This window comes from Maniola hyperantus, chromosome 16 (assembly GCF_902806685.2).
Source record: "Maniola hyperantus chromosome 16, iAphHyp1.2, whole genome shotgun sequence".
NCBI classification, from domain to species: Eukaryota; Metazoa; Arthropoda; class Insecta; order Lepidoptera; family Nymphalidae; genus Maniola; species Maniola hyperantus.
In genome coordinates, this window is record NC_048551.1 from 12,050,048 (window position 1) to 12,315,088 (window position 265,041).

The 265,041-nt window shown below is 37.1% G+C and overlaps 1 protein-coding gene and 1 long non-coding RNA gene across 2 annotated transcripts; one reads left to right on the forward strand and one right to left on the reverse strand.

Moving 5' to 3' along the window:
* Positions 1 to 30,059: 30,059 nt before the first annotated feature.
* Positions 30,060 to 160,729, reverse strand: LOC117989428 (connectin-like). Its single transcript, XM_034976784.2, has 3 exons — positions 160,600 to 160,729; positions 31,795 to 32,833; positions 30,060 to 30,664 (listed from the first exon to the last, which is right to left on the reverse strand). Exons 2-3 carry the CDS (start codon positions 32,822 to 32,824, stop codon positions 30,186 to 30,188), a joined length of 1,509 nt encoding a protein of 502 aa, XP_034832675.1. The 5' UTR covers positions 32,825 to 32,833; positions 160,600 to 160,729; the 3' UTR covers positions 30,060 to 30,185.
* A 24,965-nt stretch (positions 160,730 to 185,694) lies between these two features.
* On the forward strand, positions 185,695 to 193,818 carry LOC138403417 (uncharacterized). The gene is made up of 4 exons (XR_011237690.1): positions 185,695 to 185,828; positions 187,050 to 187,140; positions 190,415 to 190,529; positions 191,651 to 193,818. It is a non-coding gene; the product is annotated as an uncharacterized lncRNA (long non-coding RNA).
* The last annotated feature ends 71,223 nt before the right edge of the window (positions 193,819 to 265,041 follow it).

The window sequence follows — 265,041 nt, forward strand, 5'->3', positions numbered from 1 at the left end:
ACGCCAAAAGAAAAGACGCACCTAACTATTCTGTTGGAGATTTGGTGGTGCTGAAAATTCCTAGTCACTCCAGTGACGGTCAAAGCCGCAAACTGCTACCTCTCTATAAAGGCCCATTTCAAGTGGTGAAGGTTCTAGGTAACGACAGATACCAAGTAGCGGATATGAGGGGAGCTGAAAGATCATCAAAGCATTACGATGGTACTGCATGTGTAGAAAATATGAAACCGTGGGTCCACGTGGCTGATTTAAACCCGGATGTTGTCAAGCATAAAAGTCATTTTTAAACAAAATATTTCGGTAACTATAAGAGTATTTACTATTTACATTAAAATAAAGTTTTAATTTGCAAAAGTTTAAAGTTGAATGTCTGAAATGAATGAGTATATCTCTTGTTAGTTCTTTTTTTCTTGGTCTAATGTAATCGCTTCAACATGGCAGATAGCATTAGAGGAGTTGGTTACCGATGACCAAATTGCAACAGGTATCCATGCTGTTAGTGAACGCTGTTGTAGTGTTGGGATCGATTCTGCAGACTGCCGCAGGCATTCATTGTGAATGCTGTCGTAGTGTGAGAATTGGTTATGCAAACTGCAACAGGTATCCATGCTGTTAGTGAACGCTGTTGTAGTGTTGGGATCGATTCTGCAGACTGCCGCAGGCATTCATTGTGAATGCTGTCGTAGTGTGAGAATTGGTTATGCAAACTGCAACAGGTATCCATGCTGTTAGTGAACGCTGTTTGTAGTGGGTGGTGATACACGGCTAGGATGATCCTGAACATCATCTAGCTCAAACCACAGGTGATACAAGCCAACCCCTCCTTTGCAATCCAATGAAGAAGTAAAACTGTAACAGGCATCCATGCTGTAAGTGAACGCTGTTGTAGTGTTGGGATTGATTCTGCAAACTGCCGCAGGCATTCATTGTGAATGCTGTCGTAGTATGAGAATTGGTTACGCAAACTGCAACAGGTATCCATGCTATGAATTCTGTTGTAGTGAGTGCTGATCCACGGGTAGATGATCCTGTATGAACATCATCTAGAACTCGTGTATCAACGTCATGTTGTGTCACTTGATTCCTTGAATCTGATTCGTGTTAATGTTTTCAGCTCTTCATTAGACCAGTACGCTGTCCGAGGGCGAACGCGTCACCAGGACGGCCGGATGTTGTCGCACTTGTGCTTGCCGCTTTTTTAAAGCGGAAGCTACGTGACAACTATCGGAAAAGTTTTATGAACGCCACAGAAGTGACATCTCGGCAAAGGAATGACATTCGAGAGTTCTACACTTCGTTCCCTCCCTGCGAGCTGTCAACTGTCAAGGGACCGTCACAGTTTGGTTCGTGGGACTTAACGTGTATTTTAAGGTTATATTCGGGATATATTCTCAAATAGTATTGTAAATGTAAAAGATCGTTCCAGGGTAAGGTGTTGCAATAAATGTATATACTTATGTGATTATAATATCCTGGTTTGCTTTTAATAGGTTTTATGTTTGGACGCTATTTTGGTTTAAAAAAAAGTAAAATGGTGGAATATTAGGCAGACCAAAATCTTCAAAGCCATTTGGGCTCCGGGCACGCCTGCAGGGTGATTCGCTAACTCAGTTTCTTACACTGAATGATAGCCACCGAGCTCATATTTTAATCCGTTGAAGGTATTCTACGAAAAAATATTTTGATATCACACAGTGAAGCAGCAATGTAGAACCAACCAACCTCGGTGGCTATCATTTAGTGTTTAGACACTGAGTTAGAGAATCACCTAGTTGGCCGGACGAAATGCGGTATCTAGCTACTTCAAATCCATGGTGGTAACCTTGTTTAACTATGTATAGGGCTTTCGAATATCGAACGTTTATGTACCACTATATTTTAAAACTTCGCATTGTGGTATTAACGCCTTTGTAGTTTGGAAAGAATAGGTATATACTCTCATCTTATATACATTTATATATCGCACCTCGTATGAATATCCTTTGTAAAGTTATTCTAGCGTAGTTATAACATAGTTTCAAAAAGCCTCACTATATAAACGGTTACATACGGGGTAGACTAAATTCCGGAAGGTAAAAACTTTGACCATAATTATTTTTGTACCAAATTAGCTTATTCGTAGTGGACTACACAAATTTGAAACCACAATTTCCTCCCTTAGGGGTTGAATTTTCAAAAATCCTTTCTTGATGCCTACGTTTTAATAGCTATCTGCATGCCAAATTTCAGCTGGATCCGTTCAGTAGTTTGAGCTGTGCGTTGATAGATCAGTCAGTCAGACAGTCAGTCAAGGCCCGGTATCCACCGAAGCAGATATGTTACTTAAGTATAAAGCTTAAAAAAATATTACGTGATGACGTGATAAATTTTATTATTAGTCAGCTTATCGGTAGATGTACCAATAAATAATAATCTGACTAGTCTATTAAACACATCTTTAGATCACATCTAAGATTCAAATCACACCTAAGAAGTGTTACGGGTGTTACGCTTCTTAGTCTGTTACTTAACTTTTTTACTGATCTCCTCATTTCTGATTTGATTACAAACTCCGAGTTTAAACAAAGCTTTGAAATTTGTAAACAAAAGTGTATACAAACACTTTACTTTATAAAGCCACATTTGCCGACTAACATTTTGATTTTCATCCCTAATTTTAGCCCGCTCGCTTATACCATAAAATTAGTTACCTTTTTCAGTTTACAAAGTTGGAAACTTTTGTAAAATCAACCCTAAGTGAGTGTTGGTTTTAATCTCTCCACAAATAAATGGCTGAATAAATAAACTTTAAAGTTCACGCCAACCGTCTGGCGACGCCTTAAGTGCCGCTACTTTTAATCCTGAGGGATAAATTCACACTCATAATAATAGATTGTCCAACAAGGGACTAAAATGAGCCATTCCATACGAGACGTTAAGCCTCCCGAGCGACAATTACAGGCTATACAATCGAGTATGAATGGGTTTATTCGACCGATATGCGACCGCGTTTTGTGAGTGAGTTCACTCTCATACTTCATCTTTTCTGGTCATTACGTATGCTGTTGCCATAAATTCCCCACAGCGAAGGTAGAAGGCCTTTAAAGATATGCCAAATATAATATGCACTGTTATATCACACACCGCACAACTTAAAGGTCGGAGACCTTTTGTCGTGACACTAACTGTAGCTCGCATGAATAAAGTACCAAGAGAGCATAGCAGGCTAGGCTCAGGCACAGTAAACATAGAAATGTTTAGAAAAACAACACTCCTATGGCTAAGAGTACAAGTAGTTTTAGTCCGCTTACGCTCGACAATAAAGAGCAACTTTACGAGCATGAGAAGTAAAAATTTCCGTTTACAAAGTTGGCAACTTTTGTAAAATCAAACGCTAAGTGAGTGTTGGTTTTAATCTTGCCACAAATATGCTATCCAAACAAACGAGTGGCTAAATTAATAACTTCAAAGTTCACGCCAACCGTCTGGCGACGCCTTAAGTGCCGCTACTTTTAATCCCGAGGGATAAATTCGCACTCGTAAAAGATATTTGCTGTAAAAATTTGTCTCAGTCTTCTTGGTAGATAACAAAAAGTTTGTTTCTTTGTCTCTCTTGTAACGTTGTGGCGGATGATTGACTGTTTGACCGACATGGAATAAAATATTATGGGTGTTTTTTGCTTGCTGAGAATCTTTTGTATTTGTGATATGGGTAGTGATGCTACAAGTCATTCAACTCTTCCAGTCAAGATCGAAGGCTCAAATAAGGTAGGCACATGTCGCTTCACTGATAAAATCAGTACAAAACCGGAGCGTCTCGATATCTTATTCGATTTAGAATTACGAAATACAATTTCGAAACTCGGATCGAAGTGTCCGTAATCGGGTTCGCTGAATCTCATTTGCTCACTTCTCTGGGTCTTCATTACTTTGAATTCATCTCTACTGAGTTCAAGGAACGTGGATTATGTACATATTCAATGAGTCAATAGGAGAAGAATTTGTTTGCCTTTTGAATTAGGCTTTAGGGTAGGGGAACTGAGTTCCCCTACCCTAAAGGTTTTTTTCCCCTACCCTAAAGAAAAAGTTTTTTTTTGTTGCATGAACTTATGAAGATTATTTCTTGTTTTTCTTTAGAAAATAGTATTTTCAGTGTGTTTGAATCATACTTTTCTTATAGTAAGTAATATATTTATGTAAAGGTACGTATTAGGTCAAGACTAAATTTCGAAAAATGTTAAAATCAAGCGGCACTATTCGTTGGATTATGAAATAGGTAAATATCAGAAAATGATTAGAAATTAAAAAAGACATAACAGCAATTGCTGTATTTATGTACGCACATTACATTGATAATAATTTAGAAAGTCACTAAGAATTGGCATATTGGTTGAAAGTATTTTTATTCCAGGCTTTTTTTAGGGTTCCGTACCTCAAAAGGAAAAACGGAACCCTTACAGGATCACTTTGTTGTCTGTCTGTCTGTCTGTCTGTCCGTCTGTCTGTCAATAAACCTACAGGGTACTTCCCGTTGACCTAGAATCATGAAATTTGGCAGGTAGGTAGATCTTATAGCTGACATTTGGGGAAAAATCTGAAAACCGTGAATTTAGGGTTAGATCACACAAAAAAAATTAAGTTGTGGTCATGAACTAATAATTAGTATTTTCAACTTTCGAAGTGAGTGACTATATCAAGTGTGGTATCATATGAAAGGTCTTCACCTGTACATTCTAAAACAGATTTTTATTTATATTTATTATGCATCATAGTTTTTGAATTATCGTGCAAAATGTCGAATAAATACGACTGTAGTAGGTACGGAACCCTCATTGCGCGAGCCTGACTCGCACTTGGCCGGTTTTTTTTCTATAAAGTAGGTATAATGCCATGAAAATTTCTAACCAAAATAGATAGGTACATGTTCCCATGATATATTTATCTACAGATTACCTAACCTACTATCCGAAGGGTCTTTATTATTTGGTCATGGTATACTTAACCCAAGGGTTCTGAATTGATGACCCTCGCAAAGGTCAAAGACTTCACTTTACTTTAGGTAAGTACTTTAGATTAGATATCCGAGCCATGAATAGGTATAGTACGCGATAGGTCGAGATGGCAATAGGGGTATGAGGTGGGGTGACGCCCCACACACCCGCACGTCACCCGCGCTTGCCCGCACCGGGTTAGCGGAGGGGCTGTGTGGGTGTGCGGGGCGTCTCCTTCCCGATTGCCATCTCGACCTGTCGCGTACTACAAAGCCGTCGGTCTTGCGCCTGATCTTTTAAACAGGAAACTGGATAGGATTGACTAACTCCCTGACAGACACCGCCATCTATATGAGATAATTAGTAAACTAATTATTTATCCACGAACACATTTTAATTTTTTTTTGGTAATGTAACCAAAAATTCACGGTTTTCGGATTTTGTTCCTTAACTTGTGCTACAAGACCTACGTAAGTACCCTATAAGTTTTGATTGCCTTTTCTTGACAGACGCGACAGACAGACAGACAACGAAGTGATCCTTTAAGGGTTCCTTTTTCCTTTTGAGGTACGGAACCCTAAAAATTAAACGCTAAAGCAGTAGATACGCTCCACCACAAAACCCTGCTGTATTTCAATTAGCATAATATTCAAGTGGCTAAATAACTTTAAATGACTACTGGACATCGATATAAATGATAAGATACGCTCAAGCGAACAAAATTTTTCACGGTTTTGGAACCAAATAAATCAGCGCCACCCTTAGATACTAATGAACGACCCGTTTGAAATCCAGACGTCACTAAGGTTGCATTGGTGCTAAAACACCACTGAATCGGTGCCATTTTGTTTGTTCAATAGCCATGTCCATACGAAGTAATATTATATAAGTCAATGCTACTGGAATATTCTCAGCTACGTTGTTTCTCGCTACGGTAGTTGAGTTTACAACCAAAGCGCTTGTCGAGTCATTGTTTCAGCCCAAGTGGCCGTTAACGCTAAATTTCATATTAATTTACAGCTGTAGGTACAATGTAAATTCTTCATCTTGAAAAGAACAACTGTCGTGTGTCTTGCTGGTCGTTCTAGGTAGGTGTTGCAAAATAAACACAAAATTGTTTTAAATTACTTATTTTAATGATTATTTTACAGAGCTGATTGATAGGTTTGTTTTTATCGCAAGGCGTGGTTGGAAGAGGCAAATGGCCGCTGCCTGTGTTGCCAGCTTAGCTTAGGAATACCATTGCACAATTGTTTATGTTTTATAAATAGTAGGAACTTTGAAGGGCATTACGAACTAGTGGTTGACTCGCGAGTCGCTTCACGATTCAAAAGCATTTTGTAAAATATTTGTAAAAAAATTTGTTACATTTCTATTTCAACTGTTTTAGTAGAAACTATAATGCCGTCGACATTAGTAGAACTAAAAATTGAAATTGAATAAATAAATAAATCAATGAAGTTGTAGGAGAGCAGTGTGTAGGCTCAACCGTACCAAACGGGAGATCTCCCACCGAGCGGTTGTCTGTGCCCTGAAGTCCTGAAGCTTATATATATTGTGCAGATTGCAGAAAACTCCGGTAGTGTGATTCAGGTTTGCGTGTTCACCTTTCATTTTCGAGGATGCTACCCGTGCTGCCGTCTAGTGAGATCGGCGTGAGTAGTCAAGACTTGGGTTCGCATCCAAGTGATGTATGATTGCGGATCTATTTTCTTCATACGAGTGAGGAGCGCCATCTGCTTGCAATTGTGGCGACCGCCACAAAGTTGAGTATAAGAATACTAATCATGATCCACCCATCGCCGGCCCACTACTGAGAACCGGTTTCCTTTCAAAATAAGAAGGGCTTAGGCTATAGTCTGCCATTCTAACCAAGTGCGAATTGTGCACACTTTCATACACCTTTGGTGACTAGTGGCCTTACGATGGCCACTGCTGGGGCAGACGTGATCTGGAGTGGAGACCGCGAATCAGCAAGCGCAGTGTGGGACGACCTCCAACCCACTGGACTGACGGCCTTAAGTAAGTAGCGGGAAGTGGGTGGATGGTGGGTGGGCGGAGGATCATCAGATCTAAAAATTTGCATATAGGGTTTCGCCGTAACTCTCATAGAGAAAAAAAAATTGAAACTCCACTCGAACAAATCTGGGGCACGGCTACAAACAGTATTGAAATAATATTCCTCAAATCACAATGAAACCAAAACTTTCGTATAACTGAATATCTTAAGCTTTGTAACTCTTGAGATATGAAATTACGCCCAATTTGGCAAAGACAATGAGCCAACCGACCACTTACCGCCATTGTAATGAATCAACTACTGAAAGAAACACTGACTGAGAACTCCGTTGCGTAAATAAAGTTTCTGTACCCATTTAAAATATAAGACCAACGCGTTGAATCAAGAGAAACTGTAGGTCTCTTGCTAGTGCCTACATCTTGGAAGAAAGTACGTTTCGAATCAGCCAGGTATAGGTTTTGATTCCCCCGAATCAACCGAGACACGACAAACAGCCAGGCAACGAAGTGATCCTATAAAGATTCCTTTTTTCCTTTTGAGGTACGGAACCCTAAAAAAAACGGCCAAGTGCGAGTCAGGCTCACGCAACGAGGGTTCCCTACTACAGTCGTATTTTTTCGACATTTTGCACGATAATTCAAAAACTATTTGATGCATAAAAATAAATAAAAATCTGTTTTAGAATGCACAGCCGAAGACCTTTCATATGACACCCCACATGATACAATTGAAAATACTAATTATTAGTTAATGACCACAATTTAATTTTTTTGTGTGATGTAACCACAAATTCACGATTTTCAGATTTTTCCCCGAATTTCAGCTATAATACCTACGTAGGTATATGCCAAATTTCATGATTTTAGGTCAACAGACAGACAGACAGACAGACAGACAGACAGACAGAGAGACAACAAAGTGATCCTATAAGGGTTCCGTTTTTCCTTTTGAGGTACGGAACCATAAAAAGAAGTCAATAAAGAAATTGATTAACAGAAAGAGAGAAAAGAAAAACATTTTGTGTGATTCTCTTGCTATGTTTAAATCTTTGTCCTTTCGTCACAGTTGTGGAGGGGGTGGTGGGCAGACAATGGCGTCTGGTCCATTGTCTTTGACAAACTCGGCGTTAAAGCTTACCGTTTTATGTTATGGAAATAAAAAGCTCGGTATTTATTAGCCTTTGTGTGTTTTATGTTTGAAATGCTGATTAGAAAATGATAAGAGAGTTGTCTGTCATCTTCTAAATGGTATGTAACAAAGTCGCAGTCCACGTTCGTTTACGTACGCACCTATATACAGAGTGTAACCAGAACGCTGGCAAAAACGAGGACGGGTGATAGTACTGATGATTACTGATGAAAAAAAAAAAACGCGAAAAAAAAAAAAATAGAAAAATCCTATAATTTTGTAAAAGTTTACGATATATTGCAAATAAAACATCTGGCTGACGACGTCAACGAACGTTGCGTAAGTAGGCCACTCGGAGTCAATACCACGTCGTAGGGGAGGCATTGACTACATATAGGCAAGTAATTAAATATCACTTGCTTGAACGGCGAAGGAAAACATCGTGAAGAAACCTGCATGCCTGAGAGTTCTCCATAATGTTCTTAAAGGTATGTGAAGTCTGCCAATCAGCACTTGGCCAGCTGGTAGACTATAGCCAAAATTTTTCTCATTCTGAGTGGAGACTCGTGCTCTGTAGTGAGCCGGCGATGGCTTGATCATAATGATTATATTGTAAAATATTACTTATAATATTTATATTTTAAACTCAGAACTGCATCATCATTATTGAGCAGTCAAGCGTTTACTTGTTATAAAATATATAAAAAACCGCCCAAGTGCGAGTCAGGCTCACGCAACGAGGGTTCCGTTCTACAGTCGAGTTTTTTGGACATTTTGTACGATGAATCAAAATCCGTTTTAGAATGTACAGTAATTATGTACGTTGTATAATGTTAATGTGTAAAAGCCCTGTTATATGATACCCCAATTGGTTAGTAATCTTACGTTGAAAGTTGAAAATACTAACTATTTGTTTTAATTTTATTTCGTGATGTAACCACAATTTCACGATTTTCGGATTTTTTCCCTTACGTGTGCCATAAGACCTACCTACTTGCCACATTTCATAATTGATAGGCAGACAGACAGGCAGACAGACAACGAAGTGATCCTATAAGGATTCCGTTTTTCCTTTTGAGGTACGGAACCTAAAAAAAAACAGTAAAGTATAACGAGGAAAAGGATACTAGAATGTGTCAATATCGGGTGCACTTCTGTTCATTTCCCAGAGCTTCGCGAGCAATGAAAAATATTTGCATAGCGTTAGATATATTTGAGAAAACACCACTATATCGCTAGTAAGTAAATGTTTGTGAAATAAAATTTCATGGGAAAATTTTGAACATAAAGTAAATCTGTATTTTTTATAATTTATATTCTTTTCGTCTTAGAAGTAGAATATGTCCGTCCCCAGGATATACGCAAATTTTCATTAAAATCGGCTAAACTGTTGAGCCGTAAAAACCTAAAAACCAAGTAACAATCCGCTTGGTTACCTGTGATAAAAACAGATAAGTACATATAAAAGTAAACACACTTCTGCATTTATAATATTATAGTATGGATTTGGATTGATACTCGTAAACACTCGATATGGGTGATTATAATAAAATCGCCCATAAAAGCCGACTCAGTAACTACACCGCCCTTACAATAAACGAAGGTCTCTCAAGAGGTCCCTATAAATCGTCGACTCAGATGGGATCAGCCCCAATCAAATCAAATACCTTTAATCCGTCAGCCCGTCGAACTCAATTCAGGGTGATCTTTGCCCCGGGAAGTTTTAATATAGCTGCGGAATTTGCAAAAAACTAGGTTAGAATTTTTTTCTATACCTAATATGAATTCCGAATAGAAACAAAATTCAAAAATAAGAGGCCAAATTTTCAGCAAAATTTTTCGCCCAATTTTTAGAATACATACTAGGTTAGCTAGAAGAGACCTCTAGGTATAATTTTCACCTGTGCTGTGTAGGTACATTCTATTTTTATGTGCAACAAAAAGTTGAAAACAAAAAAAAACTACACCGAAAATTATTGAACGGCTGACGGATTTCGCTGCTCACCTGCAGACGGGCTTTAGTGCATTACCAGCCAGATTACCTGTGGACAGTGGCGTGCAGGTCATAGAGGCATAAATGCACTGCTTACCCTAGTTGTAATAGATCAATGCATATTTTTCATTATGACCTGTCAGTAAACACATTCCTACCTAACTAATGCTTACCCTGGCTTCAAACACTGTGCACGCCACTGCCTGTGGACCCTCTGGTTGGGTAAAAATGTACACCTTTTCGGGAAGTTAAGTCTCGGTCCGGTTCGAGCTACAATTACGTTGTTCTCACGTGATTATTATGGAAAATTTAACCGAGGACGGACGGACGGACGGACGGACATGGCGAAACTATAAGGGTTTCTTGTTTACTACAGAACCCTAAAAATTAAGAGGTCCGGGCCGGGGAATAAACCCTCGACCTCCCGAAACGTATGTAATTACAATCAAAATATCAAAAATATAAAGTATCAAATCATCATCATGATCAACCCATCGCTGGCTCATAACAGAGCACGAGTCTCCTCTCAGAGTAAGAAGGGTTTTGGCCATAGTCTACCACGCTAGCCATTGCGTATTGGTAGACTTCACACACCTTTGAGAACATTATGGAGAACTCTCAGGCATGCAGGTTTCCTCACGATGTTTTCCTTCACCGTTAAAGCAAGTGATATTTTAATTACTTAAAAACGGCAAGGAGCGAACCCCCGACCTCCGATTAGAAGGCGGACGTCCTAACCACTAAACTATCACAGCTTAAAGTATTTAATAGTCCTAGTTATACAAGGGGATACGTCATGTTAAATACACAACCTAACTTTTTTTTAACTTGTCGCCTTTTTCGCTCTCAGCTTTCTAACTTACTCGTTAGAGTATGTCTAGGGAAAGCTGACTGTATAGTGAAGTACACTAAATAAACTTACCTTTCTTTCTTCCGCGAACTTCGACAAAGTAACGTCTCTTTTAAAAACCTGTTACAGTTTTTACAAAGTAAGTCAGAAACTTCTCGAAAGTAGAACGAAGATTTGTGAATTCACTTTGTAATTTACTCGCGTTTTATAAATCGTGACACCTTTGGAATAAAAGCGCGGGTGATAAAAGTAAAAATACATACTGTAAATAAAAAATCTGTGATCATCGTTACCATGCATATTAACCAAAAGACATCTATTGCTGCACATAGGTCTCTTGTAGAGAATTCCACACGCCACGTTCTTTTGTTCTGCCAAATCCATTGACTCTCTGCAAAAATCTATAGGTACATATTATTACAAAAAAAAATAGCAGTCAGTGGAGACTGCAATCAAAAGTGAAATCTTAAAACAAAAAACTGTGGGATAGACGAGGAAAAAAATTATCACCACTTTACATGTAGGGGAGTTACGCTAAAAAAAATATTTATCACAATTTTATTTCACCACTTTGTAGGCGTGATTAATATTTATACCCATGCTAAGTTACAGATTTCTAGCACAATTAATAGTCTCTGAGATTAACCAAGGACGGACGCACAGACGGACGGGCGAAACTATAAGGGTTCCTACGTTCCTCCATTGTTTACTACGGAACACTAAAAAAGGTAGAAACCCACGGGGCCTTGTGGTTTGACTATAAACTATTTCTACTATTTTCAGAACTTTGGAATTCCCATTTACATATCAAATAGATTTGGTTCCCCGTCGCCTACGATCTTAGTTAACTTGAAACATTTCCCGGGGCTAAAGCAAAGTTTTTACGGCGCCCAGGGGAGGGACTTTAACACCGTTTTAATTAGCCCACTTTATTTCCTTCTCCGTGTTACTGTTTGCAGGATCCCTTCGTTCATATCGTAAAAGGGAAATAGGGAATAGGTTAGTTTAGAGCTGGTTTAGAACATCGTTTCCTAACTTTTACTATCAAGATCCCTATAGGAATTAAAGTACAGTACGACAAGGCTCTTTTGGCACTTGAATGACATTGACAGGATAGCATAGTAGTAGAACAAAAGCTGCCAGCAAACAAAACCTCAATTTGAACTCAGTGCGGGCGAGCGCGGGTGACATTCGTTTGTTTGAGGCGTCCCTCCGCCTCATACCCCGATTGCCATCTCAACCTGTCGCGGACTATCTAGCAATATATCAATACCGTCTTTAGTAGCGTTTGCTATATAAATATTTAGATATTATAAGCTAAGTATCAATCAATCAAACATTATAATAAAACTAGCTTATGCTCGTGACTTCGTCCGCGTGGACTACAAAATTTCAAAACCCTATTTCACCCCCTTAGGAGTTGAATTTTCAAAAATCCTTTCTTAGCGGATGCCTACGTCATAATAGCTATCTGCATGCCAAATTTCAGCCCGATCCGTCCAGTAGTTTGAGCTGTGCGTTGATAGATCAGTCAGTCAGTCATTCAGTCAGTCAGTTAGTCAGTCAGTCACCTTTTCCTTTTATATATATATATATATATATATATATAGATATAGATAGGACTAAGACTTGTTTAGCAAGTTTTCTTTAATTTATAAACGTGGATGTTTTCCAACTTTCCACTTACGTAAGAAATATTATGGGAGACCCAAATTTTATGCGACCAATCCATCATACTCTTGAGTTGTGGGTATTCACAAAAAATTGGATAGCTCCTAAATTATTATAGGTTATTTGTCATTTCCATAAACGGTTTAGGTTTCATTTTGTATCAAATCCAAGAGATCAAGTTTATTATTTTTTTATTACTTTCCTTGTATTTTCAGGGTTCCGTAACTCAAAAATAAAAAGGAACCCTTATAGCATCACTTCGTTGTCTGTCTGTCGTGTCTGTCAAGACCCGTCAAGGGAATCAAAAAAGGAGTTTCAAAAATAATATGTTCATCTTCATTGACACAAATGAATGACTGCGTTTTATTCAACATCGGTACCACTACAGGTACAGTACGCGACAGGTCAAGATGGCAATCGGGGCATCCCCGTTATACACTTTTTGATTGAAAATAGGGTCTTGGACTGTAATAATAAAATGATGAGATTGGTTTATGTGCCTAGAATTCATTATTAAAGAATAATTAAATTAATAAATCATGATTTTTATTTGTTTTTAACATAATTAATTATAAAACATCACGCTGTACGCAAGGGTTCAATGACGTCACAAGGCGATAAACGACAAATATTTTTCAAATTTTGAACATGAAAAAAAAGAATTTTCAAAATCAGTCCAGGCGTCTTCGAGTAATCCGGTAACATACATAAAAAATAAAATTAAAAAAAGATTCCGACGAATTGAGAACCTCCTCCTTTTTTTGAAGTCGGTTAAAAATAGAGTAATTTCGGCGGAAAAATATTTTTAACAGCATTAATTTAGTTATGTAAACAATAGGCTGACATAATTCACAAGCTGACAAGCTCTGGCCAATGAATTCTTTAACGCTCATACTTCAGTTAAATAATTCGTCTGCCAGATCTCGATTTTTATTACTTTCCCCTGAATTTTTCTCTCCTCCAGTCGAGTTTTTTTGTTATTCTTATGTTTATTCTATCTGTGAAAACTTGTCATTAGCTTTAATCTTCTTCTGTTTTTACCTATTCATTTTTTCATATCAGCTGTAAGTTTTCCTGTTAAATAAAAAATAATAATTTTCATAACATAGCCCAAGCACATATATCTACTCATGTGGTCCAAGATCCTGTTGTTGAATTTGACTAATAAATTGAACCAATCGAAATTGTCCAGAGGTAGGTATCCTACACTGTCATCGCTTCAATATAAAATGATTTAAAGCTAGCTCTAGTAATTGTACTCGAGTATAAAATACTCCAAAATACTGTCAAAAGTGCGTAACGTATGGTTACGTTTTCATTGTCAAACCGAATGGGGCCCTTTCTGATCAATTCGGCAGTCTCATCAAATTACGCCGGTTCGAGATTACTCTCAGAAAAGTCAGAGGGTTGACGGATTAAAGGCAGGGCACCTATCTGATTTGATTGGAGCTAATCCCACCCTGATCACCGATTTGTTAATACTTACCTTTTCTTTAAGGCTTTCCTTTATAAGGAATGAAAGAATTATTGATTTTCTCTTTGTACGCTAAGTATATAGCTTGTTCAAATGACTCTTCTTACCTAATCCTATTAAATTACTTCTACTAGATTATGCATGAAGAGGTGTGTTAAAGCTGTTTGCTTTAACGGTGAAGGAAAACATCGTGAGGAAACCTGCATACCTAAGAGTTTTTCATAATGTTCTCAAAGGTGTGTGAAGTCTTCCAATCCGAACACGGCCAGCGTGGTAGACTATGGCCAAAACCCTTCTCACTCAGAGTCTGAGAGGAGACCCGTGCTCTGTAGTGAGCCGGCGATGGGTTGATCATGATGATGATGATGATATTAGTAAGATGCTAATCCTACAAATGTTATAAATGTGAAACTAAAAAATATTATTATCACTCGCTTGAAAGGAAACAGCAGTACATTCTCCTTACCTAAATACACTAGGTGCTTTTATACCAAGTAACTAACAGGCTCGTTAGAAAGCCTGGAGCACCGCAGAGACGTTAGCTCGCTATGCGTGTTCTATTTCACTTCGACCGTCCGCTGCGCCAGATCCTTCTTTCCACGCACGTGCAAACTGTGGAACCAACTCCCATCGGCGGTGTTCCCACTAGATTAGGTACAACATGGGGTTATTCAAGGGGCGGACCAACAAATTCCTAAAAGGCCGGCTACGCATCGGCGGTTCCTCTGGTGCTGCAAATGTTCATGGGCGGCGATAATCACTTAACATCAGGTGACCCGCCTGCTCGTTTGCTCGCTATATCTATTTAAAAAAAAAGAAGTAAAGTTGGTAACACAAAACATTTTTATATCGTTCCCGTTGAAATATCCTTAGAATTTGCATTCATAGATTGCTAACATATCGACATGTCTGAGAGCATTTCACAGAGAGAACGATGTGGGTGGAATTACGAGAAAAATAGGAACAATTTTTCCGTTTGGATAGTTAGATCCTAGAGACATAGTGAAATGTAGATCTGGTGTTTAAATGTTCCTACATTTATTCAGTAACTAGTTTATGCTCGCGAGTTCCTCCGCGTGGACTACACAAATTTCAAACCCCTATTTCACCCCCTTATGGGTTGAGTTTTCAAAAAATTTCAGCCCGATCGATCCAGTAGTTTGATATGTGCGTTGATAGATCAGTCAGTCAGTCGGTCAGTCAGTCAGTCAGTCCTTTCTTATCAGTCAGACTTTTCTTTCTCTAGAACATGTTTCCGATATTTCACTAATCTACTACTACATACTATGTATGTCTATTATAATAATATATGTAGGTATGTAGTTATATATATATATATATTTCTATTATGGATTTTGTATATATATTAATATTTATAATAGTTATGTATATGTATGATAGTTATGTATGTATTACTGAAATAGTTAATTATATTATATACTACTTCATTTTTTTTTTCTGTATTGCGTGTAAGTACTATCCAACACATCTAGTTTCTCCTTTCACCAAAGGTTGCCTGGAAGAGATTGCTGTGAGCAATAAGGCCGCCTTTGCATACAATAATTTTGTTAGTTTAAGTTTCTGTAATAGTTATGTAATTTTTTTTGTGTGCAATAAAGTATTTCTATCTATCTATCTATCTACGTAGGTATATGCGACAGGTCGAGATGGCAATCGGGGTGGAGCAGCCCCCGCGCTAACCCGGTGCGGGATAGCGCGGGTGATGTGCGGGTGTGCGGGGCGTCCCCCCGCCTCATACGCCGATTGTCATCTCGACCTATCGCGTACTATAGGTATATACTATTTTCGTCTACTCGATTTTATTGATCGTATTTTCGTGTTTGGCTTCTAAACTGCATTTTACTGAAAACAAAATCATCATCATCATCATCTCAACTCATTGCCATTGCATCGAGTAGGGTTTGGGCCAATGTCCACCACGCTGATGAACATGATTTACTGTACTTATGTATTCACACTGTGATTCTAGTTTATAAAATATCTTGTTTTCTTTATTCTTGTCTCTATCATTATAGTCAAGTTTTCTATTTATAAAGACTTCAGCACAGTTTCCGCCTCGCTTGTTAGAGTGCTTACCTATACATATAGATAGCCTTTTATCTATGAACAAGTGCTCTAACTAGTTGATGGGTGATAGGCTATCAACTTCAGTTTCTAGGTCAAGCGCAATACGGTTCACCTAGAACTTTTTTCATAAAGATTTTTGACTAACGCTATCTTCGTACGACAATATTTCTATATATAAAAACTAGCTGATTCCCGCGACTTCGTATATGCGTGGATTTAGTTTTTTAAAAATCCCGTGGGAACTCTTTGATTTCCCGGGATAAAAAGTCTATGTCACTCTCCAGGTCTTTAATTACTATATACCCATGCAAAAAATCACGTCAATCCGTGGCACCATTGCGACGTGATTGAAGGACAAACCAACAAACACACTTTCGCATTTATAATAAGGGTACTGATGAATCACTGAATTTGTTGCTGATCGCAAATCTCGAGAACAGCTGAACCGATTTCGCTAAATTCTTTTTTCATAATATTCCTTGCGTACGGGAATGATAGGTGGTACTTACGGAGAGAAAATTTAAAAAAAAAATCCTGAAAAAGAATCGACTGTTAGGCGGTACGAAGTTCGCCGGGGCAGCTAGTTAATTAATAAAATACTGCAAAATGTTCCGGTATGTTCGTAATAGGTAGGAAAATATTCTAAAACCTTTTGCTCATAAAACTTTAAGTTATTCATGAGATATTCGAAAGCTCCTACGTTCGATGAGTTCAAAAATTGAAATATACCTAGTTGTTGAAATCTGTATAATTAAAATTTAAAGTCCTGACTGACTGACTGACTTATATAACAACGCACAGTCTAAACAAGTGGTCCTAGACACATGAAATTTGGAGGGTGTGTTTTTTGTAAAGAGTGGGTATCCACTAAGAAAGCGTTTCACCCACATCTCAATGAAATTGTGATACAAGTGACATAGCTTCTCCAGAAGGGCTCGGCAAATCACGTTGCTTACGCGCCTCTCTGAGAAGGTTTTTTGATCTATTCATATTTTTAAGTGAGCAGAAAAATTAGAGTATGATTTAAAATTGACGTAAAAATTTTGTGTTTCATTAGGTCTATTTTTATTTTCAGCCCAAACCCGTTTCATTCCAAGAGGAGACTTGTTCTCAGTAGTTGGCCGGCGATGGGTTGATCATGATAATGATGATTATTCAGTTCATCTTTTTTGAGACCAGCACGTCCTCAGTACCCTTATTATAAATGCGAAAGTGTGTTTGTTTGTTCGTTTGTTGGTTTGTCCTTCAATCACATCGCAATGGTGCAGCTGATTGACGTGATTTTTGCATGGGTAGATAAAGATAAAGACCTGGAGAGTGACATAGGCTACTTTTTATCCCGGAAAATCAAAGAGTTCCCACGTGATTTTTAAGAACCTAATTCCACGCGGACGAAGTCGCGGGCATGGCTAGTATTTAATACATTCTAACAAAGTGAAAGAGGAGGTCAACCTTTTCTATCATAATCACAATATCTATTTCACCACAAAATAAATACAGCGAATAAAATAATAATGAGGCTTCATTACTAACGAGTAGGTATGGCTTATAAAATAGAAACATATTTTATCGTACAACTTCTTTCTACTGAACCGAGAGCCCGTCAAAAGTTTTGTGAGGCAATATGAAAGCCTAGAACTCCTAGAAGGCAAAATACCACGAGGTGGATATCTGACGTGCTGAGTACAACTCAAAGAAACAGGCACGCTTATCTTTTACATAGCCGTTTACATCCATACTAATATTATAAAAAAAAAAAAAAAAAAGATTCCGACGAATTGAGAACCTCCTCCTTTTTTTAAAGTCGGTTAATAAAGTGAATTATAAATTATAATTGTGTCTGTCTGCTAGCTTTTCTTGGCCCAACCGCTCAATCGATTTTGATGAAATTTGGTATAGAGTTAGCTTACGTCACGGGGACGGACTTAGGTTTGTATCCCGGAAATTTCAAGAGTTCCCGCGGGATTAAAAAAAACCTAAATACACGCGGAGGAAGTCGCAAGCATCATCTAGTAATAATTAAAGGCCTCGATGATTATTATTTATTATACATAAATAAATTCTTTATTGCCACATAAAACATGACATAATATAAAGAAACTAAAAAATAAAGTGCTCTATGTGATCTTCTGCAGCCAAACCTTTTTTAAAGGGTTTATTGATAGTGAAACAATTTATTACATTGTCCAATAATACTACATTACATTAGGTACATATTATTATTAATACATAAACAACTTTAACATCCCAAATTAAATATTTAGAGATATACATTTAATCAGAACCTTTATTAAAAGTGTGTGTTTGTTAATTTGTTGGTTTATTGGTTTGTTGGTTTGTCCTTCAATCACGTCGCAACGGTGCAACGGATTGACGTGATTTTTTGCATGGGTATAGATAAAGACCTGGAGAGTGACATAGGCTTTACTTTTTATCCCGAAAATTCAAAGAGTTCCCACGTTTAAAAACGTAATTCCACGCGGATGAAGTCGCGGGCATCAGCTAGTAGTATTATAATAATAAATAAATAATAAAATAATAATAAAAAATCTTTTTTATTCGTATAATTTTTAAGTACTTACGAATGGTCGGATACATCTACCACTGGTTCGGAATGCCTTTCCTACCGAGAAGAAGTAATTAATGTAAGCCTACATATACAGGAAAATACATAAAATATTTAAAGCTAGTTGAAGAAATAAAAGAACCTCCTCAAACCTTCAAACAGCTCTTGGGCAATATCATAAAGAAACCCACCCACTGTGGCCTGGAATAGATCGCTTCTTGAGCAATAAAGTTACCTAGTCCTACTTAGTTCCTACTTACCTAGTAGGCAGTGGCGTGCACAGGGTTTGAAGCCAGGGTAGGCACTAGTTAAGTAGGAGGCTGTTCACTGGCAGGTCATAATGAAAAATATGCATTGAGCTATTACAACTGGGGTAAGCAGTGCATTTATGCCTCTATGACCTGCACGCCACTGCTAGTAGGTACCTACCTAATTACATAGCTTGTGAAGACCTTATCAAATTGTCCTCATTTCTTCTTATTTATTTTGCTTTCATGTTAACACATCATTATCATCATCATGATCTACCCATCACCGGCTCATTACTAAGGACGGGTCTCCTCTCAGAATGATAAGGATTCGGCCATAGTCTATCACGTCGGCCAAGTGCTGATTGGCAGAGTTCATACACATTTGAGAACATAACTCTCAGGTGTGCAGGTTTCCTCACGATATTTTCCTTCACCATTGAAGCAAGTGATATTGAATTATTAAACTCACAAAGCTCCAAAAAGTTAGGAGTGAGTAACCGACACGACATCAGACGAGTCGCAGGGAGCCGCTGGATCCAGGCGGCGCAAGACCTTGGCGTGTGGAAGTCCCTATAAGAGACCTATGTCCAGCAGTGGACGTCTATTGGTTGATGATGATGATGATCCGGGATCAAATCCCGGATCGCCCGACTAGGAAGCTTAACCACTGCGTTATCACTGCTATAGTACCTACCTATAGAGCGTTATAATCATGAACAACTTAACAAACTAAACTACCAGATTCATTTGACAAAATTTAGTTTTCACAAGAATGTATAGTAATGACCTACCAATTCGCACTTGACCAGCGTGGTACACTATACCAAAAACCCTTCTCATTCTGCGAGGATGTCTGTGTTCTGTATTGAGCCGGTCATGGGTTGATCATGATGATTGTTATGACCTCTCAGGCTAGAAGCACATATTATAATCGATTTTACTTATCCATGACTCGCGTCTTTAGTTACCTAACTTAAAATAATTCGTAAAGTTTTGCCTAAATGTAAAGTTTTTACGGCTCCCAAGGGTGGAATTTCAAGCTCCATTTTAATTAGTTAGCCCTATGTGAGTAAGTTTGACTCAGGGTCCCTTTCCTTCAAGTCTTAATAGAGTACTAATGAAATAGTTTGAAATGTAATGAAGGTTTTCTTATTATATACCTAGGGACATGAATTCAAATACCTACCTATCCTATCCATACTAATAATATAAATGCGCAAGTGTATCTGTGTGTCTGTTACCTTTTCACGGCCCATCCACTCAGCCAATTATGTCGGGTTCGGAAATATGTAGCTTTTTATCCCGGAAAATCAAATTTATTAATTTTATACGTTCGCGTATCGACCACCCGATTGAATTGAAACTTTGTATAGTTGTTTTTGGTGTTTTCTTTTTTAAATTATTATTATAAATGTCAAACAAGTCTGCTTTGTCACACAGCGAAATACCACAAACGTTTGTATACGTGTAATCAGAACGCTAGCCAAAACGAAGACAGGTGATATTAGTAGCTGTACTGATGATTACTAATATGATACCATAAAGTATACGCAAAAAAAAATTAAAAACTAGCCAAGTGCGAGTCCGGCTCGCGGAACGAGGGTTCCGTACAAAAGTCCTATTTTTTCGACATTTTGCACGATAATTCAAAAACTATGATGCTTAAAAATAAATAAAAATCTGTTTTAGAATCCACAGATAAAGCCCTTTCATAAAAGACTCCACTTGATATAGTTATCTTGCTTCAAATCTCTTATTGAAAATACTAATTTTAGTTCATGACCACAACTTAATTTTTTTTGTGTGATTTAACCACAAATTCAGGGTTTTCAGATTTTTCTCCTAATGTCTGCTAAAAGACCTACCTACCTGCCAAATTTCATGATTCTAGGTCAACGGGAAGTACCCTGTAGGTTTCTTGACAGACCGACAGACAGACAACAAAGTGATCCTATAAGGGTTCCGTTTTTCATTTTGAGGTACGGACCCCTAAAAATGCTATATTTTGTAAAAGTTCACGACAATTGCAAATAAAACATCTGAATGAGGCTCAGTAGGGTGCACAGGGTTTGAAGCCAGGGTAGGCATTAGTTAGGTAGGAACCTGTTTACTGGCAGGTCATAATGAAAATATGGTCATAATGATAAATAGCTTACAACTGGGGTAAGCAGTGCATTTATGCCTCTATGACCTGCACACTACTGATAAGGCTAAAGGTCAACGAACGTTGTACGAAAGTAAACCACTCGGAGCCAATACCGCGTCATAGGCATTGACCCGAGTTTTGCGCGCTATACATTGCGGGTCTGAAAGATACTGAATCACTAAAACTACAAAATAAGGAAAATGGTTATTGGTATAAGATTGTGTTTAGGTAGTAACAATAACACTAAGGTTTTGATAGCGTTCTGGTTACACCCTGTACCCGTAGTACAAGATTTTACGTCTCACCAAACGAAACCAAATTCGAGAGTCGATATACTTCCGCGTTACAGTAAAATGGACCTAAACAGCCTTGAATTGAAGTCAAAATTCAATGCCACTGATTTTAATTTCGCAATGTTTCCGCTTGGAGCGCTGGCTGTAGAAGTGTCGACAAACTTGAGCTTTAAAACAAGGCATTTAAGATCCAGTTTACTGTAACGCGGAAGTATTTCGACTCTCGAATTTGGTTTGGTTTGGTGAGACGTAAAATCTTGTACTACGGGTACTGTATTATGTCGTCTATCTAAGCAATACTGGGGTATCTTCCAACGCTGCGCTTTCCGGTGCGAGGTCGCCATTGCAGCATGTTGGGACTCAAAGTCTATCGGTGTTTCGAACTGGCCCATTGCCGCTTCAGCTTCACAACCTAAATCGTTTGTATAAATTATAACTTTTTTAATATCAAAAGCAAATTAAATGAAAAATCATTGCGGAATGTGATAACTCCAAAGCTTATTTGAGAATCTGAGAACGGAATTCGTATTCCGCAGACATAACAATTTAATTTAACATTAGGTACCTACCGGGCCTGTCGAATCACAGGCCTCGCTCACTGAGGTGCAAATACGAGTTTCCCACGATCACGAAATAGGTTCGGGAGGCAGTGGGAAATTTCCAGATGTTTGATAAACGCTCGAAGTTTCTAAATGAGTCTACCGACAATGCACCCTATCTCGTAGGGCTACACAATTCAACCTCATCACAGCGTCTTCGCCGGCGAAGACGAGGTCCCCGATTTCTAACGTCACCCGGACGTGGGCTCACGCCACGGCCTCGGGGGCGTACGGACTAACCAACAAAACCGACAACTCCACCCATCCCAACGTCATCCTAAGCCGTGGTCCGAGCCTCACAGGAGGCGCCCTTAGGAGGACGTTGCCCCCCGACCTCTCGAATTATTTCTTCGAGACCTAGGGCTCACCCCCAGGCGGAGCTTCGCGCTCGCCAACCCCCCCGGTGACGCTGTAGCGGCCAGTAGGGCCTACGCAGCATAGTCAATCCGAAACAACACACACAAAAAAAAACTAAATGAGTCAGTGTGTGTTATCTGACTCGACCGGCAATTTGCCCGCTGGTATTCGCGAGTTGCGATTGAAAATAAAATTTATTTTCAAAAACCCGGCCAAGTGGGAGTCAGACTCGCGCACCGAGTGTTCCGTAGTCGGGTATTTTTTCGTTATTCTGCACATAATAAAAGTAAATAAAATTTGGTTTTAGAATGTACAGGTAAAACCTATTCCACTTCTTGATACGCCTTACTCACAACCTTGAATGGGAAGCTGGAATGAAATCTCTGTTTAGAGATAAGCATTTCCAATGTAACTTAATTTATTATTACTTTGTAACTACAATTTTGGTACATGAAAAATAAAAATAAAATAAATAAATAAATAAAACCCCTTTGATATTATGACACCCCACTTGATATCATAGTTATTATCCATTGAAAATTGAAAATACTAATTGAGTATTTGTTCATGAACACATTTTAATTTTCTTTTGTGATGTAACCAAAACTTCACTGTTTTGGGTTGTTTCCTCTACTCGTGCTATAAAACCTACCTACCTGGCTTTCATGATTCTAGGTCAACGGGAAGTACGCTTTAGGTTTTTTTGAGTGTGCATACCTACTCTGTTTAAATCAGGTTTTTTTTTTTTTTTTTTAATAGATATAGCGAGCAAGCGAGCAGGCGGGTCACCTGATGTTAAGTGATTACCGCCGCCCATGAACATTTGCAGCACCAGAGGAGCCGCCGATGCGTTGCCGGCCTTTTAGGAATTTGTTGGTCCGCCCCTTGAATAACCCCATGTTATAATCTAGTGGGAACACCGCCGATGGGAGTTGGTTCCACAGTTTGCACGTGCGTGGAAAGAAGGATCTGGCGCAGCGGACGGTCGAAGTGCACCAGACACCCAGATGGTGAGGGTGAAATTCCTTACGGTAGCGCGCGGTGCGGTTGTAGAAAAAAGAGGGTGGAATGAGGTCAAAAAGCTCTTCAGAGCACTCCCCATTATACAGGCGATAGAACACGCATAGAGAGCTAACGTCTCTGCGGTGCTCCAGGCTTTCCAACGAGCCGGTTAGTTTGGGATCGTCCACAAGTCGAACAGCCCGCCTTTGGATCCGATCAAATGGAAGGAGTTGGTACTGGGGTGCTCCAGCCCAAAGGTGGGAGCAGTACTCCATGTGAGGGCGGACTTGCGCCTTATAGAGTAGGAGCCTATGCTCGGGCGCGAAGTACCGCTTTGCTCTGTTGAGCACCCCAAGCTTTTTGGAGGCTAATTTGGCCTTGCTTTCCAAATGATCGCGGAATTCCAAACGTCGTCGCGGTGAAAACGACGCGATGCGCGTGTCATTTTGGTAATTTTTTTTCCTTCCAACTCTCTTTCAGACATTTGTTCGACTTCAACATTGTTAAAAAATTATGCTTTATAGTGGTATTTGAAGTTGATTTAAGTTTTTTGAAAAAAAAAAAATATTCCATTCCATTCTATTCCACTGAATTCTAAAAAATACCTTCTAAAAATTGCCAAAGGGCTCTTGATTCATCCGGGTCACGAAATAAGCAATTTCACCGCACTCATTTGCGAAAAAATCACGGCCATTTCCGTTGAAATTACGAGTACTTACCGTCACTGCGAGTTGGCACTTAACGTTTGCAAAGGTCATGTTTTTTAACGTTTAAGAGTGAAGCCACACGATGCGGCGCGTCAGCCGTGCGGCGCCGGAGCGGTGTCGCTGCGTCGTCTTACATAGAAATATCTGTGGCATGTCACACGATGCGCTCCGGCGCCGCACCGGACTTGCAACCACCGAGACGAGGCGGGGAGGGGTGAATGCGTTGTGACGTTGCGGAGCGGCACCACTCAGTATTGTTTTTATTAACATACTGTCCAACGCTGCTACGGTGGCACTGCGACATAACAACGTTGCGGCGCTGCACCGCTCGTGTGCCCGCTGATACGGTGAAATCTTTGCGGTGCGGCGCCGCAACGCATCGTGTGCCCCAGTCTAAACGACGTCGTGCGGCGCCGCACCGTACACGCAACGGACTTGGGACTAGAGAGACGAGGTAGGGGATGCAAGCTATCTCTGAACCAAATTTCGTCAAAATCGGTTTAACGGATGGGCCGTGAAAAGCTAGCAGACAAACTGACGGACAGACAGACACACTTTCGCATTTACAATTATTGTTCTAAATAAAGTGCCAGTCAATTTGCATGAGAATCTCTAACTAACTAACTAACTAACTTTTATTGATGGTGAAACCGCGGATGACATATTGCTCCACATACGCCGGGGAATGGTCACTTCGTTTGATAAACCTATTTGTTAGTATATACCTAGTTTTTTAGATTCGTTGATTTACGGATGAGTTTATATTTTGACAACAAAAAATACTTACTACTTAATTATTTGTTCATGAACACATTTCAATTTTTTTTGTGATGTATCCACAAATTCACGGTTTTCGGATTTATTCATTTACCTACTGGTGCTATGAGACCTATATCTACTTAATAAATGTCATGATTCTAGGTCAACGGGAAGTACCTACCCTCTAGGTTTTCTTGACAGAGACGACGTACAGACGGACAGATGATAGACAGACAACGAAGTGAACGATAAGGGTGCCTCTTTTCCTTTTGAGGTACGGAAACCTACAAAATGTAAAATAACATTTTCGTGGGTAAAATAAGTAATGTACATCGTACATATTCTCCATAATGTATGAGAACAGTGGAGCATCGAAACTAAAACTAGTTTTAGATAAAATCGGTCCTATACGTAACTTGGTTGTAAAATCAAAATCCGCCCTCATGTAAGGTCGCGCCCTCCATTATCATTACAAACTTAGTTTGCCACCCCTAATTTAGTCCCTTAATTTTCTGTGTTAAACGGGGACCTTCGGGTATGGGTTAGTTTGAATAAATACCCACTCATTTGAAGAGTTTTAGAGTGGCTACTAATATCCACTCTAAAACTAAAGTGGATAACAACAACTTAACAAAGAAGAATATTGGAGATCTAGATTATTCTTTTTTGTTAAGTTCTTAAAAGAATCATGATCACCAAAGTTCGTTTCAAAGAAGGCACGCAATGATGATCATGATGATGAGGTAGTTATCAGAAAAGACTCAAATCTACTTCATCTGTATGCTTCGGCCCTAACATTAAAATATCACTTTATTGTAGAGTAAAGGAAAATATCGTTAGGAAACTTGCATGAGAGTTCATAATGGCTCATACAGAATAGTTTCTATGAGATAGACGAATTACTGCAAAACTAACCATACCTACCTATTTAATACATGACCTCAATTGCACGACCGACACTATATTTGCATATCCTATTTGTATGTTTAGACTTTAGACCAAAGAATTTTTAAATACCTACTAATACTTATGTAAGTTATAAGAATTATTACTTCTAAATCCATGCTTCAGACTATGTTGTACTTACTATAACCTGTTAATTTAAGTTTAATATGACATTCTTACTGATAATCGAAACTATTTTATATTAACATACTTGTACCTACTTAATATTACTAAATTATTAACAAAGAAGAAACTAATTGACATTATAACAAACTTAATTAATTAGTGCGATCAATAAATAAAAATAATTTCGATTCAAAATGAATGCCCTATATAATTACATGATAAAATCTATTATAAAATAATGTAACACGTAGTTTGCATGTAATTGTATAATAATTATATATTTAGCATGTATGTATTGTTAATGTACCTAACTTTGCAATGCCCTAACGGGGCTTCATGTAACCATGAAAGCAAATGAATAAATAAATAAATAAATAATAAATAATGTTCTGTGTGTGAAGTCTGCAAATCCGCCTAAGAAATAGAAATAAGAAACAAGTCGAATGAAAGAGATAGAAAGAAGAAATAGTAAGTCCAATGAAAGAATAGAGAGTGGAGTTGGTGGATAATAATGATCCAAATACTAAAATTATTTATTTTTAGTGTATTTTTTGGGAACAATAAAGGCGATTTATTTGCCAAGGCGTTTATATAAAACAAATCCTCGGGTTTTCAAGTAATCCTGCCTCGACTGCCGAAGAGGGCACACCGAAGTAGAAATAACACCTGCTGCTGAATTATTTATTTAGGTCCGGTGTACGACCCTCAAGGAAATTTATCTCGCACGGGAAGGTTTAAATTTCCCAATTATATGCCAATTTGTAAAGTAACTTAAGGTACAAAGCTTCTGGTTATTTTTTTAAAGGCAGTAATTGTATTTTTTAAAAGAAAGGGGTTGGAAATAATTGAAGTTTTTTTTAATCCGTTTAACCCGTTACTGTAAGCCTTGATTACCTAGTGGTTAGGACGCCCGCCTCCTATTCGGTAGGTCAGGGGTTCGATCCCGGGTAAGCACCTCTACTTTTCACAGTTATGTGCGTTTTAAGAAATCAAAATATCACTCGTGTAACGGTGAAGGAAAACGTGAGGAAACCTGCATACCTGAGAGTTCTCCAAAATGTTGTCAAAGGTACGTGAAGTCTGCCAATCCACACTTGACCAGCGTGGTGAACTATGGCCAAACTCTTCTCATACTGAGAGGAGACCCGTGCTCTGTAGTGAGCTAGTGAAGGGTCGATCATGATGATGATGAATCAGGTAATGAGGGTTTGGCCTAAGTCTGCCACGCTGTGGCCCAATGCGGATTGGCAGACTTCACTGTATACCTTTGAGAACATGGAGAACTCTCAGACATGCAGTTTCCTCACGATATTTTCCTTCGCCGTTATAGCAAGTGATATTTTTTTTTAATAAGAATATTAGCCATGTTAAATGACTAATATTCCCCTTTCCTCTCCAATTAAGCGTCAAACTTGTGCTAGGAGTAGGTACGACAATTATAATAGTGTAGTGCTCGCTCCAGCAATGCACGGGGCTGCAATGGCTTGTATAGTACGGTATAATAACATTGTAAATTGAAAAATTAAAAAGAGCAACCGCCGAGTTTCTTGCTGGTTCTTCTCGCTGGGAACGGCGTTCCGAACCAGTGGTAAATTAAAACTACCTGACTATTCATAAACACTTGTAAAAAGTTTACATGAATAAAAAAACATTCTATGCTATTCTATTATAGTGCAACGGGCGGGGTTTGAACCTATCGGTTTTCAGTTCACTCCTTTACCCGTTGAGCTATTGAGGCTCTAAAATTGTTTTAAATTATCTTATTATACTTAGGGTGGAGTTCGCCGACTTTAAAAAATCATTAAAACAGCCGACTATCTTATAATCGGCCGTTTTAAAAGTCGGCGAACTCCGTTCTTAGTAAAAATAAAAAAAGTCAAAGCCTTATCATACACCTTCCTTCACTTACCATCTTCATTTCCGGCTTTACTTTATATTCACTTTGCTTGTAGTGTATGAATTTCACCAATATTACCTTAATATAGAAAATACACAAGGGATTGGTGAATATTATCGTGACGTCACATCCTGCTTGTTCGAACATGCTTGAATACGTTTCTATAAGGAAGATTATAGATACAATACGCAAAAATACGGCATTATTTAGCCATTTCTACTTCAGTGGTTGCTTTTTTGTTAGTATCTATCGTAGAGATAGTTACGTTCTAGTATATATCAGTACCAATATTATAAACTAGATTATGCCCGTGACTTCGTGGACTGCCGCGTGGATTAAGTTTTTTAAAAATCCTGTGGGAACTCTTCAATTTTTCGGGATAAAAAGTAGCCTATATCCTTCCCCGGGATGTAAGCTATCTCTGTACCATATTTCGCCAAAATCGGTTGAACGGTTGAGTCGTGAAAAGCTATTATATTATTTCAAGCAAAATTTATTCAACCGGCCTGCCTCTCTCGGGGTGAACTGTGGTTAGAGGGAAAGGATGGCAAGCACAGTATCATTTTTTCCGTCATCTATGGAAACAGGACTATTTTAGGTTCTACCCGCCAACGAGTTGTCGCTTCGATGAAGCGGGCTCTTAACAGCAGAGCGATTGTCTAAAACGTGCATCAATCATTATTACAATCTCAATTGTTCTGATTGGCTGAATTTGTGCGATTCTTGTTGCAATAATGCATTGTAGCCAATAGTCAGCGAGCGTTAACCAATCAGAGATGATTGCGATCGTGACATTGTAGCTGTCAAACAACCGCGGTAGGGCCACAGATTCACACACAAAGTTACGTCAATTTGTATTAGTTATTATTTAAATGTAATCTGTGTAATATCGTGCTACTTTGGAGATAAGATAAATAAAACAGTCACTTGTCCTATATAATTTTAATATGTATGTAAACAATCATTTTGAATGAAATAAAAGTTATCTATAATAAAATCCCATTGACTTATTTTATAACTATATTTACAAAATACTTTAATTTAATATTCCATATCAAAACAAAATATTTACATAGTTTTATGTTATATTTTAATAATATTATATTAGCAACAAGAATTTATAAGGCTGGCCGTTCATTGGCTGTTATTGAGTGAGTGATTTCATTTTAAGCTTCGTAGTTCACTGTTAAAAAGTTGTCAATGTTTTTGCTTTGATTGCTCATGGTACCTTTAGCATGCAGACCTATAGAAACGTGTGTGATTGATCTTGTCACTTTAGCAGCATATTTTCATATTATCGTAACTAAAGCATGAATGTGAGCAATTGCTCGGATGGTGGGATGATTGAAGAACAGATTAATCAGCTGCCAGCCAGCCATTCAACGAACGACAAATCATCGTGCACTTATTTTTTTTAATAAGTAAAAGTACTAAACTTATTTTTAAAAATCAATTAAGTAATTATTTTTTAAATAATAAGTGTGCTTCCTATAATATTTGCTTCAGCAATTGGTCAAAATATTGTCGCTCTAAAAATAGTAGCCAATATGCGGCCAGCCTAAGATTTAAACAGTTAAGTTTTTCTTTTAGAAATATCAAAATCAACATTTAAATTAATTTATATTTCATACATTTACTTACACTTATATCACATTTCTTTACAAAACCCTTATTTATATTTACATTACTTACAAACCTCATAATTTCTTTGTTATTTTAATTAGATACGGTAAGTTACGATTATTATAGAAATGAAATCATTTGTTCCTAGTAAATTCATCGATACATCTATTTGTTTTGAAATCGATACTTTATATTATTCTATTGCAAATAAAATATTTTATAATAATAATTGGCAATATTACACAATATTATTTAATCGAAATATATAAATGTGTTTAGTAAAACATTTTTATAACATGCATTAACTTGATTTCGCAGAAATATAACATTGTATTTATTTATCTACGACAAAAATATTAACATTGTAAAGGGACGAGAAAAATATTTTAATAAAGCATACTTAAAACCGAAATAAATTAATAATTTATCAATATAATATCCTTAATAATTTCGATACGTTACTTAGAAACTTTGTTATTCGTCAAGAATTGTATGGTATATTTTGGCAACAACTTATTAACAGATAGACGGCCGCACTCAGAGTCGCTTAATCGTTACTTAAGGCATTCCTTATCCATACTAATTCATGCCTTAAGTAACGATTAAGCGACTCTGACTGCGGTCGTAAGATAGATAAAATATTAATTTCGGCTGATAGGGAATTTTCAAAATGTGTCTTATGAAACAAGTAAAATTCATAATAATTTCACAACATTGAACTTAAAACCAGATCACCATTAAATATAACAAAAGTACAAAAACTAAATGATTTTTATCTAATCGCAACGGAGATGATGAATATATAAGATTTCTATAATCTTTGGCCTCATTTTGAGATGGATACGTGTATGTACGATCCGTAACGCTCTTCACTTCAGCTGGACAAGGGAGCAACTCTACAGGTATTTGCAACAACGTCCTTTCATTATCAGCCCTTACTTTCTTCGGTTCATCTAGATAAACATCATCAGCATCCTCACTTAACTCATCAGGCCCATCCAAATCGTTCCTAATCTTTTCCACCTCTTCTAAATTATTCGTACTCATTCTTTCATAATACGTGAGATGAGAACTTAAAGCTGGATCAGCGTTAAATTTGCAAATGAAGTTTTCCAAAGACGTTCTTACTTTGATACTCTTCGCTTCATGCCGGAGTTTATGCATCCATGCCAGATGGCAATCGCAGTCGAATTCGTTTCCTGCAACAATCGTGCCTTAATTAATCTTTAATTGAACTAATGAAGTCTAGCGTCGGATACCGAGTCTAATTGACTTTTATATTTAAATTAAGACCTTTTCAATGGATAATTTAGAAATGGAAAAGTCTTTTAAATAAATAGTCGTAAGCGATATTACGTTTATTGCGAGAAATTAATTTCTCTTTTTTCTCTCGTAAAATGAGAGAGAATTTACACAGCTAATTAAATAAAACATTTCGTTTAATTTCGTGAAATTTTGTTTTAATTTAGGTAGGTACCTTTATTTTTAAAATGAAAGGTTCAACATTATTCTTACAAATTAATTTAGATATTAGATTCATCATCATCATCATTATGACCAACCCATCGCCGACCCACTACTGAGCATAGATCTCCACTCAGAATGAAGGGTTTAGGCCATAGTCCGCGCATATATCAGTCAGTCAGTCTATCGGTCAGCTTTTCCTTTTTTATTATTTAGAACTAGCGTTTGCCAGCAATCTGCGTGTTATAATTTATTCCAGGCGTATTAATAGCTTTTGAGGAAAAGCTATCTATTATTCAGAGTCAAATAAATAAATAAATAAATAAATAATCATTTATTTGCAAGAATGTTTGTACAAGAAAGATGGAAATTACACTATAATCAGAGGCCATAACATTCTACTAAATTAATAGTGTGCAAATATTTTTGAGTACCAATTTTTAAAATAATTACTTAATCACTCAAATCACTAGTTCCGGAGATTACTCCGTACATAAAAACTTACAACTTACAAATTTTACCTCAATACAGGATGTAACCAGAACGCTAGCAAGAACATAGCGTTATTGTTATACCACCTAAACACAATCCAATACCAGTAAGTAACCATTTGTGTCACTTTGTAGTTTTAGTGATTTAGTATTTTTCAAATGTGTAGCGTGCAAAACCCACCTACAATTGCAGCATTGACTCCGAGTGACCTACTTGTGCAACATTCATTGACCTCTAGCGTCAATCAGATGTTTCATTTCTAATATATCGTGAACAAAAATATAGAAAATATAGGATTTTTTTAATTTGCTTTGTTGCTAGCGTTCTGGTTGCACCCTGTATAATATTAGTACAGATAAATAATGTAACATACCTTCCAAATAAATGAAGCTTTTCTGCATCTTCAAGTTATCGTAAATCGGCCGTAGGTTTTCCATTGTGAATCTTTTTAACTTGTTATGCCTTAAATCTAAGGCTGACAATCCTCTAACACCTTCAAACAGCCCATCCGTTAAAGTTACCAACTTGTTGTGACTTAAGCTCAATTTTTTCAACTGTGATAACCCATCAAAAGTCCTCTGAGCTAATATATAAATTTCATTATAGTCTAACAACAACTCTTGAAGGTTCCACAGTTCGATGAATGTAAAAGAATTTAGCACGGCTACCTTATTTCTCCTTATGTCTAGACGTTTCAAGTTAGCGAGTCCATCGAAACACTCTTTCTTCAAATCACTTATATTATTCCTATCCAGTTCTAATTCTAATAAATTAACTAGATGCCGAAAAGCACCGTCTTCTATGACACTTATGTTATTACTAGTTAAAAATAGTTTTTGTAAGGCCGGTAGCTCATAAAAGGTGTCCGTTTCGAGTTTCCTCAATTTATTCTCATCTAGCGTTAATATCGTTAGATTGGGTAGATTATAAAAAGCGTTTTTACTTAGGACGACTATTTGGTTTTTCGTCAAAGTCATCTCTTGTATGGAGGTTAAGTTGACGAACGTGTGGCTCTCGATCTTGAGTATCGAGCTGTATTTAATGCTAAAGTGCTTCAATTTGCGTAAGTATCTTAAAACCTTCGTTGGCACGAAGCTTAGTCCACCGTCCGCTCTAACATTAAAGGCCAACGTCTCTATATTTGTCTGTGAAGTGAAACTGGGCCATAAAGAATCTGTCTTGTCTATACCGCCGTTGAATACCCAGCATTCTGTTTTAATTGCCTCGTTTATTTCTGGGCTGTTTTCGCAGTAGCAGTGCACTTTGGAGTCTCGATCGCTTATGTCGCAAATGTTTGTGGTTGTTTGTATGATCTTCTCTTTCTGCTTCCTCCTGTTGGCGTGTAAGGAGTCTATTGCGAACAGCAACAGTAGCAAGGCAGCGGGTATCTTTTTAGCCCGCATACCTCCTACCTGTAACAAGAATTATGCATTTTAGTTTATACTAGCTTATGCTCGCGACTTCGCCCGCGTAGACACAAATTTCAAACCCCTATTTCACGCCCTTAGAGGTTAAATTTTCAAAAATGCTTTCTTAGCGGATGCCTACGTCACAATAGCTATCTGCATGCCAAATTTCAGCCCGATCCGTCAAGTAGTTTGAGCTGTGCGTTGAAAGATCAGTCAGTCAGTCAGTCAGTGAGTCAGTCACCTTCTCCTTTTATATATTTAGATATTTCTGACGACCTCCCTGGTCCCTGGTAAGCGATGTGGTCTTATTAGTGGGAGGTCCCGGGTTCGATTCCTGGCAGGGATTTGGAATATTATAATTTCTAAATTTCTGGCCTGGTCTGGTGGAAGGCTTCGGTCGTGGCTAGTTACCACCTTACCGGCAAAGCCGTGCCGCCAAGTGATTGGCGGTACGATGTCGTGTAGAAACCAAAGGGGCATGGGTTAATTAAAAACTGCCAAACCCCTTCCAGGTTAGCCCGCTTCCATCTTAGACTGCATCGTCACTTACCACCAGGTGAGATTGCAGTCAAGGGCTAACTTGTATCTAAATAAAATAAAAAAGTATAGTGTCCTGCCGACCAAACCATAGCCGGCCACGGTATCCATCAATCACAGAGATTAATGAGCAAATGGCACACGAGATATTATGATGCACAAGTATGTGCACAAACACAGGTGCAGTTTCTACCCTTCCTCTCATATTCTGATTGGATGGAAATCCGACACGAACGGAGGGAGATAAGGCGCAGGACCGACGGCTTAACATGCTCTACGAAGCACAAGGGTGATACACCGTCAACTTCCTAACTTCGGGCTAGTATCTTCTAAAAATTTCTTGACAGAAAAACCTATCACCAAAATTTTTGGCCCTACCCGAGAATTGAACCTAGGATTTCGTTTGCAGTCAACCATGTTAACTACTAGACTAATGAGGCAGCATTATGTGTTGATAAAGTGGATTTAGTACCTAGGTACTAGGATGGTTTAGTTACCTAGGTAACTAAACCATCCTAACCACGAGAGTAGACAATGAGGCAGCGTTTTGTGTTCATATAGAGTAGATTTAGTAGGTAACAAAACATGGTAAAGAGCTGAGAGAAGCGATCTGAACACCTGCAATTATTGTAAGGCTTCGTATCCAGTATATACTCAATTTGAGGTAAACTGAGGTTGGTGAAATGGATATGTCTACTCATCCGTTTAGTACTAAGTTTAGTACTTGCTAGTTACTCGATTAGTTATGCAATGGTAAGGGAACCGTACCCGTAGTACAAGATTTTACGTCTCACCAAACCAAACCAAATTCGAGAGTCGAAATACTTCCGCGTTACAGTAAAATGGACTTAAACAGCCTTGAATTGAAGTCAAATATTCAATGCCACTGATTTTAATTTCGCAATGTTTCCGCTTGGAGCGCTGGCTGTAGATCCAGTTTACTGTAACGCGGAAGTATTTCGACTCTCGAATTTGGTTTGGTTTGGTGAGACGTAAAATCTTGTACTACGGGTACAGATGAGTTAACACATATGTAGGTACACACATTACTGTAAAATACTATAAGGCCCTTTCTAAAAAATGTAAATATAATAAAATACTTCGTCCGCGTGGGTTCAGGTTTTTAAAAATCCCGTGGGAACTCTTTGATTTTCCGGGATAAAAGTAGCCTATGTCCTTTCCTGGGATGCAAGCTATCGCTATACCAAATTTTGTCAAAATCGGTTGAGCGGATGGGCCGTGAAAGGCTAGCAAACAGACAGACAGACACACTTTCGCATTTATAATATTAGTATGGATGTATGACAGAAATGTCTTTCAGCCATTTGTTCTTCAAGGTTGCCTCATCAATATGCTAATGTTAATAGTGCTAGGAATGCCGATAGATGTAAAACTAAAGTAATGTTAGGGTGGTAACTAGCCATGGCCGAAGCCTCCCACCGGGCCAGACTAGAAAAGAAATTACAAAATTCCAAACCCCTGCCAGAAATCGAACCCGGAACCTCCCATTAATAAGACCACAGACTGCGCCAGGGAGGTCTTCAAAGTGTGGCATAAAATTAATTTTATTAGGCAACAAAATATGCAAGCCTAGTCGTGACAAAGTCGTAAGCCCCAGGACCAGTGGAGAATAATAAACAGGGCCTATAAAGGAATAAAGTAGGCTTAATTGAAGATTTTTAACAGGATCTAATTAAAGCTTTTAATTGAAACACCTTAAAAAATAATGAAAATTCCCTACGCAAAACTGTTTTTTTTTTACAGGTTTGGGTAATTACCTTTTAAACTTGGGTCTGGAATGATAATGAATCTGCACGGATATTAAGAAAATATCGTTTATAAAATAAATACATACTTAAAAACTGGGCAAATGTGAGACAGGGTCGCGCACCGAGCGTTCCGTACTACACCTACAATCGTATTTTTTCGACATTTTGCACGACTAATCAAAAATTATTATGCATAAAAAATGAATAAAAATCTGTTTTAGAATGCACATGTACCTAAAGCCATTTCATAATATGATACCTTGGTATAGTTAGTTATCTTACTTTGAAAATCGAAAAATCTAAAAATAATTATATTTTGTTCTTGAACACATTTTAATTTTTTTGTGATGTTACCAGAAATTCACGGTTTTCGGATTTATTCCTTTCCTTGTGCTATAAGCCTACCAGCCACATTTCATGATTCTAGGTCAACGGTAAGTACCCTATAGGTTTTCTTGACAGACACGACGGACAGACGGACAGACAGCTACTGACAACAAAGTGATCCTATAAAGGTTGCTTTTTTTCCTTTTGAGGTATGGAACCCTAAAAAGTAAAGAAAATCAATTAATCATGAGCAAAAGAGGAAATCACGATAACCTTTTCGCGTGCCTTGAAATCAAAAATTCTTCTTGTATACTCGTAAAATTTCACTCAAAACCTCAAACTGCTGATTGGCAGTTCTGTATACACCCCTTTTCATTGTTCCCTTCAACTTGGCTAGTTTCAGAGTTAATTAACGGGCCATTTTCATTGATATAAATGTTTCACTAGATGCGGCGCTTCATGTAACGCTTCGCAACGGCGGAAATGAATTCGAAAGTACTTGTAAAAGTTTAGTTGAATAATTTTTTTTTTTAAAATGTAATTCCAAAGTTAGCAACACTGTACTCTGTGAATATCCTATGTGTATAATACTTTGTGGTAAATATTAATAAATTCACCACAATGTTCACCACAGAGAACTATATACATAGTATACTCACAGAGTACAGTGTTGTTAACTTTGGAATTTCATTTCATGAGATTCTGGTCTACCTATAACAACATGTTCCAACGAATATCGATGACCACACTTCTCTTAATTGAATCCGCACTAAGCGCATTTTGTAGAAATTAAACTTGCACGATATCTCTAAATTATTATTGACCAAACCACTCCATTGGGTTTCAACATTAATTATTGTGTTAACCTTGTCCGTGTACTAAATTTATGGAGTTATTGTTTCTGTGCAAATTTTTTCTTGGTTTAATAAATATTGTGGCTAATTCCTTTGTACACAATTTCTAAACTAAACTAAAATATCACGTCTAAATCTATTGCTATCCCTTTCATAATGATGCTTGCGGAAAAGGAAAGCACTAGATTTAGACCTGTTAATTTAGTTTAGTTTAGAGATTGTGTACTAGAGAATCGGCCCCATTGCTTAGTATTCACGTTATTATAATATTTGAGTACATATAGGTAGTTTATTAATACCTATAGTCTGTTCTAACTTATCTATGTTCATAAAAACGGACTGAGTCTAAAGCTGATTAGTCTACGATTGACAGGAGTGTGGACACTGATATTCGTTGGTGCATGTTGTTATGAAGCGCCGCATCTAGTGGAACATTAATATCGCTGGCCATTTCCAAGTTGAATAGTTGGTTGATGTGCAAATTTACTCGATTCTGTATAATGAATTGAGTTGGACAAAACTGTGTCGTTAGTAGAATTCAAACTTTGTGCATTAGCGAGATTATTACAGTGAGGGTCCAGTGTTAGGGTGATAAAGCACTGAAACCACTGCAAGCGACGCTATAAGCTCTATATACAGACTGCTCCGTACTATCATTTATTATTTGTACTAGCAGATGCCCGCGATTTCGTCCGCGTGGAATTAGGTTTTAAAAATCCCGTGGGAACTCTTTAATTTTCCGGGATAAAAAGTATGCCTTTGTCACTCTCGAGGTCTTTGTCTATACCCATGCAAAAAAATCAAGTCAATCCGTTGCACCATTGCGACGTGATTGAAGGTCAAACCAACAAACCAATAAACCAACAAACAAACACACTTTCGGATTTATAATATGGGTAGGTAATGATATTATATTATCGACTAAGTCATCCCACCCATGAAAATAAGCGTAACGAGGCAAGCTACAATATACTAGCTAGCCATAGCTTAGCATAAGCATTGGGTTTAATGCTTATGCTTCATGAAAGTTACTTTAATAGAGTTACTTCATTAACAGTCTAATTAGTATAATACTAAGCGTCCCGAGCCAAATGTTCTTTATTATAAAGATTTTATAAATCCTGAGATTTGTATTCAAGAGCAGTGAAAAGTGATAACAGCCTAGTCACCAGTGGTTAAGATGTCAGTCTTTAAACCGAAGGGTCCGGGGTTCGATCCGAGCTCGCACCTCTAATTTTCAGAATGATGTGCATTTTAAGCAATTAAATAATATCGTTTGTTATATCGTGAGGAAACCTGCATGCTTTGGAGTTCTCCATAATATTCTCGAAGATGTGTGAAGTCGTTCAATCCGCACTTGGTCAGAGTGGTGGAATATTGCCTAAACCCTTCTCATTCTAAAAAGAGGCTCGTGCTCAGTAATGTACCGGCAATGTACCTACAGATAATGATGATTATCACATATTGTATAAAACGGGTACATACCAAGACTAATTAGGCAATTTTTAGGATGATTATCACATTAAATTCGATTTTCTAAAGAAAATCAATATATCTATCTATACAGGACGGATCGGGCTGAAATTTGGCATGCAGATGGCTATTATGACGAGAACATCCGCTAAAAAAGGATTTCTAAAAATTCAACACCTAAGGGGATAAAATAGGAGTTAGAAATTTGTGTAGTCCACGCGGACAAAGTCGTGGGCATAAGCTAGTTTGATAAAATAATATCAAACTTATATCTTTAGATATAATTTTTAACTTGAGTTCTACGCCAAATCAAATTGCATAATCGGCTAAACGTCCACATTACCGTCGGATTGTGCTTAGATCGTAAAATCCGATGGTATTAGAGTAACCCGTTTATACAAAATGCAGACCATGGAGCGCAATGCGACACCACGCTTCTGCTAGCCCGTATTAGGACACGGGTGACTTGTTTGATGGTTTAGGTATTTTGTTACTACAACCCCCGTGCGGGTGATGTGTAGAGAATGGTCTATTTTCCTGTACAAAACCGGCGAAGTACGAGTCAGGCTCGAACACTGAGGGTTCCGTACTACAGTCATATTTTCTCGACATTTTGCACGATAATTCAAAAACTGTGATGCATAAAAATAAATAAAAATCTGTTTTAGAATGCAAAGGTGAAGCCATTTCATATGGTACCCCACTTGGTATACCTAGTAATCTTACTTGAAAGTTGAAAATAGCAATATTTGTTCAAAAACACATTTTAATTCTTTTCTTGTGATGTAAACACAAATTCACGGTATTTAGATTTTTCAGACAAGCAGGTTTTCTCACGATGTTTTCCTTGACCGTTAAAGCAAGGGATATTTAATTACTTAAAAGTTAAAACGCACATAACTCCAAAAACTTAGAGGTGCGTGCCTAGGATCGAGCCCCCGACCTCCGATTAGGCGGTGAACGTCCTAACCAATAGGCAATCACAGCTTTTTATCGCATAGCGTTATGTTATTCACCAGTTTATTTAATTTAAAGTTAGATAGGTACTACCATAATGTACTCGCAATAATTATGTTCCGCGTAACTTTGACGAACTATAATTGCTATAGTCTAAAATCTTCTCAACACTAATTAAATATCAAGACACGCTATAAACTTTGCTTAATAATGAAAGTTCGTGTGTAGTTCATGAGTAAACTAATTTTGAGTTGCACTTTATACATTCATAATTATTTTATTTTAAAACTACCTACCTACATTAATAGTATGTATAGTATGTATGTAAGTATAAGACTACAGAGGAATGTGCAGTGCTCAGACAAGCCGCCAAGCGCTTACGAGCACGAAGAAACCAATATTGTGTTTTTTCTGTTTGTGTGGAAAATAAATAAAATAAATAAATAAATAAATAAATAAATCTAAAAAGGACATAAATAATACTAATTTCAGGATTTAATAAAACATGACATTACTTGTTGAAACTAAGAATTATCAATATGAGCAACCCATCGCCGGCTCACTACAGAGCATGGGTCTCCTCTCAGAGTGTGAAGGGTTTTGGCCAACGTGCGGATTGGCTGACTTCATACACTTTTGAGTACATTACGGTTAAAACCTCTGGTGTTAAGCTGTGGTAGCCTAGTGGTTAGGACGTCCACCTTCCAATTGGAGGTCGGGGGTTCGATCCCGGGCACGCACCTCTAACTTTTCGGAGTTATGTGCGTTTTCAAGTAATTAAAATATCACTTGATTTAACGGTGAAGGAAAACATCGTGAGGAAACCTGCATGTCTGAGAGTTCTCCTTAACGTTCTCAAAGGTGTGTGAAGTCTGTCAATCCGCACTTGGCCAGCGTGGTAGACTATGGCCAAATCCCTTCTCACTCTGAGAGGAGACCTGTGCTCTATAGTGAGCCGGTGATGTGTTGATCATGATGATGACGGTTAAAATCTCAGGCATGCAGGTTTCCTCACGATGTTTTCGCGCTGGCAAAAACGAAGACAGGTGATAGTACTGATGATACTATGAGAATAAAAAAACCTATATTTTGTAAAATTTCACGATATATTGTGAATAAAACATCTGACTGACGCTAGAGGTCAACAAACGTTCCGTATGTAGGCCACTTGGAGTCAATGCCACGTCATAGGCGAGGCATTGACCCGAGTTTTGCACGCTATACATTGCGGGTTTGAAAAATACTAAATCCCTAAAACTACAAAATGAGGCAAAATATGGTTATTGGTAGGTATTGGATAGTGTTTACGCTAAGTTTTTGCTAGCGTTCTGGTTACACCCTGTATTTAGCTATTTTCTGATGCAAGCAAATGCACCATCACAAAATAGCTGAAAATTGGCGTGAAATTACTGAACATCATAATATTATACACTCACGCCTGTGTGTGCCGTGCATACCGGCTTTTACAGATTATAAGAGAGGTTTCTATTTTAACATATGGTTGGATTTGCACTTGGTATGTCCGTCCGTTTCTGTCTGTCATACATACTAATATAAATGCGACAGTGTGTCTATCTGTCTGTCTATTACGTTTGTACATCCATTCAACCGATTCTGACGAAATTTGAGACGGAAATGGCTTGCTTCCCGGAAACGGACATAGGCTACTTTTTATCTCAGAAAATCAAAGACATCGCAAGGGATTTTTACAAACCTAAATCACGAGCATAGCATCATTTAGTAGTCTAAATATATAAAAGGAAAAAGTGACTGACTGACTGATTTATCAACGCACAGCTCAAGCTACTGGATGGATCGGGATGAAATTTGGCATGCAGATAGACATCAGCTACGAGCATAGCATCATCTAGTAGTCTAAATAGATAAAAAGAAAAAGAAACTGACTGACTGACTGATCTATCAACGCACAGCTCAAACGACTGGTCGGATTGGGTTGAAATTTGGCATGCAGATAGACAGCAGCTACGAAAGGGTTTTTGAAAATTAAATCCCTAAAGGGGTAAAACAGGGTTTGAAATTCATGTAGTTCACGCGGATGAAGTCGCGGGCATAAGCTAGTATTTTATAGGCGTTGTGGTGTGGTATAGCCTAAGACCTAAGATTTAGTGTAGTATAACCCTTAATTAATATAATTATGTTTTTGAATTGTGAGAAGACGAAGAATAAACGTCGAGCTAAGTGAACGTGTTTGCTTTCAATACTTCCCCTGTACCCAGCACACCTCAGCGTCAACATTTCAGCAAAGGTCGTGTTCAAAATAATCAAACGGACCGGATGTCCCAGTCCCGGCCACACTCGTGTGTCCCGGCCATCGAGACCGGAACGTCGCATTGCGTGTGTCGGCCTGCAGCCACTTCGAACGGGTTAGGTCGCTCTAATATCATCCGATTTTACGAGCGAAGCACAACCTGACGGTAATGTGAACTTTTAGCCGACTGCGGGATTTAGCGCACCTCGCATTTACTGACAATTTTGATTAAATATCGAGATATAAGGCGGTAAATTTTCGTTAGTACACATTTCGTATGTTTGGATTCTCAAAAAAAATTCTGAATTAGAAAGCATGAAGTGTGTAAGCTTATAGATACTTACCTCCATTATTTTTTTTGTCATCGTCAAATATCAACCCATCGCGGGCAAATTAATTTTAAAATGAGAAAGGTTTAGGTCACAGTCCCAATCCTGACCAAATGCGGATTGGCAGACTTTACAGTTTTGAAAACAATATGAAACTTACGCATACAGGTTTCCTTACAATATTTTCATTCACCGTTAAAGCAAGTGATATTCAATTACTTAAAACGCACATAACTCCGAAAGGTTAAAAGTTAGAGAACCGAAGTCTTAACTATTTCCCCTTTTTTGGTATAACCCCTTTTTTCAACTATCTCTATTATTTTAATTTTTTATGAAATTATTGACTACACAATTTATACAAGTACACTATTTATACACTATACATATATTTATACCTAAACCATTGCCAAAAACGAGCTAAAATAAAAAAAATATTAGACTATAAAGTTCTATAAGTAGAATAATTTAGTCTATCTCTGCCAATAGCGTTATTAGTTTTTTCACACTGTCATACATATTGTATTTGATTAATTGAACTCTTGTTTTGTTAGGACCAGTATTTCACAAATTGAAGTAGACATTGCAAAAAAAGGAAAATTTAATATACATTAGGTACCTACCTACTACAAAATAAAAATAAAAATCTGTTAAAAAAGTGGTGCGCGTATGTGCACGTCAAGTTATTTCTGGGTTGTTTGAAATATTTACATTCAATTTGTTTTCCAAGCGTGCATTTATAACGTGGAATGTAAATGTTTAAAAACAAACAAATCGGACGTACTCGTTGACAACATTGACAATTGGTTCGGAAAACACGTCGGTAAAAGGTCATTTGTACCGATCGCTGACCTCTGTAGTGTTAAACTATTGAAACATATTTTTCAGGAAGGAATACACAAATTTTAAAATTTCTCTACTAGCTTTTGAAGATGTCCTAAAAACAGTGCAATAAGAAAGAGAAAGTAACAGCCGCACTCGTTACTTAAGATTGAGCTAAAACGAGACAGACGAATGTGAGAGATATAGCTCTGTTTCGTTTTAACTAAACTTGAGTAACGATTAATCGACTCTGAGTACGGGCGGTAAGATGTTCATGGAGTTTTATTTAAAAAAATCGGTCAATGGGTCAATCAAGAAGACACAACTGTGCTTTTAAATTTGAGGTTTAAAATTAGAGATAGAGGTTTCACCCCTATCTCTTTTCAGTTTCAAAAAATCAATCAATTGTATTACCAATTGTGTTCACTTAAGAACATAAAAATTCTTTACAATGTTAAATTTTTCATTATTGTCCAAAAGTACAGATGCATGACGAAAGTATCTGTTCCGAGATGGTTTTATGGGTTATAAAATCGCATCCACGATGCCAGATGAGCAATAAAACGAGTTACAGATTGCCAGTTGAACAAAATACATCAAAAAATTCTGTAACTTCAATACAAAAGTTATGCAAAATTCAGTTTAAATTGACAAACTTTTTGAAACTAAACCAATACTGGATGTATTTCTCAATAAAACTGAAACTTATGTCATAAATGTTGCATGTATTACGAAACTTCTTATTGATTCATTGCGATCTCAGTGATTTTATACATCGCAAATCTCAAGAACAGCTGAAACTATTTCGCTAATTCTTTTTTTATAATATTCCTTGAAGTACGAGGATGGTTCTTACGGAGAAAAATTTAAAAAATTTGAATCGACTGTTAGGCGGAACGAAGTTTGCCAGGGCAGCTAGTTTTATTATAAAAATGTTGTTCTATGACGATATTACGGGTATGGCGTCTTCTGAATTATTTATATTTAAGTTTTATTAAACACGTAGCAATTTGCTCCCTGTACTACGCTTGAGTAGTTCAGAAGTGATAAAGTTTAATGTCATTTTTATTCGATGGGCAGTAAACGAGGCGAGTCTCATGTTCGTGTCATGTACGGTCATCGATGTAGGTACGTACCTATAATGTACGGTAGGTATACGGTATTCCAATAGGAGTGTGCCAATTTTTAGTGCCCGACTAAAATTTTTGAAATTTCAGTCTTTTGTGTGACTAGGGAAAAGTAACTAAAAATGAGTAAAGACAATGAACATAATATTATATCGACTGGCCTACCTAGCCTAATATAAAATTGCTCATGGGTATTTTACAACTTCGCAGGAGAGAATACTCTTTGTAGGCCGCGGATACACCTGTACCCGTAGTACAAGATTTTACGTCTCACCAAACGAAACCAAATTCGAGAGTCGAAATACTTTCGCGTTACAGTAAAATGGACCTAAACAGCCTTGAATTGAAGTCAAATATTCGATGCCACTGATTTTAATTTCGCAATGTTTCCGCTTGGAGCGCTGGCTCTAGAAGTGTAGACAAACTTGAGCTTTAAAGCAAGGCATTTAAGATCCAGTACTACGGGTACAGTACCTAAGTTTTATTCTCGTAAGCTTTCATGATTAACTTACCTACTTGTTATATATTTTAATTGAAGTATGTAGACAATGCTCACGAGGTCATCTACGTGGATTTAGAGTTTTAAGATTCTCGTGAGAACCCTACCGGAAAATGATAGAGTTCCCACAGGATTTTTAAAATTCAAAATGTACTCGAACAAAGTCACTGCCATCAGCTTGTATTATACAAAAATTGGTATTACAAAAACGAAACTTATTCGGCGTGAGCGTTATGTATAATTTTTGCGTATTGAAAAATAAAGCCATAGGGAAAAGCTTTTAAAATCTAAATCCAGCTATCAAGTGTGCGAGCGAGCGATTTGACTATCAAAACGTTTCAAATGGAAGAGAGAAAAATTGTTTGAGCGTTTGCAAATTATTCGATATAGTTGTATTGATTTCGAATAATCATCACTGATATTCGTTACGTATACTAAACTAATCCATATAGGTACTATTTAAAAATACGAAAGTAGTCTGACTGTGTGCTAGCTTTTATGCAGCATGTCACATATGTGGCATTTTATATTGCTGAGTTTGTTATGAGCGTCTTTTCAGACTAGAGCGCGTTTGCAATCCTCGTAGTTTTAAGTTTATGCATATTAATTATCACCGTAATGGTGTAATCATCACCATCTTCATCAACCGATAGACGTCCACTGCTAGACATAGGTCTCTTGTAGAGACTTCCACACGCCATGGTCTTGCGCCTTCTGAATACAGCGGCTCCCAGCGACTCGTCTGATGTCGTCCGTCCATCTAGTGGAGGGTCTTCCAACGCTGCGTCTTCCGGAGCGAGGTTGCCATTCCAGCACCTTGGGACCCCAACATCTTTTTTTGATATCACCAAGAAAATTTACTATCGATCAATGAATTTCACGTCCCCTATAGCCTAGTATTTGACAGAATATCATCGATTCAGGATCAAACCGAGAGTTCCCTCACTGTAGTATGAGTATACCAATACAAAATCGTCGTGCTGTAGAATTAAAATAAAACGATAGACTGCCAACGAATCTTACTACATTTTAAATTATTGTACCATGCAGCCCTGTGGTATGCCGTAATGTCGCACAATGGTGCTCTAGTGTAAATGAATTAAGACTCTGCAAGATTTACGCTCTTGTTTTAACAACACAAACATGTCGTCCCTCTTTATTCGCCATGGGTAATCCGTATGCGGGATTTTACACGGGTCAATATTTACTTAGGCCACACGCTACCGTGACCATTACGTCACAGCGGAGCAAATTATTCGATTCTTATTCGATTCAATTGGCGATTCTGTTTAAATATCGATAAACGCGGAAACATCTTTAACTCGCAACCGAATAATTTCATTCTTAGTGGAGTCGAGTGCGAAATGATAGAACTAGGAGCCCAACGTATGATTAATGGAAGAGTTCACGACGCTCAGCAATGAAGAACGCGACATAAAATGAGTAGGTAGATGAAAATCGCCATATTGTATTGTTATGTCTTGAGTCCGTGATTGATGAATGAGCTGAGATCAAACACACAAAAGTTCATTGCAAATCTTTAATCATGCTACATGCAAGTTGAGCGCCAGGAGGGTTTTCGTTGGAGGTGGTAATCAGGTGCCCTTCCACACCAAGGAAGCTAGCCTCAGACGATCTCAGGGTTGTTCTTACAATTTTATTAGGTCCCGTAGTAGAAGGGCGTGGCGTTAGGCTATTAACAAATAAGAAAAACTATAATTGTAGTATGCCACGTACAAATCACAGTACCTACACAACCCGCGGTGCCGTGAAGACATAATATTTACTATAAGCCTAGCACTCACCCCTTCTGCTTGCACACGATATAATTTCCAAAATCACTGTACTAAAAATCTAGTAAGTAGATATTTACATCATTCATGCATTCTGAAAATCACCTATGCAGGTAGCTGGTACCTGCATTACACCACTACAACCGTTCACACACAAGGTCGATTCGAAAGTGTTCTTATTTCCGATAATACGTCACACTAATTCGCTAACTTAAAAAAAAATAAATAAAAATGTATTATCACACTAATATGCCCGGGTGGGATTCGAACCTGTGAGCTCCAACCTACACTGCGGCAAGAAAGCGGCTATACTCCCGCTGCGCTGCGACCAGTTACTGTAAGACTAATAAAATCTTTAAGGCTTACTGCAATCTCATATCAAATATCCCCGCCCTCACAAAAAAATGTAACTACATTTTTTTTAACCGACTTCATTTATGATATCTCAGTATACTTTCAAGTCCTTAGCGTGCCAAGTACCGATGTCCTTACCAAAAGCGTTGTTCAAACGGTAAACGTTTTCTGAAATTTTCTTTGTAATTACCGCCTTTTCAAACTTAGGTGCCAGTTTTGACATGAATTTTTGTGTAGCTTTAGATAAGTATTTGGTTCGTTTCCAAACAATGTCACCTTCTTTAAAATTGGCTGATCTATGTTTTTCATTATAAAATTTCTTACTACGATCATGCGACATCCTCAACTTTTTCTCAACTTCTTTGTAAATTTTATTTCTCATTTCTATCTGATTAAGGAATAGCTGTTGATCTCTGATCGGTAATATGTCTCTAATGTCCTTTATATTCTCCAAATGGTTTATGGGTGCAACACTCGTTTCCCTACCAAAAAATAAGTAAGATGGAGTGTGTCCCGTAGCTTCATGAATAGCTGTTCGAATGGCATGGCCTAAATGTCTGAGATGAGCATCCCAATCAAAATGTTTCCCTGTTTTTATGTATGAGCTTATCATTGTGCCTATTACTCTATTGACCCGTTCTGTAGGGTTGCTTTGTGGATGATAATTTGGTGTGAACCATAGTTTTACATTAAACTTATCTGCCACCTCTTTGAAAGCTTCCGATGTGAACTGCTTGCCATTGTCACAAATAATGGCTGCCGGTGCCCCGTACAACAAGAATTGGCTTTCTAGTATTTCACAAATTTTGTCTGCCTTTCCGGTGCGTAAGGGAAATAATAGAGTAAATTTGCTAAACCAACATGTCACGACTAGTAACATCGTGTTACACCTTCTACTCTTGGGAAACGGTCCCATCAAATCTACTGAGATGATCTGCCATGGACCTGAAACCTCTCTGTACTGTCCCATTTTTCCAAAAGACGGTTGCTGACATACCTTTACTTTGGCACAAGTTTCACACTTATTAATGTAAGCTTTAATATCTCGTAGCAAATTAGGCCAGTGATAATTTTGTTTGATTCTAAAAAGCGTTTTCCGCACACCAAAGTGCCCAGAGATGGTTGAGTCGTGAGAATCCCTTAAAATTTCTGTCCTTAAACTTTCAGGTGCAAATATTTTCCAACGATTGGAAGCTGGGAATTGCTTCAATGGCACCGACTTAAAAAGTAGACCGTTTTGTACCATCCAGCTTTGATCTTTATTGCGCCCAGATTCTATGTCTTTTACCTTGTTTTTGTACCAGCTATCTTTGTGTTTGTCTAAAATCTTGATAGCGTTAACTTCTAGCGAGCGGGATAAAGCATCGGGGACTACATTACAAGATCCTGGCCTATGTACCACATCAAAATCAAATTGTTGGAGTTTCATTGCCCACCGAGCTAAGCGCCCATGAGGGTCCTTCATTTTGTGCAACCATTGTAACGCACTGTGGTCTGTTACTATTGTAAAGTGAACTCCATCAACGTATGGCCGAAATTTCTCTATGGCAAAGACAACACTCAACAGTTCTCTTTCAGATGTGGAGTACTTAACTTCATGCTTATTAAGCTTACGACTCAAATATGCGACTGCCTGATCACCGTCCTCCGATTTCTGACATAGTACTGCTCCAATTCCATTCTTGGATGCATCACAATGTATAAAAAATGGCTTGGAATAATCTGGACATGTGATTACTGGAGTGGTGGTCAGAAGTGTTTTCAACTGTAGGAACGCCTTGTCCGCTTCCTCCGTCCACTTAAATTTTGAAACACCTTTTGTTTTAGTTAGATGATGCAATGGCGCTGCTATCTCAGAGAAGTCCTTTACAAATCTGCGATACCAACTAGCTAATCCGATAAACCTTTTAAGTTCCCTTATATTTTTAGGTTTTGCAAAATTTAGGATAGCGCAGACTTTATCCGGGTCAGTCCTTAACCCATCTCTATCAATAATATATCCCAAATATCTCAACGAAGATCTGGCAAACTGACATTTTTCCATATTTACAGTCAGGTTGGCCTTTTCAAGAACCCCTGTGACCCAACGCAGTAAATTTAAGTGCTCCTCAAACGATGCTGAACATACTACTATATCATCTAAGTATGCCCAGACATTCTCATGCTTAGATTGGAACAGCATATCCATTAGTCTCTGCTGAGACTGCGAAGCATTGACTAAGCCAAATGGCATAACCTTAAATTGGAACAATCCCCTGCCTGGTATTGCAAATGCTGTTTTCTGTTTGCTAGCATCATCTAATGGCACCTGCCAAAAGGCAGCCTTCAGATCTATCGTACTCAAATACCTAGCATTTCGTAGACTGTCCAAGATGGAAGACACGCGAGGCAAGGGATATGTGTCTCTCTTGGTGACCTTGTTGAGTTGTCTGCTGTCCAAACATAACCTATTGCTCCCGTTAGCTTTCTTTACTATGAGGACAGGTGAACACCACGAGCTAAAAGAAGGTTCTACCACATCTTTTTCAAGCATATCATCTAATTCTTTTTCAATTTGTTGCCTTATAACGGGCGAGAAGTTATACGGCTTTTGATAAATAGCTTTGTTGTCCCCCGTATCGATGTTGTGCTTGATTAGATGTGTTCTACCTAGTCCTACACCTATGGTATGCTTCATCTCATCAATCACCTTTAAAAGTTCATCGTGCTGAATTTCATCGAGATCATTTTGTGATACTAGCAAATTACCAATATTCAGATTTATGGCATTTATTTCACCTTCCTTGAGCATAATATCACTTTTGAACTGAAAAGTAATACCAAATAAATCAAAGAAATCCTTTCCCAATAGTATATTCTGTACTAACCCAGGCATTACAAGCATTGACATTACGTGAGATTGACCATCAAAATTGACCGGAACATCAAAAAAATCCAATATTGTATGTTTAGTGCCATCCGCAGTCGAGATATAGTTTGTGGGCGTGCTTTTACCGTATGACTTTAATCCTAACATTCTTAAGGTCTCTGCAAATCTTGGGTTGATCACTGTTGTGTTTGCACCAGAATCTAACAGACCCATGCATTTATATTCTAAGATACTCAACATCACATAAGATCTGTTGTCATTTTCTTTAGACAACGTAAGGTTACCTAATTCCTTAAAGCCGAACATGTTGCTGACTACGCCTAACCAATCCTGCCATTCTTTACTATTTCTACTTAGGGGAAAGTTTACTTGGCAGGTTTCGTGCTTTCCCCAACCTCGTTTTCCTTACAAGAGCAGTCTTTTGACGTTATCCCAAACCGCCCACATTTATAACAAAATAGGCGTTGTTTTGGAACTGTGCATGACCGAAATAGATGTCCTGTTTCTCTACAGTTCCAACAACGTTTCTTATTTCCCTCAACCACACTGCTTTTGATTGCCGAAATATTGGTATCCACCATCTTCACCTCCTTCACTTCTTCCATTTTATATGCAAGATCAGGCTCTAGAGTGTTCTTACGTGTTTTTGGTTCTTCGAATTTTTCACAGCTTATCTTTGTTCTTTCCAGCACCCTCAGTACATTTGTTAAGTCTGCCATTGAGGAGAACTGATCTCTGCACATAGCCCTTTGAAAGTACGGCTGGAGATTTTTTAAAATAATCGTAATCTTCTTTTGTTCTGAAATTCTTTCCGGTAACCTATTAAACATATTTTGCATTATTGATATGTATATTATGGCGGATTCATTTCTTCCCTGTGTTCTAGCCTTAATTTCATCTAATAATTCTTCCTGGTAACATGGAGGCTCAAACGTTCTTCTCAGCAATAATGTCAGTTCTTCCCAAGTAAGGATATTCTCCCTATTGGCTCTGTACCAGATTAGTGCATCTCCTTCGAAGAAATCTATCGCGTACTGCCATAAGTCCCTATCCGAAGCATTTCTAGCATCTTTAAGCTCACTGACCCTCTCAATAAATGCATTAACACTGATTTTATTATTATTTCCTGAAAATTTTACCCCCCACTGATTAATAGGAACTAGCTTACGTTTACGGTCCTCATGTTCAATGATAGTCGATGAGCGAGCAAGTTTTCTAGACCTTATGTTTGTGGCAAGTAGCTCCGGAGTTTCCAGTTTCTCTTCGAAGTTTACCGATCTATTAGCTTCATCATCATGTCTACTAATGTCACTTGAGTGTTGACCGGCTTGCGACTCTTCGTCTAACTTTTTTACGATTCTCTCTCCAACTGTACCTAAAGTCTCCTGTAAAATTCGCTTATCATCTAAGGTAAGATTTCCTTCTTCTTCGATTTTATCATCCTGTTCTTCGAGCTGTGCTAATAGATTATCAACTTTAAGTCTATAATTTTCTCTTCGTTCTGTGGCTTTATCTGAATCAGGAACTATAAAGTCTATTCTATTTTTAACATGATATAATCTAGAAACTAAGCGCCTAAATAAATTCCTATCCGGCTTTTCTGAAATTTCGGAGATGTAACTTGACAGAATTTCAATCTTTGATTTACAAACGTCTAACTCACCTGTAGGATTCTCAAAGCTTTGTTTTGGTGCCTTAATCTGATATGAGTAGTTGCCTTTTTCTTCTGAATACATTAACTCTTTTAACAACTTTTTCATAACCGGAACAACACTCTTAATATACACCCCTCGACTCGCAAGTTCGAATTCCACCTCATCTTTTAATAAAAAGTTTACATCCATTTCAATAAAGTGATTGTAGTTACGTTTAATGAACAAAAAATATTATGAGGAACTGTATCCTATTTCAATTAAAAAATGTCAAAGATGTCAATACTTATTTCCCTAATTACTTGATACAAAACATTCCAAGATTGCATTACAAATAATTCAAAAATTCATTAAAATATATTGATTCCTATAAGGTGCTAACCACACCGCAAACTTAAATTAGAATGATAGTCGGTGGCTATTTATCTCTCTAAAACTTCATTTAACATGAAGCGATTAATAGCTAACCAACATTCAACTCATGAAATATATACAATATACACATTGATAATTTATAATTAACTAACACAAGAATCACTTAAGCTAAATTAGATTAATTACTAAAATTAATTATTAAACTTAGTGTGTAGCATGCCTTATATTGCTAGCCTAATAGTTCTTGTAACGTTTACTTTTATTTTGTTGAGTCAGTGGGTTACCTTTAAACCATTATGAATAGCCAAATTACAATTCCTTTTGGATAAATACCTAAGATTATGATTCAATGTGTATCAACCTCAAGTTAAACAAAATAGGTAGGTAGTTATTTTCACAATTTTAACATCAGATTTTGCGGGTTACCTCAAACTCATTGTAATAATATTGGCAGATGCATGACAAAATATATCCTATAATAGTCTTATTGAATAGTTATACGTTATATAACTAACGAACTGCGTGGTTTAACTACTTTTCACCAAGAACTTCACTGTAGATGTGTCACAATTATTATTATTTTACGCGGGCGCCATCTGTTATGTCTTGAGTCCGTGATTGATGAATGAGCTGAGATCAAACACACAAAAGTTCATTGCAAATCTTTAATCATGCTACATGCAAGTTGAGCGCCAGGAGGGTTTTCGTTGGAGGTGGTAATCAGGTGCCCTTCCACACCAAGGAAGCTAGCCTCAGACGATCTCAGGGTTGTTCTTACAATTTTATTAGGTCCCGTAGTAGAAGGGCGTGGCGTTAGGCTATTAACAAATAAGAAAAACTATAATTGTAGTATGCCACGTACAAATCACAGTACCTACACAACCCGCGGTGCCGTGAAGACATAATATTTACTATAAGCCTAGCACTCACCCCTTCTGCTTGCACACGATATAATTTCCAAAATCACTGTACTAAAAATCTAGTAAGTAGATATTTACATCATTCATGCATTCTGAAAATCACCTATGCAGGTAGCTGGTACCTGCATTACACCACTACAACCGTTCACACACAAGGTCGATTCGAAAGTGTTCTTATTTCCGATAATACGTCACACTAATTCGCTAACTTAAAAAAAATAAATAAAAATGTATTATCACACTAATATGCCCGGGTGGGATTCGAACCTGTGAGCTCCAACCTACACTGCGGCAAGAAAGCGGCTATACTCCCGCTGCGCTGCGACCAGTTACTGTAAGACTAATAAAATCTTTAAGGCTTACTGCAATCTCATATCAGTATAAACTAAAATTTATTTCGGTATTGATCTAAGTACGCATAAATTATTATTATTATGATACATAAACCCCTCGCTGACCCTCTCCTCTGAAAGTGAAAAAGATTTAGTTAGCCATAGTCCACCACGCTTGCCAAGGGCTGATTGGTTGACTTCACACACCTTTGCAAATATTATGGAAAACTTTCAGGCATGCAGGTTTCCTCACGATGTTTTCCTTCGCCGTTAAAGCACATAAAAATTGATTAAAACTCGCCTCACTCCGACAGTTAGAGGTTCACGCCCGGGATCGAACCCTAGACCTACCAAATAGGTGTCCGAAGTCTTGACCTTTGGGCTATCACCGCTGTATCAAGTTAGGTAGGTAATAGGTACACATAAATTAAATTAGCGTCCCTAAAATCCGATAAAATATCTCTTGAAGACCTTGTTCAATGTGAAAGAGCCTTTAAGTCCTTCGGCAAGATTTACGGGCTTATTTTAACAACATAAACAATAAGCAATCTTGTTGGTGGGTGTTGTTATATTAGATGCTGAAGATGGGCGAAATTTATGTTGTTTTTTAAAGGGTTAAGCCTTGGAACAACATTTTAATGTAATGAAATAATGGTGATTTATATGAAAATGATTTTAATTGGGTACTCGGTATAAACTTTATTTTTATAGGATTTATTGGCGTTATGGCCCTATATTTTGGAAATAGCTTGAATATTTTATTATGACCGTTTTAACGCTTTTTTAAATATTTTTTTTGCGATCAAACTTTATGAAAAATTAAAAATCTTTAAATTACACAAGAGTGACACTTTTACTGAAATTTTAGAAATACTCAATTTTTATTTTACAGTCATTTTTACGGCATAAACCCTATAGTTATCGGTACGCATCATTGATGTTGGAAGGCCACCCCACCTCTCTACCATTCTGTGGTACGCATCAATAATTATTTTATCCAGTAGGTACCTATGCACTAAAAAAGGCTGCTGGACACAAGCGGCACAAGTCCGAATAAAAAATTTAGGTAGGTATACATATTTTGAAAATGGCTGTATTTGTACTACAGAGAGAAGGACTGGACATCTGGAAACTTTATAGACTCCTTGTTTTACTTAAGAACCTAAAAGATGGCTATAATGTACATTATACACTTATCTGAAGTATATACCTACGTATTAATTTCTTATGATACCCGAGGATTCGACCGAGGGAAACTCGACCGCCATACCTATCGATTTTCCCATTGTTGATAGAGTTTGATTGAAAAATACTCATGAACCGGGAATTCTATACGCATACCTACACAAGAATAAAGCGAGCGATCGCAAGGAATGTCAACAATGGTCGGCATTCGAGATGATCCCTTTGTGTTTTGGTTTCGGTGGCCATTATTATTATTAGGAGCGTAATATTATTTGATGTCGGCCAAAAGTGGGTCGAATATTGAGGTTTTAGAGTTCCACGAGGCTTCAGGCTACCTACTAAGACATTTAGCTGCTAAATATTATGACAGATTTTTAAGATAAAAACAACCGTAGAAACCCTTAGTTTTAGACTTACACAATATAATAATAAAAAATAGCATAATAGGGTAATTTTAAAAGTGTTTTAATTTGATCCCAAAGTGATAATGAAGTACCTACCAAAAATTTACAAAAAATCTATTTGATCCTTCGATAAGTGCAATAAAAATGCATTTAAATTTTGCATGTTAAATTCCGCCACGAAAACGCTACCCGCCATCTTTTTAGGTTGACGTCACTAACGTGACGTGTGTGACGTCATGAACCTAAAAAGATGGCGATTTTTAGATTAGGTATATAGATTTAGATAAAACAGGAGAAAATACCTACTGTCTTGAATTTTTAAATAACGTGTATTCAAAAAGTATTAAATAAATTATTGGAATTCAGAACCTAAAATATCTGCCCAAAAAAGCGCGTTCAAGCATCGAACGTTAAAAGCGACAATTTTATTTCCACTCATGTTTCAAAGCAAATCCCCTGTACACAAGAACGGGAATCGTATGCAAATAGTGATGTAGGTTTCAATGGAGCGTGGAGGCAACTACTTTAAAATCCTTCCCCGGGCTGAGACCGGGTATTTTTATTCCAAGCACGTACGCCTGTTGAGACAGACATTAGCTAAATCGCTGGTAAAATTACGGAGTAAACGTATTCCTTAGCATTCGTGATGCAGTAGAGTCAACAAAAACTCATACGTGTAGCATTGAAATTGAATTCTATTACCTCCGCTCCACACGTTGGTCCCAACGTTGGCCCCAACGCTAGTCGCCCAACGTGTTGATCGGTAAATTAGCATTGGCCTCAACACTCGCGTCAACGTTGGGAGTTGGTCATTCTGTGTCGGTTTTCTCAAAGGAATCTGCGCCAACGTCGCCATCCATCCACACGTTGGTGCCAACGTCAGTCTTGTTGTAATATATTATATCAAGTGGGTACGTCCACCATCTTCTTTGACGTGTAATTTCTGTTTTTTTTTTCAGTAAACAAATAGAAATAACATGAACTTAGTACTGTAAAAGCGCTTAGAGCAATTTCGATTTCTGTATCGGACATCTTTACGTTGGCTCTGACGGGACAGAACTAGTATTATAACCAACATGTGGACGCCTCACGAAAATATCGACCAACGTTGGGGCCACTGTTGTGGCCAACGTGTGGAGCCGGCCTTAGAGATAAACCATTTCACAGGTCTTCTCAATCGCTCACTCGTGAGTCGTGAATCGAGACAGACATGAATACAGTATGCGCCCGAAAGAAATTTACATCGGCCTTTAGAATGACATTTCGGCTTTGTAGAGCGTCTCTGTCACTCATACCTATATGACGTTTTGTCAGTCTCAACGACAGAGACAGTGCTCTGCAAATCTGCTATCTCCTTCTAAAGGTCAGTGTACATTACTTTCCGTACTGCTGCTCGTGCGATCTCCCTCCAGCGAATTCTGTTGGTGGCATTACGTGCACGCACGGAGACAGGTGTGTTGGTTGAGGAACGACAACGACCACGAGGTGTTTGATGGTACCACTCCTCTTCGTAATTTGCCCATTTCCTAGGTAGTAAGTGAAAAATCACGTGAAAAGCCTTTTCATAATTAACATAGCAAACAATTTACATAAGTCATATTAATGTAGCCTCAATAGCTCAACGATTGAGGAGCGGACTCAATTCCGAAAGATCGGCAGTTCTTACCCCACCCGTTGCACTATTGTCGTACTTGCTCCTAGCACAAGATTTACGCTTAGTTAGAGGGGAAAGGGACATATTAATCATGATTAGCATGGCTTTATTGTTTAAAAAAAATTAATATCAATGAATATAATTATTTACTCTGTTTTAGCATCTATTTAACGAATAGGTACGAGATCAAATCCGTCATACTTTTATGTCTCTCCTTATACTCGATATTACTCGTAGTATGGATTAGTATAGATTTTTGTGGACTGTAGCAATTAAGGAATAGTAAGGGATATAATATTTACTCTGTAATTTAGCAGCGATTTAACTAATGCCTGTCTCAACAGGGCGAACGTGCCTGGAATAAAAACCCACTCTCAACTATTAAGGGAGAAAACACTCTCAACTATTAAGGGAGAAAAATAGTTTCATTATTCTTTTGAAACAAGCATGAGGGTCAAACAAATTATATTAAACCTTCAATAGACCAACGATTACAGGAGTGGACTGAAATCTGAAAGGTTGGCGGTTCAAACAACAACAACAACAAGCTTTTCGCTTAGTTAGAGGGGAAAAGGGGAATAATTTATGTGATGATTACCATAGCTACTCGTAATAAAAAAATTACAATTTAAAAAAAAATAGCTAAAAATAGTAAAATCTCATTTAAATACACCTATGTTAATTTATTTTTAGGGTTCCGTACCTCAAAGGAAAAACGGAACCCTTATAGGATCACTTTGTTGTCTGTCTGTCTGTCAAGAAACCTACAGGGTACTTCCCGTTGACCGAGAATCATGAAATTTGGCAGGTAGATAGATCTTATAGCTGACATTTGGGGAAAAATCTGAAAACCGTGAATTTAGGGTTAGATCACACAAAAAAAATTAAATTGTGGTCATGAACTAATAATTAGTATTTTCAACTTTCGAAGTGAGTGACTATATCAAATGGGGTATCATATGAAAGGTCTTCACCTGTACATTCTAAAACAGATTTTTATTTATTTTTATGCATCATAGTTTTTGAATTATCGTGCAAATTGTCGAAAAAATACGACTGTTGTACGAAACCCTCATTGCGCGAGCCTGACTCGCACTAGGCCGGTTTTTCCCTTTTATTTGTCTTTGGAACAAATATGTTCTAAAATAAACTAAGTACTTACTAATTATTCTTTAATAAAAATATTAATCAATTCTATTATCTATAAAAAAATAAAAAAATATGAAGAACTAGTGACCACCCGTGGCTGCGCCCGGCGGAAATACAATAATCCCCTTTATTCCCTATCCTTTCGAAATTTCGAATAATTCAGAATATTCCTTGGTTCCTTTTTCCTTGTTTACATTATAAAGGAAAACTCGGTGCAAAATTTCAACTTTCTAGGTGCAAGCAAGGGTTTGGGCTGGGCGTCGACATAAGTCAGCGAATTATAGCGAGCAAATGAGCAGGCAGGCCACTTGATGCTAAGTGAATACCGCCGCCCATAAATGTTTGCAGCACCAGAGGAATCGCCATTAAGGAAACTGTTGATCTGTTGAATAGCCCCATGTTGAAATCTAGTGGGAACATCTTTTTCTTTCCATATATTTTGAAGATGCATGTTTAAAAACTGAAATGAACTAAAAGTACTCAGTTATTGCACCGAATTTTAGAAAGTAACATATAAAGTAATAGAAAGTCTCGGAAAAATACATAGCAAACAAAGAAACATTTGCTCATATTTGCATAATTATTATACAAAAGATATTTCCAAAATAATTACAATGTTCAAGAATCCTTGTCTTACATCTTTACACGATAACAAAGTACGATCAAAAGTAAGTCAATAAAACATTATTGCCGAGTAAATAATAATAAGGAACATTTGCTAATTTCCAACTTCGGCTCAAAGCGCCGCGAGCATACAATATTAGCAAACATTCTGTAACTTAAGCAAAATTCCTCATAAGATCTTTCTGTAAGAACTCGAAAGTTGTATTTTGTTGTCTATTGAGTCTTATTACGTACGTCATAAAAACGAAAATCGCGGGAAAAATGGCTCTATTGTACCCTAGGACGCATGTTAAGCATGTGGGAAATAGAGTGTTCTGAAGAGCCCTTTAGAGTACACTGAACTTATGGTTGGAATTTCAGCTTTGTGTCCTACAGATACGATTCAAAATTGAATGTGGTAAATCAGTTTCTGCATAAGAGTACCTTTATATAGTCGTGGAAAAGTAATTCCACAGAGAATGTAGCGAGTATAATAATTTAAAGGTGCTCCCTGTTTGCGTTAATGACTTGCGAAAAAGTTTTTAATGGCACGTCAACACGTAGAAATTAAGTACAAAGTGAGGAGTTATGGCTAAGAGATTGTTTGACGGAAATGATTGAAAAGTTTTTTCTTTTTTAGGGTTCCGTACCTCAAAAGGAAAAACAGAACCCTTATAGGATCACTTTGTTGTCTGTCTGTCAAGAAACCTACAGGGTACTTCCCGTGGACCTAGAGTCATGAAATTTGACAGGTAGGTAGGTCTTATAGCAAACATTCGGGGAAAAATCTGAAAACCGTAAATTTGTGGTTACGCCACACAAAAAAAAATTGTGCCCATGAAGTAATAATTACTACCTACTTTGAATTTTCGAAGTAAGATAACTATATCAAGTGGAGTATCATATGAAAGGGTTTCACCTGTGCATTCTAAAACAGATTTTTATTTATTTTTATGAATTATAGTTTTTGATTTATCGTGCAAAATGTCAAAAAAATGCGACTGTACTACGGAACCCTACGGAACGGAGCGAGCCTGACTCGCACTTGGCTGGTTTTTTTAGTAATAGTATCAAACATAACACAGGATACCTAAGCAACTAGCGTGGCTACTATAGCCCCTCTCACTCAAGCAGAGGTGCTTATTTGTAAAATGTTATTCCTTCTATTTTACGTTCGCTTCGGCTATTGTCATCATCATCATCATCATCATGATAAACCCATCGCCGCGACAGAGCACGAGTCTCCTCTCAGAGTGAGAAGGGTTTTGGCCATAGTCAACCACTCTGGCCATGTGCGGATTGGTAGACTTCACACACCTTTGAGAACATTATGGAGACATCTCAGGCATGTAGGTTTCATCACGATGTTTTCCTTCACCGTTAAAGCAAGTGATATTTAATTACTTAAAATGCACATAACTCCGAAAAGTTAGAGGTGCATGCCCGGGATCGAACCCCCGACCTCCGATTAGAAGACGGACGTCCTTAACACTAGGCTATCACAGCTTTCAATCTTCTATACTGGAACAGAAAAAATTGCTTTTACATAAAGGTTTTACAATTTTTAGCCAACGCTCAAAGCCTTCCATTCACGGTATTTTCAGTTCTCTTCTATTTTCCTATTGTTACAGCTTTTAACTATTGTAGACCATTCGAAGCACATTGTAAATACCAGCATACTTAGGTACCTATCTATTTTGAGAATAACGTTTCCTATATTTTATAAGACGTACCTTTAGGAACGTGTTTTAACAAATCAGTACCCTTATTATAAATGCGAAAGTGTGTTTGTTTGTTGGTTTGTTGGTTTGTCCTTCAATCACGTCGCAACGGTGCAACGGATTGACGTGATTTTTTACATGGGTACCTATAGATAAAGACCTGGAGAGTGACATAGGCTAGTTTATATCCCGGAAAATCAAAGAGTTCCCACGGGATTTTTAAAAAACCTAATTCCACGCGTACGAAGTCGCGGGCATCAGCTAGTTAAATATAATAGGTACTTTTTCGATGTACATTTTCTAGATTAGATTTTTGAGAAAAAAGATTTGCCGCAGGAATATTTTTTTCATAACGCGATGCTCAAAATGCGTAGCATCAGTGACAATCGTCGACCCGGCAAACGGCTTCTTTGCCGGGAATAAAGGGAGACATGAGAATTAATGGTAGCTTTTTTGTGGCATTTAAAACACGCTTATTATTTTGAAAGAAATATTACCGATGATTTTTGACGACCTCTCTGGCTGTGGTTTTTAAATAAAATGCCTCGAGTAAGGTTCTTGTCAAGGGACAATAACTCCTAAATTATCTCTGTCTGATGACCAGCTTTCTGATAAAGAGTTTATTATAACTAACACGATCTGATATACCTAATAATACCTTATAATTTTATCAACGTAAGTGCTCCCCTATGCCTAGCAGCTGTGGACGCATTCCTACAGGCTGAAGGGTTGATAGGGTAAGTGTTTTTCGTCTATATACCTACATAATCTGAGTAAATTTGTATGTGGAAGAATCAAAAAGTTGTCAATGTTTGTGTGATATAATATTATGTACTAAGAATTTCTACTTCCATGAATATAAATATATAAAAAGAAAAGGTGACTGACTGACTGATCTATCAACTACTGGACGGATCGGGCTGAAATTTGCCATGCAGATAGGTATTATGACGTAGACATCCGCTAAGAAAGGATTTTTGAAAATTCAACCTCTACGGGGGTGAAATAGGGGTTTAAAATTTGTGTAGTCCACGCGGACGAAGTCGCCAGCATAAGCTAGTATCTCATAATATAAGTACATTTTTCTCCTGCACGTTTTGGTCACGACCGTAGACCAAGATTTTTTTCTAATAGTAGTCAAACTGACACTTAACGGTTTTGTGTTGGAAATTGTATTTGTTCCTCACTTTTCTCTTCCGCGAGTTTTCCAATATTACATAAAACGCAATAAAGTAGCGAAATAGATTTTCCCTACACGTTTCCGATAAACCTTTAAGAACTGAATTCGTATGCAAATGCCCATGTAGGTTTCAATGGAGCGAGTAGGAACTACTCAAAGTGTTCGCGGGTGCGACTGAGTATTTTAGTGGGTATTTTTATTCTCAACACGTACGTACTTACTGTTGAGGGGGATTAGTCAAATCGCTAGCTAATCTTCAATGAAATTATAGTGGGCTTAGTAGGCAAAGTTGATAGAATTCGAGCGTCGAAACAGTGTAGCGTAAAAGTAAAATGGACCGGGAAGTGGAGGCCGCATACTGGTTTGCTCAGTATTGGATGATCTCCAACTAGCTGGACTGACGACCTTAAAAAGTCGTGTGAAAATAGTGAAAGGTCGATGTGGCAGATGAAGCTATTAGGAATGCCTAATCCAGAAATGGAGGCAAACAGGCCAGCAGTTACCCATAATGATTGCTCAATAGGCTTTAGCTATACAGGCAATTATAAGTGGTAGGACTGACTTTTTAATCTCTAAAAAGAAAACTTAAAAAATTAATAAAACAATCCTGTGTTACATATATAGGTACGGGCACCCATACAATACTAAGCTCAATCTAAATATATAAAAGTTGACTGACTGACTGACTGATCTATCAACGCACAGCTCAAACTACTGGACGGATCGGGATGAAATTTGGCTATTATGACGTAGGCCTCCGCTAAGAAAGGATTTTTGAAAATTCAACCCCTAAGGGGGTGAAATAGGGGTTTGACATTTGTGTAGTCCACGCCGACGAAGTCGCGAGCATAACCTAGTTATTATTAAAATCTTAAAGACCCATTTTTCCACAAAGAAAAGTTTTCACTCTGCAACTGTTAAAAACCTGTTCAATACACGAAACGAAAATGAACCAAAATGCTGTAAATGGAAAGTTTAGGGCAATAGCTAAAAGTCATATTATACGCTGTACGCCAAAAATAAAGTTACTTGATTTTACAAATAAAGTTAACAATTTTTATACAGATTCATCCTTGCATATTGAATTTTAGTTTTTTTTGTTCTTCCATATTTTATTATACTTACTATAGTACTTTACTTTACCTAAGTACTACTTGATATATAATATAATTATTATAAATGCAAAAGTATGTCTCTTAAATTATATTTTTACTCTTTATTTCTTAAAGTGTGTCTGTCTATCTGCTATGTTTTCACAGCCCATCCGTTTAAGCGATTTCGACGAATTTATAGAGATATCCTGCATCCCGGGGACGGACATAAACTACTTTTTGTGCTGAAAAATCAAAAAGTTCATACGGGATTCCAAAAATGAAGTCCAGAATCATCTATTTTGTACAAAAATAGCTTGCATCCCAGACACGAATCTAGCCTACGACTTTTGCGGATGAAGCTAATAGATAGATAGAATAGAAATTTATTAACTACTAGATGATGCCTGCAGCATCATCTTGTAGTTAATAAATCTCTATCTTCTCTATAATATAAAAATGAATCACTAAATGTGTTGCTTCTTGCAAATCTCGAGAACAGCTGAACCGATTTCGCTAATTCTTTTTTTATAATATTCCTTGAAGTACGAGGATGGTTCTTACGGAGAGAAAAATTTAAAAAATTTGAATCGACTGGTAGGCGGAACGAAGTTCGCCAGGGCAGCTAGTTTTTAATAATTAAGTATACTCTTTACAATAAACAAAGCAATTTTTCAAGCACTTTAATACCAGAACTAATTACAGTACAATATCATAACTACCCCCATAAAACTAATAACTGTTACAAGAATAACTCATAAACATTTTAAGACTCAGCTCAAAAGGTAATAGAAGTTTCATAAAACGTTATACGAGGAACGAGAAACGTCAGAGAGAAAGGTGGTTATGGGCCTCTGTGCCCGACAAATGGGCTCCCTTCTAAGCTAAAGGGTCTGAATGCGAGTAAGCTTTTTGCAGGGCACTTAAAACATGGTTAATATTTTCAAGAAGTTTAAGAAGGGAGTGGAAAGGAATTTTCACGGAGCGGATAATGTATAGAGGCTGTTGAGATATCTAATATTCTAGTAATGATAGAAGCACTTTGGAAGCAAGTACCTCCATAAATAGCTGCCTTACGCTAAGGTAAAGAACAACCACCTATAACTTTCTATAGAGAGTTGGTATTAAAATTACTAAAGTAAGTCAGGCAAGCAACGAATTTGGACTATTCGCACTTAATTTTTTTTTGTAATTTTTCTTTTTCCCGCACATAGAGTTATTACTAAATTTTAAATAAACCATATAACTAAAACATCAAATAATGTAACGATATTTGTTTTTGTTGGTTGGTTGTCCTTCAATTACTTAATCATCATTATTATTATATTATAAATTATAGTAATTTCACTTTAACGTACTTAATATTATTTGACGATTCATAATAAAATGCTAATGAAAGACAACATGAGCTAATGTGGCTAATTCCTTTGTACACAATCTCTAAACTAAACTAAAATGACAAGTCTAAATCTATTAAATCCCTTTCATAATGTTGCTTGCGGAAAAGGATAGCACTAGATTTAGACCTGTTAATTTAGTTTAGTTTAGAGATTGTGTACAAGAGAATTGGCCCCACTATCTCATTTTGAAACTGAAGTGCGCTATAAAGTCTAACCTATCCAGTCAAGTGCATCAATAGAAAAAATTAAAAAACATTATTTCCCATTTTAATAATGTGGAAAACAGAACAATGACAAATTTTTGAAATATTTTTGTTATTGTTGTAATTTGAACATTACAGAGCTTGTAATAAGATAAAAAATGCTTTGACAATACTGCTGTAAAGAGCTCTATAATACGGAACCCCGTGAGACCTGTGCGAGTATAATAATTTTAATGTGCACCCTGTTTACGCTAACGACTTGCGAAAAAGTTTCTAATGACACTTCGCTGTGTGGAATTAAGTACCGAGTTTAGAACTGGGTCGGGGACACCGCTTAATTTTGTTTATTTTTCAGAAAAAGTTCCAGAACTCACACGTAGTGAAATAATAATACAAGCACTCTATATCTTATAGTAAACTGGCTAGCCCACTAGGTGGACGGCAGTGGCGTGCACAGGGTTTGAAGCCAGGGTAGGCATTAGTTAGGTAGGAACCTGTTTACTGGCAGGTCATAATGAAAAATATGGTCATAATGATAAATAGCTTACAACTGGGGTAAGCAATGCATTTATGCCTCTATGACCTGCATGCTACTGGTGGACGGACGACATCAGACGAGTCGCAGGGAGCCGCTGGATCCAGGCGGCGCAAGACCGTGGCGTGTGGAAGTCCCTACAAGAGACCTATATCCAGCAGTAGACGTCTATTGGTTGTTGATGATGATGATGATGATGATGAAACTAGCTGGTCCCCGCGGCTTCACCCACGTGGATTTAGGAATTTAAAAATCCCGTGGAATCACCAAAATTTAAATTTACAGCATCAGGGCTGAGGAGTTGGGTCCTTGAGTTCAAAAAGTCTTTACTTGGTAAGTACCTACAATATCAATTTTATAACCGACAGTTTCTAAATCCCATCAGTCTTGCTGGTCAGGTCGCCTGCAGCATCAGGATTGAGAAATTGGAATCTTATTTTTTTTATGGGACAATGTTACAAAGTTATTCTATCGGTTCACAAATCTCGGAGATTTCGGTGTACATAGGTAGAAAAACACAACTCCTCCTCCAAACTCAGTTAAAAAAGTAGCCCATGCTACTCCCTGGGTAATCCTGTACTTGTCTATGAAAGTCCCGTCAAAATAGGTTCAGCCGTTCCGAAGATTAGCCCGTTCAAACATTCAAACACTTCAATTTTATAAGATGGGGACATGCAAAGAGCCTCCCCGCGTGGTGCTTAGTTTTATACAGACCACAAGCACCCGGCGTCCCTGGAAGCAGACTACATGAATAAAATCCTAGTAGGCTGACAAATCTTTTCACCACGACGACGGCGACGGCTACCTTTAAGACCGAGCTATCGCGGTTGTGGCTTTTGGGCTGCCCATGTTTGAGGTGACCGTCGTCGACTCGAGAAGAAGAAGTGAATCAGCAGAAAGGTTGTTAGATTGATGATGATTACACAAGTAAAGGAAAAAAATCCGAAAACCATGAATTTGTGGTTAAATCACAAAAAAATTTAAATGACATTGACAGTTTGTTCATGAACACTCATGAACAAATTTTATTTTTATTTTTTATTGTTCAAAAAATATTCATTTACATTAAAAATACACAAATCGCCATCCTCTGGAAATAATTAGTATTTTCAAAGTAAGATAACTATAGCTACCAATACGAAATTTTGTTTATTTTCATGCATTATTTTGATTTATCATGCGAAATGTCCAAAAAAATACTCGAGTATTTATGTAATTTTGTGTATTTATTGTTGAAACTCGAGAAAAGATTTCTGTCATAGAACCATCAATTATTTACATTGCACATGAGTTGCTTATACAAAGTGGCGTTGCAACGCATGGCGGGCTTGTATTCAATAAAAATAAAAATCTACTTAAGAATATTAATAAAAACGACAAAATATTTAAACGATACTTAATACTTTCAAAACCGGCATCCTAAATATAAAACGTTCAGAAAATACATTGCAGTCAAAACATAACGGGTTAAGAAAGGCAAACATTTTACGGAAAACGAATTAAAATAGAACGGCTATTCGCAAACTGGAGGCTTACATTCATGGGCGACTTCGCCCTAGATGCTCCGTCACAGTTAAAAGATGCCACAACAATGGCTGAGAATAGAAAAGAACGGAAAATATATTACGTAGAGCAAAATCTGACGAACAATAATGAAAGAACTGCTACTCAGGAAATTTGAGGATTAGCTGTACGCTTAGTATAAGATTTTACGTCACATCAAACGTTGCTAGATTTCGAGATTCGAAACACAATACCGTCAAAGTAAACTGGACCTGAAGGGCGTTGAATTAGGTATTTGACTCCAATTTTTTTATTACTTTATTATAAAGTAGAATAAAAATAATGATGTAAACTGAAAAACTAATTAAATCGATCAAATAATAAAAAAGTTATATATTTCTAAATATAAATATTTCTAATTAGACAGAGATAGCGATACAGCAGTTTTACGTCACACCTACTAATGCCATAGTACCTTCGTGCGGTTTCATACAAATTTTCGTTTTGCGAGAAAGGGATGGAAGACCCTCCCACTCCAAAATTAAAATGCCTGTAACTTTGTAAATCTTTGTTGGATTTTAATATTTTTTTCAGTGTACGTCGTTATTTTTATCCTAGGTTATACCTATATTAATAAAGTAATAATATTTATCAAACTCAAAGGTAGGCAAATACCCAATTGAAGGCAAAAATTCAATGCCACTGATTTTAATTTCGCAACGTTTCCGCTTGGAGCGCTGGCTGTAGATGTGAAGACAACAGTTAAATTCCAGTTTACTATAATGCGGAAATTTTTCAACACTCGAATACTATCAACGTTGGTGAGACATAAAATCTCGTACTAAGCGTACTGTAGTCTTTTACTCAAACAAAGAAGTATTTAGGGCGGAAAAATAAAAAAAATTAGACAATAGAGACAGCTCTGCGAGGTTGTAAGAAGTAGGAATAAGGGTTGTTTACGACCCTGAAGAAATAACTTTTAATATTACCGCCACTGTAGGGTTCGCAATAACTTTCTCACACACTGTAAGACTGGTAAACCGCCGAAAACTACGTCCATATTATTTCGTTCTTTATAGACGTACTTCTCATTGCTAAGGGTCGTGACCTCTTTCCGTTAATTACATAATAATAGGAGTTCTCTGGGATAATAATGCTGTTGATTTCCAAATCCTTTCGCATTGAACTCAACTAAGAAAACGACATTTCGAATTTTACAGTGGAATTTTAGGTTAATTTACAGTTTATAACCCTTATTATAAATTTGAAAGTGTATTTTTTTGTTGGTTTGGCCTTCAATCACGTCGCAATGGAGCAAAGATCGACCTGATTTTTTGCATGGGTAAAGTTTAAGACCTGGAAAGTGACATAGGCTACGTTTTATCCCGGAAAATCAAAAATTCCCACGGGATTGTTAAAAATCTAAATCCAACTCGTGGGCATCAGCTAGTGTTATAAAGTAAAATTGCATTAGATTCATAATTATAATTTTTCTAATGTTGTTTCACGGATATCACAGAGATAACAAGGTATCTTGCATAAAATCCACCGTATGTTTATTAGGGTTCCGTACCTCAAAAGGAAAAACGGAACCCTTATAGGATCACTTTGTTGTCTGTCTGTCTCTCGGTCTGTGAAGTGTACTTCCCGTTAACCTAGAATGAAGAATCATGAAATTTGGTAGGTAGGTAGGTCCTATGGCAGACATTCGGGGAAAAATCTGAAAACCGCGAATTTGTGGTTAGATCACACAAAAAAAATTGAATTGTGATCATGAACTAATAATAATTAGTATTTTTAGTTTTCGAAGTAAGCTAACTATATCAAGTGGGTTATCATATGAAAGGGCTTCACCTGTTCATTCTAAAACAGATTTTTATTTATTTTTATGCAACATAGTTTTGAATTATCGTTGAAAAAACACGACTGTAGTACGGAACCCTCGGTTCGCGAGCCTGACTCGCATTTGGCCGGTTTTTTCTTTTCTCCCTGTAGGTACGTGATAAGATTCGCATTACACATCTGTTTATTTGTTTTATTCAATGTAGGAGTGATTCAACTACCTACTGAAATAGATCGTTAGAAACCCTATGGCCTCCCTTTGGGACATATTATAAGGGCAAACGTTACTAACTCTTCTTCGGACTGTTTTATTGGATGCCTTATTCTTCAACCCCTACGTGAGATGATTTTTGCCTCATTAAGTTCACGTACCTCATTGCATACTAAATAGAGATTGTAATTTGATGGTAGGTACTAAATCAAAAGTATCCACGCTAGTGTCAACAAGAACTGTGCAAAACATGTTTTGGTAATAAGTATCTAAATATATAAAAGGAAAAGGTGACTGACTGACTGATCTATAAACGCACAGCTCAAACTACTGGACGGATCGGGCTGATAGCTATTATGACGTGGGCATCCGCTAAGGAAGGATTTTTGAAAATTCAATCCTTAAGAGGGTGAAATAGGGGTTTGAAATTTGTGTAGTCCACGCGGACGAAGTCGCGAGCATTTGCTAGTCTCTCTATAAAATAGACCTCAACTAAGAATAAACATTCAGAAATACAAATCCAACAACCGTGTAATTTATGAACTTTTTATATAAAAGGAAAAGGCGACTGACTGACTGACTGACTAATCTATCAACGCACAGCTTTTTTGTAATTTATTACCACTTGGGTGTGATTTCAAGATTTTGACTCGAGTTGAAATAGCATCTAAGCGAAGCTGAAGCAAGCAAACAAGCGTAATCATTTTCATTAGTAGGTAAATTGTGAACAATAAAGGGAAAATACAAATAATAAGAACTCAATGGATTCCCATAATTGCCTTAATTCAACTTTAATCGCCTGGATCGTAACTCACCTAATGATAAGCATCTAACATTTGGAACCGTTGGGAAATAAAGTCTATAAATTAGGAGGTCCATTTGCTGAAGGTGAACCTGAGCTTTGAGATCATTTCCACTGATAAGGTCGCGTCGGCTGCGTAGATATTGCTTTTTAAGCATATTAACTTTATCGGACTTGGAAATTACGCGCGTAGGTATCTTCTCTATAATATAAAAATGAATCACTAAATGTGTTGCTCATCGCAAATCTCGAGAACAGCGGAACCGATTTCGCTAATTCTTTTTTTATAATATTCCTTGAAGTACAAGGATGGTTCTTACGGAGAGGAAAATTTAAAAAATTTAAATTGACTGTTAGGCGGAACTAAGTTCGCCACGGCAGCTAGTTTAAGAATAATTATGGTCTTTTTCATGGTTCTAGCGTTCAGGAAGCTTCGAGATGTCTTCTTGTCCAAAATTCCTCAGTGCTTGAAGACCAAAGTCTTCGAACAGTGCGTGTTGCCAGTGATGACATATGGATCCGAGACATGGTCGCTAACTATGGGCCTCATAAGAAAGCTCAGAGTCACTCAGCGGGCGAAGAAGAGAGCTATGCTTGGAGTTTCTCTACGTGATCAAATCAGAAATGAGGAGACCAGAAACGAGCAGGTGGGTCACCTGATTACCGCCGCCCACAAACATTTGCAGCAACGGAGGAACCGCCAATGCGTTGCCGGCCTTTTAGAAATTTCTGGATCCGCCAGGCCTAGGTTGCCATTTTGATTGAGTGGTTGCAATTGCAATTATTGTGTCCAAGTCGCGTTTATATAGCAGTTAGGTTATTATAAAAGGTAAAACTCTCGATAAGCCTCTGCGCGTTGTGATTAATATTTAATTTCACTTCTGGTATATTTATATACACCTCTATCCGAATTCAGTAAAGCCCAATCAAACTCAATAATGCTGTCGATTACTGAAAAAAAGTTTCAAGCACCTACAATATCCACTTCATACTGAGTAGGATCGTAATTTCAACTGTAAAGGTAACGCCCTACATTAATCAAAAGGGTACAAAGCACAGTTTCAAAAGCCCAATAGCACCCCTCATTATTCAAAACCCACATTTCAAAACCGCTATAGGTAGGTCTCGCTGTAGAAATCGCCCAAATCGCCACATATTATTAGAAGCCCTTCCGTTAGGATCATTGAATTGAATCCCTAAACCCTTGAAGGGATGCAAATTGAAACCTGTAAAGGATTACTTAATGTTCGCTTACTTAATGTCGGCTCTTCTCAGTAGAATATTCTTTCCGAATCGGTGGTAATCTTTGGTATCATTAGAGTCACAAGTTTCACATGAAATCCTACTTAATACTATAAATGCGAAAGCGTTTTTGTTTATTGGTTTGTCCTTCAATCATGCTACAACAACGGAGCAACATATCGATGTGAATTTCCTGCATGAATATAGTTAAAGACCTGGAGATTACAGTCCAGGTCTTTAACTATATCTTAATAATATAATAAATTAATGGTATAAAAATTCAATGAATCAAAAGCTTAATTTGCTGTAATCCGCTGAAACTATAGGTATAAAAATTAGCATCCCTTATTTAAAAAAAAAATTATTTGCTCGATGATTTTAGATAAGAGAATTCAAATTTTATAAATAAGTATAAGTTTTAGATAAGATATCAAAATTGCTTGAATAAAAACCAAACCAAAAATAGTATCCCTGAAAATCCTCTTGAAAAGAACTCCCACAGAATCGAGAAAACAATAAAGGGCTGAGAAATTTTGAAGATTAGCCTTGGTCCTTCCTTCAAACAAAGAAATATCAAGGGGGAATAATAAAATATCATTATACAATGGAGACCACTTCGAGATGTTGATGTTAGGGCGATTTTCCACGGGCGATAGTCCGTGTGGTTGGCACATTTTGTCTTGTCGTACCACCGTACAAAATGTGGTACGGTGTGGTAACTTCGTATGGACAGGGTTATTGAACAAACAAAATGGCACCAACTCAGTGGTGCTTTAGCACCAATGCAACCTCAGTGACGTCTGGATTTCAAACGGGTCGTTCATTAGTATCTAAGAGGTGGCGCTGATTTATTTGGTTCCCAAACCGTGAAAAATTTTGTTTGCTTGATTATAATATTATCTTGTCATTTATATCCATGCATACGATACATTTTGTCAAGGAATAACATATAGCACACTTATAAATTTTAAGACAGTTAAGACAATTTATCAGTACCTCAGAAGGTATAAATGCGAAAGTGTGTTTGTTTGTTGGTTTATTGATTTGGTGGTTTGTTCTTCAATTGACGTGATTTTTTGCATGGGTATAGTTGAGGACCTGGAGAGTGACCTACGCTACCTTTTCCCGCGGGAACTCTTTGATTTTCCGGGAGAAAATCAAAGAGTTCCCGCGGGATTTTTGAAAACCTAAATCCACGCGGACGTGCTACGACGATCAGCTAGTAAAAAATAAAATATCGGCATTATCATAATGCACCTACTTCATCTGCATTCAGTTGGGTTTTTTGAAATCCCAAGGGAACTTTTTGATTTTCTAGGATAAAAAGTAGCCTATATCCGTATACGGGATGTAAACATGTAGGCTTTCGCCTACTTTATTCTACTCTATTAAGCCGTTATGACCATCCTGGTCACGGCACCAAATTGTCAGTTCAACCATAAATCGCTCTCAGTCTTTAGAAAGTATCGCCCTATAATTTATAAGAAATGTATCCTTGTACTCAAAGTGGGCCCATTCTCAAATTAGTATTCTTTATTATAAACCTCATGTGTCGCCCCAGCACATAAGTTACAATAAGTAAATTATATTTTCTATTTCCACATCGCCGTTTGAATAGAGCACGCTATGAGCGCCACTACGCAACGACGAGCGCGCACACTCACCGTCTCGACAGACGCGCGCGATGCCGCACGCAACGCTAGTTCAGCAATGAACGCTCCGAGCGCTATTACGCTAACCAGCGCGGCGCGCACACAACGCCTCGACGCGGCCCCGCGCATCGCTGTCTGTCTTCGCTCCCGATAACCCGTGCGGCGTATATCCTCGATTCCCAATGTTTGCCAACGTTATGCGTTATGAGTTAAAATTGAAACTCTTAAAAGTGAACCTTTATATTCTTATGTGGAGATACCTTACTATTAATATGTACAGACCTACTTTCGATAAATTTATAGCAAAAATTTTGTACTATTTTGCATATTACAATTTTATAATATTTTAGTATGCCAGTTGAGTATCGTTACAAACATCTCTGTAGCAAATAAATTACTTACCTATTTGGTACGCCACCGGCATCCACGTGAATTTAGATTTTTTTAAATCCATGTACGAACTCTTTGTTTTCAGAGATATAAAGTAGCCTTTGCCCATCCTCGGGATGCAAGCTATATCTGTACCTTGATCAAAATCGGTTAAACGAATGGGCCATGAAAAGCTAGCAGATAGACAGACAGACAGAGAGTCAGATAGAGAAAAACACTTTCGCATTTATATGGATATGGATTTACAAAAAACGGATAATCGTGATCAAAAATTGTGATATGTGGTCGTCCATGAATAGACGCCCTAACAATGAGTGGGCTTTGTTCACGAGCTTAGAGGAATAAATCGCAATAATACCGCTCGGGCAAGGCGTAGGCTCTACTTGCACACACAAACACACACTGTTGTTGAACAAACAGCTTGTGTAGACTTGTTAGAGATTTGTTCCAATTTGGGTTAGTTTGGCGCCTTAGGATGTGTACACACTTGGAGGCCAAACGCCGTTGTTTAACTGTTACAGTGTGACCATCGCAATCTCCTCTGATTGGATGACATCTCTTATCTCTAAATATATTATAAAAGGAAAGGGTGACTGACTGACTGATCTATCAACGCACAGCTCAAACTACTGGATGGATCGGGCTGAAATTTGGCATGCAGATAGCTATTATGACGTAGGCATCCGCTAAGAAAGGATTTTTGAAAATTCAACCCCTAAGGGGGTGAAATAGGGGTTTGAAATTTGTGAAGTTCACGCGGACGAAATCACGAGCATAAGCTAGTTATTATCTAAGAGGTATTGTTGCAGAAAAAATACCATAAATTCACTCAATCAATGCTTCAGTCTCAGTCTTATCATTTACAAGATTGTTGTTCTATGTTTTGAATAAATTATTTGACTTATTAAATTCATTGATAACCAAATGCAGATTGGCCTCATAGATGCAGGTTTTTTACAATGTTTTCCTTCACAGTTAAAGCAAGTTATATATAATTACTTAAAACGCACATAACTTCGAAAAGTTAGAGGTGCGTGCCCGGGATCGAACCTTCGACTTCCGATCAGAAGGCGAATATCCTAACCACTAGGCTATCACAGCTTTAAAAAAAACTACGTACATAGACCTAAATTACTTTACTACAAAAGAGCTACCTACCTTCTATAAAAGAAGAACTTAATAGCATTATACTGATAAAGCAGAGTAAAATAATCGATAGATGAACCAATTTGATAAAAGAAAGGTAAAACTAACAGAATAATAACAAAGGATTGGCTGAATTGCTTAAATGGCGTTTTAATCATAAATTCATGAAGCGATAAAGATCGGGCAATTTAGAAACCTTTAAGAATAAAGCCCTGGGGTTATCAAAGTTTATTCCGAATGATGAACTGGACAGATAAGATTTTGTGTTTTCTATTTTTAAAAAATCCTTAAGGCTGTTTTAGGCAGAAGCAACAACATGCGACAGTGTGGCATGCTGCAGCACGCTATTTTACGCCGAAGCAACATTGTGCTGTAGAATTGGAATATTAGAAAAAAAAGAAAAACGTCTACTTTGTAAGTTGTGCCACACATGGCAATATCACTACCTATATTATAAATAAGAAAGTGTGTTGGTTTGCTGGTTTGTTCGTTTGTCCTTCATTCATGTCGCAACGGAGCAACGGGATCGAGGTGATTTTTTGCATGGGTATAGTTAAAGACGTGGAGAGTGACATAAGCTACTTTTTGTCCCGGAAAATCAGAGTTCCACGGGATTTAATTCCACATGGACGAAGTAGCGGGCATCAGCTAGTTATGTAAATTTTATAGCAAGCTATGGCTCTTAAAATTTAAAAGTATGTAGTAAGTTTATTTGCCCACTTTGTGAAAATTACTGTAACACAAATGTTTACTTTCGGACTACAATACAAACTTTACAGCGATTCTAAGGTTTACAATTCGCAAGTAAATATTTACTATGCTCATAGAAGCATGACTCTAAGAGCCCTCGCCCACGGCGACTTTTTGTAGCGATACAGTAGCGATGCTGTCGCGCGTCCGCATCGATACAGTCGCGAAGCGGTCGCTAGCTGTGTGCCCTCGCCCACGGTCTCAGATTCAGTCGCGATGCAAACGCGATATTGTCACGCTTCTGTGTCGATGCAAACGAGAAAAAATGTTGCACTGATGCTCGGTTCTCTATTCACGCGCCACCCTCCCTCCGTTCTTCCCCCGATGTCATCCGACAAAGTCGCGCGTTTGCATCGATACAGTCGCGATGCAGTAGCACGTTGCAAATGCGACTAACACGCGTTAGTAGTGATGCTGGCGTGCGTTTAGTAAACGCGCGACAGCATCGCTACAAAAAGTCGCCGTGGGCGAGGGCTCTAAAACTAAATCCATATCTGCTGGCATGCAACTAAATGTGAACCTTACAGCTCTAAAAAGTTTATTCTATAAACTAAGTAGCTTTTGCCCGTGACTTCGTCCGCGTGGCCTTAACAAATTGCAAATCTCTATTTTATTCACTTACGGCGATTACGCACTGCACTTCCGTCATCCGAGTTTTATTGGTCATCCGTGAGAATACCAGCGATTATTTACGATATATTTTATTTATTTATTCAGATACAAGTTAGCCCTTGACTGCAACCTCACCTGGTGGTAAGTGATGATGCAGTCTAAGATGATAGCGGGCTAACCTGGAAGAGGTATGGCAGTTTTTATTGAACCCATACCCCTTTGGTTTCTACACGGCATCGTACCGGAACGCTAAATCGCTTGGCGGCACGGCTTTGCCGGTAGGGTGGTAACTAGCCACGGCCGAAGCCTCCCACCAGATATGTCATAAGCTCCCATGAAAAACAAAAAGGAACGTATTTTCACGGACACGGATAGGATGAGTGCGTAATCTCAATGCCGTGCGCGCGATAATATGGATGCTGTATAGATGTCATAATATCTATCAACATGCCAAATTTCAGCCCGATCCGCCCGGTAGTTTAAGCTGTGCGTCGATGGATCAGTCAGTCAGCTTTTCCTCTAATGAATATAGATGTCTGTTATACAGACTAATAGGACAGTCAGTCAGTCAGACAGACGGATTGGTTTAAATTATAGGGGTTCCTTGTTTTACTATAGAACCTTGAAAACAGTCTTGGGTTCTGTTTATCAAATGTTTTGATAGAATTTTCCTTCGGTATCTTTTTGCGTACGAAAAATACAAATACAACTTGGTATTGCCATCTAACTGGCGTGTCTAATGGGAATTCTCATGGAATACTGAACATAACCATTTGGACAATACAGACCGAAATAATATTTGTTTTTATTTCTGTTAGGGGAATATCTTTCCACTTGGTTTGTCTAACTGTTATTCTTGTATATAGCTTACTATTTTAAATGAGCTCTGCAATGGGTGATGGAGCTTACTTCTAGAGGTCAAATTATTTTGGTCGTGAAAAATGACGTAACACTGCCTGTGAATCTAGTTCCTTCAAAGGTCAGTGTCATTTAAAATTAAAGTATGAAAGGGTAGATGTGATGTTTTTATGGCCCATATGAAAAATTTATCGTCTTTTATTAGTTTTATATTTTAAAAAAAACTTACCCAATTAGGTATACAATACCTTTAATGTTTCAATGTGCTTTTTGCGCCTTAAATCTGAATTTCTCAAAAATAGAGATATATTTGGATCCATTTCCTCGATAGAAGAAATCTTTCGATAGGATAAATAATATCTATTTTTTAGATAGGATCCTGGACTGTAGTCATAAAATGATGTGATTTTTTGTATAGCGGTTATTTATGGGGCTAGAATTCATCATTAAAGACAATAATTTAAAAATCATGATTTTTATTTATTTTTAACGTAATTAAATAAATAAAGCGAATAAAAACATCACAATGCGTAAACGTCATATATTTTTTCAGCAGATGTTAAGTACTCTATGAAATCATTTAATTGAATTATTCCCAACTTAAAGTGGCTCTTATTGTAGTGATCAATGATATACGTAAACTTAAAACTAAAGTTACGAAGGTCCCAAACGCACCCAAGTCTGAGAAGAGATGATACTGGGGCCGATTCTCTTGTACACAATCTCTAAACTAAACTTAACTAACAGGTCTAAATCTAGTGCTATCCTTTTCCGCAAGCAACATTATGAAAGGGATAGCAATAGATTTAGACGTGCCATTTTAGTTTAGTTTAGAGTTTGTGTACAACGGCCACAATATTTTGATTAATTAATACTAGTAAATCCTAAATCTAAACAAAGTTCACGGACTTCGCAAAACGTTACTCTCACCCGCTAACAGTAAGATAAAATCACAGCTCAATGCCTCATCAGCGCTGGCGAATTTTACAGGAAATGCTTGAGTTGGAGAAATTTTACCAAGTGAAGCGAAAATTCGGGGAGTCGTTAGTAATATTGTCGCAGTCACGAACGTCGGTCAGTCTACTTCTGCAGATGCAGCTACGTAAAAGTTATTGTGGTTTTACTCATATTTTGTGAATTTAAATCCAATCCATACTAATCTATACTAATATAATATATTATGTAATAATATTATAAAGAGGTAATGTTTGGAAGGTTTTTTTTTTGTTTTTTTAAAAGAATATTAGCCATTTTAAATGTCTAATATTCCCCTTTCCTCTCCAATTAAGCGTCAAGCTTGTGCTAGGAGTAGGTACGACAATAGTGCAACGGGCGGGGTTTGAACCGTCGACCTTTCGGTTTTCAGTCCACTCCTATACCGGTTGAGCTATTGAGGCTCTGAGTTTGTTTGTAGGGGGTAATCTCTGGAACCACTAGACAGATTTTGAAAGTTCTTTCACTAGTAGAAAGTTACATTATTTCTAATTGACACAGGCTATATTTTATTTTCAAAAAAAAGAGATCCCTACGAAAATCGTAATAATCATCTGTGAGCTTCCGTGGCGTGCGCTGCGTAAATAGGTAAAGTTACACGAAAACAATGTTCGGTGGAATTGTTCCTCTTGAACAGTTTTAAAAAAAGTTCGCAATAGCATAATATATCTATTTTTTACATTAAACTCGTAATAACCATTTTATTGATTTTGAAATTTGGTTCAAAACAAAGCTCTACATTCAAAGGTGTGTTTACTACTATAGTATTAATCATTATCAAAATAAAATTTTTCGTCATCTCAAGTGTTTAATTTATACCAAAATTGGCCTTCGTATTATTTCATTTAGAATAATATCTTCGGAGATATCACGAAATTAAAATAATGGTGACAGCCGCGGCAGTCCGTCAGGAACAGGAGTGTAGACGCAAACAGGCTGATGTATTGGATTGGATTAAAAAGTATAATAAAAGTATAATAAAATAAAATAAAAATCTTTTTTATTCGTATAAACTTTTACAAGTAGGTACTTACGAATAGTCGGATGCATCTACCACTGGTTCGGAATATAATAAGTTACCCATGCAAAGTCAGAACGATTTAGTCAATATAATACCTACAGTAGTACAAATATTGGTAGTTTATAACTTTGCTTCTAATTTTAAGATTCCGTTCCGATATCCACTGAAATACGCAGAGATCCACGAGAAATTTTCGTGCACCAATTAAAATTTTAGCATTCCCGAACAAGTGGAATCGTGTTCCTGAACAAAGGGCCCCCGGTATCGGTGTCATAACTTGGTCCGTGTCAGAAATTTTCCACATATTTCAGATATCGCACGAAATATGGGAGATGTGAAGTTAATGCAATAGATTGTTAGGTATTTTCAAAAGAGTCAGTTTTAGTGCCCAGCGTGCCTTTTTTTAATTACTGTGTTGAACTAGAGTAATACTTCAACTTATAATCTTTTAGCTGTGATAGCCTAGTGGTTAGGACGTCCCCTGTATAATCAGAGGTAGGGGGTTCGATCCCGGGCACGCACCTCTAACTTTTCGGAGTTATGTGCGTTTTCAAGTAATTAAAATATCACTTGCTTTAACGGTGAAGGAAAACATCGTGAAGAAACCTGCATGCCTTCGAGTTCTCCATAATGTTCTCAAAGGTATGTGAAGTCTACCAATCCGCACATGGCCAGTGTGGTAGACTCTCGCCGAAACCCTCACTCTGAGAGGAGATCCGTGCTCTGTAGTGAGCTGGTGATGGGTTGATCATGATGATGATGATGATAATATTTTAACCCTAGATAGGTTAACACATTAATTTATAAGAAAAGGAATAGGAGTTTTAGGTTGCTAAAACATTTTCTACAACAAAAAAGTTAAAAAAATGGTATGTACACTGATGTTCTCCTGACAAAATAAGTTACTCGAAGAGGAAGTACACTTAATCATTTTTATGTCGCAAAGGTCCCTTCTCACGGTGCACGGTTGTATGAATCCTTCGTCGGTCAATCCCCATTGGGTTATATATTACTTCGTATGGACAGGGCTATTGAACAAACAAAATGGCACCGACTCAGTGGTGCTTTAGCATCAATGCAACCTCAGTGACGTCTGGATTTCAAACGGGTCGTTCATTAGTGTCTAAGAGATGGCGCTGATTTGTTTGGTTCCAAACCGTGATACATTTTGTTCGTTTGACCATATCTTGTCAATTATATCGATGACAATTATACTAGATATTGAATATCATAATATTCTCGAAGCTGTGTCAAGTCTGTCATTCTGCACCAGCATGTTGTACTATGATGTACGTACTATGTTTACGTACTAAAGTTTAGGCTCTAAACCTTTCTTATTCTGAGAGACACGATGCTCAGTAGCGTGTTGAAATGAAGAAACCTAGAGCAAGTCTATACAACATTAGGATAATGTTTTTACTCAACCTTTCTCACATAAATACGAAGCGCTAAAGCTTAGGGCGTCCTTACGGCGCGCGGTAGGTAAGTACCTTCAAGGAAAGAGTGAATAGACATCTTTTAGACAAACGTACTATAACTTAGACCTGCAATAGATAAAAAACCGTAGTTTTTGCTTTCACGCCCCATGAAAAGGCTCCTTTATACTTCAAATTTCCACAGTTTTCGACGCTTTTCCCTGTCAACTTCAGTTTAGGCAAATATAATTTAGCGATACCTTTTAAAAATATTACTTATTTGGATATTCCTTAACAAGAAATGCTTTTACAGCAACTGCTTTTAACGCCGTGTTATATTTATGAAAATGTTAATGTGACAGGCGAGATGTGTAAGTAGGTACTATAATAGAATGTACAATTTCGTACTAAGCTTTTTGACTTACAAAGGGAAAATAGCTTGAAGATCGTTGGCTTGAAAGTTGAAGTCAAGGTTATTACGTAGGTATACTTTGTTCCTTGGTAGTTCAAAGAGCTTGTTGGTTTTTAGGGTTCTATACCTCAAAAGGAAAAACGGAATCCGTATAGGATTACTTTGTTCTCTGTCTGTCTGTCGGTCTGTCAAGAAACCTGCAGGGTACCTACTTACCGTTGACCTAGAATCATGAAATTTGGCAGGTACGTCTTATAGCAGACATTAGTGGAAAAATCTGAAAACCGTGTATTTGTGGTTACATCGCAAAAAAAATTAAATTGTGGTCATGAACTAATAATTAGTATTTCAATTTTCGAAGTAAAATAGATATATCAAGTGGGGTACCATAATATGAAAAAGCTTCACCTGTGCGTTCTAAAACAGATTTTTATTTATTTTGATGCATCATAGATTTAGAATAATTATCGTACAAAATGTCGAAAAAATACGACTGTAGTACGGAGCCTGACTCGCACTTGGCCGATTTTGTATCCTTTAATAGAAATTATGATATTGATTTTGCTAAAAGCATTGTTCGTCGTACGATGAACATAATATTACTTACTTATATTCTTAAAAGGATTTATTTTTACTTCTGAACCCTGTCTGAACCCCAGCTACGAAAATAAAAAGAGTTACGTTAACTAAAGTTATGTATGTTTATCCTAAATATTTAACACGGAATTCTTTTTAGGGTTCCGTATCAAGCCTCCGCTGTCCATCTGTCTGTCAGCGGGCTGTATCTAATGCACCATGATAGGTAGGTAGAGTGTAGAAATTTTCACAAAATAATATGTAGGTTATTGCCGGTAAAACAACAAATTATTAAAAATTTAAAAATGGCCGCCATGAAAATTTAAAAAAATTAAAAAGGGTTACTACGTCTTATGAACGAAACTCTTCTTGTGTCAATCTGACACGCAATTGACCGATTTTTAATATACATAGTTATTAAATTACAAAATAAAAAACGAATAAGTAAACAATAACGAAACATCATTTATGAATACTGAAATAATGTTCTGAGTTTCCAATTAACGAAAAACTAACATGACCCGTAAAAATACAAAAAGGTAAAAAAATGTAACAACACGTTCAAGGTAAACCATAGTCTAAACAATTTGCTCGTATTACTAAACTGTTCCATAAAAGGGATCTAATAATTTTATCAAGACAACAATGTTATATGAAATTCCTAGAGAAGGGAGCGTTTCGCCAAAGCTATGTCAAGGACGCTCTGCAATAAAATTCTTTGATATTTTTTCTTTGATATAACCCTAATACAGTCACTGTATTCTATAATTTTTTTCGGCTCTGTGTTTTTATGGACGACTAGGATGATGCCTGCAACTTTGACAGCGTAGTTAGGTTAGGTTTTCTCAAAATTCCGTAGGATCTGTTTGAGTTTCTGGGTAAAATAGAGTAAGTAGTCTGTGTTAATTCATGGTATAAGCTATCTTCATTCCAAACAGTTAAATCAGTTCAGTCCTTGTGGCCTGAAGGAGTAAGCCCATCTTCATTGATTCTACAACAGCGGAGGCAATATATAAAGTTATATAAGCTTGTTGTGTTGAGTCGTTGTCCTCGAAAAACATGCTCACCCTAAGCAAGCGGCTGTGAGCGAACGGGACGGCTGACGTCGATCGTGCGCGCTCCCGCTCGCACGGCTCGAATCAGCTGGTGCATGTGGTCATTCAATGCGTTCAAGCTTGCAGGATTTTAAAGGATTTTTGATCAAAATATAACCCGTAGTAAAAATGGTTGCAATCGATTCTATTATCGATTCTGAACAAACTACTTTCAGGTTTTGCGTATACTAAAACTAACGTATAAAAAAGTTTGTTAAATTGTTTACTTAGTGATTAGCTGTTGGCAGAGATGTATTTAGCAGACCAATCGGATTCCGTGAAAAAATATCACGTCATCGCTCAAAAAACTGATTGGTCAACCAAATACGGAGAGTATTTGGTCGACCAACCAGATTTTTGAGTTTATGTTGTATGTAAAATATGCTCTTAAAAACAAGCTCAAAATTACAATAAACTTAAACAAACTTGCACAAGCACGTCACCAAAACAAATTCTGTAATACAAACTCCTTTGTTACTTACGTGCTTAAGTATATAATTTACTTTCACATAGTTAGAATATTACTTGTGTAGTGAATTTTGAACGTAACAGTACGTGAAAACTTCGACGGATAGAAAATAGTTTCCAAAGATAACTTATCATCTTAAGGTCAAGTTACGTCACGAACAAGAGACAAATTAGTACGGTACACTACACTTGAGTTAAGTTATGATCTTGATAGTAATACAGTTATCTGAAAGTTAGGTGAAGTTACTAGTATATCAAGTTGTAAAGAGATTATAAGTTTAGAAATCATTTATTACTAAGATATTAATTATTTTTAAGGAGCGCCAGCTCGCCAACAAACTGGCTCACCAGTTTGGCGAGAGACAAAGAATGTATATATCTGGTATACTTGATTAAAAATAAATTTAAAAAACAGTTCTTCTACGAACTATGACATGGTCGCTAACTATGGGCCTCATAAGAACGCTCAGAGTCACTCAGCGGGCGATGGGGAGAGCTATGCTTGGAGTATCTCTACGTGATCAAATCAGAAATGAGGGGGAAAAATATACCTAGACAAAAATAGTAGTTAAATAAATACATAAGTACTTTCTCTGTTTTCATCTGAAAATAATTGAAAGGTCTATTAAAACGAAATTATCGAGATGCCTGCCGTAATTTGGTTTAATTTCGCTTTATATTGGTCCATTTGTTTTTGTTTCATCTCCTTGCGTTTCAATTCGTTTCATTTAACTGACAATGACAGTAATGTGAGTAATTGATTATTATTGGCAGAATGTAGTACACACTCCACAATAATTAATCTACTCTTACTCTGTAAATTGAATTGGGAATGAGACTACGTTACCTATAGAAACGCCTATGTGAGAGTTTTTATAGATCTAGTGGTTAGAGCAGCCCCCCAATTGTGTAAGAATAACCATTTCATGGCTATCGCAATCGTCAAGAAATTCTGCCCTTTGATTGGTTGATTCGCTGTTTACATTTTTTCACAGCCAATCAAAAGGCAGAATTCTGGACGATTGCGATAGCCATGAAATGGTTATTCTTACACAATTGGGAGGCTGTACGTTGATACATCAGTCAGTTAGTTTTTCAGCAGGTATTCCTGGTGCAGCGCATGAGCGATGTAATTAAAAATTACCAAATAACACCAGCCTGTACCTACTTGACATACAATAGTAACTTTTTTTAATATATTATATGCGTTTTAAGTTACCTATTAAAATATAGCACTCCTTGAAACGCTGAACAAACGGGAAAAACATCGTGAGGATACCTCCAAACCGGAAAGTTCTACATAATGTGTGAAGTCTATCAATTTGAACTTGACCAGCGTGGTGGACTATGGCCTAAGGCCTAGGCCTTTGTCATTTTCAACGGAGACCCATGCTCAGTAGTAGACTATGAGTAATTGATGATTATGATGACGATGAAGTACTTTAGAAGGACTAGAGACATCTTAGAAAAATACCATGGAGTACATGTAAATATAAATTGATATAATGTCCAAATGAGAACATTTTGTTTTAAATAATGACCTATTTCAAATCGCCAATTATGTAGCTTCCAATTTATATACCAACTTCCTGTTAGGTATACTATTTATGGCGCTATTATCTTTATTCTCTACAAATTCCCCCTTTGTCCCCACACGGGGCACAATGCGAAATAATTGAAAGATTCTATAAAACCCACGTATGTGTGTGGCCGCTTTTCTTTTATTGTGGCGCTATTTACTCCTTAATGATCGCAATTGTTCCACATTGAATGCAGAATTTAAAAAAACTAATGATAATAATTCCAAGCGCACGTCTCAAACAATGGCAGTCGCTGTACGTGATATTGACGGCCCGATATTATAATGGCTCGTGCATACTGTAGAATGGAAATAATATGGCGGCGAACAAAAAAAATTTGCAAAGTTGACTGACTGACTAACTGACTGACTGATCAATCAATGCAAAGCTCAAAGTAAAGGATAGATATAGCTATTATGACGTAGACATATCCTCTGGTGCTGCAAATGTTCATGGGCGGCGGTAATCACTTATTGCCTGCTCGTTTGCTCGCTATCTCTGTTAAAAAAACCATTCACTAAGTTATTAATTCACGTTCTTCAACTAAATCCAATTTCAGTATAGGGGCTCTCAGTCAGGGGTTAACTTTTAATATGCTTCTTCAAATTTGTTTTTTACTGATAAGCATCAGCTTGCGGTTCGTGTCTAAGCATATCATGCAAACTTGCACTGTTAAAGGAATAGCACCACAACGAATTTGCCTTAAGTCGCTTTCTGTTTCATAAATTTCGTTATTTAGAAAATTAGACCACGACGTTGTCTAGTAAGTTGTCTTGTTTGCCGAGGGCTCTGAGCCAAGCAGTACGGAGATGCACTTCACTGAAGAAATTATGAAATCTAATCATCTTCAATTCTCCTTCTGGTGTTCCATCATTTGTTCGTCATTTAGAAAATGCTGTGAGCAGATCACAGCAGTGTCTGGTAGGTTGTACTGTTAGCCGAGGGCTCTGAGCCAAGCAGTACAGTGCACTTCACTCGGGAAACTATGAAAACTAATCTTCAATTCTCCGTCTGGTGCTGATACATCGTGCGAAGTATTCTTGCACAAAGGCACATGACACCGTATTTTCTCATATCAATGAATACTTATTGTGATTTATTGTGCCGCGTGCGCCAGCGCAGGTTTGAGAAACGCGCGCCGATGTAAGGACTGCCCAGATGCGCTGGCAAGGCCCAAGGTAGATGTTTCTGGTCCTGATTGTAGATTTTGCATCTAGAATCTGGAGCCGTTCGTGGAGAGAAGTTTGTTGAATTGCAAACTGACAGTTGACAGCACTGTAGTGTTGCCGCTTTTGACTGGCCGTTTCATTTTTAGAAGTGGCCACATTTTAAACCCTGACCGATTGTAATAAAATATACGAATTTGGAAAAATAAGCTGTTTTGTGCTAAAATAAAAATCATTTAGTTACATAATAAACGAAAGTACTGCACAAGCACATAGATCTAAAAAATTAGAAGTGTGTGCCCGGGATCGCCTAACACCAGTTCAAAATACTAAAACCTCTATTTAATACATTAAAACAGAACATTAACTTATTTAATGAAAGAGATCATAGATAGAGAGAGATTATATTGTTTTGTTAAGTGTTTCGGACAACTTTTACAAATTAATAATTTTGAAAATATTGTACATTCATACAGTTAACATTAAACTTGATATTATATTAGCAGAAGTTTTCAAACAATACAATGCAAAACCAAAACTTGGATCGTAGGAACTTCTCAAAACACGACAAAACTAGGAACCTTATACTACGCATAACTTATTATATCACACGGCACCAATAATATGCACAGCGTCTAAGAATAATTCATTATCCAGCGGGAGACAAAGGGGCTTTTAATATTATTGAAAACTTTCAGTAAGAAACTTGTGCGACAGAGTATTTCCATACATTATTATTATTGTTGTGCCATACAGTAGTAGGTATGTTTTGAATTATGACATATTCGAAACATTAAGACCGGACGGTAGTGCCAAGTAATTTGACAAATAGTTATCTCAAGAAACTATTGCCGTCGCGCTGCGCCCATCCTGCCCCCGTGAACTGCGAAAGAGACAACTGCAGCTCAGGCTGATTTTACCTACAAAACCTTGCCCAAAAGATGTTTCGTATTAGGCGTTTCCCCTCTTCAAAACTGGACAAATCTCAAAAAAAATTATACCAAAATTTAGAAGAAAAGTATATCTATGCTTCTCTTATTTTCTTTTTTGTTAAAAACTTATCAAATTTGTCTGTGTCTCGCCTGAACCTGGCGGTAAAAACGGGCAATTTTTTTGGGTATATAGATTGTCATATTTCTTTTCGTGATTAAGTTTTGGAAAAAAGGAAATGACATAGGCACGTATTAATTAAACCTAGATTTTTTTGAAAAAATCATTGCCCTACTAGAGACATTATCCATGAAGAAAACAGCAAAATACGTTTGTATTGAGAAAGACTGGATTACGGTGACGGTTCCAGCGATGAAGATCAGCAAGAACTGTCGGGAGACGATCTGCAGCTGTCTCCCCCCTAACTCAGCCACCCTCACAACGGGCTCTACTGGCAGCGGCACGTGCAGCTCGCAGTCACAACCACGACGCGTGCGCGACCTGACTCCCTTGAAAAAGGACCCCGGATGGGTTCGAAACTAATCGGGCTAACGTCGACTAAACACGTGAGTAAAGCCGGGACAGATATTATATACATATCATAGAGCAAGTCTACGTTATAATAGCTATCTGCATGCCAAATTTCAGCCCGATCCGTCCTGTAGTTTGAGCTGTGCGTTGATAGATCAATAAGTCAGTCAATCAGTCAGCTATTCCTTTTAAAGGTACTCATTAAATTAACCGTTAATTGCTATAAGCTGTTTGCAATTAAGTGTCCTATAACCAGGGCAAGAAGCACCAAACATTATCAGCATCGCAAACCGATTGTGGGCATAAATCGTGCGGGCGATACTGCAACACGACATCAATAGGTCGTTAGGGCATTGCGACATCAAGTACAAATTGCCATATAAATGTTTAGAGTTAGTATTAATGTCTTCGTTAGTTTAACAAATTACTATAACTGTTTTAATATAGCTGTCTAGTTGACATTACAGATATTTATTCACTTAAATAATTAACACAAAAACGGAACTCTTATAGGATCACTTCATTGTCTGTCTGTCTGTCTGTCTATCAAGAAACCTAGAGGGTATGTCCCGTTGACCTGATTCAGGTAATACAATACGTCTTATAGCACACGTAAGGGGAAAAATCCAAAACTGTGAATATGTGGTTACATCATGAAAAAAATTAAAATACAATATTCATAAACAAATAATTAATATTTTCAACTTTCAAAGTAACGTTACTATATCAAGCGGGGTATCATATGAAAGGTCTTTACTTGTGCATTCTAAAACAGATTTTTATTTATTTTTATGCATCATAGTTTTTGAATTATCGTACAAAATTCGAACAAATACGACTTTAGTACGGTACCCTCGTTGCGCGAGCCTGACTCGCACTTGTTTTTTTTTCTTATTGCATCGCCAAGGTTAAAATTAAAAATGCTTTTAATCCCACTTCTGGAATTTATCAAGAGCATTAAATATAGAACAAAAGAAGTCTTTGATTGAGGAACAATAATCGTCTTGGTTTTGTTTCGCAATTATAACAATACCGAGTGGAATTAACAAGAAAGTACTATGTGTATAAAGGGATGCTGAAACTGGAAGTTTCTAGAAAAAGTTGTCTTTTATAGAGACTGCAATTCTTGTATTGTCTACTCGTTACAGTGAAGTTTATGTCGACATTGACCTGATTTTTTGTGTTTCAATGCGAAGTTGGAAATTTGTGTTAGACAACTAACGAAGGTACAGTACATGGCAGAAAATAATGTACATCGGTCTTTAGAATAACATTTCGGCTTTGTAGAGCGTTGTCTCTTTCACTCATACCTATATGATGTTTGTCGGTCTCAACGACAGAGACAATGCTCTACAAATCCGCTGTCTCCTTCAAAGGTCGATGTACATTATTTTCTGCCGCGTAGTGTATAATATTATTTAAACGTTTGCAACATTTGGATTCTTTTTTGCTACCTAAATTTTATTATAATCTGTATATATACAATTCAAAGTCCTGACTGACTGACTGACTGACATATATTATATCAACGCACAGCCTATAAACCGCTGGCCCTCGAGACATGAAATTTGGAGGGTGTGTTCTTTGTAAAGAGTAAGTATCCAATAAGAAAGGATTTTTCTAAAATTCTACTCCCAAGGGGGTTAAATGGGGGATGAAAGTTTGTATGAAAGTCCGTCATTTTTCAAGTTATTTCCATGAAAATTTATATTTGGGGTATGGTTACAATAGAAAAAATACGTAGGTACCTATTTCAGGATTCTACCCGAGCGAAGCCGGGGTGGGTCAGCTAGTCTAAATATATAAAAGGAAAAGGTGACTGACTGACTTACTGATATATCAACGCACAGCTCAAACTACTGGACGGATCAGGCTGAAATTTGGCATGCAGATAGCTATTATGATGTCGGCATCCGCTAAGAGAGGATTTTTGAAAATTTAACCCCTAAGCATAAGCTAGTTAATTATATTAGACACCACCTGCAGTTTGTTTTTCCTCATGTTTTCCTATTCTTAAGGTTGCTTGGTAGACAACGCTAATTAGCGATTAGACCGCATTTTGTATCCTCCTTCTGTCTGTCTGTTTTTTCTTTGTTAATTTACTGTAATCCTTCTTGTGGTAGTACAAAAAAGTGAAAGTACTATATACTATAATAATATAATAATAATATTTATTTATTTATTTATTTATAAATAAATAATAATAAATATATTTAATATAAAAAATATATAATGAAAATAGTTAGAGGTGTGTACCTGGAATCGAACCTCAGAGCTCATGAATAGGACAGTGCTCTTTTAATAATAAAAAAGGTTAAATTTAACATTTTTTTCTTTTTGCAGTCGAGCTAACGTCGACTAAATACGTGAGTAAAGCCGGATTCTTTTATATTTATAATATGTAGGTACATATTATATCAAAATCCAAATTCTCCCTTAAATATGATAATTTCGATGATGAAACAAAAACGATAATATTTATGAAACTTATAGTGATTATTATAGTTAATAGACTACGTATTCAGTTAAAAAAACATATTAGTCTTACTAACAAAATACTTATAAAGATATATTTTTATATCTACCTACGCTAGACGCTAAAGATAGAACGTTACACAATATTTTATTCTCATAGCATAATGGCCTTGCTAAATTACAGAGCAGCTTTGTGGTAATTACCTTGAGGGATAAAAGAACGTAAAGAATGCGACCTTTACAAAATATCCAGTAATGTTAAAGTTTGCGTACTGCTCTTTGGTATACCTAAGTATCTGCAGAAATCAGTCTATTTATCCAAAAATATCATGTTGTATCAAATTATGAAATATAAAATATCAAAAAATATCAAAAAGTAAAATGAAAACCGATTTCAATAACCGAATATATTGTTTACCTATACAAGAGTTAATGTACATAACATAATATTTTTTTATTTTTTATTAATATATTATAATTAAATAAACGTTTAGAAAACTTCGTATCAAACCTACTATGAGTTTGCGGAGTTTGTTCGTTAAGTCAAAATCTAGAAATACCTAGCTAAATATAATTTTACCACGGCATTGGCTTGTAAATTCAACCATCCACGTGATCCGATCATTTCAGTATCAAACGCGTGGTTTTTACCGATTGGCTTTACCAGTGCCACTAAATCCACGTAGCATTTCGTTGATGTGAGGGATTTGCTCTGATTCTATACATCTGTGGTTTTGTACTGATTTGCCTGATCAATTGTTTTTACGATTTCTGATTTCGTTTTAGCGTACAGTTCTTGCAATTCACGAAGGCTAGTGAACTTTACTTGTGGTAACGTCGTTTACATGGTCATTGCGTAAGTGTGCGTGCATCAGTTGCGAGCAAGCGCTGACAAATGCACACATTTAGTATACCTTACGTAGACCGATACGGCTTAAACACAAGCATGAGTCAGTGGCTTTCGTGAAATGCAAGAACTATACCTAACACGTCGTTTCTACTATAAACGTCTCCATACATTTATAGTATTTTTATTAATTAAACTAGTGTTTTTGGATAAAACATTTATTTCACCGTGGGAATAACATAAGCCCATCTCAACCAGAAAAACAAATAAAAATAATTTATAAATTGTGGTCTACCTATTTACTTAGACAATTTAAAATATTTTTGTTACCTACTTAAAAATCCGTGCTCCAAAACTGCAAATTTGATAATTCGATCTCGTATATTAGATTTATAATCTTCAAATTTGAAATTTTCTATACTTACATCTTTAGAATTTCAAAAGCACTTGTTAAAGTTTAGTCGAATAAAAAGTCTTTTATTCCTATTTATTAACCGACTTCAAAAAAAGGAGGAGGTTCTCAATTCGTCGGAATTTTTTTTTTTTTTTTTTTTTTTTTTTTTTTTTTTTATGTATGTTCCCCGATTACTCGAAAACGCCTGGACCGATTTTGAAAATTCTTTTTTTGTTAGAAAGGGAATACTTCAAAGTTGGTCCCATTTCAATTTGGTGAAGATCTGATGAACATCTTCGAAGATAGATACTGGAACTCCTCAACGGATAAGAGTAAATTGCTCGCGATCAGTGTAATAGCTTAGTAAACAGTAGATTTTTAACCAGTCATAGTTCCATGGAGCCACTAAAAATTGTGAAATAAAAATTTTTTACAAAAAAAAAATAAAAACCGACTTCGTTACACAAACACTAAAAATTGAAAAATAATTTAATTTATTACCGAATATATTATTATGTATACAAGAGTTAATATAGTTCCATAATAATATTTTTTGGGGTCGGTGCCAATGAGGTGCCATTGTGGAGTCCTATAAAAATATGAAGTCTAGACGATTCGCGCAGCTAAAGCTAATTGGCACCGGAACCAAAAAATATTATTATGGAACTATATTAACTCTTGTATACATAATATATTCGGTAATAAATTAAATTATTTTTCAATTTTTAGTGTTTGTGTAACGAAGTCGGTTTTTTTTTTTTTTTTTGAATTCCTATTTATTTTTGAACAATCGTATTTTTGAACAATGTGTAAAGGATCATCGTCATGATCAACCCATCACCAGCTCACTACAGAGCACGGGTCTCCTCTCAGAGTGAGAAGGGTAAAAGACAGTTTACATTTTTTTTGTTATTCCAAAAAACTGTGCTCCAAAACTACAAACTCGATAATTCGATCTCGTATCCAATTTATTTTAAGCACCACGTGAATTATTATTGTATAATGAATATATGTAATACGTGAAATATTATCTTCAAATTTCAAATTTTCTATACTTACATGTTTAGAATTTCAAAAGCACTTGTTAAAGTTGTTTATTTGAATAAAAAGTCTTTCCATTCCTATTTATTTTTGAACAATCGTATTTTTGAACAATGTGTACCTAAAGAATAAAAAAACCACAAATAGTACAAAACCAACATCATGTTTTAAAAGATTTGTGTTTAATTTCATGATCAACCCATCACCGGCTCACTACAGAGCGCGGGTCTCCTCTCAGAGTGAGAAGGGTTTTGGCCACAGTCTACCACGCTGGCCATGTGCAGATTGGTAGACTTTACACACCTTTGAGAACATTATGGAGAACTCTCAGGCATGCAGGTTTCCTCACGATGTTTTCCTTCACCGTTAAAGCAAGTGATATAATAATTAATTAAAACGCACATAATTCCGAAAAGTTAGAGGTGCGTGCCCGGGATCGAACCCCCGACCTCCGATTAGATGGCGGACGTCCTAACCACTAGGCTATCACTGCTTTTTGTGTTTAATTCGAAGTTATTCAATTCCCGTTATAAATAGATACCTACCTACTTTCTTATTTTAAGTTTCAAAATTCTAATTTATTTATAACTTTAGCCAGATTAGCAATTCAAATTGAAAGTTGTTTATTAGTTTTGTTTTGAATTTTATGAGATCTTATTATCTAGTACTTGCTTCTTGTTTTATTATTTCATAACTCCATCGAGGCCTGTTCGTAATTGCTCTTATTTGAGACTCGAACTTGATCAAGAATATTTAATGAATGAGTTTGGGTGCTCAAGGACTTTGCTAATAAACTTGGAAATGAAAATAATAAATAAGCAGAGATCTAAAATTTTGGCGGAGGATGGAATTAAATAAAAGTTAAATACAACTCGGAACGCATTTTCGGGAAACCTTAATTTTTTATAGCAATTTAAATGCTAGAAAAACCGGTCAGGTGCGAGTCGGACTGGCACATGAAGGATTCCGTTTTTGGATGGAGAGAGCTATGCTTGGAGTTTCTCTACGTGATCAAATCAGAAACGAGGAGATCCGTAGGAGAACCAGAGTAACCGACATAGCTCAACGGGTTGCGAAGCTTAAGTGGCAATGTGCAGGGTACATAGGATGCTGGGGTCCGAATGTGCTACAATGGTGACCTGGCAAACACAGCGTTGGAACTCCCCACTAGATGGACAGACGTCATCAAACAAGTTGCAGGGTGTGAAAGTCCCTACAAGAGACTTGTGCTTAGCAGTGGACGCCTAATAAGAAACCGTAATAAGCTTGCAACTCCTACCTTCCGCCTCAGAAAAGTCTAAAAGTCGTTTGTGGGTTTGGACACCTTTTATAACAAAATCCCGCAAACTATTTTGGACTTGCCTTTACACAAGTTTAAAAAATCTATTAAAAGTATGCTCCTGACAAAAGCACATTACACAATTGAAGATTATCTAAATGATAAAAGAGTGTGGATTTGACCTGCAGCTCGTTCCAACAACGCGCAGGACTGTAAATAATTTTCTTATAGGTACATAGTATAATATTGTATATCAAATTATTGAAAAGAGTTTTTTGCTGGTACTTCTCAGTAGGAAAGGCATTCCGAACCAGTGGTAGATGCCTCGGACGATTCAAAAATATTTGTAAAAGTTTAATTAAATAAAAAAATATTTTTATTTTATTTATTTATCGGTTGATAATGACGGTGATTAATATGAGTCGCAAAAATAAACGTTCAATGAAATAACCATTTGTGCTTTTTGTTAACAACCCATTTCCTAAAAAAGTAAACAAAGAATGCGATACAATGAACGGGAAGAGATAAGATAAAGCGAAGTCAATTTCGGGTGTTCTCAACCGAGGCTGCTACAAACTGATAGGCCATTTACAAAACAAAGTAAAATCGAGCTTAAAATAATTAATTATTTCGATAAGAGAGAGAGAATTATACGAAATAATAGAGAAACCTTTATGGCTTGGCAGAGATGAAAATTGATGTGGAGATGATTAAATTTCACAATAATTGTCTAGACAGGCATTTAATATTTCATGAAGGCTAATTTTGTGAAGCGCTAAAGATAATAATTAATAATAATTATTTAAGATACAAGTGACACCAACGTATAGTACGTGGCCGAAAGTAATGTACATACATCGACATTTAGTAGGAGACAACAGATTTGTAGAGCGCTGTCCCTGTCATTGAGACCGACAAAACGTCATATAGGTATGAGTGATAAAGACAACGCTCTACAAAGCCGAAATGTCATCCTAAAGCCCGATGTTCATTACTTTCTGCCACGTACTGTAAATAATATGAACAAAACCTACTAGAGAGAGAGAGAGCTACGCGGCGGAAAGTCATGTACATCGACCTTTAGAAGGAGATAGCAGATTTGTAGAGCATTGTCCCTGTCGTTGAGACCGAAAAAATGTCATAAAGGTATAAGTGACATAGACAACGCTCTACAAAGGCGAAATGTCATCCTAAAGGCTGATGTACATTACTTTCGGCCGCGTACTGTACTCCAGTCGTTAGCAGAGACCTACGACTTTTTGCTGACATAGGATTGACATTCATTTTTAGTCTGTGGTCCAAACTAAAACATAGAGGACCGTATTAATTTGCTACAAAGTTTAAATGTATTCCGGGTAAGGACCTTTATCAAATGCCAGTTTATACATGACAGACCCTAAAAGCTTTCCATTTCAACTTCGCATATTTACTTTGCCGCTACATTAATCGTAACAAATTGTGTTTGAGCGGAGTATGACAAAGATACTAAATTGTTTGCTAACATATTGTTATATAAGTTATTTAACAGGGTTCCTGGTTAAGGGCTCATTCACACGGGAGAGAAAAACACAGCACGTTTTCCCGATGTAACGTGCAACTCTTTCGTGGTCCACATTATTATCGGTTAGACTATTATCACTTGTAATAATAATAATAATGAAGGTGGATCACCTAACATGCCCAATCCTATCTACCTAAATCCACACGTACGAAGTTGCAGGCATCAGCTAGTAAATAAATAAGTCTTTCATTTCAGACTCAGGTCAATACTGTGTTACAAAAGGTTTACCTAAGTTAGTGTGTTAGTAAATCACACACAGTTTTCACCGGCGACACCATGATAAAGTGAAAAACACAACCTTAGAACGTCTCAAATGCTGAGCAAGCGTGCCTTAACTCACTTAAAATCACTGTTTTGCACTTTTCATTAAACATTAAAACGCTTTTGTCTCACCCGTGTGAATGTGCCTTTTTGATACTTCCTGATAATTGAGTTTATTCATTATTGTCATTAGTACCATATTCGTATACGCTAAACCAGTTATTATTTTAATTAGACCATATTATAACTAAGTGGCAATTAATCATATGACTGTGATAACTCGAAGCGAGGAAACTTCATTCATCTATCAATTTGGGAGAATAATATTGAGTTAGCGACTGTAGCGAGCTATTCAGAGAATATGTCAATGTATTCTGTGTCTACGGCTACCACATCAATAACGTCCTCTAAGGCAGTGGTCTGACCGCCGGCGAGAAAACGACTAACTATCGGCGATTTTCTCTCTCAAGAAACGCACAATAAATGTACATTCCGTGTAGAAAGAGATGCATATATCAAAAGTTGCTCTCTGACTGTTCACACTGCCGGCGACGACTCGCTTTACAAGTTTAGTCGCTGAGCGACGAGGTTTCAAAAATAAACTCGCTCAGCGATATTCGTTCAGCGATGCTCCGTCGCTTGAACACGTGTAACGCGTGCGCAGGTTTGCATAGGAATGAGCGACCGCGGGCGAATGGCGCGAGTAATCGCTCGTCGCACTTGCACACTCGCTTTAGCCCGGCGACAAAACTATCGAAACTACATACTCGCTTTCCGCCAACTCGTTTATGTTTCTAGTTCTACTCCTTTCTCGTTCATCGTCGGCGGTCGGAACACTGCCTTAATCTATCTAATGGAAATTATGAAGTACAAAATTGAATACTGTAAGCTGTAAGGCGTTCAAGTAAGGACAAGTGCGATTTGAACTCACGTGAAGAGGGTTCTGTACGATGAAAATGTCTGTATATGAACAATATTGAGGGATTCACCATGTTTCTTTGAGACCATAGACTTCTTATAGATTTCCTGTAATCTGTGCTTACCTAAGCAAATAACTATTTTTTGTATTTTTTTCCCAAAGTTTAGGCTCAATGGTTTCGAAGAGTTTAACATTTTTAGAGGTTAAATTTTTATCATATATATATTCTTAAATAGCTGTAAAACTGTTTATTTAAATATTTAGAGAATTTAAGAAAAATGACTCAGCAGTATTTAACAATTACTTAGCATTTTTGAGTTGCAGAAGTAAGTAGTAAACCAACATTTCAGCCTTATATGCCATTAAGTCTACATAGATTCTTATGGAGAACTCTCAAGCATGCGGGTTTCCTCAAGATGTTTTTCTTCACCGTCAAAGCAAGTGATATTTAATTGCTTAAAACGTACATGACCCCGAAAAGTAGAGTTCGTAAATAGGAATAACCCATTGATATTTCAAGCTGTGATAGCCTAGTGGTTAGGACGTCCGCCTTCTAATCGGAGGTCGGGGATTCGATCCCGGGCACGCACCTCTAACTTTTCGGAGTTATGTGCGTTTTATTATAATTAAATATCACTTGTTTCAACGGTGTAGGAAAACATCGTGAGGAAACCTGCATACCAGAGAGTTCTCCATAATGTTCTCAAAGGTGTGTGAAGTCTACCAATCCGCACATGGCCAGCGTGGTAGACTATGGCCAAAACCCTTCTCACTCTGAGAGGAGATCCGTGCTCTGTAGTGAGCCGGTAATGGGTTGATCATAATGATGATGATGATAATTTCGGTCCGAAACAGCTCATCAATTTTATTCAATGGCCACAGTATTTGATTAACAAACGCCACACTGACCGAGGGCTTACAAAGTGTCGAGGCTGTATCGAGTGCGGAATCCATGATTAAAGGCCCCAATGGATTCCAAATTAGTAAAGCTTATGCGATAATTCATGAAATAGCCGGTGTGTATCACGGGATTTATACGAATGACCCATGGAAGCGGAGAGATCAATACGCCGACGATGCGTATAAATTTTTCGGATGAATCATTAATTTTCCGTACTCAATCAAACATATGAAAAGGAGTCACCTTGATCGTCAAGGTTTGATGTCATAATATATTGTCGAACCCTAAGAATAATGACACTGAGTGTTACACAAGGCCTTCTTTTCAGGAGGAACATTTTTATACGGTTGTCTCTCACGGAACTCAGGCGTGCAGGTTTCCTCACGGTGTTCTTCTTCACTTCTGATATTTAATTGTTTTTATAAACGCACATAACTTCGTAAAGTTAGTGGCGCGTGCCCGAGATCGAACCCTCGACCTTCTGGAAAGAAGGCGGACGTACTAACCACTAGGCTATCACCGCTTATAATTGATTAATAATAGTATTTAAACGTATAAAGGTGCTAAAATGGTATTAAAATAGCATGCTTATTAGCATGCTTAAAATGACCATGCTTTTACATTTGCTTGTGAAAAGCATTCTTATTTTGAGCTCAAAATGCTACAAAATTGAACGACCGTCGATTTTTGAGCATGCTAAATAAGCATTCTTATATCCAACAAAGCATGTACACCCAATATTCTACTAGAACTAGGTACCATTTACTCGAAAAAAAAGCATGCTTTCATGCTAGAAATGAGCATGTTTATCTGAGGTTTATTTTAGGAAAGTGCTAGAGAACACGCCAGGGTTACTTTTCCGCGCTCGCGAACCCGCCGAGCGGGTTCGCGAGCGCGCTGATCCTGCTCGAAGGTGGAGATATCAGGGAGGCGTTGATCAACGTCCTGATCTGTTAAACCACTAGTCCCTGGCGCTAGGAGGAAGTTGCGAGTGGCTGCACTTTCTCGAGGATGTGTCCAACGGGCGTCGCGCGAGGGAGGCACCAGAGTACGTTCTTTAGAGTTCCCGGAGCCTCTCAATAACGCGCTGAGGAGGGCCACCGAGGGGGTTTTAGTGGGTAGAAATCCCACATAACCCGATTGGGTATCTTAAGAAGATTTCCCCCTCGAAAAAAAAAAGGGGTTACTTTTTCTAAACAGTACTGTCACTTAAAATATAGATGTCACCACTAACTATTTAAAAATGTTTCATTTCCAACTTATAGCAGAAGCAGACACTAAATGGCGCAGTCCGAGGCGTCCAGCTGCTAAAAGTTAGCAAATTGTTTACTACAATAATTATTGAAGCGAAACGTTCGCTCGCTTCCCGCAATCCGAGAACAATATGTTGGCCAGAGAAACTATAATAATACGCTTTGGCTATTATCACAGCTTTTGTTTTTACAAGCTGTATCTTGCGAAAAAGAAGAAAAGAAATATTTTTGTTAGTAAATTATGTTTAAAAGCGACTACATTTTTAAAAGTCGCAATTAAATGATAAGTATTGAAAGTTAATATTATATGTTTTACTTAATTCAAACCGGCAAAGCCGTGCCACCAAGCGTTCCATGCCGTGTGGAAACCAAAGGGGTTTAAAAAACTGCCCTACCCCTTCCAGATTAGCCCGCCTCCATCTGACTGCACTGCATCATCACCTACCATCAGGTGTGATTGTAGTCAAGGGCTAACTTGCATCTGAAGTAAAAAAACATTGATCATCATCATCGTGATCAACCTATCGCCGGCTCTCAGAATGAGAAGGGTTTTAGGCCATAGTACGGGACATTGGTCACTATGGGCCTCATAAAAAAGCTCAGAGTCACTCAACGGGTGACGGAGAGAGCTATATGCTTGGAGTTTCTCTACGTGATCAAATCAGAAATGAGGAGATCCGTAGGAGAACTTGGGTAACCGACATAGCTCAACGGCTTGCATAGCTGAAGTGGAAATGGGCAGGGCACATAGTTCGTAAAACCGATAGACGGTGGGGTGCCAAGGTGCTGAAATGGCGACCTCGCACTGGAAGACGCAGCGTTGGAAGACCCCCCACTAGGTGGACGGACGACATCGCAGGGAGCCGCTGGATTCAGTCCCTACAAGTGTTAATAAAATACCTATACAAAAATAAATACGATCTGACAAATAAGAATTTCTAATACGAAGAACCTTTCCGGTGATTTATTAAGGAATATTTCAGAAGCACCGTACCATAACGGGGCGGATTCTGGCGATTAAGTCGGAAAGGAGAGAAATTTTATCTTTAATAAAAAAGGCTTACCTTCTGCTAATATATTATTCTGCAGGCTTTTATTTATTTTACTGATGTTATAATTAATGTGAATGTGTGTCTGTCTGTTGCCTTTTTATTGCTCACTCTCCGAATAAAATGTCGAAATTTAACACAAAATTAGCTTGCATCCTAGAGATGCTTATCTATCTGTCTGTCTCTTTGTCTATCTGTGGACCTGTCTCGAGACAGATAGGTAGATAGACTATCTATTTGTCTATATATTTGTCTGTCTGTCTGTCTGTTACAAAACGCTGCTGCTAACTTTACGTGACCCTTTGTTTTTTTGACGATTTGGTTCAAAGATAGCATGAGCAAAGATTCCAAGGACATGAAAATCTTCCACTTTTCATCACAGATAGTAATCAATGGGCATAATCTAGTCTAAATATTATAAAAGGAAAAGCTGGCTGACTTACTGACCTATCAACGCACAGGTCAAACTACTTAACGACTTTTTTATCAAATGGTACCTATTATACCATGACGATAAATATTTGGTAAAAAAGGATTTTTAAAATTCAACCCCTACGATGTTTGTAGTAGTTGAAATTTGTGTAGTCCACACGGATGAAGTCGCGGGTGTAAGCTAGTCAATACCCTTATTATAAATGCGAAAGTGTGTTTGTTTGTTGGTTTGTCATTCAATCACGTCGCAACGGTGCAACGGATTGACGTGATTTTTTGCATGGGCATAGATAATGCCATGGGGAGTGACATAGGCTACTTATTATCCCGGAAAATCAAAGATTCCCACGGGATTTTAAAAATTCCACGCGGACGAAGTCGTGGGCATCAGCTAGTTAATAATAAAGTAATACCTTTCAGTAGAAAAGTTAATGCATTATGAACCTAGAATTCTCTAGTACATTATTCCTTTTGACCTATTTCTTTGGCTAATGGCGGTACGGAAGCTCCAGGCTAAATTACTTTCGAGAAAAGCAGGTTACTTATTGGGAATGTGCTCAAAGACGTTAGTGTTAAATTAATCTTCTTTCGTCCCGTTACTCTGTGGCATGTTAGAAATTATAGTACCACCCGAGTGAATTAGAGTGAGTAAGCTCTTGGTTTGACCCTGAATCGACATCTCTCAAATAATATTAACTACTACATGATGATGCTAATTTTCCGGGATAAAAAGTAGCCTTTGTCACTCTCCAGGTCTTTAAATATACTTGTACGGGCGCGGTTTGCAGGCTCGACCGTACCAAAGGGAGATCTCCCACCTAGCGGTTGGATGTGCTCGGTAGCGCCAGCTGGGTCGCCGGTTGTATCTTGAAAATTCTTAATGTAGTCCAGATTGCAGAAAACTCCGTTAGTGCGAGTACTGTCGGCGATACATTTGTTCGGTACTACGTCATGAAATGTTATCGATTGAATAGCGCCATCTAGTTGCAATTATGGCAACTGCCACATACTCATGCAAAAAAACCACGTCGTTGCTCCGGTGCGACCTGACTGATGGTTCTCTATCTACTACTACTACTAACAAACCAAAAACCAAACAACCAAATAAACCAACAATCAAACACACAATATTATTGCATTTATGACATTAGTATGGATGGAGCATACGACTTTATTTTACTTTTGAAATATTTTTATTTCAATATGGATGTTGAACAAATAAGATTAATTTTGGAAAAGCTGAATTTCAGAACAAGCACGTGTTATAAATTTTCAGGTGGGTACAGGGGAGATAATATCCATTACTTGAATACAGCGTAGCCATAATGCTATTAATAATTTCGTGTTGGAGTGGATATTATATTAACCAGTCATTATACACGTTGAAGTGTCTGAACTAATGGTCTCAATTATGGGTGTAATTTATGTAGATCTATAGTAGATTCGTGGTTATGACGTTAGCTTTCTTTTCGGGAGACAGGATATGGATAATGTGGATAACTGTTAATATTTTTGACTGTCTGTTATAGTGTACCTACAACTACATTTATAATTAGGACCTAGTTTGTTCCAAAAAACCGGCCAAGTGCGAGTCAGGCTCGCGCAACGAGGGTTCCATAGTGCAGTCGTATTATTACATTTTGCACGATAATTCAAAAACTGTGCATGCAAATGATGCATACAAATAAATAAAACTCTGTTTTAGAATGCACAGATGAAGACCTTTCATATTATGATACTCCACTTGATACACTTAGTTATCTTACTTCGAAAATTTAAAATACTAATTATTTATTATTTCATGACCACAATTTTCTTTTTGTGTGATGTAACCAAAAATCACGGTTTTCAGATTTTTCCCCGAATGTCTGCTATAAGACTTACCTATCTGCCCAATTTCATGATTCTACGTCAACGGAAAGTACCCTCCCTGTAGGTTTCTTGACAGACCGACCGACAGACTGACAGACTGACAGAATTATTAAGCTTTTACAAGTATTTTTGAATCGTCAGATGCATCTACCACTTTGAAAATTGAGGAATTATTTCGAACTGTAATTCTTTTATTTATATTGAACCATCGCACACCTTAAGTCTAAAACTTTCTACCCCCTTTCTCAGTGTGTTAAAACTTATTTCATTTGAGCAACACAGTTGTTGACTTACAAGTTGTAGAGGTCCGAATACAAATAGCATTAAATCAAGTAAACTTAGGTTGGTCGCACATCTAATAGCACCGAACGCACCACCACAGCGTAACGTGTTATAGTCGCCATACACGACGAACAAAACACATTTTTCCAAAAACGATGATAAACGGCCTAAATCACTACCACTATAATCACTACCCATATTATAAATGCGAAAGTGAGTTTGTTTGTTGGTTTATTGTCCTTAAATCACATCGTAATGAAGCAACGGATATATTTAAAGACCTGGAGAGTGACATAAGCAACTTTTTATCCCGAAAAATCAAACGCATGTGCTATTTATACGTGTACCTACTAGTTTGACAGCTTACATGACACATACATCTACTGAAGTTGAAAGCGTTACAGTGTTTAATCACTTAGAGTGGAATATACTTACTGGCTACGGTGCCATTTGCTAGATCTACGATCAGTCTTATAAGTAGTAGAGGTCAGAATACAAATAGCATGTATCAAGTTATATTTGTCCCTAACAATTTTTGTTTTCTAAGCAATTTGTTTGTATGACAGCCCAGTCACCAGTCATCCGCCAAACAAACACAATAGTTAGGATTTATTGGCAGGATCTTCTTTTTGATTAATAACTTTTGTAGCGTATATCTGATAGTGGAACTCCATCTTCTGCCTATATTAATTCATGTTTGTCGTATCACATGACGGATTTTTAACCTTAAGTATGGGAAAATGTAAAAAAATTGGTCTGTCTGTCGGTTCACGCACTTAGGTAAGAGTTTAGTAGGCTAGCAGTAAACGTATTAATAAATAATCTAAAAACCTTTTTTATTGGAAATCTAAATAACATTAAAAAAAGTGTTGACTCACTGGCTGGTAGTCAACCCTTTGACTTACCTTAGAGCTAGCGCGCACCACGGTAAATTTCCGTACGTTTTTTCCCGCAAAATCTATGAACTATATATAATTGTATGGAAGCTCGCGGAGAACGGAATTAATTCCGCACCAGATTTTGATACATTTAAATTCAAAACGGGTTTTAAAACGCACCGCAACACACCCACCGTGGCACGCGCTAGCTCTTAGAAAGCTGAAATGCACGTGATTTCCCTTTATAAAGTTGACAAGAAATAATACCGAATTTGTCAAAATTCCCACGGGATAGGGAATAAAAAGGATTAATATTTTCGCAGAGCGAAGTCAAGGCCAGTCGCTAGTACTACATAAAACCTATAAAAACATAACATCAAAGTCTCGCCAAACCCATTCGAAGATAATAAAACCATCCCAGAATTACCATTTTAATGCAAATAGACCTTGGAAGTTGGAATATGTCTTTACCTGGAACAAAAAACGTAATACGTTACACAAATACGAATAGGTAACATATAACATACAAAGAAAGTTCTACAAAAGGAATATGATATTAGTAAACAAAAAAATACACATAACATATAAAATCGAGTTACTTTTGTTTTTCTGCAATTTCCATATCAAAGTTGGACTAAAAGCCAGCGCGTGCCAGGCCTTCGTTAATTTATAAAAGCTGAAAGTGTATCTGCGTATTGTCCCCAATACAGGGAGGAACGATCAGTGACATGAAGTTTGGATCATGATCGAGATCATACCTTTATCAATTTTATTGACAGGTATATATAGGTATAGGTAAAATCGGTAGGCCTAGGTAACTGCCTACCGCCTAACAGTCAACATTTAACCCAATAGAAAAGTGTTGTTTTTAGACTTTTTCAGGCAATTTTTTAAATTTTCCTCTCCATAAGAACCATCCTCGTATTTCAAGAAATATTATAAAAAAGAATTAGCGAAATCAGTTCAGCTGTTCTCGAGATTTGCACTTAGCAACACATTCAGCGATTCATTTTTTTATATATAGAAGAAGGCTAAGATCTACATCGACTTACTCAACAAACCGTTTAAGTATATTTTATTTTCTCACGCTACTGTTCAGATCCATCAATGTGTAATAGCCCTTAATCTGTAACATCAATTTTATCTCATAATGTAATTTGTCAGAAGCTGTAATAAAGTACCTACTCTACTCCATATTACAATTTACTAAATAACTTAGACTTACGACTGCTTTTAGGCCTCGTTTGGTGATGGCCTAAATATTTATTGTGGAAACAAATACCTAACTACATTTACTTTCGAAAATTGATGGTATCAATCAATTTCAGAAAGTTCTAAAATAAAATCAATTTTATTAGCTGTAGGTATGAGAAACACAGATATTTTTTTTATTTTCTATTTATTATGTAGAACGTACTTTCAACTCAAATCCCCGCTGGATTTTAACAACCCATCACAGATCTACTACTGAAAACGGGTCTCCTCCCAGAACAAGAAGAGTTTTGGCCATCACGCTGGCCAAGTGTGGACTTTACACACCTTTGAGGACATTATGGAGAACTTGCATTATGGAGGCATGCATGTTTTCTCACGATGTTTTCCTTCACCTTTAAAACAACATTAATTTTATGGTTGAATTTCTGTTTTCTTGGGTACGCTTAATCTTTTTTTTACATTTTTGTGATTCTTTCATAATCTGTTAGTTCTAAGTTCTCACGCACGACTTATTTGTTTAAATTTGCATGCTGTAGCTGCCTATAATTTGAATTATAATTATAATAACTTAGCACCTAGGATTTGAATAATGTAATTTTTAGGGTTCCGTACCTCAAAAGGAAAAACGGAACCCTTATAGGATCACTTTGTTGTCTGTCTGTCTGTCTGTTTGTCTGTTTGTCTGTTTGTCTGTTTGTCTGTCTGTCTGTCTGTCTGTCTGTCCGTCTGTCTGTCAAGAAACCTACAGGGTACTTCCCGTTGACCTAGAATCATGAAATTTGGCAGGTAGGTAGATCATATAGCTGACATTTGGGGAAAAATCTGAAAACCGTGAATTTAGGGTTAGATCACACAAAAAAAATAATTAGTATTTTCAACTTTTGAAGTGAGCGACTATATCAAGTGGGGTATCATATGAAAGGTCTTCACCTGTAAATTCTAAAACAGATTTTTATTTATTTTTATGCATCATAGTTTTTGAATGATCGTGCAAAATGTCGAAAAATACGACTGTAGTACGGAACTCTCATTGCGCGAGCCTGACTCGCACTTGGCCGGTTTTTTTTTGTATGATTCTGTTGGTGGTTCAATAAAAAAATGACATATCAAAGTTATATTTAATTGCTTGAAACGTGCCCGGAATCAAATCATGGGCCCACCGAATAGAACGTTGACGTCTTAACTACTTTACTATCACCTCTAGTTTCTCCGTCTTTAAACTCAAACTTATAAAAAACAAACGAAATGAATACCGAAGTTTATTCCATAAGAGACTACTTACAGCAAACTATGCAACATTTCAATGCAAACATCAAAATGGCTCGACCATCAAAAATTATACGGTATGGTAAGTACTTAACTAAAGTGAGTAGCTGAATACATTATTCACAAGAGAACTTTTCTCACATCCATTTAAAATGAAAATTCTTGTATACTTTCAATTGAATGCATGTTCTTCATACATGAAATTTTAAAGAACTCTATAATGTGAGTAGGTACATGCCGCAGAATTCAGTATAGGTGCAGAAGTGGTAAAAGAGCGTAAGCTTCTCGCCACAGTGATGTGTAATAAAACATCAGAGCGTGTTATTGTAAAACACACTTTACACACAGAGCGGTATTTATACAAACATTTTATAGAATTTATTAGCAATATTATACAAAGGAAACCAAATGAACCAAAACGATTTTCAAAACTCAATGAAATGTTATGTACACATACTCTGTGTGTTTTCCACATTTTCGTAAAAATGAGTACCTTAAAAAATCAAATTCGCAGATAGGTATTTTGTTTCTAGCAAGTATTTACAAATGCTCTGGGCTTCATGTTATTATTAATGTTATTTTATAATGTACATGAATGCAAATCACTACCCATATTATAAATGCGAAAGTGTGTTTGTTGGTTGGTTTGTTGGTTTTTTGGTTTTTTTCTACGTCGGAACGGTGCAACAGTGCAACGGATCGACGTGATTTATTGCACGGGTATTAGTTAAAGGCCTGGAGAGTGACGTAGGTTACTTTTATCTCGTAAAATAAAATCAAATCAAAGAGAGAGAGTATATTATAGATCTGTAGTAGAGACTTCTACATGCTACAGTTTATTGCTGCTTGTACCCAGGAGTGAATTGCTTAAAATTGGCCACATAAAGTAGACAGCTGTACCATTTCTATTACATTATTTACAATTCTTTGGTACCAGCATAGCATTTTTAAATTATATAGTCTATTGCCGCTTGTACCGCGGAGATAGTTGCTAAAAATCAGCCACATAAGGTAGACAGCTGTACTATTTCTATTACATTATTTACAATTCTGTGGCACCAGCATTGCATGCATGCTGGAATGTGGTTTAACGTATTCTGTATTTCAAAAGATCTTACCAGGCTAAGCTTTTAAACGCTGCAGGGGATGAAATGTCTTTTATTTATAATCATTCTTCTATTTGACTGAATACGAAAAGAGATTTTTAACCTTTTTTAGTATTTCCTTGGAAAGTTAGTTTTAGATTTTGAACTGCAGCATGCAAATTTTAAAAATGCGTTTAAAATTGCACCTCATGGCCTATAATACAGATATTTCATGGGGCATAATTTTCAAAATATTTATTGTGCTTGGGCATAAATAATGAAGAGATAAATCGATAATGGGTTTACTTTTAGATCTAAAACAACAAAATATTATATAGAATTATATAAAAGGAAAGCTGACTGACTGACTGACTGACTGATCTATTAACGCACAGCTCAAACCACTGGACGGATCGAGCTTAAATCTGGCATGTAGATAGATAGCTATTATGGCGTAGGCATCCACTGAGAAAGAACTTTTGAAAACTCGACCCCTGAGGTGGTAAAATGGTGGGTTTTAAAATTTAGGTTGTCCACGCGGACGAAGTCGCGAGCATAAGACGTTAGTATTTTATTTGGAGAAGTAAGTATGAAGTCTAAAACATTAAGGTTTCCTTGTTTTCTTACGGTACCCTAAAAACACGTAGGTATACCTATACTCGTCACTGTTACCGCAATGCGACACTAGGGGTACACATGGGGTACACCCTCATGTTTTGACGTGTATGTGACATTAACCTTCCCGAACTGGCACATCGGTCCCACAGGCGAAGATTTCGAAAATTAAAGATTTTTCGGTATCTGTTTATACCATTGACTTATAATAGTAGTTATAGAGGGCTCACAAATGAATTGGGTATTTTCCTACTTTTAAATTTGACAATTATTATTACTTTATTATAAACTAGATAATGCCCGTGACTTCGTCCGCGTGGATTAAGGTTTTTATAAATCCCATGGGAACTCTTTAATTTTCCGGGATAAAAAATAGCCTATGTGACCTATGTCCTTCCCCGGGATGTAAGCTATCTTTGTACCAAATTTCATCAAAATCGGTTGAACTGTTAGGCCGTGAAAAGCTAGCAGACAGACAGACAGACCGACACACTTTCGCATTTATAATATAAGTATGGAAGTATGGACTAGGACAAAAATAATGACGTATGCTGAAAAAAATATTAAAATACAACAAAGCTTTACAAAGTTACAGGCATTTTAATTTTGTAGTGGGAAGGACTTCTATCCCTTTCTTGTATGAAAATTTGTATGAAACCGCACGAAGCTACTATGGCATTAGTAAGGTGTGACGTCAAAATACTATATCGCTATCTCTGTCTAATCAGAAATATTTAAATGCTTATAACTTTTTTGTAATTTGTTCGATTGAATTAGTTTTTTCAGTTTACGTCATTATTTTTATCCTATTTTAACGTTTAAACTACCGTGAGTGATTTCCATTCTAAATAATATCATCTGTCCCGGCTGTACTCACGTGTTTAGTCGACGTTAGCCCGACTAGTTTCGAACCCATCCGGGGTCCTTTTTCAAGGGAGTCCGTTCTCAATTTAATCCTAGTTTATAATAAAGTATAAAAAAAAATTGGAGTCAAATACCTAATTTTCATCTTTCAAGTGGGCTGGTTTGCACAGCATAAGATGTTCTAACACACGTCTATGTTTCTTATTAAGAAACGTAGAAAAAAGTTTTATAATAATATGTAGTCATGATGTAATGCGCCGACGTACGCATTGAGGGTCAAACCTCTGTGTTTTTTTTGCAATGCGTGCTACCTATTGTATTTAAATTTGTTTGTATGTTGATAATAATAAAAAAAGGAGGCGGTCGTCTTAACCACTAGACTAACACGACTACATACATACGTCATACACAGTGGCGTGCACAGAGTTTGAAGCCAGGGTAGGCATTAGTTAGATAGGAACCTGTTTACTGGCAGGTCATAATGAAAAATATGGTCATAATGATAAATAGCTTACAACTGGGGTGCAGTGCATTTATGCCTCTATGACCTGCACGCTACTGGTCATACATACCTTTAAAAAAGTAAGTATTTCGTTTTTAGATGCACCAATCTAACAGAGCACTACGAATTTCATAGAAAACCTAAGTAGAAAACAATACGACTAGGTAAGTTGCTAGCTTTTACAGAGTTACGCATAAAGCCTTTGTCTAAAATTTTCCCGAATTTCCTGGAGCTTTACCTAGTTATCAAAGTTAAAATGCTATTTCCACGTATTTAGCTGGATATGCCTTGTAATCTGTGTTAGATAGTTTTGCACTGGATTCTGCAAAGTTTTAATACGATCCAAAGGTATAGTCGACGTATTTTAAACTGAGTCGTCGAGTTATCTGTCTGTTTCGCTCGCACTTCCGCATTTTAAACTGAGTCGTCGAGTTATCTGTCTGTCTCGCTCGCACTTACAGGTCAGACAGATAACTCGACGACTCAGTTTAAAATGCGTCGACTATAGTCAGCTATAAAGTAAATGAAGGTTGCTGCAAAATGCTTGCCTTACGTACCTACCCATTGATGTTGGAAGGCCACCCTACCTACCTAATACCTATACCGTTGCTCTGTTGCGGCGCGATTGAAGGACAAACCAATAAACAAACAAGCTAGTTCTAGAAATTTTCAGGGAGACTTTCAGAAGTTTTCAGGAATTTCACCGGAGTGCTTCACAGCAGTTCAGTTGGCTTAAAGAATTTAATAATTAAATACAATAGATGAAATGGAGCATGCATCAGCTTGAAAGCTATTAAATCGCCTTAGAATTCCAATAATTTAAGCAGTATTACACATCAGAGAGGCACTGACGTCGTGCTAGTTGAATTACGATCACACGTACAAATGGACCTAGATCCTGTGGCGTCTATTTCCTTTGCTATAAGTCTGAAAATCCCATAATCAGTTCCGGTCTAAGTTAAGTCCGTCGGATGGAGCAAATTCCTAGGACTGCGAGACGAGCATAATTTACACAAAGGAAATAATTACTGTCTTAATTAATGTATTTGTGTCGAAGTATCTCATTAATTTTTAGGGTTCCGTAACTCAAAAGGAAAAACGGAACCCTTATAGGATCACTTTGTTGTCTGTCTGTCTGTCTGTCGGTCTGTTAAGAAACCTACAGGGTAGTTCCCGTTGACTTAGAATCATGAAGTTTGGCAGGTAGTTATGTCTTTTACACACAAAAAAATTGTGGTCATGAATAATATTTTTTTTAGTATTTTCAATTTTAGAAGTGAGATAATTATATCAAGTGGGGTATCATATGAAAGGGCTTTACCTGTGCATTCTAAAACAGATTTTTATTTATTTTTATGCATCATAGTTTTTGAATTATCGTGCAAAATGTAGTACGGAACCCGCGGTGCACGAGCCTGACTCGCACTTGGCCGGTTTTTTATTTCATGCATTTTCTCAAAACCATTTCTTGCCTGATAGACACTTCAAGGAACCTACGGTATAGTTCCTGAGATTTCGTGATTAGTCAGTGAGTGACTGTTATTTTGCTTTAATGTACCTAACATAGATTTTTAATATTTCAAAACTAAGTTCTAAACAAGGAAAGCATCCATCACACGTGTTAATGTCGCCAAAAAGTGCTCTAAAACACACGTTAGCGACCAGTGCAGTACCGCAGTGCGACTGCGATATATGGCCCGCGTATAAAACACTGTTTTTGGTGTGAAGTTACACGTAATGTATATGCAAATACCTTGTCGTATAGTTGTTTCTACATAAATCTACGACCATTGACTTGTATATTACTTCGTATGGACAGGGCCATTGAACAAACAAAATGGCACCGACTCATTGCTGCTTTAGCACCAATGCAACCTCAGTGACGTCTGGATTTCAAACGGGTCGTTCATTAGTATCTAGACTGGCTGACTGATCTATATCAACACACAGCTCAAACTACTGGACGGATCGGGCTGAAATTTGGCATGCGGATAGCTATTATGACGTAGGCATCCGCTAAGAAAGGATTTTTGAAAATTCAACCCCTAGGGGGGTGAAATAGCGGTTTGAAATTTCTGTAGTCCACACGGCTGAAGTCGCGAGTATAAGCTGGTAAACTGTAAACTATATCACGCGGATTCATAAAAATTGCAAGCAAGTTATCCAGAAACATTGCCTTCCCAAGTCAATTACAATGCAAAAACCTAATTACATACTGTCGCAATGCGGTAGGTGCTTAACAGTTCCATGTAGGCTATTTTGTTCGGCTGGACAAAATATACTACTATCGGCTAAGCGATCACCATCTACAGTTCTTACAACTCACGAAGGCGAGTAAACTTTACTTGTGGTTACGTCGTTTACATGGGTATTGCGTAAGTGTGCGTGCATTTCGGACCAATCAGTCGCGAGCAAGCGCTCGCAAACGCATTATTTACCATACTTAGGTATACACCGGAAGACGCAACGTTATGGAAGACCCCACTGGCTCACCAGTTTGGCGAAAAAAAATAATGTAAATATTTGGTGTACCTACGCTTGTTATAAAAAAAAAAAAAAAAAGGTGAACGGACGACATCAGAAAGTCGCAGGGAGCCGCTGGATTCAGGCGGCGCAAGACCGTGGCGTGTGGAAGTCCCTACAAGAGACCTATGTCCAGCAGTGGACGTCTATTGGTTGATGATGATGATGATGATGACTTAGGTATACCGATACGACTTAAACACAAGCATGAGCCACTCGTCTTCGTGAAATGCAAAAACTATAGTAGAAAATGTAAGGCTGCTTTAACAAGGCAGCTATTTCTGTATCCACACCCTTACAAATCAAGACAGGTATTTTTTTCATTATACAGGGTGTAACCAGATCGCTACCAAAAACTTAGCGTTATTGTTATACTACCTAAACACAATCTAATACCAATAACTATTTGCCTCATTCTATAGTTTTAGTGATTTAGTATTTTTCACACCCGCAATATATAGCTTGCAAAACTCGGGTCAATGCCCCACCTACAATGCAGAATTGACTCCGAGTGGCCTACTTACGCAACGTTAGTGGACCTCTAGCGTCAGTCAGATGATTTTATGCAATATATCGTAAACTTTTACAAAATTATAGGATTTTTTCATATTTTTTTCGTGTTTTTTTTTTGTGGTATCATATCAGTGATCATCAGTACAGCTATCACCTGTCTCCGTTTTTGCCAGCGTTCTGGTTACAGCCTGTATAATGATGCTCGCGATTTAATCCGCACGGATTTAAAAATCTCGTGGGAACTTTTTGATTTTCCGGGATAAAAAGTAACCTATGTCTGTCTCCGGGGCAATGCGAGCTATCTACATATATATGAAAGACTTCATCAAAATGTCGATGGTTTGTGAAAAGGTAGACAGACGAACAGTCGAATTTATTAGTATAGATTTGGTGAAAAGTAATCCTAACGGTGATTACGCACTGCACTTTCGTCATCCGAGTTCTATCCGTCATCCGTGAGAATACCAGCGATTATCTACGACATTGTTTCATAAGCTCCCATACAAAACAAAAAGGAACGTATTTTCACGGACTTGGATCGGATGAGTGCGTAACCGCCGTAAGCAGATTTTTTTCAGATTTGATAAGTTGATATTGTAGCCAAGTATACCTAATCTATACAAAATGCAGTATAGTCTATTATATCTTCTGTGGTATAGTGCTAACACTATCGAATGCTTCAATACAATATTATACTCGAACTATTTAGAAAAAATTCATTCTCGCTGAAACTTAAACGAAATGACGTTCTTTGCCTCAAAATACAGACGGTTTTAGGAACCTATTAGGAAATGCGCCAATGCACACAAACAGCAATTTTGGAGACAATTGTTGACTTACTGGCAATTTAGAGCTTTCATCAAGAAGAACTAAAATGAAAAAATCAGCCAAGCGTGAGCCGGACTCGCACACGAAGGGTTCCGTACCATTGCACAAGAATACACATTTTTATTTTTATTTCATTTTCATGGAGACCATTTTTAAATGTTTGTTATTAATAATAATTGTTGTTATAGCGGTAATAGAAATACACATTCTATGAAAATTTCAACTCTCTACCTATTACGGTGCAAGAGATACAGCCCGCTGACAGATAGACGGATGGACGGTCGGACGGACATCGGATGCTTAGTAATAGGATCCCGTTAGCACCCTTCTAGTACAGGACTTTAAAATCTATCTAAATAATATATAAAAAGAAAAGCTGACTGACTGACATGATCTATCAACGCACAGCTCAAACTACTGGACGAATCGGGCTGAAATTTGGCATGCAGACAGCTATTATGACGTAGGCATCCGCTAAGAAAGGATTTTTGAAAATTGAACCCTAAGGGGGTGAAATAGGGGTTTGGAATTTGTGTAGTCCACGCGAACGAAGTCGCGAGCATAAGCTAGTTTAACAATAAAATGCTAGTCTAGAACCCAGAGCTTTTGCTCGTAGGTTTTTTTTACTTAAGAAATTACACATATTATTGTTATAAGGGATAACCCACCACTAAAAAAGGATTTTAAGGAAAAATTCCACCCGGGCGAAGTCAGGTGGGATAGCTATGGTAAAATAAATCTCAAATAGGCACCCAACCTATTTCTATTCGAGCAAGTTTTAATCAAAATAACAATGAATAGAAATTACTTTTTTCACTCAAAATAACAATAACATTGAACAACGCGCCGTGAAAAAAAACACGAATGGCAAAAAGTTCCAGTTTTACAGAGAATAATTAAATTTTTCCGATAGAAAAGAACAATTTGAACGGAAAGGGAATGAAATTTATTCCAACACAAATAGTTAAGTGAGTTTTAATGAGAGATTATTTGATCCAAAATATTAAAATATGCGGCGGTCTCGATGAGGTTTTAAATTTAATTTGTTTTAGTTTTAATTTTATTTCTTTTTTACCTTTAATTTAGATATAAAAACATTTCTTTGTATACTATTGGCTTTTTATTAAATAAAAGTTTGTATTATTAATATTAAAATATAATAACACATAATATATTTGGAGCCCGAAAGTACATGGATTTGGTTAAACATAAATGAGTTCCAAAACTATCCTACAGATAATAGGGTCTTGAACTGAAGTAATAACATGAAGTGATTGGTACGGAAGGTGACGTCACAATCCATAAACGACAACTTTTTTTAATTTTTAACATAAAAATAGAGTAAATTCTGCGCGAAATATTTTTTTATGTAAAAAAATAAAAAAATATTTGTCGTATAAAATCAGTTTGTGTAATTGTTAGTGTGTACTTTTAAGTTTTAACTTACGCATATTGCTAGGTTGTGGCGATGGGCAATTTAAAGTTATCAGCTGCTAAGGTACGTACTTTCTTAAATAAATAAATAAATAAATAAAAGTTTATTCAGCAGTTACGGATACAGCTATCCTTACCTATCTATATAAAACCCAGGCATCGCCGGGGGACCTAACATGTCGTCCAGCAGCCCAGCTACGTGTGAAAATATGCCATCTCATCAGGTTCCGGCACATAGAGTCATCAAGGTCTGCAGCCACCTCTGTACGTGATCTCTGGTGCTAACCGACCACAGAACGGTAGAGGGGAAATCGATATAAAATCGATAGAGTTAGTTTTAAGGTAGCATTAATCTAGCATAAGTAGTATTTGTAATTTAGATAAGATATAGTTAAGTAAAGGCCTTCGTGTCCCAACGTCGACACGAATGTCCTAATAAAATCATTTTCGTAACCAAAAAGGACTTCTGCCTTCAACCCCCGCTCCAGGTAGCCGCCCTTACGTAACTGGCGCAGTCTTAAAGGATAGTCCTGGATATTCAAGGTCGTCGTGGTGCATCCCCTAAAAAGTCGGGTCAACGCCGTCAACTTCCTTGTCAGGACTACAGAACCTACGAGGAGCAGCTGTCATAGGAGCTGCCGCTGAAGACTTCGAGTCATACTGGAAATCGATGGATCGAAGCTCGCCAGTGACTTTGGTTTTGTAAGTACATGAAATCCTTTTTATTGGTTGTTATATTAACTTTTGCGCAGGGTACTATAATTTTATAACTATTACGATTTTACTCACCCGCGTAGTTAAGTATAGGTACTACTTTGATTTTATTGAGTTTTGTTAATTTAATTATTGATACCTTTAGGTAGATAGTTAAGAATATAAAAAAATGACGGAACTTAACCAAGTAGATTTGTTAGATAGAATAAATAAGTCACTTAAGTTTTTACCGAATTTTGATGGAAATTCTTATACTTTAACGAGATTTATTAATTTAGCCGACCAATTAGTGCGCTCATTTTTAAATCCAGGTCAAGAGTATGAGCTTTCAAACCTTTCCTTGATTAGCGGAATTCTTAATAAAATTACCGGATCTGCAGCAAGAACTATATCAGCCTACAGAATTTCCGATGATTGGAATAAAATTAAAGATACATTAGTTAACAGTTTTTCCGATTACCGAGATGAAATAACCCTACTTACAGACTTATCATATTTAATTCAAGGTCCAGATACAGTACAAATATTTTACGAAAAAGTTCAAAATTTACTCTGCACACTTATTACGTATGTAGAGCTACACGAAACTGTCAAAACTACTGCCGAAGTAAAAATAACACTCTATCAAAAGTTAGCCCTTAAAACCTTCTTAAAAGGTTTAAGAGAACCTTTAGGGTCAAGAGTAAGGTGTATGAGACCCCCCACACTGCAAACTGCCCTTGAATTTGCCAAAGAAGAATTAAATATAATACATCTACAGAACAGAACTAAATTTTTTCAAAATTATCATAAGCATACTCGTAGACCTTATTATTTTTATTCACAGCGAAATTATTATAGTGGTACGAATTTCCCTTCTAGATCACGAAAATACTCAATGTCCCAAAAACACATTCCTTCAGAACCTCAATACCCTTCAAGCACTTATATCCCATGCCAACCTCACCCTGATGCAAAAATTTGCCCACCGGTGGACTTAAATCTACACAGTACACTGGAAACTCCGGAACGTAAAATTCCTGTGTATAATAATATATCGGACCAATATTATAATTCCCAACAATACGTGCCGACCCGGTGTGAAAATGAAATTGACACTGTTGCTGACGATAGGCAGAATTACGATTTCATAATATCACGTTTGCCCATAGAACAGTTAAATGCAGAGGAGACAATGAATTTAATTAACCTTTGTAAAGAATTTCCAGATGTATTTCTTTCTAATATAGGTAATTTAACTGTCGATTTCCGACAACTTAATAAATTAGATAAAAAGAATCCGAGTGATTTTACCAACTTTCTGGATAAAATCGGGAGGTCTTTGTACTTTACGACTTTAGACATACAAAATTCATATACAATTTCCGAAGATCTTATGGACAGTGTCCTTCAAGGCCTACCAAATTGTACAACCCTTTTTGGCAAAATTGTAATTTTTTCAACATCCTTGCAGGAGCACATACTCAATTTGCGAGATTCGTTCGAACGACTTAGAAACTTCAATTTAATAATCCAGTTAGATAAATCTGAATTTTTCAAACGCGAAACGCCATTCTGTCACATGTATTCTCCAGATGGTATAAAACCAAACCCACATTATGTTTTACATATTTTAAATTACCCATTACCTAAAAATCGCCAGCAGATTAAGGAATTTTTAGGCATCCTTGGCTTTTACAGAAGATTCATACCCGACTTCGCAAGTGTAACCAAGCCTTTAACATCGTGCTTGAAGAAAGGAGCGAAATTAAATTTTGATTCAGAATTCGTCAATTGTTTCAGACAGTGTCAAATTCTTGTTAAAAATATGCCTATCCTAGCATATACAGATTTTGGAAAAGAATTAAATTTAACCACATACGCATCAGAAACCACTTTAAGTGCAACGCTTACGCAAGGCCCTCTTGGCGCCGATATGCCTATTGCCTACTCTTCCAGAACTTTGAATGATAGTGAAACTAAATATCCTACGAATAAAAAAGAACTTCTTGCAATAGTCTGGGCCACAAAATACTTTAGGCCGTATCTTTTTGCTAAAAAGTTTAATTTGATTTCTAATTTTCAAAATTTACCCAAGTTCAAAGAATTAGGTCCACGTATTACGCGATGGAATTTAAAGTTAAGTGAATACGATTATACAATTATTAATAAAAAGGTTTCAGAAACGAACGCGGATACCCCGTTAAATAAATCTAGGTCCGTTAATCATTTGGAAAAATCAAAATTACAGGCAAAGCCACAGGAAAAGCCGAGTTTAAGTCAAGTTAACACTAAGCATACGAAGGTACAGAATCCTATTTCCAAAATTCCTAACCAAACCTCGAATTCCCAAAACCATACTATACATTTATATACACGAAGGAAAATTCGCGGTCCCTTTACAAAATCACGTTTTAAAAGACAGGTAATAAAGTAAATTAATTAGATAGGTATGTGCAATTCTTTCCAGACATTAAATTACAAAGATATAGAATTTGTCTTTTCACACGATCAAGTTTCAGCCAACCGATAGGACTACTATATTCCTATGTTTTACCAAGAACTATAACACTATATCTTTAAAATAATTAGTTTTTGCAATTAGATAATTATTTCAACACATATATACATTCTTTACTATAGACCTTTTACATTTTAGCATTTATTATTTCTTCTAAATTATAGCAAAACTAGGTGTACCACTAATCGGAAAAAGTTAAGAAAGCTCTTACTTGTGTCACATTGTGACTATAGAATAATGAGCAAATTTAGCATAAAGTAGGTATACCTAATGCTCACTTCCTGTAAATTTTCGTGCCTTGAACCGAAAATATGCAAGAAATCTTGAGCAGAACCTACATCATTCCCAGATCAATAGTAAGTAGAAATAATTAGATCATTGATAACTCAATGTACTTACCTACACCTTATTCAAAAATATAATATAATTTTAAAAAAGTTCTTTCTAAAAGTAAGTAGGTATATAATAAGTCATAGTTACCTTTCTAGTTATAACGAGTAGACATTTAGCTGATCATTTTACAGAATTCATGCAGTTGTAGTCCTTAGGTTTCTTTTTACATTACATTTAGTTCAGATTTTTTTATCAATTTAGCTCGAATTAATTAGTACATTCTGTCAATTATACTACTTTGCTTTTAATATACCTATCGTAGTAGTTATAGTACCATATGCACATTTTTATCTCAACCAATTCTAAGGTTTTCATTTACATTGAGGCTGAATACCCGAAGGTCAGTTCTTCAAAACTACGTGAGCAGAAAATATCACTGACTGAGGAACCAACTTATCCAGAGAACACATCAACTACTGTTACAAGAGATAGATGAAACGTGATAATCCACGCCTATCTCTCTGTCTAAGGAGGCTCAGAGAAAGCAGCTCAACCATCATCCATGAATTAGGAACTTCTTCAATACTAGCAGCATGCCGCAATATTCGGCTTCACTTTCAACGGCACGATTCGACCAGCCCATTACGTATGCTTTATCTTCACGAACAAAGTCCAGCAGCAGCCCTCCAGACTGAGGGTGGAAACCCCCGAGGACGTTCCGACGACATTTCCGTTAGAAGTACTACAATGGTCGCCGCACTGAGGGTGGAGGAGTTACGGATACAGCTATCCTTACCTATCTATATAAAACCCAGGCATCGCCGGGGGACCTAACATGTCGTCCAGCAGCCCAGCTACGTGTGAAAATATGCCATCTCATCAGGTTCCGGCACATAGAGTCATCAAGGTCTGCAGCCACCTCTGTACGTGATCTCTGGTGCTAACCGACCACAGAACGGTAGAGGGGAAATCGATATAAAATCGATAGAGTTAGTTTTAAGGTAGCATTAATCTAGCATAAGTAGTATTTGTAATTTAGATAAGATATAGTTAAGTAAAGGCCTTCGTGTCCCAACGTCGACACGAATGTCCTAATAAAATCATTTTCGTAACCAAAAAGGACTTCTGCCTTCAACCCCCGCTCCAGGTAGCCGCCCTTACGTAACTCAGCTCACAAAACAAGAAAAGACAAAAAAAAAAGCAAAACATACAAACCAAATGTTACAAATTAAAAAAAAATTAAAACTAAAAGTCTAAGTCTTAAAGTCTAATTACTGATTTTCGTGTATCTTGTCTGTATATCTTGTCTGTATCTATCCCACATATTTTGTTTCTAAGAAAAGAAGCTACTCTGGCGGTCCTGAGATCTTGCAAAAAGGGCTTCCATGATTTTTTCACAATTTCCAAAATTGTGTTACGGGTAAAAGTTACTGAATAAGAACACCTGTGTAACGACGAGTCAAGCTTCATTTTAACATTCTTTATTAACTTGCTTTTTTATTGGACGGTTTGCTTGTTTGTTTTTAACCTATTTTAAGTAAGAAATTTAATCAAACTTACTTAAAACTGATTTAACTCAAAACACAATAACTTCCAATAACGGGGTACGAGAAGCGAATCGGAAAAAAAACTACTGCTCCACTTTTACACGGATTAATTAAAATTTGCTCTCAGAAAAATTGTTGAGCCAAAAATATTAAGCGGAGTGTTTAAGCTGATTGAAAGCTTTGTTTGATTTTTATATTATGAATAGCATTTCTTGCTGAACTAATATGTAAACTTGATGCTATTGTTATCTATATTTTCTTTATATAAAGAGGTTTTACGTCACTTTGTGTAAAGGGTAGAGCCCTTTGTTAAACCGTTTCCCAACCGAGTGATTCCTAAACTACGTCATAATGGGCTATTACGTACGACTCTCGTTCAAGAGGAAGGGAAACAAATTAGAAATAATAGGAAAAATAGCCATAAAAGGCACTATTTTATGGGATAATTTCATGTGAGATTAGTTTTATTGTCCGTATATAATGCGCGTAAGCAATTTTATTGAATTGCTCTATGTTTTATTATTATTATTATACAACCCTGCAAACGGACCGCCATTTTTCGAAGCACGCTCGAAGGTGTCGTTTTACTTAAAGGTGCTTAAACACCGCAACAATATCTAGGTAAGAATGTAGTCTATGTCGCAACACGTATTGTCTATATTGTCGTATAATGCGTACAAAATGTGACTCACGTATCTCGTAAGTACTCTCGTAACTTTATGTGTCAAGTATCAATTCAATTCAATTCAATTCAAATTACTTTATTGCGAATATGGGTAAACAGTGGAGATATTACAAAAACAAAAAGGTACAGCCAGGTATCATGTCAAAAGTACGATTTTAGTCCTTATTTTAAAAGTGAACATTACTTTTGACGTGACAGTTGACACAGTTAAAATGGCGCATGAGAACTCATTTTATACGAACTATACATACACACAAGCTTATACGAACTTGTCTTCATTCTTAAAATACAATTGTATGAGATTTGCCATTATGAAACTATATCACTGTCTACGATAGTTTAAACGCTAAAATTTAGAAATTACTAAAAGTCCCTAATTGCTTCTGCCAAGAATCGAATGCGAGACCTTCTAGACCCTCTAATTTATAAGAGACCGTGAAGGAGGACGTCAAAAGCCGTCACGTAACAAGAACGAAGTAAAGATATCAAAAAATATTCGGAAATTCTGAAGTAAGGCTGTAAGAGACACCACTCCTTCCATAATAATTTTATGTGTCTCATACGTTATGTCTGTAGCATATATTTTATGATTTTCCCACTCCCTTGCCTTGGGACTTTGTTGACGCTGTTATAATGTTAAAAGCAAAACCGTGTATGATAGCGCATTACATAATTGTTTTAGTAGACATTAGTTAGAAAATGATGAATTATAGGGGATTTTATAATGACTAGTTGAATCATCCTAGTTACGCTCGAGTTTCAGCTAAAAAAACTCAAGCTTTCAAAGTTTACGTCAAAAAACCCCAAGTTTTTACCAATGTTTAATCAAGCAATCATCTTGTTTGCGTTCACTGCTGGACACAGGCCTTCCCGAGAGCATGCTACCACACAAAGTTATCTGCCTTCCTCATCCACCCTCTTTCCACTATCTTCACAAGGTTGCCAGTCTAGCGAGGTGGAGGTGGTCCCATACTGCGCTTGCTGGCACCTAATCTCCACTCTAGAACACATTTACCCCACTGGCCATCGGTTCTGAGGCAGATATGGCCTGCCCACTGCAACTTCAGCTTGCTATAATTAGGTGAGCTACGAATTTGTCAGTCACTTTGGTTTTATTTTTATTTAATTTTTTAATTTTTGTTTATTTCAAAGTAATCAACAGCGTACTATTTTTATTTAAATTTTAATCTAGTTTTTACAGAAGGCCACAAGAGATTTCCTGCGAATTTCATGGATTTGCCCCCCCTCAAAGTGCAGTGCATCAAAATGAGACTTGTTGTCCCCTGTATAACCACCAACAAACAAAGTAAAACTGAAAATTCCTCGCTAAAAATACACCGCTTTATGTCAGTGTAAATATGCTAGAGTAAATAGTAGGTACACAACTGCGGAAATCTGACACTAAACCTCTCAGAACGGTCACCTCTTCCATTATAATGCTATAGGTGGACCAGAATCTCATGAAAAATATTGAAGTTGGATTCCGGAGTTCGCAGCGCTGTTCTCTGTGAGTATCCTGTGTATATAGTGTACTGTGGTGAATATTGTAGTGATCTATATATATATATATATATATATATATATATCTAGATGATGCCCGCGACTTCGTCCACGTGGATTTAGGTTGTTAAAAATCCTGTGGAAACTCTTCAATTTTCCGGGATAAAAGTAGCCTATGTCCTTCCCCGGGATGCAAGCTATCCCTGTACCAAATTTCGTCAAAATCGGTTGACCGGTTGAGCTGTGAAAGGCTCGCAGAGAGACAGAGAGACAGACACACTTTCGCATTTATAATATTAGTATGGATATACATATAAGGAAAAGGTGACTGACTACTGGACACAGCTTGCTTGCTTTAACGGGGATCCTTTCCCGTTAAAGCAAGTGAACCTGCCTGAGAGTTCTCTATAATGTTGGTACACCAGTGTGGTAGACTATGGCCAAAACTCTTCTCTCTGAGAGGAGACCCGTGCTCTGTAGTGAGCTGGCGAGTGGCGATGGGTTGATCATGATGTAGGTACTAGGCAGTAGGCATTCACGTTATTACAATGATAAAAGCATAACCGTGTTCTTGAAGCGTTATTTGTTTTAGTACGCATTTCATGGAAAATACAGGAATTATGAGGAATGTTCATGGGCGGCGGTAATCACTTAACATCAGGTGACCCGCCTGCCCGTTTGCTCGCTATATCTATTTAAAAAAAAAAATTGGCAATTATTTATGACGAAACATAAAATAAATATCGAATTCCACATCTTTTCAAGATATTGAGCGAAACAAAAAAAAAATCCACTTTCCTTTTCCAAACAAAATTACAGTTGCTACATAGAAAATCTAATCAAACTTTGTAATAAAATTTGGTAAACTCTGACATGTTTGAAAAAAGCACATTTTATTTATTTCTTTTTACTTACTACGTATAAACTTTTACCTTAGAGATTTTCAGGGTTCCGTACCTCAAAAGGAAAAACGGAACCCTTATAGGAACACTTCGTTGTCTATCTGTCAAGAAACCTAGAGGGTACTTCCCGTTGACCTAGAATCATGAAATTTGGCAGGTCGATAGCTCTTATAGCACACGTATGGAGAAAAATCTGAAAATCGTGAATTTGTTGTTATATCACTAAGAAAATAATTAAAAAGTATTCATGAACAAATTATTAGTATTTTCAACTTTTAAAGTAAGATTACTATACTAAGTGGGATATCATAAATAAAAGGGCCTTACCTGTATATTCTAGAACATATTTTTATTTATTTTTATGCTAAATAGTTTATTTTATTTGTCGTACAAAACGTCAAAAATTACGACTGTAGTGCGGAGCCCTCGGTGCGCGAATGCGGTGCTCGCACTTGGCCGGTTTTTTTGTGATTTTTGTAAAATTCCGTTACAAGTTACCCCTTAACTGCGATCTCACCTGGTGGTAAGTGATGATACAGTCTAAGATGGATACAGACTAACTTAGATAGGTTATGGAGTTTTCGGCATGCCCTTTGACGGTTTCTACATGGCATCGTAGTGGATCACTAAATAACTTGATGGCACGGCTTTGCAGGTAGGGTGGTAACTAGCCACGGCCGAAGCCTTCCACCAGAAAATCTAGTAGAGCACGCGGCCGAAACTAATGTACATCGGCCTGTAGAATGACATTTCGGGTTTTGTAGAGCGTTGTCTCTGTCACTCATACCTAAATGACGTTTTGTCAGCCTCAACGACAGAGACAGTGCTCTACAAATCTGCTATCTCCTTCTAAAGTTCGATGTGCATTACTTTCGGCCGCGTACTGTATGAAACAGGTAGATAAGTAAAAGCTAAATCAAATAGTAAAATGAGTGAAACCCTAAAACGCGACCAACTCCCGCCATAATAATTTGATGTCCCCTGTAAAGTTATGTCCTTGCCATAAAATGAAATACCCCCCCCACCTTGGTAGTTGGGGGGTAGTCTTTATAATACTCGTACCGAAATTCTGCGTACTTAAACCTTAATATCAGGAGGAGTTTATTCGTAGTGCACTCCAAACAAACGTAGTTTGCCCCCATTTGAAAATGGGAACCCGGGGCATTACGGGCACCCCGGGCAATATAAGCACCTCGCTTACCCCCCACAATAACCACCACACGCTGTCGGAAACACTCGGATCGGCAACCAGTATGCCCTATGCACCCGGAACAGGTAGTGTTATCAGCGGATACCTATGTTGGTTTGAGCCAGGCGTAAAATAATGTAAGTTCGTATTTTGATGTAATTTTCGCGTGATGCGGGAACAGACTGACAAAAATTCAAAAAAATATTTTTTGTTAATAATGTTTCCCCCGATTAAAATATTTCAAAATATATTAATTATGTACAGAAATTGACCAGTTATGGATTTATTATAAGTATAGATAAATACTTTTACTTTATTGTTCATAATCAAATCAATGCCACTCAATACTACTTTAATAAAGTGGCCGAAAAACGGAGTATCGAAACTTATTTATTTCCGCTCAACGGTTGAACACGCAATATTAACTTAGTACAAAGGACTCAACTTTTGAAGTGTCTTAATTAACAAGGTCCTCAACTCTATTTAGTTGTTTGTTTATCTTACCATTACGCTTCAACGGTTTCGTTGACTTTCCTAATTGTTTTTTGCTTGATGAACTTAATTTGGCAAGTCCCGATTTACATTTAAATGGGATTGTTTGTGAAGTCCGCTCAAACCGTCTTGAGCCTTTTTCCAGAGGCACTTAAAAGTGAGCGGAGTAAATTAAATGACTATTGCGATACGAATGATCACTTGGATCTTTTTTAATCTTCGGAGAGTTAGAAAAAACTACGTAAAAACGGAGTAACTCGTACGAAACGTTTTAGCTCAACATTCTTGTATAGGCCTATTGCGTAGGTATTTCAATGGCTTTGTATTTTTGTACGCAACAAAATGTCCAACAAAATAAATATACGTCATTTGAACTAAGTATTTATTTGTTACTAGCGCGAATTAAAGGAACTCTGATTTTCTAGGATAAAAAGTAGCCTATATCCATTTCCGGATTATCTTTGAACCTTTAGTCAAAGTCGGGCAAGCGCTGGGCTGTGAAAATGACGTAGTAGACAGGCAGACAGACAGAGAAACAGACGAACAAATTTTCGCATTTCTAATAATACTAGCTAATGCTTGCGACTTCATCCGCGTGGACTACATAAATTTCAAACCCCTATTTCACTCCCTTAGGGGTGAATTTTCAAAAATCCTTTCATATCGGATGTCTACGTCATAATAGCTATCTGCATGCCAAATTGCAGCCCGATCCGTCTAGTAGTTTGAGCTGTGCTTTGATAGATCAGTCAGTCAGTCAGTCACCTTTTCCTTTTATATATTTAGACTAGCTTATGCTCGCGACTTCGTCCGCGTGGACTACACAAATTTCAAACCCCTATTTCATCCCTTTAGGGATTGAATTTTCAAAAATCCTTCCTAAGCGGATGCCTACGTCATAATAGCTATTTGCATGCCAAATTTCAGCCCGATCCGTCCATTAGTTTGACCTGTGCGTTAATAGATCAGTCAATCAGTCAGTCACCTTTTCCTTTTATATATTTAGATTAGCCTACGTCACAATGCAGTGAAATACCTTGCGCGGATTATCGCGCACATGATTCTTTTAGATTAGCATATAGCTCCGAATCTGTAGCCAAAACTACAAAAACAACCAAATAGGATTATATTTGGAGATATCATTTCCATATTATTGTGATGTATGAGATATCCGAGTGTATCGGATAAACAGGCTATCTCCACGAGCGACAATCGTATACGGGAAAATAAATGGACTAGAAATATGGTCCTACGTACAGTACGCGACCGAAAGTAATATACATCGGTCTTTAGAATGACATTTCGGCTTTGTAGAGCGTTGTCTCTGTCACTCATACCTATATGACGTTTTGTCGGTCTCAACGACAGGGACAACGCTCTACAAATCTCCTACTAAAGGTCGATGTACATCACTTTCGGCCGCGTACTCATGTGACTGTATTGTCACATGAGTGGATAGTGGTATAGTGCCGCATTACCTTTCTGATCACGCTTTTATCGTAGCCATATTAAAAACCGGCCAAGTGCGAGTCAGGCTCGCGCAATGAGGGTTCCGTACTACAGTCGTATTTTTTCGACATTTTGCACGATAATTCAAAAACTATGATGCATAAAAATAAATAAAAATCTTTTTTAGAATGTACAGGTGAAGACCTTTCATATGATACCCTACTTGATACAGTCACTCACTTCGAAAGTTGAAAATACTAATTTTTAGTTCATGACCACAATTTAATTATTTTTTTGCGTTTTTATTTTTCCCCAAATGGCAGCTATAAGATCTACCTACCTGCCAAATTTCATGATTCTAGGTCAACGGGAAGTACCCTGTAAGTTTCTTGACAGACAGACAGACAGACAGACAACAAAGTGATCCTATAAGGATTCCGTTTTTCCTTTTGAGGTACGGAACCCTAAAAATGCAAAAGTGTGTTTGTTTGTTGGTTCATCCTTCAATTACATTGAAACGGAGCAACTAATCGACGTGAGTGTTTGCATGGGTTTAGTTTAAAACATAAAGAGTGACATAGGCTACTTTTTATCTCGGAAAGCCAAATAGTCTCCACGGGATTTTTAAATAACCTAAATCCATATGTACGAAGTCACGGGCATCAGCTAGTGTCAGATAAATAGGCTATTCGCGAGCGACAATCACATACGAGATCCACAGGGAAAATAAATGGACTAGAAATAGGTACCTACTTCATGTGTCGCATTGCTTTTGTGACTGATCACGATTTTATCGTAGACTAGCTGATCCCCGCGGCTTCGCCCGCGCAGATTTAGGTTTTTAAAGATCACTCAGGAATAATGTAGCTTTCTACTGGTGAAAGAATTTTTTAAATCGGTTCAGTAGTTCCAAAGATTACCCCCTACAAACTAACTTAACGACATTACCTCTTTATATAATAGTATAGATATAGATATTATGTATTTCAGAATTCTTAGGCCTATATTATTTTATACATGAAGGGAGGTATATTTTTTACATGAAGGGATGATGGAGCATGCTCCAAATGGTAACATCATCATCATCATCATCATCATCAACCGATAGACGTTATCTGCTGGACATAGGTCTCTTGTAGGGACTTCCACAAGCCACGGTCTTGCGCCGCCTGAATCCAGCGGCTCCCTGCGACTCGTCAGATGTCGTCCGTCCACCTAGTGCGACAAATATTTTTAAATTTTTAAACATAAAAAATATATTTTCCAACAGGAATTACTTTATTTGTACCTATGTTAAATAATGGAAAAATATTACTGTCTAGTTTGTAAGATCTGTATGTATAAATTGCTTATTCACTTACTTCAATTAAATTAAGTTGTTAAATTATTTATTAAAATTAGATTAAATTATTTCAAAAAAAGACAGAACAAGCAACAAATGTAACAAAAAATATTTTATTATTCTATTATTTAATTCGTGTGATAATATTATGTAATGTCATCTTTCTATTCAATTTATATTGTGTTATTATTACTTTTTATGAATAGTTATTAGTTATCAAAAATATTCGAACATATTGTAATAGAAATCAACACTTACTTACTAAACAAAATATAACATAAATATTATTATATCCTATCCAGAACTTTGAGGTCTAGAAATACTTATCCGGATATGATTTCCATACAATGCGGCATAAACAGGCCACTTACAGGCAGCGGTCGTAGGTACGATTCCCGCGTGTAACAAATGTACTGGATGGCACTAGACATCCTGTACGTGCTAGATTGCTTTCTGATAGCGCTTTTATTGTCTATGTTTCATTCCTTTTTAGGGTTCTGTGCCCGAAAGTTGCCAACAAGACCCTATTATTAAGCCTCCGTTGTCCGTCCGTCCGTCTGTCTGTCAGCGGCCTGAATTTTGTAAAACGTGAGTAATGAAATTTTCACAGAATGTGTTTCTATCGCTGCTATAACAACAAATAATATAATAAAAATTTAAAAATGGCCGCCAAGAAAATTAAAAAGTGTTATTCCTTGTACGGAACCCTTCTTGTGCGAGTTCGACTCGCACTTGACCGATTTTTATATACCTACATTTAACTACCTACTAGCTGACAAACCACAGCTTCAGCAAAATTACTTGTAAAAGTTTAATTGAATTAAAAAAAAATTATAAGTTCTCAAAAGATTAATACTATTTCAAACTATATGTAGCAATGTAAGCCAAAGGTTTAAGAGACAAACTTGTAAGACTTACATTCTTAATGGCAACACTAATCCCACCCTGTGAAAACAACCCTCAAACTAAGTAGATTCTAGAAAAGCGAAGGAAATCCTTAGAGCTAACTGAAGTTCACTAATCCAGCTACATTTAATGTGTCTAGGTTTCCTAGTGCTAAAGTCTCTTGTTGCATTTTCTTGGTACCGATTTAGTGAGGTTCAAAAGAAAGGTTTAGTACTCATTTTCTTTCTTTTTTAGAGCTTTTTCTTTTTCCCGTTATGAGTTAAGTTTCTATTTAGAGTGACTAAGTACGACTATTTTTTCATTAAATCAAAAGGTTTTTGATTAAAACTGCGCGGGGATTTAATCAAAAATCTTTTAGATGACTGAATCTTTATGGTACTTCCACATTTTTTTTGTATTTTCACTATTCACGTTTAGAAATACTTTTGTTGCATCATAGTCTTGCGTTTTCTAAATGTTAATTAAATGTATAAATAGAAAAGGTGACTGACTGACTGATTGACTGACTGACTGACAGACTGATCTATCAACGCACAGCTGAAACTACTGGACGGATTGGCCTGAAATTTGGCATGCAGATAGCTATTATGACTTAGGCATCCGCTAAGAAGGGATTTTGGAAAATTCAACCCCTAAAGGAATAAAATAGGGGATCAAAATTTGTGTAGTCCACGCGGGCGAAGTCGCGAGTATAAGCTACTAATAATATATGTATATACATATATCTATGCTTTGAAAGTTTACTTTTGAGTACTAAACCATAAATATGGAAGGGAAACCTTTTATAAAGAAACGTACATGAAATACATATGTCTTTTAACCCATAACATAATATATAAGCGTGTACCTCCCCAATAGGTATATTCCAGGCAAAAAATATAAAATTCCATATCATATTCATTCTCTGTTCCCGACATGTTTGCAAATGAGAAAATGTACTAGTCATATCTTGTGTTGCGGTGATTCCGACTCTATTTACTTTGCGTACCTATTGTTAAGAAAGCAATACCTACACAGTATACAGAGTGTAATCAGAACGCTAGCAAAAACGAAGACAGGTGATAGTATTGATTATTACTTAGGTATATGATACCACAAAAAACGAAAAAATAAAATAAAAATCCTATATTTTGTGAAAGTTCACGATATATTGCAAATAAAACAGCTGACGCTAGAAGTTAACGTACGTTACGTAAACAGGCCACTCGGAGTCAATGCCGTGTCGTAGGCGGGGCATTGACCCAAATTTTGCACGCTATACATTGCGGGTTTGAAAAATACTAAATCACTAAAACTACTAAATGAGACAAATAGGTAGTTATTGGTATTGGATCGTGTTTAGGTAGTATAACAATAACGCTAAGTTTTTGCTAGCGTTCTGGTTACAACCTGTATAATAGCAAGTATACCTACCGTTGAAAAACACCGCAACCCCTTTAGCTATGTCCGTTACGATGGTTCTACAACGGATATCCTCATTTTTGATTTGATCACGTAGAGGAACTCCAAGGATAGCTCTCTCATCATAATATTACGGAAAAAAATCGTTTAGTAGCACTTTTGATAGCAAATAAAGTAATGGTAAAGTAGGTACATCAAGATTGAGGAGTTGGATTCAGAAATTATAATGGGACCCACCACCTTAACATCCTCTGTTGTTTAAAAAAAAAATTACAAATCGGTCCAGAAACCTAGAAAAAATCGATGTACATGTATACATAAAAAAAAGTCGAATAAAAAACGGGCCGAATTGAAAACCACCTCCTTTTTGGAAGTCGGTTAAAAAAGGAAAGCGGTTCCCAATATTATGCTTGTTTTACGTCATACGTTCCAAGCTAGTGGGTTTGGGGAAACTTTATGCTCGCTTAGCGAAATGCATTCCAAATGCAAAACTACTAAGTTCCCTTTTGCGGTTTTCGGGAAATTTAAAATCTAAGTTTGTGTATAATATTATTGTTGTCGCGTGCTCTCTAAATATATGGAATTATTATACATGAAGAATTTCATTCTGAACCTTATTTACCTACCAACTACAAAGAGGTGAAATTCTCCATTGGTATTTTTAACCAAATCTGAAAACGGAGAAGGTTCTCAATTCGGTACAGTACACGGCAGAAAATAATGTACATCGACCTTAAAACAGATAGCGCATTTGTAGAGCATTGTCTCTGTCGTTGAGAGCGACAAAACGTCATAGGTATGAGTGACAGAGACAACGCTCTAAGAAGCCGAAAAGTAAAATCATTAAAGTTGTAATAATATTATGCGTCTAATTAACACTTTAAATACCGTTGGTGAAACCAACAGTAATAAATAACCTAAAATTACATTATGTTCAATTACAATAATATAGAAATGTCATTACTATATTTCTAAATTGATTATAATATTATTATTATTATATTCCTTTTATAATTATTATCATATTTTAGCCACTAATTGAGCGTCTGTGTCGGCCAGGCTAATTAACGTTTCGGGGTAATTATTAACCATACAATTGTTTAATTTATACCTGATTACGTTCACATTTTCTCTATTAGGAATGCTTTTGAAATTAGGTCATTGTGTAATGAACTATAAACGGACGGGGAAATTCCTAATAATTGCATCTATTATTTTATTATTTGTTCCCTTGAACCAATAAAAGGGACAACAAATAAAATTTTGAATATGATGCTGTATCTAATTTATGATTATTACTATTTTATGTATTTTAACACCGAAAAATCAATCCGTCTTGTACACGAGTTTCCACATATAATATACCTAATATCTGTATGAACTTAGCTTACATCCTGAGACGGATGTAGTGTACGTTTTATCCCAGAAAATCAAAGAGCTCCTAAGGTAAGGTATGTTTAAAAACCGAAATTCACGCGAACTAAGTCGCAGACATGGTCTATTTTTTAATAATAACAATAAATCTATGCGTAATCTAAAGATAAGTTAAGCAACGTCATTATTTTGTCCGAAAATGTCGATAGATTAATATAGATGTTGCTTTTTATGTGTTTTTTCTGTACTAATGTTTTGTGGTGTACTTACCAGTAAAAATATATTCATTCATTCATTAATAGATTATTTCGACCGTCGAATGAGCAATGACTACGATAAAACTGACAATTCTCTAAAGTTGAAATGGTACTATGATTGCGAACCTTAGTACTACATCAGTTTTTATAGCACTTGAAAAATACACTCCATATGAAAGTTAATGCTTGAACAAAAGACTACTTTAAAGAACATTCTAAATAGGTGCTGAATACATAAATGAAACAGGCGTCATCTTGGATGCAATACGGGTCGCATGCTTTTGCCTATATCGGTCGCCTCACGACCTGGTAACCCCGTTTTTTCTCGTCTTCATGTTTTTTGTAATACAGGCCCTTAATATGCCCTATGTTCTGTTCGAATGTTCTGTTGAATTTCAAGCGACCTGGGTTCAGTTTCGGTAGGAAATGTTGCCATGCAGGCATGAAAGATTTCTAGGATTTGTTTCAAGTAAATTCAATACTCGAGTAAGATTTAGAGCCTCAATAGCTCAAGTGTTACAGGAGTGGATTTAAATCCAAAAGATCGGCAGCTTTGGGGGGGGGGGGGGGGCGATTAGTTAAGTTAATGAATAGTTATGTTTCAGATTAAATTCTGGCTAACATCAAAGTCTGTCTATTCGTAAATTTTATGCTAAGTACCTACCTACTTGGTATCCAAAAAGGTAACTAGTTCTTCATAGTAAAAACATAAAAATACCTACCAAAAGTATATTCTACTTCAATAACAATTCACGTAACCGGAAAGTAAGTTCAAAGCATTGGGAACCAGCTTGTTACCGACTGGTTAAAAGTCGTGGTTAGCAAAACTTCGTGCACACTTAGCGAAATGCATTCCTAATGTGGACGCAGAAACTTGCTTTTACGTTGCTTAGAATTTTCAAGACGTTTTGTGTACGTAGTTGTATTCGTGTATTCAGTAGAATACACGAATATTTAGTGCACGAATATTCATGAAGTGAACATAAATTCTAATTTTTGCTCGTCTTTTGTAGCTTTTGCTTGTATTCGAGTTGGAAAACTTCTTCTTTGTGAAATACGGTATTTGACAACTAGTCAAATCAGTAACTTTTTATCAAACGTCAAAACGCGCGCTTAGTATGCGATATTCTATGAAATACCGGTGTGTGACGTCACAATCATTTGACGTGCTTTTTATAGTTTAATCGATAATTTAAAATGGTTATTACACTTAAAACTAACAAAGGACGTGGATTTTACGTATTTTGGAAGACCCTCTATTTAATAATCACTGAGAAATGATTTATTTTTGATGTAGTCAAATACCCGATTGCTAGAGAGGTGACTATTGGGTCTCCAATTTACTTAAACATAAATACGAAAGTATGTGTCTGCTTGTGTGTTTATTACTTTTTCACCACGTGAAGATTCCTCGCTCTTGTCAAGGAACCATAAAATTGCTTTGACGAAATTTGGTACAAATACCTATAGCTTGCAACTTAGAGGAGAACACTCGTACTTTCTTTTTGTAACAGCAACCATAAAATTGCTTTGCCACCCTGGTTAAAATATATCGCTTGCACATTATAAAACGTCTGGCATGACACGGAGTGCATCTGCGATCATCCGAGACAGACTATATATTGCGCACATGACTGGGTGCCCTGCGTGCCCGACAACCTGCACGGACGAGGAGCTACACGAGGCTACCGACCGAGCTATCGCGGTTGCGGCTTTTTGGACTGCCCGCATTTGAGGTGACTGTCGACTTGAGAAGAAGATTAAAAAAATAAAATAAAATAAAAATCTTTTTTATTCGAAAAAACTTTTACAAGTACTTACGAATAGTCGGATGCATCTACCACTGGTTCGGAATGCCTCTCCTACCGAGAAGAGCCAGCAAGAAACTCGGCGGTTGCTCTTTTCAAATATTTGATATAGGTACAAGATTATGCCATGTATAAAATAGTATTTGCAGTCTTGTGCGTTGCTGGAACGAGCTGCAGGTCAAATCCACGCTCTTTTATCATTTAGATAATCTTCAATTGTGTAATCTACACTAATATTAATATTAATTAATTATAAAGAGGAAAACTTTGTTTGTATGTTTGTTTGTTTGTACTGAATAGGCTCAAAAACTACTGGACCGATTTTAAAAATTCTTTCACCATTCGAAAGCTACATTATCCACGAGTAACATAGGCTATATTTTATTTTGGAAAAAAATAGGGTTCCGTAAGATATTTGGGTTTTTCGGACACAAGGTGTAAAAAATCAACCAGAAAAGTTACTTATTTTGCGTACGCTGCCTAAACTATAAAAGATAGAACTATAAAATGTTCTAATTAATTGTAGATCTTATAAATATCTACAAAAAAGTCCGCGACACACTATACCCATCTATGTCGAGTGAGGCACAGCAACCATTTTTTTATTTAAAAATCTTGAATTTTTTTTGGACTACATTTAAACGCGTTTATTTTACTCATGCTATTAATCCTTATCAAAATAAATGATTTCATCACTAAGAACAGTTTATGGAGATAATATTTGGTCTTTGAATGATTAAAATTGGACGTTTGGTTTTGAAGTTATGGCGAAATTAAAATATTACGATTTCTGCTGCACGGCCCGTTGTATTATATAAAGAGGTAATGTCGTTAAGTTTGTTTGTAGGGGGTAATCTTTAGAACTACTGAACCGATTTTAAAAATTCTTTCACCAGTAGAAAGCTACATTATTCCTGAGTGACATAGGCTATACGGGATCTTTAAAAACCTAAATCTACGCGGGCGAAGCCGCGGGGATCAGCTAGTATGCTTATAAAACTAGAACTTAGTACATAGGTACCGTAGCATGCACAAGGTTTGAAACCAGGATAGGGAGGTAGTTTACTGGCAGGTCATAATGAAAAATGAGCACTAAACTATTTCAACTAGTAAACATTTTATGCCCTCTATGATCTGCACGCTACTGCCTACATTATTTTATCTTTTTAGGGTTCCGTACCTGAAAAGAAAAAACGGAACCCTTATAGGATCACTTTGTTGTCTGTCTGTCTGTCGGTCTGTCAAGAAACCTACAGGGTACTTCCCGTTGATATAGAATCATGAAATTTGGCATGTAGGTAGGTCTTATAGCAGACATTCGGGAAAAAATCTGAAAACCGTGAATTTGTGATTACATCACACAAAAAAAATTAAATTGTGGTCATAAACTAATTATTAGGATTTTTAATTATGAAATTAAGATAACTATATCAAGTGGGATATCATATGAAAAGTCTTCACCTGTGCATTCTAAAACAGATTTTTATTTATTTTTATGCATCATAAGTTTTTGAATTATCGTACAAAATGACGAAAAAATTCGACTGTAGTACGGAACTGTACTGACTCGCACTTGGCCGGTTTTTTTAAGTTAGTCTGAGTCTCAGTGCGATGTACTTGAAGTTGTTGTCAAAACTGGTAGGCATAGCAATTTTCGGTCGACTTTTGTATGACGAAAATATTTAAAAAAATTTAGGTAAGTCGCGAGAAAAACTGAGAAACAAATAATTCTATAGTACTTACCAAGAGTTTGGAGTGACAAAATATCGTAATGTAAAAATAAGTTGGACTGCAAAGCGGTTTACAATATCATGCTTGTTTAATAATGTTGCCCGTTTGAAAGTTGTCGCTTAGCGAAACTTTGCGCACACTTAGCGAAACGCATTCCCGATGCAAAGCTTGTGGCAAGTTGCTTCTACGGTGCTGAGAAATTTTAAGATGTATTTTTAGTTTGTAAAATCGCTCACTTGCTTCAGCGGTGAAGGAAAACATCGTGAGGAAACCTGCACGCCTGAGAGTTCATTATGTTCTCCAAGATGTGTGAAGTCTGTCAATCCGCACTTGGTCAGCGTGGCAGAAGGTTTGACCCGTAATGGGCCAGCGAAGGATTGAGAGATGATGATGACGAAAGATAAAAAATAAAAAAAAAATCCACGTGGATGAATAGCAAAAAAGTTAGAAATAATTAATTTTATAGTACCTAGGTAGAAGTTCGATGACAGAATATCGTAATGGAAAAGTAAGTCGGACGGCAAAGCGGTTTACAATATCATGCTTGTTTCATAATGTTGCCCTTGTAAAAATCCTTTCTTAGCGGATGCCTACGTCATAATAGCTATCTGCATGCCCAGCCCGATCCGTTCAGTAGTTCAAGCTGTGCGTTGATAGATCAGTCAGTCAGTCAGTCAGTCAGTCAGTCAGTCACCTTTTTCTTTTATATACCTATTTAGAATATTAGGTTACGCAAATGTTTACAATGATTGTTTTGTGATATAAACTATAAACGTGAGATTTTGTGTACACTTTTGCGTATAGGGCCAAAATTGTAAATTAGGACCCATTTTTTTATTACGTGCAGTGAATGTGGCCATCTTGCAAATATATGGCGGTCTTTTATTACGGTTTGGGTCATATGGTAATTTAATAGACTGTATTTTTGATGTACCCAGCACTCGACTACTTGAGAAGGGGTTTCGTTTTTCAGAAATATAAAGGAGCTTTTATTAGCAACTACTTAGCTGATGCGCCGCGACTTCCTCCGCGTGGACTTAGGTTTTAAAATTTCCGTGGGAACTCTTTGATTTTACGGTATAAATAGTTTTTTGATTGTAAGATAGACTTCTCTTGACGACAACCATGTTTATAAGAAGCAATGCTGAAATCTATCTTATTATTATTATTTCAGATTTTCGCCTTGCATACTTCGTAGATAAGGGGAGAGTTGTGTTTTTTGAAAATTTTCATAATTCAAAAACTTAAGCCTTTTTAAAAGCTTAATGTGATGCTTTTTCAAAGTGGGCTTACTTTGACTACCTAATAATACACTAACCCTACCATTTTGGCCGTTCTGCAAATATTGTAACAGTAATATTTTTGTGGTAAAGTTAAGCAAGCCTTATTTGTCTTAAAAATTTCACGTGTATATAGCATTTAGTCGTTACGTACTGCAATGTTTGACACAATGACAGACAGTCGCACCATACGAATTCATTTTATAGCATTTTGGTACGGAACCCTAAAAACTAAATTAGATCGTAAAGTACCAATTTAAAATAAAACAGTATAAGATTACCATACGACCGAAACGGTAATATGAGAGTAATATATTCCACAGACGATGGCGGAGTTCACCTCGCGAATTCCATTTAATAAAGTTTTGGTTTCCAAGAAGATCGGGCTGGCTTTTATACGAAAATTAAAATCATATGTCAAAGGTAACTTAATATAATTGTTACTTTGTGTAAGGTGCTTAGTTTTTTTAGGGATACGTACCTCAGGATCACTTTGTTGTCTGTCTCTCCTTCTGTCGTGTCTGTCAAGAAAAGGGCATCAAAACCTGTAGGGTAATACTACCCGTTGACCTAGAATTATAAAATTTGGCAGGTAGTAGGTCTTATAGCACAATTAAAAAACCCCAAAAACCGTGTGGTTACATCACAAAAAAAACCGACCGTCCGTCATTAACTTGCAGTGTTGCACGTAAAAGTGTTATTTACGATGGTCCGGAACCCTTCGTGTGCGAGTCCGACTCGCACTTGACCGGTTTTTATACTCGGACCCTGTACCTAGTTTATATTTTGTATGAAAATCTGTAGGATTTCATAAAACCTGCATCAATCATTATTACAATGTCAATTGTTGTGACTGGCTGCTTTTTTTGGCGATTCTTGTTGCAACAATGCATTGTAGCCAACCACCGAGTAGCCAATAGTGAGCGGGCCTCAACCAATCAGAGGTGATTGTGATCGTGACATTGTAACTGTCACTCTACCGCAATCGAGCAGCCGATCCTAAAAGTAAACGCGAATAAGTTTAGTGTAGAACCCTAAACCAGCCATCCGAGGGTATATTATTAGGAAAGGCGTCTCCGTCATGGACGGCGAATTTGTACATTATATTTTCTTAATCCCAGTCAGAACTTCAAGGCATGATTTAATTTGGTTGATATGTATGAAAATGTATTAACTTATCGGGAGTCTGTGTTGGCATTATAACTATTACCTGCCCCAAATTACAGTAGAGTCGGTCTTTACACAAAAAAGATTAGTGGTATAACAATTCTTCAACGTTTTTTCCATTAACGTAATGACCGTACGAAAACGTTTTTACGAAAAAAAAAACCGGTCAAGTGCGAGTCGAACGCACATGAAGGGTTCCGCACCATCGTACAAGAAATCTCAAATCAGTATTATACAAATTAATATAATTTGCAGGTTAACGAAAAGTAGCCTATGTCACTCTCCAGGTCTTTAACAATATCCATGCAAAAAAACCGGCCAAGTGCGAGTCAGGCTCGCGCAATGAGGGTTCCGTACTACAGTCGTATTTTTTCGACATTTTGCACGATAATTCAAAAACTATGAAGCATAAAAATAAATAAAAATCGGTTTTAGAATGTACAGGTGAAGACCTTTCATATAATACCCCACTTGATATACTTATCTCACTTCGAAAGTTGAAAATACTAATTATTAGTTCATGACCACAATTTAATTTTTTTTGTGTGATCTAACCTTCACGGTTTTCAGATTTTTCCCCAAATGTCAGCTATAAGATATACCTACCTGCCAAATTTCATGATTCTAGGTCAACGGGAAGTACCCTGTAGGTTTCTTGACAGACAGACGGACAGACAGACAGACAGACAGATAGACAGACAGACAGACAGACAACAAAGTGATCCTATAAAGGTTCCGTTTTTCCTTGTGAGGTACGGAACCCTAAAAATTAAGTCAATCCGTTGCTCCGTTGCAACGTGATTGAAGGACAAACCAACAAACCAATAAGCCAACAAACAAACACACTTTCGCATTTATAATATGGGTGTTGATGGGTATTGATTTTGATTCCCTTTTCTTGACAGTCACGACAGACAGACAGACAACGCAGTGATTCTATAAGGGTTCCTTTTTCCTCTTAATTTTTTTATTTTTACTTAATGTAGGTACGTTTTAAAATAAAATAAATAAAATAAAACAAAAATCTTTTTTATTCAACTAGACTTTTACAAGTACTTTCGAATAGTCGGATGCATCTACCACTGGTTCGGAATGCCTTTCCTACCGAGAAGAACCAGCAAGAAACTCGGCGGTTGCTCTTTTCAAATATTTGATATAGGTACAAGATGATGCCATGTATAGAATAGTATTTGCAGTCTTGTGCGTTGCTGGAACGAGCTGCAGTTCAAATCCACGCTCTTTTATCATTTAAATAATCTTCAATTGTGTAATATGCTTTTTAAGATACGGAACTCTAAAAAACAAGTGACATTAGGAAGGTGCCCAAGCAAGGTAAAGTGGCACACATTAATATCTAATTACTCGAGTGTACGACCCACAAACACGCCACGTAATCCTCTAATGGGTATATTGTGAAAATAATGACCATAAATTACAAAATGTCCCCTGGGCTTGGCTGAAACTACAAGTTTTTACGTCCTTTTCAAACATTACTATTTATTTCCTGTTTGCCTTTGGTCATTGATTTATTATAACAGTAGATAATGGCCGCGACATCGTCCGCGTGGATTTAGGTTTTTAAAAATCCCGCGGGATCTCTTTGATTTTTCGTACTTTTCGTATTTTTCGTATCGTTCAGTACCTAGTATCGGTGGAACGGATGAGCCGCGAAAAGCTAGCAGGACAGACAGACAGACACACTTTGATAGGCGTAAGCGCCCATTTTCAATTCTAAGATAAAACATTTGCCAAAATCACAGAAACCCTACATTAGGTAGTGTACCTAATTTTCCATATCTTTCGTACATTTTTTATACACGGAGATATTGCGAATTCGTAAGACTTCTATTAAAGTCTCGCTTTACGCAGCCGGAAAAGTTTAATTTCAAAAAGCGAAATTTAAAAAGCTAAGCAATTTTAATATAATATTCTTTGACGGCCAAAACAAAAGAAATTCCATAATCTCACACGCATAATGAAATGATAAACCTGAAAGAGAGTCTTCATATTTCCCGATCAGATATCCTCAGTTGGAACACGATTGCAATGTCGGAAATTTTAAAATTATGCATTTTAAAATTTCTAACAAAATAATATTAATGATTTTAGTTCGCGATTTATTGTATTGTATAAAACAGGTACATACATACCACGATTAATTTGGCGATTTTTAACTGCTGATATGAAAAATGATATTATTATTAGGTATTATTCACTTCTATCCCACGATATTCAAAGCACAAATTACCAACTTTTATAAAACTTAAAAAAAAAATGACCAAAAACTAGACTCTATGTAATAAGTATTACTGTTACGTTCATATTAGATAGTATATAAAAATCACAGTTGCCGATGAGTAAGACAAAAGATGCAAAACATACGAGAGTAACAGAGATACCGTTCTACAAAATATGTGACCCAAGTGTCACAGTGCCTATAGATACTTATCTAACGTACGAGTATCTATCTCTTTTACATAATATAGGGATTATGATATGTAGCTTATTTATATCACGCTTTGCCGACAAGTCACTGAATAACTTAGGCATCTGGAATTAGATATCGTATAGCATAAAAAAGCCTTTGAGTATTTAAGTATAAATTACCTTCTTTTATGTGCTTAGGGCTCAGAAATCAGATATCGTATCGTATAAAAAAGCCTTTGAGCATATAAGTATTTGCCTTCTTTTATGTGGTTCCTAATATTATCGCAGTCACGTCCAATAGGAGGACACTTAATATACAGAAAGTAATATTGCGGTCGTTGCTAAATTCTCGGTCTTTCGGGGTTTCACAATCACACGCCCAGCTTTGAGGATTATAATACCCAGTTCATAATATGTAACTAATGGATTTTATTGTTAGCCTAGTGGTTAAGAGGCCTTCTTTTCGAGAGGTCGGGGGTTTGATCCCGGGCACGTATCTTTAACTTTTCATAGTTATACGCGTTTAAGCAGTTAAATATCGCTTGCTTTAACGGTGAAGAAAAAAGATGGTGAGGAAATCTGCATGCCTGAAAGTTCTGCTTGATACTCAAAGGTGTGTGAAGTCTGTCAATCCATACTTGCCCAGCGCAGCGTGGCAGACTATAGGCCTTTCCCATTCTGAGAGGAGACCCGTGCTCAGTAAGAAAATACCTGGCTCTGTAGTTGGCCGGCGATGACTTGATCATGATGATGATATAAGGTGTATGCCTTATGTGGCCCCTAATATTATCGCAGTCACGTCCAATAGGAGGGCACTTTATATACAGAAAGTAATATTGGTACTGCTTCTGAGCACAACTAAATTTTAGAGTGTTCGCATCCTTTTATTTCTAATGTAATATGATAAATATAGACACAGTTTGACAGTTTTAAATTTAATTTAAAGCTGTCAAACCTCGTGGCTTCAGCTGCCAGTTGCGAGCTTATAGTTTAAATTTGTAGTGTGCACTAAAATTTAGAGTCTTTAAATGTAAAATTCATGTTCCGTCATGTTCTAGCAATATTAAAAAGAAAAAGATGCAGATATTCTAAATTTAGTTTGGAGAAAGACAACAGAATCGGCGCCATTGCGGTCGTTGCTACATTTTCGGTCTTTCGGGGTTTCACAATCACACGCCTGGCTTTGGTTTGAGGATTATACCAATTTCATACTGTAATGGATTTTGATGCTATTAATAAAATATAAGATTTTTTGGGAAGAGAATCAGCGTAGCTGTTTAGCGAAGAATTATTTTTTGCACTATTATAGTGGGCTTGTTTGATAAAATATAATAGATGCCATCCGAAGGGGTAGCCAATGCTGCCAGCATCTTAGGTACAATGCCTCGCTGCGGTGGTCTAGATGAGGTTTTAGTTTTAATTTAATTCATTTTAGTTTTAATTTAATAGTGGGGCCGATTCTCTAGTACACAATCTCTAAACTAAACTAAATTAACAGATCTAAATCTAATGCTATCCTTTTCCTCAAGCAACATTATGAAAGGGATAGCAATAGATTTAGACGTGCCATTTTAGTTTAGTTTAGAGATTGTGTACAATGGAATTAGCCACATTGTTTTTTACTTTTAATTTAGATTTAAGTTTATTTAATAGAATTGTGTTATACCTTCCAAACTGTATAGAATTAAATACCCAATATTTCAAACAGATGTAAAACTAAAAGAATGCTTAAAACCTGTTTCAACTTATTTCTCAATTCGGTGGGCATTATACACCTTTATTATAAATTCACGAGATCTTATTATTTCTAAGAAGTTTTCCATCTTAGTTTTCATCAATACAATGGCAATTGCGCCAATTTGGCGACAAATAAATGGAATTAGCACAAAATCCCCCGTAATACCCCTCGTTAGAATCTAATACAAGAACAATTGGCTCAATTTAAGTTGTGAAATTACGCCTCGAAACTCGATATAGTTATTTAGGGGATAATTTCGCTGAAAGTGATTTCATTTCAATATAAATTCAATGTAAATTTCCATCATAAATTCGTAGAAAATCAAATGATGGTGAACAACTAATAATAAGTATCCGATTTTTTTCCCTCTGTCCCTTATCGTTTTGAGAGGAGAACCGTGCTCTGTAGTGAGCCAGCCCCGGCGATGGTTTGATGATGATGATCCGATAGGGATAGAGAGAGAGCTATGCTTGGAATCTCTCTTCGTGATTAAATCAGAAATGAGGAGATCCGTAGGAGAACTAGAGTAACCGACATAGCTCAACGGTTTGTGAAGCTGAAGTGGCAATGGGCAGGGCACATAGTTCGAAAAACCGACCTCGCACTGGAAGACTATGATTAGCTTTTCATTTTGTCTAATAACTTTGTATTTTTAAAATTGTATTTGATAAAGCTGTTGGAAAACCTAATAAATAAATTTAAAAAAAAAGACGCAGTGTTAGTAGATCCCCCTCTAGGTGGACAGGTGCAACGAATTGCAGGGAGCTGCTGGATTCAGGCGACGCATCACGCAAGCTGTTTATAGAAACAGAAAAAAACTTTTACAGCGCTTACAATGGACACATTATAACTATCAACACAACTGATCAGTGACCTCCTTTTGTGGTTCTGGGTTAAGATCCCCTTTGATGTATCCACATGTAATGAATGACTGAAATGTATATGGATATGAGTCCACATTTCACATAGAACGACGCCATTAGGTGTAATAGGTAAAGGAAAGAAGCTATGACTTTTTATTTCCACTGGTAGTATCGGTAGTATCAATCACTGTTGACAGTTGATGAGGTCAGCATTTCTGATCACATTATTGCAATGTAGCCTTTACCCACCCATTTAGAGGCGTCCAATTTGATATGAATATAAATAGCCTTATTCAAAAACGCCCTAGGGGTAGAACAGTTTGGTAAAAACATCGGTGGTAGCACGACGCTCAAAATCGTGCTGTCTAAAACTCCAATTTCAATCAGCCTGTTTGCGTCCACTGCTGGACATAGGCCTTCCCTAGAGCGCGCCACTACACGCGATCCTCTGCCTTCCTCATCCACCCACTTCCCGCTACCTTCTTAAGGTCGTCAGTCCAGCGGGTTGGAGGTCGTCCCACACTGCGCTTGCCGATACGCGGTCTCCACTCCAGAACACGTCAGACGTGGCCTGCCCACTGCCACTTCAGCTGGCTAATCGTTGAGCTACTCGAATGAATTATTAATGTTATATGAATGGCTAAATATCATGGAAATAATATAGCCACTCCATACAATATCGAACATTAACAACCCCAAGGCTTAAGTAAATGAAGTCGGTTAAAAAATCTACCACTTTTTCAAATGGTTAACCTTAAAAAGGTTAAAAAAATTAGTACTTAATTTAAAGTACAATTTATAAGGCATTTTATATTATTATGCGTACAAAATGACTTCTCACTCGCCATTTTAACTTTATGTGTCAACTGTCATGTCAAAAGTACGATTTTAGTCCTTATTTTAAAGATGAACCGTACTTTTGACAAGACAGTTGACAAATAGAGTTAAAATGGCTCGTGAAAACTCATTTTGTACGGACTATAACAGACATCATTAGTTTTAGCAGGACTTGCGCTCAAAATCATGCTATCTAAAACTCAAACTAAGGATAACCTTAAAAGGGTAAAAAATAGCACTTTTTTTGTAGTACAAGTTACTAAGGCACTCTATATTACAGCGCTACATTTTTGGCTAGTTTTTTTTTGTTTTTTTCTCTAGGAGGAGAAAAAATCCCTAACGGACTTCTGTCTATCGACAGGGTGTGTCCGACTCGCACGGACTAAACGACCTCCCCCTCTGCGAGATCCGCACGGAACCGTATCACATTACTTCGTGCTGACCCTCTGGTTGCTCTCTCTCCTTTTTTTCTTGTCTTTCTCTCTCTTCCCTTCTCATCATTATGGCCCTCAGCATCTGACCAAATCTGTGCCACTCATCCTCGCTTGACACGATACGGGCTACCAGATTTTGGGCGTTGACACTGTCACTTGCTCCCTGTGCTGCTTCTCTAAGATCCGCGCACGCGGGACACTCAAAAATTGCGTGTCTCGGGGTGTCTTCCTCTCCGCAAAAGTAGCAATTTTCCGTAGACATTTTTGGCTGGTATCTCCACTTTGTTGGCTCTATTAAGAGGTAACCGGTGAAATATGACGACTTAACTAGCATGCAGGAAGTGAAATATTTTATTGCCTAGCTTTATTTAAGCACTTTAATTGTCCTACTATTTCGTTTATCGATTTTTCAAACATCGTCTAGAAAGAAATCCATACTTCCATACTATAATATCATTAAATGCGAATGTGTGTCTGTCTGTGTGCTAGCCTTTCACGGCCCAACCGTTCAATTAATTTTGATGAAATTTGGTACAAAGATAGCTTGTATCCCGGGGAAGGACGTAGGCTACTTTTTATCCCGGAAAATCAAAGAGTTCCCACGCGATTTTCGAGAACAATAAATCTATTTAGAACATTGATTTATTGTAACATGATCTCTTTAAAACAATATAGAAAGGGATCATAGATAAATTGGCTAGCGTTTTTGGCTAGAATCCCTGTTTAGTTGGCTCTTTTATGAGGTAACCGGTGAGTTGTGACCACTATACGAGGCTGTGGGACGTTAAGTGTCTTATCACCTTTATTTCAACAATTTAATGCCCCATTAGGATATTGTATAGCGTATTTTTGGGTCGTATACGTGAGTAATGAGATATTAATGTGTTCACGTTTCCGTGCTCACTTCTAAGGCCTGTTTTTTCGGGCTAAGAATAAATAATGTTTCTTTTTTTCTTTTGGCTTAAACGTTTTTATAGCTGTCTTAAGGTATGATTCCGCACCACGCTGCACGCAGTAGCGCTGTTGCAACAGTGCTGTCACCAGCTGTCACAGTCCTGTCGCGGCACTACTGGTCCCCATACAATCTCTATAAGCTTATATGACATTTCCGAGCTAGGCAGCAATGTCGCGGCAGCAATGTAGCGGAACATTGCTGCCTAGCTAGGAATGTAATGTCATATAAGCTTATACAGATTGTATGTGAACCAGTAGTGCCGCGACAGGACTGTGACAGCTGGTGACAGCACTGTTGCGGCAGCGCTGCTGCGTGCAGCGTGGTGCGGAATCATACCTTTATAAAGGTAAAATACAGCAAACGCCAACCCATACCTACGAAGTGGAGTGGACTGTGGAGCTACGGCTTTTTGATAACAACTTAAACTCTTCTCTATTAAAAGAGATTGCCCATTTTCTTAGGAGCTTTGGGCCCCCCCTAATATAATTGTTATGTCACCATGGTTTTAATTTTATTTTGTAGACAAATAATTAACACCCTGGTTATAAAGATATTTATTTTTTATATTGCTGATATTGAGGTTATATTTAAATAATACTTCTTCAAAATAAATGCATGTTTACGATTTTAACTGTAATTGTGGATATTTTCAATAATAGAGTGAAAAAAAGGCGTTATAAAACATAATCGTAAAAAAATAACACATTAAAAAAAAAAATTTAAGTTTTGACACGACGCCACAAAAGAGGGGCCCGTTATATATTAATAAGTTGAACAAACAAGGAGGAGACGAACTCTCTTAGCGACATAATATTACAGACAGATAGATTGCCAACTTGGTCACATCCAGTAGCTCTAGCTTGACGACCTCTCTGGCGCAGTGGTAAGCGCTGTGGTCCTATTAGTGGGAGGTCTCGGGTTAGATTCCTGGCAGGGGTTTGGAATTTTATATATTTCTGGTCTAGTCTGGTGGGAGGCTTCAGCCGTGGCTAGTTACCACCCTACCGGCAAACCCGTGCCGCCAAGCGATTTTGCGTTCCAGTACGATGCCGTGTAGAAACCAAAGGGGCGTGGGTTCAATAAAAACTGCCATACCTTTTCCAGGTTAGCCCGCTTCTATCTTAGACTGCATCATCACTTACCACCAGGTGAGATTGTAGTCAAGGGCTAACCTGTATCTGAAAAAAAAAGACTCAAATGCCACGCTGCCACCACATTAATTTGTCATCACTACCCATATTATAAATTCAAAAGTGTGTTTGTTTGTTGGTTTGTTGCTCTGTCTTTTAATCACGCCGCAACGGACCAACGGATCAATGGTATTTCTGGACGGATATACTTAACTATATCCGTCCAATTTTGCCTAAAGATCTGGAGAGTCAGACTTTTTGTCATTCCGGAAAAGAGAGAGATTTTTTTAAATGACTTCTATTTACTAGAATAGAACTCTTTCTGCATTTCTAACGTTACAATAAACTCTCTCTCTGCATTTCTGACGTTTTCGTAAATTGCAATATTACTTCGCATAAAAGGAGATCGCAGAAAATTACTAATTTGTCTGTGAATAATAAAATACACCCAACGTAGCGTTCCGACTTTCTTACTTTACTACATTTAAACAAAAATTTGGCAGTAAAATTCTGTACAAACATTTAATCGTATGTACAATTTTTCAGGTAAACAGGTCAACAGGAAGTGGTTTAAAATTGACCTGCAATTTTGAACTACACAAACTAACTAACGAATGTGAAGTTGGAAATATGAGCTTGCAATGGGAGAGTTAATTGGACTAGGTATATTATTATTTTTATGTCGATGGAAGCTGACCTATTGTGAAACGCACTTGCAATCACTATGATATCTAGGTATACTAATAAATAAAATTGAAGTGTCTGTCTTCTGTAATATCGAAATAACTGCCTCATATTAGGCTCATTTGGTTATTTGAACTGGACCATAACGGAATCACACGTTTTTAAAATTTTTGTCTGTCTGTCTGTTTAAACGGGCTAATCTTCGGAACGGATAAACCTATTTTGACGGGACTTTTTGTCCTGGAAGATCAAAAGTTCCCATGGGATTTTTAAAAACCTAATTCCACGCGGACGAAGTCACGGGCTAGTCTTTTAATAACTTGTATCATCACAATCTCCGCTCCATTCCGCTTTGTTTCAGTGGACAGTTATCCTTATAAGGCCATAGCGACTAACTCAAAACTGTATGACATCAACTCATCACTAACAATATGCATTATCCAAAGACAGCAAGACAAACACTAGTGTGGGATTTTGGACCTCAGAATAATTAATGCTTACAATAATTCTGACAGTTTGTGACGTTGTAAATTTTGAACTACTAACTAGCGTTTCGCTTTTAATAAAAATCAATTTTGTTCAAAGTATGTTGGTGCCACCTAGCATCAAGGTGCAGAACTACGCGTGGGTCGATGTTCAGAGTTCATTCGAGCCACAATAGATGGCGTTTGCTTCGTTGTCAATTGTCGTAAAAATAAAACAAAATAATTAAATAAAACCATAATATCATTTGTTTATTGTTAAGTCATTAACAAAACGGTTCTTATAATATATCCTTAGGTTCCGCAAATATTCAAAAATGAATTGGCTTCATGATCAAACTAAATGAGAGCGGCCACACTCGGGTTGCGTCTGGCAACACCGATTGGTGAGATTTAGAATTTTTCTGGAGTCAACATGTGAAGACGAATTTTTTCGTTCCAGGAAAATCTCACTCTTTTTCGCCCATGGCTTCGCCTGGGAAAATACAATAGTTATAAATTTAGTCATCCTAACGTATTTCAATGTTTCATCAATTATGGTGAGTGAAAAATCAAGTAATGTGGATTCGACAAAATGGCGGTTTGGTTAGAGAAAATCCTAATTTCATGATTTTCCCTTTCAGTTCCAGTTATTTTACCTTCCCAAATAAATGAGGAAAATGGGTTGTGGGTGGACTCCTGAAAACCATTGGTGGCCAGGAGTTCAATAGGTGAGTTGTGTTTGATCGGGAAAATTCCACGTGTCGAAATTTTCACACAGCACAAATTATAATCTTGTTTTTTCTTTGTTACAGGGTTTCCGTTTGCGTTTCCGTTTTTAGTTTTCGGTTTTCGTATTTATTTCTTTTGCACATTCACGTTGGCAACTTAATTTCTATGGATAAGACTTGGTGAAAATCTTTGTAATGAAACATTTCGGTTGTGAAGAATCAAATAAATTGAGTTTTGGATCTTGGCCGATGCCGTCCAGCTACCTTGCAGTCTTCGCACCTACAAGTAAGCAAATGTTTGTATCCTGGAACAGTTTAGTGAACCTTCTTAGTGTATGTGTACAGTAAGAACCCTGTCTTTACTACTGAGCTTTTATTTTGAAACAATTTTATGAATTTTACTGTGTCATTGTCTATTCCATGCCAATGGCATCTTAAATTTAAAACATAGATTTTATGTACTATCTACCTAAGGCATTCTAATGTATCTAAATTAAGTCTTGGCATTAAGCTAGAATAACTAAGCATTATTAGCCATCACTATGTATTAAGCGACCCCGGTAAAAGTTACATTAAAAACAATTTTGCCTAACATCTAGCAAATTTCATTTATAACACCTCATATACATTACAAGGGAGTCGACGGCTAGCTTCTATTCTTTACTAGGTAGATAGATCAAGTAAGTAAAATTATTTTTTTTTCCTCTAATCTTTGTAAGGTGGTAGATTATTCCGTATCCGGGTATATTTCTATTCCGCCCAATTTACCACCCTTACAAATGGCGCCCGAACGTTTTTTTATATAGTTATTTCTGTATATTTTGAGAAATTTTGTAAATTTTATGAAATGTACTCCGCTGATTGTACAATTTTCTAAGTAGTGACACATTGCAAAGAGCACTAAGCTGTTTTTATGGTTAACTAACTAAATAATAACTAATAGTTAGAAATTTTGTTTGATAGTTTAAGTAATTTTCTGAGTATAGTCCAACATTGGTTTTTTTTTCTTATTTAATTAACACATTATAAATGGTGCTTATGCCGTTCAATTATGTTATTTGACTTACCTTGGAGGTGTATAAGTGAATGTTTGCCTTCAGTTTAGTAATAAACATTGCTTAACTGAGTTGTTGTTGGGTATTGCTTTCAATAGTAAGTACATCTTATGTTTGAAAATTCCGGTAACCTAGTATAATTAAAGTTTTGAAACGCTATGTCCTGTTAACTAGTTACACACATACATTTATAAATACTAAGAGTTACAACTTGTGAAACTAAATATATAAACTATATTCAGAGATTACATTAAGTTCAAGTATGAAGTTATGAACAATTTTTTTTGTCAGTGACTTGATACTTCATTATTTTGTTGAAATTTTGTTTAGAGCTGTGTTAAGGTTATGATAAAAGCTACTTCACACACAAAACATGTTAAGTTTAATTGAATGCTGGTAGTTTAAAGTGACATTTAGAAACAGATTTTGTTGTATTTTAGGTTATGTGTTAAAAGTGTAAAGTAACAGTCATCAAACCATTGCACAATCTCTTTGTTTTTTTTAAAGATAATATGCTATTCAGAGTTCATTGCAACTTTGTTGCCTGTTTACTTTTGTAATTGTAAAGGTTGTAACACACTGTGTACTCATAAAGGTGATACTGCACCTTACAATCATTTATTCAATTTTGGGAAGTTTTATTTTGTTATATTTTGTTTACTTTAGTAATAATATGTGCTTGTATTATTAACAAGATTTTGGAATAGGAACATAATTGATAAAATAGTTAGGATAGACTTAAGAATATTGTTTTTGTTGTGTATTTTGCTTGTGTATATTTAATAGTTTAAATAACTTCTTTTGTGTTTGTGTTTAACCAATTAGTATAAGGCTAAACATAGACAGTTACACAAGCTCGATATTTTGTTAAATGTGTTTTGACTTAACACAATGGAACAGACTTTTGCCCAGTTTCATTCACTTTTGAAGGACGAATTGTGTTATGAGGTATCCATTCGTTCCGAAACTCCAGCACCTACAGTGCTAGGTTTAAAGAAACAGTTAAAACAATTAATTCAGGAAATTCCTTCTGAATCAATTTTAGAGACGGATTTCACTTCTGAAAGTGAGTTAGGGGTTATTACTAAAAAACTTCAAGACTTAGAAGATTTATTAAAAAAGTGTTCTGACACTAAAGATAGACATGCCCTCTGTAGGTCTAAAGCTTTAGCTTCACATTTGTACTTTAGAATTTTGAGAATACAGTGTTCTGAACTCAGCTTAATAAGTAGGAAGAGTGAATTACATACAAAGTTGCAGAGTTTGATTTCCAGATTAGATGCTGACAATGAGTCGTCTCACGACGAATCACTGGATTCCGAGAGTACCGCCGTTGACTGCACTGGTGATAAAAATGTTGCCAAGTGGAAGTTAAATTTCAACGGACAGGGTGATCCGCGCAGTTTCATCGAACGCGTTGAGGAATATAAAAGATCTTATGGCGTTTCAGATGGAAAATTATTTGTTTCTGCATTTCATCTTTTTACAGGCCGAGCATTGTTATGGTACAGAGGCAACAAATGTCAAGTTTCGTCTTGGTCAGAATTGAAAACTTTATTTTTAGAGGAATTTGATGCAGTAGATTATGACTACAGGTTGCTAGGTGAAATTCGAGCAAGAACACAAGGCTCTGAAGAACCTGTGTCTATCTATTTCGCTGTAATGTTTGGCATGTTTTCAAGGTTGTCAACACCACTTTCCGAAGAACAAAAGTTACAAATTTTATTACATAATATTCGCCCTTTTTACTCAGAACAATTAGCTCTTGTTGACATTAAGTCTGTCGCAATGTTGAAGGAAAAGTGTCGCAAACTAGAGGCTGCGAGGCAGCGTTCCGCCTTATTTTCTGAGCCTACTAACAGTAAGGCAACTTTAAGTTCAGAGTTTGCTTACAAACAAGTGACAAAACAGATAAACACACTTTCAGTCACACCTGCACCTAAGGCTGATACAAGTAAAGGCACTGATTTTTCGAAAACAAATAAACAACTATGTTACAAGTGCGGCAAGGGTAACCATTCCTTTAAATTTTGCAGGACAGTTCCGAAATTTATTAGATGTTTTTCGTGTGGACGTCAGAACTTTACAGTAAAGACATGTCCAAGTTGTAGTAAAAAGGCGATTAGTAAACCCGCTCCGGACAAAAATTCAAAAACTAATTAGTAAGAACTGTGCAGAGACACAAGTAAAGAACTTGGTCATTAACAACAAAACATCCCTTTTACCTGACACAGTTCTGTATTCAGTGGATAAACGAGACTTTAGGCCACATTTAAAGGTTTTTGTTGACGGTTTTGAGATTACAGGTTTACTAGATTCCGGTGCTTGCGCGTCAATTTTGGGTAACCAGGCGCACAAGGTTTTTTTGAGATTCGGTTATAAATTGCATAGCAGTATTGATACCACATTTTCAGTGGCAAATGGAGACAAACTTGATTGCATGGGTTATATGTTTATTCCGATTACTTATAATTCCGTAACTCACATAATAAAATTTTTTGTAGTACCCTCTATAATAGCGGATGTTATTTTTGGCTGTGACTTTTGGAAAACATTTCAGTTAGCCCCTGGCATTTTTGATAATTTAGAATTAATTAAGGCACCTTCTCAATTTTACAATATTTGTGCGATTGATAATAAACAAATTCATACCATCACTTCTTTTGAAAACTTATCATCTCAACAGAAAGAATTAGCCCAGTCTGTAGTAAATAAATTTTTAGATATTTCTTCAGAGAAAATTGGATTGGGTAGAACAAAATTAATTGAACATGTTATTGACACCGGTGATGCCTTGCCAATAAAAATAAAACAATATCCACTTTCTCCCGAAAAGAAGGAAGCTTTAAGTAAAGAGTTAGATAGGATGCTGGAAATGGACGTAGTTACTCCGAGTGAAAGCCCTTGGAATAACCCAGCAATTTTAGTGAAAAAGGCAAATGGAGACTGGAGATTTTGCCTAGATTGCAGGAAATTAAATTCAGTGACAAAGGGGGATTCATACTCAATACCGTACATTCCACAAATTCTAGATAGCTTGAAAGAGGCAAGGTTTTTATCATCGATTGATTTAAGTTCAAGTTTCTGGCAAATTCCGTTAGCTAACGACTCTCAGGAAAAAACCAGTTTTACAGTTCCTGGTAGAGGGTTATTCAAATTTAAAGTCATGCCGTTTGGCCTATGCGGTGCACCAGCACGACAGCAGAGGTTAATGGACCAGTTATTTAATCAAAATTTTTGTAGTGATATTGAAAATGGAATAGTATTTTGTTATATAGATGATATTGTTATTTGTTCTGCTGATTTTGAAACCCATTTAATTTTATTAAACAGAGTTCTGGATAAACTAAAAATGGCTCAACTATCCATAAATTTTGATAAATGTAATTTTTTTCGAAACTCTTTGAAATATTTAGGGTATATAGTGGATGAATTTGGTTTACGCACAGATCCTGGAAAAGTTGCCGCAGTTTTGAACTTTCCGACCCCAAAAACTGCACAGGAGGTAAAGATTTTCCTAGGCACTTGTTCTTGGTACAGGCGCTTTATTAGGAATTTTTCAACCATCGCTGCACCACTCAATAGACTAACGAGTAAAGGAAAGAACGCACCTAAAGTTGAGTGGAGCGAACAGGCAGAGGTAGCATTTAATACATTGAAGAATGCGTTGGTAACCGCACCTGTTCTTGCGGTACCGAATTTTGAAAAACCATTCAAAATACATTGTGATGCTTCTGCATATGGTGTTGGCGGTATGCTAACGCAAGAAACCGATGGTTGCGATCATCCCATTGCGTATGTCAGTAGGAGCCTAAATAAAAACGAAAGGAATTACAGCGCGACGGAACGCGAGGCTCTAGCTGTGATTTTTGCAGTGGAGAAATTTCAGGCTTATTTTGGTTCCAAGCCAGTCACAATTATCACAGACCATGCATCCCTAAAGTGGTTCTTAAATTTAGAAAATCCCTCAGGACGACTCGCCAGATGGGGTTGTAGATTATCACAGTATAATTTTGTTATCGAACATAGGAAGGGTTGTGATAATGTAGTTCCGGATACCTTGTCGAGACTCATACACGTAGATGTAGTTGGTGATCGTAATGATAACTCTAGTCAACAAGTTTTGGTAGATGACTGGTATGACAAAACATTTAATGGCTGTAAAATCAATCCAGCAAATTTTCCGAATTTTTGTATTTTGAACGATAAACTATATCGTTACAGTAAATGTAAATACCAGCTTCTCAGTGAGTTCGACTGGAAAGAGGTAGTCCACAAGAACGACATCCTTAGAATTATGCAACAAAACCATGCAGATGCAACTGCAGGTCATTTTGGTGTGTTCAAAACTCATCGCAGATTATCCCTCAGATATTTTTGGCGTGGTATGTATAAGGACGTGGTTGAGTACGTTAAGAATTGTGATACTTGCTCTGCGTATAAACACACGACATCAGCCACTCCAGGTCTGCTTGGGAAGCCTAAAGTCTGCGAGAGACCTTTTCAGGTCATTTCGGCTGATTTAGTCGGACCTTTGCCTAGGTCTAAATCAGGATTTACATTTCTTTTGGTGGTGACGTGTTGTTTTTCGAAATATACAATGTTGTTTCCGTTACGGCGTGCCACAGGTGCCGCTGTTGTTAAAGCGCTAGAGAATTTTGTATTTTTGAACCATAGTGTTCCAGAGACTGTGATTGTGGACAATGGGTCCCAATTTACAGGATCTGAATTCCGTAATCTCATTAAGCGTTATAATATTCCGAAATTACACTACACACCACTGTACACTCCGCAAGTTAACCTTGTTGAGAGGTACAATAAGGTTGTTATGACTGCTGTAGCCGCTTTTGTGAAAGATAACCACAGGTCCTGGGACGAAAACCTGTACAAGGTCCAGTTCGCCATAAACAGTGCGGTTAATGAATCCACTGGATTCTCCCCGTTCTTCCTTGTCCACGCTAGAGAACCGGTTTTAAATGGTTCCTTCTATAAGGACACGGATAAGGAGTACGAGGCCGGAATTCCAAGGGAGGAATACGCAGGAAAGTTTGGAACTTTGGAGGACATATTTGGTCAGGTTAGGAGAAATTTGTTTCAGGCTCATGCAGAGTATGCAACGCATTACAACTTAAGGCGTAGGTCTGCAAGCTATTCTGTTGGGGACATAGTGTGGAAAAAGACCTATCCACAAAGCGACGCTACAAATTTTTTCGCAGCTAAGCTGGCACCTAAGTATGAAAAGTGCAGGGTTGTCAAGGTTTTGTCACCTTTGGTTTACGAACTAGTTAGAGTAGCTGACAACCACCCAATAGGCACTTGGCATATTAAGGATATTAAGAAGTAGATATTTGCCATTACTTAGTTTGGTCTAAACTGTTTGAATATTTAAGTTATCAATATTCAATTAGGAATTTGTATGAGTGTAGTGATGTTCTGAGTTAACAGTTACATTACCATGGTTCAGTTGAGGAGGAATGTAGTGGATGTATGTAGGGATGAATATGTGATGATTGGAATGCTTGTGGTAGACCAACCGGTTGAGAAAGTAAAAATGCAAATATCGTACTTTGGGGATAACGAAAAGGGGGGGTTTTGTGTTTTGTTTTCGTTTTCCTTCTAGATAATGGATCATTTCTGTTATTTTTTCCGATTCTGTTCCGAGATCTATTTTCTAGGAGAGTTATTTCGTTTTTTTTTCTCATATTCCGATTTTGATTCGGTTTTATTTTTCCGAATGGGATAGAGAACGGTTGCCATATCAGATGGACCCGTTCACAACCAGATTTTCCGTATTTGTTGAGTAACAAATATTACGATGGTAGTTTAAAAGAGTGAACCACCGTAGGCCTAGACGCATTCTATCAGTCAGCTGAAGAATGATGCCAAGATGTTTCCACTCAAGTGTCTTAGACACCATGAAGTTTTTTGTATATATTCTTTTTAGAAGTTAGGGTTGTGTAGTTAAGTATAATGTATAAAACCTTACACTGTTTTCAGTATATTTATTTTGTTAGACAATTTTCCTTGTTAGTAGTAGATGTGCGTTCACGCGTAACTTCTGTGTTTTTTTTTGTTTGTTTCAGGCAAATTGTTAGTAGTTGTTGGATGACGCTGAGGGCAGCGTGGTTCAACCTGTTGAACCTTTTCGTAGGAGGGGAAGTATTGTGACGTTGTAAATTTTGAACTACTAACTAGCGTTTCGCTTTTAATAAAAATCAATTTTGTTCAAAGTATGTTGGTGCCACCTAGCATCAAGGTGCAGAACTACGCGTGGGTCGATGTTCAGAGTTCATTCGAGCCACAATAGATGGCGTTTGCTTCGTTGTCAATTGTCGTAAAAATAAAACAAAATAATTAAATAAAACCATAATATCATTTGTTTATTGTTAAGTCATTAACAAAACGGTTCTTATAATATATCCTTAGGTTCCGCAAATATTCAAAAATGAATTGGCTTCATGATCAAACTAAATGAGAGCGGCCACACTCGGGTTGCGTCTGGCAACACCGATTGGTGAGATTTAGAATTTTTCTGGAGTCAACATGTGAAGACGAATTTTTTCGTTCCAGGAAAATCTCACTCTTTTTCGCCCATGGCTTCGCCTGGGAAAATACAATAGTTATAAATTTAGTCATCCTAACGTATTTCAATGTTTCATCAATTATGGTGAGTGAAAAATCAAGTAATGTGGATTCGACAAAATGGCGGTTTGGTTAGAGAAAATCCTAATTTCATGATTTTCCCTTTCAGTTCCAGTTATTTTACCTTCCCAAATAAATGAGGAAAATGGGTTGTGGGTGGACTCCTGAAAACCATTGGTGGCCAGGAGTTCAATAGGTGAGTTGTGTTTGATCGGGAAAATTCCACGTGTCGAAATTTTCACACAGCACAAATTATAATCTTGTTTTTTCTTTGTTACAGGGTTTCCGTTTGCGTTTCCGTTTTTAGTTTTCGGTTTTCGTATTTATTTCTTTTGCACATTCACGTTGGCAACTTAATTTCTATGGATAAGACTTGGTGAAAATCTTTGTAATGAAACATTTCGGTTGTGAAGAATCAAATAAATTGAGTTTTGGATCTTGGCCGATGCCGTCCAGCTACCTTGCAGTCTTCGCACCTACAAGTAAGCAAATGTTTGTATCCTGGAACAGTTTAGTGAACCTTCTTAGTGTATGTGTACAGTAAGAACCCTGTCTTTACTACTGAGCTTTTATTTTGAAACAATTTTATGAATTTTACTGTGTCATTGTCTATTCCATGCCAATGGCATCTTAAATTTAAAACATAGATTTTATGTACTATCTACCTAAGGCATTCTAATGTATCTAAATTAAGTCTTGGCATTAAGCTAGAATAACTAAGCATTATTAGCCATCACTATGTATTAAGCGACCCCGGTAAAAGTTACATTAAAAACAATTTTGCCTAACATCTAGCAAATTTCATTTATAACACCTCATATACATTACAAGGGAGTCGACGGCTAGCTTCTATTCTTTACTAGGTAGATAGATCAAGTAAGTAAAATTATTTTTTTTTCCTCTAATCTTTGTAAGGTGGTAGATTATTCCGTATCCGGGTATATTTCTATTCCGCCCAATTTACCACCCTTACAAGTTACAAGTTACAAGTTTTAATTGATGATAATTTTTGATTGTGATTGCGAGTGCGAGGTGCAATAAACCCCCAAGTCATAGTTAAAAAGATACGGTCAGAGTAAGACCTATAAAAATTTAAGAGCGTACTTTCTGAAAGCTTTAGCGTAAATAAGTACTCTTTGAAAGTGCAACTAAAAGTAGCCACTTCATAATTGCAAGCGATTCTATGGATGGCACGCTATAAAGACCAAAATAAACGACTCAGCTTTTTTTGCTATAAAATATATAAATCCCGCAAATTGTTATTGCGCTGGAACCATGTCTCATTAACATCGTAATGACGTCAATGTTGACGTCAGCCGAAATAAAAATATACCATCAGCTCGAAACTTCAGTCTAGTGCTGACGTCACTAAAATGGCGGCCACGCGCATTAGCAATTTGCGGGACTTATATAACGCGACAGGTCGAGATGGCAATCGGGGATGCACACCCGCATAGCTCCCGCGCTAACCCGCACCGGGTGTGCGGCGAGCGTAGGTGACGTAGGTTTTTTTGATGCTACGTTTTGCGCACAACAGACGGAAACGTTTCTGTGCGGAAACCAGCCCAGAGTGAAGAAAGGTATTGGGTTGAAATTTTCACAGAATTTTTATTTACAAAATTCCTAATAAATAAATAAATCCTAGTAATATTTGTGAAAGTGTGGATGTTTGGATGTTTGTTACTCAATCACGCAAAAACGGCTAAATGAATTTGGGTGAAATTTGGAATGAAGATAGATTGTACCCTGGATTAACACATAGGCTACTTCTTATCCTGGAAAAGAGTTCCCGCGGGATTCTGAAACATTTCAATCCACGTGGACGAAGTAGCGGGCATCAGCTAGTTAATAATAAAATTTTTAAAATAACAGCATGAAAAATAAAAATAAATAGTGTTATTTTTTGTACGGTGGTACGGAACCCTTCGCGTGCGAGTCCGACTCACACTTTTTGCATTGGGGATCTGTCAAAATATCAAATTTATTCGTTAGACTAGAGGATGTCCGCGATTTCATCTTTTTTTTTTTAAATTAAGGTTTTTAATAATCCCGTGGGGACTCTTTCATTTTCGGGGATAAAAAGTAGCCTATGTCCTTCCTCGGGATGTAAGCTAAATTTGTACCAAATTTCATCAAAATCGGTTAAACTGTTGGGCCGTGAAAAGCTATAAGACAGACAGACGGACAGACAGACAGACATACTTTCGAATTTATAATATTAGTATGGATTAAGTTTGTCTGGCGGTTGTGAAACAGGCCCTGAGTACGGGAGTAATTGCTACTTTCTTTCCAATGGTTCTAAATAAAAGAAATTCCATCAATATCATGCCAATTGCACAGATGCGGTAAAACAGATGGTATTAGTGCCAAATTTCCAGGAATACCTTATTAATACCCTCGTTGGGGGTTCTAATACGACAACGATAGGACCAATATCGGTTGTAAGAAGAAGATAATTGAAACTAATAACATTTTATTTTATACAATTACTTGACAATACAATTATTACGTAAGTAGGTAGGTAATATTATTATTTTTTCCTTATGTGAACTTACTTTATTACTTTACTTATTTACTTAAGTAATTTATTTGTATTTACTTTACTTTCTACTTTATTTATTTACTTTTCCTTTCATCACATCATAATCAATGTGGACGAAGACGCGTCAAAAAATACACCTCCTGTAGTTGTATTTTTAAAAACATTCATATTTTATTTTAATTATGACATTACGAAAGACAACAAAAGTAAGTTTAGAACAAAACAAAATAACCAGAAAATGAGAGAATAGTGTTTTGAGAAACGTTGCTGGTTTAGCGCTAGTAATAAAAATAAATCTTTGTGTTTGTTTACGCTGTACGGGCGAGGCGGAAATATAACACACCCGGTGTAACTGCCTCTTTACTCCGAGCGGCAACAAAGACTTTTGAAAGAAAGAAATAAGTAAAGAAATATACTATATATAAAAGAAATAAGTCCTTTACTTTTGAAAGTCATTTGAAAGAAACAAAGAAGTTTTTTTGAACAACTCGCGCGTCACCTTGCTGGTAAAAAGTGTCAACAAAAACTGTCAAAGTGACAGACTAATATAAATATTAGTCTGTCACATTTCCCAAAACACCCGCAAGTAATCAAAATAAATCTTTTTGTTTACGCTGTAGTGCGAGGTGGAAATATAACACACCTGGTGTCACTGCCTCTTTACTCCGAGCGGCAACAAAGACTTTTAAAAGAAGAAAACAAGTCCTTTAAAAGACATTTGAAAGACTTTTATAGAAAGGGTCCGTTACTTTTCCCGTACCTTACTAGCTAATGCCCTGCACGCATTGCAATAGGTACATCTTTCCTCTTTTTTTAGAACAACTTGCGCGTCATCTTGGTGTACGTCTACGTACACTTGGTGCTGTCAAAAAACTTCACGAAAGTGCCAACAACAACTGTCAAAGTTTTAGTTTACGCTGTAGGGGCGACGCGGAAATATAACACACCCGTTGTAACCGTAAATGCCTTTTTAGTCCGAACGGCAACAAAGACTTTTGAAAGAAACAAAAGTTCCATTATTACTTTCATTTCTTATTAAAAAAAATAACAAAGTGTGTTTAGTTAAAAATCCATACTAATATTATAAATGCGAAAGTGTGTCTGTCTGTCTGTCTGTCTGCTAGCTTTTCCCGGCTCAACCGTTCAACCGATTTTGATGAAATTTGGTACAGAGGTAGCTTGCAACCCGGGGAAGGACATAGGGTACTTTTTATCCCGGAAAATTTAAGAGTTCTCACAGGATTTTTAAAAACCTAAATCCACGCGTACGAAGTCGCGGGCATCAGCTAGTTCATAATATAAACTAACTAGCAACTCGCCCCGGCACGGCTGCAATGTACTTAAATATTAATGTGGTTATTTTTTATACCTATTTCAAAAGAATGAGACAGCATTTTCGTAGAAAGTTCTCAGTCGGCTTTATTTCTTAAGACTTATTTTCCTTTTTTTTTTTTATATTACAATAAAAACTAAAAATTACTATTATACAAGTCATGCCCGCGTAGAATGGTGCCAAGAATCCTGGCTGCATTTCCGCGCTGTGCAGCCAGGCTGATGCCGTTGCGCGAAAAATGAGCCAGCCCTTCTCTCACCAGATGAGGCTATTAATCGCGGTGAAATGTCTCGTAAAATTTCGTAAAGACTCCATGGCCCCAGGGTCTCCACGGCAAACGGAACAAAACTGTAACTCTCGATAAGAGAGACATGCATTGCGTCGCTTGCCGTTTTTAGCCATTTCTGCTGCAGCTCCCGGTCTTGATTCTTCTTGAACAATTATAAGCCAGTGCGGGCGAGCGCGGGTGACGTGCGTGTGGCCCCCGCCTCATACCCCGTTTGCCATATCAACCTGTCGCGTAGGTTTCCTCACGATGTTCTCCTTCGCCGTTAAAGCAGTGATATCCAATTTGTACCTATGTAAAATATTTCCGTGTAACTGCAACTGAAACTATTTTCATTAAAAGTTGGCTATGTTATTTAGCGGAATTTTCACTAGGTAATATTTAGTAAAATTTTAATACATCACAACTTCTAGTTGATAAAGTTATGGAAGTGAAAATTCATCATACACGACATTTTAGAGTTTATTTTCTAAACAGGAATGGTTATTTGATATGCAAGGCTGCAAAGTTGTTATTTGGCGCAAGTGTATTTAATTCCGAGCAAGCGAAAGATAAAATAGAAAAAATAGGATTCTGAGCGTAGCGAGGAATTCAATGGGACGAGACAGAAGGCGAGAGAGCTGCAAATAACTTTGCAGCCGTGCAAATCAGAATTTTTCATATTACTACAGTAAGGAAAATGCTAGATGTAAGAAATCAAGCCAAAATTATGCAAACTATACTTGAGAGGAAGGTACGAGAAAATATTGAAAAAGTTTTTTTTGGTGTGTTCTGAATTCAAATTTTAAATTCATAGAACAAAAATAGTAGATTGTACAACAAGGGCATAAAACAAGCCATTTTATCCGAGAGGTTTATTTACCCGAGCCGAAGGCGAGGGCAGATATTTAGGTCGAGGATAAAATGGGTTTTATGGCCGAGTTATACACCCTGCTTTTCAATTCGATTGTAAGGAAATGAAACAATAATATTATTTTCAGACCTGGGCGCGTTTGGAACCATCGTAGCTTAAGTTTAAAATTCGCGTAATCATCCGGAGCGAGACCAATAATTAATCTATGTTATCATCACTATATCATCTTACAAATCCAACAACCAACCATCAAAAAGTGTAATTACCTACTTATTTTGAATAAATTATTTGACTTTGACTTTCATAATAAGTGTATGTCTAAAGTGAAATTCAAACGATTTTGTAATGAAGTTGCATAGGTCGGGAGACCTCGTCTAGAGATCGTGAGTGCAAAATGTTTTTTTTAATATTTTTTTATAAAAAATGCACTTTTATAGGTCTATCGACCAATACAACTTTATCGTAAGTGATTTTTCAAGTCTATTCCTTGTTTTACTACAGAACCCTAAAAATATCAACGAAACAATCCCATCAACGCAGTTGATCCCGCGGCTTAGCATCTTTGTAATTCCCAGTGTCTGTGAATTCCAACCTGTGTAATTATCCACGTATATGTAATTCCGCCTGTAATCTGCCCTTTCACCGCGCTGGATTACAACATAAAGATACCTATTTACGTATTCTTATAATTATGTTATTACTCTTTTTATACTTTATATTTCATCCCTTATTGCGCTTCCTAAAGAGCGTTGTCATTCAACCATTCATCATAAAATTCGCGACGTAATTATTAAACTTTTTATAAATATTATTTTATGCTGGCTTCTTTCATGTCCAATATTATGACGTGGCACAGAATCCATACTTATAGCGTTTGGAGGGGATTGGAGGGATTTTACGTAATCATCATCAACTGATAGACTCCACTGCTGAACATAGATCTCTCGTAGGGACTTCCACACGCCACGGTCTTGCGCCGCCTGAATCCAGCGGCTCCCTGTGACTCGTCTGATGTCGTCCGTCCACCTAGTGGGAGGTCTGCCAACACTGCGTCTTCCGGTGCGAGGTCGCCATTCCAGCACCTTGGGACCCCAACGTCTATCGAGTTTACGAACCATGTGCCCTGCCCATTGCCACTTCAGCTTCGCAACCCGTTAAGCTATGTCGGTACTCTAGTTCTCCTACGGATCTCCTCATCAGCTCATAGCTCATCTCTCCATCGCCCGCTGAGTGACTCTGAGCTTTCTTATGAGGCCCATAGTTAGCGACCATGTCATGATTTTAGGTAAACTTGCAGCAATATGATTTTAGGTAAACTTGCAGCAATTCACTCGTCCACGCCTCGTACGTGGCAAGGCTCGTGCCTGCCACGTGTTGGCATAAATCATCCCGCATGTGATAGATACATAAATAAAATTGAACGACAAAACAATATCTGATTGAGAACACTCGTCCATGTAAATTTTCGTCATCAAAAATTCATTTAGTTATCATGCAAATTATTTTTAGCTCACTAGACGCACGCGGTTGTGATCAAAGGTCGATTTATGAAAAGGAAATTAGATGATGCGCGCGGCTTTATTCGCTTGGATATACCCACTTTTTTGAAAATCCCCTAGTACTCTTTAATTTTTCCGGGATAAAATTTAGTCTACAAGCACCTATCTGTGTCAGGGAGGCAAGCTATCTCTGTATCAAAATAAACGATCACGTAGACTAGGTATATTATTTGCAGACTAAAATTAGCCTACTTCATACCCGGAATGCTAAGCCATCTCTGTACAAAATTTCGTCAAAATCGGCTTTAAATGTGAACTAAAATGTCCACTAAGTGTGAATGCGTCAGCCTTTAACGCTCAAAGCTCTACAAAATATATCGTTTCAATTTAGTCAAGACTTTTAACTTTCTTCTTCTTTCAGAATTCCACCCCCTAGAACTTTTAACTTTTGAGCCAATATGGCTTAAAAGTTTAAGATAACTTCATGGTTCGTTTATAAAACATAATTACTTTGTCTTGATGATTTTCGTGTCGGTACTTTTTATCTTTCAGAACTTTTCTTTTTCAAATCGAGTTACGCCATTTCGCGGCAAATGAAAAACAATTTTATAGCCAAAGGTTAAATTTATTTCAGGAAATTCAACCCTCGTTTACGAATACAGAGGTGTTCTGTAAAATACAAATTCCTTTTTAACTTTTGCCGAGTTTTTCAATATTGTTTTGTTAAGAATCGATTTTCTCATTATTAGGTTACCGTACCCCTAGGGTGCCAACGGGACCTTACCTATTACTAAGCCTCCGCTGTCCGTCCGTTTGTCAGTGGGCTGTATCTCGTGAACTATATTAGGAAGAAAGTTGAAATTTTCACAAAATGTGTATTCTTATTTCTGCTATAACAACAAATAATAAAGATTTCAAAATGTCCGCCATTAAATAATAAAAAATAAAAAAACCGGCCAAGTGCAATGAGGGTTCCGTACTGCAATCTTATTTTTTCGACATTTTGCACGATAATTCAAAAACGATGGTGCATAAAAATAAATAAAAATCTGTTTTAGAATGCACACATGATAGGTACCCCATTTGATATAGTTATCTTAGTTCGAAAATTGAAATATACTAATTATTAGTTTATGGCCACAATTTAATTTATTTTGTGTGATGTAACCACAAATTCACAATTTTCAGATTTTTCCCCTAAAGCCAGCTATAAGATCTACCTACCTGCCAAATTTCATTGGTTGAGGTTGTATGACCTTTATTGGTTGAATCACATAGCTTCGAGGTTGATGCAGAAATTACAGCCTCGAACTGGAATAATTTTCTGTTATATATGATGGAAGAACTAGTGTGCATAATCTATTTATCCCGTAAATAAACCCTTCTATTGTTTAATTGGTCAGCCGCCGAATCCAACTCAGTTAGGCAGCGTTCAAGAAGCTTCGAGATGTCTTCTTGTCCAAAATTCCTCAGTGCTTGAAGAACAAAGTCTTTGAACAGTGCGTGTTGACAGTTATGATATAATATGGATCCGAGACATGGTCGCTAACTATGGGCCTCATAAGAAAGCTCAGAGTCACTCAGCGGGCGATTGAGAGAGAGCAATGCTTGGAGTTTCTCTACGTGATCAAATCAGAAATACGGAGATCCGTAGGAGAACTAGTGTAACCTACATAGCTCAACGGGTTGCGAAGCTGAAGTGGCAATGAGCAGGGCCCATAGTTCGTAAAACCGATGGACGTTGGGGTCCCAAGGTGCTAGAATGGCGACCTCGCACCGGAAGGCGCAGTGTTGGAAGATCATCATCAAACGACATCAGATGAGTCGCGGGGAGTCGCCGGATTCAGGTGGCGCAAGACCGGGGGCGTGTGGAAGTCCCTACAAGAGACCTATGTCCAGCATGCAGTAGACGTATATCGGTTGATGATGATGATGATGATTGTTTATTTGAATAGGTTACGGGTTACGACCCTCAGCAATGATGAATATCAACGAGGCAGAGACAAAATATCAAGTAATTTAAAATAATTGTAAATTGAAAGTTGCTTCCAATTCAGTTTGTTCAAAAGGGCTGTTCAATTTCGGACACAGGTCGAGTCGAGTGGTCAACCCTTTGAACAGTTTGAAATTTCCGATTTGGTGAAAGATTTATTTGTTTATTTTACTTAATTAAATTGATTTTTGTAATCGGCGCCCAAATTAAATAAGCTTTATACGAAACTAGCTTTACTCGCGATTTCGTCCGCGTGGACTACATAAATTTCAAACCCCTATTTCACCCTCTTATGGGTTGAATTCTCAAAAATCCTTTCTTAACGGATACCTACGCAATAATAATTATCTGCATTCCTTTCAGCCTGATCCGTCCGGTAGTTTGAGCTGTGCGTTGATAGATCAATCAGTCGGTCAGTCATACAGTCAGTCACCTATTTTTCATAGTTGTAAGTTTCAATTAAAATCTAGAAGAAAGTTCAAATGCCACAATACTATTTACATAACATTATTCACAAATCTTATCACGCCAAAACAAACCAATAAAACGGATTACCATTTCCATCAACCGCTCTCCGAACGAAAAACATCGTATAAAAACCGTGACAACCTCGTAAACACTAATTATCATAAAAAGGGAACATTCCAGCTCTACAAACTCCATAAACACCCGTACTAGACAATAAATACGTTCCCAATATAATAAAATCCTATTATCACTTATACCGAACTCCCAAACAAGGGCATAAATTTCACCATCGACGTTTTTCCGGGCAGATACACAAACATACAGAAAAAATATCGAAATGGTGCTAAAACATTCACTTCCTTCCAATCCGTAAAATATAAGTGGAACGTTTCACTCACCGATTATATTTTTATCACATTTGATGCGCTTCGCCGGTCTTATAAACGAAGCTTTGGGGTTTAAAATAACACTTTTTGCCGCGCGCACTTTCAAACACTACACACAACCGACCTCGACAATGGTTCAAATGGAACTGAAAGTCTGAAAACTCGCGCAGGCTCCGAATCATATCACGGCAAAACTGATCTGGATACACAAATTCACCCCATTATCACCCTTAAAACTTACCGATTAAGGTTTAAAAGGGTTTGCATGTGTGCTTGCTTTGCTATCCCGTAGCGTAGATAATTGTACAACGTAAATTATGATTAACGTGTTTATTTAATTAAAATGGCGATTTTTTTTATTTTATTCTATAATGAAACTGCGGTAAAAGGATTGCAGCAATTAATGGGGCGGAACGGAATCGACGGTTGGCAATTTTATTTTTGTTTTAGCCAATTTCCTTTTGCAGTTTTTGCTTTGAATTTTTTTTTGTACGTGGGTGTGAAATGGAATTCTATTTATTTTGAGTTTTACTTTTTCTGGTATGATCACGGCGATCCGTTGCTCCATTGTAGCGTGGTTGAAGGAGTAGCCAACACATTTTCGTCTAGAATCTAGACGAAAATGTTTTGGCTACTCCTAGACTCTAGATGATGCCTGCTTAGATTTTCCCCGATAATAAGTAGCTAAAGCTATTTTTGACATATTGATATTAACATAAGTTAAAGAAATGGGCCTTTAGAAATACCTTTTCACTCTCCAGGTCTTTTTATATCCAAATAAAAAGATGTTCTCGTTGCTACGTTATGGCGTAATTGAAGGACAAAGCGACAAAATATAATTAGCGCTCTCCACCTGGGTGTCTGGTGCACTTCGACCGTCCGTGCCAGATCCTTCTTTCCACGCACATGCAAACTGTGGAACCAACTCCCATCGGCGGTGTTCCCACTAGATTACAACATGGGGTTATTCAAGGGGCGGACTAACAAATTCCTAAAAGGCCGGCAACGCATCGGCGGTTCCTCTGGTGCTGCAAATATTCATGGGCGGCGGTAATCACTTAACATCAGGTGACCCGCCTGCTCATTTGCTTGCTATTCCTATAAAAAAAGTACTAACATGACGTGGACATCCACTAAGAAAAGATTTTTTGGAAAATCAACCCCTGATGGGGTAAAATCGGGGTTTGAATTTTGTGTACCAAGTCCACGCGTACGAAGTTGCGGGAATAAGATAGTATTAGTATAGATGCAAGTGATTCTGTGTATGAGGTTATGCTTAAATAATATCTTGGTATCTCGGGACCGCACATCATGTTTTGACCTGATTTCAATAGCTCGGGGGTTAATTCGTACGGGATAAGTTATGTATAATTAACACATTGGGTTAAAGGGCTGCCGTAAGTTTAATGGAGTCGAATAAATCCTTTGGGCTTATCTAGTGAGCAGGGCTCTTTAGGTGCGAAGCATACCTAAATACCTTCAAATCAAGAAAGACTAGGCAAGCGCAGTCTAATCATAACTTTTTTATGCATGACTAGCTGACCCGCCCCGCCTTCGCTAGGGTGGAATTTATTTAACGAATAATCGACATGGGGGTTGAATTTCCAAAAATTCTGAAACACGTACTTATTTCTTCATTTGTGATCGAAAACCCAAATACTAATTTTCATGGAAATAACTTGAAAAATGACGGACTTTCACATAAACTTTCATCCCCTATTTAGCCAACTTGGTAGTAGTATTTTCAAAAATTTTAACCGAAAGCTAAAATACCAATTTTCATCGATGTAACTTTAAAAATGACGGACTTTCGTACAAACTTCCATCCCTCGTTTAACCCACTTTGGGATGAGATTTCAAAAAATTCTTTCTTAGTGGACTCTTTACAAAAAACACACCCTCCAAATTTCATGTCTCTACGACCAGTGATTTAGGCTGTGCGTTGATATTATATAAGTCAGTCAGTCAGGACTTTGGTTTTTATATAATATTATACAGATACAGATATAAGGGGCAAACCCTTCTCATTCTGAGAGGAGACACGATCTTAGTAGTGGGCCGGCGATGGGTTGGAATAATTATTAATTAATCCACGCGCACGAAGTCGCGGGAAAAAGCTAGTATAATATAAGTATATATCAATGTATTAATCTAACCGTCATTGATTTCCTAAAGTAATGCCTGAAAAAATTACATAAAAAGTCAAAAGGTTGTCGAGTTGTATTTTGAATTGAAGACTTTATTCTGTCTTAGGGTACCTCCTATGAGCTCCCCCGTCTTCCAAGCGCGATGGTAGGTATATAGGAGAACCCCGCTGTGGTAGGCGGAGCTCCTAACACCGTCCCATCTCGCCTTGTGCCAGGTACAGCCTGACACAAGCCATCGCCGATCGCACTTTGAAAACCCCGCTTTTGTCGTATGAATTCAAATACCTTCACTAGCCTTTGAGGTTACTGTAGGTATCACAAGGATGGGAATATGTTAGGAATGGAGTAGAATTTAGAGGTTGCTGGTGGATCTGAATCCACCCGACCATCCAAAGCGAGGTGGCGACCGACGAGTCGGATCGATGGAGAAGCCCTTAGGAGGACCGATGGTATCACACGCCAGTTGGTATATATAGTGCATTTAGCTAAAAACTCCAATAGTGAGATTCAGGCTACGGTCTTTGATTGGTCAGAAAGCATGACGTTTTAATGTTTTCTGCGAATACAACGCTAGGCTTTAAGGGGACGTCCCGGTAATGTTGCATTTTAGTGTGTAGCCTCAGAGGTGATGGCAAAATTTATTTTAAACAGATTGCAAGCATGGCTTTTGAATTTACAGACTAGCGCTTGGCTGCAAACAGACCTGGTGGCAAGTCATGATGCAGCCTAAGATAGAGCACACTCGCCTAGAAGATGACTATTCACTCTTGACTTGAGGGTACCTATATTAAATTTGGAGAGGAAAACTGATACTGGAAAAGCGTTCCATATCCTAGCGGTTTGACTTAGAAACAAGGAGGCAAATCGTTTTGTACGTGTCCGTTTAGTTTTGACTACTTATGTGGTTATGCTTTGAAATAATAATTACTGAGGTATTTTCATAGAATATTCAATTAAGTTCAAATAATATTAGCTGGTAATAAAAGCTTAATTCTGTGATATTGAAATATATATGATAAACACATGCATCGAGTCGAACTCATTTGAAGAATGTTCATTTAAGAAATTATTTTTAAAACATTATTATCAGAACATAATAATGTTTAGAACAGAATGATTCTGTTGTATTGAGTTTTTTGAATCATTTATTACGATCTTAATTTTTTTAAAGAAAAATGTCAAACGACCATTTTGAAATGGCAAACGAGCAGGCGGGTCACCTGATGTTAAGTGATTACCGCCGCCCATGAACATTTGCAGTACCAGAAGAACCACCAATGCGTTGCCGGCCTTTCAGGAATTCGTTGGTCCGCCCCTTGAATAACCCCATATTGTAATCTAATGGGAACACTCCGAAGGGAGTTGATTCCACAGTTTGCATGTGCGTGGAAAAAAGGATCTCGCACAATGGGTGGTCGAAGTGCTCCAGACACCTAGGTGGTGAGGGTGGAATCGTTTGCGGTGGCGTGCGGTGTGGTTGTAGAAAAATACTAAATTACTTTAATACTAAATTATTTTAATGTACCTGCCGAGTAAAAGTTCAATCTGCTATCTCTTATACTATTCCTCCGAATAATTATTCAAGGAATTATAACTTTTAAAGCCGTGCACTTAAAGTTTAATTTCTTTTACAACAAGTCACAGTTAATTCGTTTTTGCTGTAAACTATTAACCATAATATCATGTATACCATAACCACCCATAACGGAAGGGAAGTTGATAGTAGTAACAATGACTCTATTTATTTTCTCTATAAACAACCATAAAGCCCTCTACAGATGTGCCAGTAAGTCGGATGCCGACATATCCCACCGACTTACAAGTCGGACCTACCAACAAAGTGCCCTAAAATAGAGCAAAATGACTATAATCCTTAAAGTGGAAACAAAGTAAAAGTCAAAGTCAAATAGTATATTCAGAATAGGTAATAAATTACATTGGTTGTTCACATTTTTAAGATGACTAGCTTATGCTCACGACTTCGTCCGCGTGGATTATACAAATTACAAACCCCTATTTCACCCCCTTAGGGGTTGAGTTTTCTAAAATCCTTTCTTAGCGGATGCCTAAGTGCCAAATTTCAGCCTGATCCATCCAGTAGTTTGAGCTGTGCGTTGATAGATCAGTCAGTCAGTCATTCAGTCAGTCAGTAAGTCAGTCAGTCAGTCAGTCAGTCAGTCAGTCAGTCAGTCAGTCAGTCAGTCAGTCAGTCAGGTTTTCATCCATACTAATACTATAAATGCGAAAGTGTGTCTGTCTGTCTGCTAGCTTTTCACGGTTCAACCATTCAACCGATTTTGACGAAATTTGGTACAAAGATAGCTTGCATCCCGGGGAAGGACATACTTTTTATCCCGAAAAATTGAAAAGTTCCCACAGGATTTTTAAAACCCTAAATCCACGCGGGCGAAGTCGTGGGCATCATCTAGTTTTATATATTTAGATGAAAAAAAAAAAAAAAAAAACTATATTATAGTGGTAATAATTTTTACGCGAACTTAAAACTAAAGCTACGAGGGTTCCAAACGCGCCCGGATCTGAGAACAACACTGTCCCAGCCTGTCCATACGCTGAAGGACATCGATCAATGTGGTTGATCCCTATTACCACATGATATGACTATTAAAGCGTGTAAAGGTTACACGGAGGTCGTTATTCAAAGGTCCCCTTTGACAGAATCTTCATCAGTTGATAGATCATAGGAAATGGACCTATTTGTTTTATTCCCGAGGCTTTTGTTCTGAACGCCTTCAGCGGGTGATTTATGTTCTCGGAATCTATCTATCCGAGATGTAGCCGAGACTGGACTTTATAGTTTTTTTTTTAATTTTGAATTTTATCACAATTTATTGCAATAGTTTTATCACTAACTAGGTTACACGACTTTATCCGCATGGACTACACAAATTTCAAACACCTATTTCACCCTTAGGGGTTGAATTTTCAAAAATCCTATCTTAGCGGATGCCTACGTCATAATAGCTATCTGCATGCCAAATTTCAGCCTGATCCGTCCAGTAGTTTGAGCTGTGCGTTGATAGATCAGTAAGTCAGTCAGTCACCTTTTCATCAGAACCCTTATTATAAATGCGAAAGTGTGTTTGTTTGTTGGTTTGTCCTTCAATCACGTCGCAACGGTGCAGCGGATTGACGTGATTCTTTGCATGGGTATAATAAAGACCTGGAAAGTGAAATAGGTTACTTTTCATCCCGGAAAATTAAAGAGTTCCCACGGGATTTTTAAAAACCTAATTCCACGCGGAGGAAGTCGCGGGCATCAGCTAGTTTTAGATGTATGATTTTTATGTTCACTAGATGATGTTGCTGTATATTACTGATAGGTATTTTTAAATGATTAAGAGCTTTATTCTTTAGGCTAAGCTGGGAAGGGACATTTTTTATATTTTATTTACTTATATTTTACTTTTATATTTACATTTATTTTTACTGCTATTTTTTAGATTTTGTTCTTTTTTATGTTACTGTTTTGGTTTAGTTTGTTCATTTTATGTCACTGTTTTGGTTTAGTTTATACAAAGTTTTATTGATCAATGCAGAGATAACGCAACGGGCGCGGTGCGTTTTTATTAATCAATATAAATTTATGGCGCAAACTGAAAACCAGCGCCGAGCATTGTGAGCAGTGCTCGGCTATGCTGAGTTTGCGACCTTTTGTTTATTGTTAGTTTTTAGTTTAGATAGTATATTAGATATAACATTGTACATACTAGTTACTAGCAATAATGTAAACAATAAAGCATATTTATTATTTATTTATTATTATTATTATTATTATTAGATATTTAGAAGTATAAAAGAACGGATTACTGTTATCTTAGGAAAGATCTAATATAATATCAGTGGAACCAACCGACACTATAGTGTACCGGCACTCCAGTTTGCTAATAGCTTCATCTCTGATGAGCTCGTTAACTTGAGAATGTATAACTTCATGGAATAGTTGGACAACATTATGTACTCGCGGGTACATCGTAACTTTATGTCTTGACAACCATGCTAATCTTGTGTGGACTAGTTTCCAACTAACTTCACTTTACGAGACAAATATACACAGACAGACACTCTAATTTCCTACCGCAAGGCATCGTCGAGGTCTACTGCCGTATATAAGTAGTCGAAATTCCACGAACGGGGACGAAGCGATTCGTTTCCTTGTTTCTAATTCAAGCCGCTCTCTGTCTGCCCGTCTGTCTGTCTATCTGTCTGTCTGTCTGCCTGCTAGCTTTTGACGGCTCATCCGTTTATCAAAATTTGGTACAGAAATCGTTTGCATCCTATCGGAAAAGTGCATAGGTTACTTTTGATACCGGAAAATCAATAAGTTCCCACGGGATTTTTAAAAACCTAAATCCACGCGGACGAAGTCACGGGCATCATCTAGTACCTAATATATTGTTACCCGACTGTGAAGAGCCCAAGCCGAAGCCCAAAGGAGGGTTATGTGTTTGATTTTACCATCAACAGTTCCTGAACCTCTCTCGTTAACGATTCGTTAACGAGAGAGGTTCAGGATAACAGTCGGATAATGGATAGTTCGTAACATATTGTCTTGACAACCGTGTTAATATTGTGTGGACTAGATCCACAAGAGATACATGAAAATCTAGAGCCTTGTACGAATATTTCCCTCAAGGTATGCGTACTACCCAGAATAGGAAATAAATTGTTTCTGCTTTGAGACTCCGCTCAGGACATATTCACATAAGTTTTGCTTATTTAATGGGTAGGTTCCCACATCTAACTATGGAGGTAGTCTCCTATTTATCCATAATAATATTATAAATTCGAAAGTATGACTGTCTGTCTGTCTGCTAGCTTTTCACGGCCCATCAAAAGCATAACCTAGTCTAAATATATAAAACGAAAAGGAGACTAACTGATCTATCAAAGCACAGCTCAAACTACTGGACGGATCGCGCTGAAATTTGGCATGCAAGTAGCTATTATGTCGTAGGCATCCGCTAAGAAAGGATTTTTGAAAACTCAAGCCTTAAGGGGGTGAAATAGGGGTTTGAAGTTTGTGTAGTCCACGCGGACGAAGTCGCGAGCATAAGCTCATTAGGAAATAAATTGTTTCTGCTTTGAGACTTCGCTCAGGACATATTCACATAAGTTTTGCTTATTTAATGGGTAGGTTACCACGTCTAACTATGGAGGTAGCCTCCTATCTATACTAGTACTAGTAATCCATACTAATATTATAAATGCGAAGGTGTGTCTGTCTGTCTGTCTTTCTGTCTGTCTGTCTGCTAGCTTTTCACGGCCCAATCGTTCAACCGATTTTGATGAAGTTTGATACAGAGTTAGCTTATATCCCGGGGAAGGACATAGGCTACTTTTTATCCCGGAAAATTAAAGAGTTCCCACGGGATTTTAAAAAACGTTAATCCACGCGGACGAAGGCGCGGGCATCATCTAGTATTATATATGCGAAAGTGTGTCTATCTGTCTGTCTGTCTGATAGCTTTTCACGGCCCATCCGTTCAACATATTTTGATGAAATTTGGTACAAAGATAGCTTGCATCCCGGGCAAGAACATAGGCTACTTTTTATTCCGGAAAAGTAAAAAGTTCCCACTTTTAAAAAACCTAAATCCACGCTAATAAAGTCGGAATAATCTATATATATATAAGGAAAAGGTGACTGACTGACTGACTGACTGAATGACTGACTGACTGACTGACTGATCTATCAACGCACAACCCAAACTACTGGACGGATCGGGCTGAAATTTGGCATGCAGATAGCTATTATGATGTAGGCGTCCGCTAAGAAAGGATTTTTGAAAAATCAACCCCTAAGGGGGTGAAACAGGGGTTTTAAAATTTGTGTAGTCCACGCGGACGAAGTCGCGAGCATAAGCTAGTAATATAATAAATATTAGGTACTCTGTGTCGCTAGGCGTATGAGTCAGGCACACAAACATACGAATCTGTATTCACTTTTAAAATACAATTATATAAGCTTTGCCTATATCATCATCATCATCAACCGATATACATGCACAGCTGGACATAAGTCTCTTGTAGAGACTTCCACACGCCACGGTCTTGCGCCGCCTGAATAGAGCGGCTCCCTGCGACTCGTCTGATGTTGTTGCCTATAATATGGAGTTTTATAATTATCTTTGGTATGGAATTAATATTATTAGCCACATCGACCGTCATTATTGTTATTATATCCGCCACTAATTGCGATAATTATCGCCTCCTCAACTCACGAGGCTAGTTGATATAACTCAATCTGGCTTAACTATATTACGTTGAATTAATTGAATTACCGTAATTAATAATCGTTATTAGGGAACCTTTGAGATAATAAATGGGTCTACCAATCCGCACATGGCCAGCGTGGTAGACTATGGCCAAAACCCTTCTCACCCTGAGAGGAGACCCATGCTCTGTAGTGAGCCGGCGATGGGTTGATCATGATGATAGCTCAACGGTTAAGGTGCGGACTGAAATCCGAAAGGTCGCCAGTTCAAACCCCACCCGTTGCACTATTGTCGTACCTACTCCTAGCACAAGCTTTACGCTTAGTTGGAGGGGAAATGGGAATATTATTCATGTTTAGCATGGCTAATATTCTTTTATAAAGAAAAATCTATATCTATACTTATAAAAAAACTTGTCTTCTCTCTTGATTTGTTCTGACTGACTGACTGATCTGTTGACGCACAGTCTAAAGTAGGTTATTATTATGACGAAGGCACTCACTAAGAAAGGATTTTTGGTTTTCTTACAAGTCGTCCCTCCCTACACCCTCGAACCATTCTTTTTTTAATCAAGGAAAGGTTACTAACTAACCGATCTATCAACGCACAGCTCAAACTACTGAACGGATCGGGCTGAAATTTGGCATGCAGATAGCTATTATGACGAAGACATCCGCTAAGAAAGGATTATTGAAAACTCAATCCCTAAGGGGGAAAAATTGGGGTTTGAAAAGCTTTTTTTTAAATAAGCTTGATGCAAAATGCATACATGTAAATCAATTTAATAATGTTACGCCGGTACCAGAAGCTCCGTCCCTGGTAAGCTGAAAAAACAACAATTACTATACAAAATGTATAAAAAAATACTATTTTATTAAAACATCATTTTATTGACCACAAACAAACAAATAGCAACCGTATCTCAACAAAAATAGAACATGAAATGGACTGCAGTGACTGCATACCAATTCACGTGAAATATTGGTTCTATAAAAGAATCATGAGCGCGCAAAAATATAATATCGCTGAAAGCAATCGGCCGGTTAATTAATTAACCCAAAAACGACCACTATATTCGTTGGTGCGCTCTCGTGGTCGGGACGAAACGACCCTTATTAATTTTACACCACTTTTTCCGGACCAATCTCTTAATCGATTTTTAGAGTTCCGTACTCCGAGAGTCCGTAGGCGAACCAGTAGCCGACATAGCTCAGGGTGGCGTAAACGTTTTGGTCCCAAGGTGCTGAAATGATGACCTCGCACCGGAAAGCGCAGCTTTCACAGACCCCCACTAAGTGGATGGATGACAACAGGCGAGTCGCAGCGAGCCGCTGGATTCAGGCGGCGCTAGACCGTGGCGTGTGGAGGTCCCTACAAAAGACCTATGTCCAGCAGTGGACGTCTATCGGTTGATGACGATAATTCAATAGGGTAAAACGGAGCCCTTATAATGTCACTCTGCTGTCTGTCTGTCTGCCCGGGTGTTGCCCGGATTTCTAGCTCGTAGCTGGAACGAGTCACAAACCCGTAATTTTGGTATTTAGTGCAAAATGTTGACCCGAATTTAATATTGCATTAGAAATTCAATTTAATTCTTTTTCAAGGGGGCATGGGAGCCCATAAGTAAGGAGCCGGAAAATTTTACTGTCCAAAGCTCATTGAGTAGAGAACGAATATATTTTTTTATTCTTTTTTATCTTAAAAACATAGAATAGGGGGCTGTCAAAGTTGTCCGTTTTACTGCCGTACCCAGAGTCGCTTAATCGTTACAATAAGTTTAGTTAAAACGAGACACAGCTATATCTCTCACATAAATCTGTCTGGTTTTAACTCAATCTTAAGTAACGATTAGCGACTCGACTGTTAGACAATTTTTGTGATATGGTCCATCTCAAAAAATAAACTAGTTAGGAACATGAAATTTCGCTTTATTATGTACCATGTAAACAACAAATACCTACGGGAAACAACAATTTTTAAAATAGTTTATAAGCCGTAACCAAAACGTGATTATTTGCGAAATCCTTAAAGAGCATGGCCCGACTGGCACTTGGCCGGTTTTTCTAACGAGATTTGAGGATATTTTATTTATGCCACTACGGAGATTGATTGGATGGATCTGCTCCTAGTTTAATTTCTAGATGAACATTGGAGAAATAATTGATGGACTGTGTGGATTTAGCCTCAATATCTCAACTGTGCCGAAAGCCCAAAAAAATGAATATATTGGTCATCACACATATCTCACACCCGGCTTTACTCACGCCACGCGCGCGGTGCGCAGTCTCAACCGCGACGCGTGCGCGAACTGAGTCCCTGTGATAAAAGACCTCGGATAGGTTCAAAACTAGTCGGGCTAACGTCGACTAAACACGTGAGTAAAGCGGAGTGTGTATGTATAATGAAAATACTCACGATAGTTTAAACGCTAAACTATATTGGTCATACCCCACCATAAAATTAAACCGCCGAGTTTCTTGCTGGTTCTTCTCGGTAGGAACGGCATTCCGAACCAGTGGTAAATTAAAACTACCTGACTATTCATAAGCACTTGTAAAAAGTTTATATGAAAAAAAAACATTCTATTCTATTCTATTCTATTCTAAAATAAACACGCAGTCAGAGAGAAAGAAAGAGAGAGAGAGAGAGACATTAATGGGGCTACGTTTTAACCTTTTTGTAATAAAGGTCACAGCTGAAAATCAGCGTCCTGCATCTTATGTGTGTTAACGCATATGATGCAGGACATTATGCTGAGCTGTACACCCATTTGGGGTGGTGTCACAGATGAAAATGTTACATTTGTGCTTTGTTTTTATCTGTGACACCAACGACAAATAAATGCATTTTCTTTCTTTCTTTCTTTAAGTTATGGCTTCCTCTGTAACAACAGCTTAAAAACACTATAGGGGAGTGGGGACCCTCAAGCATGCAGGTTTCTCACAATGTTTTTTCAAATTATATTTTACTTATTGCTGAAAACACACATAACTCCGAAAAGTTATAGGTGCCTGTCCGAGATTGAACCCCTACCCCTAGATTAGGAAGCTAGGCTATCACTACTTTTGTATGGGATCACTAGGTCAATAAAAATATCCCATCCCAGGGAGAGTAGTTATCTCTAAAATTCGCAAAGTAAAAACCTGTAGGTATGTGGAGCATTTACTTGTATCCGTTATTTCCATTTAACGTCATCGTGACCGCAAACACGTCTTTTGTCCTGTCCTTGCTACAATATTGCTGTGGTAACCAGTGTAACTAAGGACCTCTTGTAACGCGACGCGGCTTCGCAATAAGGAATCTCGATTTATTTCCTCTGGCCTCTGACAATAGATGTCTTGCGATCTTAGTTTTTAGGACAGCTTATAAAACTCGTAGGACCAGATTGCAGTTGATTTTTATAGTTTAGAGCAATCATACCCATAAGCATACCTACATTATATTTAATAACTTTTTAGGGTTCCGTACCTTAAAAGAAAAAAACAGAACCCTTGTAGGATCACTTTGTTGTCTGTCTGTCTGTGGGTCTGTCAAGAAACCTACAGGGTACCTCCCGTTGACCTAGAATCATGTTTGGCAGGTAGGTAGGTCTTATAGCAGACATAAGGAGAAAAATCTGAAAACTGTAAATTTGTAGTTACATCACACAAAAAAAAATAGTATTTTCAATTTTCAACGTAAGATAACAATATCAAGTAGGATATCATAAATTATGAAAGGGCTTTACCTGTCCATTCTAAATCAGATTCTTATTTATTTTCTTGCATCCATACAGTAGTTTTTGAATTATCGTGCAAAATGTCGAAAAAAAGTCTAGCCTGACTAGCACTTGGCCGGTTTTATTCATTTTCTATTTATTGTTACAACTTACTGGTACAAATAAAAAATAAATAATAATAATTATGTTACTGAAAGTAGGTATTAATGGTTGCCACTATAAACCTCTATTTCACTTAAAATTAATCAGCACACACTCTGCCAACTTTCGGAACCTAGTTAACTCGACGCGTACCGCCATTTAGGCCATTTACGTGAAATATTGCAGCAATTGTATTGCAGACAGCCAATTTTTTCCGTATTACCAAAATGTTTAAGTTCAAATGTTTTAAATGTGTTTTACTTAACATAAAATTTTAAAGGATTATGTCATCTCTCAGAATGAGGACAGGTCTCTATAACGTTCTCAAAGGTGTGTGAAGTCTGCCAATCTACACTTGACCAGCGTGGTAGACTATAATCAGTACCTCAGTATCCTCAGTACCCTTCTTCTTCTTCGCTCCGGGCTGGTTTCCGCACTTTAACGTTTCCGTCTGTTGTGCGTCCTCGTCAGTACCCTTATAATAAATGCGAAAGTGTGTTTGTTTGTTGGTTTGTCCTTCAATCACGTCGCAACGGAGCGACGGATTGCCGGATTTTTTTGCATAGATATAGATAAGACCTGGAGAGTGACTACTTTATTACGGTAAAAGCCGCATATAAATAAAAACTTACAGAAATAAAATGAAATAAATAAACATTCATACTAAAATATAAAGTAAATTAAATACAATTTAACTATAAGTAGTCTAAATCCCTTTCAATATAGGCAGCTCGTAATTAACAAACCTACCACAAAAATCGCAAAATTGAAAATCAATCGCGGCCCAATTACCTATCAATTTATTATGTAGTAGGTAACTGAATTTGGTAGTGGTAGTTGACACTAAAACCTGGCAAATTGACTTCCTGTCGAAATGGAATTTAACCAAATTTTAAAAACGCTACGTGTACGTTTTTAAGAGTAAGATGATCTAATATTAATATTATAAAATATGTGAAAGTTTGGATGTTTGTTACTCAATCACGCAAAAACTACTGGACGGATTTGGATGAACTTTAACCAACCGTCAATAAAGTATAATAAAATAGGCACCGCTTATTTATCATTTACATAGTCATCAATCTTGATGCCTTACCAAAACTGTATAATAATTAATTTTTTTGAATTTACAAAGTTTTTAATTTATTTACAGGCTTGTGTTTAAAAATATCTGAATCAATTAACTAGCTCAGAAATCCTAGTAAAAACTCATAATTTAGAATTCATATTATTATTATTTCAATTACATTTTTTTTATCCATCCTTAGATCTGGCGAGTGCTGATTATAATATATTAGATTCTGAATTTATTTCATCCAAAATGCCATAAAAGTATACTCCTAACGCCATCTATTGGCATTTTCTTAAACTGCCCGCGTAGGCAGTATGTAGAGCTTGAAACGGAGGGCGTTTCTATCGGCAGTCTTGTGAAATATTATTTCAGCATGAAGAAGAACTTAACTGTTTAGAATCGCAATATTTTCTCTAAAATCGATGGTTTATATATTTTTGTTTTTTTTTTAAAATAGAATTTGGAAATAACGTAGTACTTCGGTTTGAAATATTGGATTCGTAGCATCTTAGGTTAGATTTTTAATTGAAGGTACATAAAGTCACAGAACAAGTTTCACTCGATTCGTGTCATATTGTTTGTCCTAATCTAATAGTCTTAGTAACAAGACGCATTGCTGTGGCCTATAAATACTTATTATTTAAATAAATAAATAAATAAATAAAACGTTTATTTTTCAATCATCTAGATTACACACATACTTACATGGATAAACCTTGAGTGCTCAAAAGGTCTTACAAATTTAAATATCTAGGTACTCTAATAATATCACACGGTTAACATGGCTCAAACGTTCATAAGTTATTCTAGAGTACACGCCTCCGCTGTGCAATACACAAAGGAATTCCAATTATGTGCAGAACCTACGAAACAAATATCCACAAAATGGAGGAGGAAACCTTTTTAAAGCAAGCTTCCTTAACGTTTAGATAATTTGAGGTGTCTATGGTTTCAATTAAGCCATATCTTAACAAGCAAACTTTCATTGGTACAAGAGTTGTCAAAATCGATTATAATATTTTGACAGAGTTACGCTACTACTTTCCCTACTACTTTCTATCCCGGAAATACAAAGAGTTTCCACGGGATTTTTAAAACCTAAATTCACACGTAAGTCGCGGGCATCAGCTAGTAAACTAATGAATTTGAAAACATAAAAGTCACAGTTTGTCAGTGTTTATTATACACGTAAGCATGGATTATACCTTATCCATAGTTTCGTAGAAGTGCGGTATAAGACATAGCTGCGGCTTAATTCAGCGTCGCTTGGCATGGTCCGATGACAGTGTGCTGTGTTAGAGACTACTCTGCACCATATACTAAATTAGTAGGTACCTATAGCAGGGCTCTTTCTGTTTTTTTTAATAGAGATAGCGAGCAAACGAGCAGGCGGGTCACCTGATGTTAAGTGATTACCGCCGCCCATGAACACTTGCAGCACCAGAGCAACCGCCGATGCGTTGCCGGCCTTTCAGGAATTTGTTGGTCCGCCCCTTGAATAGCCCCATGTTGTAATCTTAAGGGAACACTGCCGAAGGGAGTTGATTCCACAGTTTTCATGTGCGTGGAAAAAAGGATCTGGCACAATGGGTTGTCAAAGTGCTCCAGAAACCCAGGTGGTGAGGGTGGAATTAATTGCGGTGGCGTGCGCTGCGGTTGAAGAAAAAGGAGGGTGAAATGAGATCAAACAACTCTTCGGAACATTCTCCATTATAGAGGCGATAGAACACGCAAAGAGAAATCTATGAAATGAAATGAATGTTCTATGAAATCGCCAAAATTTGTAATACATTGGACATCTAACAAACACATAACTCTCCTTTTTGGCTTCACTGCAGTTGGGTAAAAATGAGTTGCAGTCTATATAATAGGCGAACGCGAACCGAACACTCAGGGCCGTCTTAGGTCATGCCGGGGCCCTTGGCACACAAGAATTTGGGGCGATGTTGGAAAGCAAAAAGTGACTGACAATTTTTTTTAAACAAATATTTTATCTGTAGAAAATAAGGAAATTACAAAACAAAATTCGCTAACTTACTCTAAGAACTATTTTTTCGAGTTTGATGTGCTTAAAATAGAAAAAAAGTAAAATGTAGGCGAATATTTCGAATTAGCGAATTATGTAGGGGCCTTTCGGGGCCCCCTTGACGATGGCGGCCCTAGGCACACGGTACTGCGAACAGTCAAGAACTGTCAAGAAAGAAGCAAGAGGCATTTTCTAGGTAAGCCCGCTCTATCTTAGGCTGCATCATCACTTGCCGGCAGGTCTGATTGCAGCCAAGCTCTAGTCTGTAAATTAAAAAAAAAAACTTTCTTAAAATTCATAGGATCTTTTTCATCTCACTTACATTTGTTATCAGAAGCGACCAGAGTTTTATCATAGACGTGCGAGTCACGTGAACGAAACCTTTTCCACAATGTCACGATATGAGAAATATCGCTTTCAAAAATTTATGTTGCTATTGTCCTGTGATATATTCCAGGATGAAACGTGTTACATTAAAAATTCCGAAATATTATAATAAATAGCTAATGCCCGCGACTTCGTCCGCGTGGACTACACAAATTCCAAACCCCTATTTCACCCCCTTAGGGGTTGAATTCTTAAAAAAATCCTTTCTTAGCGGACGCCTACGTCATAATAGCTATCTGCATGCCAAATTTCAACCCGATCGACGGGTCGACATAATTAATTTTTGAATTGGCTTAGCTAAAGACGGACAGTGACATAGGCTGCTTTTTATCTCGGAAAATCCAAAATTTCGCATGGGATTTTAAAAAAACTTGATCCAAGCATCAGCAAGGACAGACACACTTTCGCTAGGATCAGCGAAAGTGTGTCTGTCTGTCTGTCTGCTAGCTTTTGACGGACCATCTGTTTCGCCGTTTTGAGGCAGTTTTAAACGACGAACACACTTTCACATTTATAATATTACTAGCTGATGCCCGCGACTTTGTCCGCGTGGATTTAGGTTTTTCAAAACCCCGTGGGAACTACTTGATTTTCCGGGATAAAAAGTAGCGTATGTGTTAATCCAGCCAGGGTATTATCTATCTTCATTCTTAATTTCATCCAAATTTGTCCAGTAGTTTTTGAGTGAAAGAGTAGGTAACAACACATTTACATACACACAAACTTTCATCTTTATAATATTAGTGTGATATGTAGTGCCCCTAAGAACTTCCAATTTGAAAAAGGCTTAGAAGAGTAAGTCATAGGTGAACTGAGCTTAGACTTGATCGCAGTAAATCCTACTACGAAGCCACAATATTGCAATATACGCCGTCAAAACTGACCAATACTTGCTACAAGGTGTAGATAACATTTGGTTTTCTTTGGCAAAATTACAACTTAAACAAGATTAATTATTTACAGGAAATTGCTTTATAAAATATCATTAAGTATATTAAAATTGAGTTAACCAGAAAACGGGGTGTTTAAAAAAATATATTAGGTTTCTACTTATATAAAAATAGTTTATTGTTTTTATTATTTTGTTAGTTTAAAAAAATGATAAGTTCTGGTAAAAAAGTGTTTATGAGTTAACTGAAAATAAAGCAAATCTGATTCATAAAAAATCATGCTAAAAATCGCTCACATCTCGTAATTTAAATAAGCATCATAAGTCATAAACTGAAATTATTAGTATTCTACTATACGTCATCGCTGGCTCACCCCTGAGCACGGGTCTTCTCTCAGAATGAAAATAGTTTGGCCAGTATCTACAACGCTGGCCTAGCCGCGCTAGCTGCCCTCCTATTTGAGGGATCAGGGGTTCGATCCCTGGCAAGCACGTCTAATATTTTGCAGTTATACAATATCACTTACTGAAAACATCGTGAGAGTTTACTGTAATGTACTTAAAAATGTGTGCAGTTTGTCGTATTTTAATATTTATTTATTATATATTTATTTATAATAATATGATACACCAACGATACACTGTATTAACATTAAAAATATTACATTATAATAAATTGTATATTCCGAGTACAGTTATCATTACAGGTATACACAGCATTCTAGTACTAATAAAATAAAGGTGCCAAAAAAGAAAATGTTGAAGACACCTGCTTGCGAGTAAGTTCACAACTTTTATTTCAACTTTGAAACCTCAGTGGTGGCAGATTTAGATGTAACTAGCTTATGCTCGCGACTTCGTCCGCGTGGACTACACAAATTTCAAACCCCTATTTCACCCCCTTAGGGGTTGAATTTTCAAACATCCTTTCTTAGCGGATGCCTACGTCATAATAGCTATCTGCATGCCAAATTTCAGCCCGATCCGTCTAGTAGTTTGAGCTGTGCGTTGATAGATCAGTCAGTCAGTCAGTCATTCAGTCAGTCAGTCAGTCAGTCACCTTTTCCTTTTATATAGATGTAATTTCGGAGAGAATCTCAAAACGTTATTCTCTCGTGAAGACAATGTTTTACGTGTTACAACAAATTATGTCTCTTTGGACAGAACTATAAAGTGCCCTAGAGTGGAGTTAACTTAACCAAAGTTTGTATTTCTGCAGGATAATATAAACAGAGAAACATAGTAGAGAGAAAGAGGTTATCATATGTAATTTCTGTCCGCCTTTCCGCCGCTGGCAGAGTAAACTGATAATGAGGTGATAATAATATTATAAACAAGAGAAACGTAGTACACATAAATAAGTTACCACTTATCTAAATATATAAAAGGAAAAGGTGACTGACTGACTGACTGACTGATCTATCAACGTACAGCTCAAACTACTGGACGGATCGGGCTGAAATTTGGCATACAGATAGCTATTATGACGTAGGTATCCGCTAAGAAAGGATTTTTGAAAATGCAATCCCTAAGGGGGTGAAATAGGGGTTTGAAATCTGTGTAGTCCACGCGGACGAAGTCGCGTTCATAAGCTAGTCATAGATATAATTATTTCTGTTCGCCTATCGACCGCCGATGATTAGCGAGAAGCGAGTTCAGCTAGAAAAATTAAAAACTGGCCAAGTGCGAGTCAGGCTCGCGCACCGAGGGTTCCATACTACAGTCGTATTTTTTCGTCATTTTTCACGATAATTAAAACCATAAAAACGGGTATGTGTGGTGGGATCCGTATGTGCATTTTCTTCAGCGAAACCGAAAAAGGCACTGGGGCCCTACTACCATAGCTTAAAGTAGTAATGTTTTAATATTGTTTTGACATTTTCATACAAAACTTGTATGAAAATATCAAAACAATATTGAAACATGTCGCACCGCTGCTGACGTGGAAGCGACTAGCTATTGCCTATGTACTTAAATATAAAGTAAACATAGTATTCAAGTGACTGTAATATATTGAAAGTGCATTTGATTATGTGCCGAGCTGACAAACCATCCCAATGCAAACCTTCACACTCCCACTATCAGTGTCACATGTCAGCAAACGTTACTAGAATTGAATCATTGCGTTGGGGCCATTGAAAGTCCGGAACTTATATTAACATAATCCCCGAACTTCCAATGAAAAGCAACCTTTAAGTGGACAGACGACATATTATACTTAACTAGCTTATGCTCGCGAATTCGTCCGCGTGGACTACATAAACTTCAAACCCCCATTTCACCCTTTTAGGTGTTGAATTTATAAAAAAATCCTTTTTTAGCAGATGCCTACGTCATAACAGCTTTCTGCATGCCAAATTTCAGCTTGATCCGTCCAGTAGTTTGAGCTGTGCGTTGATAGATCAGTCAGTCAGTCATCTTTTCTTTTTATATATTTAGATTCAAAAGAATCGTAAGGAGCAGCTGGATTTAGGCGGCGCAAGACGTAACATGTGGAAGTTCCTACAAGAAACTTGTGTTGAAACTAGTGCTAGACTAGTGGTTAACGTCAGCGTCCTATTCGGGTGGTCAGGGATTCGATTCCGAGTACCCACATCTAGCTTTTCGTTGTCGAGTTATGTGCATCGTCTTGCTTGGTGAAGGAAAAAATCGTGTGGAAACCTGCATGCTGGAGCGTTCTCCATAATAATTATTCTTAAAACTGTGTAAAGTCTGCCATTCCGCACTTGGCCAGCGTAGTAGACTATAACCAAACCTTTTTCATTTTGATAGGAGATCCGTGATCAGTAGTGAAAGATGGGTTGATGAGGTTTTTTCCAAATCCCGCTAGTTTCGTAGCCTTAGACAAAGAGTTAATTGTATTCCACGCGTCGCGTCGTCGGTCGAGGGATGATCAAATCTGACCGATCTTAGATCGGATTACGAAGCCAATACGATATGTCCACGTCCCAATCAATTAATTCTTGCAACTGATATGTTTGATTTAATTTGTGGGATGACTAGCTGACTTAAACCGGCTTCGATTGGATGGAATTTTTGAAAATCCTTTCTTAGTGGATATCTAATTTATTGTAAATAACCCGTGGGAAGTCTTTGATTTTCCGGGTTAAAAAGTATTGTATGCCCATTTTCATTATTTAAACTATCTTTGTACTAATTTTTTCATGTCGATTTCAGTTTTTTTTAAAACCCCCGTGGAGTTTTTTTGATTTTTCGGTACCGAAACTGGCCCATAAATCTTTCCCGGGGTGTAATGCAAGCTATCTCTGTAGTTCTGTACCGTATTCGTCAATACGGATAGACAGTTAACAGCTAACAGGCAGGCATACACTTTGCATACATTTAATTCGCGCGCCGTCATGCTGAGTGCAAGTTCTAGCTTGTAACCAATCGAACACGCTTACGCGCGCGTTTTGTGTGACGTCTTGCTTTGCAGTTTCCATCGCACATAGTGTATTTCTGTAAACCTGTTTCATATTATGCAATACTCGTAAATACTCACACATGTTGAAAATACTGTACAAAAATAAGAATAAAACTCACATAACTCGGAAAAGTCGACAAATATAGTTGTTTACTTTTATAAAGTTCCGAGCTCGACGCTAAGCTACGGTCGGGGCTGGGATATCGTTTTTCATACAATTAGCTACCTGCGCGCTTGCAACTTAGTTATGTGCAGGAGTTTTTTATTCAGATCCAAGTTAGCCCTGCAATTTCACATGGTGGTAAGTGATGATCCAATCTAAGATGAAAACGGGCTAACCTGTAAAGAGTACCTACTCCAATTTTTATTAAACCACACCCCTTTCGTTTTCACGTCGCAGGGTTTTAGTCAGGAAGAGTCCGTCATAAGATCCGTGCCTCCTTGGGCACGGTCATGGCACGGTGGTATCAATGAGGATTTCCCCACAAAAAAAAAGGATTTTTCGTCTGCTCCATACAAACATAGTTTTTTATTTAATGAATTGAAGAAATTTATTTTATTGCCAAAATAATGTGAGTAAGTAATCCTTATCCTAATTCCTAATTCTTAATATTATATAATAATATTATAAATGTGAAAGTGTGGATGTTTTGATGTTTGGATGTTTGTTACTCAATCACGCAAAAACAGCAGAACGGATTTGGATGAAATTTGGAATGGAGATAGATTATACCCTAGATTAACACATAGGCTTTTTATCCCTCAAAATCAAAGAGTTCCCACGGGATTTTAAAAACCTAATTCCACGCGCACGAAGTCGCGGGCATCATCTAGTAATTAAATATAGTAACAATGCTGGATAGTCTTTAAAATTTGCCATTTATGTATGGTATGGCGTGCAAAATATGTAGTAGGACGATTTCTACGAAATATTGCAACGTAAAAGCACAACATTGTAGCATATCAATATATCAAACCACATCATTATTGTGTCAAGTAGCACGGCACAGTGTTGTTTTTTGTTTATAGTAGTTTATACGAGGGGACTCCCCTCCAATTATGATATGGGTACCTTCAAGTCAAGAGTGAATACCTAGGCATATTCTAGGCAAGCGCGCTCCATCTTAGGCTACATCATCACTTGCTACCAGGTGTGATTGCAGCCATGCGATGATCTGTAAATTTAAAAAATACGCTTTCTTTGAATCTTTCACAATCCGAAGAAAATACAAAAAAATTAGACTTTATATATTTTGACGTAAGATTTTTTACCTGTTATCTCGCAGAGCCACCGTGATCCAAACTTCATAGTTGCTGATCGTTCCTCCCTGGGTTGGGGACAATACGCAGAGAAACTTTCAGCTTTTATAAAACAACGAAGGTCTGGCATGCGCTGGCTCTCTCTCTCTTACCAAATGATAATGATTTCCAAGTACTACCTAATGCCCATCTCTGTACCCGTAGTACAAGATTTTACGTCTCACCAAACGAAACCAAATTCGAGAGTCGAAATACTTCCGCGTTACAGTAAAATGGACCTAAACAGCCTTGAATTGAAGTCAAATATTCAATGCCACTGATTTTAATTTCGCAATGTTTCCGCCTGGAGCGCTGGCTGTAGAAGTGTAGACAAACTTGAGCTTTAAAACCAGGCATTTAAGATCCATTTTACTGTAACGCGGAAGTATTTCGACTCTCGAATTTGGTTTGGTTTGGTGAGACGTAAAATCTTGTACTACGGGTACAGTTTATATTTATGTTACAACACTTATCGAAGCATCCGGTCCGTTACTGAGAACCTACTTAAAATATTTGATACTTAGTTTACAAAGTCATTAAAACTTAGTAAGTAGGTGTGAATGCAATCGGATCGTAGGTGTGATGGCCGTGATAGCCTAGTGGTTAGGAGTAGGAGTCAGTCTCATATTCGGGAAGTTCGGTATTCATAACCGGGCACACACCTACTACAACTTTTCGTTTTCATAGTTATGTGCTATTGAACAAATTAAATAGTACTTCCTCCTGTAGCTATGTCTGCGAGTTCTCCATAATATTCTCAAAGTTGTGTGAAGTCTGCTAATCCGCAATTGCCTATGTCAAAAATGGATTATTTCTCAGTAAAATAAAATAAAAATAAAATCTTTTTTATTCGTATAAACTTTTACAAGCACTTACGAATAGTCGGATGCATCTACCACTGGTTCGGAATGCCTTTCCTACCGAGAAGAACCAGCAAGAAACTCGGCGGTTGCTCTTTTCAAATATTTGATATAGGTACAAAGATTATGCCATGTATAAAATAGTATTTGCAGTCTTGTGCGTTGCTGGAACGAGCTGCAGGTCAAATCCACGCTCTTTTATCATTTAGATAATCTTCAATTGTGTAATATGCTTTTTTCAGGAGCATATTTTTTATAGATTTTTTAAACTTGTGCAAAGGTAAGTCCAAAATAGTTTGCGGGATTTTATTATAAAAGGTAATACCCATACCCACAAATGACTTTTGGACTTTCCTGAGGCGGAAGGTAGGAGCTGCAAGCTTGTCTCTGTTTCTAGTTAGCCTATTGTGTAGATCACCAATTTTCTTGTAACTAAGAATATTAAGAATATTCAGTGATTATTAAATAAGTGTCTTCCAAAATACTTAAAATACACGTCCTTTTTTAAAAAAAGTGTATTAACCATATTCCCCTTTCCCCTCCAACTAAGCGTATAGCTTGTGCTAGGAGTAGGCACGACAATGTGAAACGGGTGGGATTTGAACCGGCAACCTTACGGTTTACAGTCTGCTCCTTTAACCGTTGAGCTATCGACCTTTGTTAGTTTTAATTGTAATAACCATTTTGTTAACCAATAGAGTTTTAGCCAAACAATTCTTCTATAGTTTCCACGTTCATCTTATTGCGATGACATTAGCGAATTTGTTAGAGGTTTCGTATTTTACTCTGGAACCCTAAAATCGTAGGTATTGTGGGAAAAAGGCGAACGGATGGCACTAAAGAGTTATAGAGCGGGCGTGACACTATAAATATCCCGGGACAAAAACATGAAAGAAATACCCACTCAATTCCTGTGTATTACCAGTTATTTTATTTTTTATCCTACTAGGTATGGTGCGGATGAAATGTATTATAGAATAGACTAGAATCTAAATTCTAACTGATGCCTACGAGTTGTTTTAAGTAGATATACGCTCTTAAAAATCCCAAGGGAGCTTCTCGGGATAAAAGTACCTACTCGCATATCACGGGATGCCAGCTACGAGTTCCTATCTCGTACCAAAAATCAAAATTGGTTGAAGGGTGATTCATGAAAAGTAACAGACATAAGTACAGATAAACAAAGAGGCATACTTTCGCAATTTACAATCATTAATATTAAGTACTAATACTAATAGTAAGTCAGCGTGGAATTAGGTTTTTAAAAATCCTGTGGGAACTCTTTTATTTTCTGGGATAAAAAGTAGCCTATGTCACTCTCCAGGGTCTTTATCTATACCCACGTAAAAAATCACGCCAAACCGTTGCACCGTTGCGACGTGATTGAAGGACACACCAACAAACAAACACCCATTCGCATTTATAATAAGGGTACGGATGGAAGAATGAATCATAAGTAGTCCAACTCAATTAATAGGTACCTATTCAATAATATTATGTTCTGCCGATTATATTGATGCCAACCAAGTTGGTTCGTCTGTTGAAAGCTGTTTTTAAATGAGCAAGCATTGCGAACTCGAATTACAGACCCTAAAGGTAAAGACAGACTGGTCTAAAGTACGCAAAACGACACAATATGGACTAAATTTTGTTGAACAAATAATACGGACCACAATAATTACAAAATATAACCTTATCATCGTCATTAGCAACCCATCGCCGGCCCACTACTGAACACGAGTCTCCTTTCAGAATGACAATGGCTTGGCCAATAGTCCATCACGTTGCGCTGCTAATTTACATTTGCCAGGATGGTGGATTAAGCCGTTCTCATTCAAATGGATTCCCGTGAATGAATGAAATTCCGTGGATTTAGGTCTTTAAAAATCCCGTGGGAACTCTTTGGGATCAAAAGTAGCCTAAGTAGTCCCAGGATGCGAGCTATCTAATTTCATCAATATCGGTTCAACGGATGGGCCGTGAAAAGCTAGCAGACAGACAGACAGACAGACAGATATTCGCATTTGTAATATTAGTATGGAATAGCTGAGGCCCATGACTTCGTCCGCGTGGATTTAGGTTTTTAAAAATCCCGTGAAGAACTACATAAATTAGATTATACGGGATCAAACATCTATGTCACTCTCCAGGACTTTAACTAATGCAAAAAATCACGTTAATCCGTTGCCCCATTGCGAGATGATTGAAAGACAAACCAATAAAACAACAAAAAAAAAAACACTTTTGCCTATATAATATTATGGGGCGTCATAGATAAAACAATGACGACGAGCGTGTGCCATGTAAGTAGTACGTACATCACCAATCTGTCTTTAACATTACAATAATTGTTATGAACATAGTTTATCGGAAGTTTGAGCGAGGTAGGTACTTTTTAGGGTTCCGTACCTCAAACGGAACCCTTATAGGATCACTTTGTTGTCTGTCTGTCCGTCTGTCTGTCAAGAAAACTACAGGGTACTTCCCGTTGACCTAGAATCATGAAATTTGGCAGATAGGTAGATCTTATAGCTGACATTTTGGGGAAAAATCTGAAAACCGTGAATTTAGGGTTAGATCACACAAAAAAAATTGTGGTCATGAACTAATAATTAGTATTTTCAACTTTCGAAGTGAGTGACTATATCAAATGGGGTATTATATAAAAGGTATTTATCTGTACATTCTAAAACAGATTTTTATTTATTTTTATGCATCATAGTTTTTGAATTATCGTGCAAAATGTCGAAAAAATACGACTGTAGTACGGAACCCTCATTGCGCGAGCCTGACTCGCACTTGGCCGGTTTTTTTTGTTTTAAGTAGGCTAAATATTGTACTAACAGAGTTGACAGTCCATCGTTTATCCGTCATACGCACTTTGACCGCAGTCAAAAGCGCACGCACTTGTTGTTGTATTTTATAGAATTGAACAACTATTCAAAAGTCTTCCAAAAATACCAGTTAAATTGTATAAACTTCAAGTTCAGCTGCTGAACCTGAGTGGTGGACTGTGGCACTATCCAGAAGCCCAGAAATTAGGTTTGTCTATTTAATTTATTATTCCTAGTTCGCTGAGATAGATTTGATTTAATTTATTATTATTTATTTATACATCTATTACATCCGCGTGGATAATTTTTATAAATTCCGTGGAAATTCTTCGGTTTTCCAAAATTATCCTTGTCCGCCCGATGATGATCGGTTCAAGAGTTAGCCTCCAAAAGGTAACAAACATAGACAAATAGTTACTTTCAGTCCGGAGTCTAAATAGGGAATGATCCATACTAATATTATAAATGCGAAAGTGTGTCTATCTGTCTGTTAGCTTTTTACGGCCCATCCATTCAACCGATTTTGATGTAATTTGGTACAGAGATACCTTGGATTCCGGGAAAGGACATAGGCTACTTTTATCCAGGAAAATTAAAGAGTTCCTATGGGATTTTTAAAAACCTAAATCCACGCGGATGAAGTCGCGGGCATCATCTAGTAGATCATAAAAGATAATTAATAAAACGAACTATAGGTTTTTTGAAACACTGCATGGCAATGCGTTATCGGGTTGAATTTTCAAAAATCCTTTGTTAGCGGACGTCCACATCATAATAGCTTATCTGTACCTATGCCAAATTTCAGCCCGATCCGTCCAGTGCACAGTGGTTTGAACCGTGCGTTGATAGATCAGTCCATGCAGTCAGTCAGTCAGTCCTTTTATGTATATAGATAGATTACCTTTGATTAATAATACTTAAGTATAATATATCCTATATCAATGATAGTTACAGGGAAGATAATACGATACAGCATAGTTTTTTGAAATTCCGGGAACTCTTTGATTTTTCAGGATAAAAAGTAGCTTATTTCCGTCCTCGGGATATAAACTAACTTTGTACCAAATTTCATCCAAATCGGTTTAACTGTTGGGCCATAAAAAGCTAGCAGACAGACAGACACACTTTCGCTTTTTATAATGTTAGTAATGGGTTAGGTCATTATGGAACACTTGGTTTATTGAAATTAGGAATATATAAATTAACGTACCTACCTCTATTATAAATGCGAAAGTGTGTTTGTTTGTTATTTTGTTGGTTTGTCCTTCAATCACGTCGCCACGGATTGACGTGATTTTTCGCATGGAAATAGTTTAAGACCTGGAGAGTGACATAGGCTACTTTTTATCCCGGAAAATTAAAGAGTAACGAAGTCGTGGGCATCAGCTAGTTTTAAAATAAATAATATGAAGTTTCCTTATATTATCAGGTTTCACTACCCTACGCTACGGAGAGTCGAGCTGTTTCCGGTTGGGTTGGTCGCCATCGCTGCAATTACCCTTTCGTCATCTCGGACTTGAGTGAGTATTACATTAGCGGGCTGATTCGCTAACTCAGTGTCTAACACCGAATGATATCCACCGAACTAATTTGACATTTATTTTTAATCCAGCGAAGGTTGTCCATGAAAAATTATATACCATTCAATGAAGAACCATCTAATGTCAAATGAGTTCGGTGGCTATCATTCAGTGTAACACACTGAAATAGCGAATCACCCGCCAGCCTACTGATTCGCTACCTCAGTGTCTATCACTAAATGATAGCCACCGAGCTAATTTGACATTTAGTTTAAATCCATTGAAGGTTTTCTACGAAAAACTATTTTTCTATCTCTGTTTGAAGCAGCAATGTAGAACCAATCAATGCCTAATGAGCGCGACGGCCATCATTCAGCGTTAGACAATTACATTTGAGTTTAAGAATAATAGAAATTAACAAATTTTTGTTATTGCAGTAATTCCTATCTCCAACTATTTCAACAATGACTAGGTTAGAAGAACTTATGAAAAGAGAGAAAACAAAAAGAGAGGCAATTAAGAACCAACTTAAAAACTTTGAAGATTTAGTAAATGTATTATCAAATCCCGCAATTAGTCCCATTTCTGTAACCGAAATACAAATTTTAAGATTTCGGTTTGACAAAATTAAAAAAGAAATATCCGAATATGAAAGTATTCAAATTGAATTTGAAGAACTACGTATTTCTCCTATTGCATCTTCATCTACAACTACTTATAACGAGAGGTTAGAAACGGAAACAATTTACTATGAATCACTATTTTTAAGAGCTCAAGAATTAATCGATGAATGTCCATTTCCATTTTTCGTCTCTAGGAGGTACCCTGAAGATTTATTTTTCTAGAATTAGAAATTTAAATTTTGTGCAGGTACGTATGTTTGACGTCGCGTATATTTTCGCAAAAAATTTCTGGTTTCTCACGAGATTAGAAATTTTCCCGCTGCAAAAGGCCTCACCATAGATTAATAATTATTATTGGTCTCGCTCCGCTCTACTATGGCCCTCACTTACCTACTCACTTAGTCTCACTTTAAGGTACGGAACCCAAAATACCTAAAGGCCGATTTTCATACCTCTAACTTCAAAAACAGGACTTTCAAATTACCTTTCAACCCCCATTTCATCCCCTTAGGAATGGATTTTTGCAAAATCTTTTCTTAGCTGAAACTTTCTTACCCCTTAAAAAGAACCTGCCTACCTTTCAAATTTTAAGTTAGCAATAATTAAAACTTTCCCGTACAAATTTTCACCCCCTACTTTCCATCCTTAAGGGGGGACTCTCCAAACTCTTATTCAGGATTTTATTAACTGATTTAAAGCTTGTAAACTTAAGGCCGATTTGCATACCTGTAACTTCAGAAACGTAGGACGTTTATATAACATTCCAACCCCAGTTTACCCCTTTAGGGGTGGATATTCGTAAAAAAAAATCCTAAATGACATCTACCCTCTAGAGAGAAACTGTCTTTCAAAATTCAAGTTAACAATAACAATAAATTAAACTTTTCCTTACAAACTTTCAACCCCTATTTTACCATCCCTATGGGGGGATTTTCCAAAATAACTTATACCTAAAGGTTTTTATTATTCAAAGCTTGTAACCTTATTGCCAATTTGCATACCTGTAACTTCAGAAACATAGGACTTTCATATAACCTTTCAACCTCCATTTAGCCGACTTAAGGGTAGATTTTCGATAAATACTTTCTTAGTGGATACCTATTCTTTACAAAGAACACACCCTCCAAATTTCATGTCTCTAGGACCAGCGGTTTAAGCTGTGCGTTGATATTATAAGTCAGTCAGTCAGGACTTTGAATTTTATATATACAGATATGTACAAAGCTCGCTAGTGAGTAGGTAGGTTTTATAGACTACGCCAATGTATTAAATTTTATTGTTAAAATGTAGGCTTGTTATTCAAATACCATTTTGTTTGTTTTCATGAAATTACAATGTTGTTTAGATAAGGCTTGTAATAAAATCATATAAGATAAAATTTATGGTTTTTTAATCATTAACTCTTTGTGATATGAATAATATAAGTTAAAATTCAAGCAGATTAGTTTTTTTTTGTTTAATACCTAGTCATTTTTTTTTTTGCATAAGACTTAGTTACACTTCTAGTACCAAAAATTTGATAACTCTTATACTAAAAAACTAATCGCATGCGAACACAAAGATACCTAGACTATGCATGAGACTTCATCCGCGTGGATTTAGGTCTTTCAAAAACCCTTTGAAAGTTTCAAAAACTTTGGGAGTTGTTTGTTTTTCGGGACCAAAAGTAGCTTACGTCCTTCCCCAGGATTCAATGCTATCCAGTACCTTTCTTCAAAATCGATTAAACAGATGGGCCGTGAAAAGTTAGCAGACAGGCTTACAGACAGACACCGTTTAACATCACTACCCGTATTATAAATGGGAAAGTGTGTTTGTTTGTTGGTTTATTGGTTTGTCCTTCAATCACGTCGCAACGGAGCAACGGGCGGATCGACATTATTCTTTGCATGGGTATAAATAAAGACCTAAAGAGTGACATAGGCTACTTTTTATCCCGAAAAATCAAAGAGTTCTCACGGGATATTTAAAAACATCCACGCGTATGAACTCGCGGGTATCAAGGATAAAATATATTAAGTGTAATTTTTTAATTACTACTTAGCTACCAATATTTAAAGTACCTAGTCATTACTATTTAGTTACTTATCAATTACTAATTATATCAATTTACAAAATACATAATAAGGTAGGTAGGAACTACCTACTTTTTTTTTTAAATCTTTTATTACATACAATATCTAATTTGAAATTGTCCTTTTGCACTGATTTAAAAATTAACTTTGATTACGCAATAGGTCTACCAATCCGCACTTGGCCAGCGTGGTAGACAATGGCCAAAACCCTTCTCACTCTGAGAGGAGACCCGTGCTCTGTAGTGAGCCAGTGATGGGTTGATCATGATGATGATGATGATGATGACGCAATAGGTGCCCTATTAAACAACAGACGAAATTTAACCTTGGGCATGAACAAACACGCTGTAAGCATTAATTAATCAGATGCTTAATCGGTGGAAAACATCGTGAGGAAACTTGCATGCATGAGAGTTCTCCATAATATTCTCAAAGGTGTGTGCGGCCAATCCGCATTAGGTCAGCAGCGTGGTAAACTCGGGCCAAACCTTTCTCATTCTGAGAGGAGATACTTTCTCAGTAATGAGCCTGCGATAGATTGATGGTGATAATAAGGATGGCTATTCACTTTTACAGTTGCTGTATTGCGTTTCCTACGCTAAAGAGAGTCAAGCTGTTTCCGGCTGGGTTGGCTGTTACCACTCGCTGCCAGATCACTCTTACGTCATCTTTGACTTAAGTATTACATCAGGTCGGTTGCTGCTATTGTTTTGTTAATTGCATTTTGAGACTGATTTTAAGAATATAAAAAACCGTTTAGTTTTTGTTATTGCATTAATTTTTATCTCTCAATTATGGCCGCAGTATTCGACGCCGAGAAACTATATTTCAAAAGATGGCAATTTGGGAAGCGGTTTCAGATTTTCGAAAAATTTGTAAATAAATTAATCAAACCCCTAAATAAAGGTGAATTATATATTCTAAAAATGCGATTTCAGAAAATTCAAGAATTGTTTTTGGAATATGATAAAATTGAGACTGAAAATGAATTTGAATTATATAAGAAAAACAGTAATGGTTATCTCGACCAAATTTATGAAGAGAGGTCAAAAAATGAAACTCGTTACTATGAAATATTTTTAAAAGTTCTCGACTTGATTGGAAATGATTATACTATCATACTTAAGTCTCAATAGCTTAGACCATCAAGATAAAATCAATTCGAAGTCAAAAATAGCTTATGCTCGCGACTTTATTTTCAAACCCTTTTTGTGCCCCCTTAGGGGTTAAATTTTCAAAAATCTTTCTTAGCGGATGCCTACGTCATAATAGCTATCTGCATGTCAAATATCAGCCCGATCCGTCCAGTATGCACTGTGCTGTGCTGTGCGTTGATAGATCAGTCAGCTTTTCCTTTTATATACATTTATATTAATATTTATTTATTATTTATACATGTAGATATTGTAAGTAATATACCATTGTATATTTTATTTACTCTATGACTGTCAATTGTTGGATTTGTAAGATAATTCATGAAGGGTATTTATTAATTGCAGTAATTTTACTAAAGTCTGATGAGTAATTTGACTAACTTTATACTAAAGCTACGGGGTTTCCATCAGTACCCTTATTATAAATGCGAAGTTGTGTTTGTTTGTTGGTTTGTCCTTCAATCACGTCGCAACGGTGCAACGGATTGGCATGATTTTTTGCATGGGTATAGTTAAAGACCTGGAGAGTGACATAGACTTTTTATCCCGGAAAATCAAAGAGTTCCCACGGGATTTTAAAAAAACCTAATTCCACACGGACGAAGTCGCGGGCATCAGCTAGTTTTGAAAAAAATTTAATGTTTCTTCACATTATCAGGTTTCACTACCCTACAGAGAGTCAAGCTGTTTCCGGTTGGGTCGCCGCTCGTTGCCAATTTATTACTGCTACGTCATGGCGTCATCTCGTACTTAAGTATTACATCAGGTCGGTTGTTGCTGCATTATTATATTTTGTTCATTGCGTTTTGATACTGAATTTAAGAATAGAAAAAACCGTTTTATTTTGAATTTGAAATTGTTTAGTTATCTCTCCATTTTTTCCACAATGTCCTTAAATAAGCAATATGAGTACGAAAAATATATGGCAGAACGAGGTTTATTTTCAAGACAGTTAGAAAATTTTAAATCTTATTTAAACGATATTACACGTGTGAGTGTCTTAACTAAAGCTCAATTAAACATTTTAAAATTTAGGCTGGAAAAAATTCATAAATATTTTTTGGAATTCGAACAAAATATACAAACTGCAATTGGTAAAATAGATGTACATAATCAGAGCACTGCATATTTTAGTTGGTCATCCATTGAAAAACGTTACTATGATTTATGTTTAGAAGCTAACGAATTGATTGACATTAATGATTAATGATGGATTATAAAACATGATTGATATTAGTGACAAATAACAGGATGGATTGTAAGGATTGTTGCAAACGGGCCGCACTTGCCAATGGCATTTTGAAGCTTTCATCAAATATAGCACGTGCAGTACGCGGCCGAAAGTGATGAACATCGGCCTTTAGAATGACATATTTTCATCTTTGTAGAGCGTTGTCTCTGTCACTCACACCCAATGACGCTTCGTCGGTCTCAACGACCGAGACAGTGCTTTACAAATCTGCTGTCTCCTTCTAAAGATCGATGTTCATCACTTTTGGCCGTGTACTGTAACTTAGTGCACGTCAAGACGTAATAACGTCGAATTGTAGCGCAGTGCTTTAGCATTGCTTCGTATTGTACTATTCAAAAGCTGTGATAGCCTAGTGGTTAGGACGCCCGCCTTCTCATCGAAGGTTGGGGGTTCTATCCCGGGCGCGCACCTCTAACTTTTCCGAGTTATGTGCGTTTTAAGTAATTAAATATCACTTGCTTTAACGGTGAAGGAAAACATCGTGAGGAAACCTGCATGCCTGAGAGTTCTCCATAATGTTCTCAAAGGTGTGTGAAGTCTACCAATCCGCACATGACCAGCGTGGTAGACTATGGCCAAACCCTTCTCACTCTGAGAGGAGACCCGTGCTCTGTAGTGAGCCGGCGATGGGTTGATCATGAATGTACTATTCAAGTCTGAGCCTGTCACATAGAGCGCGCGTGCAGAATTCCGCTTTAGCTAGGTAGCGCGCGTGCTCATTCTATCTCTGCCACAGATTAAAGAAAGTAAATCTAATCTGTGTTTGCAGCGCTGACCTGTACCGTTATTTCAGCCTGTCAAATAGAGATTGTGTAGTAGAAGTTCCGCTTTACCTACGCATCGCGCAGATTCTTTGTGACAGGTTCAAACTCGAATAGTACAACACAAAGCAACGCTTACTAACGCAAAGCTGCATCGACGCTATCTATTTGATTTGATTTGAATATGTTTGAAGAAGGCTTGAGACGTGTTGATGAAGATCATAATGAATACTTTGATACCTATCTATTAAGTTTTAGTGTTAAAATATGATTATGGCTTCTTAATCAAAGAATCATTTTAGTTTGTTTTCTTAATATTACAACATATTATTATTATTTTTTATTATTATTTATTTATTAGTATGCATGAACATAAAGTGACAAACCCGCACAAATATTTTTAAACTATAACTAAAGCAGAAAACTCTTTACAACTTGGCCATTTGCGTGGGTGGTGGATCTGAGTCCTAACTAGATAACCTGTGTCTATGATGTATTTATGTGTATTCAGAATACCTGTGGTATTATGTGACGTGACGTAACGTGTATATACATACCATGATTAATATGATGCAACTGAGTCGAAATATCGATAGTTCAAATTTATCATATTAATCGTATGTACCTACCTGTTATTTACATTATAATTTGTTGTAAGACCACGAAACAAGCCTAAAGTCATTACAATGTCATTTAGATAAGGCTTGTATTTTGTAATCTATAACTAGGTATTATAAAATGTATTATTTTTTAATCATGTAATCAACTTAACTATAACTAGGTATAATTAAATCTATTGCTTTTTTAATCATAAACCCCTGTGTTTTATGAGTAATAAACGTTAAAATTCAAACAGCTTGTTTTTTTTAATTTAATATTTTTACCTAATAAATAATTCGTTTTATTCAAAGGGCTAGTTTACACTACCAGTACGAGGATTTTAATAACCCTTCTACTAAGAAACTAATCGCACACGCATAGATTCTTGCCGGCTTCTGAGATTTCAGCTTTGTAGAGCGTTGTCTCTGTCACTCATAAGTACTTATGTGACGTTTTGTCGGTCTCAACGACAGAGACAACGCTCTACAAAACCGCTATCTCTTTCTAAAGGTCGATGTACAATATTTCCTGCCGCGTACTGTATCTAGGTGTTACCTGCGAATTCATCCGCGTGGTTTTAGGTTTTTGAAAATCCTGTGGGAATCCTTGATTTTCCGGAGTAAAAGCAGCCTACGTCCGTCTGCAGAACGCAAGCTATCTGTGTACCATGTAGCATGTAGATGTTGCACGTGACTTCGTATAAGTATATGGATTTAGGTTTTTCAAATTCTGTTGGAAGTTCTTTGTTTTTCCGGGACTAAAAGAAGCTTTGTCCTTCAAACGAAAAAATGTCCTTCCCCAGGATTGTATCTCCTCCGGCCTCGATCGATCGAAGGTACCTTAGGCAGGTACGTACCTTTCGTCAAAATTGATTAAACGGACAGGCCATGAAAAGTTAGCGGACAGGCTTACAGACAGACAGACACCCTTCGGCGTTTATAATACTAGCTGATGCCCGCGACTTCGTCTGCGTGGATTTAGGTTTTAAAAATGCCGTGGGAACTCTTTGATTTTCCGGGATAAAAGTAGCCATTTATGTCACTCTTCAGTATTTAACTATACTAATGAAAAAAAATCACGTCAATCCGTTGCTCCGTTGCGACGTGATTGAAGGACAAACTAACAAACTAACAAACCAATAAACCAACAAACAAACACTTTCGTATTTTATAATATGGGTAGTGATTAGTATGCATGGATGTGGATTTTATAAAGACAATATTATATATATATATATATTTTTAAATTATACTCATTACTAATTAAGTAGGTACTTATTAATTATTTATTTTATCAATTTAAAAATATTATAGTTAAGAAGGTACCTGCTAATTTAATTTAAAACTGTCCTATTCTATTGATATAAATAAACTGTGATTAAGCTTACGGTTAAAGAACTTTATTCTCATTAAGAATTAAATTCACTTACATGAGAAATTTAACAAATAAACAGTAGGTATATTATCCACACATCAACTGCGACTTTATACAAAACAAAGTGGGTAGAAATGAAATTATTACAAAGTAAGCGAGTCGATCGAGTGCGCGAATGGCACGGACATAACATGGATTATTAGAGACTAGATACGGCTGGCACTTCAAGGTAAGTACAGTAAGTAGTATAGTAGTATTTTCTATGTGTATGTATTATTTAAAGTAAAGGGCTTATAATATGTAAATGTACACAAATATGTATACTTAAGTATATTTATATATATATCATATGCATTTTATTTTTATTTTTATAGTCGTGTATGTAAGTTTAGTATGAAAGTAGATATTAATTATATTTATATATAAATATAAATGTAGCAGAATATGGATTTTTTTATGTTAAAGTTTTTGTTAATGTAATTTATCATTTGGTTCTAGAGTTATTGTTCAGTATATGAAATTTTAGGAGTTTTTTATAAGTTTGTAAAGACTGTGTGTTTTATGTCACTGGGGAGCTTATTGTATAATTGTACGCCTTCGCACAAAACATTTTTCATCCCGTAGAAGTGCTAGAATCCCACTTTTCGCTCGTAGTCTTTAGTACTAATTATTGGTTGTAGTTTTTGGCGGCGCAGAAATTATTTTAGGCACACCTCTCACATATTTTATTATGAGATTTGTTTCGCCATTTCTTGTTCGACTCTCAAGCTCTTCTTTAAGATGTTTCATATATGATTGCTGCTGAGATGTTTGATCGGGGTAAATTTTGTTCACGTCATTCTTCACGCTTGATTTGTTTCGAAGTATATACAGGGCTGTTTTTGGGAGCTTAAAACATACTTTGATTAAGCGGTTTTTATCTGGATTGTATTTTCCTATCCGATAAACTTTTTCAGGCTGAGGGCAATCTGTGTAAATAGTTTTTAAAATACTCCAGGAAGCGTTTCTATCATGAATTTGTCTCTCTTTCGGGTCAGTACAGGTTGATTCAGCTATGCCTGACACTAATATATTTCTTGATCTCAAGTTTCGCTCGTTTAGTTCTGTAATAATTTCTTCTTGTGCTTTCACTTTCGGGCTTGCGTCCACACTAATCATTTTCAAGTCTATGTTTTGCATTCTAGATTCTAATAACTCAACCTTCTTCTGTGTAGTATTATTCGAACTTTTGATATTCATAATTTCTAATTTCAGTTTGCTTTGTTCCTCAATCAAGAATTCAGTCGTAGATTTTATATCATTGACTTGATTTTTTATGACAGACACATCTTCACTTATTTTAGAGAAATTGTCTATTTGCATGGTGTTGTTAGATGTGAGGTACGTCATCATTTCTGACATTTGAAGGTGTAGTGCTGTCATTTGTTTACTCAGTTCAATGAACTCATGTTTTACATCCGAAAATTCAGCCTTTAATTCTTCATTTTCTGCAATAAATTTGCGCTTATTTCGAACTGTAACTTGAGACAATTCTGATAGCTGGGAGGCATTAATTTTGCTTGGTAAATTTGGGTAAGATCCGCTTCGCGCAGATGCCAAGTCACTTCTAGTCGGAGATCGGTCTGCGCTCATATTGATCTTTGTTTTTACTCACGTCAGTACAGCGGCGTCGCATGCGCTTGCCAGGTGTGGGAGCGAGACGGTGCAGAGACGGGTCGTACAGAGCCCGTCTTGTTTACTCCAAGTGCCCCCCGCTACAGCTTCGCAGAGCGATTAAGTTGTATGATACTTAAAATATGCACACCAAATACTGCCTTGTTACTGAAGATTTATAGATGAAAATTGTTTGTCACCACTTTGTTTTTATTTTCGATTAATTTGTAACACGTCCGCACTGTAAGCTGTGTTCGCAGCGAAAAGATGCAATTTAATCGCGCTCAGAAACGGACCTGCTTTCTATTCAGTATTTTATATTACATAATAATTCAATAAAAATATCGAACAGTGAGAAGTACCTATTTAAGTTTCTTGAATAGTGGACAACAGGATAAGAACTACTTGCTACCCAAATAAAGCAGGTTTGCCTATTTTATATTATTCTTAGTTTTCAAAGATATCATGCTGTTTTTTTTTAAAAATGTTACAGTAAAACTTAAAGCTAGCCTTATCTTATTACTGTACAAATCATGCCCACGTGAAATAGTGCGTAGAATACTGGCTGCATTTTCTCGCTGGACAGCCGGGCTGATGGTTTGCGCAAAAAAATTGCCAGCCTTTCTTTCACCATATGAGGCTATTAATCGCGGTGAAATATCTGTAATTTTTTTTACACCAATGCTGAAATCTATAGAGCGTCCTTTGACTTTGTTTAGACTTAAGTCACTGTTAAAACGAGACAGATTTATGCCAGCAGTCTGAGCAAAGTCGGAGTGCGCTCTATAGATCTCACCCTAAGAGCAATCTCTTAGGAGGGGGAAGGGGGAGGGGAGTTCTCCATTACGTTTTTAAAGGTGTGTGAAAACCAATCCGCAATAGGCCAGACAAGCCCTTTTCATTCTGAGAGGAGACTCCTGCTTAGTAGTGACTAGTGAACCGGCGATTTGTTGATGACGATAATGATGATGATTATTCCCTTTTGCAGTTGCCGTATTGCGTTTACTACCCTACGGAGAGTCAAGGTGTTTCCGGCTGCGTTGGCTATTTCCACTCGCTGCCTATTGATTAATCGTACGTCATCTCTGACTTGAGTATTCTGCGTTACATCAGGTCGGTTGCTGCCATTATTTTGAACTGACCTTAGGAACAGAAGACACGTTGTAGTTTTTTAATAATTGCAAGTAGGTAAATTATTTCTTTCTCTCCATTATGGAAAAAATGTCCGAGTCTGAGTTACTGGAACTGCAGGCAAAGAGAGCGATAATAGAAAACCGGTTTGAAATCTTCAAAAATTTTGTAAACAAATTATGTAAACCCGTAAGTAAAAGCGAGTTATATATTCTTAAATTGCGGTTTGAAAAAATTCAAGAAATGTATTCGGAATATGATAAAATACAGACTAAAATTGAAATTGAATATTATCAGCCTGCCAAAAAGCCTGTTAACAGTTTTAAAAAAAGGTCAGATATTGAAACCCTTTACTATGAAATGTTTAAAAAAGTTCTCGAATTGATTGGAATTGATGATGATGTAGTAAGCCTCAAAAGCTTTAAAAATGAAGAGGGCATTTGCACATGTAAACAAGATCAAATCAAAGTCTGTTCAAAATATTTGTGCAACTCTGAGTGTAAATTGTTGAATTTGTAAGAAAATTTATGTAGGGTGATAACTTAAGGTGGTTTGATACAGCCGGCCGCGAAAATTCAAATTTTAGGTAGTTTTTCGAAAATAGTAGACTAATCGTACATCGAAGGCTCATGGTAATGTGTTTTGCGGGCATAACATTTATGCATCTAAGTACATGTTTCTCCATAAAAACTTTGGTCAAAAATACTCATTTATTTCATATTTGTTCCTGAAAGGTAATTTTCTGAAATTTCCTAGATTTGCACTTACTTGTAGGTACTTGTACTTTTAACCAAAGTTTTTATGGATAAACATGTAGATGCATAAATGTTATGCCCGCAAAACTTATTACCATAAGCCTTCGATGTATGATTATAGTCTACTATTTTCGAAAATATAAGTAATAAGCTATGGTAGCCTAGTGGTTAGGACGTCCGCCTCCCAATCGGAGGTCGGGGGTTCGATCCTGGGCACGCACCTCTAACTTTTCAGAATTATGTGCGTTTTTAAGTAATTAAAATATCACTTGCTTTAACGGTGAAGGAAAACATCGTGAGGAAACCTGCATGCCTGAGAGTTCTCCATAATGTTCTCAAAGGTGTGTGAAGTCTACCAATCCGCACTTGGCCAGCGTGGTACACTATGGCCAAAACCCTTCTCACTCTGAGAGGAGACCCGTGTTCTGTAGTGAGCCAGCGATGGGTTGATCATGATGATGATGATTTTCGAAAACTAACTAAAATTTGAATTTTTGCGGCTTGATCTATCAAACCACCTTAAAACTAAAGCTACGAGGTTTCCAAACGTGCCCTGATCTGAGAAGAAGCCCACAAAACACTCACTCTCGGCCAGGTATTCTTTTTAATTTCACCATTTATTATCACTTACCTATTGCTTTTTACATAAAACATTCATTGATACTTTGTAGCTGTTCTAATAGGCTTTAAATGATATTGAAAAAGAATACCCAACTGAGTTTGTTGTAGGTTCTTCTCTAGACCAGGGCGCGTTTGGAACCCGTGTAGTTTTAATTTTAAGTTTACGTAATTAATTATTATCATTTATTACAAATTATTTGTCAAAATAATATTCGATGATTGAAAATCAAAAAGTGTACAATGGACCTTAGTACTAAGAATAAAAGAGAAACTAAATTAAGATTATCAATTGGCTTTGATTGGATTTCGAGGTTCTACAGGATGTAACCAGAACGCCAACAAAAACTTAGCGTTATTGTTATACTACTTAAATACAATCCAATACCAATAACCATTTTCCTCATTTTGTAGTTTTAGTGATTTAATAACTTAAGTATTACATCAGGTCGGTTGTTGCTGCATTATTATAATATTTTGTTCATTGCGTTTTGTTACTGAATTTAAGAATAAAAAAATCGTTTACTTTTGATGTAAATTGTTTAGTTATCTCTCCATTTTTTTCACAATGTCCTTAAATAAGGACTTAGCGTTATTGTTATACTACCTAAACACAATCCAATACCAATAACCATTGTCCTCATTTTGTAGTTTTAGTGATTTAGTATTTTTCAAACCCGTAATGTATAGCGTGCAAAACTTAGGTCAATGCCCCGCGACGTGGCATTTACTCCGAGTAAACTATTACGCTACGTTCATTGACCTGTAGCGTCAGCCAGATATTTTATTTTCAATATATAAATCGTCCACTTTTAAAAATTATAAGATACTAGCTTATGCTCGCGACTTCGTCCGCGTGGAATACAAAATTTCAAAACCCTATTTCACCCCCTTAGGAGTTGAATTTTCAAAAATCCTTTCTTAGCGGATGCCTACGTCATAATAGCTATCTGCATGCCAAATTTCAGCCCGATCCGTCCAGTAGTTTGAGCTGTACGTTGATAGATCAGTCAGTCAGTCAGTCAGTCATTCAGTCAGTCAGTCAGTCAGTCACCTTTTCCTTTTATATATATAGAAGATAGAAGAAGAAGATTTTTATGTTGTAATATCAGTAATCATCAGTACAATCACCTGTCTTTGTTTTTGCCAGCGTTCTGGTTACGCCCTGTATAGCTAGCTGTCTACGTTAGAGAACCACAAGCAATTGTAAAATCTGCAGTTTTTATACCAAACGGTTTGAGCTAGTGATAATTAGTTTGATAATTCAGTCAGTCAGTTTATCATTTGTATACATTGAAGATTAGGTGTTACCGGTGTTATAATGTTGCCAGTATCTAATTAAAAGAAGATATAAATCTTGGACCCATGTCCAGATAAGATATACGACGAGTCTCGACCAACCTAAGCTAGAAGTAACGTCAAATTGTCATTTGTATGGTAAATTTATTATGGTCCACTAAATGGAGAAATAAAAAATGTATATTATTAACTATTTGGGTGTTGCCTTTTAATTCATCATCATAAACCCATCACTGGCTCACTACTGAGAACCGGTCTATTCTCAGAATGAGAATGAGCTGGTATATCAAGCACCAATGTGAAGCCGGGTGGATCAGCAAGTATGTCCGTTTAGAGATAAGCATTTCCAATGTAACTTAATTTATTACTAACTAGCTTATGCTCGCGACTTCGTCCGCGTGGACTACAAATTTCAAACCCCTATTTAACCCCCTTAGGAGTTGAATTTTCAAAAATCCTTTCTTAGCGGATGCCTACGTTATAATAGCTATCTGCATGCCAAATTCGAGCCCGATCCGTCCAGTAGTTTGAGCTATGCGTTGAAAGATCAGTCAGTCAGTCAGTCAGTCACCTTCTCCTTTTATATATATGGATAAAATAATACATAATATTATTGTTGGTGAAAAAAAACCGGCCAAGTGCGAGTCAGGCTCGCGCAATGAGGGTTCCGTACTACAGTCGTATTTTTTCGACATTTTGCAGGATAATTCATAAACTATGATTTATAAAAATAAATAAAAATCTGTTTTAGAATGCACAGGTGAAGACCTTTCATATGATATAGTTATCTTACTTCGAAAATTGAAAATACTAATTATTAGTTTACGACCACAATTAAATTTTTTTGTGTAATGTAACCGAAAATTCACGGTTTTCAGATTTTTTCCCAAATGTCAGCTATAAGATCTACCTACCTGCCAAATTTCATGATTCTAGGTCAACGGGAAGTACCCTGTAGGTTTCTTGACAGACAGACGGACAGACAGACAAACAGACAGACAGACAGACAACAAAGTGATCATAATATAAGGGTTCCGTTTTTCCTTTTGAGGTACGGAACCCTAAAAATACCACAAAGTAATATTTCACCAAAGTTCAGCTACATTATTTCTTATCCACACAATATTCCATTGCAATAGAATTCCCTCGACCCGCTCGCGCCATAAAAGTGAGCAAGTCATAAATAAATTCCAGCTTATTATACCAGAATAATGCGGATATACGCCATATATTGGAAACCAGACAACAATTTTGAGAATTAACTTCCAACTTTCAAATGTACCTTCACTTAAGGGGCTTTTACACACAACCTCAAAGTTCCAGCCTACTGATTCGGTAACGCACACCCATATTCTTAATCGTAACCTCGTAAGCTCCTTGACTCCAACTCACTTGAGGGAACCTCAAGGAGTGACTCGAACCCTCCTCAAAATTGGTATTCTTACACTGAATGAAGCCAGGTGAATGAATGACTGACTTCACACCTTTGAGAACATTTTGGAAAACTCTCAGGCGTGCAGGCTCCCACACGATGATTTTAGGGTTCCGTACCCAAAGGGTAAAACGGGAGTTATTAGTTGATGTACTAAGTCTGTCTGTCTGTCACCAGGCTGTATCTCATGAACCATGATTGAAATTTTCACAGATGATTTATTTGTGTTGCCGCTATAACATATAATACTAAAAAACAGAATAAATAAATATTTACGGGGGCTCTCATACAAACAAACGTGATTTATTGCTCGTTTTTATAGGTAATGGCACGGAACCCTTTGTGCGCGAGTCTGACTCGCAGCTGGACGCTTTTTTCTTCACTATTAAAGCTTTTGATATCAAAGTGCTTAAAATGCACGTTTTTTTTTTTTTTTAATAGATATAGCAAGCAAACGAGCGGGCGGGTCACTTGATGTTAAGTGATTACCGCCGCCCATGAACATTTGCAGCACCAGAGGAGCCGCCGATGCGTTGCCGGCCTTTTAGGAATTTGTTGGTCCGCCCCTTGAATAACCCCCAACGTTACTCTCAAAAGGTGTGTGCCCGGGATCAAACCTCAGAGCCCCCAAATAGGGAGTGACGTCTTAACCACTAGGTTATCACCGCTTATGTAAACGTACCATAATATGATAGATGAAACGGATGACGGTCCCAGCACGTCTCACTTCTGTATAAACACTGCCTTAATTGCGCTCGTTGTGCGCTGGGGCCAAAATTGTACAATCCGTTATTAATTTTGTTTATTAGTTATGTGGGAATACAGTTTTTAAATTACGGAAACTGGTATTATAATAATAATTTACAGAATTCCTCGGATGTAATATTTTTTGTTAGTATTTTACTGCAGCGCTATTTTGTATTGTTATATTATTTTTTTGTTAATCTGCAAGTACACTATCAGAGGTAGGAGCATAATATTATTATTATTAAGTAGGTACTAGATAATGCCCGCGACTCTATTTAGATTTAGGTTTTTGAAAATTCCGTGGGAACTTTTGATTTTCTGGGATAATAAGTAGCCTATGTCCTTCCCCAGGATGCAAGCTATATCTGTACCAAATTTCATTATAATCGATTGAACGGATAGGTCGTGGAAAGCTAGCAGACAGACAGACAGACACACTTGCGCATTTATCTCTGAAAGCTCTGGGGTTTTACTTATTGAATTACTAGATGATGCCCGCGACTTCGTCCGCGTGGATTTAGGTTTTCGAAAATCCCGTGGGAACTCATTGATTTTCAGGGATAAAAAGCCTATGTCCTTCCACGGGATGCAAACTATCGCTGTACCAAATTTCGTCAAAATCGGTTGAACGGATGGACCGTGAAAGGCTAGCAGACAGACAGACAGACAGACAGACGGACAGACAGATAGACACACTTTCGCATTTATAATATTAGTATGGATATCTCATAGGTAGGCACAAAATAATATATCAATACGTCACTTAAATAATAAAACATTTATTGTCTCCTTTTAGACTAACTTTAGTGACTTGCGACACTCTTAATTTAATTATGAACTTAATTTTGCAAGAAGTTTAACTGGAGTCCTTAATATTATCATCTAGTGTAATTGATTTTCTAAACGAAATTTCAAACGAGTTAAGTCCCCGTGAACATCGGTAATCCCCCCTTAGCTGTACCCGCAGTACAAGATTTTACGTCTCACCAAACCAAACCAAATTCGAGAGTCGAAATACTTCCGCGTTACAGTAAACTGGATCTTAAATGCCTTGTTTTAAAGCTCAAGTTTGTCTACACTTCTACAGCCAGCGCTCCAAGCGGAAACATTGCGAAATTAAAATCAGTGGCATTGAATATTTGACTTCAATTCAAGGCTGTTTAGGTCCATTTTACTGTAACGCGGAAGTATTTCGACTCTCGAATTTGGTTTGGTTTGGTGAGACGTAAAATCTTGTAGTACGGGTACTGTTCATTAAATTTGTAATTATATTAGAAAAGTGGACAAGGGTGCTCTATTGCCTTCAAAACTGATGTAACTGATGACCAGTTTTAGACAAAAACGTGTTTTTAGGGTTCCGTACCTCAAAATGAAAAACTGAACCCTTATAGGATCACTTTGGTGACTGTCTGTCTGTCAAGAAACTTACGGGGTACTTCCCGTTGACCTAGAATCATGAAATTTGGCAGGTAGGTAGATCTTGTAGCTGACATTAGGGGAAAAATCTGAAAACCGTGAATTTAGGGTTAGATCACACAAAAAAAATTAAATTGTGGTCATGAACTAATAATTACTATTTTCAACTTTCGAAGTGAGATAACTATACCAAGTGGGGTACCATATGAGAGGTCTTCACCTGAAGGTTTTAAAACAGATTTTTATTTATTTTTACGCATAATATTTTTTGAATTATCGTGCAAAATGTCGAAAAAATACGACTGTAGTACGCAACCCTCATTGCGCGAGCCTGACTCGCACTTGGCCGGTTTTTTAACCTAGCTTCTATTCCGTTTTTATAAGGTACCATACCGGAATGTACGTAACATTCGTAAAACACGTAGGTATCAATTGCGCGTAAAAAATTCGCAGTGTGCAAAGATACTAAAAATGTTTTATAAACCTTTTTAAAAATGTATAGCTCTCTATAAAAGAGAAACATTCACTATACTCGTAAAACAACAAAATAAAATAATAAAATTGAAAAGTATATTCTCCATTTTCCCAAAGTAGTTTATAAAGCATTTCATTACAATTGAATTTCAGCGCTTGATGTACTTACGTATGCCGCTTTCACATTATGGGCGTAAGCGGGCGACGCAGCGGGTATAGGTAATAATTTATTGTTATTCAAAAAAGCTGCGTTAGTTACTTGCTATAACATGAGCTATCTGCCAGTGAAATTCCTGCCAGTAGGTACATTAGTTTCGGAGATCATCTAGAACAAACAGATAGACAGGCAAAACTTTTAAAAACTGTTTTTATAAAATAAGCATCGTATATATGTGCGTATGAAAAATGAATTAGGGTCTAGAAAGTAGCTGGTTTTAGACCTATTTTATCACGCAATTACTTTATATTTTTTTAGTTAACATAAGTGTAGCCAGTAATACAAATGTCACTATTTCAGTAGCAACAGTTTTGCGCGACAAAGCACACAACTAAAACCCGCAAATTGCTATTGCGCTGGAACCATGTCTCATTAACATCAAAATGACGTCATTTTGACCTCAGCCGAAATAATAATATACCATCAGCTGGAAACTTCAGTTAAGTGCTGACATCACTAAAATGGTGGCGCATAAGCAATTTGCGGGACTTATAGCACAAATGAAAACATACTCGTAATAAGATAAAACGCTTGAGCTATCGCTGCCGCCTGTTACTGTGATCAAAACATCTTGGAACTCGATAAGCCATAAATAAATTTCCCCATGATACACGGATGTGCGCTGCATATTGAAAGTCATGCAACAGTTTGCAACATCTTGTGAAACTTTCTCGTAGGCATTTAGTAGATTTCTACAGAAATTCTCAACTCTATTTATCTACATGTAAAATTGTATTCGTCGACAGTACTGAGTCGCATATTAAAATTCTTCGGACACATCTCCCGGCGTGAGAGTGACTCCATCGAGCGTCTTGTCGTGCAGGGCAAGGTGGAGGGCACCAGAGGGCGAGGAAGGTCACCCATGCGATGGACCGACCAAATTAAGTCTGCTGTGGGCGGTCCTATTTGCACGAGTGTACCAGGCTGTCAGCCAGCAGGGAGAAATGGCGAATGCTCGTGAGGCATATAATATCTGCCCTCAAGACGTTGCTTCGTGATGACCACGACCGCTCTGCCAAGAGTGATACGACAAAGAAGAAGAAGAAGAAAATTGTATATACTTGCCCGTTACTTTAATTTTTAGGATCAGTTCGTTATCTGCCCGTCTGTCTGTCTATCTCTCTATCTGTAAACATCATCATCATCATCATGATTAACCCACGCGCCGACTCACTACGGCGAAGGAAAACATCGTGAGGATGTCTGCATACCTAAGAGTTCCATAATGTTCTCAAAGGTGTGTGAAATCTGCCGATCCGCACATGACCAGCGTGGCGGACTGTGGCCAAACTCTTCTCACTCTGAGAGGAGACCCGTGTTCTGTAGTGAGCCGGCTTCTCATTCTGGAGGAAAACCGTGCTCAGTAGTGAGCCAGCAAGGGGTTGATCTTGATGAGTTTCTTATAGCTTGTGCTTATAGCACAAGTAAAGGGAAAAATATCCGAAAACATAATATTCCTTCGAAAAGAACATAACATCACTACCTCTATTATAAATGTGAAAGTGTGTTTGTTTGTTGGTTTGTCCTTCAATCACGTCACAACGGAGAAATGGATCGACGTGATTTTTTGCATGGGTATAGTTTAAGGCCTGGAAAGGGACATAGGCTACTTTTTATCCCGGAAAATCAAAGAGTTCCCACGGGATTTTTAAAAACGTAAATCCACGCGTACCAAGTCGCGAGCATAAGCTAATATTATAATATTGCCAGAAATGTTCGGAACATCAAACAAATCTTCTCGAGAAGGCTTCACTATCTTAACAGAGGTAAGGAGGCAGTACTTAAGGCCATCAGGGAAATTTATTTTGTGCCCAAGCGAATGGACCGCTGAGCCTTATCGCTGACATAAAGCACAATGCCCACTGCAGGAGCTAATGAAATGAAATGAAAATCTTTTTTATTCGTATAAACTTTTACAAGTGCTTACGAATAGTCGGATGCATCTACCACTGATTCGGAATGCCTTTCCTGCCGAGAAGAATCAGCAAGAAACTCGGCGGTTGCTCTTTTCAAATATTTAATATAGGTACAAGATTATGCCATGTATAAAATTGTATTTGCAGTCTTGTGCGTTGCTGGAACGAGCTGCAGGTCAAATCCACGCTCTTTTATCATTTAGATAATCTTCAATTGTGTAATATGCTTTTTTCAGGAGCATATTTTTAATAAATTTTTATATCTTCCTTGACCTAGCATTTAGTTTACTACTACTAGCGATCGCCCGCAGCTTTGATCGGTGAAAATATAAATCCTCTTTATTTTCTATCCCGTGGGAATTTCGAAAAACCCAATCTTATCCCTTGTCTATTGTAAAGGAATCCTGTCTTCACTCGGGCTGGGCGTTGATGAGATAGTCAGGGTGATTTATCAAGGATCGTATGATACACAAAGATAGTTTTTAATTTTTACTTTTCATGGTAATTTTAGTATTTTATGCTTTTGTAGTGGTAACAAGTTTCTGTAACTGATCTGAATTTCAGCTTTACAACTTTGATAGTTTCTGAATGAAATTGCTGATAATAGGTGGACGTAATAATAGATGGATGCACACTCAATCAGGCCAATAATATTCCGTTTTTTACTTATTTAAGAATGGCTTTTGTGGTCAAACCTTGCACTCCGTAATCAGACCCTTGTCGTTTTTTGAATTAAAGTTCTTATTAGAGACTCTATTATAGACATTTGACTGAAATAACCTTTTCTTGAGCACTAAAAAAAGCTTTTCACTCTAAGTGGATGCGTGCTTTAGAGATTTTTACTTCGTAAACTATTTTAGGAGCGATTCTTTCAGAATTTATTGACTTAATAAATTTTGGTATAGTGCAAGTGGTATGATTTAAAACTATGGGATGGTCAAGCTTGTAACAGCAAATAAAACAATTAAAGATTTCAAATAGCTTAAGGGAAAATATAGCAGAAAATAATACAACATTATTTCTTGGTGTTCAAATAACAAAAATCTTTTGGTCCCATGAAAATTATAAAAAATTAAAAAGTTATTTCTAATAGTTATTAGTACGGAACTTGACCGAATCGTGATTGTATAGTAGTTAAGATGCTCACTTCCTATTCGGGAGGTCAGGGTTCGATTCAAGGCACGCACCTCTAACTTTTCAGAGCTTCAGGGTGCATTTAAAGCAATTAAATATAACTTGAGGAAAAATCGTGAGGTAACTTGTATGCCTGAGACTTCTTCATAATGTTCTCAAAGATGTGTGAAATTTGCCGATCCGCATTTGGCCAGCGTGCGGCACTCTCTGAGGGGAGACCTGTGCTCAGTAGTGGGCCGACGATGGGTTGGTTATGATTTTGATGATGACAACTCGTATTTCTGAAAGCATCAGAGATAATATCTGCAGACATTAACTGCAGTCACTTAATTAGACACGTCCGACTTGTAAGTGGGCAGGTCATAACTTGCCATAGAACAAACACGTTATTGAAACAGAGGGCCTAAACACGTACGATGACGTCACATCGTGGGCATTAAGACGTCGTGTTACGATACGATGTCGTGTTGTGGAAATAAACGATGGTTACTATAATAGATCACGACACGACGTCGGATCGTGGTACCCAATCAGAGAATGTAGCAGACAGACAGAAAGATACACAAAAACACTCATAAAGGGTGCTTAGCATGGTCGTATGATAATTTTTGTATGATTCTGTTGGTGGTTCAATAAAAAATAAAAAAAAGTACGCGACAGGTTGAGTAGGGAACGCCCCGCACACCCGAACGGCCGCTGCGCTAACCCGGTGCGGGCAAGCGCGGGTGGTATGCAGGTGTGCGGGCGTCCCTCCACCTCATACCCCGATTGCCATCTTGACCTGTCGGGGCACTACTAAAATACATTACTAAAATAAACTATTGAATTAAGGATCTGTTTCACAACTTCCAGATAAACTTTATCTAACAAATAAATCTTACGTTATGACAGTTTTTGTACCTATTGTTAATTTGTCAAAATGACAAATTTATCCGTATTTATTTGTCTGGTGGGAGGCTTCGGCCGTGGCTAGTTACCACCCCACCGGCAAAGCCGTACCGCCAAGCGATTTAGCGTTCCGGTACAATGCCGTGTAGAAACCAAAGGGGCATGGGCTTATTAAAAACTGCCATACCCGTTCCAGGTTAGCCCGCTACCATCTTAGACTGCATCGTCACTTACCACCAGGTGAGATTGCATTCAAGGGCTAACCTGTATCTGAATAAAAATAAAAAAATAAAAATAAGATAAAGTTTATCTGGCGGTTGTGAAACAGTTACTTAAAGTTCGATCGATTCCAAATGAACGAAATAAATAATTTGTTTTGCAAACAAACCCAAAGTTCAAACTTACCCGATAGATATACGGTGTAGGTGTGTCCGTATAATATCCGGATAATGAGCTAAAATGTATTTATGACTTGCTTGCTTTTATTGCGAAGCGGGAAAAATTTACTGTGGGGAAAGGATACAAAGTATGAAACGTAAAATGAAAATATTGTTTCAATGTTCTGCTTGCATGTTTTTAATTTGTGGTGCTATTTTTATCAGTAAATTATTTGTAAGTATGTTATTTAATTACATTTCGTGGGATTATAATTTCCATGAGATCGTCTCATTATTTATCGTCACCATCTCAAACCCATAGCCAGTCTACGGCTAATTAATTATTATCCCAGAATGATAAGAGTGTAGGCAATTGACTACCACGCTGGCCAAGTGCAGTTTGGCTGACTTCACACACACCGTTGAGAACTATATGGAAAATTTTCAGATTTTCAGAATTTGCTTCATCGTCGAGGATCATTTCTACGGATAATACTGAGCTGTGAAATGCCATAATTAAAAAAAAATATCATCACGTACAGTGCGTCAAGGCTATATTGGCGCGTGGCGAAAATCAGTACTAACGTTGCCGTCAAGTGTCCCCTTTGTTCTTGTTTGAATATTCTAAGCCTTTGTTCTCTAACAGCGCCCCCCTGTCAATGTCATTCAAGTGCCAAGAGAGTCTTGTCGCACTTAAAACATATACCTATGAAACCTCCTCAATCGAAGTAAGAAACTATGAAGATGACAGCTTGCAATGGCCAGACCTCTTGTGGCGTCCTCTGAGATCAGTTTTGCCTGTGGATACCCATTTCTCCTTGATCTTTGACAATCTAGCGAAAGCAGTAATTTGCTGTAAGTAGACGACAACGGACAGAGATAAGTAGCGTTATTGTTATGCTAATGACGTCATAGTTTAGTAAATTTATATCTCTTGTCACATTAAATTTATCCGTATTAAAATTACCTGTCCACCCAACAGTGATTTCATCCCCTTATTTTCAACAATATTAAGAAGAAAAAGATGCAGAGATGCTAAATTAAGTCTTAAATAAATTTAGCTTATTTGAAAGAGATTAGAATAAACGAAAATTAGTTTTTAGTATTTTTCTCTTCTAAATATATAAAAGGAAAAGGTGACTGACTGACTGATCTATCAATGCACAGCTCAAACTACTGGATGGATCGGGCTGAAATTTGGCATGCAGATAGCTATTATGACGTAGGCATCCGCTAAGAAAGGATTTTTTAAAATCCAACCCCTGAGGGGGTGAAATAGGGGTTTGAAATGTTTGTGGCCCACGCGGACGAAGTCGCGAGCATAAGTTAGTCTCTCAAATGCAACTTTTCAGTCTCCAAAAAAAAAAACATGAATAGAAAGGTAAACTCCGGAACACAAATTAATACGTGCCAGTCAAATGTCACATTAAGGTGATTTAATAACTTTGGGAACGACTGTTTTTTGTTTTCGCGATACCTGTCACTTTGCTGCTGTAATATTTTATTATTGCACAGTGTTATTTTTTAATGTAATTTGTTAAAAAAGAAGAATAAAATTATTACTCAAAATTTAAATCGCAGACTGGCATTTTAAAACCGAAGCCATAGCGTAGCTAGCTCCTCCGCTTTTTACCATGATCAATTTATAACTCAAAACTCGGCAAGCCATAAATAAATTTTCTCGTATTACGAGCATGATACACGGATGTTCGCTGTGTGTACATTGAAAGTCGTTCGGGCAACAGTTTTGAGGAGTAGATTTTAAACTTCCTCGTAAGCATTAAATTGTGGCTGAGGGAAATTATTGCCATGAATTTTGGCATTCGTGAGGTAGGCAACATCATAGAAGGTATGTGGGCAACATGTCATATTTTTAAATAGACTTATTAATAAGTCTTAAATTAATATTAAAGTCCCGCAAATTGCTAATGCGCGTGGCCGCCATTTTAGTGACGTCAGCACTATAGACTGAAGTTTCGAGCTGATGGTATATTTTTATTTCGGCTGACGTCAAAATGACGTCATTTCGATGTCAATGAGACATGGTTCCAGCGCAATAGCAATTGGCGGGACTATATTATTAGTATGGTACATCGATGGTATGGTAATAAAACCGTCTGCATAGGCAGTTTTATTCCTAAAGCGAACTTTTGAGATCATCAAGGAGAACTCTCAGGCATGCAGGTTTCCTCACGATATTTTCCTTCATTTGTTAAATTAAAGCAAGTGATATTGTAAATGCTCCTCCTGTAAACTCAATGAAAGCAATTAAGCCAAGATAAACTCACTTGACATTAATTTATTCTTAATCCATTGAAGATTTGCTAAGGAACATTACTTTTATATTGCTCAGAGAAGCAGCAATGTAGAACCAACCAACGAATTTCATGGGTTTCATTTAGTGCTAATCAGTGAATTAGTAACTCATACCGCTCAGTAGGTGATATACAACTTGACATGAGAATCAATTGACTTTCTAGAGTCACAGTTAGAACACCAGTGTTATAGGTAAATAAATCCAGCACCCCTGTCAGGGTTGGAGATAAGTGGCATTTCTTCGCTCGGAGCGCTGCTGTTATCTTAACGGAGCTCGCGTAATTTTTTCTAATCTCACTGTACTTTTTCTTTTAGATAGTATCCAGTGACCACTACATTGAAATACGTATACGTATAAGTTACAAGAATTACAACATGGGGTTATTCAAGGGGCGGACCAACAAATTCCTGCAGGGCCGGCAACGCATTCGTGGTTCCTCTGGTACTGCAAGTGTTTATGGGCGACTATGGGCTGATGGGTTATACAGACAGACAACGAAGTGAATCTATAAGAGTTCCTTTTTGAGGAACGGAACCCTAATAAAGAATAAAAAGTAGTATAAACACATTAAATGCCATTTCTTGCTGGAGCGATAATATGTTACAGTGCAGTTCTAATATTTGACTACAACTCTAAATATTTAAAAGAAAACACTTAAGGGGTGAAATAGGGGTTTGAAATTTATGTAGTCCATGCGGACGATGTCACGAGCATAAGCTAGTTAATAAATAATTGTCATCTCAAAAATAAGAATGAATTTTTGTCTCTCTGTTTGAACTTTGTAAAAGCAGTTGATTTCATGAACATGTACAGATTTCCTCAATAAGCGCTATATGGCAAAAATTATACACTTGTGTGCAAAATGCAGTTCCGAATAAAATATTTTATACTTGTCATTACAAGTATAAAATATTTTATACGAGTTAAGATTAACATTTTATACTATTGTACTTATACTACTGTATACAAAAGGTAATCTTAACTCGACTTAAAACTGACTGAAGTCTTGGAAAAACTAGCCAACAAATTGAATAAGCACAGCGGGCGAGATAAACAGCTTTAAGGATTCACATTTCTTCTTTCTTTTGTAGCGTTATATTATTATTTTACTATATTTTAACTCGCGATGAACTCGTAAATTTTAGCGTTAGATCATAATATTAAAACTATTTCATTCAGCAAAGTTACTATTTCATTTTGTTGAAAAAACATTTATAAAATAACTACTCGTAGCTTTAGGCCCGCGACCTCGTCCGCGTGGACTACACAAATTTCAAGCCCATTTTACTCTTTTAGAGATTGAATTTTAAAAGTCCTTTCCTGTCTTCCTTTATAGTTATGATATACATTCTGCCGACAGATTGACGGACGAGGGAGGCTTAGTATAGTAGGGGGTCTCTTTAGCACACTTCAAGTACGGAACCCTAAGGAATCATACAAATTAATATTTCGTTTCCATCTTGTCATAAAGTTTTGATACCAAAAAGCATTGCTTGGCGTTACTCTTAGAAATCCTTCCTTTCTAATATTATAATATCTAGAGAAAATTAATTTCTGAGACACTTTTATGTGCGATGGTACTTTATTTTCGAGTTTATTGTGTGGTTTCGCTAGGTTAACAGTCGATTAAATCCGAGTTAATGTCGGAATTTTCCATATTATTAAAGAGGATAATAATGATACTTGAATTTCTTTTTAGGACTCGCACATTGGCCGGTTTTTTTTATAAATTACTAGCTGATGTCCGCGACTTCCTTCAGATTTAGTGGAAAATCACGAGGGAACTCTTTGATTTTCCGCGGTAAATTGTAGCCTACGTCACTCTTCCGTCCCAAAAAAACGGATCGCCGTTGCACTATTGCAATGTGATTAAAGGACAAACCAAGAAACAAACATAATTCCGCTTTTATAATATGGGTAGCGATATGGGTAATGAAATATGGATACTTAGATATTTCCTGCAACTCCATCGCATGGATTTAGGTTTTTTTTATATCATGTGAGAGCTCTTTATTTTTCGGGGATAAAAAGTAGTTTGTCACTTTCCAGGTTTTTAACTTTATGTATGTTTTTGTCTCTCAGTGTCGCCTTTTCGATTCATCGCGTTTCATATTCATCATCATCATCAACCGATCTAGACGTCCACTGCTGGACAAAGGTATCTTGTAAGGACTTTAACACGCCACGGTCTTGCGTCGGCGTCGCCTGAATCCAGGGGCTCCCTGCAACTTGTCTAATGTCGTCCGTCCACCTAATGGGGGGGTCTTCCAACGGTGCGTCTTCCGGTGCGAGTTCGCCATTCCAGCCGTCCGTCATCCAGGTTTCAAATCATCGCAACCTTACTAAAGAATCTCTCTCTTCAAAAGCATTTTTCAACGTAGCTTAGGCTCAAAAAGTTCTTTCAACAGGCACTTTTCATAGCAACCAATTTCCACGAGCCTGCGGCGAAAACTTTTAGTTTTCTGTTGATGAAAACAATTAACTGAGCTTGACGTAGCTCCGCTGCAGTGAATCTGTGGTCTGAGCAAACACTGTGAGCAACTACTTATCTGCATCGCGCCAAATCAAAAACAAAGGAGTAACAAACATACACACACACACATACAAACTTTCGCCTTTTCGCTGGAAAATTAATATGTTACTAGACATCATGTTAAAAGAACTTCTGTCATACTAATTTTTACAGCTTCATAGAACTATTTGAAACAAGCTGGTGCTCGCTATTTTTTCTGCATGGATCTCTTTTATTTTCCGGGATAAAAGGACCCTACGTGTTAATGCAGGGTTTTTTTTTTATTATTCAGATACAAGTTAGCCCTTGACTGCAATCTCACCTGGTGGTAAGTGATGATGCAGTCTAAGATGATAGCGGGCTAACCTGGAAGGGGTATGGCAGTTTTTATTAAACCCATACCCCTTTGGTTTCTACACGGCATCGTACCGGAACGCTAAATCGCTTGGCGGCACGGCTTTGCCGGTAGGGTGGTTACTAGCCACGGCCGAAGCCTCCCACCAGACCAGACCAGAAATTTAGAAATTATAAAATTCCAAACCCCTGCCAGGAATCGAACCCGGGACCTCCCACTATTAAGACCACAGCGCTCACCACTGCGCCAGGGAGGTCGTCAGAGGGTATTATCTAACTCCATTCAATATCAGCCAAATCTGTCTAATAGTTTTTGCGTGAAAGAATATAAATATATTATGACACACATAAATGTACATACACACATTTAAACTTTCGCCTTTATTATAGCCCTTCTATATAGTTACTTATTTAGACCAAATCATAGGCATAAATAGAAGATAAGAAATGTGCGTGCATGACGTTGACATGTCATGACATGAGTTCCTACAAAAATAAAAAATAAATAAAATTAGAATTAAAACTACGCCATTTTTTAGAGAAAAGCTTTTTAATGGAAACAGTTCAAAAACCAAACAAACTTGAACACGGTAACAAGGTAGCTTCGGGGGATCCTACATCGCTACCAATTTTCCATTTCGTGTGGTGAAAACTTTTGGTTGCTAGTTCATGGAAACAATTAACTGCCGTGTGCTTTGTAACATCAGTATTAGATAAACAGTGTTACCTAAAGAGGGGGATTCCAACATCAATGCCTAAAACCATGTTGGGGTTTAGGTATTATCAAAAAATTCAGAGTGAATTATGAAAAAGTGCATTACAACAAACTTAGAAGTAAGGCCTGGTATCCACCTAACTAAGCGGAGCGGAGAGGAAATGTGGACAGTAAAACAATCCGATTTTTAAAAAATGACGTGATAAAATGTGACGATTTTTTGTACCTTATGCACAAAATGAATAAACTAGTTTTCTTTCTTTTTTCTTTCTTTCTGATAATTTTTCACGTCATCTATGTATTTTTTCTCTATTTATTTGAATCTGATTAGTCGATTGAACGCATTTTCTCGCCTCTCCACTTAGGTGGATACCGGGCCTTAGAACGCACATTTTTTCATTTGACATTTCGACAATTTATGTTCCTAACTCTACAAGATTTGGGTTTAAAAAAAAACCCCGTGGGAATCCATGTCGGTCTCTGAAATGCAAGCTATTTCTGTAAAAAGACCCGTCAAAATCGGTTAAACGGATGAACCTCATAAAGTTATCAGACAGACAGATCGCCGGCTCACTACAGAGCACAGGCCTCCTCGCAGAGTGATTGTTTTGGCCATAGTCTACCACGCTGGCTGGCGGATTGGTAGACTTCACACACCTCTGAGAACATTATGGAGAACTCTCAGGCATGCAGGTTTCCTTACGATGTTTTCCTTCACCGTTAAATCAAGTGATAATTACTTAAAACGCACATAACTCCGAAAAATTAGTGGTGCGTGCCCGGGATCGAACCTCCGCCCTCCGATTAGGAGGCGGTCGTCCTAACCACCAGGCTATCACCGCTTCGTACTGCAGATATATAATACATACTGTAATTTAAAACGTTGAAGAAGTTTAGTAAATTTAGAGCTATACTTCTTCGTACATTAGAAAAAAACCTAGTTTCATTAAAAAATGCAGCATAAAATTTTAAACTTTAAAATCACATAAATTCATCAAATTCGGAGATAAGTACAATCAATTCAACAATTGCCTTGCAGACTATCGCAGCTAGAAGTACAGGCGAGCGCATAAATCCAGCTCAGTTGTCAGGTCTCCAGATAAGGGAAGCTTTTTAACCCCGCTCCAAACGTTAGCTTTATCTTTCTAGTGATCACTTTTGGTGACCCCTGTATCTTTTTTGCTGTGTCCGTCTTTGATTATATTCGGTTATTTTCTGAATTTCATTTTTGCCAGTCATTTTGACTGAAGTGAAAATAGTAAATAATTGTGAAATAGTGAATAATTGAGGCTCAATTATTAACGTAGTAGACTATCAGTACCTCAGTACCCTTACTATAAATGCGAAAGTGTTTGTTGGTTTATTGGTGTGTTGGATTGTCCTTCAATCACGTCGCAACGGTGCAACGCATTGACGTGATTTTTTGCATGAGTATAGATAAAGACCTGGAGAGTGACAGAGGCTTTTTATCCCGGAAAATCAAAGAGTTCCCACGCGATTTAAAAAACTAAATCCACACGGACGAAGTCGCGGGCATCAGCTAGTCTTCTTTAAATAAAGTCAAAAGTCAAAGTCAAATGATTTATTCAAAATCCATACTAATTATAAATGCGAAAGTGTGTCTGTCTGTCCGTCTGTCTGTCGGTCCGCTAGCTTTTCATGGCCCAACAGTTTAACCAATTTCGATGAAATTTGGTAGAGTTAGCTGACATCCCGGGGAATGACATAATTTTTTTTATCCCGGAAAATAAAAGAGTTCTCACGGGATTTTTAAAAAACCTAAATCCACGCGTACGAAGTCGTGGGTATCTAGTAGTAGTACTAGCTAGTAGGTAATAAATTACTCTTTTCGATTGTCAGTTATTGGATTTGTAAGATATAGTGGTAATAATTATTACGCAAACTTAAAACTAAAGCTTTCAGCTAAAGATGGTTCCAAACGCGCCCAGGTCTGAGAAGAGCCCACAACAAACTCAGCCGGGTATTCTTTTTATTATATCACCATAAATCAAAGTGGGTAGTATTACCAGTAGTATAACGTCAATCAACCATGAATACCTTCTCAAACCGCTGTACGGAACGCATCTTAAACTCAAAATCGTATCTTAATACAGCATCCGCAGCGATTTAGAGCGCTTTTATAGCATTTTTACGTGACCGTCTTTACGTGACTACCCCCCGTGAGTAACGGCCAAATGATTGGATCATCAAAATTTTACAACTTTATTTACCAGTTCCACTTTATACGAACAAACTAATATTATTTTAAGTTATTATGTCTTTATGATAAACTAGCTTATACTCGCGACTTCGTCCGCGTGGACTATACAAATTTCAAACCCCTTTTTCACCCCCTTCGAGTTGAATTTTCAAAAATCCTTTCTTAGCGGATGCCTATGTCATAATAGCTATCTGCATGCCAAATTTCAGCCCGATCCGTCCAGTAGTTTGAGCTGTACGTTGATAGATCAGTCAATCAGCCACCTTTTCCTCTATATATTTAGATATAAAACTCTTTACACACACTTATCTATGTATTACTATACAATAACTAACAGTGCTTGGAGTTTCTCTACGTGATCAAATCAGAAATGAGGAAATCCGTAGGAGAACCAGAGTAACCGACACAACTCAGCGGGTAGCAAAGCTGAAGTGGTAATTGGCAGTGCACTTCGACTTCTTCTCGTACAATTTATAAGTAACTAGCCGATGCGAATAGAGTTAGGTTTTTTAAAAATTCCGTGGAAACTCTTTGATTTTCCGGGATAAAAAGTAGCCTATGTATGTAATAACCTAACTGGTAATGTGTGGTACAACTTTAAAAAATAAACGTTTTACCTTTCTTTCTTTCTTACGTCCTGTTAGACGGCAAAAACAAGGCGAATGGTAGGGTATTAATCTGTGCCGTTGCTCTAGGGAGTAGCGAATCTATGTAAAACGTCAATCTAAAATGGCGGGTAGAAAGAGTTATGTTTGCTCTTGTGCTCTTATAAATAAATAATCAGTTGAATAAAAGCCTTCTAAAGTATATCAAAGTGGTTTTCATTCTAATAGTCCTTTCCCGGGATGTAAGCTACCTCTGTATCAAATTTCATCAAAATCAGTTAAACCGTTGGGCCGTCAAAAACTAGCAGACAGGCAGACAGACAGACACACTCTCGCATTTATAATATTTGTACGGATTGCGCATGAGGTTAATGCTCTGTCATTTGTAGGAGATTGCGTAACAGAGAGATCGCTATACTATCTTCTTTTGAGAGGATAGAGCTAATAAACCTATGTAAAGTAAGCTTGTTGACTTCTATAATCAAATTCTACTCAAATGACTGGAATACGCCATGTTAAATATGCGTATCAATAATATTAAAAGGGGACGCTCTGCCTCCGGCGGTGTTTGATAACTTCCTTCGATTAGATTACAAACATGTTACGGGGGACCTAAATCTAATTTCTGACTTTACTGACTTTATTACTAGGTATGCTATAGGTAAATAAATTGTATTATGTAGGACGATATGAGTTTATTTAATAAGAAACACAAATCACAAAATACACAGAACGAAACAAAATATAGTAACTCACTAATAAAAATTAATATTTACGTATAATATTCATAAAATATTTACCCAAAAAACGAGTAGGTACCTACTAGCTATATTGCCTCGCTAGATGGCCTGACCTGACCCGTAGATTAGTTTCTGAGACACGGCATTAATAATTTTTTTTTTTAATTACATGAAGAACAATAAATAGTGACCATGTCTTGGACAGAACCATCGATGCGCAGTATTACATTTTTCGTATTCGACGATCACAAAATACTTATAGGTAAGTAAACATAGTAATAATAAGATAGATTTTTCGAAACCGGCTCGGTCGAGAAAAGAGAAATATCCTCAAAAGTATTGATTTTGATGAAGAATATTATATGAGGTCAGAAAACATTCGCAGTCATCGGTTAAAAGTTACGCTGCTGTCCCAAGCTTTCAAGAATAAATTCAAAATACAATTTATACTTCTGAAAGAAAGGAAGAAAGAAAAAAACCGGCCAAGTGCGAGTCAGGCTCGCGCAATGAGGGTTCCATACTACAGTCATATTTTGTCGACATTTTGCAGGATAATTCAAAAACTATGATACATAAAAATAAATAAAAATGTGTTTTTGAATGTGCAGGTGAAGACCTTTCAGATGATACCCCACTTGATATAGTTATCTTACTTCGAAAATGGAAAATACTAATTATTAGTTTATGACCACAATTTAATTTTTTTTTGTGTGATGTAACCACAAATTCACGGTTTTCAGATTTTTCCCCGAATGTCAGCTATAAGTTTTCTTGACAGACAGACAGACATACAGACAACAAAGTGATCCTATAAGGGTTCCGTTTTTCCTTTTGAGGCACGGAACCCTAAAAATAAAGAAAAGACGTTTAGCTAAGAGCTGGTTATATTCTGCAATATTCATGAATTTTTTTTGACCTTACCTTGATGTTATATTGTACTGATGATGAAGTAAAAAAAATGTCGAAAAGGCCGTCCAATTTCACCGGCCATCCGACCCAATTTCGAGCAGATCACAAGTGATGGATATGGCTCGTTACAGGAATCTAGTCCGCACTCATCCCCACACTATTATCCGTTTCCGAAAGAGTATCCTTAACCTTTGAGTGGCAAACATTAGACTGATGGATGTAACGTCACTTTTTACTTTTCTGCCGGACTGGGCTTGGGATCATAAGGGTGGATTTATTTTACACCTGCAGACAAATACAGTCAGTGCAACATAATCCGACACTAATATTATAAAATACGAAAGTGTGTCTGTGAGTCTTTATGTTTGTCTGTCTTAGGCTGAACTATAGAGAATACTCTGACTTTGCTCAGACTTAAGTTTCCGAACGAGACATATTTATGTCAGCGATATAGCGCTGTCTCGTTTTAACAGTGTCTTGAGTCTTAGCAAAGTCAAAGTACGCTCTATAGATTTCAGCCTTACTTTCTGTCTGTCTGTCTGCTAGTTTTTCATGACCCATATGTTTAACAAGCACAGAGATAGCTTGTAGCCCGGGGAAGGACATAAGATTGGGAACTTTTCGTCCCGGAAAAACAAATAGTTACCAAGGGATTTTAAAAATCCTTAATCCACGCAGAATAAGTTATCGGTGTCATCTATTTGGTACAGAGATAGCTTGCATCATGGAGACGGAAATAAGTTATGTACTTCTTATCTCCGAAAGTCAAAGAAGAAAATATCTAAGTTGCGGATATCACCTATACCACATGAGTAATTTATTATCAATGGTTAACAAATAAACTATTAATAAACTTAAATCTAAAAAAAAACAACATTAAATTAAAACTAAAATAAATTAAATTAAATCGAAAACCTCGTCGAGACCACCGCAGCGAGGCATTGTACCCAAGATGCTGGCAGCATTACCCCTTTGGATGGCCAAACTAATTCTTTGACCAAGGTAGCTGCCAGCTCTCGGGTCCCCGGTTGACTCGATGAGTAGATATAGTATGCGACAAGTCGAGAAGGCAATCGGGGTGGGGACGCCCCCATACAGCCCCCGCGCTAACCCGGTGCAGGGTAGACTGGGTGACGTGCGGGGCGTCGTGTCCCCCCGCCTCATACCCCGATTGCCATTTCGACCTGTCGCGTACTATACCTGTCTCTTGTTGATTAATTTAAATGCATTGTAAGCTGAGAAAGATCGTTGTTTGCTTAAATATTTGCTAAATACTAAATGATGCCCGCAATGTCGTCCACGCAAGTTTCGGTTTGTTATAAATCCCATGTGAAAGTAGTCCTTCCCTAAGTGTGTAAGTTATCAGTGTCAAAAATTTCAAAACCGAGATTTAGTGAAACACGATAAAACAATATCATCATCATCATCATCATTATTAACCGATAGACGTACACTACAGCTACATTATATAGGTACCTAGATCTCTTAGAGGGACTTCCACATACCACGATCTTATACCGTCTGAATCCAGCCGCTCACTTGGGACTTCGACTCGTTCTATTGGAGGTCTTCCATCACTACGCTTTCTGGTGCTAGGTCGCCATTCTAGCACCTTGGGATCCGAACGTCTATCGGTTTTTCGAGATAAATATAGATTTCGACAGGTACAAGGAAAAAAATTAATCGCCCCAGCTCGCAAACAACTTGATCAATCTAAACGAAGGGTCATTCCAATCGATCAAACGGGTTTTAGGAAAGAGGAATGAACACGACGCCAACGGACGGTACGATGTCATTTGACGTTTCTGAAATAAAATAAAAAGACCCTTTTGGAGGCACGATGGACGTATACGTGAAGTATCGAAATCAATTGAAACCAAAGAGGAAATGGGAAATCAAGGGAAAATCATTATTATTATAAGTCTTTTCTCTTGTTTTGCAACGTTCATGAACCCCTGTATAATATTCAGCTACAAAAAAAATTGCAATATGTTTCAACAAATTCATAAAAAATGTAAGCCGAATAAAATATTGCATACACTATGTTGTACTGAAATATTAACTTCGATTACTATTACTAACTGAATTTAGATTAAAAATGAAGTAAGCCTGTGATAAAAATTCATAGTATGCAACGACCACAAAACAGGTTTTTTTTAATCTAGAGTTGAGCACTGTGCCACAACACCACGCTTTTATTACTTCGAACCGTGATACGCCACAGCGTAAATATTTAAGTAAACTCTAAATAATATAGAAGGAAAAGGCGACTGCTGCTGATTAGCTATCGGCATGCCTAGTCTGATCCGTCCAGTAGTTTGAGCTGTGCGTTGATAGATCAGTCATCTATCCACGCATAGCTTAAATTACTGAACGGATCGGACTATAATTTAACATGCAGATAGCTAAGATGTAGACATCCACTCAAAATGATTTTTGATAAAGCAACCCGTAAGGAGGTAAAATAATGGTTTGAAATTTGCGCAGTCCACGTGGAAGAAGTTGCGGGCAACTAGTTAGCTATATTTAAAACTCGAGGAGAATTTCTCTACCAAGCTCCTAGGGCAGGACTCTTTGTACAAGTATAGTTTGGTTCTCATTTATTGAGTTTGATTGGTTTAGATTCAATAAACCAATCAAACACAAATTTTGTAGACCTTTTGTTTTGTTTCCGGGACTTAAGGTACTTACCTCTGTACCAAATTTCACATAAATTGGTTAAACGGATGGGCCTTAACAATCCCGTGGGAGCTCTTTATTTTTTCCGGGATAAAAAGTATCTTATGTCCGTCCCCGGGATGTAAGCTAGCACTGTATCAAATTTCATCAGAATCGGTGTAATCGGTCAAAGCTAGCAGACAGACAAACATACAGTCAGACACACTTTCGCATTTATAATATTAGTATGGATTCAGAATATTTTTTTCAATTTTTGCATATTAGGTATTATCATAACATTGAAACCCTTAAAAAAAAAAAAAAGTTTATTCAGCTCACAAAACAAGAAAAAACGAAAAAAAAAAGAAAACCAAATGTTTCAAATTAAAAAAAAATTAAAACTAGGTAAAATTAGAACTACGAGCTCGACAGTATTAAAAACTAAAATGATGTCTTGTTTGAGCTGAAAAGGCTACTGCCTCAGCATGATGCTGCAGTATTTGACTACTGCAGCGCTGATTTTCAGGCAGAGCCCTAGTGTCACGACCCGACAACGAAAGTGTTCTCTATAATATAAAAATCAACTAAAATAAAAAAAACTTCATTATTAGTAGAGTAATAATTAATATGATATATATATTCCTTCTTCATTTCTTATTTCATTATTTCTTCTTCTTCCTTCTTTATCTTTTGATATACTGCTTATAACTAGCGTGTGGCACATGATCGATTCACTGCTTAATAAAAGAGTTTAAAATATAGATGCGACATGCATTAACGAATTTCCCTCCCACACTCCAGTGAAATGTACTCGTGAATATTTATCACGGGTTCATTTAAACCAAACATTCGGGTTTAAATTAAACACGGTTTTGTGTTTAAAGAAAACATTAATTCCTTTATGTGTTAATGCTGTTTCCAATTCTGGAATAATAACACAGGCGTAGTTTTCAAAATTAGGAATTACTCATCGATATAAATGACAAGATATGGTCAAGCGAACAAAATTTTTCACGGTTTCGGATTTCGGAACCAAATAAATCAGCGCCACCTCTTAGATAAGTACTAATGAACGACCCGTTTGAAATCCAGACGTCACTGAGGTTGCATTGGTGCTAAAGCGCCACTGAGTCGGTGCCATTTTCTTTGTTCAAAGGCCTGTCCATACGAAGTAATATATAACTCAATGGAATTACTTTATTTTCTAGTTTACTAGCTTCAGCGATACAAATGTTTCACTAGATAAGGCGCTTCATAGTAACAAATTTCTTCTTATGAGATTTCAGCTTTGTAAATCCTTGTCTCTGTCACTCATACCTATGTGACGTTTTGTCGGTAGACAACGCTCTACGAAAACGCTATCTCGTTCTAAAGATTGATGTACAGTCTTTCCTGCCAGGTATTGCAATCTATGTTCGTAGAAATAGACATGCATTTAAAGCAGATTATATGCATGTGGAAGGAAAAAAGAGGAGGAGACGACCAAAGAAAAGGTGTATGGATTGCGTGAAAGAGGATATGCGTGAAAAGGGGTGGATAATACGTTGACGAATGTTTGTACCTTGGGCTGTTGGCTAGGTGCTGGTAAGTTTTGAACCTCCGTTCTTCTTGGCTGTCGCAATTGGGTTTGTAAAATCTTGAGTTTTCCTTTATTAACTTGTGTGTTGAAATCGATATGATGTAAAGTCCGTTAACGTTACGTGTTGAATGAATCTGAAGCTTGTTAGTCCGTTTCCTGCCTTATGTCAGGCTGTCACATTATATGTCGTATCACTCTCACTGTCAATGTCTTTAGAGAAGACCACAGACCCAGTGCCTTGTCTATGATCTATTTGTTTATAGTTGTTGTGTTCACAACACGAATGATAGAAGTGAGTGGAAGAAGAAGACAATATGTTGTGCCGACCCCACGTAGCGTGGGATAAGGTAAGGAAGGAGAAGACTTTGCATCGATATGATCCTTCTTCCTACGTATTTTTAGACGGATGGCAGCAAAACTCAAGGTTCTACTGAAATTGGCGCGAACATCGAATCGGCAAAAATCAAAGCTTTTCCAATTAACTTCGTCGCTTTAATAACAGGTGGAATTTCAATAGACAGATTTTTTCCATTTGAACTCTATTACAAAGTCAAATATAGACAAAGAGAAATGGTGATTGAAATATTTTTATGAATAATTTGAATTTTATTATATTTTAACGATTGCCAGTTTTAATTTAACTTCTGGGTAACGCAATTAAGTTTTAAACCTGTATACTTTAATTTTAAAAACTACATAAAATATACAGTACGCGACCAATAGTGATAAACATCGAACTTTAGAAGGAGACAGCGTCATATGGGTATGAATGACAGAGACAACGCAAACGAGAAACGAGATGTTCACCACTTTCGGCCGCGTACTGTAAATCAATGGTCGCAAAGAACAAACATCTATCTACATCAACGTGATTTTTCAGGCGAGTGTTTTTAAGGTGCCATATTTCATTTAATCTGTGATAGCCTAGCGAAGTCAACCTTCCAATCGGAGGTAGGGGGTTGGATCCCGGGCAAGCACCTCTAACTTTTAGTAGATATGTGCGTTTTAAGTAATTTATTATCACTCGCTTTAACGGTAAAGGAAAGCATCGTGATAAAACCGGCATGCCTGCGTGTAGTGTTGCCAGGCGTCCGGATAAAGCCGGACATAGTCAGGCTTTTTGGTTGCATGTACGGCCAAATTAGACGGTGTCAGGCCTGTCCGGCTTTTGTTAAGCTTTTTAATATTAAATTTGACCATTTTTTACATTTTGCAATAATAGTAGGTGTGAAGAATGATGATTATTTAAACTGGACTGGACTGGTTCATTTATTTTATTGTTCTTTTATTAGGATTTGAGGAGATTTTAAGGTAAACAATATAAAAGCCTTGTTTTTTCTATGTTGTACTAAGACTGAAAAATTAAGATTGTCCGGCCTTTTTACCCAAATGTCCGGCTAAACTGGCTGGTCTGTTCGGCTTTTCGGTTTTAAGATCTGGCAACCCTACCTGCGTGCAACCCGCTAAGCTTTGTGAATAAAAGCTTTGCAAAAATACATCTTAAGTATTGTAAGTTGTACTTAACAAATATTTTTGCAAACGGAGAATCTGTATTTTTTAATACCTAGTCTTGATAAAGTTTGCTAAATCCTAATAGAAATTGATCACTGTTCGTGTATTGTGAACAAAGTTAAGCCAATTATATTTGTCGTAAAAATTGTTTGCTCAGTTATAATTTCGCTGATATCAATTTTATTTCAATTGAGTAGATTTCTTGGTAGGGTCGAGACTTGAGTAAACGTTTTGATATAACGTAATAATTGAAATTAATTGCCTTTACAAAATGATTTTATAAAGTTAGGTAAGTAAGCTTTGAAATATGAAATCATTTATTTAATTAAACACAGTCACAAAACATTCCTAAACAAAAGTGTTTATGTCATGGCGGTAAAGATATTATAATAAGATACCAGGGGAGATAAGGAAATGTTATAAATATATATAAATTTAAGAATAAATTGCATGATTTTTTAATAGACAAGACATTATATACCATTGATGATTTTTTTCAAATTAGATATTTTTGAATTTTGAATTTTAGTATAGACATTTCAACGTGCGTCAAATTACTTATATTACGTTTTACTAATTATTTTGCACGCCTAATATGTAAGGCGAACCATTTCTACTGGACAATATGTAATAACATATCATTATAAAATATTTCCGCAAATAAAGAATCTTTGAATCTTTGATAAATATATTATCATTCAAAGTAACTTAAATATCACTAGCTTTGACGTTGAAATATAACATCATGAGGAAACTTGCTTATCTGAGAGTTCTCCATAATTTTCTCAAAGGTGTGTGAAGTCTGCCAGTCTTCATTTATTCGTTTACATAGTATTTTAGCGAGGAAACTAGATCATTTCATTTTGAAAATATCTTCCAACACGGACTTTTTGTTTGTTGTAAAATATGAAAAAAAAAATATAATTCCAACCGTACATTAAGTTTATTGAAACATTTATCAGGAAATAATTGCGTACCGGCCTCCATAAATAATTTTCCTGAATTATTGCAGACGCGAAGTGAAAAATTGTTACTTTCCCGCTGTTAAGTGAAAATATTATAAGTATCTAACTAGCTGACTCGACCTGGCTTTGCATGGGTGGATTTACTTGCTCAAGATAATACTAGCTCATGCTCGCGACTATGACTGACTCTTTGATTTTCCGGTATAAAAAGTAGCCTGTGTCCTTTCCCGGGATGCACTGCAAGCAATCTCTACACCAAATTTTGACAAAGTCGGTTAAAAGGATGGGCCGTGAAAAGCAGACATCTGTATGTCTGCTAGCTTTTCAGGGCCCAGACAGTTCAGTCATCCAGTTATCGACTTGGGTCAACGTTGCTTACCGATCACAATCTATTGATATGCGTTGTCATAAGTAAGCCACACGTCCCTTTCCAATGAATCTTAGGAAATTATCACTAAAACCTTCCCAAAGAATACGTTTATTCATTATTGAAAACAACTACTAGCAAAGTTGAGATATTTTGTTTTATAATAAGGAGATATGTACAGAGTGTAACTATATAGAACGCTGGCAAAAACAAAAATATCAAAAAAATATACATAATTTTGTAAAAGTTTACGATATATTGCAAATAAAACATCTGACTGACGCTAGAGATCAACGAACGTTGCGTAAGTAGGCCACTCAGAGTCAATGTCACGTCGTAGGCGGGTCATTGACCCGAGTTATGCATGCTATACCATTGCGGGTTTGAAAAATACTAAATCAATAAAACTACAAAATGAGGCAAGTGGTTATTGGTAGGTATTGAATTGTGTTTAGGTAGTATAACAATAACGCTAAGTTTTTTCAAGCGTTCTGGTTACACCCTGTGTAGATTGAAATTTAGTACTTTATAAACTAGACTAGCCAATCAGTTTGCTACATCTAAACTTAAATGAGACTAAAACAGTGCCGTCACTAAAATGTCCTAGAAATCTAAATCCCTGCTAACTGAAGTAGCCGCCAGCAATATTGAATAATAACATTTTCGTATAGAGAGTCATCGACGCAAAATAGTTTCCAATTTCGCTTATTATAAATGGAGAAACTGACAAGTACAGAGTTCCGCTATAACAGTCGCAGATCTATGAAAGTTTGGAGTAGTTTTCTACATGGAGTCCAAATTGAATTAAATTACGTCAGCAATCACTGACTAAATTACTAGTTATTTTTAGCTTATTTTAAAGAATTGGTTTGAATTTAAAGTAATGTCCAAGATTATCAATTTATTTATTGGAGTTAGTTTAATGAATTGGACATTATTTGACTCATCCGATGTATCGCGATTTGTGGCGGGGCAGTCATTTTGAATCGATTTGCATAAATGCGGGTGTTTGACGGTTTTTTAGGCAGTCTCGCTCTGATTCGAGACTCGACGACTATTAAACCCTTTTTGTGTTTAGGTCGCTATTTCAATCAAGTGGTTGCAATAGCATTTATTCCCCAATCAAGTTAATATTTCAGTTAGGTTAGTTTAAAGACTAAAACTCTCGATAAGCCTCTACGCGTTGTGATCATTATCCGCGCGGAAGTTAAATATGAGAGGACATTTTAACTAACTTATCTAACAAAAAAAACCCAATAATACGCCTGCTTTTCTGACTGACTCTTTTAATTAGTACCTTAATAGAAGTGTTATTCAACAAAAACCTTGTACTTATCAAATTTGCAGGCGCGCCGCCATTTAATTGTAAACACTTTGCTCATTGAACATTACGTCATCGCCCCACCGTCATTGTGAGATTATAAATGCGGATGCGCAGTGTGTCACGGGACATTATTCGTGTGGCTCTTGCCGAGGGCGCTTCTCAGTAGACACTATGTGTGTCGTACTATAGGTTATTGTAATTGTTGTTGTGACCTAATGTGGTTTCAGTTGTTAAAGGTTAAGTACTAGGTTGTGGAAAGTGATGTGATTGTGTGAATGATGGTATAGTGTGTGTTCACTAGCTGTTTATGTGGTAAGTCCTTCTTGTGTCGTTCCAATTTGTATTAGACAAACGTGATTGTTGTAGTTGATGTTAATTGAACTAATTGTGGTGTGCTAGGTTAGCTGGTTGGTCTGGGACCGGTATGGGGATGGTTGGAGCCGGTCGCTAGGTAGGGACTTAGCTAGTGTTAGTTAGCATTGTCTAGTCTCATAAGAGATGTTGTTATCATGACTCATTATTATTGACGGTAGGTTAATAGTTGAGGGTAGTCTGTGATATCTCTCGTAGTGTGCAAGAATGATGTTAGTATGCCCACGAAGGCTCGGTTAATCTAAAGGTTGTAATCCTGACGTATCTGGTTGACCATTACCTAAGGTTACTTTTAGTGGTTTAGTCTTCAATCTCGATCATAATAACATACTTCTGGTGGTGACGAGCCTGCAAATTTTATTCTTGTACAAAATGTTCGTCACTCCATGTACAATGAGGTGCAGTCAGGCACCAACGTCCCGCGGCTGCACAAATTGACAGTACAATCCCCACGGGGCCACGACAGCTCTCCGCGGCGACTGATCGCTACATTTCAATATTCAATCGGACCGCGACCGAATTGAATACTCCACTAAATATCTAAAATAGCTTGACTGTTGTACCCACTTGCTACAAATTAAATCTATTATATAAAAAGAAAAGCTGACTGACTTACTGATTTATCAACGCAAAGACATTTCATTGCTGACATACTTACATAAAACCCTGCACTCACATATTGACTCACCTGTGCTGCTGTCTTTAATTGACATTAATATTAGATATCGCAGTCGCAATCCGGGGAATTGTAAAACGTTTTCTCTTAATGTATACAAAAATAATACTTCATTTTATAACCCGATAGTTAGAATGTGCAGATTATAATATAACGAGTTGGTCTCCTCCAGCGATATCGATATATTCAACGGCAAATCTGCTGTGTTTATCAAATCAGTCCGAAAGTGTGACACCCTGCGCACCATATAATAACGTAATTCTACTTTTTAATTCAATTAATGTAATTCACTTATATTTTTGTTTTCTAGGTTCTTATAATTTATATTAATACGTTTTTGTTTTGTATAATAACTAACACAATAACACGTAAGTACTTTATTTGGTGTTCGATTTTAACAAATTTTTAGTTTTATGTTCTTTTAGTATAGTATAGGTATTGTTTAATAGTGTGTCCGTTACTAACTTCGTACACATCCATTACTAATAACTGCATTTGTACACACTTTTTTTGGAGAGTGACTAGTTTTATTCATGGCTTGTCTTACTTTATCAATTATTGTCATAATCTGTTTTGTGTGTCCAATAAATAAAAATAAAAAATAAAATAAAATAAACGCACTGCTCAAGCTACAGGACGAATCGAGCTGAAATTTGGCATGCAGATAACTATTATGCTAAGAAAGGATTTTCGAAAATTCAACTTAAATTCCGTCCGTCGTACCTACTCCTAGCACAAGCTTTGAGCTTCATTGGAGGGGAAATGGGAATATTAATCAGCATAATAAACTTGGCTAATGTTCTTTTAAAAAATATCTAAGGTATCGGTGAAGATTATTAGGTACCTCTATGTAATAGATGCAACTTTGTACTTTACATAGTTCATCAACTTGTAAGATGTATAATGGCAACTTCATAATAAGTACCTATAGTAAGTAATTGATCTACTTGTAAGATGTGGCTTGTAAGTTGTTTGCAAGTTCGGTCGGAGACTCCAAAGTAAGCTTACTTGAAACTGTAGTCTTTGATATTGTGAGATAGGTACTAACTACACTCAAGTACATTATTATGAATACTCAAGTAGTAGGTAGGTACTTATTTTCCAGTGGTTCAAGAAACCAAAACATGCTATGGAAAATAAAAATTTGCTATCTTTAGCTAAAAAAAAAATTAATAGATAATTGAGTTTGATTTAGAGATAAGTACTTAATTGTCAGTAGAAAGAAGTACACATTGTATAGGTACTACGGAATTAACACCAGCAAATTATTCATTAGAGAGGCAAAAAATATTTTTAATAAAATTGCTCTGTTCGGAAAGTAATTACTTATTGACTTAAATAAAATAAAAAATTAAGTGAATATTGAATATGAATAATAATATGATTATTTTATCTTTATTATAGTTAAAAATGGTAAATATCTATATATATAAAAGGGAAAGGTGACTGACTGACTGACTGACTGACTGACTGACTGATCTATCAACGCACAGCTCAAACTACTGGACGGATCGGGGTGAAATTTGGCATGCAGATAGCTATTATGACGTAGGCATCCGCGAAGAAAGGATTTTTGAAAATTCGAGTCCTAAGGGGGTGAAATAGGGTTTTTAAATTTTGTAGTCCACGCGGACGAAGTCGCGAGCATAAGCTAGTAATAAATAATTTATTGCAAAAAACTTTAGCTTACATTTGTTGACAACGCCATCTATGTAAAATTCTATAAACTACAACACGGGGTGTAAACTTTATACGTCCCCATTCAGATGGCGACAATGTATACGCATAGCGGAATTTGTGCGGTCATTATTTTCACATTAGATAACTGGACAGGGGACATGTCCTATTTCGAATATTATGACCGGACATATTAGGACGTATTTATACGAGGTACGTACGAAAAATCAAGATAGGTAGGTAGTAAATTTCTAAGCAGAATTTGGTCGAGACTGCGGAAAATTCAGTGAAAGGTTTTTGGCAACCTAAGTTACCTATGATTATTTTTATCTACTTACACTCACCTACTATATATTTGCCATTGCCATCGTCCGTAAGCCCTAGGCTCGGTTTCTTCCGATTTAAATCAAATATTTCCTGATTAGCAATCTGCCTAAATACTGAATAGGTTAGGTAAGCATAAATAATAAAAATTAAATGTTATAAATTACTAGCTTATGCTCGCGACTTCGTCCGCGTGGACTACACAAATTTCAAACCCCTATTTCACCCCCTTAGGGGTTGAATTTTCCAAAATCCTTTCTTAGCGGACGCCTACGTCGTAATAGCTATCTGCATGCCAAATTTCAGCCCGATCCGTCCAGTAGTTTGAGCTGTGCGTTGATAGATCAGTCAGTCAGTCAGTCAGTCAGTCATTCACCTTTTCCTTTTATATATTTAGAAGATACAATAGATACAATGATTTAATATTTTTATGATTGTGTTTTATACTCTTTAAAGTCTAAAAATAAATGATGATTATTATATTATTATTATAAACAATTATTTTAAATAGGTACCTACCTAGGTAGGTACATAATATTATCTAAAATTGTGGAACCGGCAATTACAGTTAAATAAGTGAATCATAGCCTAAGACGATCGGTGCGATACCCAAGAGAACACAAGTTCGAATCCTGTTAATTTTTACATTTTTTGATAATGTATTTAAAATTATGCTACAATAATGATCGCGACTTTGTCTGCGTGGATCGTTCCGTTCGTTTGTTCGTTCCACTTTATCTAATTCAGGTATAGTACGAGACAGGTAGAGATGACAATCGGGGAGGGAACGCCCCGCACACCCGAACAGCCCCCACGCTAAGCCGGTGTGTGCGAGCGCTGGTGACGTGCGGATGTGCGGGTCGTCACCCGCCTCATATAAGTCCCGCAAATTGCTATTGCGCTGGAACCATGTCTCATTAAAATCGAAATGACGTCATTTTGAAGTCGGCCGAAATAATAATATTATACCATCAGCTCGAAACTTCAGTCTAGTGCTGACGTCACTAAAATGGACTAAAACGCAATTCGCGGGACTTATACCCCGATTGCCATCTCGACCTGTCGCGGACTATAGGTACCTATCCAAAACGACCGTTAACGAGCCTCGAGTTCAAAGGTTCAGGAACAGCAAGAAGATATCCCATTCAAAAGCATTGAACAGTAAATTAGAAGCGGAAGATTCTTCAACCTTCTCCAAATGCAATTTCCATTTCGCCCACAAATCTCTTGCACGGAAGCCATAATCCGAGCTCGTATGCGCCTCACATACTCGAATGCGCTCAAAAGCGATTTTTCAGCGAGAACGGTCTATGCCCGCTTACTCATTAATCTAGCCAGGACACCCTGTGACGAACGCATCACTGAAGAACAGCGCGGAGTTAGAGCTATACTAGAAGTGGTCTATGAAAATTATTATGAACTGATATACGTCAACTATTGGATGAAGGTCGCTTGCAATAATCTTCACCGAACAGTGTTGTGCTGCTTAGCACAGTTTCTTTTTTTTTATTTCCTAAAAATATGTCGTTGTGTTTCATAAAATATGTTAGAGATGTCTACTTGCCCAAAATTCCTTAGTGCTTGAAGACCAAAGTCTTCAAACAGTGCTTGTTGCCAGTGATGACATATGAATCCGAGAAATGGTTGCTAACTATGGGCCGCATAAAAATCTCAGAGTCACTCAGCAGGCGGGCGATAGAGAGAGCTATGCTAGGGCACATAGTTTGTAAAACCGATGGGGTCCCAAGGACCAAGGTGCTGGAATATCAACCTCGCACCGAAAGAGGCAGCGTTGGAAACCCCCCCCCCCCCCCCCCATACTATAGGTACGTTTGAATCGAAGGCCTTACTATTAAGTATTATACTTATACTTATCCAGTATCTTTAAAGCATTGGCAAACGCTGACCTAGTTCCGAACTGCATGAAGATTGATTTAGTAGTTTTGCGTGCGCAAAACCGTCCTGCGATGGTCCAGGATTTTTTTTTTTTACACTCCTTTTATTGAATGATTCTCTCGAACGACTTTTTCATTGTACGTTCTTTCTACAATATAGTAACAGTCATAACCATAAAAATCTAGAGATACTTTGTAAGGCCCCCCACTGGGTGGAATGAACGAGATCACTGAAATCAGGTGGCGTGACGTGTGGAAGTCCCTACAGGAGACCTAAATTATGTCCAAAAGTGGACGTCTAATGGTTGATGATGATGATGATGACGTACTCAACAGAAACGAAGTTGGTACTACTCTGACTCATTCATATGGAACCGCTGCCCAGCCAATGCAGTGCCATGTTTTTCGTTCGTTCGTTCATTTCTCATTCTCTTTTTGCTGTTTAGGTCCTATTCCAAACGTACGTTAAAAAATTCAAAAGCTTACTATGTTTAATAAGTATAGACTGTAATAATAATGATAATAATATAATACTAATCATTATGAGCATCAAAGTAGAGCTACGGACTACTACGGCGCTACAACTTTGCTACGAGAGTGCTACGAGAATGATACATGATGTGTCAGTTACGGATGAGAAACTTAATATAAGTTGAACCAGACGAGCGATACATTTATTGATTTATGATATCATCATCATTATCATCATCATCAACCGATAGATATCTCGCCTGATGATGTCGTCCGTCCACCTAACAGAAGGTCTTCTAACGCTGCGCTTTCTGGTGCGCTGTCGCCATTCCAGCACTTTGGGACCCCAACATCTAATGGTTTTCCGAACTATGTGCCCTGCCCATTGCCACTTCAGATTCGCCACCCGCTGAGCTATATCGGTTTACTCTGGTTCTCCTACAGATCTTCTAATTTCTTATTTGGTCACGTAGAATAACGATTTATGATATAACTAGCTTATGCTCGTTCCTTCATCCACGTGGACTACACACATTTCAACCCCTATTTCACTCCCTCAAGGTATGAATTTTCAAAAATCCTTGCTTAGCGGATGTTTACTTCATAATAGCTGTCTGCATGCGAAATTTCCGCCCGAACCGCCCACAGTGGTTTGAGTAGTTTGAGCGTTGATAGATCAGTCAGTCAGTCAGCTTTTCCTTTTATATACAAAATTCCTTTTATATGTAAAAGTAGATAAATATAATAAAAATAAAGTGCTTTACCGAAATTTTATGTTCGAAATCATTCGGAAAGAAGGAAGGTGAAGTTGTATAAAGCTTATCGGAGTCACGCGCGTAAAATATGAGGAGTCAGTTCATTCGTTCCGTGAAAATTATTGCACCATTACTGTGCAAATTTTGTGCATTTTACACAGTTTTCATTTATATTCGGGATATGGTTAAACAATTCGAGTGAAAACCAAAAAAAAAATTTATCTAAAAAAATTAAAAAAAAAACTTTTTAACCGATTTCAACATAGCTCAACGGGTTGAGAAGCAGAAGTGGCAATGGGCAGGGCAGTTGGGGAAACCGTTAGACGTTGGGGTCTCAAGGTACTGGAATGGTGACCTCGCACCGGAAGACGCAGCGTTGGAAGACCCCCCACTAGGTGGACGAACGACGTCAGACGAGTCGCAGGGAGTCGCTAGATTCAGGCGGCGTAATTCCGTGGCGTGTGGAAGTCCCTACAAGAGACCTATGTCCAGCAGTGGACGTCTATCGGTTGATGATGATGATGATGAAGGCGGCCTTATTGCTTAAAACAATCTTCACCAGGCAACCTTTTTCTTTAGAGTTATTAAGGTTCTCCAATGGTAATGGAAAGTCTACCAATCTGCACTTGGTCAATGGGATGGACTATGGAACTTTCTTATTTTGAAAGTCGACCCGTGGTTAGTAGTGGGCCGGTGAAGGGTCGAGATAACGACTCAATGGTGCTGATTTGGTTGTTAACAAAATATTTTTACACTTAAGTAAACTAACAAAACTAAATGTAGTGATATTTTTCCTTGGAGAATATTGTAAAATTAAATTAGCATCAGTCTCATACTTCGCCTTGGTCTAATCTTCTTAGGAACCATCCACATTTCTGAGGCAACATTATTAATTTTCTTTACTGGAATACTTAAAATCGTTCAGTTGATAGCTCAGAGCCCGATCTATAATAATTTTACAGTACATTACATAAGTACTATACTGATAACATTATGACAAGACGTATTAATAAAACGCTCAAGTATGAGTCGCACTCGTACACGAAGGGTTCCGTACCATAATACATTTTATAACACTAGGTACTTTTTAATTTGAATGGCAGCTAGTATGATTTTTTTATTTTGTTGTTATAGCAGTAATAGATTTACCTACATACTCTGTGATAGCACTCTTTATACCTATGTATTATGGTTCATGAGATACAGCCCTCTAACAGACAGACAGACGGATAGATAGGCGGAACAGCGGAGGCTTAGTAAATCCCGATGGCACCCTAGAAATTCGTTATAAAACCCATCCGCACTCATCTGATTCGAATCCGGGAAAATTCGACGACCTCCCTGGCGCAGTGGTGAGCGCTGTGGTCTTAATAGTGGGAGGTCCCGGGTTCGATTCCTGGCAGGGGTTTGGAATTTTATAATTTCTAAATTTCTGGTCTGGTCTGGTGGGAGGCTTCGGCCGTGGCTAGTTACCACCCTACCGGCAAAGCCGTGCCGCCAAGCGATTTAGCGTTCCGGTACGATGCCGTGCAGAAACCAAAGGGGTATGGGTTTAATAAATACTGCCATACCCCTTCCAGGTTAGCCCGCTATCATCTTAGACTGCATCATCACTTACCACCAGGTGAGATTGCAGTCAAGGGCTAACTTGTATCTGAATAAAAAAAAATCCGGATATAAAAAATATCTACGACATAATATGTCATAAGCTACCATTCAAATAGTTCGTAAAATAAAAAAGATTGTATTTTTTCACGGACTCTGATCGGATGAGTGCGTGATCGTTCTTATTTCACAGTCCATCGGAATTTGGTACAGAAGATAGCTTGCACTATGTACTGACTATGTAAATTATAAAAAAGCTTGGATTTGACTCGCTCCAGCAATGCACGGGCCTGCAATGGCTTGTATAGTATGGTATAATAACATTGTAAATTGTAAAATTAAAATTTAAAAGAGCAACCGCCGAGTTTCTTGCTGGTTCTTCTCGGTAGGAACGGCATTCCGAACCAGTGGTACATTAAAACTACCCGACTATTCGAAAGCGCTTGTAAAAAGTCTACTTGAATAAAAACATATTCTATTCTATTCTATTGCATCCTTGAGCTACTTGTTATTCCTGATAATCAAAAGACTCCACGGAATTTTTAAAATTCTAAATCCATGCGGATGAAATCGTGGGCGTCATCTAGTCATCTAGTAACTCAATAATAATTGTACATTTTTTATTCTGTTGCGGAAATAAAGTTAAAATATTACTGGAATACCCGATGATACAAGTATTTTACTTGCACAGCTTAATCTCACTGGTGAAATAAGTTATGCAAGGATCGTGATTCTTGTGCTACTTCTGGGAAAATTCAACCGTTCTACGCGTTTAGCTAGACTGCCTATCACACAGTTTAGTAAGGTAAGTAAGTGTGTACAAGCACTTCAACGTTTGATTTCAATTGTTAAGTTGCAGTCAAAAGAGTGATTTGATTTTAGGTTAGGTTAGGTTGAAGAAAGTAATTGGGTTTGTAATAAAAAATTGGGGAATAAAAAAGCAACTTTGTTCAGGTAAAAAACAATAATAAGCTAAATCTATTTGATTTTTGTGCAACCAAAACTCACCCGAGTAAAAAATGTACGGAAGTTAACTATATAGTTCGGATGATTTTAAAAGTTCTGATTACTAATAAAAAATATACGTAATTTTTTTTAAATCTAAATATATAAAAGGCAAAAGTGACTGACTGATTGACTGATCCATCAATTCACGCTACTGAACGGATCGGGCTGATGCAGATAGCTATTATAATTTTGAAAATTCAACCACTAAGGGGCTAAAATAGGCATTTGCAATTTGTGTAGTCCACACGGCACAAGCTACTTTTAGTATTATTCCATTTGAATTACATATTACGTTTCGGTGTAATAGGAAGCCGGACTAACAACGAAAAAGTTATCGCCTCGGAGACAACGCTCAGATAATTCCCGTCTGCCGTCACCCCGACCGACATTTTGGTTAATTTAATTCTGCGAATAAAAGTTTGCTGTTGTAAAATTCTATGTGCGCCGTGGAATGTTACAATTCTATGTAAATGGGCGGAAAATGGTGGCATGGGCCGTGGTTTTTAATATAAGAAAAGCAAAATAAGAAGAAGAAAGACAACAATCGAGCTCTAGTTCACCCTCTATCGGACAATCTATGAACTGTCGCATTGCTACTGCTGTCGCGTTGCTGTCGCTACTGCAACGTTTTACGTAATCAGCCCGCCGTGGGTGGGGTATGAACCGGTGGCCTTTCGGATTTCAGTCCACTCCTTTAACCGTTGAGCTATTGAGGCATTCTATCTTAAAGGAACATCTATATTGATCTCGCTACTGAAATGTTCGTTATCATCACCATCGTTAATTTCTAACACATCCACTGCTGGACTCTTATAGAGTATGTATGTATGTATGTATATACTTTATTGCACCACAGAAACACGAATGACAGGTTAGAAAAAGAAATCTGCGCCGCACCGCTCGTGTGCCTGCTGATACGGTGAAATCTTCGCGGTGCGGCGCCGCAACGCACCGTGTGCCCCCAGTCTGACTCTGAGTAGGTACATTCAAAATGTTAAAGTCCTAGTAAATCTTAAATTCAAGCATGTTATTTTACAAAGAGACCGACATTTTGTTTCAATACTGCTTAACTAGTAATTTATTCTGCTACTTCAGTTCTAAGATACTAGGGTCAATACAATAATCGTTAAACTAAAGCCATAAACTGCAACATTAAGACGTAACACCTCTATTCTAGCTATTCGACATTCGTATAATATTGTACTTAAATTAAAAAGAGCTCTACAACTTGCGTAATAGAGTCTAAAATAATACAAGCATTCACCAAGAATCTTAGCATCTAAATACTGTTCAGCTTCAAAGGGTGAATAGATGCACACAGTAAATCTTATGCTTCTAAAAATAAGAGCTATTTTTACCAGCCATTAGACTCGAACTATACCTTACATAAGCTGCTTGCACACCAGTTCATTTACAAAACATTTAATTTTTATCTAAGCACTAGCTGATACCCGCGAATTCGTCCGTGTGAATTTAGGTTTTTGACAATCCCGTGGAAACTTTTTAATTTTCCAGGATAAAAAGTAGCGTATGTCACTTTCTTGGTCTTAAACTATACCCATCCAAAAAATCACGTAAATCCGTTGCTCCGTTGTGACGTGATTGGAGGACAAACCAATAAACCAATAAACCAACAAACAAACACACTTTCGCATTTATAATAGGGGTAGTGATGTCAAAGTCGTCATACCTTTTACGCTCCTGATCTGCTGCTGCTGGAAGAAATCTCGCCCGTAGAGATAACTGTTGTCCTTTGTACACGTCTTTTCGTCGTAAAATAATGTTTTAGTTTAAAGTTATTGTTAAATGCGTGTAATGAAGTGTTTAGGCTATAGTTGACCACGCTGGCCAAGTTCACACACCTTCGAGAACATTATGAAGAACTTTCATATCGCTTTACGAAGTATTCCTTCACCGTTAAAGTGATAGATATTTAATTGATTAGCCTGAAAAGTCAGCCTGGGATCGAACTCGGAACCTCCGAATAGGAGGACAAAGTCTTGACTAGGCTATCACTATCTCTATCATGTTTTTTTTTATTTAGATACAAGTTAGCACTTGACTGCAATCTCACTTGGTGGTAAGTGATGATGCAGTCTAAGATGGAAGCGGAATAGTCTGGTAGGGGTATGGTAGTTTTTTCATTAAACTCACACCCCTTTGGTTTCTACACGGCATCGTACCGGATTTCCTCTGTGCCGGAACGCTAAGTCACTTGGCGGCACGGCTTTGCCGGTAAGGTGGTAACTAGCCACGGCCGAAGCCTCCTACCAGACAATGTAAGAAGATGTGCTTTAATTTAATTCCTGAGCCTAAAAAAATTATAGAGTGTCCTCTATAATTTTTTTAGGCTCAAAAACCTCAAAAATCAGTCAGTTCAGCGAATCAGTCTTGATGTGTTCCAAGCTTTATAACTTCGGTTCTGTTGGCACCGGTTGTTCAATAATTTCCAATTCTGCACGTAAACCGGCAGTCGTAGTCTATTCGAATTTAATAGCTATATATGTGGCGGGAAGGGACCGCAAAAATACCGATGAATATCGACAAACAGGCAAATACTAATCGAGGACTACCATTCATAGTCCTTTTAGCAAATAATTGTAAATGGCAGCTATAATAGTCCTAAGAAATTATAATATTCAGTCATATTCAGTAAACAAATGACTGGAATTTTTTCGCGATTTTGTGAAGTTCAAACTTCAGAAGAAGAGTAATTAAAGGGGAGGGAAGGGAAGGAATGGCTTCCCTTTTCTTCCCTTTTATTGCACTAGCTAGCTGATGCCCGCGACTTCGTTCGCGTGGAATTAGGGTTTTAAAAATTCCTGGGATCTCTTTGATTTTCCGGAATAAGAAGTAGCCTATGTCACTCTTCAGGCCTTCAGCTATATCCATGCAAAAAATCACGTCAATCCGTTGCTCCGTTGGGACGTGATTGAAGGACAAAGCAATAAATAAACACAAACCATTAAAACCATTTTCACCCAATTACGGAAGTATAACTAGTTGACTATACACATCTCTGCTCCGTTCCACTTCAGTGGACAGACACCCTTAGACTGGGGGCACACGATGCGTTGCGACGCCACACCGCAAAGATTTCACCGTATCAGCGGGCACACGAGCGGTTCGGCGCCGCAACGTTGTTATGTCGCAGTGGCGCCGTAGCTTTGGACAGTCTGTTAATAAAAACAACTGAGCGGTGCCGCTCCAACGTCACAACGCATTCACCCCTCCCCGCCTCGTCTCGGTGGTTGCAAGTCCGGTGCGGCGTCGGAGCGCATCGTGTGCTCCCGCTCTTAGTCTCTACCTGTCGTGAGCTATGTCGCCATGCAAGATTAATCTGAGAGGAATTATGTTTACAAAATTGGCAAATAAAGTTATAACTGTACTTTCTTGGTAACATGAAAAACAGAAACTACCCTGTTACTACCGCCCTTCGTCCATAAAATATAATTACGAAAAGGGCTATAAGACGGCGAACTTTATGATGACTTAATTTGTGTAACTACCCTCCTGAAATGTCCCTCTAGATCCGCCCTAATAAAAATATACTGGGCTGACCATTAAGATCTGTTGTAAGCTTTTTTTTATTTGTGTAGCATAATAAACTTAATAACCTTTGGCCGAATGCAAAAAATGTTTTCTTGGAAGAGCGGCTAATATTATTCTTTTGATTTCTAGATAAAGCTCTTTATCTTTAAACTTTTTCCGCGTATATTTAGTTTTTTTTTAAATCCATGGGAACTTTGGGTTTTCCGGGATAAAAAGTAGCTTATCATCGTCTATGGAATACAAACTATGTTTGTAGGTACATGACAATAATTATTGGTTTAGCGGGTGGGCCGTGGATAGGTAACAGACAGATAGGTAGATATGAGTAGTTGTAGCCAATTAAAAAGCCACATACAGCCAAGTATCCAAAATTCTGAATGATTGTTTAATTTTTATTAGAAAACTCAAAACTATAATAATCAGATTGTGATTTGAAAATATATTGTGAAAATCCAGAAAAAGTAGTGCAAAATCGTCATGGAAATTTTGATATGCGGAAAAATAATAAAAAAGCTAATGACATAATATTATTTATTAAAATCTCAAAATCGTTTAGAAGTTATGAGCAAACATACAAACGAACAAACATGGGCCTTTCATCATGAAATCAAGTGATTATTAATTAGTTGCTCGAAACCCACGTAACTCCGAAAATTTGAGGTGTGCCGTATGTGCCCGGGATTGAACCCCGGACCCTCCGAATAGAAGGCCGACGTTTTAACCACGAGGCTATCATCGCCAAATCGTAACCTAGTAATAACTTTCGTTAGTGAGTAAAAATCATATACAGTACGCGGCAGAAAGTAAGTAACTTCGGCTTTGTAGAGCGTTGTCTCTGTCACTCATACCTATTTGACGTTTTGTATCGGTCTCAACGACACATACTCTACAAATCTGCTATCTCCTTCTAAATGTCGATGTACATTACTTTCTGCCGCATACTGTAAAAATGGTTTTTAATTTAATTTAATTTTTATTTAATTTGGAAAACTAACTGCTTATAAATTGATATTAATAATCTTTAAATTAAGTAACTAGAAGCTAAAAATAGGTTTTCACTGTTATATACAAAATTAAAAGTAAGGTGAACACAGTGACAAGCAAACTATAACTAGATAATAATATAATTGCTTTTAATTTTGTTTTGTAAAACTATACTTCGCATTAGGCGATGGCCGTTGGAGCCGGAAAGTCCTTGAGTAGAGACCGCGTTTAAGCTAGCGTAGTGTGGGACGCCCTCCAGCACGATGGACCGACGATATAAAGAGGCTGGCGGGAAGTGGCTGGATGAGGAAGGCTGAGGACCGGGTGTGGTGGCGCTCTTTAAGGCAAGGCCTATGTCTAACAGTGGATGTCCACAGGCTGATGATGATGATACTTCGCATTACGGCAAGCGACTGCACTGCTATCTACCTACTAAAGTCGAGCACGCCAATCAGAATGTACGACCAGTACTGAATTTCACTTTGATAATGCATTCCGTGTAATTTGACTTAAGTTTATTTCGTTCGGATCGAACTAGCGCGTTAGAACAAAGCGATGCTAATTTCCTTCGACAAACAAAGCTAAATAGAACAGCTATCAATTCTATTTACTTTTGTTTTTGCTCTCTGAAAGCTAGCTTGGAATTTTATTACAAACTAGCTTATGCCCGCGACTTTGTAGGACTACTAAAATTTTGAACCCCTATTTTACCCCCTTAGGGGTTGAATTTTTAAAATCCTTTCTTAGTGAATGTCTACGTCATAATAGCTATCTGCATGCCAAATTTCAGCCCGATCCGTCAAGTAGTTTGAGCTGTGCGTTGACAGATCAGTCAGTTAGTCAGTCACCTTTTCGTTCTAAATATTTAGACTCATCTAGTCCATTCCCGTTGATCCATTAGCCACGTTAACAAAAAAATTGGCGGTCATTATATCTTAAACGGTAGAATTTTAAACGTTGAAGAAATCTCATAGGTTAGGATTTTAAATTACCTCTATTCAAGGTATTCTTTGTGCGCTGAGTGACTCAGCTTTCTTATGAGACTCATAGTAAGCGACCATGTGTCGGATCCACATGTCATCACTGGCAACACGCACTGTTCGGAGACTTTGGTCTTCAAGCACTGAGGAATTTTGGACAAGAAGACATCGCAAAACTTTCCGAACGTAGCCCAGCCCAGTTGGATTCGGTGGATAACCTCTTTCTCGAAATTGGACCTACGACCCGTACAGTATAAAAAAAAACATTACTCGCTCCCTATTGTTATTTGGGCTAAAATTCAAAACGCCTGCGGGCTATAATAAACAGATTAATCATTATGTCACAATCGCAGGTATTACGGAAAACGCGTGGCAATTTTTACATTTCCGGGCAATTCAGCAGTTCTTTCCCAAATTCAACAAAAGCTGAAAAATGGCGGAGCGCTAAAAACAAAGGGGAGTAAAAAATGCGAAATTGTTATATAATTAAACGTAAAACATACGTTAGGGACTGTCACAGACTAGTATGAAAAGGATAGACCAGCGGGGTGATTCGGTAACTCAACAATAAATGCTACCCATCAAGCTTATTTGACATTGGTTCTATATTGCTGCTTCACTAAGTGATATTAAAATAATTTCTCGTAGAAAATGAACGTCAAAATGTGAACTCGGAGGCAGCGTTGATCACTGAGTTATCGAATCATCCCGTGAAAAGCAGGGAAAAAATATATCCGTAATAATATAATTTTAATGACCGAAATTTGGCTACAGCAGCTAATCTTAATGAAGTTTAGTCAAGTAGGTAGGAGATTCATAGTGGGTCATGTGAACTGACTTTTACCTAAATCTAGGAATCTGATTGGATGGGACGGAATTAAATACGACCGGGGAGAGCTCACGCGCAGAACCACTAGCATCTCGGACTGTCTTACTCCGTAGGTACCCCCTAATGAGGGGTATAAACCCAGAGAAATGTAAAATGACGTCAGTTCAAAGTTCATACCTTCAGCATCATCGTTTTAATTTTTTTTCTCATCTTCACAATTTTGTATGATGTGTGTGATGCAGTCATGCTGCTGACGTCGTTTGTATTTTTAGTATGGTCCGTGCCAATTATATAGTTGTTCTTGAACTTAATGTTCCACAAGACGCGCGACGCAAGGGAGCATAACATACCAGCACGCGTGCCACGCCATACCCCGCTTTCACCATCCGCATTAGTGTGAGTGCTACACCCGTACAAATAATACAAGCACGTGGAACAGTACCAGCGCGAGCTCGCATTCACATCGTAGGTCGGATGCGACTGCCGGAACTGCCGGAAACTATACCTACTGAAAATGAGTGGTGTTTGAATAGTTAAGTATTTTGTCCCTCCTTTTTTACGAGTCACGCCTCAGTAGTTAATTTTGTCTTCTTTTGCGTAAATAAAAGATGGATGAACAAACTCTGTATTGCACATGATAAAGAAATACAAGAAATACAGATAAGTTAGAACTTCAATTCATTCATTCATTCATTCATTCAAAGTATGCATGTAAAGCTAATTTATAGGAGCAGCTGCTAAAACTTCTCTAGACGGAACTCGCTCTTTGTCTCTCTAGCTCTTTGTTGTCTGTTTTTCTTTAGTCTATGGGTAGGGAATACATGTTGTAAGGCAATTAAGGGCAATATTTATTCAGACTGTTTATTTGGAGCACTTGGTAAATAGTGTCTTCGGAGCTATGTATATTGGATAGAAAATAATACAATTACATAAAAAATACAATATTATACTTAGCTTGTATACCTATAGTACGCGACAGGTTGAAATGACAATCGTGGCCCCGCACACCCGCACAGCCCTCACGCTAACCCGGAGCAGGAGAACGCGGGCGACGTGCGGGTGTGCGGGGCGTCCCCCCGCCTCATACCCCGATTGCCATCTCGACCTGTCGCGGACTATATCTATCTACCTACTAAACAAAATAAAATAAAGAGAAGTTTAAAAAAACTTGTTTTATGACGATGTTTGTCGTCGAATTATTAATATTCCGTCGTCCTTTTTAACTTAAAAGCCGATACCTACCAAAACTATTTTTTTAATTATCAATAAAAAACATGGGAATTTCCAAAAGTTATGTTTCTAGAAAAAAAGTGATATGTAGGACCAAGGTTTTAAGTTATTTTTTAGTTTGGATCTATGTAGAATTCTTTTTTTTTTTAACTAATCTTATTTTTAAAAATTCCCACGTTTTTTGTTGACAACACAAAAATATTTTTCGGAGTTATCGGCTTTTGAGTTAAAAAACGGTGGTACTTATTGTTTTAATGAAAATTAATTCTAACTAACCTATGAGTCAACGTTAAAATAACCAGATTTTACTGAGTAAAGTATTGGTCATGTAACAAATTTTTAATTGGAAACCTGGCGAATACAGTTTCCTTCGTTCATTGGTATAAAGTTTAAAATATTAGTTTTAAGCTCGAAATTTTGGCAGAAGTTACTCATTTAAAAAAAACCCTAAAAAAATTAATGTATAAAAGGAATGGCTTAGTGAGTGACTGACGGATCAATCAACGCACAGCTCAAACTACTGGACGAATCGGGCTAGGCATGCAGATAGCTATTATGACGTAGACATCCGCTAAGAAAGGATTTTTGAAAAAATATGGGTTTGAAATTTATGTAGTCCACGCGGACGAAGTTGCGTGCATTTTGTAGAATATAAATTCATTTACACGATTTTCAAAACAGGCGGTCGTTTCCAATGAAAAATATCGTAGATTAGTCCGTGGTGAATTAATTAATGAAGTCCAAACAAAGGCCGGAACGCCCCGAGCGATATACCGAATAACAATGGAATGGAGTGCATTCAGAATGATACCCACCAATAATATAATACCTGACACACCTTCAGTTTGAGCAGAGGTGGTTTGAGGCTGTGTTTGATAGGGTAATTTACAATTTTTTGAAAAGTGTCATAATTTGACCCTAAAGTGATAATCCATACTTCCATACTAATATTTTAAATGCGAAAGTGTGTCTGTCTGTCTGCTAGATTTTCACGGCCCAACGGTTTAACCGATTTTGATGAAATTTGGTACAGATGTAGCTTACATCCCGGGAAAGGATATAGGCTACTTTTTATCCAGGAAAATCAAAGAGTTCCCACGGGATTTTTAAAAAACCTAGTCTAGTTTTATATAAACCAAAAAAATTACTAAAATTTTATTCGATAAGGGTTTAGGGAAAGTGTTTTTGAGTAAAAAATACTATTTATAATAATATGTTTGCAAAGTAAAGTTATTTCAACTATCAAATGAATAAACCATGTCTAAAATGAATTTGTTTTAGAAATTACGAGTATTTATTTACGCCCAAAGTTGTCATAAATTTAGTGTTAAAATAGGAATATTTCGAAAATCAATATTTTTTTCACTGTTTCATGTATCAATAATACTAGATAATGGCAACACAAACCGATATAATACTTAGTTTTGAGCGTAACTGTTTCATGTATCAATAATACTAGATAATGGCAACACAAACCGATATAATACTTAGTTTTGAGCGTACAAATCAAATTATGTAGTAACTACCCTCCTACGTTTGTAACCACCGAAGAAAGCACCGGACTGCGCCCTATTAAGTCTTCAGTTTAACGTATCTACTTCATTTTTACATATATGTATATACAAATAATTATATACCTATTATGTTTGATATAAAACTGATACTAATCTGAAAGCAGTAATATATCTGCATTGTCTACGATCCTTAATCTAATTTCTGTAACGCAGCCTCCAAATCTAAGAGAGTTTTAGTGTATTTCAGTCTAAATCAAAAATCACATACGTTACGGTTGGAGCAAAATGTGTGACCAAGTTACGGATAATAGAAAAGTACCGTTTATAATTCACGACAAAATACTGTGAAATAGTCGGTCTTTTTTTTAAGCTCACTACTTTTTAGTATCGTATTGAATGTTAGATATCAATCTATAGAGCGTGTTTTGACTTTGTTTAGATTTATAATTAAAACAAGGTCAGTTTGTGTCACTTATATAAATCTGTCTCGTTTTTACTCAATATTGTGGCTGATTCCGTTGTACACAATCTCTAAACTAAACTAAAATGGCACGTCTAAATCTATTGTTATCCCTTTCATAATGTTGCTTGTGGAAAAGGATAGCACTAGATTTAGACCTGTTAATTTAGTTTAGCTTAGAGATTGTGTACAAGAGAATCGGCCCCAATGAATAGATATAACTAATAATGTACTGGAAGAGTTCACCATAGTGATTAGGTCACACTTTAGGTTTAAGTTTATCTTGATTATATAACCTAACCAAACGAATTATTATCTGCTTTAAATATAGAGTTATAATAGATAGATAATAATAATTGTGGTATTTTTTCGTTGGGGAAATCCTCGGTGATACCACCATACCCGTAGAGGCACGGAGCCTACCTATATCGAACTCTTATTGACTAATAATACATCACCGTGTTCCACGTATTGCCTGAAGGTGGCAATGGGACCAAAAATAGCCTCAACATATTTTAACCTAACCCAGCATAATGCTCTACAGCTTTGCATTGCGTACCGTAACGTAGCATGTTCCGTAGCTCTAAAGTAACGTAACATTGTATTGTGCTGCAACGTACCAAATGTAACTTATCAACATGTAGGTAACTTAGTAGGTAAAGATCGTGTCGTACCGTCTGAATGGCCTTCTATCCCAAAAGTGCAGAAAATGGAAAGAGTGCGATAAATAAAACGGTTCGCAGTGGCTAATTGGAAAGCGGACATATAAATCACGGGCCACTTTGACCGCTGCCAAGGCACGAAAACAATTGCCACTCTAAATTTGCGGTTCACTTGCCTTTTGGCGTTCCAATTTGAATTGGGTACGGGATTTCTGTAATTTTGATTTAATGTTAACTTTTGTCTCTGTACTTCTCTACAACAGTTTTTTGACTCACCTAAAGTCTTTGGAATTGTTTAAAAGTGAGCTAATTGTATAAATGCGAAAGTGTGACTTTCTGAGAGTCTGTCTGCTGGCTATTCACGGCCCACCCGTTTAATAGAATATTTTGACGAAATTAGGCACAACACAAAGATTGCTTGCATCCCGGAAAATCAAAAAGTTCCCACGTGATTTTTCAAATCTAAATAACTATTCACCAGAATTTGCGGGCATCACATTAATTTAATAAAATAAAATCTAGGTATAGGTACAAGCAGTCTAGTATAGGTATTAGGTACGCGTCATGGGAGATGGACATAAGCTACTTATATACCTTGAAGAATCAAAGACTACTACTAGTTACTACAGGGTTTTAAGACCTAAGTGTACAAACTCAAACTCAAATTATTTATTCACATTTTTTTTTAATAAGAATATTTGCCAGTTAATTGCTGACTAATATTCCCCTTTTCCCCTCCAATTATGCGTAAAGCTTGTGCCTACCTACGTTACACTATTGTCGTACCTACTCCTAGTAGGTACGACAATAGTGTAACGGGTGGGATTTGAACCGGCGACATTTCAGTTTTCAGTCCGCTCCTTTAACCGTTGAGCTATCGAGGCTAAAAATTGGTAAAATTTTACGCTTCCTGATTGTCATAATTTTTATTTGTAAGATGATATGATATAGTGGTACTTAGATGTTGTTACTGGCATTACCAAGTAGTTTTATAAAAAAAAAACCTAAAATCTCGTAATAATGCGCGTCAAGAAAATAACCAGAACCCGGATTTTATACGAAGAAAATGTTTATTACACAACCTTTTATGCATGATCCCAGCGCAATAAATTAAATGGGTGCCCTCGAACTTTCATTCACTCACGCTAAGTGGGTTTTAAGACCAAGTTGTGGTCAGGAGGGCCTCAAATGGACCGGCTAATTTACTTATTTATGTCATGTGACGTGGGTCTTCTTTGGGGCATGGAGTTCATTCAACTGGATGGAAGATTTTGGGGATATTAGTGTAGAATATCTCCTTGAATTTTATATTTTTAGGGTTCCGTATCTCAAAAGGAAAAATGGAACCCTTATAGGATCACTTTGTTGTCTGTCTGTCTGTCTTCCCGTTGACCTAGAATCATGAAATTCGGCAGGTAGGTAAATCTTATAGCTGACATTTAGGGAAAAATCTGAAAACCGCGAATTTAGGGTTAAATCACACAAAAAAAAAATTGTGGTCATGAACTAATAATTAGTATTTTCAACTTTCGAAGTGAGTGACTATATCAAATGGGGTATTATATGAAAGATCTTCACCTGTACATTCTAAAACAGATTTTTATTTATTTTTATGCATCATAGTTTATCGTACAAAGTTTGTGAATTATCGTACAAAATGTCGAAAAAATACGACTGTAGTACGGAACCCTCATTGCGCGAGCCTGACTCGCACTTGTTTGAGTATAATTAAAAAGATTCACATGTAGCACGCGAAAAATCACGTGAAAATCTTTTTCATTTTTATCTCTCACTATCTTATTTGAAGTAAGTAGCTTGTGAAAAATCATTAGGTAAGCAAAATCTCAGAAGCTGCAATAACTGTAAACTAGATGGCATTAACCGTCGCTTCAGTACTGAGTGAATATACCTACCTAAAACATAATAATATCACCAATTTCGTCACTAGCAGTAAGCGAAACCATGGCCTACCGGTCAAGGCGTCCGCGTCGGGCGCGAACCCAGAAGACTTAGGTCCGAATCTTGCCGGTTCCGCAATTTTTGGTATGTATTTAAAATTATTTAGATATCTCAGTTAGTTTTATCTGTCTGTCTATCACTAGTATCTTTATTTTAGTCAGCGTCTAAAAGATTTGAATCTGTTTTATCAGAACTTGAGTTCGGGAACTGTTAGTGAGTGTAGGTTTTAAATTTTTAAATCCCTCTGTTGTGAATAATGATATAGTGAGATATGTTGTGGCCGTATGGTAATAATTAAATGCGGCAACGGTGAAAGATGTTTATTGAGAGCCGACTTATGATCTACTCTCGCTTATGGACTAACAATACTAATAAAGAAATCTTACATACTATTGTTTTAAACTTATTGCTTAACGACCTAACCTACATAATTTTGTATCACCTCTCTTTCAATCCGATGTGCAGGCAACCTACTTCGATATATTGAGGAGTTGCATTTTTATGTTACAGCTAATATGAACATGCTACGTTTAAACTGACAATTCGTACATATTACAACTCCCCTGAAAATGTATGCGGTTACCCCTCCCCTTAAAAGAAAAAAAATGTTAGACGCTACATCGAATCAGAAGAAAAGATGATGACAATCACAAAAATAAAATCTAATGCTAAATAAAATTAAATTATGTAAGGAAACATTTTTTTTTAGTTACTTCCTGTGCTTAAAGTGCAATTTATCTTATCTCTTACTTCGTATGGGCATACTTTTAACCTTACTTATATAAATATAAAAATCGTAATCTATTAAGTGCACAGTCAAGGATTTAACTTTTACAAAAGTTTCGAAAAATCTCATCATAGGTAATAAAATAATCTCAAAATAGCATCATAGATATTAGATATGTATAAGCTGATGTATCGATTTCACAAATCGACTTTAAAAGATTCTTTGACCTATCAAATAGTCGTCATCATAAGTATACAGCTGTCGTATAGCATCGTCGTAAGACGGTAAATATAAGGTTTCTATTCTATAACCCATAATAATACCTATTATTAAGTAAACATCTCAGGTATTCATATTTCCTGGACAGTCAAAATAAATCTCTCCTAGTCTTCATCTTCCTTTCAAGTTACTTCTTCACATAATACAAATAAATAAACAAATCAACAAACGCGGCGCGTACTCTCCTAATTAATATTTAACATAACATGCTTGCGAGCATTTTTCATAACACTTATAGTCTTCATCAAACTTATTTCTTTCAATAAGTATTTCACTAACATTCAACTTTTCATAAAAATTCTAGGTCTTTCACTAACACCAGCGCGGTAGATAATGATCAAGAGTCTAGACAAATATATAGTTGAATGAGGAGGTACTAAATATGCGCAAAACATCGCGTCCAAATAAATAAATAATAATCATCTTCCTACGTCAGTATGTCTCAATCCCAAAATAAATATTGTATATTTTATACCTATAGCACTTCTACAGCCGAAGGGTGATCAAGCCTTTGGTTTGTAGAGTCCTAATTTGTCAAAGCCGGGTATAGTCTTACATCGTCAAAACTTGCACGAAACTAGACGAAAAACGTCTGTAGGGGAAAAAATTCTCCTTATTTCATATTCATTTCCTTGTATTTGCAAATTACATCTCGAGCAAAACCATTGTCTCGTATAACAATACAAAATGTTCGGGTACGCGTGTGTCGTTGACCACGCGATGACACCGTTATAATTCTCTGAATTATTATAGTTCGATTTTAACACCGAATATTTACGAAAGAAGTAAGTATCTATTTATTCATTTATTAATTATCCATTATTATTTTAAACTATCCTACACGCTATATAAAATCTTACAAATAAAGCACGAACGGAATTTATTAGTAGATAGTGGAGCAAGTATTATTTATTTTAAAAAAAAACCAATATTCTCTTAACCTATACGTACAAAATTAAATTATCTATCCAAAAAAAAATTTCAATTGTTACACATTTTACCTATTTGCCCATTACGAGAGATAAATTGCACTTACTTTAACTGTTAGCGACGCATTTCAATAGTCAATTTCGTGACCGCCGTGTAGTCGCCGTCGTCATCAGGACTGGTTTTGGTCATCAGGTCCGGAGGTCTGGAGTCTGCGCCTCTTCTTTACTGCATCTTAATGGGCCGGGAAAACCCTGGACTCCTCGAACTGGGCCGGGAATACCCTGGACACCTCCTAGTTTTGGCCGGGATAACCCTGGACGCACGATGATGCTGGGCCGATCAATGAAGCTTGAGATGTCTTCTGTTCATAAGCGATTCATTTTTTTTGGCTTATTTCTTGATGTTAGTGTTTCTTGATTTTTAATATAGGACGTGGAATTATTTTCTTCTTTTTGTTCTAATTGAGTCTTGAATCTTGATAATATTCTTTTGAAAATTGTGTAGTCTTCATCTTGATCGGTGCCCAGCCGGTGCACGCACTTAGATTAGGCATGCACCGACTGGCAAGGGTCGCCATGAGATATGTTGTGGCCGTATGGTAATAATTAAATGCGGCAACGGTGAAAGATGTTTATTGAGAGCCGACTTATGATCTACTCTCGCTTATGGACTAACAATACTAATAAAGAAATCTTACATACTATTGTTTTAAACTTATTGCTTAACGACCTAACCTACATAATTTTGCATCACCTCTCTTTCAATCCGATGTGCAGGCAACCTACTTCGATATATTGAGGAGTTGCATTTTTATGTTACAGCTAATATGAACATGCTACGTTTAAACTGACAATTCGTACATATTACAATAGAAATGTATATTCTGCTGAGATTTTATCCAAACGGAATCCATAATTACTTCCATTTTAATTTAAAAGTCGAAAGTCTGAAGTGTATTCGAAATCCATTCAAGTCAGGAGTATTATTCAATATTGACATTGACATAAGTTATACCGCGTAATGTCTGTTCACTAGAGGCAAGCGCAGACACTAGACAATAATGTCGACAGACTCATCAGATTTGTATTTTCTGCTTCGTCTTATAAAAGACTAGATGATCCCCGCGACTTCGTTCGCGTGGATTTAGGTTTTTAAAAATCCCGTGGGAACTTTTTGATTTTCCGGGATAAAAAGTAGCCTATGTCCTTCCCCGGGATGCAAGATATCACTGTACCAAATTACGTTAAAATCGGTTGAACGGATGGGCCGTGAAAGGCTAGCAGACAGACAGATAGACAGACAGACGGACAGACAGACAGACAGACAGACAGATACACTTTCGCATTTATAATATTAGTATGGATTCGAAACCACATTCGAAGAGACGTGAGCCAATCTAGATCCTTTGTTACAGGTATAACTAATTAACAAAACTTAACAAAACAAACATAATATCTAAGTATTTATATTGTCGTAAAAAATTTCACATTAAAAAATGGCGTCATACAGCCACCATATTTTCAAAAAGTTTATATAACCAGTCACTTGAGATGATATAAGGATTCTAACGATACGATACCCCATTGATATAAATCTGTTCAGGGATTTGGGGGGTTATGGTAAAATAAAGAAACCCACTTAAGTACATACATAATATTATTAAACTCTGAAAAAATTTCATTCCATGTTTTTGACAGTCGTATGAGTAATTAATATAAAATGTCGTATGTCTGCATCGTTGCAAACATACCTGAGATGAAAATACCTTCTGCGAAAGCAAAAGATTTGCGGATTCGAGATATGCATTGAGTTTCAAAAGTGGATACAGTATGAATGCAAATATTATAAAGCTATAAACTTTGTCTTTACATACCTAAACTAAAATACATTTTTGTTTAAGTTTTTTACATACCCATTCAATAATAATAATAATTATTATTAAGTACTAGCTGCCCCAGCGAACTTCGTACCGCCTAACAGTCTCATGATTTTTTCAATTTTTTCTATCCGAAAGAACCATCCCCGTACTTCAAGGAATATTATATAAAAAGAATTAGCGAAATCGGTTCAGCTGTTCTCGAGATTTGCGATCAGCAATACATTCAGCGATTCATTTTTATATATAGATTTATTTATTTTCAGACATCTTATCAATCTTAGCTATGTTAATAGCACCCGCAAAGTCAGCCGTTCCAAAGATAGACAACCGTTAAAGCCGTTTAAACAGACAGATAGACGTAGACAAAAAAAATTAAAACATGACGTGATTCAGTTATGCTACAATTCTAGTAACCATGAGCTTAACATGAAGGAAAACATCGCGAGGAAACCTGCATGCCTGAGAGTTCTCCATAATGTTCTCAAAGGTGTGTGAAGTCTAACAATCTGCACATGGCCATCGTGGTAGACTATGGCCAAAACCCATCTCAATCTGAAAGGAGACTGCTCTGCAGTGAGCCGGTGATGGGTTGATCATGATGATGATTCGTACAAAACTTAATGCTGTTTACTATAGGTAGCAAGCGTATTTTAAACTGCAGACTTTTAAAAGAAAATGTGGAACTTTCAAACGACGTCGTGGCATAACTTGCGCACTAATAGGCCCCATTCAACATAATTGCCATATTATTAGGGTTCCGTACCTCAAAAATAAAAAATAAAACCTAATAGGATCACTTTGTTGTCTGTCGTGCTTATCAAGGAAACCTATAGAGTACTTCCCGTTGAAGAATCATGAAATTCGGCAGGTCGGTAGGTCTTATACCACAAGTAAAGGAAAAAATTCGAAAACCGTGAATTTGTGGTTACATCACAAAGAAAATTAAAAAGTGTTCATGAACAAATAATTGGTATTTTTAACTTTCAAAGAAAGATTACTATACCAAGTGGGCTATCATATGAAAGGCTTTAACTGTATATTATTCTACAACAGTTTATTTAATTTTATTAATAGTTATTGATATATCGTGCAAATTGTTGAAAAAATACGACTGTAGTACGGGATCCTCGGTGCGCGAGTCTGACTCTCACTTAGCCGGTTTACTCAAACATCTAACTGGATACGTTAAGTATCGTAGCGAGGTTGTTAAAAGTTTAAGTTAAGTATGGTTGTGCTCGCGAACTTGGAAACGTCGTAGAGGATGTTCAGTCCGCGGCAGGTTGAGATGGCAATCGGGGTATGAGGCGGCTGTGCGGGTATGCAGGGCGTTGGTTGCAAGATAAGCTTTTCCCATAATTTCCCATAATCAGTACCTTTACTATAAATGCGAAAGTGTATTTGTTTGTTGGTTTGTCCTTCGATCACGTCGCAACCGTGCGACGGATTGACGTAATTTTTTGCATGGGTATAGATAATGACCTGAAGAGTGACATATGCTACTTTGCTATGCTATCCTGGAAACTCAAAGAATTCCCACGGGTTTTTAAAAAAAACTAATTCCAAGCGGACGAAGTCGCGGGTATCAGCTGGTAAAAAAAATAACACCTTTACATATTTCAATCAGAACCAAAATAATTTACACTTCACACTACTAGTATAAATTAATTTCCAATAATTTAATTAACCTCCATAATAGCCAATCGGTTTCATAATTAATAGTTAATGATGTTGTAAATGGTGCCCAAATAATTAGTTTATTGGGAACTGGGGCGCCGCCGGACGTTCGTGGGGTTTTATCACTTAAAACCTGCAGTAATTGAACTGGACTGAGTTATGAAGCCCGTTGGAATTAAAAACCAGCACGCCTAACATGCGCACCGCGAGAAAATTTTGTCTACGCATTAACTCGTCTTATTTGTATGAAAAAACACGAGATAATGCGTAGACAAAATTTTCTCGCGGGGCGCATGTTAGGCCCTCAGGTCAATTGCTAGTTGGACTCGCACATGAAGGGTTCCGTACATTGTACAAGACATAACAGTCATCTAAATATCGAGCTCAACCGGTAAAGGAACCGCTCAATATCAACAGCTCAACCGGTAAAGGAGTGGACTGAAAACCGAAAGGTCGACGGCTCAAACCCCGCTCGTTGCACTATTGTCGTACCTACTCCTAGCATAAGCCTGACGCTTAGTTGGAGAGGAAAGGGGAATATTAGTCATTTAACATGGCTAATATACTTTAAAAAAAAATATATATATAATATATAGAAAATGAAAAGGTGACTGATCTATCAACGCACAGCTCAAACTACTGGACGGACGCGCTGAAATTTGGCATGCAGGTACGAGTAGCTATTATGACGCAGGCATCCGCTAAGAAAGGATTTTTGAAAATTCAACCCCTAAGGGGGTGAAATAGGAGTTTGAGTAATACACGCAAACGAAGTCGCGAGCATAAGCTAGTCATCATTATAAGCAAACCATCGCCAGCTCATATAAAGAGCCCTTAACATTCGACTAAATTAATAGTGTGCATTAAAAGATATAGACATCAGACGAGTCGCAGGGAGCCGCTGGATCCAGGAGGCGCAAGACCGTGGCGTGTGGAAGTCCCTACAAGAGACCTATGTCCAGCTGTGGACGTCTATTGGTTGATGATGATGATGATGATGAAGAAGAGATATGGATCAAAATTAAGTTATTAAACATTATCAGATGAAATTATTAGTCTAATGCATCATGCAATCAATAAAATGTCAGAGCATATTAAAAAAATATATCAATATGTAATATAGGAAAAAAAGACTTATTAAGCATTATTTCGCAACAAGCTATTAACTTTTTTGAAAAGAAAACACCAACACTCGCTTAGTGGCCAGCGAGGAAACGAGAAAAAAGATTCTCTCAGCCATCCCATAACGCAGTTAATGACTGGTCTCTCCTCGTTTGGAATATGGTACAAGTTAGGTAATTCCGGCGTCCATGTTTTCTGCCAAGTATAATTTGAATGCCTTCAAGGTAAGGGTGAATAGGCATGTTCTAGGCAAGCGCGCTCCACCCACATCTCACCATTGCTCTGTTTCTCAGGCACGATTGTCATCAAGCGCAATAAAAAAAGATTATGAAGCCCGCTGGACCTAAACTAGTGGTGGAAAATGGGTCAATAGACTAACACGAGAAGACGACGGTCATGTCCCTGACGATCATCCCACGCAGTGGAAGCGAAAGTCGGTACCACTGCGGAGAAGTACAGAGTCCAGCAAGTGTCTCCACATTCGGAAAGCGGAATGCAGAAAGCGGTGGATGAGGAAGGACCGAATGTGGTGGAGCGCTCTTCAAAATACTTATGCGCAGCAGTGAGCTCATACATGTTGCTATGGTTGAGTTCATCATATTAATTCACATCATCATCATATTAATCCAACCCATCGTCTGTCCACTAAATGCCTGACAGTGGATGCATAACTGATCTATGGATGGATGGCTGGATTTATAAAAGCCAAATACATTATTTCGCAACAGGCTATATTTACATTTTTTAAAGAAAACACCAACACTAAGCTTAGTGGCTAGCAAGGAAACGAGAAAAAGGATTCTCAAAAAGATTTTCAGTTTAATTTTGTTATGCTGCCACATTTCGTTTGTGATTGTTCGAAGTAGAAGTTGTAGAAGTTATTACCACTATATCTTACAAATCTAACAACTGACAATCAAGAAGTGTAATTTATTAAAATTAACTAGCTGATGCCCGCGACTTCGTCTGCGTGCAATTAGGTTTTTAAAAATCCCGTGGGTACTCTTTTATTTTCCGGGATAAAAAGTAGCCTATGTCACTCTGCAGGTCTTTATCTATACCCATGCAAAAAATCACGTCAATCCGTTGCACCGTTGCGCCGTGATTGAAGGACAAACCAACAAACCAATAAACCAACAAAAAACACACTTTCGCATTTATAATACGGGGACTGATTGATTTGATTTGATTGGTTCAAAATTAAGAAACCCTGATTTGTGGAACCCATTTCGCTTTTATTGATGCTAAAATTAAACAGTAACGTAACTTTAACCACGTGTCGTATATCTGAACTTAAGTCCCCCATGGAGAACATGAACACCTAGCATTCTTCAGTTAACTGAGTAAATAAAAATTTAAGGTATTTTTAAACGCTTTATCTTGTGACTTGAATACTAATTATTCTGTATATAAGTTCCGGTTAACTTAAATAGACGCATTAAATGTTAGTCTACTGCCGTCCAGGGATTAACTAACCTGGAAAAAGGTAACTGGCTTTCCTTTGTAGTGTATTAAGTATTATTAAAAAAGAATACTTAATTTTAAAATAATGAAATTCTGAATAGGGTCCTGGACTGTAGAATGACGTGATTTTTGTATAGCGGTAGTTTATGGGCCTAGATTCATTATTAAAGAGAATAATAATTAAAAAAACATCATTTTTATTCATTTCTAAAATGATTTATTACTAGCTGATGCCCGCGACTTCGTCCGCGTGGAATTAGATTTTTAAAAATCCCGTGGGAACTCTTTGATTTTCCGAGATAAAAAGTAGCCTAATGTCACTCTCCAGGTAAAGACCTGATAAATATATAGATAAAGATCTATACCCATGCAAAAATCACGTCAATCCGTTGCATCGTTGCGACGTGATTGAAGGACAAACCAACAAACCAATAAACCTGGAGACCTGGAGAGTGACATAGGCTACTATTTATCCCGGAAAATCAAAGAGTTCCCACGGGATTTTAAAAAACCTAATTCCACGCGGACGAAGTCGCGGGCATCAGCTAGTGCTTAAATATAAACAAAAGCACCTACACATTGAGTCCCGTAATTCCAGTAAAGATCACATAAAGGCAGTAACACACGCAGCGCCACGGACCCGTAATCACGATTGTGCAAACGTTGCCTCGTAGCGAGAACTTAACTCGAGCACGCTTGTATCACCGAGGGTGAGGGACGCTTATAACTTACGACACGATATCGCCTCTAATATATTATTTTACGAAAGATCTGACATGTTGTATCACGAGGCTCTGGGAACCCCTAAGAGAGTAACATTTGTGTTTCTATGACACACATATTATGAAAAGTAAGATAGAAAGCCTCATTTAACTGCTAAATAATTTAATAAATAAATTAAAAATTTAAACCACTTAATTTATCAATATCACTAATTATCAGGGCGTTTGGTGAAATTTTTTTGACAATTTAAGACTTTCGAATCTTTTACAAGCATTTATTAAAAAATTCCAAATTTCAGCTGTAAATTAGGGTCTCACGAATAAAATAGTGTATATTTGCATTGCTAAAAGGATCATATTATTGTGTGGATTTGGTCTTAACAAGGCCACGAGGATATCTGGTGATAACACATAGTTTTTACTTAAGTAGAAACAATAAAAGTACCTGTTATCAAAATTTAATTTTCCGACATTTTAGGGTTGCTGAAAGAAATCTCTCCAGTAGAGATAATTTGTCCTTTGTACTCGTCTTTTTATTATATTATATCGTTTAGTTTGAGTTAGTGAGTACATGTTCAAATAAATAAAGCTTTCAGAATACGTGCCAGTGAAGAAACAAATCAAATAGAACGGTATATAATCATTTTTGATCTTACGTAAACTGTATATACCTGTAAAACGGCTGAATGGAACTAAATGAAATTAGGCACAAAGATAGAGAAAACAAGATATAGTCCAGGAAATAATGCTAAAAAATGGTAAAAGATTTTTTTTAAATTGTAGGGCTTTTCAAGAGCTATATGACTATGTGACTTAAATTATTGTTTTCGAGACAGATGCCATGCTAATGCGCATGGGTAGTAAGGTCATCGAATAGACTGATTTACATCAAAGTCGCATACTATAAAGGTCCTTTAGAAGTCACAGCTGCGGTGGGAGCCTGTAATACTGACAGTGAAGCGCTTTCAAAACATAATAGTACTTCGGATATCTTCTCAATAGATTTTAATTCATTTAAAAATTGCTATTGCTTCGTGTTTGTTACAATGACAACTTCCACCTTTTGTAAGTTCCGATACAAGTTAGCCCTTGAAAGGAGCTCACCTGGGAGGGGTATATGAACCTGATCGAATTTTGATCCCAGCCACCTCTATCGGCGGATCTAACATCTCAAAATCAAATCACATTTGTTTGAAACCGAAAAACTACGTGTTTGTCAAAGTATATTGCTAATTTCATAAAGATCTAGTAACTCTACTTTAAAACATTTACAGGGTTCCGTACCTCAAAAGGAAAAACGGACCCCTTATAGGATCACTTTGTTGTCTGTCTGTATATATGTCTGTCTGTCGATCTGTCAAGAAACCTACAGGGTACTTCCCGTTAACCCTCGAATCATGAAATTTGGTAGATATGTATTGTCTTATAGCAGACATTCGGGGAAAAATCTGAAAGCCGTGAATTTGTGGTTACATCACACCAAAAAAAAATTAAATTGTGGTCATTTGTTGTGGGTTGCGAAGCTGAAATTGCAATTTATAGACAAAAAAACATAATCTAAAGTATAATTTGTTTCACAATTGTCAATTATACTTTCCTAACAAGTTGATAGCGAAATAATTATAGCGAAGTTAACGAAACTAATCATCAGTCGAGTAACACCTCACTAACAAGTAACTCAGTTAGCGAACTCTTATTATTTTACCTAATTAATTGTAGCTCTTAAAGTAAACTTATTAGAACAAGTGATCTTGTATATTCTTATAAGTGATCTTAGTAGTTGATTTGTTCTAGATCTATATTAATTATTGTTTTGTAGTAGCTTTATTGAAGAAGTACATAATATACAGACTAAAAACCGGCCAAGTGCGAAACAGGTTCGCGTACCGAGGGTTCCGTACTACAGTCGTATTTTTTCGACATTTTGCACGATAATTCAAAAACTATAATGCATAAAAGTAAATAAAAATCTGTTTTAGAACGCACAGATGAAGCCCTTTCATATTATGATACCCCACTTGATATAGTTATCTTACTTCGAAAATTGAAAATACTAATTATTAGTTTATGACCACAATTTAATTTTTTTTGTGTGATGTAACCACAAATTCACGGTTTTCAGATTTTTCCCCTTATGTCAGCTATAAGACCCACCTTCCTGCCAAATTTCCTGATTCTAGGTCAACGGGAAGTACCCTGTAGGTTTCTTGATAGACCGACAGACAGACAGACAACAAAGTAATCCTATAAGAAATCACTCACGGTAGTTTAAACGCTAAAATAATCCTATAAGGGTTCCGTTTTTCCTTTTGACGTACGGAACCCTAAAAATTTAAAAATTATATTATTAATTATATACTTATATCATATCTGCTACGAGTACGATAGTTCCCATTGCAACTCTTGTGAATTCACTTATTAATTAATTAGTAATTATATGCAAATTATTATTTATCAATCCTAACATCGAATATGGTTTCTGAATAAACAAGCCAATAAAACAATGGCTGCCGATTCGAATTAGATTCAAACAGGTATAACAAAATTGTATTTACACATACAACAGACACACACCATTGGAAATGCAAAGCTAAATGGGAATTCAATATTAAATTTAGATACACTATTCGGTTATTGAACAGAAACCCAAAATATAAACTTGAATATTTTATTAGTTGACTCGCCCTATCTATAGGTACCTATTCTACTTGTCATTATCAACAACCTATCGCTGGGTCACTACTGCACAGTCTCCTTAGAATGAGAAGGGTTTCGGCCATAGTCCACGACGCTGGCCGCAAGAGAGCAAAATAAAGCACGATTCTTTTACATTCCGCAAACAAAAAGGTTCAGTCCTTTTTACTGTATCAAAAAGTTTCCCCCAAAAAAAACTTCGCGTATGAATATACCATTACAAGTTTAATCAGACCGCAATACAATAAGGAAAGTTTATTTTAACCCCCATTAGGTAAGGGACGGCCGTAAAATACAGGGGGGGTCGATAATCTCTATTTATATGGCAACCACTGGACATCGCCTAGCGGGGGATTATCCCATAACAAGATAACTTTCTTACGAGTATGAGACACGGAACTTTACTAATCTTTACGTGAACATGGATAGTAAATACAAGGAACCACAAGCTTGATTCATTTTTTATATCACAGACTTATTATGTACTTATTACTCATCATCATCATCATCAACCAATAGACGTCCACTGCTGGACATAGGTCTCCTGTAGGGACTTCAACACGCCACGGTCTTGCGCCGCCTGGATCCAGCGGCTCCCTGCGACTCGTCTGATGTCGTCCGCCCACCTAGTGGGGGGTCTTCCAACGCTGCGTCTTCCGGTGCGGTACTTATTACTGCTTCATACTAATATTATAAACTAGCTTATGCCCGCGACTCCGTCCGCGTGGACTACAAATTTCGAACGCCTATTTTACTCCCTTAGGGGTTGAATTTTCAAAAAGCCTTTCTTAGCGGATGTCAACGTCATAATAGCTATCTGCATGCCAAATTTCAGCCCGATCCGTCCAGTAGTTTGAGCTGTGCGTTGATAGATCAGTCAGTCAGTCAGTCAGTCACCTTTTCCTTTTATATATTTAGACTAGCTTATGCTCGCGACTTCGTCCGCGTGGACTACAAAATTTCAAAACCCTATTTCACCCCCTTAGGAGTTGAATTTTCAAAAATCCTTTCTTAGCGGATGCCTACGTCATAATAGCTATCTGCATGCCAAATTTCAGCCCGATCCGTCCAGTAGTTTGAGCTGTGCGTTGATAGATCAGTCAGTCAGTCAGTCAGTCATTCAGTCAGTCAGTCAGTCAGTCAGTCACCTTTTCCTTTTATATATATAGATGATGCGAAAGTGTGTCTGTGTGTCTGCTAGCTTTTCACGGTCCGTTTGTTTAACCGATTTTGAAAGAAGAATAGTCACGATCCAAACAAAATTTACCCGAGCCCGGCGCAAAAGAAACTTCAGACAGACAGAGAGACAAGAACTGAGATTTCGTGAGTCAGTCAGTCAGTGAGTGTGTGAGTGGTATATTTTTTTTTAGTTATAGACTAGCGCTTGGCAATCAGACCTGTGTGCCAAGTGATGATGCAGCCCAAGATGGAGCGCGCTTGCCTAGAAGATGCCTATTTACTCTTGTCTTGAAGGTACCCATTTCGCTTTTATATACAAGACAGATAGTATAGATAGACCTCCAGTATCTACTTAGGTAAGTAATACTACTGAATGCAACTATCCTTACCAGAAGAGCACTTTGAACATTGATATCGCTAACGCCCAAATCGATTAACATCGTTTAAACAAAGGATATTGTCTTTCGTTTAATTAAGACGTAGACACGCTCGTCTCCAATAAAGGCGTGTGTAGGTCCCAGTAACACGTAGCAGGCCTTTGTGATGAATAAATCTGTGCTTATGTAGGTACCGTTTAAGTAGATTTAGACCAAATTAATGCGTAGGTCTGTAGTCTAACGGCGGTTACGCACTCATCCGATCCAAGTCCGTGAAAATACGTTCCGAGGTTGTCATAGAGCTATTTTAAGGTAACTTATGATGACATACTAGCTGATGTCCGCGACTTCGTCCGCGTGGATTTACATTTTTAAAAATCCCGTGGGAACACTTTGATTACTCGGACCCTACGATACAGGTCACCTCCTAGTGTAGGGTCCACTGGTAAAAGTTTATGAAATGTGCAAGCAAGTATAATATACCTACACCTAGTTACATATTATTATCACCACTTGTAATCTGTAATTGTAATTAATACTTATATGTACTTGTACCAATACTTTTGAGAAATAAACGATTTATTATTATTTTTATTTTCCGGGATAAAAAGTAGCCTAAGTGTTAACCCAGGGTATAATTTATCTCCATTCCAAATTTCAGCCAAATCCGTCCAGTAGTTTTGGCGTGATTGAGTAACAAACATCCAAACATCCACACTTTCACATTTATTATATCAGTAGGATTAAGATTAGGATCATGTAGATATTTTTTATATCCATATTTTCACGGACTCAGATCGGATGAGTGCGTAACCGCTCTTAGGGTAAATTGGACCGAGGTGATCTAATCAATGGGTTAAATGAGCATAATTATTGGTTTTTAAGAAACTTCCTTCTATCTGTATAAAATGATTCAAGCATTGCATAATTATCTACCAATACAAGCCAATGGTAGATATAAACCGATATTTTACTCGATATAAATTTAGTTCACTAGTCACCAAGGTCCATTTATTTTAATAACCGCACGCGATGCAATCCGAAATCGTTCATAAATCAATGCACATAAGATTCAATTTGGTTATAAATTAATTTGTCTGCAGCCAGGCGTTCGGCGTAGCATTCGAATAGGGTCGAGACTTGTCGATTGTCGATAATCGAATTACAATCACGTATATTCATTATTTACGCTAAACCCAGTGATGTGTATCCTAAGATACCAACGATGACGCTTTGATCGCGATGTCGTCTTAATTCAATATTCGATTATTGATATTTGGTTCTGAAAACGTGTTCGTTTTGAGAACCAATTACATCCATAATCCAGGATTATGCATTGGATTACAAATTCTGAATCTCTCATACAAATTATAGTCGTTTTTAAATAATATTAAAGAAAACAGTGTACCTATTCCTTTTTGCGATAGTTCTCAAAACGAATTACATTTCAGTTTACAGATCTAAAGGCGCCAATGTACTGAACCACATATGTGTTCAGCAGATCAATCAGTCACGATAATCGGAAATCACTCACGATAGTCTAAACGATAAAACAGATCAATCAGATTAATAGAACATAATCTAAATATATAAAAGGGAAAGGTGACTGACTGACTGACCGACTGATTGATCTGTCAACGCACAGCTCATACTACTGGATGGATCGGGCTGAAATTTGGCATGCAGATAGTTATTATGACGTAGGCATCCGTTAAGAAAGGATTTTTAAAAATTCAACCCCTGAAGGTGTGAAATAGGAGTTTCAAATTTGTGTAGTCCACGCGGACGAAGTCGCGAGCATAAGCTAGTCTATCAAAAACCTGATTATCTGTTAAACACATCTCCGCTCCGCTCTACTTTGGTGGACAGGCACCCCTTTCGTGCTACTCATTACACAATGTTCTATGATAAAAAGGATATGCCTAGCTCTAAAACCCTTTCATTCACTTTTAGAAATTGTATGATCTCTTGTAATATGATGGATGAGGAAGGCGGATGACCGTGTTTGGTGGCGCGCTCTTGGAAAGGCCTATGTCCAGCAGTGGACGCAAACAGGCTGATGAATTGGATTGGATTGGATTGTAATATGTGACCCAAGGCACTTGCACAACTACAAGCACATAAATATTGTTACGCACCATAGAAATAGGGCAGTCTTATTAAAGAACGCACAGCATCCACATCTTTTATTATTTGGGCCTCCATTACCACATAAATGGTGCCCCTGCCAGGTTGTGCAAGTGCCTTGGGTCACATAATATTACACTCTTTTAACCAAAAAAGAATATTGCTAAATAAATTGTCGATATTCTTTTAAGAATGATTCCGTCCCTAGTTCATAAAGCAGCGACTCATCAGCATCACTGGCTTCGTTTGCTATATCTATCTACCGTCTTATAATCCCAGCTTAATAATCGTTTCATTTAAAGCACTTCCATCTTATTGGATGAACGGGGATGAAAAATCTGCGCTCATAGAATTTACCTTTGGTTTATTAAATACATTTAACTGTAGAACAGTTTTAAGAGTCCCCGCAGACCACAAACTTTTTATCGGACGATAGTTTGGTCGGTTTCTTAATCAGTATGAAGATATGTAATGTATGCTGAGTTTGTTGTGGGCTCTTCTCAGACCTGGGCGCGTTTGGAACCCTCGTAGCTTTAGTTTTAAGTGCGTATTAATTATCACCACTATATCATATAATCCTACAAATTATAAATTTATGACAATCAGGAAGCGTAAAATTTTACCAATTCTGAATAAATAATTTGAGTTTGAGTTTGTATAATTTGCGCACTTACATATATCTTCACACTGATTAAGAAACCGACCAAACTATCGGCCGATAAAAAGTCTGCGGGGACTCTAAAGGTTGATTTTAAGCTTATTTCGTGGTTCAACGACATATTTTAAAAATCGACAAATAAAAACGCCAAATTAATCGTGGTATGTACCCGTTATCTGCATTAAAATATGTAGTTTCAAAGTTTAATTATAATAAAAATGCGTGTAACCAACACGTATGTTTATTCTAATTAACCTTTTCAGCAAAGAAAAATGTTGCTAAAAAAGGGTGGCATCGACAAGGCCCTATTACTAAGCCTCCGCTGTCCGTCCGTCTGTCTGTCACGTTGTATCTCATGAAGCGTAATAGCAGAGTTGAAATTTTCAGAGAGTCTTATTGCTACTGTAACAACAAGTAATTAGAAACAATAATGGCGTAGATA

What these genes read in the sequence shown, in the direction of transcription:
- LOC117989428 (XM_034976784.2), bottom strand. Translation starts at nt 32,824, where the DNA reads ATGCGGGCTAAAAAGATACCCGCTGCCTTGCTACTGTTGCTGTTCGCA. An exon ending in AAGCTTCATTTATTTGGAAG is followed by an intron (nt 30,665 to 31,794) that starts GTATGTTACATT and finishes CGATTGTTGCAG; the next exon opens with GAAACGAATTCGACTGCGAT.